At 41.2% G+C, this 248,968-nt stretch overlaps 2 protein-coding genes across 7 annotated transcripts; one reads left to right on the top strand and one right to left on the bottom strand.

The window, feature by feature from the left end:
- Nucleotides 1-25,338: 25,338 nt before the first annotated feature.
- On the bottom strand, nt 25,339-42,823 carry RNFT1 (ring finger protein, transmembrane 1). Its single transcript, XM_072136453.1, has 9 exons — nt 42,686-42,823; nt 41,453-41,892; nt 41,054-41,130; nt 38,595-38,695; nt 37,044-37,197; nt 36,135-36,293; nt 34,671-34,736; nt 28,795-28,896; nt 25,339-27,489 (listed from the first exon to the last, which is right to left on the bottom strand). Exons 1-9 carry the CDS (start codon nt 42,709-42,711, stop codon nt 27,355-27,357), a joined length of 1,260 nt encoding a protein of 419 aa, XP_071992554.1. The 5' UTR covers nt 42,712-42,823; the 3' UTR covers nt 25,339-27,354.
- On the top strand, nt 42,752-240,504 carry LOC140118478 (uncharacterized). 6 transcript variants are annotated; one of them, XM_072136448.1, is made up of 32 exons: nt 42,752-42,970; nt 44,787-44,896; nt 63,104-63,250; nt 68,013-68,121; nt 68,197-68,309; nt 70,160-70,295; nt 96,339-96,555; nt 101,071-101,194; nt 108,064-108,232; nt 108,448-108,626; nt 116,553-116,642; nt 125,791-125,934; nt 126,633-126,794; nt 127,985-128,100; nt 133,822-133,853; nt 135,603-135,785; nt 138,790-138,884; nt 138,987-139,146; nt 150,261-150,368; nt 151,057-151,218; nt 151,789-151,876; nt 152,032-152,176; nt 154,051-154,252; nt 156,714-156,892; nt 161,853-162,018; nt 165,883-166,044; nt 172,525-172,688; nt 174,784-174,959; nt 199,643-199,700; nt 236,314-236,466; nt 237,537-237,737; nt 240,223-240,504. In XM_072136448.1, exons 1-32 carry the CDS (start codon nt 42,844-42,846, stop codon nt 240,259-240,261), a joined length of 4,416 nt encoding a protein of 1,471 aa, XP_071992549.1. In that variant the 5' UTR covers nt 42,752-42,843; the 3' UTR covers nt 240,262-240,504. The 6 variants fall into 6 exon arrangements, 5 of the variants coding, with proteins under 5 accessions (XP_071992549.1, XP_071992552.1, XP_071992550.1 ...); XR_011853202.1 differs by lacking the exons at nt 237,537-237,737; nt 240,223-240,504 and adding an exon at nt 175,993-176,082 and having other exon boundaries at nt 236,314-236,378; XM_072136451.1 differs by lacking the exon at nt 108,448-108,626 and having other exon boundaries at nt 116,539-116,642.
- Nucleotides 240,505-248,968: the final 8,464 nt, after the last annotated feature.

Genomic DNA, 248,968 nt, shown 5'->3' with positions numbered 1-248,968 from the left:
CAGAAACTATACCTCATCAAACCCCAACGCTAATATGAAAAACAAAAATCTCACTAAAGGAGAAACCTTGGCCCTTGAGATTTTTGTTTAAGAGTTAATTTTCTAATGAACATATTTATGTCTAAAAAAAAGTTCAAAGTTATTGGGGGGTTGATTGGGGCAAAAGGACAATCCTTTAGATAACAATGATATCTCATCAGGGGTTAGAGTATAACCAGTTAGATTAAAAATGTTTACCGAACTAGTATGTTCGGATTTTTGTTTCCTTTTTATCTTGTTTCGTCCTCCTCGTGTCCCCCGTTTAGTTTTTTTCTTTTCTTTTGTTGGTGGCTGAATCCCTACTACTAGAGCTCTTATCACTGGTGCTAGAGAACAATTTTTTTTCCTATAATTCCATCCTGTTTCATCAGACCTGTGGAACGGCGATGGGCACGAAACTAGCACCAGCCTATGCAAATTTGTTCATGGGGGTATTCGAGAACAGATATATATTGTGTGATCACCCATACAGACAATATATACATTTTTACCGTCGATATATAGACGACCTCATCCTCATTTGGACTGGGTCCCCTGAAGAAGCCATAGCCTTTTCGGAATATCTCTGTACAAATGACTGGGGGATATCTTTCTCCGCGGAACATCAAAATGATACCATCACATTTTTAGATCTCAATCTCTATATTAAAGATCAATCTATCTATACATCCACTTTTTTTTAAAAAAAAAGTGGATACAAATAGCTATCTTAATTATGATAGTCTACATTTTAGTAAGTGGAAAAAGAATATACCGTTTAGCCAGTACAAGAGAGTTAGAAAAAATTGTACGGACCCACAGGTTTTTAAACAACAGTCTAAAATTTTAAAGGAAAGGTTCCTAGAAAAAGGGTACCCTAAATATATTTTAAATCAAGCGTATAAAAAGACCAGTATTCTAACACAAGAGGACTGTCTCACAAAAAACAGATCAGAATCTGAACAGAAGGTAACACAAATTAACGATCATTCTCTTAATTTTGTGACTCGCTATAATGATAAATCTAGGGAAATCACAGAAATTTTAAATAAGCACTGGCCCATTTTACAAAAAGACAAAATTCTCAAGACTATTCTTCCACCTAGGCCCAAAATTACTTATCGACTGGCCTCGACTCTCAAAAATATTCTGGCTCCCAGCCAAATAAAACAACATACGACATTGGGAAGCATGAATATTAAAGTGTCAGGGAAGGACCTCCCAATGATTAAGAAATGCAACCATAAGCTGTGTCTATGCTGTTCTGTTATAAAGAATGAAGCCATTACCTTTAAATCGAATGTCACACAGCAGTCATACCCGATAAAAACGACTATGACCTGCAAGTCGAGCTATGTGATTTATTTGGCAGAATGCCCATGCGGCCTCCAGTATATAGGGAGGACCACGCAAGAATTACATGATCGGGTCACCGGACTTAGAAATAACATCAAAAAAGGCTTCCTTAAGCATGGTCTTTCTAAACATTTCTTGTTTAAACATCAAAAAAACGAAAATGTACTTAGTATTATGCCTATAGACCATGTTCCAGAAAGTGTTAACAATAGATACCAGACCCTATGTCGTAGGGAGGTATATTGGATTTTCAAGTTGCAGACTCTCAATCCTGACGGCATGAATGAAGTCTCAGAAACCATTATTTAATCCTTTTATCTCAATTCATGTTTAATTTTCATGCTTACCTTTAGTCTGGATTTCCTGCGAGCTTGTTTCTGTGACACTCGGCTCCGTTGTGTGTCAGTTATAGTCACTGATAATATCGCGCATCCAAATATTAGTTAAAGAAAGTAGATGTCGATCATGGGACTAGTCATGTGATCGAGAGACGTCACGTGATGTGATCATGTGATCGAGAGACAACATGTGATCGTGATCACGTGATCGAGATCGCGTCATGTGATCGAGAGATGTCACTCCCACCCAGGTGTATTCCACCAACATTCCAAACACCTCTCTCAGGACTTACGTCCTATGAATTAACTAGTTTTTGGAACAAAGAAATATAGACATGTTCTAGCTTTAGTCTTGCACTACATCAGATAATATAGAACTATTTTGTGATAAAATATTAAATGCAAATTGTTTATATGTGAGATCATTAGTTGACATCACTTCCTGTTGACATCACTTCCTGTAAGTTGGGTATTTATAATGTTGGGCTAACAAGTGTAATTTAGACCTGAGGAAGCGTCCGTGCAATAGGACGCGAAACGCGTTGTCTGATATTTTATTTCTATTTTTAACTTTTGATTTTATATGTTAAAATAAAAACTACCGATAGGCAGGGGGGGGCGGGACCGGAACATGACGTGAGCAGGGGAGGCTCGGCGTCCCACGAGTTCCTCAGCGATACCTCCAGCAGCTGATCGAAGCGGTGCCGGGATTCTAAATGACCGCTTAGTGGCTAACACTGTGGGGGTGCCGTCCATCGAGTGTGCGGACACCGTGAATAGTATCGCAGACTGCAGCGATGCCGAGACTCCAGTGGTGCGAATAGGGGACGATACTGAAGCGCAGTTGCACTCACCTGGGAGCCCCCTGGGAAACCAGCTGAGCTGGCAGGAAACCAAGGGCTTGGATAGTGCCCTCACCAGCAGACTACCTAAGCCAGCTGATTATTAACAAAGGTGCAGAGGCCCGACGAGGGACAAACACCGAGGAGCGACTGCTCGGAAGACAACGCGGCTGAAACTGCGGGACCCAGCGGAGTAAATATAATTCCACGCATCTTGTCTCTAATATGCCCCGTGGAGGCCGTCGACAGGCAGGACCGTTGGCTGGCTCACCTGTGCCTTCGATTGCACGTTTTGCCCGGACTTCAACGGGAGGTATGCAGTCCCCCCCCACGCCGGCTGGCCAGATACGGGCAGGACAGCAGAGGACACCAGGATTGTCAGCGGGGGGCGTCCGGGAGATAACGAGCCCTGAACAGCGACGAGACGCAGAGGCTGCTGCTATGCCGGTGCCGCATGCTGTGGACTTCCAGGAGACACAGGACAGTCTCCCAGCAGATAATATGGGGCAAACAGTATCCCTTGTGGAACTTAAAGAGATGTTGGTGGCCCTCCCGACTAAGAATGACTTAGAACTGCAGATCACTAGGCTGGAGGAAAAATGCTTGCGGGAATTGGAGGAGGTACGAGCCTCCGTGGCTATAAACTCGGAGGCTATCAGTCACCTCCAGCACCAACACATTGAACACGGGAGAGAATGTGCTGAGATACATAATCTGGTGCAAGCACACTCCAATATTGTGAGGGACTTGGCCCTGCAGGTAGATGACCTGGAAAATAGAGGCAGAAGGAGAAATATTAAGATCAGGGGGCTCTCTGAATCAGTAATAGGTGACCGGCTCAGAGAGGCTGCAGTATACATTTTCAATACAATCTTAGGGGAGCCAGAGAGTACACCTATTAAGATCGACAGAATACACCGAGTGACATACAAATCTAACAGAGGCCCCGATAATGTTGTCCGCGACGTATTATGTCGCATTCACTACTTCCAGCAGAAAGAAAATATCATGAGAAAAGCCTGGGAGAGGGGCCATATTATGTTTGAAAACTCTCAAGTATTCCTACTACCCGACATTTCAAAACGCTCTTTAGCAAAGAGAAAATTGCTGGGGCCCCTGCTGCAAAGGGCAAAAGATGTTGGGGCGACATATAAATGGGGATACCCCTTTTTTGTTACCCTACGTAGGGATGGCTTAAATTACTCGGTGTATACGCCATCAGACCTGAACGGAGCCTTCAGATTTTTGGGGATTGAACCTGTGGAAATTTTGGACTGGACCGCTTACCCCTTACCTGGCTATAACATAACAAGAGCTGGGGGCCCAACACAGCGTTCAGAAACCCAGCTACGAATAAGAAGGGACACATCAAGTAACCCACAGTCTGAAATTAATCAGTGGCTAGCACCAGCTCTGCCTAGAACTGCCTAGATTATTGACTTTCAGATGATGGACAAAAGGTGTAACAACGTATCATCCTAGGATCTGAATATGCTGCGGGGTGGGGGGACGAGAGTGTGGGGAGAGATCCTTTTCCTTTTTTTTTTTTTTTTTTTTTTATTATTATTAATTATGATACTCCTTATTACTCGTATGGATTGTAAATTGTAGTGGATTGTTTCTCTCCCTTTCTTTCTCACAGTGGAGGAAATACCTTCGTATGAGGTTGGAATCCCTATCCTCTTCCAGGATACCTACTAGGGTGCCTGAATGTAAGTCCAACTTACATAGATTCCGAGCCACTTGGCCCCAAAATGGGGGGTAAATAGCAGGGCTGGGGAACGTGGGGGCTAAAATAAAATAAAAGAATGAGGATAAAAACTCTATCCATTGATTAACCCGGCAAAGAGTATTAAGGCTGAGGAACAATCCAGATGTATATTAGTAATGAATTACTCACTATAAAAATGGGAAAACTTCTTGGGACATAGGTGGACAATGGGGGCAATGTATGTCTAACAACTGTATGTTTTTTTTTTTTTTTTTCCCCTTTCGCTTTTTCTTGGGAAAAGGGTCCTGAGAATAAGGGTTTAAGCATTAGAAGACTGTACATTTATACCGTAGGATATGTATCCCCTTTATGATATATAAAAGGTGTAATAATGTATGACTTATGTGCTTCGGAATGGGGGGATTTGAAACGCCCTGTCTGGAGGGAGGGAGGGAGGGGGGGAGCAAATGAGATGGTGCAACTTAATATACAGAGATGTTAGAAGTGAACTAAAAGGGTGAAGGGCAAGATTATATTAATTGTTATTATATATCATAAAGAAATATAGAGTTTTTCGTTACTAGTGGGTTAGCGGGATTTGCATTGTCTTATTCGGGGGGGGGATGAGGGGAGGAGTAATTGGGGTATGCAAATATCCTAAGGAGACGTTAGAGTAATATCACAAGAAGTTAAGAGTGTACTAAAAGGGCAAAAGGTGAGACTATATGAATTGTTGTGGTTTATTATATTACAAAGAAATACAATGCACCTATCACCAAATTTTCCTTTTTTTTTTTTTTCTCCTTTCCTTCTCTTTTTTTGGTTTACCGATCTACCTATTTATTTATTATTTTTACAAATCTTAGATGAAACATGCCAATATCCTGGGATTGGTTGGTACACTGAAAGAATTTGGGCACGGAGCTGTTTGTTTAGAGTCTTATGGTTGATTGGCACATAGAGTATAGAAGGGTCACCTCCATCTGCCAACCCGACTAAGAAGGTGGCCCTCCCGACTAAGAATGACTTAGAACTGCAGATCACTAGGTGTGAGGAAAAATGCTTGCGGGAATTGGAGGAGGTACGAGCCTCCGTGGCTATAAACTCGGAGGCTATCAGTCACCTCCAGCACCAACACATTGAACACGGGAGAGAATGTGCTGAGATACATAATCTGGTGCAAGCACACTCCAATATTGTGAGGGACTTGGCCCTGCAGGTAGATGACCTGGAAAATAGAGGCAGAAGGAGAAATATTAAGATCAGGGGGCTCTCTGAATCAGTAATAGGTGACCGGCTCAGAGAGGCTGCAGTATACATTTTCACTACAATCTTAGGGGAGCCAGAGAGTACACCTATTAAGATCGACAGAATACACCGAGTGACATACAAATCTAACAGAGGCCCCGATAATGTTGTCCGCAACGTATTATGTCGCATTCACTACTTCCAGCAGAAAGAAAATATCATGAGAAAAGCCTGGGAGAGGGGCCATATTATGTTTGAAAACTCTCAAGTATTCCTACTACCCGACATTTCAAAACGCTCTTTAGCAAAGAGAAAATTGCTGGGGCCCCTGCTGCAAAGGGCAAAAGATGTTGGGGCGACATATAAATGGGGATACCCCTTTTTTGTTACCCTACGTAGGGATGGCTTAAATTACTCGGTGTATACGCCATCAGACCTGAACGGAGCCTTCAGATTTTTGGGGATTGAACCTGTGGAAATTTTGGACTGGACCGCTTACCCCTTACCTGGCTATAACATAACAAGAGCTGGGGGCCCAACACAGCGTTCAGAAACCCAGCTACGAATAAGAAGGGACACATCAAGTAACCCACAGTCTGAAATTAATCAGTGGCTAGCACCAGCTCTGCCTAGAACTGCCTAGATTATTGACTTTCAGATGATGGACAAAAGGTGTAACAACGTATCATCCTAGGATCTGAATATGCTGCGGGGTGGAGGGACGAGAGTGTGGGGAGAGATCCTTTTTTTTTTTTTTTTTTTTTTTTTTTTATTATTAATTATGATACTCCTTATTACTCGTATGGATTGTAAATTGTAGTGGATTGTTTCTCTCCCTTTCTTTCTCACAGTGGAGGAAATACCTTCGTATGAGGTTGGAATCCCTATCCTCTTCCAGGATACCTACTAGGGTGCCTGAATGTAAGTCCAACTTACATAGATTCCGAGCCACTTGGCCCCAAAATGGGGGGTAAATAGCAGGGCTGGGGAACGTGGGGGCTAAAATAAAATAAAAGAATGAGGATAAAAACTCTATCCATTGATTAACCCGGCAAAGAGTATTAAGGCTGAGGAACAATCCAGATGTATATTAGTAATGAATTACTCACTATAAAAATGGGAAAACTTCTTGGGACATAGGTGGACAATGGGGGCAATGTATGTCTAACAACTGTATGTTTTTTTTTTTTTTTCCCCTTTCGCTTTTTCTTGGGAAAAGGGTCCTGAGAATAAGGGTTTAAGCATTAGAAGACTGTACATTTATACCGTAGGATATGTATCCCCTTTATGATATATAAAAGGTGTAATAATGTATGACTTATGTGCTTCGGAATGGGGGGATTTGAAACGCCCTGTCTGGAGGGAGGGAGGGAGGGAGGGGGGGAGCAAATGAGATGGTGCAACTTAATATACAGAGATGTTAGAAGTGAACTAAAAGGGTGAAGGGCAAGATTATATTAATTGTTATTATATATCATAAAGAAATATAGAGTTTTTCGTTACTAGTGGGTTAGCGGGATTTGCATTGTCTTATTCGGGGGGGGGGGATGAGGGGAGGAGTAATTGGGGGTATGCAAATATCCTAAGGAGACGTTAGAGTAATATCACAAGAAGTTAAGAGTGTACTAAAAGGGCAAAAGGTGAGACTATATGAATTGTTGTGGTTTATTATATTACAAAGAAATACAATGCACCTATCACCAAATTTTCCTTTTTTTTTTTTTCTCCTTTCCTTCTCTTTTTTTGGTTTACCGATCTACCTATTTATTTATTATTTTTACAAATCTTAGATGAAACATGCCAATATCCTGGGATTGGTTGGTACACTGAAAGAATTTGGGCACGGAGCTGTTTGTTTAGAGTCTTATGGTTGATTGGTGTATTGCCTGTCAAAAAATAAGGTGGACCTAGCGTCCTACTTACTGCGCTCACTAATATACTAATTAGGAAGGAACTACGGTCAATACAAATTTAATCTTAAACAGTAATATTTTTATTTGCTGAATAACAGATTAACAATTATTGCTTATATACTGAGTACATATTAATTAGAAAGTAAGCATCAATACATTACCGGATATTGTAGCATCACTTATCCTGACGGGGGACCTCGGCAGGGCAAGGAAAATTCCGGATCAACATCACAGACCGAAGTGCGTCCACTCCAGAGTCTGGAAAAGTCCCTGCCCCCTGTCAGGATCCCCTTGCTTTTATATCATTTCATAAACAAAGGCACTATCTATTTTAGATACTGCCGCATCATCATTTTGTAACATGAAATGAACAAAGGCATTATTCCGTACTAGATACTGTCACATCATCATTTTGTAACATATGTATCAATGATCACGCGCTGGTCCTGTGCAGCGCGTGATTCTCGCTTTTAAAACTGCGTGATCACATCATGGATGAGACAAAGAACAAGGTTTTACTCCATTTTGTAAAGTCCTTATTAGAAACTTAATAGGCCACATTGTCACATTCTAATTGATGTAATTATCATTCACACTCCAAATGTTTCACATTTGTATCACAATCGGTCCTTGACAATGTAGACTATTTGACGTTTCTGTAGTTGACCATGACAACTCGTGGTCTGGTAAACAATTTATAAGCCATATAACAATTCCAGATAGATAATGTAATTACAATAATAGCAATTACAAGCACAGGATGTATCAACCAATTTAACATCCTCTCTGCAGATGGAGAATATCCCATGAAAATGTCCCACCAGTGATGTGATGTAGCTTCTTGGATGGAAGAACCCATCTTAACAATCTTTCCTGCTACAATTGTAGTGCTAATTACATGTTGCTGTATAGTTTTATTCAATGACTTTATCATCTTTTGACCTTCTTCAGAATTTGTAATAATATTCTGTAATCTAGTGAGATTCAGATCCCAGTTATTTGTTGTTAATATATTAGGTTTCCAATAAACCGTCTTTTGTATATCTAAATCATGTGTTAACAGGAATGTTTGGTTTTCCCATTGTAAGGTGGAAACATTTTGTAAACACCCAGCAAAGGGAACCTTCATACCTGCTATAACTGGAGTATCTGTAATCACACAAATCTCTTGGGATCCTATTTCCACTAACATTTTGAAGGTAGTAGGCAAAATAGTAAATTCACATACATTTACTGTACTCTGTAAGAGACATGGTTCATACACTGTTGAGTGTAATCGACATATCTTACCGTCCAGAGTATCATCACACAAACTTAAATCATAAGTCTTATTATTATCATCAAGATATAAACCATTCATCTTAGGCATCCAGAACCATTGATGACCTGGAGCTCCCAATATAAATGGTAACACTACATATCTACACATTATCTGTTGATTGGTTACATTATATATATTGATAATACCTTGGCAAGCTGTGTCATTGCATATCATTTTAGATGTTTCTATTTTTAACCATGAGGTGTTGGGTATAGTGTTATTAACCCCTTCACGCTCCGCGGCGGATATATCCGCCACGGAGCGCAGTGACTTAGCGCTCAGTGGCGGATATATCCGCCACGGCGCTTATGCCGGCTCGGCTCTGGATCAGAGCCGAACCGGCATCGGGAAACACGGGGTGCCGGCTGTAACTAATAGCCGGCACCCCAGTGTAACACCCGCGATCGGAGTTGTCTCCGATCGCGGGTGCTTAACCCTTTAGATGCCGCGGTCAGCGCGACCGCGGCATCTAACAAGTATCTGGGGGGTCTTTCCCCCACGATCGGCCCCCCCGAACCGTTTTCGGGGGGCGCCGATCGTTGCTATAGTAACTCTGGGGTCCGATCTGGACCCCAGAGTTACTAGCAAGAATTGCCAGTAAGATGGCGTCTGTGACGTCATCTTACTGGCAAAGTGCCAGCCTATGCAAGTGCATAGGCTGACACTGATAATACTCTGCAATACATCAGTATTGCAGAATATTATCATGAAGAAGCAATCAGAAGATTGCTTCTTCATGTCCCATGGTATAAAAGTGAAAAAGTAAAAAAAAAAGTTATTCAATAAAAAAATAAAGTCATAAATCACTAAAAATGCCCCAAACCCCCAAAACATATAAAGAGACATATAACTCAAAAAAAAAGTCTAAATCATAACACAAACCCCACATATATAGTATCACCCCGTCCGTAACAACCCGTAGAATAAAAGTAAATCATTATTGAACCCCCACGATAAACGCCGTAAAAAAAAACTGTTATAAACCCTCCAAAAATTATGATTTTTACCTTTTCAATCCCACAAAAAATGCTATAAAATGCGACCAAAAAACCATATGTACTCAGACATGATACTGGTGCAAAGTACAACATGTCCCGCAAAAAACAAGCCATCAACCAGCTCCGTAGCCAAAAACGTAACAAAGTTATGCCACTTGGAAGATGGCAATACAAAAATTATAGATTTTTCCCCACATTAGGGTTTTGTTTGACAAATTTAGTAAAACGTAAGAAAATATATTCATGTCTGGTATCCCCGTAATCGTATCAACCCATAGAATAAAGCTAACAGGATTATTAGGCTATACGGTGAACACCAAAAAAAAAAAAGTCAAAAATCCAGTACAGAATTGATGCTTTTCTACTCCTGCCCTCAAAAAAAGTTCCTAAATTTTCAACAATAGGTGATACCAACCCCAAAATGGTAACAATGGAAAAAGCATCTCATCCCGCAAAAAAAATGCCGTCACATGGCCCCAATAACGAAAAAGCGAAAATTTTATAGCCTTCAAAAGGGGCCAATGAGGAAACTAAAATCCTGGCAGCTGCAGCGCCCTCCTTCCCTTCTGCGCCTTGCTGTGCGCCCATAAAACAAGTCACAGCCACATGTGGGGGGTCTTTGTACTCAGGAGAAATTGCAGAACAAATTGTATGGTGGGTTTTCTCTTTTTATATTTTGGAAATGTGTAAATTTTAGGGCTAAATGAACGTATAAGGGAACAGTATGACCATTCTAAATTTCACCTCCATTTTGATTCAATTACTATGAAGATCTCAAGGGGTTAACAATCTTCGTAAAAGCTGTTTCTGATAGCTTGAGGGGTGCAGATTTGAAAATGGGTAGATTATATAGGGGGTTTTGATGCTAAATATGTAAAATTTCATTCAAAACTGTATTTATCCCCAAAATAGTCAATTCTGAAAATCCGGAAAAGCGATATTCTATTTGTAAGCCGCGTGACCTCAAAATAAATTATCCAGACATTTCAGAAATTATGAAAATGTAAAGTAGACAAATGGGAAATGTTATTCAGCAACTTATTTAGGTGGTAAATCTATCTGCCTGAAAACGCAATGATTTAGAATTTCGAAAATGGCAAATTTTTCAAAAAATTTATCATATTTTCTTTTTTTTGTAAATAAACACAAAACTTATCTGCCAAAATTTACCACTAAAATGAAGTACAACATGTGGGGAAAAAACAATCTCAGAATCGTTTTGATAAGTAACAGTGTTCAAAAGTTATAACCATATAAAGCGAAGCAAGTCAGAATCCAAAAAATCGGGCTGAGCCTTAAGCTGTAAAATGGCTGCGTCCTTAAGGGGTTAAACACGGTCCTCCATACCTGTTCATTCCCAGTCATTAACTGAGTTTGCATTGTCGTCTTTTGTTGCATTTGATACATAGTCTGCAATGTACACACCGTCCAATTAAAAACTTTAGATACATTAGAATCAACTTCAAACATAAAAGAATCAGAAGCAGTTTTCATTTGTAACAAAAATGCATCTATCCCCAAAGCTTGGTTCCATGGACGCCATATTGTAGGCATCCATTGTCCTTGCAAAGTTAAAACATCTTGTATACCTTTTCCCGCATTACTCATTCTATTTGCTAAAGTCTCTATATCAAAAGAGTTCAAAGTTCCAGTGACAGCTCCCACCCCTCCCAATATGGTGTCATACCATGCCCTTCTTCTCCGGACAGGGCAAATAGCATCAGATGGAAATGTCACTATTACTGAAACCACAGTCTTTCGAGATTGAGTTCCAGTTTTCACACATGATGATGGAATCCTTTTCATGTGTCCTGGATCAGTCTTATAGGCCTGATTCAAGTATACCAACATCCAATCCCTCCATCCGGGAATTCCTCCCCATTTTCCGGAACAAGGTCCAGTGCCATTATAAGCTCCTGTTGAATTATCACAGGGTGGATATCTCTGTTTGGGAGGAAAGTTTACTTGTCGGTTGGTAGCATTGGCACAAGCTATTATCATACTTCCCGTCAGATTAAAGGTATGTTCTGTAGTATTATGTGCCTTACTCATGTAATTATTCCATATTGAATTATTTACTCTCCCCAACCCTGTAGCTTTATCAATCCCTTCTGTCCAACAGTATATTGCGTCCTCCGCCTGTATTGTCACAGTTCCAGATCCATTGGTGAACACCATATAAGGCCATTTATATCTTCCCGGATAGTTCCATAAATCTTCATTAGGAGGCCCATAATACCATATTCTTTCATCCGTCAAACTAAGATTAACTGAGAATAGGATCTGGTTCCAACTTGGTCCCTTATCCGTGAGGTTGTATACATTCCAATCTCCTGGACGTCTGTGCGGCCACACCTGTTCCGTAGTGAGATGTCTTCCTGGTGTCCATCCATCGACACCCAAATACCCGCCTCCAAGGATTCCAAATATTAGCACACATAGAACCTGTTAACAAGAGAATAGCATTATTCCCGCAAATAACACTTTTCCTGTGGGATATATTCCCATTTTTCGCTACCAGGTCGCATTATAAGAAGTGTGCGGTCCTTTCCTACAGCTATCACCTCTGCTGGTGATGGTGGTCCTTGATTATTCTGGACCCACACTTTTGCTCCTACATTTGTTATGTTGCTAGAGCCAAAACCTTTGTCTGCCCGTTGTGTGACTTCAGTTGGGGCAGTTCCCTCTTGGGCCAGAGATAGGTTTATGGGAATTAACAACATTTGTGCTATCCTTTCCCCTTTTGTAATAAGTAAGGGCTCCTGACCTTGATTGTTGATCAACACTTTGATTTCTCCCTGATAATCAGCATCAATTACTCCTCCCACCACTATAGCTCCCTTTAGTGCCATACTAGATCGGGTAGCTATCTGGCCATAGTGATCAGGTGGTATGCTACATCCCAAACCAGTGGCCACCATCTGGACTTTTCCCGATGGGATTACCCAGGTCTCAACAGAACAGAGATCTAACCCTGCTGATTGTGGGGTAGCCCTTTCAGGGATCCTTGCTTCCTCATGCACTTTCCACCAGAGTGCGGTGGGAATGACCTGATTAGCATGTACCTGTAAATTGGGAGTGAGCATCCTCATTAAAGGAGTCATGGAATCAGTGATTGGTCTGTTGTTTAACACTTGAAGAGCCTCACTCAAATTATCTCTCCATTGGCCATATGAGGTATCTGATTGATTTAATTTTTTCAAGGCTGCCTTCAACATCCCATTCATGCGTTCTATTAAACCGGCAGCTTGTGGGTAATATGGCATGTGATACACCCACTGGATGTTGTTCTCGTGGGCATAATCTTTCACCTGTTGTCCTGTGAAATGTGACCCATTATCTGACTGTATTTGTAAAGGCACCCCATAGAACTGTGTGATCATTTCCAGGGTGCGCAACGTACTCCATTGAGTTGCGGCCTTGCAGGGAAACCCTACCATCAGTCCTGAATAGGTGTCCACTGCGGTACAAACATATTTGCACCCTCTGCTTTCTGATAAGGGCCCTATGAAATCAATTTGCCATATCTGTGCTGGTAATTGTCCTCTGGCTATGTGCCCCATTACAGTGTGTGGAACCTCCCGTTTCTGTGAGTGTTGACATATGGGGCACTGCAAAATTGTCTCTTTTATAATGTCCATGGTTAGGGGCACTCCTCTCTCTTGTGCCCACCTGTAAGTGGCTTTCTCTCCCAAATGTCCTGATTTGTTGTGTGCCCAAACGGCTGTACCCTGAAGCCATGCCTGAATCTCACCGGTACTTGCGTGGTTTCCACTAGCGGGCTCGGCCGTTCTGATTGCTGCTGCTTTATCTGCTTCAGAGTTAAACAAACGTTCAAGTGAGTCAGTTGGCACATGAGCATCCACATGAAATACAGTAGTTACAGTTTGCTGCACTATCTCTTCGATTTGCTCCCAAACCTCTTTTCCCCATACCTCTTTCCCATGAATAAGCCAGTTGTATTTTTTCCAACCCATCATCCAAGTAGCCAATCCATTTGCTACTGACCATGAGTCAGTATACAGATGACACATTCCACCTTTCTCAAATGCTAGTGCAAGGAAAACAGCATATAACTCTGCATATTGGCTGCTCTTGCCATCTCCTTCCATTGTCAAATGTTTACCTAATTTGGGATTGTAGGCTACACTTTTCCATTTTCTCTTCCCACTCACATACCTGGCTGAGCCATCAGTAAACCAAGTATGTTGTTGTTGTTCTTCAGTGAGATCTTCATAGCTTTTTCCCCATTTCACTGGTGATTCTTCCATCACCTGTGCGGTTATTGGAGGATTGTCTTCTTCTGTGATTTCTGCTATTTTTTCATGCAGAGAGGCGGTCCCGCCTTCTCCTGCTTTGGCTCTCTCAGAAATGTACCATTTCCATTTTATGATACTTTGTTCCTGAGCATGTCCTACCCTATTGGTCTTTGGGTTTGACAGTACCCATTGCATTATGGGTATTGTTGGTCTTATCAATACTTCATGTCCAATTGTCAGTTGTTCGGTTTCAACAAGAGCCCAGTTAACATGCCAGCAACTGTTGTTCAAAGGGCGTGTATTTTTCTCCAGCATCTGGTAATTTCCTGTTCCAAAATCCAAGAGGAACTCTTTTTCCTCCTTGTTTTTGCCAAAGAGACCAGGTGGCATACATATGTCGGACTGTCACATGCAATTCCACCTGTCCAGCTGCCATAGGCCATAGGTCCACTGCCTGCTGTATGGCTTCTTTAGCAGCTTCGAATGCAACTTGTTGTTCTTCTTCCCACTGAAATTCATATTTTTTCCGGGTCACTTTGTACAGGGGAGCCAGCAATTGTCCCAAATGTGGGATATGCTGTCTCCAGAATCCAAATAGTCCTATGTAGGACTGTGTTTCTTGTTTAGACTTTGGGGTTGGGAAATTAATAATTTTTTGTCGGGCTTTGGGAAGGATCTCCCTATGCCCCTTGTTCCATTGAATTCCAAGGAATTTCACTACCTCAGCCGGTCCTTGGACTTTGGCCTCATTGATTTCCCAACCTTTTGCTCGCATATGGGCCAGAAGAATTTTCAATTGTTCCTCCACTTGCTCTTTGCTTTTCCCCTGTATCATTATATCATCGATATAATGAGAAAACTGCATTCCAGCTGGAAGTGTAATTTCATCCAGATGTTCAGCCACAACTCGATGACAGATGGTTGGACTGTGCAACCAACCTTGTGGCAACCTGGTGAAGGTATATTGCCTACCTAACCAGGTGAAAGCAAACTGATCTTGTGCTTTTTGTTCAATGGGAATAGTAAAGAATGCATTAGCCAAATCTATCACAGCATACCAAGTTCCTGAGTGGCTTTGAATGGTCTCCACTATTGTTATGGTGTCTGGTACTGCGGCTGTCAATGGGGGAGTCTGTTTGTTTAACTCCCTGTAGTCCACTGTCATCCGCCATGAGCCGTCACTTTTCTTGACAGGCCATACCGGATTATTCCAAGCAGTGGTGGTGGGCCTCATTACCCCTGCTTCCACCAGGTCTTTTATTGTTTCAGTTATTTCCTTATGTCCTCCGGGTATGCGGTATTGTTTCATCGCTACCATTTTAGCAGCAGGAGGAACATGTACTGGAGGCATTTTTACTTTTCCCACCAGTATTGGTCTCATCTGGATCTGGGATTTATTAACCCCAAATGCATATTTCCCTTCTTGTAGATGAAGGGTCATTCCTTTGAGTACATCTATACCCAAGATGTATTCGGGTACAGGGACTATTAGCACTGAATAATTTCGAATGGGTAGATTGCCAATTTTTAGTGCAACTTTTGTTTGCACTCCCATTATGACTTTTCCTCCTAGTCCCGCAATTGGAACCTTTGGTCCTTTAAATTTATTGGGGTTTCCATGTATTAAGGTAGCCTCCGCCCCTGTGTCAATTAATGCTGGGACATGTTGTACATTGCCCCCTTTCCAATGGATTCCTAATTTGACATATGGACGATCATCTCTTTTTATCCATATGGGGGCTTGGCTGGCTACCTATGCTATTTCTTCCTCACTGTCTTCCGGGACAGGAGCCGATGCATGGATGGCCATTGCCTCCTGCATCTCTTTCCATGGGTAGATATTTTGGAAATCTTCCCATGTTACTTTCTTTGGGGCTTCCAGTTTAGATTTTGTTGCTACTTTGGCGTCACTCCTTTCTTGGGTCTTAGATGCTTTCTTGGCAGACAGCACCTTTTGTTTGTAAAGACGCCAAAGTTCTCCAGTTTCTTTTCCATCTATGGTCTCTTTCTTAATTCCTGCTTTTAGGAGGGATTGGAACATCTCTTTTCGAGATACCCGATCCTCCCCTTCCTTACTTTTGTTTTGGTATCCTGGGTTGTAAGGTTTTTTATTACCTGGATGAGAGGTAGGTGCAGAGGGTTCTTTCCAGTCCCCCATGTCCTGTAGGTCTCTCATCCTGCCTAACACATTCCCCACTGGTTCTCCAGTCATAGCCACAGTCAGTGTTAGGATGACTGCTTTATAGGCTTGTGGGGCAGATTTTACCAATCTATTTCTCATGCTAGCAGTTAAAGGCATATTCAAGAAGTCATCATCAACTCCCAGAACCGGCAATGCGCTGCGCATCGCTTCTTCTTTGAGGCGTTCTATACCATCTTTCAGGGAAAACCAGGGTTTATCTGGCACTGGTATGTCTGCCTCAGTCACATACTTATCCATCATACATCTTGCCATCAGTATCAGTAAGCTTTGGTTATTTTCCTGGGGGTTTGAAGCAAAATATGTTTTCATTGCCCTTTGTATCGTAGGGTCTCTTGGTAAAGTAAGAAACTTCACAATGTCCTGGGGGTCAAAGGTGACTCCCGCTGCCCCCTGCTCATTGATACGCACCATCCATGCTATCTCACTTTCTCCTGTTTTCTGTTTGAATTGGTTGAGTATACTATACACCTCGGACTGAGAGAAATCCTCTACAAACGTCCGAGCTCGGGTCTGCGGTGGGACAGGCACCAAAATAGCGACCCCATTTTCATCAAACATTAAATTTCCTCCGGCATCTCTTGCCTGCTCCATCCCGTGTTCAGTTCTTTCTGAACGTTTTCTTACTGGATTAGCTTTTAATCCAGGGGGATCAATGATGGGATTTGGGGGATCTTCCCACTCCGGGAAATCTTCTCCTGAGGAAGATGAATCCCATATATCACCATCCCATTTATCGGGATCCCAATCTCCTACTGATGCTACTGCAATGCTTTTGTGTACCTTCTGTTTGTTCACCTTCCCTCTTCTTTTCTTATATTTGTTCTGGGCTACTTTAACTGCTGCCTTTTCAGCTATTCCTTGATAGTGTTCCAACTTATCTTTCAGAAGCCTGGTATTACATTCTAACACCACCTTCTGACCTCCCAGCTCGATTATTTTCTGTTCTAGCTGAGAGCACTTCTTTAACAGAAGTTGATTCTTTTGATGCACCGCGCGATATGCACTCACAAGAATCCAGGTGCGTCTTCCCAACGCTACTGCATCACCCACCTTTGCGGGGACCCCTTCTAGCGTTTTCACTAGATCTACGGGTTCACAGGTTTTGAGTTTACTTTCCCAGGGTTCAGCTAACCCTGATGTTCCTAATTCTTGTGCTAAGATAGAATATGGTGCCTCAGACCAGCCGGGCACTTCTATTCCCTCTGGGGTGTGATTTTTTCGCCTCCTGAACATTTTCTGATGTTTTGGCTCGGTGCCAAAAGATCGAAAATTTTGGCAATTTGCCAAGAGGTCAAATTTTGCACAGGGGTTCCCTACCTTCTTTACAACCACCCTATAATCTCAGAATGTTTGCAAAGGCTTTGGTTCTTTTGTTACAGTCTCCCGTATATTGTTGTGTTATCCGTGAGCCCACTCCACTCGCTCCTTCAATCCCACCTATCCTTCAACTCCACCGACCCGTGCAATAGGGCTGCATACGGTAAAGTTTCTGGACAGTTTTGCGGAATATCCAGCCTGGGCCTGTTCTCACAGACCGTTAACACAGCGTTTTTATACGGAATCCTGCCGACTACGCCAATTAATGTATTGCCTGTCAAAAAATAAGGTGGACCTAGCGTCCTACTTACTGCGCTCACTAATATACTAATTAGGAAGGAACTACGGTCAATACAAATTTAATCTTAAACAGTAATATTTTTATTTGCTGAATAACAGATTAACAATTATTGCTTATATACTGAGTACATATTAATTAGAAAGTAAGCATCAATACATTACCGGATATTGTAGCATCACTTATCCTGACGGGGGACCTCGGCAGGGCAAGGAAAATTCCGGATCAACATCACAGACCGAAGTGCGTCCACTCGAGAGTCTGGAAAAGTCCCTGCCCCCTGTCAGGATCCCCTTGCTTTTATATCATTTCATAAACAAAGGCACTATCTATTTTAGATACTGCCGCATCATCATTTTGTAACATGAAATGAACAAAGGCATTATTCCGTACTAGATACTGTCACATCATCATTTTGTAACATATGTATCAATGATCACGCGCTGGTCCTGTGCAGCGCGTGATTCTCGCTTTTAAAACTGCGTGATCACATCATGGATGAGACAAAGAACAAGGTTTTACTCCATTTTGTAAAGTCCTTATTAGAAACTTAATAGGCCACATTGTCACATTCTAATTGATGTAATTATCATTCACACTCCAAATGTTTCACATTTGTATCACAATTGGCACATAGAGTAAAGAAGGGTCACCTCCATCTGCCAACCACAAGTGGCCGAGGATGGGAATCAAATAGTTACACGAATTATTATAAAAAATAGGCACGGACACAATAAACTCTTGAGGCATTAATTATCAATTGGTGGATAAGTTGAATAGAGCTCTCCCCCCCTCAATAGGGCGGACTATGCCCTTCCCCTCCCCAACTCCCTGACCCCTACCCCCCTCCCCTCTCGGGGCTTTTTTTTTTTTTTTTTTTTTTCTCCTTCTCCTTTCCTTTTCTTTCTTTTTTTGCCCCCTCTCTCTCTCCCCCCCCCACCCTTCCCCACAGTGTGTACATAAATACAACAGAGATATATTAGATGTGTCTCTGTTGATATAACTTATGGACCGTAATCCGCTTATTGGACAGAAACTAACAATTAACTTAAGAGAGGTATAAGCTACTGGGGATAGTGGGATCCAGGCCTCGTTATGGCTGCGGCATTTCTAGAAACGCCCAAAAGATTAAATCTCTCCAATAGGTTAGGTGAGATAGTGTCCCTATGTGAGGGGTGCCTACTAGAGCGCTTTTTCGGCGCTACCTACCTATTTAATTAGCTAAAGCTAAGAGAGATAAAAGGGTTGAATTTGTGTTTTTTGTTTTTTGGGTGTGCTGTTGTGTCGTGTGTTTTTTTTTTTTTTTGTTTTGTGTTTTTTTTTTTTTTCCCTTTCTCTTCCTTTCCTTTCTTTTTTTTTTTTTTTTTTTTCCTTTTTTTTTTCCTTCTCCCCCTTCTCCCCCCCTTCTCTTTCTCTCCTCTGCCCCCCTCCCCCCTTCCCTAACTTCTCCCCATTACGTATTGAAACTATTTCTAACTATCTGTTTGCCCGCTGGACTTCTTCCGGTGCTTGACGGGGATTGTGTATAGACATGGATCAGTTGCACTTGGTGTCTCTAAATGCAAAGGGCCTAAATATACCTGAAAAAAGAATTTCATTGCTACGTTTACTTAAAAAACAAAAAGCCTCCATAGCATTTATACAGGAAACACATTTTCGGACCGATAAAATCCCTAGGCTTTTTGACAGGAATTTCCCACTCGTATATCATAGCTCCTCCCCAGACTCCAAGACAAAAGGCTCTTCTATTATCTTTGCTAAAAACACCCCGTGGGAATTGGTGGATAAAAAGATAGATGAAGAAGGGCGATGCATCTTTGTTAAAGGCAAAATTGCCTCTACCTTATATACACTAGGGTCGATATATCTACCAAACATAGGCCAAGCCAGAGCCCTCGAAAGGATCCTCCAAGAGATGGAGGAATTTATTGAGGGAACACTTATTCTGGGGGGCGATATGAACTTGGCCTTAGATCCAAAACTAGACACGTCCAGCGGGAGTTCATCAATTTCCCAGGGAACAATAAAATCAATACAAAAGACGCTGCATACTTTTCAATTGATGGACACGTGGAGATTTTTCCATCCAACTGAAAAAGACTACACCTTTTTCTCGCATGCACATAATGTATATACTAGAATTGACTATATTTTCATGCCCCATAGCGCACTAATGCATCTTAAAGATGCAAAAATTTATCCAATTTCCTTCTCGGACCACGCTTTGATTTCAATTTCTTTGGCCCTTCCCCCTCCCCATGCGAGGACATGGAATTGGAAACTAAATGAAAATCTATTGGAAGATAATACAATAATTCAAGAAATCTCAACAAAAATAAATAACTTTTTCGAACAAAATGACACCCCTGATATTTCTAAACAGTGGCTATGGGAGGCACATAAAAACCACATCAGGGGTATGTTAGTGGAAATGGGAACACGTATTAAGAAAAAACATAATGCTCAGGTTGAAGACCTATTAAAACAAATACAACAGATAGAAAAAGTACACAAGAGGTCAACTCAACAGAACTTGGGAGCCCATTTGTGTCAACTTAGAGAACAATATAAATCACTGATATTCAATAAAGCAAAGGCAATATTGCAGAAGTGTAGGAGACATTTTTATGAGTTTGGAAATAAGCCGGGGAAGACTTTAGCTAGAGCTTTGAGAGAACAGAGAAGCAGGACATATATTTCAAAGATTGTAAATCACCAGAATCAGTTGGTCACTTTACCCTCCAAAATTCTGGAGGTTTTTCATAAATACTACTCCGATCTGTATAATATTGAGGAAAGAGAAAATATCTCGAGGTCTCCAAAACAGCAATACAAAAATATTTAGAAGAGTCGGGGATGCCTAGGATCCCAATAGGGGCAATGGAGGAATTAGATAGACCCATAACAGCACAGGAATTCCGGGATGCTATTTTAACAACAACACCGGGGAAAGCCCCAGGCCCCGACGGGCTCACAATAAAATACTATAAAGTCTTTTCGGCGCAGCTTCAGGCCAGATTTTTGGAGACATTCAATACGATACAGGCAAATGAACCCCTTCCACCTGGGCTTTCGAGAGCTCATATTTCTGTGATTCATAAGGAGGGCAAAGACCCTAATTTTTGTGCGAGCTATAGACCAATCTCGCTCCTGAATTCTGACCTGAAGCTGTTTGCTAAGATTTTGGCATCCCGGCTATTGCCGCATCTGGCGAGGGTGGTGCATCGGGATCAAATAGGATTTATGCCCACTCGAGGGTCAAGGGATGGGACAACCAGGGCAATCAATGTGATCCATGAGATTCGGAGAGTGGGCACCCCTGCTGTACTTCTATCCGCGGATGCAGAGAAAGCATTCGATAGAATACAATGGGATTTCATTAAGAGCTCTTTGAGCTACGTGGGTCTAGGAACAGGTATGCAAACCTGGATCGGAGCACTATATGGTAATCCATCGGCTGCGGTTAAAATTAATGGTGTAACATCTAACTATTTTTCAATCTCAAACGGTACTAGACAGGGGTGCCCCCTCTCCCCTCTCATTTTCGCCTTGGTTATGGAACCTCTCTTGTGTACCATTAGGGCAAACGCGGACGTAAAAGGTATAAAAATCGGTCAGAGGACGCATAAAGTAGCCGCTTATGCGGATGATCTGTTGTTTTTTGTTGCCAGACCAAATATCTCTCTACCCAACCTAATGGTAGAATTGCAAAGGTACTCTAATCTATCTATGTATAAAATCAACTTGAATAAATCGGAGATACTAAATATCTCTATTCCCAGTAGAGAGGCAGCTACCTTGAAGGAGAAATTTCCCTTTAAGTGGACAACGGATGAGATTAGATACTTAGGAATTGCCCTAACGGCTGATTTAAACAGACTATTCAGGAAAAACTTTTTGCCATTATTGGGCCGGGTAGAGAGGGACCTGGAGAAGTGGGGCAAGGGAACCTTTTCCTGGTTGGGTAGGTGCTCTATAATAAAAATGAATCTACTACCAAGGATCCTATATCTTTTTCAGGCAGTCCCAATTACTACTCCAAATTCCTTCTTCTCCAAAATGACCTCCTGCATTTTTGATTCCATTTGGAAAGGGAAAAAGGCTAGAATCTCAAAAGCGACCTTATACCGACCAAAACACAGAGGAGGACTGGGTGTCCCCAACATACTAAGGTACTATATAGCTGCACATCTTTCAAGAGTAGTAGACTGGCATAGACATAGAGAATTAAAATTATGGGTAGAAATGGAAGAGAGTATCTCCCCAATCTCTCTTACATGTGCCCTGTGGATCCCACTTCCCTCTCTACCCGATTTCAAACATCCAACCATATCTCCCACATTAAAGATATGTAATAAATATCTACAGGGTAGCTCCCTATCACCAATGTTTTCCCCACTGTACCCAGTTCTTGGCAATCCGAGTTTTGAACCAGGAAGGGGGGATCCGAAATTTATGGAATGGGCACAGCATGGGAGGAAAAATGCTAAGGACTATATAAAGGAGAATGAATGGTGGTCGTTGGAGGATCTAATCACACAGGAGATCCCCGGGCACTTAGGATATTGGAGGGCAACCCAATTACATCACTTCTTGAAATCTTTACCACCCGCCAGCTCCTTTTGTCGAGAATTAACTTCCTTTGAGGAAAGGTGTATGGGCGTAGGTCATATTGCACACTCGCTCTCAGTAATATACACTCAGCTAAGAGACGAAGAGAGCAGAGGTAGATTAAACTTTACAGAGAAATGGGAAAGGGATCTTGGACTTGAGATAACTGAGCAACAAGAGAATCAGATTTATCGCCTGATACACCGTTCCTCAATTGCCTCGAGTATGCAGGAGTCAGGGTTTAAAATCCTATCAAGGTGGTACAGAGTCCCAGTCATATTAAATAAAATGCATCCATCAATTTCATCAATGTGTTGGAGATGTGAGAGGGAGAGAGGGACTCTTATACACATCTTCTGGGAATGCCCCGGTATTCGCCCTCTCTGGGAACATGTTGGACGGGTAGCCAGACAGTTGGGTGAATATGAAATAGAACTGGACCCATCCCTCTGTTTATTACATCTAGCTAAAATATCACTAGAGAAGTATAGATCCTCAATTGTAATCTCCTTGATTAACGCCGCAAGGGCTTGCAAAACAACAAATTGGAAAAATAAAAATTCGCCAACATGTAAAGAATGGATACAAAGAGTTGAAGAGATTAGGAGGATGGAGGAGCTAACTGCATATACGAGGGGAAAGTCTATGAAACATCTTATAATATGGGGAAAATGGTTAGAGTTTCAGAACACAGCAGACTATGAGCAACTACTTGTAGGACGATGATCTTGAGGAGGTGGAGGGGGCGGGGGGTGGGGGTGGGAGAGGGGGGCCCTTCCTTTTCTCCCCCCTTTCCTCTCCCCTTGTTTCCTTTTTCCCCCCCTCCCTTTTTTTTTTTTTTTCTTTTTGTTTTGTTTTTTTGTTTTTCTTGTTCTGTCCTGTTTTGTATTGATTTGTCTTATTTTGTCTTGTCTAAGTGTTACTATGTATTGTTTGGTATTCAATTGGCCTTGGGTACAGATAAACCCGAGACATCTCGGGAAACTTGGCAAAAGGGAGAACAAAGGTTTTTGTAATTTTTATAGTAAACAATAGTATCACCCACGGGAGGGTGGGGAACGGGTGGGGGGTAGATTAAATATGTATGCATATGGATTGTGTTTGGGATTGTATAGCATATGTGTATATTTTCAAAATGTCTAAATAAAGAATTTGAAAAAAAAGAAAAAATAAAAACTACCATTTTTGGATCAGAGAAGCGCCGGGAGTATAGTCCTTTTTTCCTACTACCGTAAGGACGGAATCCCTTCTACCTTTCGGATCATATATGTTTTCTACCCGGGGTTTCCCAACCGGCAAGGACTAGGCTGCATCCGATGTGCGATTTCCACAGTGTTGTGCCTGATTGCACAACGCGCTAAGGTGAGCGCAATTTAAACACCACTCTTCATATAATTGATTTTTGAATTTATTACACCAGGTAGCGCTTTTGTATCCCTTTTCTCTAGCAATTTCTCTGTAACAAATTTTACCTCTCATTTATTATTACATTCCGTGGACTAGGAAGTTGGAAAAAATTCCAAATGTGGTGAAACACATTTGCATCACTTTGTCGGGTCAGTTTTTTTGACTTTCACTGTGCACTCTAATACTTCTGCTTTATTCTTTGGTACCAAATTTATATAGGTTTTATTGTGTTTTTAATAAAAAATAAAAAAAATCGCTATCTTCTGACGCTAAGAACTTTTTCAGGCGGTGTAAGGAGCTGTGTGAGGTAAGTTTTTGCCTAATGAGAGGACGTTTTCATTGGTACCATTTTGATGACTGTGCAACCTTTTGATCAATTTTTATTATTTTTTTAATGATAGAATTGCTGAAAATCCCTTTTTTGATATGATTTGCAAATGTCAGTTAAGGGGGAAATAGAAGAAGAGAATCATTCTGATGTATAATACTGTAAATAATAATAAAAGGAAAGCCATGCTGGGTTCCAGAAATGAGAATGTATAAAGGGGTAGTTCAGGAATCTGATCCAAAACCCCTTAATGCTATAAATAAATGAATACAACAGAACTCAATGTCATTAATCAGAAAATGGAGCTTAAATAGTTTGATTTTGATTCACAAAAATTCTATGGACTTTCTAAAGTAGGCAGAGATACCGTATATACTCGAGTATAAGCCGAGACCCCCAATTTTACCACCAAAGACTGGGAAAACATATTGACTCGAGTATAAGCCGAGGATGGGAAATCATTGGTCACAGTCTCCCAGTATATATCCAGCCCCCCCCCCCCCATGTAGTGTACAATGAGCCAGCGCGCAGTTTGCCAAGCACATTAAAAAAACAAAAAACACTTACATGCTCCCCAATGCTCGTGGAGGCTCCTCTTCGGTCTACACTCTTCTATATTAGCTGCCAGAGACACGTCTGTGTGATCTGCCGCGCGGCACACACTATGACGTCTAATTACATATTAGCTTATATTTTAATGAACAACTTGAGTATGAATTATACTTATTCCTGGAATACCCCTTTAAGCATTACAGGGAGATCATAAATAAAAGTGTTATGGGGACCAAACATAAGGAGGAACCATGTTAGAGAGGTTAGAGAAGAGCCATGCTGGGGCCAAAGAATAACATGTTCATCCTGAAGTGGCAAATGGATCTCTTCACAAGGGCAAAGAAAAAGAGGTCACCATTGGTTAGTACTGTATCTGATCTGTATGGCAGTTCTTTGTAATACTAAGCATACAGTATAATACATGATTTTGGGATGTTTCATCATTATTTGAGTGTTTCAGGAGCTGTACATTTACAGACACCATTGGACACTTTGTTCTGCATTTTGTATATTTTTCCTTGAGCAGTCCACACCCTTCAAAAGGAGGTCTCACTGTAACTGCAAAAGTGTACATAACACAGTCAAATAGTATTTCACAAAATCAGTCAGACCCAATAGTTAGAGGATAACAAATTTATTAAGCAGTTTCTTATAAATAAGAAAATTTATTCTCTTTACATACATGCACTGAATGAAGAAAAGTTTCAGTATCCATTTTCAGGGTGTCTTATTTCAGAATACCCTCCGTTGCATGATAGGCAACAATTACCAGTACAAAATATGCTTTGAATGCCTTGTATAAATTCCTCTTTTCATATAAAGAAGATAGCAGAAAAGTCATACACTGTTTGGCTGGATGCCAGCTAGTAAAGCAAGGATTTATTGCATCTAATATAAAAATCCTGCAGTTCTGTGTAGAAGCTACTAGTATGCTGGTGCTACTCAGGACACAGTGAAAGGTGTTGAATGTTCAGGTGTAACAAACATGACAATGGCTATACTTTGGTTTTACATAAACACATTTTCGAGTGGTACACATTGAGCTCAAAGTCCTATGTTAATAGTTGATTTATACCAAGTCACTAAAAATAGTGATACATTTATAGCCATATCTTTAGGCAGATTCAAGGTGTGCATAAACGCAGACACCCTCTTTTCCTATACCCTACTAGGGCATATGGGCATTTAGACAAGGTCCCCCTCTACTATCCAAAGTGGAGTGACCTTTAACTCTCACTTTCTTAGACAACCATGTTATACATGGACTAGTCCATCATTTGAATGGCCAGCTTGAAGTATATTTACATTGCATAGGAAACAATGCAAGGCTAGCCAGTGTTGGCATTCATTTAAAGGGAACACATCAGCTCTCTGGACAAATATTAACTAAATATATCCATTGAATGCATACATCTCTTGAGAAAATATGTCCCAAAAATGAAGAAAATTTTCATTTCAGTATTCATTGCAGATTTCACTATGGGCATGGTTGCAAAGCTCCAGAGCACACACTCTTGCAGCTTACACTCCTATTGATAGTACCCTGAGAAACCAAGATCACCTGCACACAAATGTGCTTTGTCCATAGTATCTGACCCCACGGACTGAGCATAGTGAAGTGGATGGGACCTTTGCATTATAGTGACATATAATGGAAGGAGTCGCTGTCTGCTGGATTAACAGCAGTGTAGACACTAACAACTGTGACTAATGCCAGCGCTGCTGCATAATATATCACTATGATGCTAGGATCATGTCCACTGAACTATGGCTGGTCCATAGGATCTGACCAGCACATGGATATGTTTCCACAGAATGAGCAGGATTGTGTGCATCTAGCCTAAAAAGGAGGGGGTTAACAGAAACTTGCACTTAATGGCAAGGTTGTGATGTGGGACACTACACAACCTAAAAAACCTTGGGGCTGACAAGTTCCCTTTAAGGAGTTGTCCAGTTGGGACACTTGTGTTTTCAATTACATCCCAATACGATTTGGTTAATTAAAAGAATAAGATTTTTTTCTGCCTATGTTTCTATTATGCTAATACCAAGGGCCTTTAAAATTGACTCTTAAAATGGAGATATCAAGGATATAACAAGTTGCAAGAATCGCTGCATTCCCCAAAAGTAGAGTCACAATACTGTAAAGGAGTCATGCAATCTGACAAAAAAAAAAAAAACTTTTTCCAAACCTGTACTAGAGCAAATTCAAGAACATTAGACCACCCCAGTAACTATTAGGACACAAGCTGCTAGTGGAGAAGATGGTTGCATTGGAGAAGTTCTTTTTCCTGAAATGCTGCAGAAGAACAATATGCTTTGATGACTGTATACATCACATAAGAAGCTGTGACTTGAGTTCAGAAGCGATGGCAATAAAAGCAGTGTCATAAATACATTAGAAGAGGCAGGAGATTGAAGTATCAGAAAAAGGTGTTTGACTATGAAACAGACACCAAGAGTAAACCAGAACACTCACAAAACATGAAAACCCAAACTTATGAATGTCTAGCCCTTCATTAAAAAAAAAAAGCCACCAACATCTTCTTTTAAGTAAATCAATACACCAAAAGAAAAACAACAGATACCCAAGATAATGATGGAATTTCATTCAGCATTACATAAATGATAAGACTAGAACAGTCGCAGTTGTAGAGAGGTGGCTCCATCTTTATACTTGTGGTTGTGGCTGGAGATCACAGTCCGGCAGAGAGGGCAGGTCTTTTCTCTATTGAACCACAGACAGATACACTCTTCACAGAAAATGTGCTGATGATGGAAGAAACATCATGTTGTTACACCACACAAACAAACAAAAATTTGTTATTATTTCACACCAGAATAGACATTTAAGTGGACATGAATGCAATTGGTTCGATAATATAATTGTTAAGAGCTTCTGAGCAGAACAACAAGAGGTTTTGCTACTGAAACTGGGCATAGTTAATGTGGTTGAAGAGAAAAAAAAAAAAAACCTCCATGAAGTTCAACCAAGGAGGGGAAGGGATTGGATAAGAAAGCGATGTAAGGGAAACAATCAATCATAGTTCGGGCAAAGTAAAGATATTCAGGATTACCATAGCGGCAGTGGTACCATATTACAGTAAAATGAAAACCTGTCAGCTTTCATCAAATAGCTGTTTATCTTAGTGTGTCAAAATTCTTAAAAAATTTGCATAACTTGGGTGGTGTCCCGCTTCTAGAAAAATGTTTAATTTTGTGAGCAGTAACTTTGGTGGAGTACAGCAACTGTGTTGGGATAAAGGGGCAGCATAGTGAGGTCTTAGCAGGGATAACTGTTACGGATGTAGTGTTCTTTTCTCCCAGTATTGCTAGGCAGCAACTTTGGTGGGTACACTGGCAGCAGGGAAGACTGTGGTACACAGTATTTCTGTTCCCAGCTGTCCGAGTGCAAGTCTGCAAATCATTTAGTACAGGGGGAGCTTTGGCTTCACTAAAGGAGGCAAGTAGGCCGCCATTCGCACCACGCCCTCAGCAGGAGTTTTTGTCAGGTAGCGAAACCGGAGCAGCAAGCAGATAGCTTCAGCATCCGGAGTCAGGGCAACTCTTTTGCAGAGGGCGCGGTGCTAAAATAGGCCATCTTACCTCCATTATTGTAGTTCACTTTGCCAGGCTCTCAGCAGGATAGTTGCTCTACCTTCAGATGCCAACAGAAAAAAAAAACGTCTCAGGTTGTCACCTCTGACACGTTTTCATACTTTAGCCATCACCGTCTTAGGGTAATATCTGCATTCCCCATGAAATAACAATTCAGAAACATCATGTGCCATCCTTCTGTTATTCCTACTTGAAATGTATGTATCCATTGACAAAGCAGTATGTTGCTAAACACTTGACACATTCCAATCATAGCTGACAGTTTCAGACTGTTTAGGGATACACTGCTTTGAAAGGCAGAATGACAACACAGGGACGAAAATTAGGAGCTTATTTATTTAACATTCACGTTTGTAACAAAGAGTCTAAGTAGTTTTAGGTTTCTCTGATTTCTCTAGCTTGTTAAATTCAACTCAACCAGTTTCTCTACAGAATATCTTGTGAATGTAACCTTACCTGGCATACAAGAACGATCGGTTTTGTGAATTCAGCTTGACATATTGCACAGATGTCCTCAGCTTCTGAACACTGTCTTTTGGTTGCAGCCATTCCGTAACTCTATAGTAGAAAGTAAAGTCTATGAACTCAATCTAATATTTATATTTATATTACCAGTTTTCAGGAAGGACAGCACTACGCAGACATTTTGGAGATGACCAGTCTACAGAAGTTGCCACTGTATCAATAAGGCAAAAAATTATCTGCTGGATACTTTTTATTTTAATTGTTGAATAAAGTTTACATTATGTAAGAACGCTTCATGATATTTTACTTTTAACTGTTTTATTTTACAAATTTTACTTTCCTTAGAGCGGTACTCATGCTGCACATTCAGTACTAGGTTCTATAAATAGAATAGATGGATTATCAATGTATCATTATGTTACAATGTTTACAGATGCCCTTTAAAACTGCTTTCCCTTTTTGGTAACAGTTATGTCTTCACTAGCACATTCCTTTAGGACATGTAAATGCTTATGAGGAATGCATTAACAGGAGGAAAATGTGTCAAAAGCAATTAGTTCCTGTAAATGGGAACAGAGCCTCCATTCAGACAGCAGTCACATTTCAGACTGAGATTTGCATATGTATAGCAGCAATGGTAGATATCGCACTGAATTAAATAAACCCTTTTATAGCAGTTACAATGCTCACAACAATAACATTATCAGATCCACATGGCTGACCACTAACCCTGGGTGAAGAAAAGACTGGTTTAAAAAACAAAACAAAAAAAAAAACAGCTTTTATCTGTTCCCTCCAACTTAAGATCAATTAGACACAATGTCTGCCTCATCTGGGCATTGGCATTTAATTTATCTGAATTATTTAAAAAACTTCCTGTGTAAAGATAAATTTCCATGCCACATTGTCCCTTAGAAACAAAACAGTCGTCCTTGGATAGAACCACCGCTACTGGAGGGATCACACAAAGAAACAAATAGTTCTTGCATATGAAATGGCCATGAGTTATTGCATGTTCCACAGCCGTTCTGTGGTCATGAATGCTGAATCCAAGTAGCAAGGCAGGGCTCAATGGGGGTCGTTGTATCCAAGGCCAGCTACCATCTAAGCTTTTTTTCTAAGGGACAAAATTATGACCAAGAAAGACATAGAAGATATCTTTATTTTCTATCAAATAATTTTAGAGTTTGCATCCACTGGGATGACAAACACCCCAATGCATGTTCGGGATGTTGACCATGGTCCATTATATGTGGCCCGAGTGCATTGGCCTATAATGTCCGCTCACTCGCTGATGACTGTAAAAAGACTGCCCGAGCAGCAAACAGGAAGAGGACCCGACTTGAGACAATGGTGGAAACCATGGCCGTGTGTGCGCCAATAGAAATAAATTTGTCTGTGTGTTATCAATGGATAGTTTACCATCATTAAAATGTGTCAACACAGAATAAAAGAAAGAAAAATTCCTGCTATTTCATTAGTGACATCTAGTGAAGAGATATGTTTACTAAAGGTATAATATAGTTCAGTATATTTTCTTGCTAAACTCTGTAGACAATATGGAATTGGATTGGTTTTAAAGATATATGTTGCTTTTGTAATTCATTTCATTTTTTAAAATACTCAAAACTTCTACAAAAAAATAAAAAATGCTTTAAATTAACCCCTACGGGACTCAGCCTCTTTTGGCCTTAAGAACGCGGTCCCATTTCTCAAATCTGACCTGTGTCACTATAAGTGGTTATAGCTTTGGAACGCTATAAGATATCCAGGGGATTTTGAGATTGTTTTCTCGTGACACTTTGTACTTCAAATTACTTAAAAAATTTGGATGATATCGTTTGTGTTTAGTTATGAAAAAACCCTAAAATTTGGCAAAAATTTGGAAAAATGTCTTTATTTTCAAAGTTCGAAATTCTCTACTTTTGATCCAGATAGCACCCAAATAAATTCATAACTTACATTTCCCAAATGTCTGCTTTATGTTGGTATATTTTTTTAAGATTCCACATATTCTACTAGAAATGTTATGAGGCTCAGAATTTAGGTATAATTTTTCACATTTTTGTAAAATCACCAAAACCCATATTTAGATGGACCTGCTCAAATTCTAATTGACTGTGAGAGGCCTAAATAATAGCTAGACTCATAAATTACCCCATTGTGGAAACTACACCCCTCAACGTATGAAAAAGCACTTCTAAGAAGTTTGTTAACCCTTTAGGTGTTTTATAGGGGTTAAAACAAAATGGAGGAGTGGTCTACAAATTGTAATATTTTTTGACAATACATTCATTTTGGGTGGAAAATTAAACATTTGTAATGGATTAAATGAAAAAAGGCTCCACAAAGTTTGATACCCAATTTCTCCCGAGTACACTTATACCCCATATGTGGTGGTAACCTACTGTATGGGTGCACGGCCGGGCATAGAAGGGAAGGAGGCGACCTGAGTGAAGTTGGCCCCCCCACCTTGTTCAAATCAAACGTTTGTGCTGGTTTGTGCAGCAGAAATTTTTGTTTGTGCCGTTATTGTTTTTAAGATTTTAATGAAAGTTTCCAGAGGTCATCAGAGGTCAACCAGCCCCCCCACATTGCCCAACTCAAACAAAACTGGTGCCGAACAATTCTGCTACGTTTGTGCTGCGCAAATTTTTGTTTGTGCTGCTTTTGTTTTGAATATATGAACAAAAAATTAAAGTTCAAGCAGCCCCCCCACGTTAACCAAATCAAACAAAACTGGTGTCAAACGTTAGTGCTATGTTTGTGCAGCAAAAATTTTCGTTTGTGCCGCTATCATTTTTAATATATTCATACTTTTTTGCAGAGGTCATCAGAGTTCATTTCTTCCAAAGTACAATGTGTTTGCTAGCTCCCCCTGGTGATCAAACCAGGGAAGTGTCACTAGGTTTGTTTTTTACCAGTTCATCCTAAACACCTCAAACACCTGAACATACCTTAAAAATTATAGCGGCACAAACAAAAATTTTTGCTACACAAACCAGCACAAAGGTAGTACTAACGTTTGACAGCAGTTTTGTTTGATTCGGTTAATGTGGGGGGGCTGCTTGAACTTTTGAACTTTAATTTTTTGTTCATATATTCAAAACAAAAGCAGCACAAACAAAAATTTGCGCAGCACAAACGTAGCAGAACTGTTCGGCATCAGTTTTGTTTGATTTGCGCAATGTGGGGGGGGGGCTGGTTGACCTCTGAAAACTTTAATTAAAATCTCGAAAACGATGGCAGCACAAACAAAAATTTCTGCTGCACAAACCAGCACAAACGTAGCACAAACGTTTGACACCAATTTTGTTTGATTTAAACAAGGTAGGGGGGCCAACTTCACTCAGGTAAGGAGGCGCCATGCAGATCAGATTTGCTAGGTCACATTGTACAGGCTATAATTTTATTTGTCTTTTTATTGTGGACCTATAGGGGCTTATTTTTCTGCCACATGAGATGCACTTTTCTGGTACGTAATTTTGGGGCATCTATAGCTAATTGGTGAGATTTAATTAACTCTGTTGGTGGAGGAAATGAAAATCATCAATTTTTAGGAACTTTTTTTGTGGTTATTTTTTTTTTGGCCGTTTACCATACCGTAAAAATAGTATATTATTTTTATTCTATGGGTCACCACGATTACGAAAATACCTCATTTATATAGTTAAAATTTTTTTTTCCATTTTAACTGAATAGAAAGTAATTTGGCAAAAATGTTAATTTTAGCATCACTGACTTTCATTGCACAACTTTTTTATTTTTCGGCTTACAAATCTGGTTAAGGGCTTATTTTTTGCGAGGAGGATTGTTCTTTTTAGTGGTCTTAAGTGCGTAACTTTTTTAAATCACTTTTTAGAGCATTTTTTAAAGGGTATTAATTAAAAATCATCTGTTTTGTTTTGGAGCATTTTTTGAGGTTGTTTTTTTACGAGGTTCACTTTGCGGGTCCAATAACGATTCTGTTTTATTATGCAGATTGTCACGGACGTAGCGATACCAAATATGTGGGGTTTGTGTATTTTATTAAATTTTACTGAATAAAAACTAATTTGGAGAAAATTTTGTTCATTTTAGCATCACCATCTTTTAATATGCAAATCTGGTTAGGGGCTTATTTTTTGCGAGAAGAGTTGTTCATTTTAGAGTGCGTAACTTTTTAAAATCACTTTTTAGAGCATTTTTTTAAAGGTATTAATTAAAAAAAAAATATTTGGAACGTTTTTTGCGTTTTTTTTCCCCCCTGGCGTTTACCGTGCAGGTCCAGTAATGATTCTATTTTATTATATAGATTGTTATGGACGCGGCAATACCAAATATGTGGCTTTTTTGTGTGTGTGTTTTTTATAGTTTATTAAGTATTTTTTATGGGAAAGTGACATTTTAGGGGCTTAGATTTTAATGTATTTATTTTTTATTTATTATAATGTGTAAACTTTTGTGTTTTTCACTTTTTTTTTTTACTTATACATAGTTGAACTTGAACCAGCGATGCTCTGATCGCTGGTTCAAGTCCAATACACTGCTCTACAATACTTTTTCATTGTAGAGCAGTGTAAACTGTCTGAGCATGCAGGCGCATGCGCAGACAGTTTACAGTCAGACCCGGAAGGGATCTGACTGACTCGGACATCGGACAGCCCAGGAGCATTAGGCATCCTTCGGGGCTGCCCAGAAGAGGATCGGATCCCCCGGTAAGTGGCACGGGGGATCCGATCCATAGCAGAAACACCCTTACACGCCACGGTCATGCATGTCGGCTCCGATCGCGGGTGTTACAGCGTGGTGTCAGCCGGTGCCAGAAGCAGGATAGTGTGTCCTGGTATCTAGCCACCGGGACGTACTATAACGTCCAGGTGCGCCTAGGGGGTTAAAGTCTGCAGTTCTTTGAAAGACTATAGGTCAGGAAATACCTACCGTATATACTCGAGTATAAACCGAGTTTATCAGCACAATTTATGTGCTGAAAAAGCCCTACTCAGCTTACACTTGAGTTAGTATAAACAGCACACCTGATACAGCATGTCAGCTGGGTGTTGGAAGCTAAATCACCCAGGATAGAAATCAGGCTGAGAGGTAGAGCGGGGGAGGAAGGGACGAGCTGCTGACCACAAGAACAGAGCTCAAGCACATGCAAGGGAGCCTGCAAACAGGGGAGATACAGCACCTTTCTGCCAGCCTGAGAAGCAGTGCATACGGAGGATCAACCAGACAGGAAGGTCGGCAGGTCAGGTCAGCAGTGTAAACACAGGAGACTCTGTCTGCAGAGGGGAAGAGCAGTCCCAGCTACAGCAGCTGTGTGTGTGCAGCCAAAAAACAATTACAGCAGAGGGGCTGATTCTGAGGTACCTGAAGTGTGTTTTAGCTGCACTTAATTGTTACATGACTTGTATAAGAGTTAGTACATACACTGCTCCCTGCTGAGCAACTAGCACTGCTCTCTACCTGCAGGACATAATAAACGGACTGTGCTCAAGCAGAGTGTAGTCCTGACACTGTCTTTGTGGGCTCCTAACATGCGTGCATACAAGGACTATTACATCTGCACATTAACATCTAAACAAACTCAAGTGGGTCTAAGTGGTGTAGTAAACCTACATGGAAGGGAATAGAAGCTGTGAATTCGAGTCAATAAGTTTTCCCATTTTTTTGTGGTAATATTCGGGGCCTCTGCTTATATTCGGGTCAGCTTATACTCGAGTATATATGGTAGATCCTTTTTGTCTCCCAGTAGTGACCAGAAAATGGATAATAATTCTGGACTAAAAAACCTTGTGTATTGTTGTGAAGACGTGAGCTTACAATTGTTTCTTGTCTTGCACAGATGATGATTGTTTTGAATGAATGACTAGAAAATAACTTACAGGCTGAGTAAAGAACAGTCGTAATACATCAGCAGATGTTTTCCATTGTCCAAAAACGAAAAACAGCTAAAAAAAAACAAAAGAAGATGTTGAAATATAGTGAGTTTTATAAAACCACTGAAATCGTATTTCTTAAACATTCATTTTAAAGTCATTTTAATACTTCAATATTATCAATATAAGGAAATCTTAGTCAAATTTTATAGGGAAGCCGTTAGGGAGATTTGAGACACTAAACCACACTTATGGACCAGTGGTTTAGTGTCCCAAATCACACCCTACATGGAGACCTACACCTGGAGCTCTAGGCACTGACTTGTTACGACTAGTGAAGCAGACATAGTACACCTCCGGCTTCACTATGCAAACCCTGTATGTACGGTCCAGGCACAGTGAAGCTGGGATATTGTTCCGGCTTTAGGCTTCACTTCCTGCAAAACGAGAGAAGGCGATGGCGCAGGATCTTCTGTTGTGAATTTGATGTGCCTCATTGCATTTACATCCAGGTAAGTGTAAATGTGATTTTTTTTTAAATTTATGAGCTTTGTGTGTCCTCAATAAATAAATATATATACACATGTTGATTTAGGACCATAAACCAACTACAACTCCATATGGACCTGTGGTTTAGGGTCCCAAATCGACTTGACAGGTCCTCTTTAAGTCACAAGTTTAATAGATGAAGCTGATCCAACAGTTATGCAGAGCTGAGTGAACTGTTACAAGAAATTTATTTCTACATTTTACCTCTGCACAAAGGCTAAACTGGTGAAAAGATGGGAGTCATAAGCGGACTGCAAATGAGACAGGTAATCCGACAATACTTTTTCATAAGATTCAGATAGGATTGAACTATTGAGATTCATATTTTAGTTGTGCAGAAGAAAGATTTTAATTTTAGCCTAGATCACAAGCCCCAACTCTCTGGCTAGAAAACACTAGTCTATTGCTGCGCCAGATTTACCAATGTGATGATAATTTCTAGTGCAGTATAAGACTGTCGGTTCCTACTTTAGACCTAGTTTTATTTGGTCTAGACCGCGTACCTGAATTTTTGGTGCACACATTATTTTCTGTTGGCCACGCTTCTTTTTCCCCTGAGACCACAACTATTTTTTTAAAACTCACTCCCCTTAGTCAGAAAAGTGACAAAAAAAGAAGGTCTAAAAGCCTTGATAAATGTGGTGCAAGGCATATTTTAGGCAGTTTTTTGGGGGCAAAAATCCTCAAAAAAAAAACAACACACTTTATCTAAACGAATGGGGTTCTTTTGGTGGGTATCTGCATGTGTAGATGATGGGATAGTTGCAAAAATTAATAAAACAAAATTTAAGGTAACATCTGTTTATGCAAAGACTCTTTAGCTTCATGTAATGTGTAGATTTATCTAGTAACTTTGGAACTTAATAAAATATAGAAAACACAACCCTGACAATAAAATGTAGCAGGAATACTTTTACTTACTTTAATGATGAGGTAGAGCAATGCTAACAGAATACCAAAATGCCATTCAGCTCTACTGGTTTGAGCCCCATAATCAATCAGGTAACGGAACCAGACAGGTGTAGAGACAAGTGTACAATAGTACTGTGAAATCTCTTCCAAACACATGTACCAGAAGCCCTAAAATGCAAAAGTTAGGTATTATTCTAAAGGAAGCTTTAATTTACCTATTCTGTGGTATCCAAAGATCTCCACAGTCCAAAAATGAGTGGCGCCGTTTGGTAAGCGTTTACTATCCTTACGTGGGCAGTTTATTTTTTCTGTTCTCTGAGCAACAATGAGCCACATTGGTTTTTATTGTACATACACACAGGACATGATGACCTGCATACCAAGCAACAAGGCAATACTGGCCCTTATTTAACATCCAACAGATTACAGAAGCTGGCAGCATTGAAGCCCACACCACCATTGCAGAAATCAAAAATCCAATTTTTCTATTCACTGTAGGACTCGTAAGCTTTATTTTCTAAAGGTTCCTCTTTGAGGAGGAAAAACCCCCTTGCTGTAATAACTTACTTCAAAAACAAAGTTTCTCAAAATCACTCATTCAATATTATTGATCTAAGGAACGCTTTTTAAAAAGTTAGTGACCATTTAAGTTACATTATGCAATGTCTACTTTTTACCTGACTCCACTGATATATCTGGCCTTAGTTATAGGCTAATGAACTATACTGCATAATAAACATTCCACCACAATGATACATGTACATAATAAGTAATTGGATGCTAAAAAAGATTAGGTATTCAGACAATATGCCAGTCATGTTACAAGCTCTTCTTAGGAGCTTGGATAACAAACACAACAGATTTCATAGCAACTTATTATGACATCATAGCTTACAGCAGAAAGTATAAAATGTTTACCTTGCATTTATGTGACATCATTACAGAAGGCACCAGGAGTATCAAGCACTTCAGGCCCATGAAGTAAAACTTCACAACAAAGTCCGTTATCCCCACAACCCACAAAGCGTCCCAGAACTGCAAAGGTTCAAGACTTGGATTCATGAAAATCAAGCTACAAGAAAAGAAAAGAAAAGAAAAGAAAAAAAAAAAAAATTAAAAATATAATATTTATATAATTCATAAATTAAATAACCTGGGAAAAGAACAAAACTTCCAAACATATTCTGAGCATGCAAGAATAACTATGGGCAGAGATCAAGCATTAGATTTGGGGAAAATTACTAAGCCCTGCCTCAGAAATTATATATGCCATGCTATTGAAACCAGTTACAAGAAATGAACACCACAGAAAATGTGCAAGGATCTGAGCAACACTGACTAAGACCAGGTGACGGTCAGAAAATTTTCAAAATTACATGTTTAAAGGGGTATTCTGGGAATATGAACTTCTAATACAAAACCCCATAATGCTATAAATAAAACAACTCTCAATAGTTATTCCTGGTGTTTAACCCCATAATGGAAAATAGCGCCCAAAATCGAAAATACCATGCGTTTGCCATTATGAAAATATAAAAAATTAAAAGTGAAAAGCCCAAAATGAAAGCATTGAAAACTTCATCAAAAGTCGTAAATTTACCATGGTAATTACCATGCTTTATTACCATAGTAATGATGTGTGTAACTGCCATCATTGCAGTTGGGTCTCGCCACAATACTGGCCATACTGGATGCATGGCAACCAATTGACTACAGCCAAACAGTGATGATCACATGACCTGCCCAGACCGGTGCAGGAGATGTGATGTGGACATGTAACCATCTTCTGTCCTGCGTTAGGACAAGGACAAGTCACAGGACTTCCTGGAATACCCCTTTAAGGTGGTGGTTCATTGAATGCATTGGTAACACTGAAAAAGTAGTAGTACGAGAAGGACAGCTTATTAAAGGGCATCTACCACCAGGATGAAGGACTGTATGCAAAAGAGCCTGCGGGGCTCAGTTCCATTTGCATACAGTCCTTCATCCTGGTGATAGATGTCCTTTAAAAACAGCAAAAAGACCATGGGCTCCCAATACCCAATTAAGTGAACTGGATGCTTCCAATCTCCAAGTCTATCTAGTCTAAAACCTCAGAACAGTGACTGCAAGTTTCTAATATAAATATAATGCTGCCACCAACTATAGGGCAACTGATACAGTAAATTGCAGCCGACTTCATAGGTGGCTGTGTATCCCATGCCACTGCTTACCATTGGAAGAAGGAAGCCTCTTGTAATGAAACGCTATCATTTACATCATGTAAATGACAAGGTGAGAGAGTGCCACTTCCCTGGGGAAAACATAATGTGGGGAGGGGTCATGCTGAATTCATCGGCACAGTAGTACACAATGTCATATACCATAAACCAACCACTGAACACCTACAGGGGTCTTGTGGAATCCATGTCAGGATAGGTCATAGGTTAGTAGCAAAAAGAGGACTTTTAAAGAAAAAAAAATATATACCTGTAATAAAGTGCCTGAGAAGAAAAGGTGTAATATAAAAGTAACGAGCAGCCAGTCAAAAACACTAGGAGCCAGATGCATTGCAATTTGGAACACTTATCCTGTGAAGTAAACAAAAATGAACATTAGTAAATGTGCACAAATACCATCAGGTGGTAAGATTAAATAATGTGGTTTAAAAGAAGACAAAAACACATCTAAATAAGTCAATACTGTGCATATCAGCTAGACAAAAATTTGAGCATGAACTCATAGATCCAGGCAATGTGACAGAGGAATCTTCTTATATTTGTTATCCATGGCTGGTTTTCTTCTAAAATAAACTGCTAATTAACCCTTAGGGATCTGGGGGTGTTACCAAAACCCCCTTGTGCTGAACCTTCACAGGTGGTTTCAATGTTTCACCCCCTAATCTCACTGTAGCCCAGAAAGTTTCAGGTCACAGTGGGAGAGGCAAGTACTCCCTGCACACCGTGCTACAGATCCACTGGTTGTTACAAAGGGGCTCTGGTAACGACCGCCCAGAACACTGAAGGCTCAATAGCATAATTTTAAAAGCTGAAGGAAGGAGGCTGTGGATAACAAATATAAGATGATTACCACTGTCTCAATGTCTGGTTGTATGAGCAAGTGTCCTTCGTTTATCATTATGGATTTTGAAGGTAGACTTTCAATAAAAGAGTATTTCCATCACTGACTATCTTAATGAAATATCATTAAGGTCTAATAGATGCAGGTCAAATACCTGGACTAACATTTTCTGTAGAATGCAGGCAGCTCTTCATTCAATGTGCAGGGAAGGTCTGCTGCATAAATTCTAGCTAAGAGTGATGTGGTTATTACAATAATTCTATGCAAAAATGAGCCCAGAAGTGCATGGGAGGCAACTGAAAAGCTACAAAATTCCTGATCCACCGCCAGAGTCCTGTGTAGAGCCATTGCCCTCAATGCCAGCTCTGATCCCCTCTTTCTACATAACTCCTGTGGTCAGCGCAATCTCAGTCACATCAGCTCACATCAATGGAGCATCTGCATGTCCTCCTGGTTCTAGACACACCTACAGAGGTGCACGGACAGAAGGAAAAAACGGGTGACTGAAATACACAATATCAGTAGTCGCAGCAAGGGCTCAATTTTCTATTGTGCAAGAGATTGTGGCTTTGGACAGAAGAATGCTGTGGAGCAGGAGCCTTGCACAAGAAATACCCCACATGGTGGTATGGGGAAAAACCCCAAACAAATGTGTAAATCTCCACTTTTTTTGAATTTTCATTACCTATAAAAATTTACACAATAAAACTGTTGAACAAAACAATTATTCACAATAAACAAAAAATGTATAAACTGGAATAAAAAGTTATCAAAAGGTTGTACAGTTCCTAAAATTGCATCAATGAAAACATCAGAATAGGGCAATACTATTTTCACAAAAATGTTTATTTATTTTTTTTTTATTTAAAAAGGGTATTAAAACATAACACAATCAATATTAAAAGACCTATGCGATTCTGCCGAAAGTAATAAAGGGGGGGGGGGGGGGGGATTATCTGGACTACAAAGTGAAATCTGTAAGCCTGGGAGGAAATGGTGCATCTGCTTTTCATTCATCAATGGTGAAACTGGAATTTTCTTTCCAGCTTCCCAGTACACTGCATGGAATATTAAATGGTGTTACTAGTAAGTAAAATTTCCCCCACATAAGCTATAGCTTTAAAGTATAAAATACACTGCAAAAGTGGAGACATTTCCTTGTCCTGATAAAGAGCATGCAGGGAATAATCTGATTAGTGGAGAAAGTGGGATCTGCCTCCAATAAGATGCATCATTCTAACTAGTAACAGGGACTTATGTCAAAGTTTGTTAGTACAATCCTTTAATAGGTTCACCCATACTGTACTTACACTTTGGCCTTCTGCATCATGTCAGGATACCAGACACTGACCTACACTAAATTAAAGTATGCACACCTCCTCTCTGACATTACAGGGTGAGGCTGTGCAGATGTCCTTTGTTTGCCCCTCCCACCATCATAATAGGCGGACACTGGTGATCAGGGAGGAGGCGAGCATACAGTAATGTAGTGTAGGTTAGCACTTGATGCCCTGAAACATAGAACGTTCCGCATAACATTGTTGGAAATCACAAAAGCTGCTGCCAGTGAGTGATGTTACCAGAGGATTGTGCTGAAGACTAAACTAATGAGTGTAAATGCACTAAGTGTGAACCTGTTAACTGGTTGTACTTACATCGATACACAGTGTGATATGTGTGGCCAACCTCTTTAAAGCCCAAGTGAATATTGCAGGATGTAGTACTGTATTTTCCACAAATATAGATATTTTATACAAACTCCAAGTTCATTTTCTGGTGACACCTATAATTTTCTAAGCCACTGAGAAGTATATAATGTTCCTTAAGGATTCTGAACTTTTGCACACCATGTACTTTGGCTTACTTACTCTTAGAAAAACCTGATTTACAATGCTTGTGTTTGCATACAGAAAAGTTGTTAGCAGGCCAATTCCAACAGTAATGCCTATTAGAAAACAAAATAAAAGCAGTTTAAACATAAAAGAATGAAGGGTCTTACAAACTAAAAGGCAAATAAATTCTGAAAGGTTTAAAAGAAAGCAGCAAGACTGAAATAATAAAATGAATAGAAAAATAAGAGCTACAACAATAATTTTGGGTTCATGTGCCGGCCCATATTTTTCTGAAATAAGTGTAACAAAACATTTCCTTATTTGAATGAGAATTATTTATTCTGTAGAATGTTTAGGTTCATCATTAAACTATTTTTATGCAGAATGATAATAGCGTTGTTGTGAATGAAAATGATGAAAGTGAATGAGTTGTACCTGTTAGGTGCTGAACAATGAGTTTGGCACTAAAGATTATAATATATGGAAAACTTTTATCCAACCACTGATAGACATGCAGGACCTCTGAAATACTATTGCCATGTTCTCTTGTATCCGAGCTACTTGAATCATCTTGCCCACCCGCATCATTAGCATGAGAGTGTGTATGGCCAGGCCGATTCGGTAACCGTATAGTTGGTCTGGCATGTCTTTGGCCAGATCTTGTGCTGGATCTTGAGCCATTTTCGGAATTTGGTGAATGTACATTTATTGCTACATCTCCAGAGCTGCTGGAACCGTCGGCAGGAGAGCGGTTACTGGGGAGTGAAAGGCAGGGCAAGCCATCAGCATTTCCTGCCTGATGGCTATGCCCAGAGTTTGCCTGCATGCTGGTCAACCCCTCTAATTCTAGCTGACAAGCTGTGCTGCTACATCTCCTGTAAAGAGAAGAATACATGAATAAGAACATGTTACTCATCCCAGAATACATAAAGAAGAATATAATTATTGAAAAATGCTCGCACATTTCTGAATTCAGCATTATCACTAAGCATGGCTGTTAGAAAAGACTCTATGACAAGGGGCATTTATGAAGTTCCTGCTCCTTTGGATACATCTGGAGTAAAGATGATCAGACTAGATGGTTGGGTATGGACTTCACAGTCTTACTTGGGGGGAGGTCTTTGGAGCTTAACCGTTGCTTTGATCTCTGCACCTGGATCTGCATAAATTAAATGACATGCTGCGGATCATAAGTCCACAACAGAAAGCCATTTCCACTATGGGGGTTTAATACGTCCCATAATAGAGAGACATATCTCAACCATGAAGAATCAATTTTGCAGACCGACAAATTCCAATATGAAAACCTGTTACATGAAACCCCACCTTCACATGTCAAAGTTTCACTTCTCAACACCTGAGAGATTGTGCTCACCAAAGAGGGGGGCTAGGGGCACAGGTATTAGGTGCACTATATTGTGCGCTGGGAAGGATTTAAAGGGACGCAGCAGTGAAAACTTGTATCTTATACCCTCCATTACAGTGGCCTAGTAGCCCTTTAATCCCGGCACTGATCCAAGAAGTATAAGCCTCTCCTCAGAGGGTGGCTGCTAAATCCAACTTCAGGGTCACTGTCCCTACAACACTGACTTCATGTCACCGCGTTAGCGCAATGTCAGCAGTTTCCCCTCAGGTGTCTGCGTTATTTACTACAGTGCGCGTCCTCACCGCTCACAACTTGGCCTTAGCTTCATGCTGGTGCCGACAGCTGAGAATGTCGCTGCCCATCATCTCTATATCCTATATACAGCTGGGCACGGCGGCGGGTCACTGCTCTTTCCGGGACTCGGGTTCCGGGTGCTACCGGTGCTACGGCGAGTGACGTCATGAGGAAGGTGGAGCCCGCCCCTTTCAACGTCATATGGGGGCGGGGTCTGACGCTTACGTCGTTGCCAAGGACTAAGGGGATGGCGTCTATCGGCATTAGCAACGGGGTTCTGGTCTCAGACACAGGTGAATGATGCATGATGATACCGGTATAGTATATGCGTGCACATAGGGATCTGTTATGATTTGGAAATGCTGGCCTAATGTTCAATAACTACGATCATCCAAGTTCTGCCTTATAGGTTTTAACCCCATCCCACCAATCATTGCTACCATTTTGGGGACTGTACAACCTTATCATCACTTTTTATTCAGTTTTTATTAAAACTTTTTATGTGTTGCAAAATGACAAAAAAAGTGGCATTTCAGAAACGTGGGCGCTATTTTCCGTTACAGGGCTGTGACTATTGGGACATTATTGTTTATTTTTATATCAGTTCTGGGGGGGGGGGGACTTTTAGGTTTTGTTTTCTATTTTTTTTACTGTATTTATAGACTCTCTAGGGCAGTGGTGGCAAACCTATGGCACGGGTGCCAGAGGTGGCACTCAGAGCCCTCTATATGGGCACCCTTGCATGACCACACAACAGGGTTCGCCTACAGGACTCAAGGCCTCTTGCAGGCCCAGGACCCTAGAAGGAAGCTACAATGATAATCCAAACTTCTTCTCCTTCTTCCTACTGTATTGGTGTCCTCAGGTGCCTATACAATTTAAACATGTGACAGAGCAGGGAGTAATAAGTTACTGCTTAAATTGTTGCATTGGCACTTTGGGAAAAATACCTGGGTTTTGGTTGTAGTTTGGGCACTCGGTTTCCAAAAGATTTGCCATCACTGCTCTAGGGTATTTTAACCCTAGGGGGTTTGATCACATATACATTATACTGTAACACAACACTACAGTATTGCAGTATATTGTAATATCACTGGAACTGTAAAAGCTTTCAGAACAAAAAATGCCATAACTTTGGAAAGAAAAGGGTGAGCAGCACAAATTAGGCATGGTTCTGTTTGTTTTCAAATGGGGAGCCAAAAGTGTTGAGAATGACACAAATATTATATTTTCACATGATCTTTTGCCCTCTGGTTTTTATGTGTGTTTGTCAGATGTTTTATTACATACAGAAATACAAGTGCAATCATATTATCAGTAACAAAAGCTTTTATTGAAAGAATGAGTTAATGCAGCAAGTCAATATTTGAAGTGTTAACCCTTCTTCTTCAGGACCTCTGCAATTCTCACTTGCATGCTCTCAATCAACTTCTGGACCAAATCCTGACTGATAGCAGTCCATTCTTGTACAATTTATGCATTTTGTCACAATATGTGGTTTTTTGTTTGTCCACCCATCTCTTGACGATTGACCACAAGTTCTCAATGGGATTAAGATCTGGGGAGTTTCCAGGCCTTGGACCCCAAATTTCCACAGTACCACATTTGAGGAATGCCGAAAAGGAGCATCCCTGTTACAGCCTCCAAAGCCTTATCTGAGCATTATTGTTATTGCTACTAATGGGAATACTGTACCCATCCGCGGCTATTGGGAACCCACACTAAACATCAGAGACACAGAGTTAACCAGACAGGGCATAGTGGTGACACAAGTGCCTGAAGGCGGTAACCTCTCCAGATGATATCACTGGCTAAGTGGATGGGTTGGATGATGGAGGAGTTTGGCAGTGTGCCCTGCGAAGGGGTGTAAATAATTAAGAGACGACAGAGCCCAGAGGTGCTCTGGTGATATCCTTAGAGCCCCTCAGGCTCCTTAGCATAATTTTAAAAGAAGATCAGCTGCAGAAAGAGGGGCACACAACAACATGTAAGTGTCTTTGGTTTAGATTACAGGATCCTGTAGGTAGATTTCCTTTAAACATACTTATTATTGTTCAATATGTTTTATTGTCACAATATCACATGTTAATTTTTGTTTTTATTTATTAGGGATGGAAGCAACTCCTGGTCAACGTATTCATTCCGTTGAACGTTTTAATGAGTCATGGCTGAATTTTTGCTTTCACAATACATTGCTACCTGGTAGCCCATGGCATAAGGTATGACACTTGTACCTTCACATTATAATAATACATTATTATAACTTTTTAGTAAAAGTGTGGAAATTGTGTCCTGTTCTTTGTAAAACTCATAAAGAAGAGTGGTAAGAATGTAACAAGGTTGTCTTATAGTCCAGAGAATTCTAACCTCAATATCACAGGGAACGAAGGTCCTTGCAGAATCCGACATTGTTTTCTTCATAGAGGACCCTCATGCACATCTCCCTTCAATAATGCGACTATTTTCGGGAATTCTTGGGATTTCTTATAAACCTGGCTAAATGTAAGCTCTTATATTGAGAAGCCTCAAATCCTGGAGCTTCATCAATTGTTACAATAAACTACAGCCCTATTGCATCCTCCTGTATTAAATATTTTGCTGATTAATATTGGGACAACATCTGACTCACTATATCCTTTAAATTGCGCACCACTTTTTAGTAAAATAACTCAAGAGCTCTGGAAGTGTTGAAACATAAAGATAAGTTGAGTCTTAACAAGGAGATTACCCATTTCTTGTGGTAAAAGACATTAAAAAAACTGAAATGTAGTTATAAAACAAAAAAACTATAATATCATATGGTCATAAATATTCAGACCTCCTGCTGCAACACTCATATTTAAATCACATACTGTCCATTTCCTTCTGATCCTCCTTGAGATGGTTCTTCTCCTTCATTGGAGTCCAGCTGTGTTCAATTAAATTGATTGGACTTTATTAGGAAAGGCACACACCTGTCTATATAAGACCTCGTAGCACACAATGCATGTCAGAGCACATGAGAATAATGTGGTCTAAGGAACTACCCAAGGAGCTCAGAGAAATGTGGCAAGGCACAAAATAGTTTCTGAAGCACTCAAGGTTCCTAAGAGCAAAGTGGCCTCCATAATCCTGAAATGGAAGAAAATTTGGGACAACCACAACTCTTCCTCAACCTGGCCATCCAGTCAAACTAAGCAATCGTGGGAGAAGAGCCTCAGCAAGATAGGTAAAGAAGTACCCCAAGATCAATTTGGCTGAGCTATAGAGATGCAATAGGGAGATGGGAGAAGGTTCCAGAAAGTCAACGGCAGCCCTCCACTAGTCAGAGCTTTGTGGTAGAGTGTGTGGATGGAGGCCTCTCCTCAGTGAAAGACATATGAAAGCCTGTACAGGCAGTCCCCGGGTTACGTACAAGATAGGGTCTGTAGGTTTGTTCTTAAGTTGAATTTGTATGTAAGTCGGAACTGTATACTTTATAATTGTAAACCCAGCCAAAATTTTTTTGGTCTCCGTGACAATTGAATTTTAAAAATGTTGGATTGCCATAAGAATCAGGATTAACAATAAAGCTTCATTGCAGACATCATTTATAACTGTTACAGCTGTTTATTTTATCCTAGGACTAAAGTATAGTAAATTACCAAATTCCAGGGGTCGTCTGTAAGTCGGGTGTTCTTAAGTAGGGGAGCGCCTGTATATAGTTTGCAAAAAAACACATGAAACACTTCCATACTATGAGGAATAAAATTCTCTGGTTTGATGAGACGAAAATTGAACTTTTTGGTGTTAATTGTGAGTGGTATGAGTAAAGAAAACCAGAAAGTGCTCATCACCTGCCAAATACAACCCCAACAATGAAACATGGTGATGACAGCATAGTTTTATGGGGGTGTTTTTCAGCTGCAGGGTAGGAGGACTGGTTGCAATTGAAGGAAAGATAAATGGGGCCAAGTACAGAGATCTCCTGGATGAAAACGTCTTTCAAAGTGCTCTGGGCCGAAGGTTCACTTCCCAACAAGACAATGATCTTAAGCACACAGCTAAAATAACAAAGCATCAGGCTTCTGTGACCATTCTTCACTGGTCCAGCCAGAGCTCAGACCTGAACCCAATTGACCATCTCTGGACAGACTTGAAAATGGCTTCCACCATAGTTCACCATCCAACCTGAGGGGACTGGAGAGGATCTGCAAGGAAGAATGGCAGAGGTTCCCCAAATCCAGGTGTGAAAAACATCATTCCCAAGCAGACTCATGGCTGTGGCCCAAAAGGTGCTTCTACTTAGCACCATGAATACTACTGAATACTTATGACTATGTGATCTTTCAGTTTTTATTGTTTAGCAAGAAGACTAAAAAATAACTTTTTTTGATCTTGGCTTCCATAACCATTGTGCATACTGATGATAGTAAATGACAAGGTGGGCATCAACTCACCTGAAATGTGATGGTATAATCTGGCTTGTCTTTTCAGCTATTACTCTGATACATGGTTAGAGTCTGAATATTGCCTTCCCTGTTACCCTCTGTCCCAATTAGTAAATTACCTTTGCTTGTTAAACATTCAGCAATTATTAGGCACACAATTGCAGCCTGGAAGGCTACATGCAAAGGTTTCAACCTCCTGTGGACTGTATCCAAATATCTCCCACCTTGGGACCACTCCAGATTCCCTCATGGTTGCCAGTGTAGACTCTTTGTGGAATGGAAGAATAAAGGAATACTGGCACTCTGTGACCTATCTCAATTACAAGAGCAAGAACGTTTGAACAGGATGTTCCTAGTAGACACGACAGTGGAAGTGAGGTGCCCGGAACGAAGCCTGAGTTCCCCAGGGCAATTAGCATAGCTTTTATAACTCTGTATTTCGGCACTTGTGGCATATAGAGTTATAATAAAAGAAGTCCTGAGGAACGAAAGTCTTATTAGGATACATTTACCATTAGTAAAGTGATGGTAGATGTCCTTTAATACTTTGGTGTAAGAATCTTTGTAAGGCAGGTGTGGGCAATTAATTTTACAATGGGGCCACATGAGATATTGGAATGGTTTTAGAGGGCCGAAATAATATAGTTAACTATGTTGTACCCAATACCTATTGCCTTCTCTCATTATGCCCCATTCATAATGCCTTCTCTGATTATGCCTAATGTCCCCCTCCATTAGGCCCCCATCTCTAATTATTCCCCCTTTCATAATGTTCCCTCTCCTTACGCCCTGTTTTAGTATGCCCCAAATTTATAGTGCCCCCCTCCTTATGCCCCCTTACGCTCCATATATTATGCCCCCTTTTATTATACTCTCCATATATTATGCCCTTTGTGATGAATCATGGGTTATGATGCAGTTAAATGTTGAAAGGAAATCACCTCTGCCTTATAACATAATTAGCTCCTAGCCACTAAATGCTGACGCTACCCCCCTCTGTGTGTCCTCTGTCCCATGAATAGAAAAGTTTAATTGATGCGACTCCAAGTTCCATGTTGTGTATTCCATGTCTGTAAACTAGTGCCTTAGATCATGCTTCACAGCCAGCCTTTTTATAACTCATATATTTCAATTTCTTGTCAATGAATCTGTGATCAGCATCCTCTGATATTCTTAGGGTGTCAAGCGCCATTGGATTTCAGATTCTTGAAGCCAACAAAATATATATTAGGTAATAGGCTAAATATTTATATAGTGGTGTTTGATTTTGCTAGATTTTGAAAGGTGCTGGGCACACCTTCTTCTCAGGAGACCCCTGGAAGAAAATATGATATAATTAGGAAATATGTCCCAAACATTCCACCTTGATCCATGTGTAGCAACTCCCCTTACACATGACAAAAGGGACAGATTAGGTGGTTTTTCAAAAACAGCATACCAGCATTCACTCAGGATCAGTTTCAAGTTTTGCAGAGCTGTACAGAATTTCAACAGGGATCTCTTTTCCAATCTATTTAGGAAGAGATCTGTTTTTCTTTATTCGATCTATTTTTATTTTACTGTTTTATTTTTATGTATGTATGTCTGTTTAATTCATCATTTTTGTAGCCTATAAGCATTTTTTCTTTTGCATATTAAATTGTCCCTAAATAATTAGGTCCTTGTTGCTATATGTCCCATACCTTTGTGCTAGCGGTTAGCTATAAGCAGTGTGAGTCCAGGTGAAGGTTATGGCACCTAGAAGAGTGTGTATCTGGGTGTATGTGTGCAGTCCTGGTGTAGGCATCTCTTAAGCCATATGGGTGGTGGCAGCTGAGATAAGTGTATGAAATAAGTGTATGACTGCAGAGTGAGTCTGTGCAGTAGCATTCCAAAGACACACAAGGAGTAGGGGGGTACATATTGCAATTGTGTGCCCCCTGACCTGTGCGTGTGTGGTGTGCAGTATCAGGGATCCTGACAGAATTGGGTGCCGGGTGCTAAGGGAGTAGCATGTGGGGCTCTATGTGCTAAATATGAGCACATGTAACTAAAGAATGGGATACTTTCTTTTTTGTTATAGAGCAGTGATGGCTAACCTATGGCACTGGTGCCAGAGGTGGCACTCAGAGCCTTTTCTGTGGGCACTCAGGCCATCACCAGAGATGACTCTAGGTATCTTCCTGCAGTCCCAGGCAGCCCAGGACTTGCTGTGCACAGAGATATTTTAAAGTGACAGCTCTACCTGGGACTATGTTCTGCTTTATTGGTGTCCTCAGGGGCTGGTATCAATGAAAACTGTGACAGAGAAGGGAGTATAAATCACAAATTACATTTCTGTGTGGGCACTTTGTGAGAAATAAGCGGGTCTTTGTTGTAGTTTGGGCACTCGGTCGCTAAAAGGTTCGCCATCACTGTTATAGAGCATTAAGTGCATTTAAGTAATCCACCCAACAATAACTATAAGACAGGCTACCAAAGAAATGTTCCTAGTTATCATGTGACTTATCCACTAGAGGGCACTCTAGTGTTGTAATATACCATTCATAGGCAGAGATTTATATTCTAATCTCGGACAAAAAAAGTCCTAGCTAATGAGGCCCATGTATCATATAGTAATGCCTCCTTTTTTCACTTCAATACAGTTCTAATTGGGTAACACTTTGGATAGGAATATGTAAGGTTGTTATTTGTGGTCCTTATTGTGTTTTTTTATATGATCCATAAGTACACCTTATTTAAAAGACACTTTTGCTTTTTATTATCAATATACACCTTGTTATTATACACCTGCCACATTTCATCCTTGTTTCATGTTAAGACACATCAGAGGTGTGTAAAGCAAGATCTAGTAACCAAAATGTATTGGTTGTAACAACGTAATCCCACTGCATTTTTACTGTGTAGTTTTAAATCATGTCCATAAGTTTCTACTGTTTAAATGATCTGTATGGCAATACTGCCCATTTGTATATATTCCATTTACCATCTGCACAGCATCTCTACAATGACTAGGCTGACTAATTATACATACAGTTGTTACACTGACTAGCCTGGCTGAAGGTGTCTTTATCTCTGCCGACACTGTTATGGCCGTGCACGAGTGCTCCGAATGCCAGATATTTAATTCTTTAGTTCCGTCCACTAGAAGGCATGTCCTGTACTTAGTCCACCAATTACCAGTCGTTTCGGGCAGGAACACATTCCGCCGACAGTGACTAGGTGGATCTAACATTTCGACAAGACCAGAAGAAATTGATAATTCCTTTATTTATATAGCGCACACAGATTGCGCAGCGATACACCGAGCTTGCCAAATGTGTCCCTGTCTCCAATGGGGCTCACAAGTAACAACTTTACATATTTCTGTCCAAAGTGTTACTTAGTTAGAAATGGAATGACCCACTAAGAAGTAAAAAAAGGCCAATGAATGGTATATTACCTTTTAGATACAGAGTACCCAAAATCCACTTCTATGTCACAAATTGGCAACATGATAATTTGAGCAGTAACCTATTGATCTCTGCTGTATCACATGTTTCAATCGTATTGGTGTTCTGAGGACACCAGTACAATAGAAAGCAGGAGACATTTGGATTGTAGCTTCCCTAATGGGTCCCCTGAAGAGGAAGACTCAAAAGACCCAAAGCAGGAGCTCCAACGATAATCCATCTCTGTTCACACCTTCCTGTAGAACTGGCAGGCAAGTAGGTGTCACTTTAAAATAGCACTGAGCGTGGCGCGTCCTGGGATGTCTTGGACTGCAGGAGGAAGGCTTGAGTCCTATCTGATAAATTCTGTGCTAGGTGCCCACAGAAAGAGCTCCCAGTGCCACCTCTGGCACCCGTGCCATAGGTTCGCCACCCCTGGATATTACAATACTAGAGTGCCCTCTAGTGGATAAGTCTTGTAATAACTAGGAACATTTATATGGTAGCCTGTTTTATGGTTAGTCTTGGGAGGATATACCCTTCTCTGCATAGTGGCAGAACAAGTTAATGTATTTGTCAGTACCTGTCCAGCAACCGCACAACCACAACCAGGCTTGGCGCTAGCTGTCAGACTAGGTAAGTGGTGGCAAACTCACCCAGCGACATCCCTGCAGGCTAAGGCCCTTCCTGAACAGATAAAGCGCCCTGATAATGGCGAACCCACTATCAGGAACTTAACTGACGGTCCCTGAGCGACCCTACAAGATGACAGGAAGACTCACTTCGTCTGACAGCTGCTGGATAGTCGAGCGGACAGGTAAAGGGAATACAGGAATAGAGCAGCTTTTACACTGGTAACAGAAACCGACACAAGATAGACAGGAAGGTGGGTCTTACAAGGAGATAAACGATACTGAGGGACAAACAATAGATACAGACAAACAAGCGTTAAACAAACCGGGTCAGAACCAAGATGGCAGCGAAGGTACAGATTTGTATAGCAAATTGAATGGTCAGTAGGCAAAGCAGAAGTCAATGCACAGAATAGCAAGAAACGCAATGGCAAGAGCACTAGATACACAGACTGCAATAACCAGCACCTAATGAAGGGCTGGGCAGAATATAAGGCAGTAATGGACACTATCTCCAGCACTGACTGGCTCAGCTGTCCATCACTCAAACCGCAGCTGCAGACAAAACGATTACAAAGACACACACAGCTTTCCCAGGATCAGAAATGCATCTGTCAATCACAGGCAGCACTGGGTGCGGTTTTCCAGCAAAAAGCCTGAAACCTGATCCCATCAGTACAATTTGCGACTTCTGACAGTATTACTCCCTGCTCTACCAAGGCACAAGCACAATCAGCTGCAGCAGGACATGGGCCAGAAGCAGGACTTCTGCATTTAGCTCATAAGCTGTGTCACTTTGTACTTCATTTTAGTGGTAAATTTTGGCTGATAAGTTTTTCGTTTATTTACAAAAAAAAGAAAAAATTATGAATTTTCTGAAAAATTTGCCATTTTTGAAATTCGAAATCATTGCGTTTTCAGGCAGATAGATTTACCACCTAAATAAATAGCTGAATAACATTTCCCATTTGTCTACTTTACATTTTCATCATTTTTGAAATAATTGATCATTTTTTTTGACGTCACGCGGCTTGCAAATTGAATATCGCTTTTCCGGATTTTTGGGGATAAGTACAGTTTTGAATGAAATTTTACATATTTAGCATCAAACCCTCCTATATAATCAACCCATTTTCAAATCTGCACCCCGCAAACCATCAGAAACAGCTTTTAGGAAGATTGTTTACCCCTTGAATCAAAATGGAGGTGAAATTTAGAATGGTCAAATTTTGGCGGTTATACATTCATTTAGCCCTAAAATTTACACATCCAAAAGATAAAAAGAGAAAACCCACCATACAATTTGTTCTACAATTTCTCCCGAGTACAGAGACCCCCAACATATGGACGTTACTTGTTTTATGGGCACACAGCGAGGCGCAGAAGGGAAGGAGCGCCCTGCAGCTGCCAGGATTTTAGTTTCCTCATTGGCCTATTTTGCAGGCTATAAAATTTTAGCTTTTCTGTTATTGGGGCCATGTGATGGCCTTTTTTTGCGGGATGAGATGCTTTTTCTAGTGTTACCATTTACCAGTGTTACCATCTAGTATCCCCTTTTTTTTTTTGGTGTTTACCGTATAGCCCAATAAATCATGCTATCTTTATTCTATGGGTCAGTACGATTACGGGAATACCATGCATGAATATTTTTTCTTACATTATACTAAATTTGTCAAATAAAACCCTAATATGGGAAAAATCTATCATTTTTGCATAGCCGTCTTCCAAGTGGCATAACATTGTTACTTTTTTGGCTATGGAGCTGGTTGATGGCTTGCTTTTTTGCGGGACATGTTGTACTTTGCACCAGTATCATTCTGGAGTACATATGTTTTTTTGGTCACTTTTTATAGCATTTTTTGTGAGATTGAATAGGTAAAAATCATAATTTTTGGAGGGTTTATAACAGTTTTTTTAACTGCGTTCATCGCTTTCAATAATTATTTACTGTTATTCTACGGGTTGTTGCGAACGCGGTCATACTATATATGTGGGGTTTGTGTTATGATTTAGACTGTTTTTTGCATTATATGTCATGTTATGGGGCTTATGGGCATTTTTATTGATTTCTTACTTTATTTTTATTAAATAACCTTTTTTTAAAAAAACTTTTTACAGTTTCCACCATGGGACATGAACAAGCAATCATCTGATTGCTTGTTCATGATAATACTCTGCAATACTGATGTATCAGCATCAGCAGTGTCAGCCTATGCACATCGGACCCCAGAGGCGCGCGGGGGCGGGGCGGCAGGGGCAGCGATTGTGGGGAACAGACCCCCTTTTTATCGGGTTATTTAACGAATTTAACAAGTTAAACACATGTGATCGGATGCCCACTCCAACCGCTGGTGTTACACTGGGGTGTCGGCTATCAGTCACAGCCGGCACCCCGTGTTTCCCGATGACGGTTCGGCTCAGATCTTAAGCAGGTAATGAGTGCAAAGTAGAAGGAAGTTCTTAAAGGAAAACTAACAGGTCTGCGAGAGGCAGAATTCTTGCAGGTTGGTTGGTGATCAAATACTTATTTTATGTAAAATGTAAATTAATTTTTTATCATATAATGTGATTTTCAGGGTTTTTTTTAAGATTCTGTGTCACAGATGAAGTGTACCTGCAATAATAATTAGAGACCTTTCCATTTGTAGGTGGAAAACTTGCAAAATTGGCCTTTGATCAAATACTCTGTTAACAAATAAATATCACTGAATATGTCCATTATGAAGAACTGACATTTCTACTTATAGTAGCATTGACAGCACAAAATCCAGCAGAAACAGGAAATAAACTTTGCAGGTTAATTTTAATTCCTGATTGAATCTTTGATTCATTTGCAGGCGATGCTGAAGTACATTAGCTAGGTAGTCGATAGCTGATAATAATAAGAACAGTGATGCCAATGATACTTATTGTACTCTTGTTCTTTCCTGCAGATCAACATTAAATATTAATTCAACACATTAGCAGGCAAAGTATACTCTCTTACACTTCTAGCTAGTAGTATTTCCACTGGAGCCACAATTGTTTCCATGTACTGATGCATTTGAGATTAATTATACCATGGAATATAGATAAATCATTATTCTATATTCTGTATTTCTAAGCGTAGAAATTCATTTCACAACCCAGTTCTTTTATTGAACTGGGATTCTCAGATTTGACAATAATAAACCTTTTCCCCTGGTGAATTCACCTTGAGTGACAGAACTCACCTTGAGTGACAGAACACCCTGGCTGCATTGGATGCCTCGCTATTATTGGTATACATGGGCTCTATTCACCACTTACCTTGTCTGGTTAGACCTTAAATGTAGATTTACTTTGGCGTATTAGTTAAAACATATAGAGTGAGCATTATTTCCCATTTGGGCAGCCAGGATGTTAGTTAGGGTGTAAGTACAGTATTCACCCTATTGTGTTTTTGGTACAATTTAGACATGTACACTTTTTAAGTGTTTTTCATTGTTTTTTTTCGGTTCATGTCTGTGTTATTTTTGTGTACTTAATTATTAATAAAATATTGTATAGTGGCTTATTGCAATGTGGCACATTGGGGCACATTTACTTACCCAGTCCGGAGAAGATCCCGAAAGTGCATTGTCTGACGACAATGCACTGTGTCGCGATTCAAGAAGATCGTGCACCCAATATCCTGCATGTGTCAGGTCCACCGGAGTTCACCATCTTCCTCCCGGTGCATGTAAGTGCATGGCTTGCGACACAATTTTTAAGTTAAATCCCGCGGTTTGTCCGAATCCTACGATCGTCCGACGGTCCGCCCCCCTATAGCCTGCTAAATAACTTTCCCGGGAGCCTTAGTAAATAAGCCCCATAGTCTTTTCCTTGTAGTTTATAAAGTGCCCTTTATATGTGTCCGGTTCATATACTCTGCTGTGCAGGACCCACAATTGTGTTTGTACGTGCTCTATCAGAATGTCACAGCCTGTGAATCTTCAGCATAGAGAGGCTCTGATAAGAAGCACATAGCCTTTCAGGCTCCACAGCATACGTTTTAAAGTTGATTTTCCAGGGAAGGAGGCCATGTATTAAAAATATTAGCAGATTACCACAATCTTTGTGGTAAGTGCCCCTGGTTTACTATGCTTGATTTTGATGTAAAATTTTCTGTAATCTCCTAAATGCTATCCCTCACACCCACATGGTACATCTTCTCTTCTCTTTCCAAAGGTCTCCGTCCGTGAGCCCTCTCCATACACTCGAAGACGGGCCATGATGCTGGGGAATGTCATAGTACGCCAAAGGGTTAAACTTGATTAATAAAATTCAAAATGTAATGTTCTCACAAATGCTTATTTTAATTTATCATACCCATACCCATACCTTCTACAACCCCCCACCCAATGTTTTTGTCCACCCCAACCAAACACGTACAAAGAGAAATTAGTGTTGAAATGAATTTTTTTTTTTCACATCAGTGTTCTGCAACCGTGGGGCCGCGGCCAAAAAACTTAAACTAGAAAAAAAAATAGGGTACTTGCCTCCAGTGCTCCTCTTCACCCTGCAGCCCTGACTTCTTCTCTTCTAACTTCCCAGCAGTGCGGGCAGAGGCTTGTCAATGCGCTCTGCCCGATCGCATCCGCTATGATGCAGCTGTGTCGCTGACTGACTACATCATAGTGAGTGTGCGGTGGCAGAGGGCATAGACGAGAGGGAAAAACTGCTGGGTGCATTTCATGGAGGGGAGCACTGCTGGGGATATTGCAGTAGGAGAAGCAATGCTGGGGACATTGCAGTGGGGGGGGGGGGGGCACTGCTGGAGACATTGCACTGGGGAGAACACTGCTGGGAACGTTTAATTGGGAGAGCTCTACTAGGGACATTGTATTGGGGGAGCTCTACCAGCTCTGCTGAGGACATTGTATTGGGGGAGCTCTCCAGGGGACATTGCATTGGGGGCTCTGCGGTTCATTTAATTAATTAATTAATCATTAATTAATTTTCTTAACACAAATCCAGTACAAATCCTGTACAAACATTACATTGTACAGACATAAAGGAAAATATAAAAAGACACCCCCCCACCCCCACCCCTTACCCACCTCTGCCCAGGCCAAGAATGACAGTGTGTATTATCTCCTATCTGACTAGGTGGGGGCTGAAATACACGTGATGTAGGAAGTTACCTACAACCCTTGGCTGCACATCCATATCTCAGGTCATCATGCAGGGTCTCTTATCTATAAATACGCCTCCTGCTGGAACAAGACTTATATATACCTTTAACCCCTTCCAGACACGTGCCTTAATAGTACAGCGCACGTCGGGTGCGGGTGCATGGAGAGGGCTCACGGGCTGAGCCCTCTCCATAGCCGGTAAGCCATGCTGCATATTGCAGCAAAGACTTTCTGGTAACACCCGCAATTGGTGCTAGCGCATGGGTGCCGCCAACTTTCCGAAGATCATCACTCCCCGAGGGGTTTTTAACCCATTCATTACAATGTTCTAATTGCACATTGTAATGAATGAGGATGAAAATCCCCATACTGTAGTATGGCAATACTGGAGTCTGAAAAATAATAAAAATCAAGATAAAAAAAGTTATTAAAAAAATTATAATAAAAAAACAAAAATTCAAATCACCCCCCTTTCCCTAGAAGTCATATATATATATATATATATATATATATATATATATATATACCGTATATTCCGGCGTATAAGACGACCTGGTGCATAAGACGACCCCCCTACTTTCCTGTTAAAATATAGAGTTTAAGATATATTCGCCTTATAAGACTACCCCTTTTCCAACGCATACAAAACACCGGTAAAAATTTAAAAAAAAAACAGATTTGAATTTAACATGGTCCTTTTTAAATTTAAATTCTTATGACATGCAGGTATATAGCAGGAAAACTGTCGCTCATAAACATAAGGCATACAACAACAACATTACCATCGTCCATTTTACTGTAAATGTTACCATACTGTACCTTAAATTTTTATTTTTTTTAAATAATTTTTTTTTTAAATATTCCATGCCATGTACTCAGAAGCGGGAAAAAAATTCCAAATGCAATGAAAATGGCATTTGCGTCATTTTCTTGTGGGCTTGGATATTACGTCTTTCACTGAGCGCCCCAAATGACATGTCTACTTTATTCTTTGGGTCGGTACGATTAAGGGGATACCAAATTAGTATAGGTTTTATAATGTTTTCATACATTTACAAAAATGAAAACCTCCTGTACAAAAATTATTTTTTTGATTTTGCCAACTTCTGGCGCTAATAACTTTTTTATACTTTGGTGTACGGAGCTGTGGGTGGTGTAATTTTTTGCAAAATTTGATAATATTTTCAATTATATCATTTTTAGGACTGTACGACCTTTTGATCACTTTTTATAGATTTTTTTATATTTTTCAAAATGGCAAAAAAGTGTCATTTTCGACTTTGGGCGCTATTTTCCGTTACAGGGTTAAACGCATTGAAAAACCGTTATCATATTTTGATAGATCGGGCATTTTCGGACGCATCGATACCTGATGTGTTTATGATTTTTACTGTTTATTTATATTTATGTCAGTTCTAGGGAAAGGGGGGTGATTTGAAATTTTAGGTTTTTTTTATTATAATTTTTTTTTAAACTTTTTTTTATTTTTACTATTTTTCAGACTCCCTAAGGTACTTTAACCCTAGGTTGTCTGTATCATATACTGCCATACTACAGACCAGAGGCGACCATGGAGACGGATCGCCCATGCCGCAGCTTTGCCAGCAGCCATTGCTGTGAAAACACCCGCGATCGGTGCTAGCACCGATCACGGGTGTTACCGGTAAGCCTTTGCTGCAATATGCAGCAAAGACTTACTGGCTATGGAGAGGGCTCAGCCCGTGATTACCGGCGTATAAGACGACCCCAGACTAGACAGAAGATTTTTCTGTCTTCAAAAGTCGTCTTATACGCCGGAATATACGGTATATATATATATATATATATATATATATATATATATATATACAGTAAAAATCATAAACACATTAGGTATCGCCGTGTCTAAAAATGCCCGATCTATCAAAATATAATAAGGTTTTTTCACTGCATTTAACCCCATAACGGAAAATAGCGCCTGAAAGTGCACTTTTTTGCCATTTTGAAAAATAGCTCCGTACAACAAAGTATGAAAAAGTTATTTGCGCCAGAAGACGGAAGAATCAAAAAAAAAATTTGTACAGGAGGTTTTAATTTTTGTAAATTTATGAAAACATTATAAAACCTCTACAAATTTGGTATCCCCATGATTGCACCGACTCAAACAATAAAGTAGACATGTCCACAATCCCACAAGAAAACGTCGCAAATGCGTGTTTTCACCATTTTCACTGCGTTTGGAATTTTTTTTCCCGCTTCCCAGTACATGGCATGGAATATTAAATAACATCAAAATGAAGTGCAATTTGTTACACAAAAAAATTAGCCATCACAGAGCTCTTTATGTGGAAAAATAAAAAAGTTATAGATTTTTGTGAAAAATGGAAGTTAAAAAACTGAAAAGGACCAGGTCCTTAAGGGGTTAATATGATTCAATTGGGAGGCTCAATAGTATACCCAAGGTCTTCCCAAGTGCCAGCCCAAGGTCTTCCTTTCCTCTATGTAATGTTTTGAGTCTAATTCTTGAGTGTTTCCCTTTCCATATCAAGGAGCGAAATGCCCTATCCTATCCAATTTATGGAAATATGAAAGAGGTATCCATATTGCAGCATTGTGTACAAAGTATAACCATTGGGCCATTAAGATCATTTTGATCAGGTTACAGTGGCCTAGAAGAGACACGGGAGCTTATTCCATGCAGTAAACTTGGTCCATATTCTCTCTAATAGCAGCACAATATTTAGGGATGAATACTCCTTAGCGTTTGGAAAGTACCACCCCTAAATACTTAAAAGACTGTACCAACTTTACCAACATTATTTAATTAATGATTGCAGGCTGTTGTGGAAATTTGATTAATGAGGGGAAGCTGCTGCAGATATTTCATTAATGAGGGGAGGCTGCTGCGGACATTTCATTGATGAGCAGAGACTGCAGTACATTTTATTGAAGAGTAGTAGGTGCATTTCCCACCCTTGGCTTATACTTGAGAATAAGTTTTTCCAGTTTTTTTGTGATAAAATTAGGTACCTTGGTTTACACACAGGTCGGCCTATACTTGCATTTATGTGGTATATATATTTTTTCCTCACAGTGAAAAGGCCAAAGACAAGGGGACATTATACATGTGTGTGGGGCTATAGAAAAGGGATTATTAAGTATTATGTCTCCTTTTCTGTAGCCCCCTTCTCATGAAGACATTGACAGGGGGCTACAGGAAAGGGGGCAGCTGCAGCTAAGGGGGCATTTTAGACCAGGGCCTGCAGGAAATGGGACATTATATGGGTTGTAGTTAGACGTGAAGTATTTGCTGGGCACACAATATTTTTTACAGGGACTATGGTAAGAGGGTTACCAGTTCTGGGGCTTTTCCGCCCCACATGTCACATTTACTATAGTCTCTGCTGTAAAACTGGTGTACACTATGGCTGAAATCTTCTTCTGGTCAGAGCTGGTCTAAACAGGCCGACCTGGCCCCTATTGCACCCAGATCTACTTTTAGTCGAACTGGGAAATTGGGGGGATATTTTAAGACTGCCGTTTAGAATTTCATTCTTAATAAATTCCCCCATTATGTTAACAATCAGTACATATTTCCCAAACCTTTCAGTACATGAAGCATTTAGCTTAACACATACAAAGCAGAACAAACACAATGGGACGCATTTTCGTCGGGTTTCCCGACTTTTAGGGGATTGTGCCGGGGATTGTGTCGCATGCAATAGGATTTTGTCGCAATCGCACCGGCATTCATGTGACACAAATCAGGGGGCGGCCCGTTGGACGATCTGACAGATTCGGACTAAGTGTGGGATTTAACATTCAAATTTGTGTCGCAAACCAAGCACTTACATGCATCGGGAAGAAGAAAGTAAACTCTGGCGGACCTGAGCGGGGAGCGACACATGCAGGATATCGGGCGCAGGATCTACGTGGATTGTGGCAGATGTGCATTCTGGCAGAGAATCCAGTTTGGGGATCGCGGCTCAGACGGGTAGGTAAATGTTCCCCAATATGTTAGGCCCAATTACAGGATGGCAAAAATACCACCAACATTGAAGATATCCCTAAAAGTATTTGGTTATTATATACACTATTCATGGCCATGGAGCAAAATGCCAAAATAATTTCAGCATTATCTATTAATTTAATTATTAAACCCAGTAGATTCCTGCCAGTTATTAATACTTTTAAAAGAAATGACCACAAGGGGACATTTAGGATGCAAAGTTACCAGACAAATGTGGTTGTGTGTGTGTGATGAAGGAACAAAGGGTATGGGGTAAGATGAGCTGTATAGAGGTAAACAAGGGGTGTACACACAAGGGATTTGAGGGGGTAGAAAAGATACATGAAAGGTGGGCAACTGATTAGGCATTAGGAGAGTTTTGTCACCAGTAGGCAGACAAAATATAATGTATGGATGGCATAGAAATGTAAAACAGCAGCTTAACACAAACACAGCTCAGTCTGTAAGACAGAATAGCAAAGGGTTAACTGTTGCAGGACACTGGGTTAAGGCCACACAGCTGAATACACATTCCATACCCAGCATTTCTAACCCCTAAGTCCTAAAAGACATATGCTTATTTATTACCTGCACAGCATCATGATAAGAGAGGGTCTGAAGATGCAACTCTACAACGCACTATCTTCCTGAGCCTCTGTACATAGGGCCTGCATACATTTAATACTGCTGTGGAGGAGATTGAGTTGTGGCTGACAGGTGCAGTATGGAGAGCTGTTCCCAAACTTTGCAATCACTCGCTGCTAACACTGCAGCCAAACCCTGCACATTAGTTGTGGCTTAAATGGGGTATTCCAGGAATAAGCATAATTCATATATAAATGGGTCATTAAAATATAAGCTTATATGTAATTAGTTGTTATTTAAAATTTTGTTCCCCTTAGCAGAAAAATGCTTTGAACATACAATGTAATGAAGAATTAAAATGTTACTGGTCCTTTAATTAGTCCTTTGATTTTCTCTGCACAGAGCAGACACAGGACAGAAGATGGTCGCTGGTCACATGTCCTGGACAGGTCATGTGATCATCACTATGTTTGGCTGTAGTTGGTTGGTTGCAGTGCATTTAGTATGGTCGGTGTTGTGATGAGATGTCATCTCAGTGAGGTAATGTGCAGTGATGGCAGTTACACATCATTACTATGGTAACACAGCAAGACAGCCTGTTACATCATTGATGGGAGTAAAGCATAAGAGGGAGGAGGGTTTACTGAGAATTAAAGGATTATGGGACTTGTAGTTTCCAGTGGTAGCCATCTTGGTGATAACTCCACATACTTTAGAGAGGCCATAACATTTTGTGAATCATAAAATCAAACTATTTAAGCTCCATTTTGTGACTATTGACATTGAGTTTTGTTACATTCATTTATTTATAGCATCATAGGTTTTTGTATCAGACGTTCATATACCCGAAATACCCCTTTAAACACTGGATTTAGCCTTGCTGGCTGTTTGGATTGATTTGCACACGCATTATTCTCCTGCAGCTCATATCTGGTTCATTTATAGTTAAAACAAGATCTTTGGCAGGCTCTCCCTCTACTCTCTCTTTTCTGGATCTCAGAGTTCTGACCCAATCACTGTTTGGGGCCAGGACTATTACATAACAGTTATATCCTCCCTGGTAAGTATGTCTGCTAAAGTATTTTGTACTTTGGAACAGTAGGAAACATCTCATAATTGTCTTTTACTATTGAGGGTATGTGAGGCAATCAAGCAGGGACAGATAGGCTTGGCTTAGATATAGGTTTAGCGTCAGGGCCCACTGTCTCTGTCTATTGTTCTGGTCTGTTCCCAGAGTGTGCTTTACATGTATCAACTGATTTTACAGTGGTATGTCTTTAACTACATGCTAGACTTGTACTTCCATATAAGATCTGTTAGCAAAAAATAGAGAGCAGATTAAATTCCACTAACGTTCTGGGCTGCTTTTACAGTTCCCTTACTTTTAACATTTATTGTATTTTTACTGAATATATTGAGATATTGATATCTACTGCAGTCCTAATACAGTCTACATCTGGCAGAGTATTATAGGTCATATACAATGACAGCCTTGGTTGGCTCCAATTTGCATAGACTCTTTTGCATGCACTGCTTATTTGAAATTTCATATCAGCTTCCCTTTTATAAGCAAATTTTGCATCCTATGATAGTTAAAGGGAACCTGCCACCAGGAGACCAATTTTTAGCACTCCCCCAATCCCCACAGAGCATAGTACATACACTGCCAAAAGTGTTTTTGTATAAGAAAAAAATAGGTTTTACAGAAAAAAAGATATGTTATATGGTGCCTTTAATTAGCATCTGCTATGTAACTAGGCACTTGTCCCCTGGGAGTGGCTGGAAAGGAGCAGCCCCCTCTTTGGGAAACAGCTCCTCCATGTGTCCTTTTCAAATATATGAAAATGCCCATCACTTGGCCCAAGCCCCCTGCTCCTCTACAGCCAATTCTGAGTGAGGGGAGTTATTCATATATTTGAAAAGGAGGACACATGGAGGAGCTGTTTCCCAAGGGTGGGGGGGAAACTGCTCCTTTTCAGCCACTCCCAGTGGACGAGTGCCTAGTCAAACAGCAGATGTTAAGGAAAGGCACCATATAACATATATTTTTTTCTGTAAAACCTATTTTTTATACAAAAACACTTTGGCAGTGTATGTACTATGCTTTGTGGGGACTGGGGGAGTGCTAAAAATGGGTCTCCTGGTGACAAGTTCCCTTTAAATGTCTAAGCACATTTCTGGACACTGGTCTTAGTTTGGTAAAACTAAAATTCAGCCTAGCTTGTTTTATACAAGTTGTGAAATATTTCAATAATTTTTTCTTTCAGGTGTTGATCAGAGTTACCACTGCGTTTACTGAAAATATTAAGGAGTCACTCAATAATTCCAAAGAAAGGCAAATGATTTTCAAACTTCTGGGAAATAACTTTGTAAAAAAACATTTTAGTGAATACCCAAATGATCCTAGTTTGCTGGTAAGTAATAACTTATCAAAACATTTATGAACAATTACTAGATTGTAGATAATATTACATACAGTCCAGTTTAACCCTTTTCCTGTCAGGCATTTCTTGAAATTGTGTTACCTTATTGGCCAGAGCAATTTTTACAATTTTGACAAATAAAACTGATATCACACCTTAACCCCCTGATGCTCACTCTACCTTAACTAACGTTCCTCAGAGCTGATCCTTGTGCCTGCAGCCCATTTATTAACGTGGAGCTCTTTCTGCAGGGACAGCACTTCCCTGCCCTGATTTATCTTTGCAGCAGAAGTACTGAAAGAAGTCATCAGTGGCATTCCCAAAGATGTGAACACCATCATTAACAAATCATGGTGTTCACATGAAAGTTTGTTGTAAAAACAAACTTTCCTGCTGCCTTTAAGCTTGTTTATTCTTACTTCCTGTCAGATCATTATTTGTCAGGAAGGGAGAATCATCAAAGCTTACCCATACCCGTTCAGTGGGTATGGAAGGTAATCAGGCTCCTTTAAAAAACACAAATACAGATATTTTTGCTAATTTATTAAGGGAGAAAAACTAAATTATCACCTGATCATAAGTATTCAGACCCTTTGCTCAGTATTGTGTTTAAGATCTTTATCTAGGGCTCAAACAGCCATTATCAAATGTAAGGTGACTTTTGAATGAACTGTTAAAATAAAAAAAAATGGCTACCGGTTCCCGGGATGAGAGCACACACTAAGACACACCAGTCTCTTAGAAAATGCAGAATCACAATCTTTATCAGCGCGCAGCTGCATGTATAAAACACAGAAAATCATCTGCATAGGGGTGTGAAAAGATGATAAAATACTGCAATGCTATAGGTCAGCTGAATATACTAAAACCTCCCCTTTAAGACATTCTTCCAAAATGTTGATGAACTATGCACCGTTTCTTCCAGAGGCCTTGGTCTCATATAAACAAAATGTTTATAATAATTGTCCTTGTGTTAGCTTTGTATAAGTCACAACATGGCCTTCAAACAGAGAAGCTTCAGAGAGACAAGGTAATTTCTAAATAGTTCACACAAAATGATGTTTGAATCATGACATGGCTGGACAGTGGTCAGCATGACCCCCGTCTAAGAGAAGATGGCGCCTGCTTGGACCAAAATGGCGTCTGTAGAGAAATATATCTCTCACAATTAAGTAGAAGCACCTTTTGAACTAGTACAGTCATGAGTCATCTTGGGAATGATGCAACAAGTTTTTCACACCTGGTTTGGGGATCCTCTGCCATTCTTCCTTGCAGATCCTCTCCAATTCCTTCAAGTAGGATGGTGAAAGTTGGTGAAAGCCATTTTCAAGTCTCTTCAGAGATGCTCAATTGGGTTTAGGTAAGGGCTCTGGCTGGGCCAGTCAAGGATGGTCACAGAGTTGTTCTGAAGACAGTGCTTTGTTATTTTAGCTGTGTCATTGTCTTGTTGGAAGATGAAGCTTCGGCCCAGTCTGGGGTCCAAAACATCTGTAAGAGGTTTTCATCCAGTAAATCTCTATACTTGACCGCATTCATCTTTCCTTCAATTGCAACCAGTCGTCCAGTCCCTGCTACTGAACAACACCCCCATGTTTCACTGTTGGGGTTGTATTTGACAGGTGATCAACAGTGTCTAGTTTTCTCCACAAATACTGCTTAAAATTAACACCAAAAATACAAGGGCTTAACTACACTAGTAGCAACCATAGCAGCTGCCATGGGGCCCACAGTGTCAGGGTACCCAGTGCTTAACTTGCCACATAAAAGAATGGAAGATCTGCTCCATTGTATACATGTTATATTCCACGCCTTCCACAGTACACAGGTAAACCAACTGCTCAGATAAGGAATGTTGGGGAGGGGACAGCAGAACAACAGGACTAGGGATCTAGCAGCTTTACTTGCTACCCTTTTCTTTCCCCATGTTGTCTGCAGCTACTGATCTGCATGAAGTTAGATTGTATATGTTATATGTGTGTATCTGTTATGTATATACTGTATGTGTGTATATGATGTGTATATACTATGTGTAAGAGAGTATATATTTGTATATAAGTACATAAATGTGTAGGTATGACTGTATACATGTATAAAAAAATGTTTTTTCTTATGGTATCGTTAACATACAAAAAAAATTAAAGTGAAATATCCTAACCAAGAATTGATGATTTTCTTTTTCTTCACCAAGAAAGAGTTAAAAAAATCTCATCAATGCTGTGTGCCACCGCGATCCATATCACGGATTGCGGGCACTACCGTTCTCCTCTCCATGGCGGCATTGCTACCGCGGACTCACCTGTCCACAAGCCTGCTTCCCGATCTGCCAGGCTGCGCACGTCCCCGGTCTCTAGGGCGCGCGTGCCAGCTCTTTGGGGTTTAAAGGACCAGCATCCTCCTGGTTGGCGCTGGCATTTCCAGATCTGCTATATAATATATAGTAATTAATTCAAAATGGAGGATAAATGTAGAAATTTTGTCAGTTATAAAATTTACACATTTCCAAAAGCTAAAAAGATAAATCCCACCTTAAAATTTGTTATGCAATCTCTCCAGAGTACAAAGACCCCCCACATGTGGCCGTGCAGCTGCCAGGTTCTTAGTTTCCTCATTGTCCCTTTTGTACGCTATTGAAAAGCATCAATTCTGTACTGGATTTTTTTTTGGGGTGTTCACCGTATAGCCTGATAATCATGTTATCTTTTTTCTATGGGTTAATATTCCGATCCGGGCTATTCACGCATCCGTAACCACTGGAATCCAAACCAGAATAATCTGTGTGGCAGCTTGTGGGGATTTTGGAGGCCACAGGCGCGCAAATTACCCTAATCAGAAGACAACATTTTGTGCCCCCCCCCCTCCACAGAGCTCTGCCATTTGCCACCCAAGGCATGATTTTCATCATAATTTCATGGTGTCCCTTTCTAAAATGTAGCTAAAGGTAAGACATACCCCAGAATTCATACAGAACCCAGACCACACCTCAGACCTCCACTGTGCTGCTTTGATGTTATTCTTCAGGAGATATAGTCATGTTATCTTATCTGTGCAGCTCCTGCATACAAGCCCAGGATCTTTACTCATTGATGAAATTATTGCTGCTATTGGGGGTAAAAAAAAACACCAAAAATTTATGACTTAAGAAAAGTATCATAGTTACTCCAGTCCCATGCTGGTGTACTTGCTGGGGCTTTTTATGTATTTTGAGACGTTTTGGGAATTTTTTCCTATGAAATTGACAGAGTTAAATTGGATGAAACTATTTCATAAGAAGGAAACACATGGGATCCTAGAATTAAACACTTGTTATCCATGGGGGTTAAATCATAGAGTAGATGACAGATGTGCAACACCCCTGCCAATGTATAGGCAAGGGGGTAGTTGCGAATAAGGCCCTATACCTGTCAGGATCAATCTGGTGAGCCTGATCAACTCACCCAAGGGATAATACAGGGAGATCTCAGGTAATCTGCAGCTGTAGCCTCTGCCTGGACAGGCAATAGTTAAATGGGTGTAATATGTTATGCAATTATGTGGCTGCATTGTAAACTTGACTGTAAACTGGAGAGGGGCTACCACCTGACCTGGAGGAGTATAAAACCCCTGTGCAGCAGGACCACATGGTCCAGACCTCATGTTCTTAATCCAGTATTAGCTGGTCTGTCCAGACCTCATGGTCTTTCAACAGAGCAGAGAACGTTGTGAACAGTACCTCACTGCACAGTACACCTTTAGTGCTGTCACAGAAACCAATCCCAGGAATTGAGTCAGGAGACTCTAATCTAGAGCTGCCACTTCCACAGTTTGGACACAGCTCCATCTCAACTATCCCAGCCTGCATCTACTACAAGGCTAGTGCACTATTCCTGAGGACCACTCTTCATGACCACTCCAGTACCAGAATCTGCTGTTGACTGTTTAGGCCCGTTGCCTGTGACCTGTTGCTCAATAAAGAACCGTCTTCATCTGATCCCTGGATATGGCTGTCTACCATCACGGGCTTCCCCATCCATTTACCCGTTGCCCCAGGGAGAACCAGTACATCAGCCTCTCCCTCCATATTTCTTGCACACACTACCTGCTGGACACCTGCCAGGCTGCAGGACGGCCCTCAGGTCCCCATACCAAGCAATGCAACATCAGCACGCTCTAGGCCGCAATCGCCAGACACTCCGGTATACTGGGCCCCAGCTGCCTCCAGGCCCCAAAAAAGGCTAGGCCCCGGTGGGGGATGATGCAGATGTTTATCATACATCACCAGATTATGCAGTCCACATCCCTCTGGCACCACCAGATACATCATGAGGCTTTGGCAGTGCACAGGTCCTGACGTATGATGCCACCAAAGCCCGTGATCTGTCAGCCATAGTTCCATAGAAACAAAGACATACATCAATTCTAGTATTAACTGTTGCCACATAGGACGTGCTAGTACAATCAGACATTTGTATATAATGACATATGCACATATTCCCAATATGGGTATATACACCAGCCTCTCAAACAGTAAATATTCTATTTCTTAAAAGAACATCAGATACCAATCCTGGTGTGTCTAGCCACGGGGCCCATAGTTTTACAAACTAAGAAATTACATTTCTTTTTGTATATACCACCTTCTCATTCAGCAACATCACTTCAACTTTGCTCAGAAATTGCTGATCTACTGTAGTTTCTAGTTGTAATTCACTTGAGTTTAAGAATTTAAATAGGCTTCTCTTCAACTTTACTTCCTTTGTGTTTGTTTTATGATCAGCATCCTCAAAACATAAGTATGGTAGAACAGGAGAGACTGGAAAAGAAATTAAAACTGTGGCTATGGGATCAGTGGAATAAAACATCAGAGCAATTAGGATGCACCACAGGTTTGTAAAATAACTTTATTATACATCTACATTATGTGATATTGGCTTATTTGCACCATTTGTGTTATTATATAGATGATGGCACAGCAGAGGTCTCACCAGATATGACAAGTTTTGTAAATCACACTCTTGAGCTGGCTGAGAATGCAATGGATTTGTGTTTAGCCGAACAAGAAGCCAAAGACAAGGTAAAAAAAATAATTGTATTTTTAAAGGTTGTGTAAAGCTTTGCAAATATTTCTTTTTTCACTAATCCATCTTAAATAAAACTTACCTTTTACTGTCAGAATTGTTTTTATTAAAACTATCTTACCATTTTAAAGCATAACTGTAAAGTTACTTGACAAAAATTAGTTTAAGAACAGCTAGAGAGAGTTTTTGACAAGAATTCCAATGATGCCTATATCATGCTTCTGGCTTCTTCCTATTCTGAGATAAGGCCTAATAGATATATGTGGCTATCTGTAAAATCCTCTCAGCTTTTCCTGAAGGGGACGGGACTTCCTGGTTATGACATCAGGTAAGGGCAGTGACGCCAGAGCACTGAGAGCATTCACATGAATGTGCACAAACAGAGTTTTTCACATGCTGCCCCAAACACTCGGAATCAGAAAAGCTCTGTTACTGGGCGTTTAAGCCCTTTAAAACTGTAGTCTAACATAAGCAAGTACAGAGGGAGTGATCTTTGTTTGCCACCCATTGGCTCAACACAACTGCAATCGCGGGGTGCCAGTGGTGTCACACGACAGCAGCCTGGGTTCCTCTGGCCTGGCCTAATAGGTGCCTGCCAAGGCCGCAATAAAGCACTGCTCTATATAATTAGACTTTCATGTTAGTGTTCCCTTGATGAATGATTTAAAAGAAATTTAAAATTTTATTAATTTATTTCTAAAAAATTTAATTAAAATCACACACATTTTGCACATACCTGCACCAACCTAGGTTATAAAATTTTAATAGAATTTGTCATGTATGACAAAAAAACAAAAAAAAAATTTCAATCATCCATCACACACAAAATTATATTCATCACTGTCAAAACATCTTATGAACCCCTAATGTGTACAAATAAAATCTACAGGTGTTTTTCCAAAAATAAGTCCAAGGTAGCATCTAAAAAATTTTTTTTCCTCAAAAGTATTTTATAATCCAAAGGAAGGTTTTTTTTTTTTTTTTTGCGTTTTCACCTTCTAAAATCCATAACCTTTTTCCATGTAAAGATCTATGTAAGGCCCTTATTTCTGCGTAACAATCTGCACTTCATAGTGACGGCATTTAATATTCCATGCCGTGTACTGGGAAGCGGTAAAAAAATTCTGATTGCAGTGAAATTGGTGAAAAAATGCATTTGCTCCATTTTCTTCTTGGCTTGGATTTTACTATGTGTCCCAAATGACTTGTTTCTTTTATTCTTTGGGTTGGTACTATCATAGGGATACTACATTTATATAGGTTTTATAATGTTTTCATACATTTAAAAAAATTAAAACCACCTGTACAAAAATTATTCATTTTGCCATCTTCTGGCGCTAATAAAATTATCATACTTCAGTTTATGGAGCTGTGTGCTGTGTGGTTTTGATCACTTTTTGTAAATTTTTTTCTATTTTGTAAAATGGTGGGAAAGTGGCATTTTCGACTTTAGGTTCTATTTTCCATCTCGGGGTTCAATGCCGGGAATAATCTCAATTATATTTTGATAGATCTGACATTTTGGGATGCGGCAATATGTAACATGTTAATGATATTTACAGTTTATTTATATTTACGTGTGATGTGCTACTACGCTATGTCATGCGTCGGCAAGGGGTTAACTATACTACATATAAAGGATTAATAAAAGTTCACCAGTAGGATATATGAAACCCATGTTGGTCATGAACATGGAAAACAGGTGCAGAGATAAGGGGTTAACCACACTAAACTATGTACACAAAAAAATTTGAAAATGTTTTGGCTTATAGAGAGGAAAATGAAAATGGTTGGGTCCTTTGTGGTTAAATCAAGATGAGTTGCTTAAATACTTATTTTTTTACAGAGCCTTTTTTCAGAAATGAATGAAGAATTTGTATCTAGGAGATCATTCCTAAGGAAACGGACAAAATCAGTTGAAAGTAAGGACCTACATTTCGCCATAGGTAGAACAGAAACATTTCCATTAAACAGTAATGATGGTAAGTAGAATTTACTATAATGGGATTATTGAAAGAGGTGTAATCATAGATTATTGACAGGCAAATCTTTGATGAGTTAATTATTACAACCATACAAATTATGAAAGCAATACTACAAGGTTAACGACCTGGCCCTTTTTAGTTTTTTCAATTCCATTTTTCACTCCCCAGCTTCAAAAATCTATAACTTTTTTTGTTTTTCCACGTAAAGAGCTGTGTGAAGACTTGTTTTCTTGACCAGGGACAGGAAACCACTGAGGCGGATAAGGAGGAGCTTATTTTTATGCTCAGGTTTCCTGTCACGGTGAGATGGAAATTAACCTTTTTAAAATTCAATGTTTTTTATTTTCTCACATGTTTTTGCTTTTTATAGCTTAAGAGGAAAATAATTATGCTATGATCTCTGTTGCAAAGGGTGGCATTTTGGACAATTTCCGCAAGGTCCAACAAAACATCAAAAGGTCCAACAAAGCATCACCTCTTGTGGGATCTTCTACAAGCTGTACCATAAAATGATCCTTCAGAAAGTCGAGGAAATGTCTCCCCTTCACAGATGAAGCAAGAGCCCTGACCTCAATATATATTTATATTGGGGTAAAGTCTGCCATGATAACTACTTTCCTCTCTTGTGCCTGCTCCATCTGTTTATATAGGTGACCCTCTATTTCCTCAGAGATGGTAGGGGTCTATATATTACATCAAAAATAATTTTCTCAAAGCTCTCTTGGCTTTGAATTTCAACCCACAAAGGTTCAGCCTCCTCACACTCTTCTGAGACCACCATCTCATTCACAAGAGATAGTTTTCAAGTTTCTTCTGCCACACAGACATAATCCACCTCCTCTCCTATTTGCCCTGTCTTTCTGAAAGAGTGTAAAACCTCTTGAGTAAAACCTTGAATATTAACACCCCAATCTTGTGATGCATCTAGCCACGTCTCTGCTACACCAACTACATATAACTGTTCCTCTATTACGAGGGCCTCAAGCTCACCCATTTTACTTGTAATACGTCTGGCATTTGTGACCATACTGTCACGTCCGCGCCAAAACGCTGCACTATCCGTAGGTGGCGTTAATGTGTGTGAACTGTGCCTTAATGTTTGTGTTTATGTCTGCCACACCCCTCAGATTCTGTCTTGCAAGAGTTAATATTCTGGACCTGTAATTGCTTGCTCCTTCCACCAGATTCAGAGCCTAGTTCCTATAAGTGCCCAGTTTAGCCTGGACTCCTGGCTGGTTAATGTTTTCTGTCTCCTGTGATCTCTAGTTTCAGTCCCCTGTGATATCTAGTTCAGTCTTAACCGTTTATCTAGTGGTGGTGGTTGCGCAGTTGCTGGGCAGGTGCTGACATATTAATCAGCCAGCACTTACCATTGGACCATTGTGTATCCTGCCAAGCCTTTCATGCCTGCTTTGTACTTATATGTGTTTCCTTAGTATACTTTGGATTGTGTTAAAGTTCTGGACAAAGAGTCTGCAGTGTCATTAACCCTGCACAAGCCTCTCAACTGTGAGACTGATATTTCCCCAGAGACTAAGTGCCCCAAGAAAGGGGATTTCAGCGTATCTCATCCAGTGCATGAGGCCATGCCAGATGTCTACCCCATTAGCTTCTTCCTTTACCTCCTCCCCCAATCCTGGTTTAAATACTCTGTCATCCCTGCTAAGATCTTCTCCTCCAGCACAGCAGCCCCCCTTCCATTTAGGTACAAGTGGAAAGCAGTTTGTACCCAGGGGCGGACTGGCCGGTCGGTCCTGGGCCGGTCTGGGGCCGGTCCGGCGCTGGTGCAGGGCCGGTCCGCACTCCCTAAAACTTTTCGCATAATCTATAGTACCTGCATCGTACGATGCAGGTACTATTGATTAGTACACAGACGCAGCGCAGCACTGCTGCTTCTGCGTCTGTGTATACACCCAGCTACACAGGTCGTGCAATTGACGTAATTGCGCGACCTGTGTAGCGTGGAGGAGGCTGACACTCACCAGACGTCAGCTGTCGCCTGCCTCCGTGTAGCTCCGCGGCTTGGTGTTAGAGGCGCGGAGCAGTGACGTCACTATCCCGCGCCTCTACACCAAGCCACCGAAGACCGAGGAAGACTGGAACAAACTGCACCAAAGGGGTGAGTATGATGTTTTTTTTTTAAATTACAGAACGGGGGGCATTAATTATATGTCTGGGAGGGGGGGCTGCATTATTCTATATTTGGGAATAGCAGTGGGCATAAATTATATGTCGGGGGGGAGATTATTGTATATATGGGGCTGGCAGGGGGCATAAATTATATGTCTGGGGTGGGGATTATTGTATATATGGGGCTGGCAGTGGGCACAAATTATATGTCTGGGGAGGTATTATTTTATATATGGGGCTGGCAGTGGGCATAAATTATATGTCTGGGGTGGGGGGGGATTATTGTATATATGGGGCTGGCAGGGGGCATAAATTATATGTCTGGGGTGGGGGGGATTATTGTATATATGGGGCGGGCTGTGGGCATAAATTATATGTCTGGGGTGGGGGGGGGTTATTGTATATATGGGGCTGGCAGGGGGCATAAATTATATGTCTGGGGTGGGGGGGATTATTGTATATATGGGGCTGGCAGTGGGCATAAATTATATATCTGGGAATGGCAGGGAGCATAAATTATATATCTGGGGCGGGGGAGGCATTATTGTTTATCTGGGGCAGGCAGGGGGCATTAATTATATGTCTGGGGGCGGGGGGGATTATTCTATATCTAGGGCTGGCAGTGGGCATTAATTATATGTCTGGGGCGGGGGGCATTATTCTATATCTAGGGCTGGCAGGGGGCATTAATTATATGTCTGGGGCGGGAGGGGGAATTAATTATATATCTGGGGCTGGCAGGGGGCATTAATTATATGTCTGGGGCAGGCTGGGGCCATTATTTTTATGCCTGGGTCATAGTAGGAGCTCTATCAATACTGGGGGGGGGGGTTAAAGGAGAGAAAGAAGAAATAAATTATCCTTACCATTACAGTTACATTATGGGGCACTATTTGTGTGGTATTAATATTGTAGGGGGCTCTATTACAGTATTTGGGGCACAATATTGGTGGTAGCAAAGGAAGGGACAATGGGAAAGTGCAGAACACTCTGCAGGAAAGCTGTGTACCTGGAGGTAGAGACAAGGTGATGGTGGAACTAATGGAGAAGATGAGGAACAAATACAATCCGAGGAGACGTCACCTGATGTCACTGGATGCAATAGGTGAGGATCTCATGTGTTTTCTGTAGCTGTATATGGTAAATACTGATTTTTTTCATGTTCGCTTCTGTGTATATATGTAGTATTATAGTAGTTATATTCCTGTACATAAGTGGTAGTATTATAGTAGTTATATTCTTGTACATAGGGGCAGTATTATAGTAGTTATATTTTTGTACATAGGGGGCAGTATTATAGTAGTTATATTCCTGTACATAGGGGGCAGTATTATAGTAGTTATATTCTTGTACATAGGGGGCAGTATTATAGTAGTTATATTCCTGTACATAGGGGGCAGTATTATAGTAGTTATATTCTTGTACATAGGGGGCAGTATTATAGTAGTTATATTCTGGTACATAGGGGGGCAGTATTATAGTAGTTATATTCTTGTACATAGGGGGCAGTATTATAGTAGTTATATTCTTGTACATAGGGGGCAGTATTATAGTAGTTATATTCTTATACATAGGGGCAGTATTATATTAGTTATATTCCTGTACATAGGGGCAGTATTATAGTAGTTATATTCTTGTACATAGGGGGCAGTATTATAGTAGTTATATTCCTGTACATAGGGGCAGTATTATAGTAGTTATATTCTTGTACATAGGGGGCAGTATTATAGTAGTTATATTCTTGTACATAGGGGGCAGTATTATAGTAGTTATATTCCTGTACATAGGGGGCAGTATTATAGTAGTTATATTCTTGTACATAGGTGGTAGTATTATAGTAGTTATATTCTTGTACATAGGTGGTAGTATTATAGTAGTTATATTCTTGTACATAGGTGGTAGTATTATAGTAGTTCTATTCTTGTACATAGGGGCAGTATTATAGTATTTATATCCTTGTACATAGGGGCTATTTTTATTAGTAAAAACAAACAAAATACATTATACATTCTTATCAGAATTTACAAGAAATCATATATCAAAATTACATTTGTAATAACTTAAATGTCCATCACTGGTTTAAGGGAAAAAAATCAGAAATAAACAGAATTACACGATGCATCAGTATAGACTTATGTTCCTCCATAACTTTCTATTCCCATCTCCTTTCCCTATCTCTATGGATCGGATCCACCTGAGTTCAGACATGATCAGTGTGACTGCGGTCATGTGGTGGAAGGTCTCGCTGTGGATGGAGACTCGGGTCCTGTTGTGCCAGTGGTAATACTTAATGATGGTGATAATGAGGTACATGGTCCCCCGGTCAATGTCCGTTATGTCTGATGTTACCCCATAGATGATCTCTGGGTATCTGAGAGACTGTAGACGTGGTATTTTCAGTCTGCGGGACACCTCCTGCCATATCTGCCTCCCTCCCTGGCACTCGGTAGTAAAGTGCTCCATGGTCTCCTCTTGTTGACATCCTAAGGGGCACAAACGGTCAGAGAGACTCAGGAATTTTAAATTTCCTTTGACGAAAAGCCTCCCATGCAGAGATAACCAGGCGATGTCAAAGAATTTGGCGGGAAGCCTCGGTCCATTAAGGAACCTCAGACTCTCCTGCAGAGTGGCCGTTGTGCAGTCCCTCAGAGCTGGCTGTAATGTATAGAATGATCTACAGACACTCATATAAAGGTCCTTCCTGGTCTTATTCTCCAGATATGTCTTATCTATTCTCCACTTTTTCATGCACCTGAGACCATACTCCAGATACTGGGGGAGGAAGCCAGGAGTCCATCGGCCCCTCTTGAGACTGCCGCCTCGCACCCAAGACTCTGCAAATGGCAATATCCAGTCCCTGACACTACTTACCCACAGGAGACCATTGTTTGAGTCCAGGCAACCAAAATTAACTTTCAGAAACATGGAGTCAAAAAAGACCCTTGGATTTAACATATCCAGCCCACCCTCTCTCCTCTGCAGGTAGGTGATCCCTCTTTTTACTGGGTTCAACCTGTTCCCCCATAAAAGCTGGAAGAACAGGCTAAAGAGCCTAGCGGAGAAAGATTCTGGCAAAGGAAAGACGACAGAGACGTAGAGGAAGACAGGGGCCAGGTAAGTCTTCATCAGAGTAACCCTTTCTCTATAGGTCAGCCTCCAGTTCTTCCATCGCTGAACCTTTGCATTTCCGGTTTCCAACTTCTCTTCCCAATTTAGTTTGGCATTGTCTTCCCTCCCAAATTTAACCCCAAGGATCTTAATATGGGTGGAGGCCTTGGCGAATTGTGGCAGATCAAAGCCAGGAGCATCATCCAATGTCCAGAAAGCTTGACTCTTCTCAAGGTTGACCAGAGACCCGGAGGCCTCTGAGTAGCTTCTGATGGCTGCAGACAACATCTCCACCTCACGAGGTTCAGATATCACCACAGTCACATCATCCGCGTAGGCAACTACCTTCAAAGGCAAGCAATGGGGGACAGGCACCCCCTGAAAATCACACTGCTGCAGTGATCGCAGAAACAAGTCTATGGCAAACACATACAGCAGTGGACTCAGGGGGCAGCCCTGTCGCACCCCCGCCTCTACTTCAAAAGTGTCACCTTGCCAACCATTAATCAGAGGAAAGCTCTTCGCCTCTCTGTACAAAGTTCTCAGCCAATCTATAAATTGTCCCGGAATACCGTACTTTGACAAAGTGGCCCATAGATAATCATGATCAACCCTGTCAAAGGCCTTAGCCTGGTCCAGACCTACAACATATCTCCCACACCTCAGAGCTTTACATCTCTCAAACATCTCTCTTATCGAGATGACTGCTCCAGAGATGTTCCGCCCTTTTACTGTGCCGTACTGAGAGCCTGCCAACAGTGCCGGGGACAAACAGACTAATCTAGAAAAGAGGATTTTTGCCAGAATCTTCCTGTCGACATTCAAGAGGGCGATTGGCCTCCAGTTCTTGATGTCACTAGGCTCCTTACCTTTGGACAGCAGAATAAGGGAGGACACTCTCATGGATGGAGGCATCAGGTGATTCTCTAGACAATTAGTAAACACATCCACAAGGATCGGGGCTAAGAGGTCTCTGAACTTCTTATAGAATTCACATGTTATACCATCAGGACCTGGTGCCTTCTTCAGATGTAATTTATTGATGGCCTCTTTAACCTCCTCCTCTGTTATTCCTGCTGTCAAAGGAGAAAAATCCAAATCTCTAGTGTCAGGACCTGGAGTTGCCTCCAAGAATTGAGCCATTTTCTCTTTATCCAAAACCTTTTTCTGAAATAACTCAGCATAGTAGGATCTCACCACCCCCAGGATACCCTCCCGAGATTCCTGCAAAACTCCCTGGGAGTCAGTGAGACCTGTGATCGATTTCTTGGCCACACGTTCCCGGCAATTTTCATAGGGATCGGGAACTCCCAGTTTTCCGTAATCTCTTTCTATTACCAGGGACGTGTAGCGGCTGTACTGATACTGCTTTATCTCAGATTTCAGTCGGTCAATCTTTTGTTTGTCCCCCCCTCCCGCCGAATACAGTGACTCCAATTCTTTCCGCAGCCTGAGATACTGACTGTACTTGCTCTTACCCTTCTTCACTGACAGTCTCTTTAAGAGGGACCTGATCTCCTCCTTGACGTTCTCCCACCAGTCAGATATGTTGTCATAAAAGTCCTGTCTCTGGAGCTGGTCCTGAAAAAGGGAGTGGATACAATTCTGGACACAGACATCATCCAGGATGCTAGAATTGAGCCTCCATAACCCCCGACCAATATCCGAGCGGTTAGTGGCTCCCATGGAAAACAATAAGGCCAGATGGTCAGAATATGGGACAACTCTCTCGCTCATCCCACTTAGATTCTCTGAGGGACTGACAAAAGCCATATCAATCCTGCTATGTCTGTCAGCACAGGAGTACGTGTACTTAGGTGTCCTACCATCCAGGGTGAACACATCACATAGATTGGCCTGTGATATAATGCTCTTTAGGACTTTGGAGTCTCTGACCACTGCTCTGCCCGAGGACCTGTCACCTGATGTCATGGTAACATTAAAGTCGCCCACCATTACTACAGGGATCGAGGTAAAAAGATACTGCCGTACCTCATTGAACAGCTGAATTCTCTCTGTCACTGTCTGTGGGCCATAGATGTTAATCAGCCGGAGCCGCCTACCATGGATGGTCACCTCTAGCACCAGGCACCTCCCCATAGCGACCTCCGTCAGCCTGTGCACCGTCACGTCTGTGGTGTTAAATAGTATGGCGACCCCGGCGTACGGCTCCACAGCCAGTGACCAGTAAGAAGGACCAGACCGCCACTCACGCTCAGCCTCACGGAGATGCCCCAAGGTGGTCAGACGGGTCTCCTGCAGGAAGATGACATCAGCGTCCAGATATCTCAGGTGGTCATATACTGCGTGTCTGGTCCTTCTTACTTTAATGCTGTTGACGTTGCTAGAAGCAACTTTTAGAGAGAACCCAGCCATCACAATGAGAAAAAGCAGAGCAGTGACCCCCATCATCATGAGTCAGAGTCAGTGTCCCCCTGTCTTCCACCTATCTCCATGTCTGACTCTACAGCGGTATCTTCAGGAGGGGGCTTCTTTTTAGTTGGGGGGTCCCCTATGTCTACCTCACACTCATTATCAATACGTTCCAGCTCTCGTTCATAATCCCCATCTGACTCTGACAGAGCATCAAACCGGTTGGAAAGGACCATGACCCCGTTATCACCAATGGACTTTCTCCTGGTCTTAGGCTCCGCACTGTACTCCTCAGGCTTTCAGGAGGATTTGTCTTTTTTCTTCCTTTTATTCTTTTTCACCTCCTCATATTCAGTAGATGTTACAGAGGTGGCTGCCTGAGGCTTCTCCTGGGTTACAACCTCCACACTCCCCTGAGCGCTGTCTGACTGCTGCGGTGCCGGTACTGTCTCACCTGAGCCCTGTTGTACCTCCCGCCTAGTCAGAATTTGCCCCGACACCAGGGCCTCCTCCTCTAAGGCGTCTGCCTCCTGCACCATCTCATCATCTGAGAAGTCCCTGGTGATGTTGTGCCAGGCTTCTGGGCAATCCTTGTGTGGGTGGCCCATCTCACCGCATAGATTACACTTGACCTTCTCACAGGTGGCACTGAGATGGCCGACCTCCCCACACAGGTTACATTTTACCACAGTACATATTTTGGCCACGTGACCAATCCTACCGCACCTAAAGCACTTCCGTGGCTGCCCTGGGTAGAAACAGACACCTTTCTCTCTCCCTATAAAGAAGGAGTTGGGGAGGTGCAGGGTGATATTGTTATATTGGCGCAGTTTTACCAGCACCTTCCACCCTCCAGTCCAGATACCGTCAGTGTCCCTGTTCTTAGTGAGGTCAGACAGCAGATCACAATGGCGCCTGAGCCACACTATAATATCCTGAGGGGGAACAGACTCATTCCAGAATATTATATTAACTACCACAGTACCTGGTCTGGATATGGGGACAAATGTAAACTTATTCCAGCCGTCCTTGTCCCCAAGCCGGGGTAATTTATCCGAAAACCTATCCAGACTGGACATAAGCTTAAAGCTGACATCATAGCCCTGTCTGTCTGGCAGGTTGATGACCGCCAGGATATCATCAGGCGTGAACCCTATCTGGCGGCACAGGAGATCCCGCACCACAAACCTCCTATCCGGGAGATCTTCCTTTGCACCTCTGTTCTTAAAGCGCACCACGTTCCTCCTCTTAAACGCCTGCCCTGTGTAGTGTGCGCCGGAGGTGAAGGAGGGAGCGCCGCGGCTCCAGGCGTTTTTGGGAGGTTCCTGACGGGTCTCACTCTGGGTATTGGGGGGAGGGTCAGCTCTAGAGGGACCTGACTCTTCTGGGGGGCTCGATGTTAGTGGGGGAAAATCACACACATTATCCTGTACCCCCTGCCCCCCATCCACCTGTACATTATCCTCCGGTGGCTGCACCTCCCAGATAGACTCTGAGTCCCCTCCATCCCCCGACCCCTCAGACACATCAAGATGTCCACCAGTGTCCCCAGTCTCTGCCACAACAGTAAAGTTCTCCTGGGTCACCGCATCACCATGATGCATGGATGGAAGTCCGCTCTCCTGCTGCTGCATAGTCTCTGCTGGGACCTGTGGTACTACAGCATTTTTATCTACTGCGGGGATCTGCAGCTGCTCTTGTGTTTGTCCCTTCTGGAAAGAGAAGCTTGCAGGTTTCAGTACTTGCACTGACATTTTTTGGGGTGCATCTGGGGGGACGGGTTCTGCTTGTGCTGCAGGGGCCCGGGGTCCAGGGTTATAGCTCTGCTTCTGCTGGGCAAAGCGCTCCCTGTTCTTATAGGACTCGGCCAGGGGTCCCATCCTCTCCAGAACACAGTCCATGTCCCTCACCACCACCGCCAGCTCCTTACTTAGTGCCTGCAGCTTACTGTTGTACAGTGCGCTGCTCTCAGGGTGCGCGGTCCTCAGGCTGTACATACAGTCTATCTGCATCTGCAGCAACTGCTTGTGGTGACTAAGCTCCCCCATCCTCCGCCATCTGCAGCTCAGGCGCTCGGGTGGTCTCCTTCACCTGCCGTGCTGGTCTCTGTAGTCCTCCTCCTGTCTCTGGCCTTGGCTCCCCAGGCTTGCTGCTTGTACTGGCAGTGGCTGTGGCTGGTGCACACTGTGCAGGCCTGGTCTGTGGCTTTACAGCAGATCTGGTGCGGCCCGGACAGGACATGCTGGACACAACATCCATCTGCTGCAGATTTTCTTGCAGGGTTTGTCTTTCCAATGATGTTCTCCTCTGCCTGGGTGCAGGAGTGGGGGGCTGTGCACCTGCTGCTGATCTCACACTCTGCATCACCTGTGCTCCTCCATGCTGGATGGACATGGGACTCACTGCTTTCACTGTTGTACTCACTTCCTTGTCTTGTTTCTTCTTTAATAAATCAACATTCTGTCCACAAACTTCTCTGTTAGTAACATTGGGATTTGCATCCCTAGTAGAAAGCTTTTGGGAGTTCTCTCCCGGTGTAGGCCTGGAAGCCTGGGCCTTGCTTGGGGAATCTCCCCACCCAGGGTGGCCCCGCCCTGGGCTGTCTCCAGGCATCAGGAGACTTCAGGAGCTCTGCTCTCACACAACCTCCCAGCAAGGGGGCAGTATTATAGTAGTTATATTCTTGTACATAGGGGGCAGTATTATAGTAGTTATATTCTTGTACATAGGGGGCAGTATTATAGTAGTTATATTCCTGTACATAGGGGGCAGTATTATAGTAGTTATATTCTTGTACATAGGGGGCAGTATTATAGTAGTTATATTCTGGTACATAGGGGGGCAGTATTATAGTAGTTATATTCTTGTACATAGGGGGCAGTATTATAGTAGTTATATTCTTGTACATAGGGGGCAGTATTATAGTAGTTATATTCTTATACATAGGGGCAGTATTATATTAGTTATATTCCTGTACATAGGGGCAGTATTATAGTAGTTATATTCTTGTACATAGGAGGCAGTATTATAGTAGTTATATTCCTGTACATAGGGGCAGTATTATAGTAGTTATATTCTTGTACATAGGGGGCAGTATTATAGTAGTTATATTCTTGTACATAGGGGGCAGTATTATAGTAGTTATATTCCTGTACATAGGGGGCAGTATTATAGTAGTTATATTCTTGTACATAGGTGGTAGTATTATAGTAGTTATATTCTTGTACATAGGTGGTAGTATTATAGTAGTTATATTCTTGTACATAGGTGGTAGTATTATTGTAGTTATATTCTTGTACATAGGGGCAGTATTATAGTATTTATATCCTTGTACATAGGGGCAGTATTATAGTAGTTATATTCCTGTACATAGGGGGCAGTATTATAGTAGTTATATTCTTGTACATAGGGGCAGTATTATAGTAGTTATATTCCTGTACATAGGGGCAGTATTATAGTAGTTATATCCTGTACATAGGGGGCAGTATTATAGTAGTTATATTCTTGTACATAGGGGGCAGTATTATAGTAGTTATAGTCCTGTACATAGGGGGCAGTATTATAGGAGTTGTATTCCTGTACATAGGGGGCAGTATTATAGGAGTTATATTCCTGTACATAGGAGGCAGTATTATAGTAGTTGGCTTGTATATGGGAGAAAGTATTGTAGTAGTTTTATTTTGTATATAGAAGGCAGGATTGAATGTGTTATTCTAAATGTGTTATTGTAGCATTATTCCTGTACATAGGAGGCAGTATCAATATATTCTTTCTATGAATTCTACATGTATGGCACAGGGGAAAGGTAATTAAGGCATAATTTACTGATCGACAGGTCACATTCCTTGCACATTAGATTCACTTACTAGCAAAAGATGTTCTTGTTTTGCATTAAGGCCATCTACCAACAATTTGTCTGTTATAACTCCACCCACATTATCTGACCACACCCACTTGTTTTGACTCCGCCCATAAGATGGGGCCACTTTTATAATTTTTTCCAGGGCCATTTTAAATTCCCAGTCCGCCCCTGTTTGTACCCCAATGACAAGTCAGCCCAGTGCTCTAGGAACCCAAATCCCTTTGATCTACACCAAGATTTGAGCCATGCATTTAACTCCCTGAGCTTCCAATGTCTTTTCTATGTAGCACATGGCACTGGTAGAATTCCAGAGAATACTACCTCTGATGTCCTTCCCTCAACCATTGAAACTAATTCTTTAAAATTATTCTACAGGCTTCACCTACCATCTATTCTGTCATTGGTTTTCTTCTCCACTTCTTATCCCAGTTATTGCTTGCTCAATGAGCAGCATACTCCTCTCAAGATTGTGGACTGCTCATAGGCGTGCAATATCTTCCTCCAGATCTCTAACACGAGCTTCCAGATGAAAAATACAGGTATCAGTCGCAGCGGTATTCACCCTGGAACTCCTGCTCCAGCAATGTATACATATGGCAGAGGAGCATACCACCAATGCACTGGAACATACCATCAATCTTGCTAGCCATATCCTAGTTACAAAACTGTGGAGAGTATTTAACCGGTTCGCAACCGCCCGCCGTGTATTCACGGCGGCGGTAGCGTTCCGATGCATGGAGAGGGCTCGCGGGCCGAGCCCTCTCCATAGCCGGTAAGTCTCTGCTGCATATTGCAGCAAAGGCTTACCGGTAACACCCGCGATCGGTGCCGGTGTTTTCTTGCTGATCGCCGCCGGCAAAGCTGGGCGCCGCCATCTTTACGAGGATCGCCGCTCCCCGTGACGTCATCGGGGAGCGGCGATCCGTCGCCATGGTAGCTTCGGGTCTCATGAAGACCCGAAGCTACTTCGGGTTAACCCATGCATTACAATGTTCTATCAGGACATTGTAATGTATGAGGAGTAAAATCCCCATATACTGCCATACTGTAGTATGGCAGTATATGGTAGGATCGATCAGACAACCTAGGGAGTCTGAAAAACAGTAAAAATAAAAATAAAAAAAAAGTTAAAAAAAAAAATTATAATAAAAAAACCTAAAAATTCAAATCACCCCCCTTTCCCTAGAACTGATATAAATATAAATAAACAGTAAAAATCCTAAACACATTAGGTATGCCCGATCTATGAAAATATAATAACGTTTTTTCACTGTGTTTAACCCCGTAACGGAAAATCGCGTCCAAAGTCAAAACTGGCACTTTTTTGCCATTTAAAAAAAAATAAAAAATTCTATAAAAAGTGATCAAAAGGTCATACAGTCCTAAAAATAATATCATTGAAAACATCATCAAAAGTCGCAAAAGATGACACCACCCTCAACTCCGTACAACAAAGTATGGAAAAGTTATAAGCACAAGAAGACGGCAAAATTAAAAAAAAATTTTTGTTCGAGGTTTTAATTTTTGTAAATGTATGAAAACATTATAAAACCTATACAAATTTGGTATCCCTGTAATCGTACTGACCCAAAGAATAAATTAGATACGTCATTTGTGGCGTGAAGTGAAAGCCGTAATATCCAAGCTCACAAGAATACGACACAAATGCGTTTTTCACCATTTTCACTGCATTTGGAATTTTTTTCCCACTTCCCAGTACATGGCATGGAATATTCAATGTGATCACTATGAAGTGCAATTTGTTACGCAAAAAACGAGCCATCACATAGCTTTTTACGTGTAAAAATAAAAAAGTTATAGATTTTTGAAGGTGGGGAGTGAAAAATGGAAATGAAAAAACGGGAAAGGGCCCAGTCCTTAACCGGTTAAATCAAGAGATATAAAATGTAGATTACTTATCACCTGTGCAAACTAATTCCTCCTCCTAATTAGCAGACCAGTGCTAATTAGTGTCAATGTGACACTGGGAAAAGTTCCTTGCTAGAATTTATCTACACAATTCATAATGACCCAAACCACAAATTCACTCTTACCACACACAAAATCTGCTTATTTAAACTCCACTTATTTCCACGAGCCACTTAGAAGCACAAGCCAAATTGACGATAAATCTTAGATTTAATTGTTTTATACATTTAGTTTGGTTTTGGCAATCAGGTGCATTCCTCCGGACCAAGACATATTTCCAGAGTGGCTGGCAAGCAACCAATCTGGCAAATTAACAATCCTAACAACTAGCCATGATTATGATTGCCACTGTTCCTCCTCTCGCCTTGTCTATGTCAGTGAGACGGACCGAGAGAAAAAAAAGACACACTGAAGGAATGCCCAGTATACATTCACTACATAATAAACTCTATAACTGCTTCACAGTTCCATTTCCTTCCAACCATGCCAGAGCCCTCAGATTCAGAGAAACTCTGATACTGGGCATTTATTATTCTTACTATCGCATCTAAGGGGTCATGGAGGGAATGCTCCTTCTGGGCATAGCTGAAACACAGTAGTACTACCGGTGTTGTCATATGGCAACCAAAGGGCCTATTTATGGCCTGAAGGTCTGCTTTCACAATACTGTAAAAATAAGTAGTTACATACCGTAATTGCTTGCAATTAGAAATTCTGTTTTATAGTTATGAACAACATTCATAATTTCATGAATGGATGGTAGGGAAGATGATGAGTTAAATAGTTAAAGAGAACCTTTTTAGCAGAAATTGACCTAATAAACCACTACCAGTATGTTGTCAAGCAGCCAAACACCTTTCAGATCATGTTTCCTTCGTGACCCAGTATGGTGGAATCTACTTTAAAAGTAAAATGTAAATTGGTTGTTTAAAGTCAGAGAAACTTTAACACTGAAGTGAAGCTCTCTCTTTCTCAGAAAACCCTAATTTCTGTAATCGATGCTCCTGCATCAAGAAACATCCCTATGCTGATCTTCTGAAGTCCAATGCACAATGTAAATCGCAGAGGAGAAGACTTTCAGACGCAACTAATTTACATCTCACTTCAAAGTTGATTTTCTGGATGATGCCACTAAACTGGGCTATGAAAGAGACAATAACTAGAAGGTGTGACGCTGCTTGACAATATTCTGGTAGTGGTATAGTAAGTCAATTGCTGATGACAGGTTCCCTTTAAGATATAATCTTAGAACTAGTGATAAATGTATGACATAAATAGGGAAACAATAAAAATGTCAGTCTGTTTATTAGAACCTAAGATATACTATTCTTACTGTTACTCCTCTATGGCAATTGCCATAAAAAAGAGACCAGAAATTTTGAAAAAAATGCAGATCCATCAAGTCTATAAGTCATGCGGTGCAGTGATCCAGAGCAATTTGTTTTTTTTTTTTAAATTTTACAGTTTTATTGCTGTTTTAGCTTATATCACTCCCTAGGCTGGTCGGTGCAAAATCCCAGAGTGTGGACAGGGACTCTCTAAGCAGACACTTCATTATCCATCTAGTTCTATGAGCTGACAGTGGTTACATTATCAGGGTACATGAGTATATACACTTTCATCTGGCTTCTGACATTGTACTAACACATTGACACATAGAAAGAGAGAAAGATAGATGAGACAGATTAGAGATGAGATGCATTAGATGCTTATTACATAGAGGCTTGACAGACAAAGGCTGACAGACTTTTACACTGTCAGCCCTGCTAGCTCTCTGTTCTCCCCCTTACCCCTTATCACTTATCCGCCTGGAGTTTGTAGTTTGCAGCTTCTCTTTCCTCTCGATGTGGTGCTGGCAGGAAGTGAATCAGGGAGTGTCTGTGAACTCCGTGCTGTACTGCAGGGGGCGTGGCTTCCGACACAGAGCAGAGAGACAGAAACTCAGCAGCACAGAATCACACAGGAATTCAAGATACCAGCCATCCAACCCTAAGTCAGAAGTTACAGGGTCGTGTCAAGGGGCAACTAAAATTGTGTACACCAGGACTGATAGAGACAGGTTGAACTTATATCTGTGAAATGCTGTATTTTTGTTAATAACAGTGAATTTGAAAATGTGTTATTTTGCTATCCTGAGTATATATATATATATATATATATATATATATATATAGCCCAAATTAGGAAAAATTTCTAGTTTATTAATCAGTTTTTGTATTGTAGTCCACTCATTCCTAAAATAAGCTTCGTTGCTCTCCTCTGCACACATTTTAATCATTTGTAGAAGGGATTGAAACATATAGTCTAAGCATTAACTTGCAAAACAGATGCAGTGATAAGTGGTTAAAATTGTCAGGCATCAGAGGTAGTGGACCCATTGGACCACCACGGACGATGACATAAGCCAACACCTGGGAGCAGAGCCCAACGCAAAGCGGTTTGGACTTGCTGCGGCGTGGTACCACCAGGTCGCTCCACAGGCACAAAGTCATATAGCAGAATCATAGTCGGGGACAGGCAGGAGGTTAGGACAGGCAGCATGGGATCAGAGTCGGGGACGTAGCATAAGGTCAGGACGGGCAGCACGGGATCAAAGTCAATAATGGAACTGGGATTACAACAGGAAGTCATAGTGCAAGCACAGGGTATCAGACAAAGCTTTCTCTAAGGCTATAAGGCACAAAGATTTGGAAGGGGACTCAGTAAGGGGATGGATAAGTAACAGAATTGGCAGCCGGCCAGCGCCAATTATCAGCGCGCTGGCCCTTTAAATGCTGGCGCGCGTGCCCTAGGATGGGGTAACACGCGCACTGGACCGCCAGAGCCAGCGCTGGATCGAGGGAAGTTGAGACCAGCAGCAGGGGTCCAGGGGAGCTGAGAGGGGCACAGGTGCGCCGGCGACCCAGGACGTGGGTCACAGGAGGGGCAAAACATAAGTTTACATTGCTATTTACTTCACACAAGTACACCGTTCAGATTACTCTCTGTGAAAAGTTCACAGACAACTATATTATCTGTATTAGAACACTAGAAGGGCAAGGATTTCATCATACACCATCTCCATCTTTGTGCCTAGCAGACTCACCAGACTCACTGGGCTTTGATAGACAAGAGATTTGTTAAGAAGCTAACCTAGTGACAGGTTCCAATACCCTATCCTATGCTGATTTTATAAATGCCTTTATTGGCATTTTGCATTATTCTAAAGCATTTCAATAGTTTAAATAAAAGTTTATTTCAAATTACCTGGCTCCCTGTGAGCAGCATCTGAGGGAAGGGGGGTGTGGGTATCTGCAGCAGCCTGTGTGCCTGTGTCTTAGTCTTCTCTTCCACTCTCAACCAGCTTCCTCCTAAATCCATGTGCATTGAGCAGACAGGGGAGATTTCCAACCCCCTACCAACATCACCTTACTCCAGGACTCACCACTTGCTGCTGGCAGTGAGCCAGGTAATATGAAAGAAAGTTTTAAAGTAATAAAGTACTGACATGATTCAGAATGATGAATATATATTATGACTGTGTCTCACCCGGGTGTAGCAAACTCGTGTGAAAGCAGCCTCATTGGAGGACAAAACCCATTATTTATCCACCTTGGCAACCTTGCAAATGTTTCAATGCTCCCCATTACACCATAAGGTACAGCTCCCTGCAATAACCAGACTCCATCCGAACATAAGGCAGTGGTCTTCTCTCTCGGGGGCCTGTCCTACCTCATCTCTCTCCCTCTCCTCTACCCCTGTTCCCCCTAGCCTCTTCTTTCCTCTCTTCTTTTTCCTTTCCCCTCTTCAATTCTCCATCGAATATTTGGGCCCTTTATGGTTGATTGATTTCAGGTGAAATCTTGAATTTCTTATGATTGACAGCTTCACGGATTTTTTGATAGCACCTACATATTTACTTACATCATTCTCTGTATCTGTCTGTGGTCTTTGTCGTAGTCTGCTGTGACTCATTTGAATTTCTTGTATATTAAATACATGAAACTTGTATTCTTCACTGTTCACTCATATAATAATAAAAGACATTGGAAGGTATTTATCATTGATTTTTCTGGGCTTTCTTGGGGTCTCAAAAAAGTCAGACCTTTTGTGTCAGTTTTCACTACTAAAATTTCCCGTGAAGTATATCGCCGTGGCAAGCCAGATTCATGACTTGTGACTTTTAAAAAACTTGCATAGTTACTCCATTCCCCTGCTGGCATATTTGCTGCAACTTCTTATACATTTAGCGATTTTTTTCTTTTTTTTTTTAAACCTGCTAGACTGCAAGTAGAGCATATGAACATTTATTAAAGGGCCAAAGCCACTTTAATGAATCTGACGGGTAGCGGAAATCCAAAGTCAGACATAGAACTGTACCAAGGTGCCAGACTAAGGATAAATAACCCCCATTGACTGAACTTTTGTTAATTCTATAAACTTTATACGATTATAAATTAATCTATAGTCTTTCATGAAATTATCATATTATCTAAATATCATACCTTCTAGTTGTAAATCACATGGGTTACACTGATGGGTGTGAAGTTTAGTGTAAATGAGATTATGAATGGGAAAGGCAAGAGCGATCACAGACTAGGCACTCAGCAAGAGTGAGTCAGGGAAGAATTAATTGCCAGCTGAGCAACTGTTCTCCCCTCCTACTCCTTATGTGTCATGAGAAGCAGTCTGCCTTTGATGTGTCTGCTGTTCTCTTATGTAGGCCCATAAACATCAAGTGCTCTTCTTTAGACTGATTGCTGTTTCCTACAGAGCCAAGTCATTGTCAGCCTATTTCAACAGATGCTCTTGCTCTTTGTATTACTGTAATTTTGTCTACTTGGATATGAAACATAGCACACTACATGCCATTTATATTACTCATGTACATCTACATAGAAATTGTCATTTGTTTCTTTATGCTGAATTTCAAATAATACAACATACATTGGTGATGGATTATATTGCTATAAATGAAAAAAGATAACAATTTTTTTTATAACAGTGGTCAGTGAGACAGGCTCAGTCAGCTGTATAAAAATAAGAGGTCCCTGGCTTCACTTTTCATGACTATACCAGTTCCCTAACTATTTTGCACTTCCTGGTCCAGCATGACATTTATGCAACCAATCACTGTAGCCCAATTCTTTTTTTAATTAACGGTATATAGCGCCATCAAATTACAGATTCTAGGGAACATTAACAAGTAAAATAAGACACTACATAATAATAATCATAATCTTTATTTATATAGCGCCATCAAATTCCGTAGTGCTTTACAGAATAATAGTAGTCCTATGAAACAAATAGGCTATCTATCCATTGCCGCATTTGTTATTCAGCAATATTTCCCTAAATTTAGACAAGACACATTTACATCCAATGATATTTTCCCTATTAATTTGGAGTGCATTGTCTGACATCAATGCACTGTGCCACGAAGATGGTGCGCCTGATTTCCTGCATGTGTCGCTTCCCCGCTCAGGTCCAAGAGAGTTCACCTTCTTCTTCCTGGTGTACATAACTGCATTGGTTGCGAAACAATTTGAAAATTAAATCCTGCGCTCAGTCCGAATCAGTCGGATCGGCCGACGGTCTGTCCCCCCCCATTTCTGTTGCATAAAAGCCGGCGCCGCTGAGCCAAAATCCGATAACGTGCGACACAATTCCCTTCTAAATAGCTGTCACAGCAACGCAAATCCCGAAATTTTCTAAAATCCAATGAAAGTGCAATCCACGGGACCCTTACTAAATAAGCCCCTATATGTGTGACTGTTTAAAGGAAACTTACCACCACAGATCTACCTTTTAAGGGCTAATCCTCACGTCCCCACAATCTTTTAATAACTTTCAATTCCCTAATATGTAAATCTTCTACAGAGGCTACTGGGGCGTGGAGTAGCCGGAGCTCGAGACACATGTTACACTGTGTTTTTAATACACACCCCCTTGAGCATTAAGTCATATATATAATTTTTACTTGAATAAATATAAGTTACATTTTATAATTCCTTTCTTTTCCACTATGGGTGGTCTAATCTGCCAATGGCAGTTTTGTAAAAATTTGTGAAAAAAACCCTGCCGGGACATTGGGTCCATCTTTGTAAAAATTGCAGAAAATAATCCCACACACAGCTCTGTACACAGAAAAATGAAAAACTTAAAGGATTTTTGAAGTTGGGAGCAAAAAATGAACTAAAAAAGGCTGCAACGCGAAGGGGTCCCACATAATTTCATAAGGCTTCTTGAAATTCATACTTGATGTTAAGGGGGTCGCCTTTCAAGATAGCAAAAGAGGCATTGTTTTCTTTGGCCCATATTGGAAAACATATTTGCATATTTACCAGTGTTGAATTTAGTAATGGCATAACTGCAGGAAATTACAACTTCTGTTCTCAAGAATCAAGAAAGCATGTGAACTTTCTAGTTTCTAGCATCATGCAATGTGTAACAATTGGTATACGATTGGCAGTGCCAAGCCAATGCTAAAATCAGCATAAAATTGTAGTCTGTATACTGCTGAAAATTATCCTATTCCTCAGGGGTCTATTGGTACAGCATTAACATCTGCCTAAACAAATTTGTAAATGGGGCGGAAATGATAGTAATTGCTTTTTAGATAAGTTAAGTACAATTGTAGCTTACATACACTTGTAAAAATGAAAAAATAGATATGCATTTTTTCTCACTGTCTGACATGAAATCAGAATAAACTTTTCCTTCTTTAGGTCAATTAGGATAAGCAACATTTATATTTTCAAGGCATTTTTATTACTTTCAAAAGTTTGACTTGGGTCAAACATTTTCCACAAGCCTCTTACAATAGTTGGCAGGAATTTGGGCCCTTTGCTCATGACAGAACTGTTGTAACTGAGCCATGTTTGTGGGGTGCCTTGCTCAAAAATGGCTTTCTACTTGTGCCTATAAATTTTCAATTGGATTGAGAACAGAGCTTAACAGAGCAGAATTTTTTTTGTTATCCTTAAACCACTTTGTAACCAGTATGGCACTATGCTTCTGGCCATTGTCAATTTGGAAGACCACTTTGTACCCAAGCTTTAACTTCCCGGGTGATGTCTTGAGATGTTGCTTCAGCCACTTAATGTTCTTTCTTAATTTTGTGATCTATTTTGTGAAATGAACCAGTCCATCCTGCAGCAGAACAACCCCACAACATGATGCTGCCACATATGTCTCGTCTTTTACAGTTGGGACGGTGTTCTCCGACTTTTCCCTTATTCCTCCAAGTGTAACGATGATCATTATGGCCAAACAATAGAAGTTTAGCAACGTTAGACCACAGGACATGTCACCAAAAATTAACCACTTTTAGAGGCGTGGCGTGCTATAACAGCACAGCGTTGGGAAACGGGTGCTGTGAGCCCGATCCACACAAGGTGAGTGTTTGCTAAATAAGCCGTGCAAATGGAGCTTAGAGATCAATAGCAAAACTGCAATATACTGCAATACTGCCGTATTGCAGAATGTGGTACAAGCTATCAGATCCTCAAGGGGTGGGGGTGCCTAAAAAATAGCTTAAAAAAGTTCAAAAACTAAATAAACCAAAAATACTATAAACAACATCTTAGATATCCCCATAGCCAAATGTCACAATCCATCAAAATTAAATAAAAATAGTTATTTCTGGCTGTGAGCTCCGCAACAGAAAATAGAGCTCAAATCATTTTTCAATGGTCAATGGTAATTTTAATGATCAAAGGTTCTACAGTACAAAAAATGGCAGCAACAAAAACGTCATCTTGTCCCGCAAGAAATGAGACCCCCCCACCCTATGAAAAAGTTATTGGCATCAGAACATGGTGAACATGGTGAAATTAAGTAATTTTTTTCGTACAAAAGGTTTTAATTTTTTAAATCTATTAAAACATATTAACACCTATATAAATTTGGTATCCCCTTGATCATAGCAACCAAAAAATGAAATTTTAAATGAAAAAGCGTTAAATCGTTAAGAGGTTAAGGTCTGTGTTCCTCTGTGCTTTTGCAAACATTAGTTTGGATCTTTTGTGTTTCTTTTCCTGCTATATTGGCTAATTTCTTTAGACTTTCACCATGATGTTACTTACACAAAGAAGCAGTGCGTTTCAGGTGTGCCTTAAAATAAATCCATGGGTATGTCTAATTAATTCAGATGTTGCTAATAATCAAAAGCTTCCAAAGACATGACATCGTCATAAGAGCTGACCCAAATTGTTTAAAAGGCATAGTAATCCTAGTGTATTACTATGCGTAAAACTTTTGCCTTTGCAAAAAGTAATGAAAATGTCTTAAACATTCTCTTTCTCTCATTATTCTGGCATTTGGCAAATATAAATAATTTGGGTAATCCTAATTGAGTTACACAGGAAAGACTTATTCTGATTTTATGTCTGCCAAAAAAATAACACACCAATACGCTAAGATGAAAACACTTCCATTATTGTTTTGATCCTCCCAGACAGATTTTGTTTACTGGACTGCAGCAATGATGTTCCTAGTACCCCATGTCGCTGTTGAAGCCAGTCCCTGGCCTTACCCTTGTTTGAGTGGTTTGATATCACAGTAACATTACTAAGTAATTTTTGACTGACAAAATTAAAGGAGAGATACCACAATGGTCTTCTAATGTCAAGGAAGTCCAAGTAAGATGTTTTAATTGAAATGTGTAAGCTATAGCTTGTCTGCAAGCACGTTATGTCCCTGACTTTGGTGTATGCCACCGTTCATACAATACTAATGTGAAGAAATAAAGTTGATGATTATCTTTTTATATACAACCGATCTGAAGCTGGAATCTGTTATTGTCTTGGAGTACTTAGTTGTTGCCTGAAGCCCAGGTTTTCCTTCACAGATACGAAGACTTGAAACTATGGTTTGCTCAGGTGAGCTGATATCTTGACATTTAGAGATCAAGATAACTAATGATAATTTGAAATGCAATACTTTTCATAAACCAACAGCGAAAAATAGCTTTATACTTAGTACAAGTTGTCATTTAGCCAGTGGGGCTCTTAAACACACTGTCACGGGTGCTCCTACGACCTAGCATGAGTATGCTAGATGTGTATCATGTATGTATGTATCGTTTATGTGTTGTAAGGTGAGACAAATTGTAGCCACACAGAACTGCGATCTGGTGTGGATGTTGACACTCTTTGAAAATTTTGGCTCACAAATTTAATTCATCATTCTTGGTGACTTTACAGCATTAAAGTGGTGCAGAACTATATGTTAATCTCTCCCAATTTGTACGTGAATGGAAGGATAGAAAAGAAAACATAACATTAATAGGTCAGAATCAGAAGTTGTGTATTTGGACGAGTTATTTTAGCTATAAATATGTTAGATAAAGTTATGTTTATTAATGATGTAATGATAAAATTTTACAGGGAAGTGAAAAAACTATTACGTAAATAAATTGTATAACTGTCCTCTCAGAAAGGCAGCACACAGTAGCTTGGCTTGTACTGGAAAGTGATAAGTATGAAGATGTTTAAAATTAGCAACTCCTGGTGATGAATCTGACCCAGTTTAGTATATATCCTTTCAAATCTAATCTGTAAATCCTTACTCTCTGCAGGCAAGCTCTAGCATGTCACACAGTTCATTTAGCAGTTCTAAAAATGGCTTTGGCTGAGACTGAAGTTACATAGGTCATTGGTTGTTATTGTGGACATGGTTTACGTAAGAAGATAGTGGGCATTGACATAAATTATGTGATTCTTTTAGGTGTAAGATCATCTAAAAGGGCATCATAAAGTATTTTGAATACATGTAAAGAACATAATTGATATTTACAATGTATACCAATTAAAAGGTGCTGTGTAAATCATTACTTTTTGTATTGTTTATGTTTTGTTGCTAGATAGATTTAGTAGTATTTTCCTTCCTACTAGGGCTAGAGTAATTATACCGTATCTTGTATACATCTATTACCTCATCAGCGCTAGCATTTCATTTTAAAGGGGTTGTCCATTTTTTTACATAAATTGCCCATGTGCCTTTACCGCCTTAATAATATTCTATGAAAGTTCACCAATTTATTCATCATCTCTGATACTTCCTTTAGTGTTGTGTGCCAACTCTCTGTGCACTCTGTAGGATCTTTGTTTACATGTATCTTCACTGATTAATAGGAGCGACCTGTAGCAGGTGAGTTATGACTCATTCTGCACATTAGGGCTCATCTACTTACCCCATCCACGGAGTTCACCGAAAGTGCATTGTCCGACGATGATGCACTGTGCCGCGATTCACAAAGATCATGTGCCCAATATCCTGCATGTATCGCTTCCCTGTTCAGGTCCGACAGAGTTCACCTTCTTCTTCATGGTGTATCTAAGTACATTGTCTTGCGACAAAATTTGAAAGTTAAATCTCGCGTTCAGTCCGAATCAGTCCGACAGCGTGGCCCCAATTTGTGTCGTATGGAAACCAGCAAAGCTGTGACAAAAAAATTGTGCGCGACACAAGTCCAACGAAAGTGAGCAGCGCGACCTTTAGTAAATGAGCCCCACTGTCATTAGGACGGACTGAAGGAGTGAGAAACAGGAAGTTGTGTATATGTGCATAGAGCAGGGAAAGGCTGAAGCTCTCACAGGAGGCAAAGACACAGGTACATTTACATGCATAGACATGAGATTTATTGAAAAGTGACCAACCCCTTTATCTTTTCCCAACTTGAATTAACCTACCAAACACTTCTCTGGCATTCTTTTGTTCATGTGTACTATCTTGGAAGCTATGAACTCTTGATTGTGAACTACACTAGGGAATGCAATGGAATAGACACTTATTGATCTCTGTTATTTATGTATGCAGGTATATGCAGTCAATTAACCACTTAATGTCTCCCACCTAGATGTTTACATAAAGTAAGCACTTTATATATTAAACGGAGCACTGATCAGTGAGCTCCTCATTTTTTTTACCTTTTTTTGTTTTTACAATATAATTACTAGTGATGGGATGTTCGCTAATGAGTTGGCACAGAGAGCCAGCTCTTTTAGGTGAATGAGAGGTGTTGGCTCTGCCCTTAGAGCCTATGGCTTACTTAACCCAGTCCATATTCCATGACCACGTCCCTTTTAACACTGAAATTTTGTGTTAAGAGTGGAGTGTGGATGAGTGGCTGGCTGCCTGAAAACATTTCCCTATTTAATTACATAGGAATCTGTTTAGGAGCCAGAAGAGCTGGTTCCTTATAATGAACGGAGCCTAGGGGCTCACTATAAGGAGCCTGACTTCCCATCACTAATAATTACAAATTTTTTTTCAACAGATTGAAATGTCATAACCAGTACATTTGCTAAGATGTTGTTGATGTCATCAAACTGTGATTATAGTACCCACATGGGCATTCTGTTGTCCCCAGAAGGTTTTACATCAATAAGGGCTCCTAGGTGCTTTATTTTAGACCTAAGGAGTTGTCTAAACCAAAATATACCGTATATACTCGTGTATAAGCAGTTTTTCAGCACAAAAAAATGTGCTGAAAAACCTCACCTCCGCTTATACACGAGTCAATTAAAAAAATTACCTTATATACTCACCCTCCAGCGGCCCCGATGCTCAGCGCAGCTACCCGATGTCGGCGCGGCACCTCTTCTGTCTTCCCCGCGGCTCCTCTTCTGTCTTCAGTCTTCTGTAACAGCTGACGCGGCCATGTTATCTGCTGGCCAGCGCATACTATGATGTCAGCAGCGGCCGTTACAGAAGACCGAAGAGGAGCTGCGGGGAAGACTTAAGAGGAGCCATGCCGACATCGGGGAGCCGCACTAACATTGGGGAGCAAGCGGAAGGGTGAGTATTTAAGGTTTTTTTTAAGTGCTTGCTCGCTGTATACTTCTGGGGGCTGCGTGGGCTGGCTGTATATTACAGGGGGCTGGCTGGTCTGACTGCATACTACAGGGGGCTGGCTATATACTACAGGGGTCTGGCTGTATACTACAGGGGGCAGGCTGGCTGTATATTACAGGGGAAGGCTGGCTGTATACTACATGGGGCTGGCTGTGTACCACAGGGGGAAGGCTGGCTGTGTACTACAGGAGGCAGGCTTGCTGTATACTACTGGGAGCTGGCTGGCTATATACTACTGGGGGCTTGCTGGCTATATACTGGAAGGCTATGACCAATGCATTTCCCACCCTCGGCTTATACTCAAGTCAATAGGTTTTCCCAGTTTTTGGTGGTAAAATTAAAGGTCTGGGCTTATATTCTGGTCGGCTTATTCTTGAGTATATACGGTACCTGATTTATGTGCTTGCTCTATATTACTATATAGAATGTCATATCTTAAATAACTTTTTATACTACCCAATCTATTTCATTATATGTGACATTATAATGAATATGGGAGAACATTGTTTAATTTTGCATGGAGATTGCACACTGAAGGGGGGCAAAGGGTGTAAAAAAGTTAAAATTCAGGTATTTATAAATTTTTTGATGTATCTCTTGTCACACATCAAGTTAAACTGCTATTGATGGGAATTGATGTTTTATTAGGATTAAACATTATAAATCTGCCATATTTATTGAATAACTTTACATTTTACATGTGGAGACATTGATTTATTGGAAAACCATAACTAGCCTGTATTGCAATGCTAGTTAATGTCAAATTATCTGATGTATTTGATCTGATTTTTCTCCCATAGGAGTTTCTGGCAATCAGATTAAACCCCCTACATTAAGCAGTGCTGGGGCTGAAGTGCTGGGTAATTCAATCTGTGCAATCATTTCATTAGACGCAAGTACCATGACTTCAGTATGCAATAGGCTTAATGGACACCTTCTTCCAAGAACTCTCAGACGATTTATATGGATGGATAAACTTCTCAGGTCTGAAAAGAATCTCAAAGGAGAAAATATAACGTAAGCTTCATATAATCAGATTGCAAAATATTTATTCCATTATATGCTAATATAGTCATTTCTGTTTTATTAATATTGATACTGTACACTGGTTTGAATTTTTGTTTGCATAAACATGATCTGAAGACATGGTTATGATAATATAATTCTAGTTAAAAAAGGTCCAGACTTTTAGGCGGGGAACGTTTCTTAAAAATAGCTTGATGGGATAGACCAAGATCGGGGGCTTCATTTTTGAAACAAGCTTGGCTGTGATGATAAACTACAAAAACTGTTATGTGTTGATGCCATGATATTTCTGCTAACCCTCTGAGGTTCAATTCCAGTGGAATCCCTGGGAATTGACTCCATTATGAAAACTACATCTCTCATTGTGTGAAGGGAGCATTGTAACCTACAGAATTAAGGAAAGGATGTCTGTTTAACAGTACCTTTGCCTTACATGTATGGTGCCGATCAAAAAGGAATTCATGAAAGAAATAATAGTAAATGGAAAATGTATTCCCTCTTCCAAAAGTTCTGAAAATATTATTAATATATTAATGATGTTAGATATTTCCAACATGGGGAAGTCTGTAAATATAATTCTAAATATTCTGTAAAAATATCAAAGTGAGTTGTTTTCCCAATATTGCCACTAATAATAATGCCAAGTCTTTCTGAGAAAAATAAGATCCCTTAAAAAACTTAGATGATACAAAACTGAAGAAGCTAAAGTGGTATCCACAAAGACCTTAAGATTAAATATACTCAGGATAACAAAATAACACATTATCTAATTCACTGTTATTAACAAGAATACAGCATTTCACAGATATAATTCCAACCTGTCTCTCTTGATTTCCCCAGGACCTGACCCTGAATCTTCTGAGTTTAGGGTCAGGAGGATATATTGCCTTCCTGTCTGATGCTACACTGAGCTGCTCTCTGCCTCTAGCCTCCACCCTTGCATTCCAGGACGAGCTCACACAGAGTCCTCCTACTGGGAAACAACACATTGTGAGGAGAGTAAAGCTACAAGCTACAGAAAGATAAGGTCTTTATCCAGGGGAGGGGGAGGGAGGCTTATAGCAAAGCTCTGTATGTTATGGCCGTGGTAGTAGAGCTTAAAATGTAATGTGTAATATGCATCTCATGGATCTCATCATCTCTGATCTCTGATCTCTCATTTCTCTTTCTATGTGTCAGATACTAGTAGAATGTCCAGAAGCTAAATGAAAGTGTATATAAATCTGAACCTTGATAATCTAACCACATTGTCAGCACACAGAATCACACAGCACAGAGGAATTATGAAGTGTCTGATTAGAGAGTCCTTGTCCACACTCTGGAATTTTACACTAAATATCATTGAGTGATAGGAGCTAAAACAGTGATAAAACTAAGTAAAAATGTAAAATGAGTCGGTTAAAATGATCTTTTTTTGTGTAAATGTCACTAATTTTATATAATAGGCAAACCCTCTTAAAGGTTCATTTCTATTGAGAAAAATTGGAAAACTAGATGGCTACAGATCTGTGATCCCGTTGACCCAACTTACTGTAACAGGACCCTATGGGCAACATTTATTAAAGAGTTTGCGCCAGTTTTCTGTGTGACTTTGCACTGAATAGAATGTGCACACTGCTTGCACATGTATTTATAAAGTGTCTGCACCAGTTTTGTGTCACGGCTGCAATGTGTTTGACAAGACGGAAAAAATGTGCATCTAAAAGGGCGCCACATTTATTACTGATGTGCGCTAAAATTCTGTCTGTGCCACAATTCGGCAGCATGAACACAGTGCACCGAAAAAAAATGGCACACACTTCCAGAGCAGTGCAGGATGCACCAGATTAATGAAGACCTGCGCCAATTTTGATGAATCTGGCGCACTCTGCACACTCCACAGGAATACTGCACATACTGCAATTTGCACTAGTTTTGATAAATGTGGGCCTTTGAATTTTAGTTGTGGTGACATTTTACTGGATGAAATTAACATTGCCTTATATTGCAATTCAGCTATTTGTAAATAATTGTTTCTAATATTTGTCATGTGTCAATCTGGGTAAGCAGTTGATAATCTAGAAACAAAATTAGATAAATGGTTTGTAAATCAAGTACATGCTATTTAATCTACGGTATGTAAAAAATATCCAATGACGGTAATCTCAGTGTCAGTTCGCTAGGTCAGCTGGATAGGCAATATAAAACATGTAAAACAGACATTTATATTCACAAATTACTGACAGGACGACAAGAAAGATTCTGACCTTTGTGATGAAAGAAACTGCAGCATTCGGGAGTATATACTGATACTTGTACAAATTGCTGTAGATCTCACTACTTTTTCAGCAGTGCAGAAATGCTGCCAGAGTCTTTTGTCATTCCCTAAGGAACCTTATTTCCAGGAATACAATTTCAACATCTGCTGAATATGATTAGCTGCTTCCAAAGAACCTCCTTCAATCTATAGATAGGTTTTCCAAGAATGACTGCATTTTCAGGCTACAGTGATTGGCTAAATTACAACAGTAACAAACACCCTGTTTCAAGGTTCATTCCATATTATAAAACAGTGATAACATCTGAAAGGCAGAGCTGGTTAACACTATCAATTTTCATTGTGCTGCAGCAGATTCCAGTGTCAGCACTTTCTGCTTGTTACACAAGGTACTCAAGAATAGAACCTTTTGTTTCAGAAAGGAGAAAATACATAGGGGTAACTGGTTTTGCATTCAGAGAAAACATGCTTTTTTAATTTTAGACCAAACTTAGATATCAAATCTAAGAAAACACTAGTTTTGCACAAAAAAGAAATGGAAATTCCCATGTACACTGTTTAAATATGTCTATTACGTCTACCACAGCCATAAATATTCTCTAGATAGATAAAGTAATGTCACAGGCAGATATCAATACAGGTGTATCGCTGTTTTAGCTCCTACAACTGGTCAGTGATGGTCAGAGTGGATGGGGGCTCTCTAAGCAGACACTTCATGATCCCTCTAATGCTGTAAGAAGCTGTGTGCTAACAATGTGCTTAGATTATGAGGGTACAGGTTTATCTACATTTTTATTTAGCTTCTGAACATTCACTAGTATCTGACACATAGAAAGAGAGATGAGACAAATCAGAGTTGAGAGATGATGAGACCCATGAGATGCATATAACACATAACATTCTCAGCTATGCTATCACAGCCATAACATACTCTGTCAGCTCTGCTGTGCCTCCCAACCCCTCCCTTGGATAAAACTTTATCTGTCTGTGGCTTGTAGCTTTACTCACCCTGCTTGTCGGGAGGAAGTTTGTGTGTATGTGAGCTTGTCTTGGAATGTGAGGGTGGGGGCCGCTGCAGAGAGGAGCTCAGTTCTGCCCAACCCTAGACTTCTGATTTAGGGTCAGATACAACAGCAACCACAATTGTGTAAAAGAGGACTGATAGAGACAGGTTGGAATTATATCTGTGAAAAGTAGTATTTTTGTTAATAATAGTGAATTAGAGAATGTGTTATTTTGTTATCTTTAGTATATTTAAGATTCTTGTCTTCGTAGGAATACTTTTTAAGGTCTTGCCACAAAAATTGGTGCATTTAAATCTTAGAGTGACGGCGCGCACGCGCCCTAGGAGACGGGGACAAGCGCGTTGAGCTGGGTCCGATTCGTGTTTTCCCAACGTGTTACCCGAATATTTCCGATTTGCGGCGATTTCCCCTGAATTGCCCCGGGATTTTGCCGCACGCGATCGGATTGTGGCACATCGGCGCTGGCATGCACGCGACGGAAATCGGGGGGCGTGGCCGAACGAAAACCCGACGGATTCGGAAAAAACGCCGCATTTAAAAAAAAATGTGTCGCGAAAAATGCACTTACCTTCACTCAGCCCGGCTCGGTGTACTCCAGTGCGTTCCGATGCTCTTCAGCGCAGCAGCGCCACCTGGTGGATGGCGGAGGAACTGCCTTAATAAATCCCAGCCAGACCCGTATCCAGCTCAGAGAACGCGCCGCTGGATCGCGAATGGACCAGGTAAGTAAATCTGCCCCAATTTGTCCTTTACATGCGTGGAACTTCTATGGGGCTCATTTACTAAGGGTCGCTCGTGCACTTTAGTCGGATTGTGCACTTTTGTTGGACTGTGCACCTTTTTCGGGTTTAATAAGTGTGTGCACTGGGATTGCGGAGCAGAAGACCCTTTTTGTGGCGCAGCTGCCCTGGCTTCCATGCGACACAAATTAGGGGGCATGCCGCCAGACAGTCCAACTGATTTGGACTGGGCGCGGTATTTAACTTTTAAATCATCTTGTTTTTTTATTAATGGTGGTCTGTGGAAAAGTTTTATTATGTAGGTGTACGGTTGAGTTGCCTATGCAAATTTGCTTGGCTGGAATATTTGAAATGATCCCACCAGTTGTGTGAACTGTGAATTTAGACTTGGTTTGCAAAAAAAAAAAAAAAATGTGATCTATAAGCTTTTAAAATATAGTTTTCAAATAATGGAAATAACTTTACAATTGTATAACTTTTACAGCATAATAGAAAAAGAAGCAAGGAGATTTTTTGGTAGAAAACTGGAACACAGATGTGCTGAATTAAAGCTTAGAAGTGCAACACGCTGTCCAATTTCAGGTCTAATTGAGAATGCTGTTGTGGAGGTAGGTAGTGATACAGTGAACAATGTTGTAAGCCTATATTTACACTATATCTAACATAGACTTCTGAATGCCATTACTTATACAGGTATCAGAGATTTTGACTTTATATATGCCTGATGGATCCAAATATATACTGTACAAATTAATTCATGTGTGTACTCATACAAAAGACTTGGTAATAATAAAGTTTGACTGGTACAGCATCACCTATCAATAAGTACAATAATTACATTGGAAACAATCAATGTGAAGTACCTTAGAATGATTAACATTGATTTTTGTAATAGGTTTTACAGTTGAAGCAGCCAACTACCCTATTTGAGTAGCTGTAGGTAACATTTTTTCATCTGAATGAATACATAAAAAATTGTTGTGTTTTTTTGTATTGCAAGTTCTCAAAGATATGTGAAAACAACAACCAGGCAGTAAAATGTGGTTCCAATAACAAAGATAAAGAAGACGAAACTGAAAAAAGAGAGCTGGATCAGTAACAAGCAGGGGAGGGGGGAACTAAAGAAAAAGGAGGTGTATAAGGTTGGTGTGTGCAGCTTGTGCAGCTGCTATCCACACCGGGACCACCACAGGAGGTAGTGACCTTGACATCTCTCTGTAGCAATGGCCAAATCCCTGTTAAGGGGTAAAAGGGGAAAATGTGAGAGCTTCAGGGATAGGGCTTCAGGCTTAGTAGTGTCCCAGAACAATAGGCCACAACCTGCTTTTTGCTATACCCACCAAAGTAAGGTTGACTGGTGTCCCATGAAACAAAGTCCTTGTTGCTCAGGGTGCAGTTTATATCATTCCATGTTGAGAATATTTTTCTGAAAAAATGCAGGACATCCAGCACACTGCTATTTATTTTATCAGTGCTTTATTGTGATCACATCTACCTGAAACATTAAAGGGTTATAGTTAATTAAAATATAAACTAATACGTAATTAGTTGTTGTTTTAAATTTTGCTCCCCTTAGCAGAAAAATGTTTTGGACATACACTATAATGAAGAATTAAAATGCTACTGACATTTTAATCTGTCCATTGATTTTCTCCCAGTGGACCAGACACAGAATGGAAGATGGCGGCTGGTCACGTATCCACATCGCATGTCCTGCACCTACCTGGGCAGGTCATGTTATCATCACTATGTAATGGCCTGGTGGTTAGCCATTACTAAAAAGTTACCTTCAGTGATCCATCTGGTTGTTTGAAGGGAGTGCGGCCAGCTTCCCAATTCTAGCGTTTAGGAATCTGCCGCTAACACCATGGGCCTCCCCTTCACCATCTGTCTGGGGATCTATTACTACACACAGCGGGAATTCCCAGAGAGATCCCTTCACTATACTCCTCTCCTTACTGCCTCTGGCGTGCTTGACCCCTGGGAATCCAGCTTCCCCCATTAAATGGGTTAATGCTGCACACATGCTGGGCCTGAGCAGCAGATTTATCAAGTTGTCTGAAAGTCAGAATATTATCACCAACCAATCACACCTCTTTAAAATATTTATGAGCACTGGTAAAATGAAAGCTGAGCTATAATTGGTTGCCATGGCAACTAAAAATATTCTGACTTTCAGACAGCTTGATAAATCTTTCCCCATGTCTCAAATACTCCAGATTTGGATGCATGGCCAAACAGCATGCTGAACTTGATGGAGCTGGAGCTGAGTCCTACAGCCTCCTTTGATCCCAGATCTGGCTGCCTTACTACTAGCTGGTGTGCAGATGATGAGGACCAAATTTATCTGGGAGGACATTGCTTCAGGTCAGCCAAACCAGGTCTGCCTCCAGCCAGAGGTACCCTCAATATCTGTCTTATCTGCAGAGACTGACTCCAGTGCTACAATATCCCTGAAGAAGCCCCTGATTCTTAATACCCTCAATCTGCCTCGCTTCGTCAACGGATGAGGGAGATGGAGCTAGCCCAACCACGGTTCAGCCTGTGAAATTGTCTACCTTAGTTCTGGTACTAACGGCGTCTGAAGCTCCTGCATCACCAGTGTGGATGTCTACTGAGGTCTCTCATGTGGCTGCATCAGGACTCCCATCAGCCTCCTTCTGGCTGCCCCCACGAAGAGGAGGCTCTTCTCTCAAAGAATTTCTTTACGATTAAGCCCTGACAGAGTTGAAATGGAGGCAGTGCAAGGCCAGTTCATTCCTGGTAGGCAAATCTCCGGCGGCTGGGTGATGTAAAATTAATCCTTCCAAGTGGTTACATATTTTAACAAGCTCTGCGGCTATGGCTTCATCTGTGAGGATGACACAGACAGGGAGGTATTTGTGTCCTGTCGAGCTGTGGAGCAAACAAAATGCTGCATAATCTGCATCCTGGTGAGAAAGTACTCTTCTCCTTGCAGGAAGTGCAACATCCTCCCACCGGCCTCCCTCTCTTTGAGTATCTTCTTGCTGGCCCTGACGGCATGGATGAGGCTTGTTTTCATGGGTCCAAGCCACCATGACATATTTCTGGAGATGGGCCACAACTGCAAGCCAGTCACTACGGTGCCGCCTGGGAATCCAGCTGCCCCCACACTGTCGTCAGGTGCTGGTGGGTGGATATTGTAACTATGTTTGTCTATAGTCAGTTGCTTGCATTGTGTGTGATGTCACTGGGAGGGCATAGCCTATCACAATTATCTGGCGGATACATTATAAAGTAGCAGAGAAGCCTCAGATATCTGTGCTGAGGGGTCAGTTTATGGAGAAGAAAAGTGAAGGTGTGTGAGGCAGGACTGGATTGAATATGCAAGGGGAATGTACAATAGAGATGATTTTTACATGGAGGCGACTGGATGATAATGTACATGGAGGCAATCAGCACATGGCAGGTCATACTGATATAGGGGGGATGGATCACACTCTGGTACACCAGTAAAGTATGTAACACATCCAGTATGGCCAGTGTTGTGATGAGACCCATCTCTCCGGGGCAATGAGCTGTGATTGGTTGCCATGGGCAACTTGAAAAAGACAGCTTAATAAATCTGCCCCAATGTGTTGGATAGTCTCTGAGAGCAGAGCGGTAGACAGCAGCTTAAAGACAGCCGCTTAACCACAACAATATACCACAAACCAACCAACAGCCTACCTGAGGAATGATAGCTTCCACCCCAAACACCCAAGACAATCCATTATGTTCAGTCAGGCTATACATTACAACCGTATCTGCTCAGACAAGAGAGACCTGGAAAAGCACCTCCTGGAGCTCAGGTCTGAATATCTTCAGTTGGGCCAGCAGCCAGCAGCAGAAACAGCTTACTCGCATATAAAGAGCCCCAACCGGAGTACCCCTAGTAGTCACCCGCAGGCCAAAACTAGAGATCCTATGTTGTATTGCCAGGAAACTCCTGCCTGTTCTCCATAAAGATATGATTGTAAAAGAAACATTCCCAGTCCCTTCTTTCCTTTCCTTCCGGGAACCACCAAACCCAAAACAACTTGTTGTCCAGAGTTTCCTGAGGCCCCCATCAGAAAATAGAACCTCATCCTGTCTGCAAAACTTGTTGGCACATTCACACGGGTGACCGTGTACCTGTACAACAATCACAGCAGTTACATAAGATCAAGGGGGCATTCTCCTGCAGGTCTTCCAATGTGGTGTATCTGATAATGTGTGAACAGTGTCCAACCACAGACCAGAGACTTAATCAGCTCTTCAACTCGCACTAATCCGACATTTTAAAAAAGGAAAGATCTCGCAGTGGCCACACATTTCTCCAGAGAGGACGACACTATGGAAGATTGCGGATTACTGTTTTAATGGGACACTTCAAGAAACAGCTCAAAAGGAAAGAATAGGAATATAAATATAAATAATGCAGAGATTCAACACCTTACAAAGTAGTCTAATATCCATACCAGCTTCATGACCTCCTATCTCTGACCTGGAGGCCACAAACAGATAAGAAACAGAGCTCTCTTGTCACACCTCACAAGTTTTTATTTTGTTTATTACCTGACTTTGTAAATGTGTATATATCATTCAGTTTTTTTTAAAGTTTGTTTAACCCCTTAGTGACCAAGCTCATTTGCGCCTTGATGACTAAGGCCTATTTTTCAAAACCAGCATGTGTTACTTTATCCGGTTATAACCTAAGAAGGCTTTAACCCCTTAACGCTCTGCACATGTACGGCTCACAGGATGAGCCCTCTTCATACAGAGATGGGGGTTGCTGCAGCAAACCATGTAGGGGGGGCGGCGGCAAAAGGATGCTGTAACAGCCTCGGGTCTTTGTCACACCTGAGGCTGCATGGTTTCTGCAGATTCATTGCAATGAGCCAGTGGCTCATTGTAATGAATACTGTGCAAAAATGCCATTCACTTACAGTAGTATTGCAGTGCATGGTAGAAACCATCAGAACATCTAGGATTAAAATACCCTAGAGGGTCTAAAAAATAGTAAAAAAAAAATTTTTTTAAATAATAAAAAAAAAAGTTAAAAACCAAAAAGTTCAAATCACCCACCTTTCCCTAGAACTGACATGAAATGTAATAAACAGTAAACATCACAGACACAATAGGTATCGCTGCGTCTCAAAATGCCTGATCTATCAAAATATAAAAATGGTTATTGCCGGCGTGACCCCCATAACGGAAAATAGCAACGAAATGTCCGAAATGCGACTTTTACGCCATTTTTTGCCATCATAAGAAATGGAATAAAAAGTGATCAAAATGTTGCACAGTCCTCAAAATGGTATCAATGAAAACGTTGTCTCATTTCTCAAAAAATATCACCTCACACAGCTCCCTGCACCGAAGTATGAAAAAGTTATTAGCATCAGAAGATGGCAAAAAAATGTTTCTTTTTCATACAGATTAATTTAACTTTTGAAAATGTATTAAAATACAATAAAACCTGTATAAATTTGGTATCACTGTGATCGTTCCAAACCAAAGAATAAAGTAGAGGTGTTATTTGGAGCACACAGTGAGAGTCGTAAAAACTAAGCCCACAAGAACGGAAGCAAACACGTTTTTTTTTCCAGTTTTTCCACATTTGGAATTTTTTTCCTTCTTCCCAGTACTCGCCATGGAATAATAAATAATGCCACAGAGAAGTAAAATTTGTTACACACAAAATAAGCCCTCACACAGATCTGTACGCAGAAAAATTAAAAAGTCATATTGTGCATTTTTTCTGGTTAAGAGGATACCCCATATGTGGATATAACCCACTGTCAGGACACATGCCAAAGCACAGAAGGGAAGGAGCCATTGGATGTTTGTAGGGCAGAATAGTTTTGAGGTGCCATGACGTGTTTGTAGAGCCCCTAGGGACACATTTACACACGGAATTCTGGTTGCATTTTGAAACACAATCCAAAGGCTCCACCTGCGATCACATGTTGAGGTAAGATTGCATTTACTTTACATTTAGTTAATGTGTTTAAAACACAATTTTACTAAAATATGTTATCACAAGTGGAGCCTCTGCATTGCATTTTCAAACGTAACCAAAATGGGACATGTGAATGTGGCTTAAGGTACCACAAACCTTTATTTCAAAGAATTTGTCAACTTTTTATCATGTGATTTAGGGGCATTTTAAATCCTTGTCCCTTGTGGCTTTTTCCATTTTGTTCTGTTTATCTCTCCCTACTTTCAAAAATCAATAACTTTTTTATTTTTCCATGTACAGAGCTGTATTTTGGCTCATTTTCTGCGTAACAAATTGTACTTCCTAGTGACAGTATTTTATATTTCATCTCTTGTAATGGGAAATACAATTCAACAAGCGGTAAAATTGACAAGAAACCGCATTTGTGCCATTTTCTTGTGGGCTGTGTTTTTACGTCTTTCACTGTACATTCCAAATGGCATCTCTAATATATTCTTTGGTTTCGTATGATCACAGGGATATCAATTTTTTATAGCTTTTATTAGGTGTTAATAGATTTTACCAAAAATTTAAAACTTATGTACCAAAAAATTATTACCTTTACCATATTCTGACTCCAATAACTTTTTCATACTTAGCAGTATGGAGATGGCTAAGGTGTTATTTTTTCCAGGACGATCTGACGTTTTCATTGCTACCATTTTAGGGACTATGCAACCTTTTAGATCACTTTTTATTATGTTTTTTATGTGTTGCGAAACAGCAAAAAAGTGTCAACATTTGAGCACATTTTTCTGTTATGGGGTAACTTCCGGGAATAACCATTTTTATATCATTATAGGTTGGACCTATTTAGATGCGGTGATACCTAACATGTGTTTTTTTTAAACTTCTTTCCACTTTTTTTGTTATTTATTGTTTTATATGTGTTAGGAGCTTTGGGGACATTTTTATAAATTGTATTTATCATTTTTATTAATTTGTTATTTTTTGTGGCTTTTTTAACTTTTTTATTTTTAAAATACTACTATATGAACTAGTGATCATGTGATCACTAGTTCATACTAATGCACTACAATAACCATGTATCTATCCAGTGGCATTGACCACAGAATCTAATGGGTTAACAGCCGTATCGGACTGTTAGAGCAGGGTCGGCCTAGCCTGAGGCCCCATAGTGACCAACGGAGAAATCAGTATGGGTGGTCACTAAGGGGTTAATATACTTTGATGATTACTGCATAGTTTCATGCATAGCATCATGTCTGACAAAGAGAACCGGTATTCTCGATAGCTCAGCATCAGTTATACTCTTTTAGTCTAAAAAAGGTTTTGCCATATTTTGTCACTCTTTTACTGCTTTCTCTGACTAACATGATACAAATCTACATTACATTTTCCAAAACAACCCAGGAAACTCTGCCTTCAAAATGTGTGTATATTTGCATTTATATTAAAGATTATTTTTGGTATTTTTGAAAGTGCTGAATGTACAGAGTATAGTCATAATTAGTTATTTTTTCTTTATAACAGAAATTTGACAATACTCCATCTATGTGTCCATTTGCAACAGATGAAGACATGATTCAGGAATCCAGCAAATCATTAAATATTCTTTACGTTTATAATGGTTTATATGAGCCATATCTAATCCACTGGCTGTTTCCTTTTCAAATCGCATTCAGGAAAACACCAACTACAGGTACATCATAATGAATGTGAAATCCAGTTAACATGCTTTATTTCATTTTTATTTTTTGTTGCATTAAGTTACTTAGATGACCTGACTGTCAAACAAAGCAGTTTTTTAGGGGATCATTCACAAATATGCATGCACAAAACTAAAAAAAATGTCTAATTTTGTGGCTGTAACAATGTCCTTTGGCTTTAAAGGGGAAAATATTTTTCTTATTTCAGATGAACACCCATATGAATTATTCATGTATCTACATCTTCTGATTAAAAATATATTCCCTTCATGGTTGGAAATTTTTGCAATGGCTGAACGAGTTATGGCTACCCTGCAAACAGAGGATATGGAACTGTTTAATCATCTTCAACATAGTTTTCAGAGGAATGTGACTTTCAACCCAAAAGTATGAACTTTTTATCTTATCAAAGATTCAGTTATCTTTTATTATACAGTAGCTCTCTAAATTAAAGCAAAGGAGACATGAACACTAGAGATGAGCGAACATACTCGTCCGAGCTTGATGCTCGTTCGAGCATTAGCGTACTCGAAACTGCTCGTTGCTCGGACGAATACTTCGCCCGCTCGAGAAAATGGCAGCTCCCGCCGTTTTGCTTTTTGGCGGCCAGAAACAGAGCCAATCACAAGCCAGGAGACTCTGCACTCCACCCAGCATGACGTGGTACCCTTACACGTCGATAGCAGTGGTTGGCTGGCCAGATCAGGTGACCCTGGGATAGACTAGCCGCTGCCCGCGCTGCTCGGATCATTCTGTGTCTGGATGCCGCTAGGGAGAGAGCTGCTGCTGGTCAGGGAAAGCGTTAGGGTGTTCTATTAGCTTACTGTTAGGCAGGAGTGATTCTACAAGAACCCAACAGCCCTTCTTAGGGCTACAATAATGTTATACTTTTTTTTTTTTTTTATTTGCAGCTAGTACCATATTGTGAGGAATTTGCAGGGGGACTTGCTACCGTTGTGTTTAGCTCTTAGTGACACACATATCCACCTCAAACACCAAAGTGGGAAAATTTATTAGGGGTTTGATTTCAATTAGGCACAGTCTGCCATTTACTTTTTATTTTACGTTTATTTTTTCATAACTCAGCGTCATCTCATCAGTGTGCTTTCATACTTGGCTAGAAAATAGCCAAAGGAGAATCCAAACGGCTTACTTACGCCTACAATAGCGTTATATATATTTTATTTCTGGTTGATCTGCTGGTGGCTGTCCTTGCTGCAGTGCATCTACTACCAAATTGTGAGGAATTTGTAGTGAGACTTGCGACCGCTGTGTTTAGCGCTTAGTGACGCACATATCCATCACAAAGACCGAAGTGGGAAAATTTATTAGGGGTTGGATTTCAATTAGGCACAGTCTGCCAGTTTCTTTTTATTTTACGTTTATTTTTTCATAACTCAGCGTCATCTCATCAGTGTGCTTTCATACTTGGCTAGAAAATAGCCAAAGGAGAATCCAAACGGCTTACTTACGCCTACAATAGCGTTATATATATTTTATTTCTGGTTGATCTGCTGGTGGCTGTCCTTGCTGCAGTGCATCTACTAGCAAATTGTGAGGAATTTGTAGTGAGACTTGCGACCGTTGTGTTTAGCGCTTAGTGACGCACATATCCATCGCAAAGACCGAAGTGGGAAAATTTATTAGGGGTTGGATTTCAATCAGGCACAGTCTGCCATTTCCTTTTTATTTTACGTTTATTTTTTCATAACTCAGCGTCATCTCATCTGGCATAGCTGTGTGCTTTCATACTTGGCTAGAAAATAGCCATAGCAATAGGATAGCATCGTTTGGTTTTAAAAACTAAAAAACACAAAAAAAAAAAAAAAACACAAAACAACAAAAAAAAGTTAAAAAAAAATTAAAGTTATAACTTTCATTTTCAAAATGTTTAACCCGAGGGCTAGGGGTAGAGGACGAGGGCGGGGACATGGGCGTCCAACTACTGCAGGGGTCAGAGGCCGTGGTCCTGGGCGGGGTGAGACACCACCTGCTGATGAGGGAGCAGGGGAACGCTGCAGAGCTACACTCCCTAGGTTCATGTCTGAAGTTACTGGGACTCGTGGTAGAGCACTGTTGAGGCCAAAACAGTGCGAACAGGTGATGTCGTGGATTGCCGACAATGCTTCGAGCAATTTGTCCACCAGTCAGTCTTCCACGCAGTCCACCCATGTCACCGAAATCGGCACTCCTCCAGCTCCTGCACCTCAGCCTCCTCCCCCCCCAGTCTGCCCCCTCCCATGAAAATTTGGCATTTGAACCGGCATACTCTGAGGAACTGTTTTCTGGACCCTTCCCACAGTCACAAACCACTTGTCCGGTTGCTGCTGAGCAATTTTCCGATGCCCAGGTTTTCCACCAGTCGCAGTCTGTGGGTGATGATGACCTTCTTGACGTAGTGGAAGAAGTGTGTAAAGAGGTGTCCGACGATGAGGAGACACGGTTGACAGACAGTGGTGAAGTTGTTGTCAGGGCAGGAAGTCCGAGGGGGGAGCAGACTGAGGGATCGGAGGATGATGAGGTGACAGACCCAAGCTGGGTTGAGAGGCCGGGTGAACACAGTGCTTCTGAGACGGAGGAGAGTCCTCGACCAGAACAGGTTGGAAGAGGCAGTGGTGGGGCCAGACGGAGAGGCAGGGCCAGAGCAGGTGCATCAGCGCCAAATGTGTCACGTAGTGAAGCTCCCGTGGCGAGGGCTCCCGCGGCGAGGGCTAGATTTTCAGAAGTCTGGAGGTTCTTTAAGGAAACACCGGATGACCGACGGACTGTGGTGTGCAACCTTTGCCAAACCAGGATCAGCAGGGGTTCTACCACTACTAGCTTAACTACCACCAGTATGCGCAGGCATATGAATGCTAAACACCCCACTCAGTGGCACCAAGCCCGTTCACCTCCGGCCGTGCACACCACTGCTCCTTCCCCTGTGTCAGCTGATAGTCAGCCCCCTGCCCAGGACCCTGGCACAAAAACCCCATCATCGCCTCCACGATCCTCCACAGCATCCACCAGCGTTCAGCTCTCCATACCCCAGACGCTGGAGCGGAAACGGAAATATAGTGCAACCCACCCGCATGCCCAAGCCCTTAATGTCCACATCTCCAGATTGCTTAGGCTGGAGATGCTGCCCTATAGGCTAGTAGAGACCGAGGCCTTTCGCAACCTCATGGCGGCGGCTGCCCCTCGGTATTCGGTCCCCAGCCGCCACTACTTTTCCCGATGTGCCGTCCCAGCCCTGCACCAGCACGTGTCAGACAACATCATCCGTGCCCTGACCAACGCCGTTTCTGACAAGGTCCACCTGACCACGGACACGTGGACGAGTGCTGCCGGGCAGGGCCACTATATATCGCTGACGGCACATTGGGTTAACTTGGTGGAGGCTGAGACCGAGTCTGACCCTGCGGCTGGTCATATACTGCCGACGCCGAGGATTGCGGGGCCTACCTCGATCCAGGTCTTTCAGGCCTACTATGCCTCCTCCTCCTCCCACCCCTCCTCCACCTCCTCCTCCAAACTACCATCCGTGGGCATGGCGCCATCAGTCGCTAGCTCTAGGCACAGCAGCAGTGCCGTCGCTAAGCGACAGCAGGCGGTGCTCAAACTGCTGAGCCTAGGCGATAAAAGGCACACCGCCCAAGAACTATTATAGGGCATCATGGCACAGACTGATCTGTGGCTTGCACCGCTGAACCTGAAGCCAGGCATGGTTGTGTGTGACAACGGCCGTAACCTGGTGGCGGCTCTGCAACTCGGCAGACTGACACATGTGCCATGCCTGGCCCATGTGTTAAATCTGATAGTTCAGCGTTTCCTCAAGACATACCCCAATCTGTCTGATTTGCTCACGAAGGTGCGCCGCATCTGTGCGCATTTCAGGAAGTCCAGCACAGATGCTGCCACTCTCAGGGCAGCGCATCGCCGCCTCCAACTGCCCGCTCACCGACTGTTGTGCGACGTGCCTACGAGGTGGAATTCAACATTAACCATGTTATCCAGAGTTTACCAGCAGCGCAGAGCGATTGTAGACTGCCAGATGTCAACTTCCACCAGAACTGGTAGTCAGGTCAGTCAGCTTCCTCAAGTCTACAATGAGGAGTGGACGTGGATGTCTGATATCTGTCAGGTGCTGAGTAACTTTGAGGAGTCAACACAGATGGTCAGTGGCGATGCCGCCATCATCAGCCTCACCATCCCGCTGCTTGGCCTGTTGAAAAACTCTCTGATCAGCATGAAGTCGGAAGCTTTGCGCTCGTCACAAGAGATGGGGGAAGAAGATTCCCTTGTTGATAGCCAAAGCACCCTTAGGTCTGTTTCTCAGCGCATATTGGAGGAGGTGGAGGTGGAGGAGGATGAGGAGGAAGAGGAGGAGAATGTTGGCGAGACACAAGAGGGGAGCATTGCTCAGACCTTCACTGTTCAGCGTGTATGGGCAGAAGAAGAGGAGTTGGAGGAGTTGGAGGAGGAGGAGATGGACAGTCAGGCCAGTGAGGGGAGTGAATTCTTGAGAGTTGGGACTCTCAAGGCGCATATGGCAGATTTCATGCTAGGCTGCCTATCCCGTGACCCTCGCGTTCAAAGAATTTATTCCAGCACCGATTACTGGGTATTCACTCTCCTGGACCCACGGTACAAGCAAAATCTTTCCACTCTCATCCCTGGAGAGGAAAGGAGTGTGAGAATGCATGAATACCAGCAGGCCCTGGTGCACAAGCTGAAACACTATTTCCCTTCTGACAGCGCTAGCGGCAGAGTGCGTAGTTCTGCGGGACAAGTAGCGAGGGAGAGTAGGCGAGCTGGCAGCTTGTCCAGCACTGGGAAGGGTACGCTTTACAAGGCTTTTGCCAGCTTTATGTCACCCCAGCAAGACACTGTCACCTGTCCCCAGTCTCGGCAGAGTAGGGCTGATCTTTACAGAAAGATGGTGAGGGAGTACGTAGCTGACCATACCATCGTCCTAAATGATCACACAGCTCCCTACAACTACTGGGTTTCAAAGCTGGACATGTGGCACGAACTGGCGCTGTACGCCTTGGAGGTTCTTGCCTGCCCTGCCGCTAGCGTCTTGTCCGAGCGGGTTTTCAGTGCAGCTGGTGGCATCATCACCGATAAGCGTACACGCCTGTCGACTGACAGCGCTGACAGGCTGATGCTTATTAAGATGAATAAAGCCTGGATTTCTCATAATTTCCAATCTCCACCAGGTGAAGGAAGCTCAACCTGAATAATTTATGCACTCCTCCTCCTCCTCCTCATTTTCCTCCTTCTCCTCCTCTTTGTACACTAAAGCAGAGGAAACTGGCTATTTTTTGACAGGGCCCACTGGCTCTAGCTATAGTACTTTATGCATTTAATTTTTCTGGAGGGCCACCTACCCGGTCCTCTGTTTTAAACAATTTTTGGGAGTGCCACATACAGGCACTCAATCTATTCCATTTTTCTGGAGGGCCACCTACCTGCTCCTCTGGTTTGAAAACTTTTTTGGACTGCCACATACAGGCACTCAATCTATTCCATTTTTCTGGAGGGCCACCTACCTGCTCCTCTGGTTTGAAAACTTTTTTGGACTGCCACATACAGGCACTCAATCTATTTCATTTTTCTGGAGGGCCACCTACCTGCTCCTCTGGTTTGAAAACTTTTTTGGACTGCCACATACAGGCACTCAATCTATTCCATTTTTCTGGAGGGCCACCTACCTGCTCCTCTGGTTTGAAAACTTTTTTGGACTGCCACATACAGGCACTCAATCTATTTCATTTTTCTGGAGGGCCACCTACCTGCTCCTCTGGTTTGAAAACTTTTTTGGACTGCCACATACAGGCACTCAATCTATTCCATTTTTCTGGAGGGCCACCTACCTGCTCCTCTGGTTTGAAAACTTTTTTGGACTGCCACATACAGGCACTCAATCTATTTCATTTTTCTGGAGGGCCACCTACCTGCTCCTCTGGTTTGAAAACTTTTTTGGACTGCCACATACAGGCACTATCCAAATTAAATTGTCTCCATAGCAGCCTCCACACGTTGTCTCCATTGCTACCTCCAAAAGTCGTCCATATAGCTGCCTCCATACATCGTCCCCTTATCAAACGAGGTGTGTCAGGCAGAAATTTGTGTTGTTTTCATGGATTCCACATCAAAGTTGTTAACTTTGTCGCCACCCTGCTGTGTTATCCACAAAATATACTGGCAAACTTTTACCATTTAGGGATATTATTTCAGCGCTTCTTGCGCATCTGTTTACATTCCCCTCACCCGCCATATCCCAAACTTATAAGAACGCTACTACACTTAACTTGGTGCAGGCTGGGACCGAGTCTGACCCTGGGGCTGGTCATATACTGCCGACGCAGACGATTGCGGGGCCTACCTCGGTCCAGGTCTCAAAGGCCTACTATACCTCCTCCTCCTCCCACCCCTCCTCCTCCTCCTCCTCCTCCGAATTACCATCCGTGGGCATGGCGCCATCAGTCGGTAGCTCTAGGCACAGCAGCAGTGCCGTCGCTAAGCGACAGCAGGCGGTTCTCAAACTGCTGAGCCTAGGCGATAGAAGGCACACCGCCCAAGAGCTATTACAGGGCATTCCACATCAAACTTGTTAACTTTGTCGCCACCCTGCTGTGTAATCCACAAAATATACTGGCAAACTTTTATCATTTACCAATATTATTTCAGCGCTTTTTGTGCATCTGTTTACATTCCCCTCACCCGCCATATCCTAAACTTATAAGAACGCTACTACACTTGATCTTATACAAAAGGTTCTTAGAAGTGCTGTTTGGGGAGTAGCCTAGAGACAGGGGCTTGGATTGGCGAAAGCTCGCCTGGCAGCGGAGCGCCAGCTCCATGCCAAGATCCAACTAACATAGTTTTAACTGCAGCACCTTTAATCTACTACTAGTTCACTGCCTCCATACATGGTCCCCTTATCAAACGAGCTGTGTCAGGCAGAATTTTGGGTTGTTTTCATGGCTTCCATGTTAACTTTGTCGCCACCCTGCTGTGTAATCCACAAAATATACTGGCAAACTTTTATCATGTACCGATATTATTTGAGCGCTTCTTGCTCACCTCCTTTGGTTCCTCTCTGCCACCCATTGGTTTGAAGCCTGAGTCCATTTAGGGTATGTCACCATGCCACTCTCTAGCCTGCCGCTGCCTCTGCATGCCGTCCCCTATAGTGTCAGGGTCAATTATTGGATGTTTTAGATGCTATCTAGCTTCATTCTGTCACTCTGTCATGGCCATGCTGTTGCCCATAATTTTGGCATAATGGTGCGATTAAGCAGCCTCAGAGGCATCCATGCATGCTGCCCCTGCTGTTTCCTGTCCATTTCCGTGGTGTTTCCATCCTTTTCTGAGGTTCCCAGGTGTTTGGCCAAGCTTCCCTGTGCAGAGCCTTGGTCCCCTTGAAAAATGCTCGAGTCTCCCATTGACTTCAATGGGGCTCGTTATTCGAGACGAGCACTCGAGCATCGGGAAAAGTTCGTCTCGAATAACGAGTACCCGAGCATTTTAGTGCTCGCTCATCTCTAATGAACACCCTAGAAAATTACCAATTTTTAGTTTTTCATCTGAGTGTTCGCATGTCTGTTAATATTTGTATCTGTTACCCAATCTTATAGTAAATCATAGACTGAAAATAACAGTAGAATCTAGTCATTTAAAAGTTTTCCCTCCTGTAAATAATATTTGTTTTCAAGTGAATTGGTTGTAAATGTGATGCAATTCCCCCAATATTCAAACTATTTTCTTTAAAGATTTTGAACTAAAGTGACCTAGATGTTGTCTATTATAAAAAAAAGTTCAAAGGTTACAGCTACTGTTCTGGCATGGGGCACCCCATGTTCGCCTGTAGATGCAGTGATAAATCCCCTCAAGTTGTTAGCAGACATCCTGAGACAATAAGGCACCAACTTCCGGTTGCCATCTCCATTCCTTTGTTCACTTTTAGATCCCCGTCCAACAAGTTCAACCTAAAACTCAAACAGTGTTGTTTTTGTAATATATATGTATTTGTCCATTCCCTCTACACAGGGTCTTCAGAGAAAACTCTACTTCTCTGAAGATTTCAACCCTTCTAGACCAGGCCATTTTTCATATTTGCATTTTGGTTTTTCACTTCTCGCATTCCAAAAGCCATAACTTCATTTAACAGAGCCATGTGAGGGCTTGGTTTCTGCTAGACAAATTGTATTTCCTCCCGGTAACATTTAATATCCAGTACTGTGTTCTGAAAGCTGGAAAAAAAAATTCAAATGTGGTGGCATTGACAGTTGCAGTTGTAAAACTCTAGCAGGCTTTTTTTTACAGCCACATATTTTGTCTGAACGGAGTCTGTTCCATACAGATTTAGAGATGTGGGAGTGGATACGTTTGAATGTTTTCACAGGGACAGGAATGGTAAGTGACCGAAAAATGTCTAGAAACCTTGGTAAAGTTACCATTTTTATTGTGTGGAAATGGCCCAGCCAGGAAAGGGATGGTTTAGACCAGTTGTTTGAATCTGTTTGGAATTGCTTTTTATAAGGGCTAAAGTTTCAGCGAAATATGGTTGATTAATGGATCATTAGTCATACTCCAAAGTATGTGATGTAGTTAGATTATATTTTAAAGCCAAAGGTCATCTGCAAAAAAACTAACTTTGTAGTTATGGCGCATTGTCTTTTAACTCTGAATATCAGGTGTTCCGTGGCCAGAGCAAAAAGTTCTGGTGATAAGGGGCAGCACTGTCATGTACCCCTGGCAATCGGGATGGGAGTGGGGTGAAGTGTAGGGAGCTTGAGGTACGCTAAAGGCTGCTCATAGAGAAGTTTAAGGGCAGCTACAAAATCTGGTCCGAATCCATAGCACTCCAAGACTTTGAATAGATGGCCATAAGACTGTGTCAAAAGCCTTTTCTAAGGACAGCATAAGCAAGAGTGCAAGAATAATTTGCTGAGGCAGAAGTGTCGGAAGGTACTGTAGATGGACTTAGGATGAGAAGTGACATTTCCATTCTGTGTTTTAATCGAGAAGACCATGTTAATGTGTTGCAACTTTTTTTAAAGGTCTTGATTTTAAAGATAAATGTGGTGAAACACTGGAAAACTGATGAACCTTGATGGGTGGGTGAAAAAGTTGAAAAAATGCAACAAATCCACCAGTGGCCTAAAAAGTTGCAAATTAAGTGCCCCTGGTTTATTATTGTCAGGCTTCAAAGGGAGTGGACCCCTGGACCACCGCGGGCGATTACACAAGCCGACACCTGGGACCGGAATCTTAGTGGCTCCCGGTATTCACCAGAGCCTGCTGCAAAGCGGGTTGGACTTGCTGCGGCATGGTACCACCAGGTCGTTCCACAGGTGCGACTTTGTCCGCAGTGGAAGCCAAGGCGAGTCAGAAGTTTGTTTGTTGTTGGGGACAGGCAGGAGGTGGAGACAGGCGGCAAAGGGTCAGAGGCAGAAGAGCAGAAGATCAGGGCTGGCGGAGGAGTCTAAACGTGAACTGGTCTGGGGTCACAACGGGAGGTAAATACACAGGAATATTGCAAGCATATTATCATGAAGATCCGGTGGGGAATGCTGGGAGAAGCCGGCTTTTATGTTAGGTATCACACTCTCTATCAAATTAGAAGTGGTTATTTCTGGCAGCGAACCCCATGATTAAAAAACGCACCCAAATGTGTCACGGCCGTATCCGTGATACATGGAACGGATGGCGGGTATACCCATGCCCTTCCCTATGGCGCTGTTACCCCCTGGCCTGGACTTACCTCTCCTGGCTCTGCTCTGGTCCTGTCTAGGCGATCCTGCTGCAAGAATAGGCCGCACGCGTCCCCGCTCACTAGGGCGCGTGTGCTCCGGCTCTTTAAGATTTAAAGGGCCAGCGTCCTCCTGATTGGCGCTGGCTAATCCGACTCCACCTTATAATCCGGCAGTTCCCAGCATTCCTCCCCGGATCTTCAAACCATTTCCCCTGAAGTGAAAGCCTCATGTTGTCTCCAGCGTTCCCATACGCTCCTGGTGTCTCCAATGCTTCCTGTGTTCCTACGAGTTCCTGGTTTACCAAGGTCCTGCCATCCTGAGGTCCTGCCATCCTGGGGTCCAGCTCCAGTGGTCCGTTCCTGTGTCTAGCTCCTGTGGTCCGTTCCTGTGTCCTGCTCTTTTGGTCCGTTCCTGCGTTCCTGTCTTTGTTGTGGGTCATCGTGCCTATACTCCAGCCCATGCCTGCATTCCTGTTCCATATCCCAGCTACGAATACAAGTCAAAATAGTTAAAGGCGTACGAATGTGGTGAAACTAAGAATTTTTTTTTATTCTACAAAAGATTTTTTTGAATCGGCAATGAAAATTATTGAAGGGATCAGCGGTAGACAAGTGTGCCACAAAAGAGGCACAGACGGGTTAGTCATGCAGTACCAGTCATATTAGAAGGTGATTATAAAGAGAAAAAAGGGACATATGATCACTCAGACTGGGGACACTAGTTTAGGTGAAGAGAGGGCAATGTTCCACTCCTCATTCGGTAACGGACCTACCTCACCCTCCCAAAGAGCCCTTCCAGTGACCAGTCTCTGCTTAAAGGCAGCTGGCAGTAATGGCAGTAATTCCTTAAATAGATGATAGAGGATCCTCCTGGAGCTAGCATGCCTAAGTTGGAGGTATGGCAAGTGAAAGGAGTTTGACAGTGCAAAAGGATCTTTCAGCTGTTGGAAATACCGAAGTACACCTCTCAAACAAATATCTCCCATGAATAGAACACCATGGGCTCTCCAGCTAGCCCCATTGGGAAAAGACAAGAGTTCAGGGAGAGCAGGGTTGTGCCATTAGGGAGTAAAATTATCAAAACCAGCAGTGTAGTAGTGGAAGCGGACCCTATTCCAAAACAGGAGACGTTGGCACAGCAATGGAGGAGTCCCCCTCGTCATCCCCAAACAGAAGCAGCTCAGGAGAAGTAAACAGATTTGAGTATGGCCTACAAAAAAGTGACATGGTATGTAAACCGTGGCCTGCAGCAGGCTGTAAAGAATTTTAGGTAACCAAATCATTTTAACATTTAACTTTAAGTTCACCCGTAGTGAGAACAGTGAGAGCAGTGAGACTGTGGAACTCTCTGCTGCAGGAGGTTGTTATGGCGGACTTATGTACAAGTTCAATAGGGGCCTGGATGCCTTTCTGGAGAGCAAAAATATCACGGGTTATGGGGAAAAAATATTAGTGTAATTCTTAAAGGTTGGACTTGCGTCTTTTTTCCAGCCATATATTTTGTTGAATGAAAGTCAATAGGGGAAAACATTTATCAGGTAACTGTCAGCAATGTTGCAGGTAATATGCACCCTATGATATGTAATTTCCAAGGTTACGTGAAGGGGTTTCCTCCGATCGTGAATGTTAACCCCTTGCACAAAGTGGTCAACCGTGGCGTGTAAGGGGCTTCTGAAGTGGATCAGACCCCAGTTCTGCCCAGTGCCCCAGGGCTGTGCAATCTTCTCTGAGAGGTGGCCCTGAGTATATGGTATATAACTTGTTATTCTCCTTTATAATTTCGAGATCCAAAAATTTAATATTTTGTTTACTACTATTAAAGGTTAAGTTCAGGTTACAATCATAATTATTCATATAGACCTTAAATTCCTCCCATCATTTCACAGTACCTTGCCATAAAATAACTATATCATCCATATAGCATTAATATAATTTCAGATCATCACTAAAAGGGTTAATATTGAAGATACAGAAGTTACACAAGGTCAGAAATGATTAAAAAAGCACAGAGGGAAATAATGGAAGTGAAATTAGTAAGTAATGAGAGAATGGAAGAACAAAAGAACAATACAGTTGAAATACCATTTAATAGAGACTTCACTAAGGAATCCCATTTAGTGTAGTATTGTTTTACTATACATTCCCGTGTTGTGTGTTCCAAGCCAGAATATTTTACTGTGGGGGCCGGGTACTTCCAATGAGAAGAATCATCACAATAATAGATACTGTCTACTGGGAAAAACTATTACATTGGAATTATCTCTACTCTTAAACCTGAACTGAGATTACTAAGGTATTGTGCTTGCCTTATTTTCTTTTAATACTTATGAGCATGTTGAGGCAGGGGAATCATTTGGAATTATGTTGAACACTTCAGCTATAACTTTGAATCCCTGGCACCTAACATATTTTAGTTTTTCTGAAACAGGTAAATCTTCTCTTTTACGTTAATCTAGGATGGTCTTTCTAAGTGTGAGGGAACCGGAGATATTGGGGCAGTTCTATCAAGCTGTCTGAAAGTCAGAATATTCTTAGTTGCCCATGGCAACCAATTACAGCTCAGCTTCCATTTTACCGGTGCTCATGAATATTTTAATGGAGAGCTGTGATTGGTTGCCCTGGGCAACTAGGAATATTCTGACTTTCAGACTGCTTGATAAATCTGCCACATTAACTATTAAAATGACAACTGTGAGTGATTTATATACTTAAAATGTAAATATCTCAGGATCCATGGCACCTAGAAACACAATTTTAGATTCATATCTAAAGTTTTCTGCTGCATAGATCCATTCACACACAGCTCTGCTCTTACCATCCATTCATACAACTGAGATTCTTGGTGCCAGGGATCCAAAGTTATGGCTCCTAGAATCCAGGACTTTTTTCATACATCCTTGGCCATAGAGTTGCCAATTTTCGTACATCCTTGGCAGGGAAAGCGTAAGGACACATAGCTCTGCTACATCCATCTATTAACTCACAAGTGCTCTGCTACATACATGCATTCAAACACAGCTTTGCCATATATATTCATTCACTCACAGTTCTGCTACATACATCCATTTACACATACAGCCCTGCTACATACATCCATTTACACATGCAGCTCTGCTACATTAATCCAGTCACAGACACAGCTTTGCTACATTAATCCATTCACAGCTCCGCTACATTTATCCATTCACACTCAACTCTACTACATTTATCCATTCACACACAGAGCTCTACTACATTTAATTTATTCACACACACAGCTCTGTAACATTAATCCATTCACACACACAGCTCTTCTACATTAATCCATTCAACACTTCCATTCAACTCTGCTACATTAATCCATTCACAGACACAGCTTTGCTACATTAATCCATTCACACACACACAGCTCTACTACATTTATATATCCACACACACATCCCTACTACATTAATTCATTCACACACACAGCTCTGCCCCATTAATCCATTCCATTAATCCAATTACCATTAATCCATTCAACACACACAGCTCTATGGAAAACATCCATTGACATACAGCTATGCTACATACATCCATTTATTCCAACATAGTTTTTGTTATTTTGTTGTTATGACTTGTTATGAATTTTGAAAATCAAGAATTTTTCCATTTTTTTTCATAAATAAATCTAAAGCATACAAGTCAAATTTTCCTACTTACATGAAGTGCAATGTGTCACAAGAAAATAGTCTCAAAATCCCATGAATATGTTAAAGCGTTCCAAAGTTATAACCACTTATAGAGACTGTGGGCAATAGCTCTGGCAGACGCTTGGTGCAGGAAGCAGGACCACACACAGGTTATGGTCCAAATCAAGTGGTTTATTAACACTTTGCGGTCAACAACTTAAATTCAGCCTTAGCATAGGCATAAACAAACCCTACTCATCTAAGTACTGTCTAATCCAATAGCATGTCCCTCTCTATACGTGCACCTGGCTGCCAGGCACATGCTGTTGGGCAGCAGTATATCAGGAGGCGCTCAGTCAACTTTCCTGTATGAACACGGCCCTTCCTTCAGCTCTCTGGGTAGTGCATTACCCACTAATTCTGGCCTGCAGTCTAAATAAGGAACTAACGAGCCCCGTGACCTGCACCTGTGGATTATACAAAAACCAGGACTGGAGCCCAGATGAAGTAGACATCCTACTAGCAGCCTACCCCTACACCATAATAAGCAGGCCCAGTAAAGACTGTACTAATGTGTCCTTGCTAGCTAGGCCAACATTGACTAACAGACTACTCCTGCTTACCACATGTCTGGGGTCAGACAGTAGGTGCTCTCCTTACGGAGAGATTGCAAATTATGGCCATCTTAAAGGCATGTGGAGACTTAAAGCCAGAGACGCTTCACTAGGGAATTCTGGGAAGTATGCATATACGTTTTCCAAAGTGTTTAATGGAAAACAATGCCTCTTTTTGCTACCTTGAAAGGCAGCCCCCTTAACACCAAGTATGACCTACAAGAAGTCTAAAAACATGATGTGGGATTAAGCCAAACCAGTATATCTCTTCCAGATGGAACCGACTCCCATCTGTAGACAGTTTCGACCTGGTTGGGTCTCCTCAACAGAGCTGTCTACAGTTGGGAGTCTGTTCCTTCTGGAATAGATATACTGGTTTGGCTTAATCCCACATGATGTTTTTAGACTTCTTGTAGGTCATACTTGATGTTAAGGGGGCTGCCTTTCAAGGTAGCAAAAGGTGGAATTGTTTTCCATTAAACACCTTGGAAAACGTATTTGCATACTTACCAAATGTCTGCTTATGTTAATGCAGTCAAATCCAGGGCTGTTATCATAAACCTTCATCTGTTCATCTGCCAATATGACAGATAACAGTTCTCCCAAACAACACCTCTCACTTTCTCACAAGACACATGTCAGATTTAAAAAAATGGGCGATTTCTGGAAGGTTAAGGGTTTAATACTATCACATGTACTATTCAGTTCTGAAATGAAAACAAGGTATTTTAGAGTGTACATTTTTTTTATTAGTATCAAGAGGATTTTTGTCCTAATGAAACATTAGTTTTTTTTATGCTGGGAGAAATGTGATGCTCTGTTAAGCAAACCATCTCATTGTGACATTTGGAAAGTGGCTGATTTTACTGTTAGACAAAATTCTCACAAATCGCGTTCCTAGTATTTTCTGGGTAATTAATTGTGAACAGTTTCCCCTCTACTGAAAATTGACATATGTTGTCAGTACAGTAATTACAACAGCTGATTCAGGATCATTTCAATGAGATAAAACTGCACGAGTGGTTAAAAAGCAGATGGTAAGACTCCAACATTGGAGGGTTTTTGATGTAAAGCATCATTTGGTCCTAACCCTCGCTTCGGTAGTCACCCCATTAATGGAGACCTGCCAGTTTTTGTATTTATTTAGAAGCAAGGTTGTGGGAACCAACTGAAGACTATGCATTTGTGAATAGCAAATATATTTATTATATTGGTTTTATGATGCATCTGTGCCTGCAGCGTTTAAGGTAATTTGTATTTACAGCAACCATCACATGGGCAAATGGATCACATGTATTATGCTAGTACAAGAGTTCCAAAGCTGTAGAAATGATTCTACACTGGAGCTTGCTGACACATTAAATGTTACAATGCTATCAATGCATTTAGAACATCAGAGATGTACACAGATTTTCTGCAATTTTACCGCATTTAAAGCTGTCATAGTTGACAACTTTTAAAACTATTAAAAATAATATAAAAATTACCCTTTTGTTTTAAGATTCAAATTGTTAAACTATCAAGTTAACGTAGGAAAGGATATAAAAATTGGTTTTAGATGTACAAAGAAGAAATGTACCACTAGCATTACCATTTGCAAGGTGGTTAATTATTTGCAATAATTGTTAATACCGGATTTTTATTCTTGCTATTAGCCAAGCCATTAAATCTCTTCCAGAAAGAAAAGACCGGATGCGTCAGTGGTTTGCCCTTTGTTAGCACAGGAAATCGGTTTGGCAACATCTATGGATTCCTATACAGCAAAACTAGTTCCCTGCTCTGCATAGACAAGGCATCAAACTCCAAAATGGCTGTCTGTAAATTGGAGCTTTTTCTGTCTGATAGAGATTTACTGCATTTAAAACTCCGCACACCAGCAAAGAAATAAATGAATGAAAATGAATTCCGATTCTTATCAGCCCGTGCTATGTTATCACACATGACACTTGCGTAGCATTTACAAAATCAAGACATGGGGTGTTGTTACCAATCAGATGTACATATGCGTTTGGGCCGAGTTCCCCTGCCTGTTGCATTGTGTTTGCAAGCGCCAAGTGTGACAGTGTGACCCCACCCTTATAATGCCCCTGTCCTGCAGTAGTCCCCCTTATAATCCCCACTCTCCTACAGCAGCCAAACTATAGTGTTGCCATTCCTGCAACAGCCAGGAAAAATGTTTGCTTTCATTAAGCAGCACCTCCTATAATGTCCCCTTTGCTGCAATGGCTTATCCTTATGATGGCTAAAGGCAAAGAATTTGGAGCTTTTTTATTATGTAAACACTTATAAAGAAATTAATGAGCACCAAACTTTGGACTTTAATAACTATTTATAACCTTTAGGTGACAAGCCAATATAATTATTTGGCCATACATGTTGGAATGCATTTTCTTGTTCTTTCAATCAAATCCACTTAAACACCAATGTGTATCATGATTGTCGGCAATGCTAGTGAGAACACCTAGATTTCTTAGACCTTCTACACACGATGATAGTACAGACTTATCTTAGTTGCTATTCTTTCAGCGCAATGAGAAACCCCCTTTCTTCAAGGTTTTCAATCTTCTTGGAAAACCTCTTTAAGATATACCGTATATACTTGACTATAAGCCGACCCGAGTATAAGCCGAGACCCTAATTTTGACACAAAAAACTGGAAAAACCTATTGACTTGAGTATAAGCCGAGGGTGGGAAATGCATTGGTCACAGCCCCTCCCCAGTATATAGCCTGCCAGTCCCTGGAGTATGTAGCCTGCCTGTCCCCTATAGTATATAGCCAGCCAGCCACTTTAGTATATAGCCTGCCAGCCCCCTGGAGTATATAGCCGGTCTGCCTGCCACCTCAAGTATATAGCCTGCCTGCCTGCCCCCTTTGAGTATATAGCCTGCCTGCCCCCTCGAGTATATAGCCTGCCAGCCCCTCCCGGACCGTCGCAGGCACCATGATGTCAGCCGCAAGAGCGTCAGAAGGTGAGTTAACTTTTTTTTTTTCTTGACTCGAGTATAAGCCGAGTTAGGGTTTTTCAGCACATTTTTTTGTGCTGAAAAACTAGGCTTATACTCAAGTATATATGGTGCAATTTTTCCTGTGAAATATAGTATATACAACAATGGATTTGAACTGTCAAGGACTTTGCTCACATCTATGTCATAGGCTCACTATGAACCATTCACAGCAGATTCTGAAAGACAATTCAATGCTTCTCATTGAGCTACATCTGCTAAAGCTCATGCACAGAAGTAATTTCAATATAAAATCAGACCCTTCTTTGTAGTTCCATGCAACCCCTACAACACAGCCTTGAATTGGAGTAGTAACAATTTAGTATGAAATATAAACTCTCTAATTATTATGTAGAAGGATATTGAGCATCGACACTGCACGGAATGAATTATGCTCGACTGTAATGAAATAAATTGCAATCTCAACATAAATAATTTTTGACCATAATATATTTTGATGATAACAGCAGTGAACATTGGCAGTTACTAATGTTCAACAAAAGTAATTTACTGGTGGCAATGTTTTCTGTGTTTGCAGGATTTCTTAGTAGAATTGATAGCTAGAGAGAGAGAAGAAGCTCTGAAACTTTATTCAGGTAACCACAAGCCACAAGGCCTGCATAACTTCTACAAGGAACAGTTGGCAAGCCCAGTCATCTTCCTTAGAAAATGGATGGGTGAGGTAAGAAAAACTGGGTAATCATAAACATAAGTGCTTAACCTGTAACACATGGTCATTCTTTAAACATTTGTACTGGTATTACAATTACATGGTGCCCATCTAAGGCTACATGCACAGGAATGTTGTTTTCCTTTGTTCGCTATTTTTTGCAGGCAGTTCATTGACTTATTAACTCCTTAATGCTCCATAACATATGTGTACATCATGGGGCTATTAAGAATATATGAAGAGGGCTCACAAGCTGACTGTACAGAACTACTAATGCAATGCAATACTTTATATTACACAGATAAATAAATTATTACAATAAATGTTTAATACAGATAGGTTGCACCTTTTTAAAATTGCACATTTTGTTTGCACACAAAAGCCCTTCATTCCCATTCAGAAGTCAAAAGCCAACAAAAATGTGTAAAATGTGCCATGGTGCCATTTAATTTGCACAAAAGTCACTAGCCCGGTGCCTTTTTGAGAAATAATAATAATTATTTATTATTAAAATCATCACTAGCCCGGTGCCTTTTTGAGAAATAATAATAATTATTTATTATTAAAAACATCACTAGCCCTGTGCCTTTTTGAAAAATAACTGCATCCAACTGCCAGAGCACAGGGATCAGCCATACAAGAAAAGCAGTGGAATAAAACATCAGTAATGATAAATGCCCCCTAAGGTATTTTACTTTTATTTCCAACAGGGATTTGTAAATTCACTGGATCTACCTGCAGTTTTACTAATATGGGATCAGCTGTTCATGCAAAGCTGGAATCGCAACGTAATAGAAAGTTTCTGCCTTATATTGCTTATGTTACTAAAAGAATCTATCATGGCTGCTGAAAATTTTTCTGCAATCAGACAGGTAATGCCCTTTTATTACATTTATACCTATACATACCAGTTCTGCAGGTATTCTGTGTGTTTATATTCTTTGCTTTTCGAATGCTTAAATGAAAAAATCATTGGACTTATAGATGACCCCTAGTTACAAACAGTCCTCGCTGCCCAATGTGATGTCTGGTGATGATCTCTGGATGCTGGTAATTTACTGTACTTTGGTCCCAGACTGCAGTGATCAATTGTAATGTGTCTGCAATGAAGATTGTTTGTTAATCCTTACCTCACCAACATTTTTAAAATCCAATGCACAGTTTTTTTTTTCTCGGGACAAAGTGTAGCCATGACACAGAAGTGGTATACAAACATATGTGCAAGCTCCAAAAATGTTCTTTTAAGTGCACAATTAGACATAAAACTAGCACATCAATATATCTGGGCCCAAGTATGCATGTATATATACTATATATAAAACTGGATAAAAACAAAGTAGCCACTGGTCACTAGTAACCAGTAGTCACAGTGCTGCCCCCCTAACTGCTGGGTCAGTTATAGATCATAGGCAGCAGTTTTTAAAATTGTGCAGGTGGACGCATCATCATTCATTGCCTGCACTGCATCCAGTATTGGGATCCTGTTAGTAGTCATTAGAATTGCTATGGACACATTATAAATTCTTCAGAAGATCTTGATCATCTGCATCTTTTAAAGTGATGTATGGAAGTTTGAAATCCAGCTCACCATAAACCACTCTTATGTCCAGAAAAGCAAGGACCTCTCTTCTGCAAGGGTAAAACAATCTTCAAGAACATTTTCCAATGGCCCAGCTGAACCGTAGACAAGTATTTTTTTATTGGTGTATATTGCAAATTCCATAGTGACAGTAAAAATTGCCAACAAATTTCAAGCAACGAACTTGCTCTTAATCATTATCCATGAAAGAAATACTTGTCTACAGTTCAGCTGGATCATTAGAAAATTTTCTTTGGAGATATTTTAAAGTGACCCTTTTACTGCAAAATAAATGTGTAAATGTAAAAATCTTCAAATGGGTAATAAATTATTATACAAATAGGCAATGCAAAAAGTAGACAACATTTACACATTTAGCCTGCAAAAAATATAAAAGAAACAATTTAAACAATTGTGCAAAACAAATGTAAAACATATTGTAATGTAAGTTTAACATTTTCTTTCTACAATTCCTTCGTGCAGGTATTTTTAAAAAGCGGATATCACTTGCTTACAGCTGATATACAGAAAGCTTGGATCCACCTACAACAAGGAGGATTGTTGACTGATATTCCAAGCATGAATCGAGTAAGACAGAGGTAACAAAGAAATACGTCCAAATTAGTAGTGCCCTCTTTCTTTCTTTCTTTCTTTCTTTCTCTCTCTCTCTCTCTCTCTCACTCTATATATATATATATATATATATATATATATATATATATATATATATATATTTATATTCAGGCAAGCAAAAATGCATCTAGCAACTTTGTGTAGACTTATTCTGACCATCACTGCAGAATGTGGCTCGTTGCAACACCTCTCCACACTGCGCTCCTAAAAATGCTGCTGTCACTTATACTATACTGTCCCATGGACAACAACTACCACTTGACTATTCTGTGCCCTGGGGTATGTTAAATAAACCACCTCTCAACACAAGATACCCACTAAATACATTTAAATCTAAATAAATAATTAAGATAAAAAGTATTCTATACTGTATATATCTCACTAAATTATTTATGTATACAGATACACTGCCTAATTCATTATAATATATTTACAGTTGCCATTACTTAATTATAATTTATGTATAGAAGTCTATGTAGCATCCTCCTATGAATTATTCATATTATACACAGTGCCAAGAAAAAATTGTATACAGTGTGTGCCCCGCTAACTAATAAAGTGAGTTACCTTGTGTAAGTGTACTTTTAACTACACTTTTCAATTAATAGTTCAGATGATAATAATGAACATTGTAATTTACTTTATTAAAGAGGTCTGTTCCCATGTACATTTTATCCCCTCCCTTTCTTCTCATACACCACTGAAAGCTGATTGGATTAGAACCTGATAATGTTTCTAATGACTTGACTCTTTACAGTCATTCTCTGGATAATCTTCATAGAATTGAGAAGAAAATATGCATATACATTTTCTGTGATAAGATAAAGAAAACTTTGCAACTTATCAACCTTGTAAGGTAGCCCCCTTTAATGGCATATTATCCTTAAGGAGTTTTCTTACTTCCCTGATTCCGACAACTAAATCATCAAGGTAGATATGCTCTAAGTTGGGAAAAACTTAATCATATTATGCAGGTACTACAGTGATGTGCTTCTGTGTTTCTGCACAATTGCAGGAGCGGAACAGATTTCTGTATATCAGAGGCGTCCTGAGACCCTGAAGAGAAGACATAATAAATGTATTACCATTTCTGTCTTTTCCGTTGTCCACAACATATTGCCAAATTTCCCAGTTTGTCGACAAACATAATGGGGCACATTTACTTACCTGGTCCGCAGGAGAACACGAAAAGCGCGTTGTCCGACAACAATGCACTGTGCAGCGATTCAAGAAGATTGTGCGCCCGATATCCTACATGTGTTGCTTCCCCGCTTACGTCTGCCGCAGTTCACCATCTTCCTCACAGTGCATGTAAGTGCATGGCTTGCAACACAATTTTAAAGTTAAATCCTGCGCTCTGTCCGAATCCAACGGTCCGCCCCCCCCCCCAATTTCTGTTGCATGAAAGCCAGTGCCGATGCGCCAAAATCCAATCACATGCGACACAATCCCCTTCTAAATTCCTGTCCCAGTGGCACCACCCCTGAAAACTAAGGAAACCCCAACAGAAATGCGGCCACGGGACCCTTAGTAAATAAGCACCAACGTTTTTTTTATCAGATCCAAATAAATTAAACTTGCTTTCATCACTAAAATGACCTGTGGACTACTTCTCCTGTGTCCACACAACACGCTCCTCAGCAAAAGTGAGTCTAGCCTTTCTGCTAATAAAAGGTTTCGTCTCTGCAGAGTAGGAATACTCTTAAAGGGAACCTGTCGCCACATTTTCAGATATACAGCCAGTGACAGGTTCCTATAGAGCTCTATTAACTAACTTTTAGTTAACACTTGTTTAGCTTACATCAACATAAATCACCTTTTATCTTATATTACCTGGCATTAGAGGAGGTGTGTCCTGCTCAGCCGGCCCCTCCCATCTACTCCTCCTCCTTAGCAAACATTCCCTAAGTACAAGGGGGCAGAGCAGTAATTTACAGAGACACAGATCTGTCAGTCAAAATAATGGGGTGTGGTTCACTGGAAGCCTGGGAGAGAGAAGAGACAAAGCCAGCTAATTTGCATATCAGAAAATGTCTGTAATTAAGGTACAGTGCCTCACTGGCAGCTAATTTTAGGTGATGAACTTGTAACCCTTTAGCAGCAGGCATTGTTAGTCAATTTTGGCGACAGGTCTTCTTTAAACTTTGAGACACTGTATGACAAGACTGATACTTAACCTGTTCACTCCTAAACTGGCGAGCAATTCCAGCTGCAGTGTAGAAACAATTACCCTTGGAGATTCACCGCATTACCCTATCTTGCATTTGTCTTTTGAGGATTACCATCCTTCTTGGGGTATTAGTTTTTGATGTTGTAAAGATGCAGCATTCTAGAAATCACAAACTTCTCTTTTCATGGCTGATAGGGTCACCCCTTTGGCCTTCATCTGTGCAACCTGCCGCCGGAGGGTTTCAGTCACTTTTGAATGGCACACCATTTTTGCAAAGTCAGTGAAATCCTGAAAGTTAGGCCACTTACACACTAGCAAGTGTGATACTTCCATTTTGCATAACACTTGCAGCGTGTGCTGGCTGGAATGTCCTTAAATCTGACAACCAGAACTGAACTGACATGATGAGCATTCGGGACCAACGTTCCAGCCAGCACACACAGCGTGATGCGAGTTGGAGGCATCACACTAGCTAGTGTGTAGAGGGCCTTCGGCTGCCAGTTTAATAGGGTTTGTTAGATAATTAAGGACCTTCGGCTGCCAGTTTAATAGGGTTTGTTAGATAATTAAGGACATTAACAGCAGATGCCTGGTACCAATAACTTGAATATATGTTGGGGTTTGGGGTCACTGGACCCCCTGGATCACCACAGGAGATGGTACTAGCCAACACCTTTGACCAGAATTTAAGTGGCACCTGGTCTTTATGAGAGCCTGCCGCAAAGCGGTATGGTCTTGCTGCGGCAGGGTGCCAAAAGGTTGTTCCACTGGTGAGATTAGCCCGCGGTGGCAGCCCAGGTCGAGGTACAGAATCAGTGTTCAGGCTTGAGGTCAGGTACAGGCACGTAGTCAGGGCTGGCGGCAGAGATGCAAGGTCACAGGTCAGGTCCAAGGTCAACTACAGCAATACTAGCAGGGCAGCAATGGGAAAAACAGCTAGGAAAGTAGGAAGCTTTCTCTAAGGCTAGTGAGCGCAAAGATCCGTCGGGGAATAATGGGAAATACCGGCCTTTAAGGAAAAAGTAGTGGCCAGCGCCAATCAGGGGTTCGCTGGCCCTTTACATCTCCGGTCCCGGCACGCGCACCCTAGGGAGGACGGGAGCAGGATCGTGGAGAAATAGGTGAGGGCCGAGGGGGAGCCGCCCCACGGAGAGGGGTACAAGTCAAGGATCACGGGGGCACCCGTGACAATGTATCTGAAAGTGTTCCTTTACAATTATCTAATTTACAATTTTTTTTACTGTCCTTTAGAATATATACAAGAAGTAAACTTCTGAAGTAATACTGCCATTTTATGCTAAATTATGCCCTTCCTTTATTTTAAATAAAAATAGAAATTCTTCCATTATTTAGAGCAGAAATCTATTTTCTGCTATAAATAATGGTAGAATGAAATAAGTAAGATTGCAACATGCAACACCCATCAGCCAATACCGCCCATCAGGTCCTTCAGCTTCACTCCATTACTATATCTTCTTACAACCGCATCCATGACTTCTCCCATGCATGTCCCATGCAATGGAACTCTCTACCAAAATGTGGCAAACTGTCCAACCACTTTCCATACCTTCAAATTAAACCTGAAAACCCACATGTTCACAATAACTCCACTACTCTGCTCCCACACCTCATGTTTCCATCTTCCCTCCCATATAGATTGTGAGCCATCACAGGCAGGGTCCTCCTTCCACTTGTTTCCTGATCACTGTAGTTTTGTATTTTGTACTTGCATTTTTTTTTGTCATAATATAATCTATGTGAACCCCTTACTGATTGGAATTACCATGGAATTAATGGTGCTTTATAAATAAATAATAATAGTAAATAATAATAATGGGTAAATGGAGACCTTCTTTATTGTACATGTAACTCTATGGGAATGGAGGATGAATGGAGACATTCCATACCTGTACATTATTCCTGTACCTAGGGGGTAGTATTATAGACGTAAAATATTCTTGTACACAGGGGCAGTATTATAGTTATATTCTTCTACACAGGAGTTACATTTTTGTACATAGGACTAGCATTTTAGTAGTTATATTCTTGTACTTGGGAGCAATTATATCCGTGTAAATAGGAAAGAATTATAGTAGGTATATCCTTGTATATAGGGGGTAGTGTTAAAGTTGTTAGTGTTATATAATGTTACCATCTTGATTGCACTTACCAAAGCAGCTCCAGCGGTAGATTCCTAAGGCCCCATCATGCTGGATCTCTCCATAAAATTATCTCTCGTTTTTGTAAAAATAACTTTTACAAATATGCAGATGAGCCACAAGTTCCCCTCGGGACTCAGTTTGCAGTGGCAATTACACATCCCCTGGAGCACTGAATACACCCACCCCCTCTGCACTTGCAGTTCATTTGCATATTTTAAAAGTCTTGTTTTTATAAAAATTAGAGTGTATGAGACCATTTCAAGGACAGATTATGCATGATGGGGGTCTTAGGAATTTACTGCTGGCAGGGACGGATTGAGACTGTCATGGCCCCTTGGCTGTATGAATATTATAGGCCTTACAAGTCTGGAATCACCCTTTAAATATGGTACTAGAATCAAGCTTCTTGGGAAATGGAGGATGTGTCCCTTCTATCTGCTTCCAATCTGCAGTTTAAGGGCCTTTGGAGGACCTTCACAGGTCCTTAAATGGCTCTTGTGTACATGTGTCTTGAAAGCAGGATCAGATGTACAAGGATTTCTCAGTAAAAAATTTGGTGTGTGGTTTCGCTGGACATGGACCCCCTAGAAAGCCTTGGCCCTGTGCTACCGCCCAAACTTCCTATGTTACAATCCACTACTGACTGCTGGAGCTGCTTTGGTAAATGCAATCCAGGCAGTATTTTTCCTTTAATGGACCTACAGCTTGGGGCCACTTCCCAGTAAATTCCCAGTCGACAAACTCAATTTGTGAAGATGAGTTTTCACTTTGTAGCTGATCTGTAAAAGGCAAAAAACAACAACAGTAAAAAGATTGAATCCATTGCAATTGTGTCTTACTACATGATGAAACAAATAATCCAAGGGAAAGGGATTTTTTTTCTGTGGAATACATTGTTTAAGTTATTTATGGTTTGACTAATTTGGCTTCCACCTTTTTACTGATTCACTTTTATTGTTAGCACAAAAACACAGTTGTTCGTGGTGCACAGTTTGCCCCTTAAGGAGCTACTCACGGTATAAGACCGGTCCACACAGTCTTTGAAAAAGTCCACAAAATAGAGAAAAATATTTTCACTATGACCGGAGCTCCAAGGATTCTTCTTCTCCCTCTTATTTTATCTTAAAACTTCGATGAGTTTTAAGATAAAATAAGAGGGAGAAGAAGAATCCTTGGAGCTCCGGTCATAGTGAAAATATTTTTCTCTATTTTGTGCACTTTTATTGTTGTCTGAAAATTAATTTTAATACTGTTTACTTGTAAATCCACTAGGAATACAGCTTATTGAACTGTGCCTTGTAACAGCAAAAAAAAATAAATAATTAAATAAACTAATTAGTACTTTTTATGTGCAGGCAAGTCCATGATGCGTTTCCAAGACTCCAAGGTATGTAATGTCTTTTAGAATAAGGAAGAATAATGCCCTACTGTTTTCTGTATCATAAACTATGAACAGACGCCTTAATTTGTAATATTTTTATGAATACTAAGATGAACAGATTTAGTTTATCATGTTATTTGTTGTTGGAAATTACTACAGGCGGTCCCCTACTTAAGACCACCCTACTTACAGATGACCCCTAGTTACAGACGGACCCCTCTGCCCACTGTGACCTCTGGTGAAGCTCTTTGAATGCTTTAGTATACTCCCAGATTGCAATGATCAGCTGTAAGGTATTTGTAATGAATCTCTACTGATAATCCCTGGCACAATACAGCAAAAAATTTTGAAACTCTAGTTGTCACTGGGGCAAAAAATTTTTTTGTCTGGAACTACAATAAAATATACAGTTTCAACTTACATACAAATTCAACTTAAGTACAAATCTGTGGAACCTATCTTGTATGTAACCCCAGGACTGCCTGTATTAAATTGAAAAAAAAATTGTAGCAGTGTTTGGACAAAAGACCCCAAAAAACAGTAAAAGACAAACTTATTTTAAAGTGAAAGGAAGAATTACTTAAAGCAATGGTTTGTTTCTTATTGGACAAATATGAGGTTGCCAGTGAACCCCAACTTCTTATTTTGACTGACAGATCTGTGTCTTTTCAAGCTGCCACTCTCAATGCATTGAGCAATGTGTGGAAAATTGCATATCTTGTCACCGTTTCACACACCCTGTGATGGGCAGAGCCATGCCATGGTGGGCAGAGTCACATGGCAGTGGCTGGGACCAACATAGACAAAGGGAGAAAAAGTTTGGGATAGGATTTTACTCGGGGGAGGAGATAGATTTAAGCTGGGATGCTGGGCAATTTTCAACAAAGGCACAGTGGGGGTAAGGATTATTGTGCCTGTTCCAGTCAGGATTTGAACTGGGGTCCTGTGGCCTTTTTAGTCGGTCCTCTACCACTTTGCTATGTAGCCTGATTGTTTTTATCTGTCTTTTTGTTTCTGGTGTTTCTGCAGTACCTGATGGTGTTTTTAAGTCTCAGCTGTGTTAATTTGTATTATCTTATCAGGAGTAGTCGGGCTCAATTTAATGCTGGTTTTGTAATGCTGGTATTAATCAATATATTTGCTCCTGGTATTGTGATATTATTGGTAATATTGACATTGTACAGTAGTTTTATTATGAGTACAATGTTATTTATGCTGTAATGGTGGTGGTTATCATGTAGTAGTATTATTTGGCTCTTGTTTGGTGGTCTTAATGGGCTAAATTACCGTCTTGGCACTTCACAATAGATCAGTGAGTTTTTGTGTTGCAGTTTGGGCACTTGGTCTCTAAAAAGTTTGCCATCACTGCCCTAGAGGAATATGGGCAGATGTGTGTCTACATGTTATATCATGATTACCAAAATTCTTAAAGAAAACCTACCATCAGAATCAAGCATGGATAAAGCAGGGGCACTTACTCATAGATCCAGGCACCGTGACCGTGATAATTGTATATATTTGTTATCCATGGCCTCCTTCCTGCTGAATAAAACTATTGTGTAAACAAGGGTAAAAGCAAGAAACAGAAGAAAGGGACAGACGAAAACATACTAGGAAATACAATATACCCCAAGACATCAAAAACAATAAATTGTCTAGTAATAAATCTTTCCACATCTGAACAAGAGTCTATTTTGTCAAATGGACTAGGTTTTACTCCATCAAATAATTTTACTATTTTTCAAACTGTATTAGATTTGAACAAACTGGCAAGAAATATTACAATTCATAAGCATTTGGATTGGGATACTGATGAAGAAACAAAAAGCTTTAACTCAATTATACCAAGATATCAGCCAATACCCTTATATTGTCTGAACAGAGACATGAATTCATTTAATGATCAATTCCAATTAGTTATGCGGAGACAGCTAACAGGTGAATCTATATCTCATTTCGATGTTTCAGATGCACCATGTTTTAGAACTCAAAATCAGTTTTTTTTTTTTATCCTGTTCAATCTCGGCCTCAAGTTCTGGAAGTGTTTAAGGATAAAATAGAAAAAGACCTTGTTGCATTGTATCACCAAATAAGACAAGAAGGTTATAAATCTAATAATGTAAAAAAAGGAAAAAAACAAAGGACAGTTATTATTGGTATTCAAGACAATAAGGACTTGCTTGTACGCCAAGCAGATAAAGCCGGTGCCATTGTCCTTTTGAATGCAACATTGTATAGCCAGTTGAACGTGGAGATTCTTACAGATAGCAATATCGATTAGCATCTGATATCGGATCTGACCTTCATACTTCAGAAAAAGTTGAAAAAACTAATCGATAAGTGGGTGACTACGGGTGCCTTAACAGACAAGGAGGCGGAGCATTTGTTTGTGGAACTTCCAATTGTTTCTATTTTTCATTCATTTCCTAAAATCCACAAACAAATGTTTCCTCTGCCTTTGAGACCTTTAGTAGCAGAATAGGTTCTCTAAACGAAAAACTTGGAGATTGGGTTGATCATCACCTACAATCTCTTCTAATCACATTGCCCAGTTATCTTAAGGACACCAATCATGTTATATCATAGCTTGATAGTTATGTGTGGAACTCTAGCTACTGCTTGCTAACTTGTGATGTAGTAGCGTTTTAACAATCTCTGCATCATGATGTTGTACTGCACTTCCTTAAATATCATCTGTACATGTACAATTCACACAGTAATTAGACGAAACAATTTTTGATAATGTCTGTAAAATTTAATGTCAGTAAGAGCACAATTATTTTAATTCTACTTACAAAAGTGTGGAGTGGAAATTTGGGGGGAAATGTTCCCCATTTGTATATGGCTAGTTGTGTGGAAGAATTAATCTTCACCTCGGACAATCCATTTATCTCCCACATCAGGTGCTATGGTCGCTTCATTGATGGCCTACCTCTGGTTTGGGAGGGATATCCTGTCCAAGCATTGGCATTTGTGGACTATTGTGGACTATTTGAACTCCACTTTATTTCAGTGTAAAGCATAAGTGAACTTTAGATTCATATAACTGAAGTCCTTGGATATAACATTAGTAGGTGCCAAACTCCACATTAAATGCTACATCTTGTCATCCAAACCACGTAGTTAAGACCATACCAGTGGGAGAGCTCATACGCACACAGATGATTGTTTCTAATCCAAATGTCTTGACGCTTGAAAGAAAAAAAAATTGTAAAAAATTAAGAAGTAGGTAATACCCAAATTGGATACTGGATAGGGTGGAGAAAATAGTACAATAAATCCCTAGGGAACAACTGATATCAGAGAAAAACATAAAAATACACCACTGGGACCTAGCCTTTCTTTTGACCTGGATGAAGCCGGGGCCCAGAATACAAGAGTGGCTGTCTGTGACAGCCTTGGGCATGCTATGGTCACGGTGCTTGGTAAATGAGGGAAAAGGTCTTGTCCAGAGCCTGGCGGGTTCTAGCAGCTGGTGTGTGCAAGAAAATGGAGGAAGAGGCTGATGGAATAGGTTTTTCCCTGGATCAACCACAGTGTGTAGGTCGGGATCCCTCAGGATGGAGGATGGGGAGCCTGTGATGGTGAACAGCCTAATCCAGGGATCACCTGGAGGTACGTTGGTGGAAAATTCTTTATTGGAACTTCAAACAGCAGGCAACAGATTTAAACATCAGCAGATCTTCAGCTGGTAAGAGTGCAGGTCCGCAGGTCCTGGTTGCTCACAGCCTGGATAATGGCTTCAGACAGGACAGAGTCCTCATGGTGGATCTCTGTCTTTAGGCCTAGTTTGCCTGTAATACCTCTGCTTCCTGGTCTGGAACACTGACTCAGTGTGAGAATCTGGACCTCCTGGCAAAGACTGGACCATGTTCTCCCACTCACAAGGGTTTTTATAAACTTCCCCTCATGAGGTAGCAAGCACTTGTCCAACCAGGACACTCCTTCATTACAATAATAATTTATTTTTCTTATAATATTGTAACCTCCCCTAAATTATATACGTTTTCCCCAATATTTATTTGTTGGTCTCACCCATCTAATTTATATAAGGCATCCACTAAATTAGTCTAGCACCCCTTAATAACTTCATCACATACCAAGTCCGTATCCCCCTCCAACCCGCCCCCACAACCAGCAACCCCCCATTAATTTATAGTTACCATGGCACCCCTCATTAACCAATATGTAGCACAGCACCCCATTCTTAATACAAGCTATAGGGCAGTGGTGGCGAACCTATGGCACGGGTGCCAGAGGTGGCACTCAGAGCCCTTTCTGTGGGCACTCAGGCCATTGACCCCAAGACAGAACTCACCAAACAGGACCAAATTCACCAAATCTGCAGACCCAATTTAAGAAATGCTGCAATCAGCGCTATTTTAAAACAACACTTCATTGGCTGTTTGGAACTGCGGTAAAAGTGATAAAGTGTTGACAGAACTCTAGGATCTTTGTAGGTCATCCTACTGGACCCTACATTCCTACTGTAAACAGAGACCCTGGTGAGAAGCTACAATGATAGTCTGAATGTGCCCTCCTTCTTTCAACTGAATTGGTGGCCTCAAGGGGCTCATACAATTGATAGATGTTGAAGAGCAGGTAGCAATAAGTTATTGCTTAAGATGCAATGTTGGCACTTTGCAGTAAATAAGTGGATTTTGGTTATTGTTTGGGCACTCGGTCTGTTAAAGGATCGCCATCACTGCTATAGGGGATAGTCAGCTCATCTGTATATGACTTTGGGGGTAAATGTATAAGAACTCTCTCAAACAAAAACTGTATTTATTTTTCCAGAGCTGTAAAAGAAATGGAAGCTTTGTTCTGATTTTATTGCAATGGACAACATAAAAATGTTTCTTTTAGAAGGTCTTAATAAATGAGGCTCAATGAATTCTGAACTGAGGTGGATTTGTGTAATGTATGTACATTCTATTAACAGGCACTGTGAGTAATGAAAATTTCAGAAGAATCTTGCATTTTGGTGTCAAAGAAATTTTGCTGAAGATCCTACCAAGGGACCATTTTTCTTCAAATGTAAGTACTTAGAGCTAGTTGGAGAATATCCCCATATTTCTTTATTTTAAATAATGTGTTTCCTTGTTGATGTGTTTTATTTAATCAAAAAATATTTTTTAGATCTTTCTTGAAGAATATAATGATGTAAAATTGACAGTGTCTGTGCACTCTGGCAGCATGAAGTTATTTTTCAAAACAAGTTCATTGAAACCAATTCTACTGGAAGAAATCAATAAAAATGAAGCCTTGAACAGAGATTTGTTTCTGCTGAAGTTTAATGGTAAGATGTTTGGATTACATTGTCTGCTGCCACGATAGTACCAAAAAATCAGCTTCCAACTTCACCAGTTGTTTTCATTCTGCTTTGCTTGTAGACTGTAAATCCTTAAGGGCATATTTCTCACACTGTGCCAATTTGTCATTCATCCACTAATCCACTAAGTCTTGGCATCCGTAGGATATTTCTGGTGTGCACAAGCCCAGACACACGTCATGAGTGTGTCCTTAAAACCTGCACCCTGTACTTCAGTTTGGGGTGGTTATTATCATATGTGCATCATGATAGCCCGCACACCACCCAGCACAGCCAGATACATCAAGAGGCTCCGGCCTTGATGTATCCGGCGTGCCATTGCACAGCGTTTGTTTCTATGCCAGGTGAAGAGCTCAGCAGTGGCGTAACTATAAATGAGAGGGCCCCATAGCAAACTTTTGGCTGTGCCCCACTCCCGATCACAGCACCTCCTCCCATCCCCTGCTCATTTTGAACATATACAATATTTTTTTAATTGTTTAAATTGTAATTATACAGCTTTAAAAGTAATTACAATACGGGGTTAGGAATGATGACCAAACACATAAAATGCCCAGCAGCGTCCTCAGGCAGTGGCCTTCACTCACTAATAACATGTCCAGCAGCTACCTCCCCTCGCTAATAACATGTCCAGCAGCAACCTCTCCTCACTAATAACATGTCCAGACACGACCAAAATGGTGGCTGAGCTCCTCCAGGTTACACCATGCACCTCTGGTCATGTGACTGACACGAACTGAGGTCAGGTCGCTTCACTCATGTGACAAGGGGAGCGCATTGCAGCTAGGAGGAGCTGGAGGAGTTACAGACGGTGGGCCGACAGGATCACTGACACGGCGCCAGATGGGTAAGCAGGGGGCAGAAACACAGGGGCAGGATGTTGCAGGAACACGGGGGTGGCAGGAACAGAGGGGGGGGCGGGACACGGGATGATTGTTTATACTGTGTTTCATGGTATAGCAGGGCCCTGGTGGCGGTCAGACCGGGTCTAGAAATGCAGCGCAGGCTGCCGCCACCTAGGCCCCTGAAGCTCACAGACCTTGTAGCAACTGCTACGGCTGCTACAGTGGTAGTTACGCCACTGGAGCTCAGCTTTAATTTTATAAACAGCTGTGGGAAAATAATAGCTGAGGTCTCATTGGTTGTCATGGACAACTAGAACAGTTCTGCTCTCAGACATTTCCGATAAGTCTCCCCCGTAATGTGTGCGAATAAAGAAATTCACTCTAACCATTTAAGCTTTATTTAGAATATAAAGCTTTTTTCCTATTGGGCTTAAAAACTCTCAGTCTTGGCAATGTATAGGTTATCATATTTTTGCCTGCAATGTACTGTGTATATTGAAGAAGGGATATTTGCGCACAGCTTGAACAGTTCTCTATGCGAAACAGCATGCCAAACTGTGTTACATCATGTGTAAAATACATAGTGACACCTCACCTGACCTGTAAGCTACCAGATGATGATATGAAGCTCCTCTGACATTAAAATGAAATGGTTTTTAAGCTTTCAGCTGTACTGCAATCAAAATCAGCATGAACAATCAGTAGTAAGTGTGAATCTATTAGATTACATTTGCATACATAAGTGGTGATTTACTTTGCATCCTTAAGGAAACTAATTTTAATATTTATATTGTTTGAGATTAAAGGGAATCTGTCACCACAATGTACCCACCCAAATTAACTGCTATGTTATGTAGGTCTATGCCCACACATGCCACCCATATTTTTGTTTTTATTTTCCCTGCTTTTTCCCATGCTAAAACTTTACTTAAGAAATATACAGAAGTGCTTCCTAGTGCGTTAGCAGAGTGCCTCAGCAATAACAACGCCCTCTGCTACACTTCCATTGCTCAATGCCTTCTCGCATCCCTCCACCTTCAGCTACATCATTCCTTGGTCATACAATATTAGCCAAAGCTCTGTGGCACTTTGCTAAGCGCTTTCCAAAGCTCTTGAGCCTTATTTGCTAATTTTTAAAGTGAGGTTTTGGCATGGAAGGGATAGCCGGAACAAAAAAAAAAGTATGGGTGGCACATGTGGGCATAGCCACACATAAAATAACAGGTAATTTTGGCAGGTACACTTGTGATTTAAAGGATTTTACTATATTTTACATATCAACCTTTACCTCAAGGAAAATGTACTAAGCCATGCACACTTTTAGCAATTTGCCGTGAAAGTGCTTTCAAAGAATGTGAAAGAATTGAGCATTACAGTCTAGTTTTATGGAGCAGGATAATGTTTGTACAGTCAGACTTTATTATCACATTCACAAAATATAGCTCAAAATCATTAAAGTAAGTAATAATTTAATTTGAATAAATACTGTATATACTCGAGTTTTTCAGCACAAAAAAATTTACTGAAAAACCCTAACTTGGCTTATACTCGAATGAAAAAAGAAAGAAAGTCAATACTCCGACACCTCTTCTTATGTCCGGCATTGGCAGGTCTGTGTGACATTGTGGTTCACAGGCTATGATGTCAGACACACAATATGATGGCAGTGGCGGCTGACATTAGAGCCTGTGCTTCACAACATCACACGGACCTGCCAGTGGTAAGAAGAGGAGGGGTGACGACGGAAATATGAGTATTGACTTTCTTTTTTATGTGCTGGGCAAACTGGGGCTGGCTATATCCGGGGAGCAGGGTGGCTGGCTATATATTAGGAGGATGGCTGGATAAATACTGGGGGCAGGCTGACTGGCTATATACTGGAGGCAGGCTGGCTGGCTATATACTGGGGCTGGCTATATAATGGGGGCTGGCTATATACTAGGGAGCTATCTGGCTATATACTGGGGTTGGCTGGCTATATACTGGGTGCAGGCTGGCTGGCTTTATACTGGGGGCTGGCTATATACTGGAGCTGGCTATACACTGGGGGCTGGCTGACTATATACTGATGGCTTGCTATATACTTGGATGTGGCTGACTATATTCTGGTGCTAGCTGGCTATATATGGGTGGCAGGGAGCTGGCTAGCTATATATACAGGAAAGCAGGGGACTAGGGGCTGTCTAGCTATTAAATGGGGGGCAGGGGGCTGGCTATATACTGGGGGTAGGGGGCTGGCTGTATACTATATACTGGAGGCAAGGGGCTGTATGTCTATATACTGGGGTCATGGGGCTGAATAGCTATATACTGAGGAGAAGCTGTGACCAATGTGCTTCGCACCCTAGGCTTATACTTGAGTCAATAGGTGTTCCCATTTTTTATGGTAAAATTTGGAGCCACGGCTTATATTTGGGTCAACTTGCACTCCAGTATATACAGTAGCTAATTTTTCTTATAATAATTATAATAATTTTACAGACCATGAAGCAATAGGAATACCAAAATAAGATAAAGAGAGAATCAATATATAAGACAGAGAAGGAGCAACAGGGTAGACCTATGAAAACATGCAATGATGAATAAAGGGGTCACAATGTTTTGAACTTAAGTGTCAGGCTCTATGTTTCACCATCCAATACTGTTTTAAACGTGACACTACCTTCATGTTATAGAAAATCATCTTTGTTATTTCATACATAAATTTGACTTGCTCCTAAAAATCTAAATTTAAATTTGTATAACTTTTGTAAATTCACCTTTGGCTTGCAACACTTCCTGAATCATTCTGGGCATGCTCTTGATCAGATTTAAGCATGCCTCAACCAAATTCTGATCCCAAGTTCTTTTCTACATGTTCCCACTTAGGTACGACAACAGTTTTTTTCTTCAGCTTAACCCACAAGGGTTTAATTGGATTGAGATCTGGGATTGTGGGGACCATTATAGTAATTCTAGTTGTCAGTGATTTTCTTGACCAATTTTAATGCATGATTCCAGTCATTATCCTGCTGGATCACTATTTCTTGATTCATTAGCCCCCATTTCCCTTTTATTCTTCCACTTTCCATACTTTTTTGCAAGCTTGAGCCAATGCTTCATATGGCAATATTGAAGTCAATTTCTCTTCACCTTTTTTCTTTACACCACTCCAGACTTGTGTTATGCTGACATCTGTGTTCTTAATAGTATGAAGCATACAAGTTGCCTACACTGCTACGTTTGTCGTGCCAAAACAGATAGACCTTGGGATGAGCCGACTCCTATATTTTTAATGGAGGGCCACCTCTTGGCTTTGGAATAAAGGGATGGAGATCATTTCAAATTCTTCTAATTGTCATGGTACACACTTGATGCAGTTTGCCAATTTGTTTGGCCAAGAGACTGCTATCAGTGAGGTGGATTCAAACCAAACCAATTCAATTCAAACCAGTGACTTTTCACTTGGGAGTCAACATGATAACACACTGAACTATATTAGATTAAATGTAAGAACAGGTTATGATTCGTAGTATACAAGAAGAAAAAGAATGTTCTTCTACCAAGAGCAAAACAGTAACAATACAGTTACATGATAACAATCTGCATAACTATATAATTTTATAATATTGCAATTAAGATTTATGTATGAGACACAAAAGACGATTGTCTAGAAAAGTATAGGGTGAAAGTGGAATGTCATATCTATTAAAGTCCTGTAATCCTCTCATTGATAACCTGTAAAATTACAATATAATAAGTAAGTGTTGCATTATATTCTATAAACATTTAATAATGACTCACTCAAATATAAGTAGAATGTAAAAAGAAAATCACGCTCTGGTGGCTCACTAGCCTCACCCATTGTTCTAATTTTAATAAAATACTATTTCTGTTGTAAAAATAAAAGCTTGAAGGAAATTTGTGTGGTGTTCAAGGGGGTAAATGGGGATGGAGTATAAGGATTCAAAGACAACGGCATTTGTAACAGGTGAGATATTGGATTCTGGATAAAATCGGCACCAATCTTTTTAATGTGACCATTGTAGCAAACAGACTATGACCCTACTAGGCAGAGATCATCTTGCAATTAGGAATAGTCCTCTGAGATGTTAAGAGGCATAGTTTATTAAACTATAAAGACATTGATAGCAAGCAACACAGATGTCTCAATTTAGATTTCACAGCAGACCAATGTAATTATTGCTGTCAGTATAGTTCCAGTCAGGGCCGCATCTGCCATGAGGCGAGATGAAAATCTCGCCTCAGGCGGCAGAATGCGGGTCCCTGTAAAGGGCGGCGAAATTTGCCGCTCTAAAGTGGGCGATTCGGGCGTCCATTAACGCCCGAATCGCCCACCAGCTAAATAAATCGCGCCTGTCTCTTTAAGACACAGGCGCGATTTATATGCGTAGCGACGCAGCGCCTTTCCGGCAGCTGCGTCGCTCCGTCCTAAGCAGTGACACAGGCGCCATGACGTCATGCGCCTGTGTCACTGTGCGGAGCCGCGGCACGCAGGAAGACCGGAGTGAAGGCCGCGTGAAGACGGGACCAGGCGCCGAGGAAGCAGCTGCCTGCAGGTGAGTATTAGTTTTATTATTTTTCATATACTTTAATTAAATGTGGGGAGGTTTTATGTTATACTGGGAGGGGGGGGGGTATTATATAGGGCTAGAAAACGTTTACTACTGGGGGAGGGGGGGGGACGCTATAGATATCATATGGGGCAATAATTATTTTATACTAGGGGGGGGGGTGCTATATATTATTTGGGGCCATAATTATTTTATACTAGGGGGAGGGGATGCTATATTTTATTTGGGGCTGTAATTATTTTATACTAGGGGGGGGGATGCTATATATATTATTTGGGGCCATAATTATTTTATACTAGGGGGGGTGCTATATGTATTATTTGGGGCCATAATTATTTTATACTAGGGGGGGGTGCTATATGTATTATTTGGGGCCATAATTATTTTATACTAGGGGGGGGGGTGCTATATGTATTATTTGGGGCCATAATTATTTTATACTAGGGGGAGGGGATGCTATATTTTATTTGGGGATTTGGGGCTATAATTATTTTATACTAGGGGGGGGGGGGTGCTATATATATTATTTGGGGCCATAATTATTTTATACTAGGGGGGGATGCTATATATATTATATAGGGCCATAATTATTTTATACTAGGGGGGGGGAGCTATATATATTATTTGGGGTCATAATTATTTTATACTAGGGGGGAGCTATATATATTATTTGGGGCCATAATTATTTTATACTAGGGGGGGGATGCTATATATATTATTTGGGGTCATAATTATTTTATACTAGGGGGGGGGATACTATATGTATTATTTGGGGCCATAATTATTTTATACTAGGGGGGGGGGTGCTATATGTATTATTTGGGGCCATAATTATTTTATACTGGGGGGGGTGCTATATGTATTATTTGGGGCCATAATTATTTTATACTAGGGGGGGGGATGCTATATATATTATTTGGGGCCATAATTATTTTATACTAGGGGGAGGGGATGCTATATATATTATTTGGGGCCATAATTATTTTATACTAGGGGGAGGGGATGCTATATTTTATTTGGGGATTTGGGGGTATAATTATTTTATACTGGGGGGATGCTATATATATTATATGGGGCCATAATTATTTTATACTGGGGGGATGCTATATATTATATATCACTAAGCTGGGGGCTGTATATGGGATATATGGGTATATGGGATACAGTATATTACTAAGCTGGGGGGCTGTATATGGGGTACAGTATATTACTAAGCTGGGGGGATGTATATGGGATACAGTATATTACTAAACTGGGGGGATGTATATGGGATACAGTATATTACTAAGCTGGGGGGCTGTATATGGGATACAGTATATTACTAAGCTGGGGGGCTGTATATGGGATACAGTATATTACTAAGCTGGGGGGCTGTATATGGGATACAGTATATTACTAAGCTGGGGGGCAGTATATGGGATATAGTATATTACTAAGCTGGGGGGATGTATATGGGATACAGTATATTACTAAGCTGGGGGGCAGTATATGGGATACAGTATATTACTAAGCTGGGGGGCAGTATATGGGATACAGTATATTACTAAGCTGGGGGATGTATATGGGATACAGTATATTACTAAGCTGGGGGGCTGTATATGGGATACAGTATATTACTAAGCTGGGGGGCTGTATATGGGATACAGTATATTACTAAGCTGGGGGGCTGTATATGGGATACAGTATATTACTAAGCTGGGGGGCTGTATATGGGATACAGTATATTACTAAGCTGGGGGGCAGTATATGGGATATAGTATATTACTAAGCTGGGGGGATGTATATGGGATACAGTATATTACTAAGCTGGGGGGCAGTATATGGGATACAGTATATTACTAAGCTGGGGGGCAGTATATGGGATACAGTATATTACTAAGCTGGGGGATGTATATGGGATACAGTATATTACTAAGCTGGGGGGCTGTATATGGGATACAGTATATTAGTATATTACTAAGCTGGGGGATGTATATGGGATACAGTATATTACTAAGCTGGGGGATGTATATGGGATACAGTATATTACAGCTGGGGGGCTGTATATGGGATACAGTATATTACTAAGCTGGGGGGCTGTATACGGGGTACAGTATATTACTAAGCTGGGGGGATGTATATGGGATACAGTATATTACTAAGCTGGGGGGCTGTATATGGGATACAGTATATTACTAAGCTGGGGGGCTGTATATGGGATACAGTATATTACTAAGCTGGGGGGCAGTATATGGGATACAGTATATTACTAAGCTGGGGGGCAGTATATGGGATACAGTATATTACTAAGCTGGGGGATGTATATGGGATACAGTATATTACTAAGCTGGGGGGGCTGTATATGGGGTACAGTATATTACTAAGCTGGGGATCTGTATATGGGGTACAGTATATTACTAAGCTGGGGGGCTGTATATGGGATACAGTATATTACTAAGCTGGGGGGCAGTATATGGGATACAGTATATTACTAAGCTGGGGGGCAGTATATGGGATACAGTATATTACTAAGCTGGGAGGATGTATATGGGGTACAGTATATTACTAAGCTGGGGGGCTGTATATGGGGTACAGTATATTACTAAGCTGGGGGGGGCTGTATATGGGATATGGTATATTACTAAGCTGGGGGATGTATATGGGGTACAGTATATTACTAAGCTGGGGGATGTATATGGGATACAGTATATTACAGCTGGGGGGCTGTATATGGGATACAGTATATTACTAAGCTGGGGGGCTGTATATGGGATACAGTATATTACTAAGCTGGGGGGCTGTATACGGGGTACAGTATATTACTAAGCTGGGGGGATGTATATGGGATACAGTATATTACTAAGCTGGGGGGCTGTATATGGGATACAGTATATTACTAAGCTGGGGGGCTGTATATGGGATACAGTATATTACTAAGCTGGGGGGCTGTATATGGGATACAGTATATTACTAAGCTGGGGGGCTGTATATGGGATACAGTATATTACTAAGCTGGGGGGCTGTATATGGGATACAGTATATTACTAAGCTGGGAGGATGTATATGGGGTACAGTATATTACTAAGCTGGGGGGCTGTATATGGGGTACAGTATATTACTAAGCTGGGGGGGGCTGTATATGGGATATGGTATATTACTAAGCTGGGGGATGTATATGGGGTACAGTATATTACTAAGCTGGGGGGCTGTATATGGGATACAGTATATTACTAAGCTGGGGGATGTATATGGGATACAGTATATTACAGCTGGGGGGCTGTATATGGGATACAGTATATTACTAAGCTGGGGGGCTGTATATGGGATACAGTATATTACTAAGCTGGGGGGCTGTATACGGGGTACAGTATATTACTAAGCTGGGGGGATGTATATGGGATACAGTATATTACTAAGCTGGGGGGCTGTATATGGGATACAGTATATTACTAAGCTGGGGGATGTATATGGGATACAGTATATTACAGCTGGGGGGCTGTATATGGGATACAGTATATTACTAAGCTGGGGGGCTGTATATGGGATACAGTATATTACTAAGCTGGGGGGCTGTATACGGGGTACAGTATATTACTAAGCTGGGGGGATGTATATGGGATACAGTATATTACTAAGCTGGGGGGCTGTATATGGGATACAGTATATTACTAAGCTGGGGAGGCTGTATATGGGGTACAGTATATTACTAAGCTGGGGGCTCTATATGGGATACAGTATATTACTAAGCTGGGGGGCTGTATACGGGGTACAGTATATTACTAAGCTGGGGGGATGTATATGGGATACAGTATATTACTAAGCTGGGGGGCTGTATATGGGATACAGTATATTACTAAGCTGGGGGATGTATATGGGATACAGTATATTACTAAGCTGGGGAGGCTGTATATGGGGTACAGTATATTACTAAGCTGGGAGGCTGTATATGGGATACAGTATATTACTAAGCTGGAGGGATGTATATGGGATACAGTATATTACTAAGCTGGGGGGCTGTATATGTGGGGCAAGATTTTATTTAAGCTGTAGGGGATCTGTATATGGGAGCTGTATATAATTTAATTGGGTGGTGAATAACGAGGCCTTTAAATATATGAGAGCAGGGATATTGAAGGGATGTGTTATATGTGTGGAGAGTGCGGTCAGTTGTGTTGTGAGGGGTATATATTATTTAGGAGCACAATGTTGTTATCCAGAAGACTTTATACTGTAAGTGACTGTGGTATTTTTAGGGACGCCGGGTGGAGATGCTGCACGGAGCTGAAGATATCTGCCTGTGAATTCAGCCGTGATACGTCATGGATTGGAGAACCCGGAATAAAGTCGTCCTGATGGAAGAGATTGTCATCTATAAGGTACTAGATGCCACTAATGCCTCTCAGATCCTGTAGTCAGTCACACAGTGTCAGGGAGCTGTCTGTAGGGTTGTTACTTGTTAGTAAAGTTTAAGGATTTACTTAACAGGGAGCGGGGGGGGGGGCAGCATTTTAATATTCGCCTCAGGCAGCAAATATGCTAGAATCGGCCCTGGTTCCAGTTCTTACATTGCCTCCCTAAAGCATACTTGGTGACACCAGGTCTACTGTATTAGCTTGGGATCTTTGCTATCTGACAGCAGACTAGACATTTCTGGCACCACTCTCCTCTTACTCTTGCTTCCAACTGCTACAATACAAATTACATATTATCATTTTCACCAATCATATTTTCCAACACTATACAGACAGTACGTAGGTTATTTAGGTTTGCTCTTAATTTGAATTTATATGTTTGTCAGAAATGGAATGTTTTATAACTGTGACTCCAGGCAAAAAAAATTGCTGTCATGGGAACAAGGATTACCAATAAAACTTCATTACAGAAACTTTACAGCTAGTGATTGCAACCTGGGACTAAAGAAAAGCATCCTGAGAGCTTCACCAGAGGTCACAGTGGGTAGAGAGGTCCGACTGTAACCGAGGGTCGTCTGTAAGGCAGGTGTCTCTAAGTTCGGAAATTATACCAGGCTCTGTACAAAAAAATAAACATAGTAAACACATTGGGGGACATTTACTTACCCTTCCGGAGGAGTTCACAGAGTTCACAGTACATTGTCTGATGATAAGGTACTCTACCGCGATCCACTAAGATCGTGTGTCCGATATCCTGCATGTGTCGCTTCCCCGCTCAGGTCTGCTGGAGTTCACCTTGTTCTTCCTGGTGCATGTAAGTGCTTGATCTTGCAACACAATTTTAAAGTTAAATCTCACACTCAGTCCATCGGATCGTCCAACGACATGCCCCCCACTTTCTGTCACATGAAAGCCAGCGACGCTGCACTACACTCCGATCGTGTGCGACACAATCCCCTGTTAAATACCTGTCACAGACGTGCAAAACCAGAAAACGTAGAAAAGTGTGACAAAAGTGCGTCCGTGGACCCTTAGTAATAATCATTATCCTCAAAACCTTACATGTTTATAAAGACAGAGAAAACAATGAAGACAAAAAGCTAAACATTTTTGGGTGTGTAACATCTCATAACCATCTCCAGTAAAATTGTTGCAATAGTCTAAAGTTGTCAATAGAGTAAACATTCTGTGGTCTGTATGTAATATTAATGTCAAAAGATTGATATTGTAGCTGAAATTGTCATTTGACGAATGCTCCCTTTGTCTTCCAGAACTCTTTGAATTTGAATCTATTGATTTGTCGGATTATACATTGTATACAGAATCTGCAAGAAAGCCTTTTGTTTTAATAAAGGCATTTTACAGTGATGGAGAGCAAGGTGTGACCCATTATTCTAACTAAGCATGTACGCTTAAACAAAGGTTGATAGTTCTAGATGCTTCTGGCCTTAATTTCAGGACAAGTCGTCTCCTGTTATTGACGTGCAGAAGCGCACAAAGAAAGTATGAACAGTGATGGGATTAAATAATCTAATTAATTCTATTTAGACCCAAGCTATTTTGTGTGAATGGTTGGCTTCATTAAAAGAAATTGTTGGCATAAAGGAAATGGTTTGATTATATTTATTGCACATATATTTGAAAGAATCAATATATTAAATTTACACTGCTAACCAAAAATTTACAACAATAATTACAATACGATGTAAGAATTCTTTTAAATTGTAGGTTTGTCAAGATACCATCTCTTCAAGATAGCTGTTACTCTGCTTTTATTTACTGTGGTAAATTATCTGTTATTGGCATTTTAATGACCACCACATGTCTTTTAGATGTAGCTGCATGATGATGGCTGCATCTATTTTGACGTCTTATAATGTTTTGTGATTTAAATGGTGCTCTTTGAAGTATAGTATTACCTATAGACTAAATCCTTTGCATACTATTTTTAGGTATTAAAGGAATTTATATATTAGGTGGTGTAATATAGAGACATCTGACAGATATTCTATAAAGAAACAAAATAAGAAATGTTTTGTTATTAATACATAAGCATAATTTTTTAAGGTATGCGTACACTTGGATGGGCCAAAATCGATGCTTTTGAACAGGACTTAAGAAGCAGTCAATTTGTATGGAAACCCAGGGAGTTCTCATCACAGCTAATATTTCATCTTGGGAAGGAGCCAGATAATATTAATGAGTGCAGCTCAAGTATCAGCGGATTAGGTAATTAAAAAAACAAGCTATACTGATTACCAGCCACATGACAGAGCATGGAAGACATCACTTACAATAAAACCTGTAATTAAAGCATCTTAATTCTGTAATGTCGATATCCGACACAGAAATGTCTATTTTTATTCCATTGATATGGCTTTATTTGAGTAGAAAATTAGCTTAATTTGAAAGTATTTGTCACTTTACAAAATGCCTGTTGAATACCTTTTCAATGTCTTCTACATTAAAGGAGAAGCTTTAGTTATACAACAGTGTAATATAAGCGGAATACTAAGGGCATTAAGTCATTAGAAAAATTACACAAGAGCATTAGGTCATTAAAAAGTTTTTCCAAACCATGAAACTATAGGTGTAATGTATTTTCTCTGTGGCAAGTATCTGTTACCAACAGCTATAGGGCATCCAGCAAGGAGGGACTCTGCATAGTTCTTATTTTATGTTTGTCCACTTAATGATAACTGTCGATAGTTTATGGTTAGTCTGAGCATTGTGACGGTCTTCATGCAGAAGATGATCTCCTAAAATATTTGGTTAATAATTATGTGCTATTTATTCCAGATTCTAATGATTCAAGCATTGAGTTTACATTGTATGATCCAACAAAGGAGATTAAAAGTACCATGAATCATCATATGCAAGAAAGCAGGTAAGAAACTGGAATAGGCTGCCAGCAAATGTTTAGAAGAGAAGTAATTATTACTAATCTAAGATATTCAAATTGTAGAAAGGCCAAAGCTGTACCCAAGCTGTACCATTTGGAAACAAATGTTATAAAATGACCTTTGTTGCCTATTTCTGTAGAAAAGAAGAAGAGCTATTGTTTATGCCCGCTTGGGTGAAGCATGATGAATCAAATAAGTTGCCAACTCCTACAACAGTTCAGGAACCCTTTATCTTATGCATTGATGCTTTGCACTATATGCCTGACTGTGCCACTATAGTAAAGGTAATATTCTTATGTACTATGCTGAAGAAAAAGTTTATATTGCCTGCCAGTTCTTGAAATACATTTTTATATAATACATTGTCACCTATGTTGATGTATCTGGTCATTTATTAAATCTAAAAAGTAAAGTATTAAATAAGTGTGGACAGTAAAACCATGGGTAACTTTGCGTATAAGAGTCTAAAAGTAAGGCAGATAGCATTAAAATGTAAGTAGGACTGTCTAGTTCAACTTTGCACTTTCTATTAATGAGCTTAGTGATTTACAGCAGAAAAATAGCCCCGATTTTGCCAGAACTTAATTTTAGTTAATTTTGTCCTTTTGTCTATAGCAGGGTTGCCCCTGACGCTTGCCGGGCCCCCACGGCCTTCGACGGCCGGGCAGGCGCCTCCGTCCGTCCGGACAGGAAGCTCCTGCCCGTCACTGTATAGTGCTCGATGCGGCCGCAAACGGCCGCTCGAGCACTATTACTGGAGCGATGTGGCCGGAACACAAACCCGGCGCACATCGCTCCATGAACATCATCACGCGTCCGGTCATCACGCGTCCGCGCACCATTTCCTGCCCGGACGCGGCAAGAAGAAGGAAGATTTAGGTGAGTACAGGGTTTTTATTTTTTATTAAAAAAAGGGCAGTAAAAACATTGTGGTGGCCGGGGGCCAATAATTAAGGCAGTATAGGGGCAGCTTAGGAAATAATTAATTATGAGGGGCAGCATAGGAAATAATTAATTATTAGGGGCAGCATAGGAAATAATTAATTATGAGGGGCAGCATAGGAAATAATTAATTATGAGGGGCAGCATAGGAAATAATTAATTATGAGGGGCAGCATAGGAAATAATTAATGGTGGGGGCAGCATAGGAAATAATTAATGGTGGCGGTATAGGAAATAATTAAATATGAGGGGCACTCTAGTAATTAATGGGGGAAGGCATATTCAATAATTAATGGAGAGGGGTCCCAGTATATTTAATAATTAATTGGCCCAATTAATTTGGCCAATATATAAAATAGTTCACAAGGGGGTGCAGTTTATTAAATAATTAATTGAGGGGGGTGCCAGTGTATTATGGATGCGGTCACATGTACCGCTATTTATTTTTAAACTTTAGTCCGGCCCTCCAACGGTCTGAGGGGGACAGTGAACGGCCCCCTATGGAAAAAGTTTGGGGACCCCTGGTCTATAGAGTGTATCTGTTGATGCTTGCTTTCCAGTTACAATTTCAACCACATTTCATTATAAGAAAAACTCTTAGCTTTTAGTTTCATTCTTCTCTTCCAGATATGGCTGCAGCAAAAACCTTATGCCACAGGATAATGTGCTGGCGTTGTGGCATCGGATTTATTGCTGTAATTGGGAGGGGGAAACAGGATGTGACATTGTTCTGTAGTTCTAGTCTGTTAGAGCATCCTGAAAAGTAGATATTTTACTTAATGCAATCACATCATGTAGCACATACAAAGAAGGGGGAGATGTGACTGAGGAAATACATAAAATAAAAGTTGTGGCAATTTTAACGTAAGGGCTATTCCTAATGAATAAATGAGAAAAATAAATTTAGAGAGATTTTCTTAACGAAGTGTCAAAGTCTGAACACCTTGCCAGTTGCACTGTAATGGAAGCCTCTTTTGCATAGGGTTTTTGCCAATAGGGGATTCTAAAGCCATCATGTCGGTAGTGATTGTGTATTATATCCAGTTTCAAGTTTCATTTACAAACATAATTCTTCTAACAAATAGATAAACAATGAAAGCCTTAATAAACTATTTCTATTGCTATTATCCATATTATTGCATACAGTTCTATAAGCAAAAATAGTATGTCTTCTTTCAAATCTATAAATACATTAAGTATTCTAATTTACTTTTAGGTTTCAGCAAAAATTCTAAATTCTGGAACACAATCTGTATCTGAAATAATAACTTTTCCAGATGTCTACAGTTCAGCAAGAAATCCTGTGTTTAATGTCTGCAAAACGATCAGCCCTGGGGATGGAAAACAAAATGTTAATACCTATGTTCTCTTTCAAGTAACTACGGTAGACAATCAATATGGAAAAGTGGCTGTAATTGGTAATTATATCCCTATGCTACTATTGTATATCTTTCTATACATTGTAATGTTTGGCTCTTCAATTTCATACTTTTTATACCTCCGACAATAAAAGGGAGTAAAAATGGACAGATTGTTTTCAATTTGTCTATATTTTGTCTGGCTACCATTATTTCCCAGCACTGCCATTGCCCTTTTGGGCATTGGGTTCACTAGAGCTTCAAAGGTTGCCACTGGAATTCTCTTCCACTCCTCCATGAATACAATACAGAGCTGGTGGATTTTAGAGACCTTTCAAGGTATGGGTTGTCTTGGAGGTGTGTTTGGGGTCATTATTACGTTGGAATAAAGCTCCAAGATACTGTTGGTGTCATTTATGAAGCTATGATAGCTATGGAGGATAACCGTTTACATGATTACACCTTGATCTGTTGGTGGCAGTGTATTTTATGGCAAGAGCATAAAGTGAGCCTACAAACTGCCATTAAAAATGTGGAAGAGGGATAAAAAATGTTGCGCTGCTCTGGTTTATTATCGCGCTGCTCTACGATTTATTTATTCAAATAGCGTAAAATTATGGACAACGCGTTTCAGGGCGTACCACTCCCTTCATCAGATCCAAGTAAGAGAATGTCTATGATTTTATACAAAACATAAAAAGTGTATAAGAGAATGCATAAAAGTTTATCGACATATAGAAGATGCATGGATAAATATGTACTAGGCAAATAATTCATAATATATATATATATATATATATATATATATATATATATATATATATATGTGTGTATCTATCTTTAAAAAGTCCATTTAAACACAGAACATTAGTATGGGTATTTCATTAAAAATTTGTATAAAGGTTTCAGAGACCTAATACATAAATACTACATACAGAGTTAAAAACCAGTACAAATAGATGTATGAACATATAGAGGGAAAGTAAAAACTTGTGAGGCCATATACACATCTACACAGTATTTAGGTCCAGGAAAGTAAAAATGGTATTGAACCTGTTGCCGATCGTCACAATCTCTCACGTATGCTAAGATATAATTCAGCATAAAAAATGTGTGGGAGACCACCTAAAATCAAGTTCATATGGGGCATGTGTGGGTTACACTGGGAAACGTATGTGATATGGTGAGAAACTAATGTTTCTTTTTACCCTAGTCGGGCTTATGGTTAGTCTCAGGGTAGAATTCTATTAGTAGAGGTAAAGATGGGAATAAGTTCAGTATAACAGTCTTTCTAATGATAAGCCTCATTATTTGGGGTGGATCTTGTAATTGGAGTTATACTTACTGATAATCAGATGGCGAGCTGGTAGGAGCGCTGTGTATGGCGTCCCTGTCGGCTTCGAGGGTTTAAGTGCCCGAGGATCGGGAGCCCCGCATGCGCCAGAATTGTAACCGATTGTTACTTGTAATGATTGTTAATTGTAATAACAGGCAGTCTGCTGTAGCTCACCGTGATTCCAGGTGAATAGTTGGACCATTCAAAAGGTGGATACTGTTCTGTGTGAGTACGCCCACTCACGACCAGAGCCATATTGCCTGCTCTGTGTCACGCATACGTGTTATACACATATTTTTTCTTGACTTGATCATTAAAAATACCAGGAAGGCAGATGGAAACCCAAATATGAAGACAGCCTTAAACCCTGCAATAGGGATAACAAAAATAAATATTTTTCATGTTGCATTTCATGTGGATATATTAAATACTTTTTTGCAATATAATTATTAGTATGTCCTTGGATTATGATTGCCATTATACCAGCTATTGGGGGGATTTATTGTTTAATTCCTGGTCTTCTTTTGGTGTTGTTTTGGTGCATCCACCTTTTGAGCCTGACTGTATTTCAGATTGACATAGACAAAGTCACTTACACATTTCACCAAAATCACTTACACATAAACCTATGCTACAACAAATTCACCATTACCTTTCTATTAGATCTTTTTTTTGTGCCTGATTTATTATTTCATGCTTTCTGTTAAGGGGCACAATTTTCTCAAAACTACTCTAGTGCTCTGCTGGTGTAGAGGCAGCAGGACGAACCATTCCAACTTCAAGACAGCAAACAGACTAACATGTTGCATGCAAGATGGGATAACATAATGTATCCAGCACATTCAAAACTGGCACACAACCAACACTGAATTTTAAACTGCTATAAACATCTGCAAAAAACACTTGTAATGTCAGTTATATTAAGTTAGTGGCCTGAATGTTTTTTGCCAACAGCTGAAAGTTTGCACATTTTGCTAATAAACATGGGTGAAGAAAGATACTTTTGATTGTGTATCTGTATAATTTTGTCATGTGTTCTGTGTTCCCTTTAGAAACTGTATTACACATGGAATTATTTTTCAGGATATTACTGCAATTTCTATAGACACCACAATATTAGTGTTAAAAATGTAATTTAGTCTATGTGTGTATAACTGCTATATTTTACTTCCATTTGTTATCTAGGAAACTGCATTCTTTGTGTCTTTAATAAAGATGGAAAACTTAATGTTGGAGGATTTCAACTAAAGCTCAGAACAGGTGTCCCATATAAAAAACTGCAATCTCTTAACCCTCCTGATTTATCCACCTACCCTGCTTTCCCATGTTGTACACTCTTGGTTCGACTCCTGCCAAATACTGAGGCAAGTTTATTTTTCTCCATTATATCTGTAAAACGTGTCATTTAGGCTAATACACATGAATATGCTCATTCCCAGAATAGATACAATTATACTGTATGTGATGCAAGGAGGCACCACAACAGCACCAAGCTAGCACCTGGCATTTTGCATTGTTTACATGTACATTGTAACATGTGCTGCTTGTCCCCAATTGCATGAGTTCCAGTGAAAATGCATATTCGATTTGGCCAGGCCACTCACCGTAGGATTTTCATTATGTTTCTAATTTATTCCCATGGTTTTCCTATACTACTGAGAAACTGGAATGGACTGGAATTTTGGACTTATTTTGTAGACATACGCATCATAACATGAATTATTTTGGGGGGTAATTTAAGAAGACATTGATTTAATAAGGAGTTCCGCCCTGCTTCCTGCCCTTCTTGGGCTACTTTTTAGTAAAGTGGTGTGAGAGGTAGAAAACCCTCCAAAAGTTTCTGTGTGTCAGAAATTCCTACTTTTTTGATGCCTTGTACACCAGAAAACTGCTGTACAAGCAGGGGTGAACCTAGCCTCGAACTATAAAAAAATGCCCCCTCCCGCGGCCAGCCAAACAGCTATATGTTAGTTACTATGATTAGTGCAAACAATCGATTGGAACCCCCACAAGAAGGAGGGTCCTTGTATTGCAAATTGAAAGAGCAGCTGTTCGCGCATGCTCCCTGTGGGGGTTTTAGTGCTGAGACCCCCACAGATCACTAAAACGAGGGGTCCAACGGGGTCCCACAGACCTCCGTCGGACCCCTTGTTGCTCCGTCAGATTAATGGAGCAGCCGAATGGGCATGACGATTCTGCTCCATTAATCTCTATGGAGCTGACAGATATCGCCGAGCGCTCACCGATCTCAGTCAGCTCCTTAGAGATTAATGGAGCAGAACGGTCATGCGCAGCCGTCTGCTGCATTAGTCTGAATGAGCCATGAAGGATCCGGCGGAGGTACGTGGGACCCCATTGGACCCCTAGTTTTCGTGGGTCTCCGCACTGATCAGCAAGTTAGGCCATATCCTGTGGATAGGGACAAACTTTTCTTTGTGGGAAAAACCCCTTTAAGACTGGACTTTTAAATGCCAGTCTTAAAATTATTCCCTCCAGCACCCATATCAACTAAAAGACTCCGGTCTCTTTGTAGATTTGGGTGCAAACTCCACCATTTCGGACGTGATACAAGGTCTGTTCCGCACTTATGCAGACACATGTTCTACACACACATTCCAGACACATTCTCTATAGATACATTGCAGACACAAACACTACATACATGTTACTGACACGAGCTCTATGTATACATTACAGACACAAGCTATACTTATTACAGACACAAGCTCTACATACAAGTTACTGACACAAGCTCTATGTATACATTACAGACACATGCCCTACATACAAACAGTAGTTTACACTTACCTCTCCTGCAGATAGTTAGAGGTGGTCAGGCAGCCAGTAAGGGACATTGGGGCAGATTTACTTACCCGGTCCATTCGCGATCCAGTGGCGCGTTCTCTGCACAGGATTCGGGTCCGGCCTGGATTCCTTAAAGTAGTTCCTCCGCCGTCCACCAGGTGGTGCTGCGCTGAAAAGCATCGGAACGCGCTGGAGTTAACCAGGCCGGGCTGAGTGAAGGTAAGTGCAAGCTCCGCAACAGATTTTTTGTTTTAAATGCAGCGGTTTTTCCGAATCCCTCTGGTTTTCATTCGGCCACGCCCCCCGATTTTCGTCGCGTGCATGCCAGCCCCAATGTGCCACAATCCGATCGCGTGCGCCAAAATCCCGGGGCAATTCAGGGGAAATCGGCTCAAATCGGAAATATTCGGGTAACACGTCGGGAAAACGCGAATTGGGCCCTTAGTAAATGACCCCCATTGTCTCTCCCACCCCAGGATAACAGTGTAGGCTGCAGCAGTAGAGGGGAGCACAGGACAGTGCAGACACTCAGAGCACTTCCTGCTCTTCTCGCTTTTCTGTCCCCTGGCTCCCTCCTCCCCTCACCTCTGTTCCGTCTCCTCCAGTTGATAGTGTCATGCAGCAAAAGCTTCCTCTGTGAGAGGGGCTGCTTCCTCTGCACATGAGATGGTAGGGGACCCCTAGGAGCCACTGACAGCACTTCCCTGGTACACAGAGGCACGGGGATTGTGGGTGGGGCCTCATTAATGAGCGAAGGAAGCGGAGGACCCTGACTGTACTGAGCTGTGCAGCAGCTTTTACTCCAACTGCAGCACTGTACAGCACAGCACAGTTGAGTCATTCTGTGGCTCCACACTAATGTTGCTCTCTATTGCCTGCTACCTCCTACTGACTGATGCCTAGCCAGGACATGCCATGGTCATTATTATTTTATCATGACATGTCCTGGCTTAGACTGGCTGCTCAGTGCATGATGCCGCCCTCATAGACCACCAGAGGGCGCCGCCTGAGACGAAAGTCTCAACTCGCCTCATGGTTGGTGCGCCCCTGTGTACAAGGTATAATAAATACACTATCATATCCATTCAGAAAATGCATTTGCTTCACTTGTAATCAGATATGATTACTTCCAGATCATGTTCATACAATGCAGGTAAAATTGCAGCACAAAAAAGCAAATCCCCCCATTTTCTTACGAGATGTCACTGTGTGGTCTGAATAAGCCAACCCATATTTCTTTGCCTCAATACAATAACAAAGATATCTAATTTATATAGCTTTTTAATTGTGTTATATAGTTTTTTAATGTAAGTGTCTGTATAATGCAGCAGACACCCGCCATGAATGGAGAAGGCTCAGGCCCTCTACATACAACAGTACCAGAACTTCACTGTTATTTTACCTGTGCTTCTTCAAGCACTCAGTTAACAGAGTGCTCCTCCATCTCACATGTAATTATATACCAAGGACATTTAAACTATAGAGCTCTTAAGCAACATTGCAGATAAGCTCTATAAAGATCTTTACCACAAGTGCCAATATTAAGGCCTCTGAGAAATCTTCCAACCTTCTTTTCAGGTTACCATTTATAACAATGAAACTTTTTTTCCCAATTTTTTTTTCATTATCATTTTCTTTGTGTTAGGCTCCCTATACTTTAGTTAGACCACAGCTATACCGTCTACCTTATCCCCTCCCTAGTACATAACCCATGCTCAATAAGGCCAATGCCGCATGTATATTCAATATCAAGAAGGGAGAAAGTCACTGCCAGAAGCCTTTGTATGTATGTTTAAATCGAATGCCCTATCCCTTCCTTAAAATCTGCCATCTGGGGAGCATCAGGGTACCTATACAAACATATCATATGACTTGCTGGCACTCATGCGTTTCTCATGTGTTTGGCCAAGATGCCATTGTATAACTATCGAGCTGCATCCAGTATGCTAAATAAATGTATAAATATGTAAAAATATTTTCCCAGCATCTTCTGAGGTTTGTCATGTGTCATCTCTAAAATTTGGTTCAGAAAGAATGGGAAAATGAAAAGCTTAAATGGAAGTCAGGTGTACATCATTATGATATAATGTATATTATTAATACATTACAGAAAAATCTGCATATCTAGTTACTAGATAATCTAACCATATATTCTAACATATCTTCTTCATAGAGAAGCTGCTCTGATCTGAAATACAGTACATGTGGATTCTGAAGTGTCTTCATTTTGCAAATGATAGTCATTGGCATATTTAGGTCAGAGCACTGGAGCAAATCTCTATATTCATCTGAAAAGTGCTCATGCATGTTGTATTGTGTCACAAAAGCAAACTGTAACTAGGAAGCAAATGTGCGTACTCTATCTCAGAACAGAATCTGCTCCAGGCCATCAGTGTTATCAGTAAGATCTAAACAAAGGATGGATTGCAATAAAAAAAGAAAATGCGTCGGAGAGAATACCAAAAATAATATATTAAAATTCCAATTTCCCTGGAAAGACTTAATTCTCAGCAGAGATAGGAATTTGGTAGTTACCTGAATAAATCATTTACCAGGAGCAGAAGTTCTCCTCTTTGGTTGTCTTTTTAACAATTTTTTTGTCATTGTAGTGCACGGTTGTTTTCCTATTTTTAAAATTTTTAATTTAAGTTTTATTATGCATTCAAAGTGCATACGTTGGGCATTAATTGGTTGTAATAAATACTGGATCACCAGATATTTGCATCTAATGGACAGTCATAGAAAAAAAATAAAAATGTGAGGACTTTAGCATGGGGATCTTCAACAACTATAAAGGTGATATCATTACATCTTGGATCATGGATCCCGCTCTTCCCTTAAGCGCCCAGCCTGCATAGCAGCTTCTGAACTCTTACTAAACTTGCATACTGTGTCTGAAGAAGGTCAGTGATTGACCGAAACGTCACTTGAATTTAACTGTGTGCAAAATAAAAAAATTCAAATTCATAATCAGTGTGACTGGATTCCGTACTATACTGTTTATGACATAGACTTGGCATTGCATGCATGGTCAGTCATTATAGTGTATGAGATACATATGGAAACTCACAAATGTCCAAAATTGTGGTAACTAATAACACTGTTATTTCAGGATTGTTAGAATCCGACCCCATCAGTCACATAACTGTAAATTATGATTACTTTAGTTGTTGGTTTAAGACATTTACTTGCAAATTTAAATCAGTAGCAACATTGTATATACCTATCAGTACTGACAAAATGAAGACGCTTCTGATATATTTGGAGGAGCAAATGCTTAAGACGAAGCAGCAGCATACAGTCAGTTCCGATCTAATGCTGTTTTTGCTGTTCTTTTATATTGCTCCCATAGCAATATCTAAAAATTATTTCAATAACAGTGTACATAGTCCAAGCATGAATGCAAACCATTGCAGACATCATTATGTTGATTTAGTGTTGCTGAACCAGCATAGCATATGTCAGTGTGAACAGTGCCAAATACTTCTCATGCTCACTATATGCTCTATCTTCCTGCAGCACTTGGAGCCCATGGCTAACTATATATCGGGCTACTACTTTACTGATGATGCCAAACCTACAAGGTCAGAGCTCCGGATTATATCCACATTTCAGAAGGATGTCTTGTTTCCTAAAAGTGTAAAAGATATGGCAGAACATTTAATGAAGAAAGAGCAAAGCCAAGGTATTATGGTGTTGTTACAAGATACATTGGTACTGGTTATTTCTTCTTGGCTTTGTGCAGCTATTTAATCTTTTTTTTACATTTAAACAACATAATTTGGCCCACTGAAAGAAATCTTTGAACAGCAATCAAGTACTGTATTTCTGCCAACCATCAGCAACAGTCTTCCTAGAAACTAATCAGTCCTACTTTAATTTGTGCATGTCCTACACTGTGTATTGTAATATTTATTCTTTTTGATTCAATTTTCTTTGTTTTATAAGTTGAAATAGAGGGAGCACTGTTTTAAACTATCATTGTAGCTTGTTTAAAAGCATTCATTTAGGCTAGATTCAGACTTTCTGTTGGCAACTTCAGTCATTATTTATGGTGAAAAAAATAATGATGCAGCCCATGTAATTTTTTCCTCTATAAATAAAGGAAGCCATCCTTGTTTACCAGGAAACCTATTAGAACAGAAGACTTTTGGTTCACTATTGAGTCAGTGATTGCCCCAGCCCTGGCCAGATAACTGTTTCTCTTGGTCTGCTCTGATTTCAGATCTTAAAGGGGTTGGCTACTTTTCAATAAATGTGTTCCATTAGAACACTGCATGTTTCTCTGCATCTCTGCATATATATGTACCTGTGTCTTTGCATTCTTTGAAAGCTTCACCCTTTTCCTGTTATTACCATGGGGCCCACTGCATATGTACACAACTTCCTGTTTCTCACTCCGACAGCCTGCCCTCATGGCATTTCCCACTCTGTGTGTCTCGCTCTCACAGTCTGTCTCACTGACAGACACAGGAAGAGGGGAAGGGGGAGCAGGATGAATCATAGCTACTGCAGCTATGATTCATCCGTGCTCACACATGTAAACAAAAAATCACGGAAAGTCTACTTACAGTACAAATGTAAGTATCAGGAATGCTGAATCAATTGATGAACTTTCAAGGAACTTTATTGAGGCAGTGAAGTCACATGGGCAATTTATGTGAAAGTATGCCCAACCCCTTTAATGGATGCAGTACAAAAGTTAACAGAAGTAAATCTTGCACATGTTTGTCTCACACTACTGTAACTTGTACATGTTTGTCTCACACTATTGCATCTTGCACATGTTTGTCTCAAGCTATTGCTTTTTCTACATATTCCTAAAATAGTTGATAGAAATCAGGTATGAATGTTTTCCATATTATTTTGGGGTGTCTTAGCCTAATATAAGTGGTGTTCTGCTATTAGCTGACTTCCCCTTGAGCTAACATTCTGATTTTCGCTCCAGGTTTGTGTCTAGACCCCATAACTGTCTTGTGTAACTGGGGAACCAGAATTATGAATTGTGCCCCAGATATGGACAGCTATGATATTCTACGTTTTGGAGGAAAACCCAAAATCTGCTGGTTCTTTCACCCCACCCCCCTTACTGAACCACTCTGGCCTAAAGTGTTAATTTCCACACTTAGGGAAGAACACTGATCTAACAGAGAATCCCTGGGGTGTTAGAGACACACTGCCAGGCTCCTCTTCCTGGCTAGTTGTAAAAAGCAAATGGAGCCTCAGGACATGATTGAAACAACACAAAAGAAAGAAAAATAAAATAAAAATAAAGCAAACAAACTGTAGAGTGGTAATATTACCACACACAGTATCCCAAATGATTTTACATATGTACAGAACCCTCTATTTTACATATACCAGTACCCACATAATGAATTAATACATGCAGCTCCCACTTTTAATTCATACTTTGCACTCTGTAATATCTAACCAGCACACTGCCCTCCAGTATATATGTTTTAATCACACTGTATATATGTGCAACACCCCTGCCAATGTATAGGCAAGGGGGTAGTCGCGAATAGGGACCTCTATCTGTCTCTCCCCAGAAGGTGAGCCTGGGCAACTCACCTAAGGGATAGTTCAGTAAGTCTGAGGTAATTAGCAGCTGTAGATTCTTCCTGAACAGGCAAGGGTAAAAGTGGATGTATCAGCCAATTGTATTTCAACATGTACACTGGAGTGTGATTGGAGAGGTAGCCACCACCTGACCAGGATAATAAAACCCCTGGACAGGGAGGGGCTAAAGGTCTTTCCAGTAAGCCTCTTTACCACCAGCTCCCCTGAGAGCACACCCTGTCACAAAGAGAGTGAAGAGAGAGACAGCGTCAGTCCACCATAAGGGCTGACACTCAGCTAAACCCAGGACAAGAGCTGCAGCTTCCACAACTGGACAAAGCTCCATCCCAGCCTGCATCTACTACCAGGCTGCTGAACCAATTCCTGAGGACACCTTTCCATGATCACTCCAGAACATTTAGGTCTGTTTGCCTGCTGTTGTTCACTAAAGAACCATGAGCTATTTAGCACAACGTTGCTTCCGTCTGATCCCTGGATATGGCTGTCACCACCACATGCTCCCCATCCATCACCCAGGGACATACATTACAGACATCAAGGGGTTGCCCCAGGAAGATACAGTACATCAGTCTCTCCCTCCATATTTCTTGCACACACCACCTACTGAAGACCTGCCAGCCACTCTGGTATTCTTGGCCCCGGCTGCCTCCAGGCCACAAGAAAAGGCTAGGCCCCGGTTGGGGATGTTGCATATTTATCTAGCACACTGCCCCCACAGTACATATCTATCCAGCACACTGACCCAGTATATATGTATCCAGAACACTGCCACCAGTATATAGATATCCAGCAAACTGTACTTCCACCCCAGTATATTGTTATCCAACACACTGCACTGCCTCCCCAGTATATAGGTAGTCGGCACACTGCACCCCCCAGTATATAGATAGTAAGCACACCATACCCCCAGTATATAGCTAGCCAGCACACTGCACCCCCAAGTATATAACTAGCTGACACACTGCACCTCCTCATGATATAGGTAGCCATCACTCTGTACTCTCCAGTATATAGGTAGCCAACACACACACCCGCAGTATATAGGTAGTGCGCACATTGCACCCCTCTTCGTCCCAGTTTATAGTAACCAGCACATGGCAGCTCCCTTCAGTATATAGGTAGCCAGCACACTGCAACCCCTCCATGACAGTTTATAGGTAGCCAGTACACAGCAGCCCCCAGCATATAGGTAGCCACACACTGCAGCCCCCAGTAAATAGGTAGCCAGTATACTGCACCCCCTCTACCCAATATAAAGGTAGCCAGCACAGTGCCCCCAGCACATAAAAAAATATATACAAAGTACTCCATTTCCAGCGCTTCCCGTGGCTCCTCTCCTCCCCTCTGATATCTTCTGCATTAGCACAGACAGAGCCCATTCTCTGCGCTCTGCACACTATGACGCAAAGCCTCATTATGTTGCTGGCCCTGCCTGCTCTACCACTGAAGATAGAAGAGAGAAGAAGAGGAGCCGTAGGGTGAATACTTCGTTTTTTGTTTTTTTACTGGGGCAGTGGGCATGTGCTGGCGCTCAACCACCCCCTCCCCTCCTGCTCAGTCCACCCGGTGGACTCCCGCCCCACTCAGTGGAGGAAATGGGCCTGATTCATTCATTTATAAAAGCATAATTAAACACTGAAAAAAAGGTACACGGAGCTAATTGTCCCTGTTTCTACATATATGTAGATTGGTATAAAATTAGGCTATATGCATTCCAGCCATTGCAGGGATATTCTTTCAGGAAATAATTGTTTTACAGAAAATATCAATTCACAGAATTTATTTATAAATCTTAATCTGTTGGCTAACAATAAAATTCATTGTTAAACGTCAGGTCCTATTACTTTGTAAGTGTCAGTAACTTATAAAGCTTATAAAGCTTATAATTACTACTATTATTATGTATATATTTCATTATGTAACAATGCAGTATATATGAATATTTACATACTTCTTATATTTTTAGCAATGCCTGAAAATCAGTTAAAGGATTGGTATGAAGCCAGGTTAGGTGATAAATCATCCCTGGAAGAGCCATCTTTAGTAGATTGCAACACGCACAATGTAGTACGATATCATCAGCAGTCTGGTCTGTGTGTCCGAATTAAACAAGCTTTTGGATTGGAAGGTATTACAACTTTATTACCCATTATTATAAAATTTTACCTTAATTTAAAGAGGACCTGTCACCCGAATATTGGCTCTAGGAGCTGCTTACTAAAGTAAGTAACTCCCTAGCCCTACTCCAGTAATAGCAGTGTTAAACTGAACACTACACTATGTAGCCATCATGAGGGGGGCGGTCCCCTCCCACACCAGGCTTCACCTCCCACACCAGTCACCACCTCCTCAGACCGCACCTTCATGAAAACGCCAGACCTCTGTTAGCTTCGCCCTGTATTCGAGCGGCTATGTAATGCAGTATTCCCTAGCCTTATCAGTATGTTCCTGCTATTAATGGATTAGCGCTAGGGAGCTGCTTACTTTAGTAAGTATCTCATAGAGCCAATATTTGGGTCTCAGGTCCTCTTTAAGATGCAGTGTTCTCATTATAGGGTTTGTCCAAAATTGATGCCACCAATAATTCTTTTGTCTTTTCTAGAAATTGTAGTAAATGAGCATTCCATTCCAAAATTTCAAGTATACCTAAAATTTTTAACTTTTCATATATCTAAAGTAGTACACATAATAAGAAACAGAATTTTTAGCCTTTATATGATTTTTTAAGCATGTTTTCCCCTCATCTCTAATTTTAGTGGTAAGTAAAGAATAGTTTCTAGCATAACTCTCTCATTCAAATTGAGAGAGATCGCTCAGTAGTAGTAACATGTCTCGTTGCAGATGGTAGAGAGATACAAGACTTACTGATTTCTACAGCTAAAACTGTCTCTCTTACCTTTTCCCCTTTTCAAAGATTGCTATTATAATCTGTTATATATAACTACAACTTTCTGTCTATCTTGCTCGTTTGGGAGCTTTACAGTTGGCATGAGACAAGACTGGTGGTATCGCTCACCTTGCCTTCTCCAAACAAGCTGTTTTCCAGATGTTCCAAACAATCAGAAAGGGGATTTATCAGAGAAAATGACTTTACCCCAGTCCTCAGCAGTCCACTCCCTGTACCTTTTGCAGAATATCAGTCTGTCCCTGATGTTTTTTCTGCAGAAAAGTGGCTTCTTTGCTGCCCTCCTTGACACCAGGCCTTGCTCCAAGAGTCTCCGCCTCACAGTGCGTGCAAATGCACTCACACCTGCCTGCTACCAATCCTTAGCAAGCTCTGCACTGCTGGTTGCCCCATTCCCAAGCTGAAACACTTTTAAGAGACAGTCCTGGCGCTTTCTGGTCCTTCTTTGGCCCCCTGGAGCCTTTTTGGCAACAATGGAACCTCTCTCCTTGAATTCCTTGATGATGCGATATATTGTTGACTGAGGTGCAATCTTTCTATCTTTAGAGATAACCATGGTTAACAAAAGAGAAACAATGATGCCAAGCACCATCCTCCTTTTAAAGTGTCCAGTGGTGTGATTTTTACTTAATCATGACAGATTGATCTCCAGCCCTGTCCTCATCAACACCCACACCTGTGTTAATGGAGCAATCACTGAAACGATGTTAGCTGCTCATTTTAAGGCAGGCCTGCAATGAAGTTGAAATGTGTTTTGGGGGAAAAAGGTCATTTTCTAGGCAAATATTGACGTTGCAATTAATTGCTGTTTTGCTGATCACTCTTTATAACATTCTGGAATATATTAAAATTGCCATTATAAAACCTGATGCAGTAGACTTTGTAAAAATTAACATTTTTGTATTATTCTCAAAACTTTTGGCCATGACTGTATATGTGTGTATATGTGATGTGCATTTGCTGTATGTGTATGTTTATATACTGTATGTCTGTATAGGGTACTGCATGTGCAACGCCCCTGCTGTTGTATAGGCAAGGGGGCAGTTGCGAATAAGGCCCTCAACCTGTTTGAACCTATCTAGTGAGTCTGATCACCTCCTTGATGGGGAATGCAGTAAGTCTGAGGTAATTAGCAGCTGTAGATTCTGCCTGAACAGGCTAGGGTGAAGTGGATGTGAGTTATCAACCAATTGTATTGCACCATGTACACTGGAGTGTGATTGGAGAGTTAGCCACCACCTGACCAGGATAATAAAAAAACCCTGGACAGGGAGGGGCTAGGTCAGTCAGTTCCAGAAATGTCAAATCTTGGAGCACATGCTGTGACCACAGGCCTCTTAGGCCCTAGCTCTGACTAGAGAGCACATCCCATCACACAGACAGAGTGAAGAGAGAGACAGTGTCAGTCCAACATCAGGGCTGATGCTCAGCTAAACCCAGGACAAAAGCTGCATCATCCACAACTGGACATAGCTCCATCCCAGCCTGCATTTACTACCAGGCTGGTGAACCAATTCCCGAGGATACCTCTCCTTGACCACTCCAGTACCATTTCTACTGTGAATTGTTTAGGCCCGTTGTTTGCTGTTGTTCAATAAAGAACCTGAGTTTTTTTGCACAACGTTGCCTCTGTCTGATCCCCGGTTAAGGCTGTACCATCACAGGCTCCCCAGCCATCACCCAGGGACATATATTACAGAAAACTAAGGGGTTGCCCCAGGGAGACCCAGTACATCAACCTCTCCCTCCATATTATTTGCACACACCACCTACTGTAGACCTGCCAGGCTGTAGGACAGCCCTCCAGTCCCCATACCAAGCAACGGGACAGCAGCATGCCTAGGTCACTAGCCACTCCAGTATTCTTGGCCGCGGCTGCCTCCAGGCCTCAGGGAAAGGCTAGGCCCCAGTGGGGGATATTGCACATGTATGTGTGTATATGTTGTGTTAAAACTGAATACATGTCTATATATGGTGTATATATAGTGTATGTGTAATCATATGATTATATATACTATATTTGCAAATATTTGATATGTATATACTGTATGTGTGTATAAGATTTTTATTTACTCTATTTATAATTTTATAAATGTTTGTGTGTATACATAAGTATTTTAATGTGTATATGAGTATATAAATGTGTTTAATTGTATAAACATGTGTGAGTGTAAAGATATTTATGATTTTTCAAGGGGAAGAGGGGACCACATTCAGAAGTCTGCTAAGGGGCCCAGTCTCTACTAGTTAGGCTCCTGTCAGTGCTGCAGTGTTATGTATGGCAATACCTGCCATAGTACCAACATCTACAGCATAGTTACATACAGTTTATTTTGTTACTATACAGTGGCGGTCATTTATCTTTATTCTATAGATTTTGTTTTGCCTAGGCGGACTTTGCTAGGAGAGTGGAAAAGTTGTGAATTTTTGCACAAATATGCAAATACACCAAAATAATATAAGAGGAAAAATAATAATATAAAAGCCCATCAATAAGTAAATAACATTGTGTATCTGGTAATTTCAGAGAACAGATATTGCCATTATCTGTATTATATAGAAAAGCAGTTTTAAAACGTATTTAACTCAGTTTATGCGAGCTGTAACAGAGGAGGAGCTGTGCTGCATATAAATAAATGTTATGGCAGGCAGAGCAGATGGCATAGGCAGAAGGGGAGAATTGAAAGTCAAATGACTTGGATGACCTTCATGATTGGCTAGTAGTGTTTTAATGTTTAACCCGTTGCTGCAAACCGACATAGTATTGTGTTGGCTTGCAGCAAGGGGTGGATGGAGAGGGCTCATGACTGTTCCCTCTTCATACAGTACAGACAAGGTGTTTGCTGGTCTTAATGCTTTACATGCATGTAATGAAACGCATGGGTGCCGCCATCTTGGCGAAGAGTGACGATCGTCAAGTGGCGAAGAGTGACGATCCATTGCCATGACAGCCCAGATCACCCCCCTTTTCCTAGAACTGATATAAAAATAAGCAATAAAAATCATGACAGCCTGGATACTGTATAAGACTTCTTAATGTCTGTTACAATGTGCCAATGGCACATTGTATCAGATCATGTGCAAAAACGCCATAAACTCCTATACTGTAGTATGGCAGTATATGGTAGGATCGATCAGTCCACCTAGGGTTAAAGTATCCCTGGTGGTGTAGAAAATAGCATTAAAAAAAAACATTAAAAAAACTGATATAAAAACATAAACATGTTAGGTATTGCCACATCCCAAAAGTCCCACTCTATCAATATAAAATGGTGAATGTCCGATACGCCAGTTCTTTTGTCATAAAAAGTGAACTAAAAAGTGATGCAAAAGGAAGTACAGTCCCAAAAATGGAATCAATGTAAACATCATCACATCCTGCAAAAAACTTATACCTTACACAGCTCCATACACCAGAGTATGAGAAAGTTATTAGTGGCATAATATGGCAAAATTAAGAAATTTTTTGATAGGTTTTAATTTTTCAAAATCTATTCAAACCTAGTAAAACATTTATAAGTTTGGTATCCCGCTTATCACACCAACCCAAAAAATAAAGGGGAGCGGTCATTTGGAGTGCACAGTGAAAGCCATAAAAATAGAACCCACAAGGAAATATGCAGCCAATATGAAGTACAGTGTGTTACATGGAAAAAAGTCCCTATAAAGCTCTGTACACTGAGAAATAAAAATCTATGGATATTTAAAGATGGGGAGCAAAAAATGGAAATGCTGAAATGATGAAGGGCACTGGAAAAAGAAATAATGACTAGATCAGTTTGCTACACATTATGAATGGAGAAGTTAGCTGTACATGTACACTGCTATTTCAGTACTGTTCAGGCAGGGGAATGCCAGAGGTTGGTACAGTTAGTAATCAGATACTCTTTGTCTGGCCAATGCCCGGGTTATTCAATTATCAATTTTTAATAGACATTTCCTAATAAGAAGGAACTCTGCTCATCAGGACTCTATATGTCATGGTTGCGTCAATATAGAGTTACTACCTTAATTTATTTACTCCCCCGAATGATACAAGTCCTGCCTATATCTGATGCATTTAAACTATTAAATTTATGCCAGAAGTAACAAAGTAAAGATGAGCATGAGGATGAAAAATGTGTGCTAATGATAGTCTAAAGGTCCCATAAAATTAAGTTGTTCCATGGATGACTCTGTCTATCTGCTGATCTATTTTACATAAAAATAAAATGATAAAAATGATAAAGAAAAGAAAACTTCAAAATCTACAAACTATAAAAAACATTTAAAAACTATAAAACATACTTTAAGCAGTAATTAAACCAACAGTAAAATGTGCAAAATATTGAATTGCGAATCAAACTGCCAATCAAACTTTAAATAAAATGAGCCATGCATGTGCATGGCCTCTTGCCTGCACATTTGTCCGGACCACAGGCCATCATGGCACCGCCATTACAGCACTCCATTCTCAGTTGCCATCAATCGGCACTGTCATAATGGCAGTCCCTTCTCAGGTAACACTACATTCTCAGGTAAATACCTTTCGAGTCCACCACTTTTTCAATTTGAAACAGTGCACGGTATTAGCCTATTTATCCCTGAGGTAGTCACAATAAGTGCCAATACATGTGGGATTGCAGTCTCTCCCTCTCTCTTTATGTGTGCCCTACTGAATGCTCTGTGGATTAGGCATTAGGCCTCCACATATTGTTCACACTAGAGCTGTATATTAGTCGTATCTTGTTTGTTTAAAGGCGTATTCCGGGAATATGAACATCTGATACAAAAACTCATGATTCTATAAATACATAAATGTAACAAAACTCATTGTCATTAGTCACAAAATGGAGCTTAAATAGTTTGATTTTATGATTCACAAAATTTTATGGCCTCTCTAAAGTACGCAGATGAAAACTGGAAAGTCCCAAGATCCTTTAATTCTCAGTAACTCCTCCTACTTCTTGTGCTCTTCTCCCAGTGATGATCTAACAGGTTTTCTTGCTCTGTTGCCATAGTAACGATATGTAACTGCCTTCCCCATAACACCGGTCATACTGGGTGCACTGCAACCAACCGACTACTGCCAAATGTAGTGGTGATCACATGACCTGCCCAGGCAGGTGCAGCACATGTGATGTGGACATGTGACCAGCAGCCATCTTCTGTCCTGTGTCTTCTCCGCGAGGAGGAAATTAACGGACTGATTAAAGGGCCAGTAGCATTTTTATTCTTCATTACAGTCTATGTCAACAGCATTTTTCTGCAAAGAGGAGCAGAACGATTAATTAAATAAAAACTAATTACACATTAGCTTATATTTCAATTACCCATTTGTATATGAATTATGCTGATTCCAGGAATACCCTTTAAGGGTTACAGTGTAAGCAGTTTTTATCTATCATTGCATTACTCATAATTCATTGTTCCGAAGCCTTATGTGTCCTACATGACACCTTGTGTAGATTTGTGGCTTATATATATCAGACCCCCGTGGTCAAACACATTTTCATGTGCTTTTCTATTAGTTGAATGTTTTTCTAACAAAGATATAGGGGGAGATTTATCATATGCCGGCACTTGTGCACCAACATATGATAGTGGCCAGAAAACTGGCGTATTGTGGAAGCAGTCATAAATCTCCCCCTCAATTTATGTTATTAAAAGTCTATGTAATGCATTAGATGCAACTGTTATCATTTTTCAACCTTGTTTCAATAGCGAATGGTGTATACGTCAATGCATTTGCTAGGATTTTAAAGGGAACACAAAGCAAAGAACTTCCAGAATTACCACAACACTGGGGAGGAGAAGAGAAGCTGTTGACCCAGCAGCATGATTTCACAAGTCTACAGAGGTCACCCAGGTGGATAGATTCCTCAGTGGTATGTGATGTATATATTACTAGTGCCATAAACTTTTTTAAAAACCCTGTGTAAAAGTATATTTTTACCATAGATTAAAATATAGTTGTATTTCATTCTATGTTCCAGTATTATAAAAAAACAAATGTTAAATTAAATCATTTATGAAAATAATAATATATAATCAAACATTTTTTGGATTTTTTTAGCATGTCCTCTTTTATGTCAAATCTCTCTTGTTTACCTATATAAAAATCATGTGCAAATGACGAGTGAAGAGGCAATTTTTGTCTGAGCCCTTTTAAAGGTTTGAAGGGTTACTTCACTTCCAAAGTCCCAATATCGAGCTCTATAAAGACCTAGAACCTTTTTCTTTGAAGGGAATCTGTCAACTATTTTTACCACACTAAACAGCATCGCACGTAGGAAGGGTATAAAACATCCTTTCTAGCATTGCCTCTTTTCTGTGAAATATAGCCTGTTTACCTATAAAAAAAATTCCTTCAAAGTCATGCGAAAATGAGTGGAAAAGAGGAGTTAGGCTCAGGGTCTGAAGAGGGAGCATCAATGTTGAAAACGGTAACTATATTTTGGGTTCTATAACAGTTAGAACAATGATCCTATCACATTCTGTGACCTACAAAGCCAAAGATATAGGCAGGAAAAATCTTCAGATAAAAATCATATTGCCCCCCCCCCTTTTTTTCTTTAACTGCTTGTATCACTGGTTCTTTAGCTGAAGGAACCATAAATCTGGTTCTTTAAGCCTATTGCCCATGAGCGAGTTGGATGCTTCCAACTTACATCAGGCTCGCATCATGTGCTTGCTGGAATATCCGGTCCGAACGCTCAGCATCTGGAACTGAACTGACATGCTAAATGGAAGTTCTATCACACACTACGAGTTTGATGCAAGTTCAAAAGTTCTAAAGTGACACTCCCCCTTGATCCACTGAGCCTGACTCTTACCAGTTTCTGCTAATTTTTTATTGGTAAATGGGCAAGTTTTCATGAAAAGAAGCAAAACTAGAAATGAATGCCACAACAATAACTTCTAAAATGCTGTCTTTTCCCCCTTAAAATTGTAATTTAAACTATTTAAACACAAAAACACATCTTACACAACTATAACCACACTTTAATATCTGACATAACTATGCTTTGTACATTCTATGTAAGTTTGTCTTGTGTTGTTTTTTACTGTTGCAATCGCTCCTTGACATGTAGCACTTTGATTATTGCAAAGTGTGTTTTTTTGCCCATTCTCACTGTGCACATGTTGATTCATCCTTCAATAAACCACTTAGTTTAGTTTTAGATATTAGTTTTTTCCCATTATGTGAGTCTTTTCTAGCACAAAATACTTCCATATCTTTTTTACAAGGAATTCCAAATTTTAAAGCAAAATAATTAATTGTTTTCATCATTCATTCTACACTGTGTAAAATTCATGTTATGTTTGATGCTTGAAGCATAGCTCCTGCTCTGAAATGAATACAAATGAATTACCTTATATACTCGAGTATAAGCCTAGTTTTTCAGCACAAAAAATGTGCTGAAAACCCCAAACTCGGCTTATAATCGAGTCAAAAAATAAATACCCCTGCATATCTTCTGTGCGATCTGTCCGCCAGCTGCAGCAGGCTATATACACTGGGGCAGGGTCTGGCAGGCTATATACACTGGGGCAGGGTCTGGCAGGCTATATACACTGGGGCAGGGTCTGGCAGGCTATATACACTGGGGCAGGGTCTGGCAGGCTATATACACTGGGGAAGGGTCTGGCAGGCTATATACACTGGGGTAGGGTCTGGCAGGCTATATACACTGGGGCAGGGGCTGGCTGGCTATATACTGGGGAGGCTGTGACCCATGCATTTCCCACCCTCGGCTTATACTCGAGTCAATAGGCTTTCCCAGTATTTTGTGTTAAAATTAGGGGGGTCGGCTTATACTCGAGTATATACGGTATATTGTAAATTTTCCTAAGTAAATTCCATAGAAAAGTTTTTATTCAATTATAATGTAAAATAAGGATTTTCCTATGTCTAAATATTACTTTTTACAAAATGTAATTAATGTATATAATTCTACCTTACCAATTATGCTCTGATAGGTGCTTCATCCATATTTGGATGTTAACAGTGTGCTTCTAGTCCAAATATTTGGAATGGCTGCTACTTACATTCCTCATCCCAGCAATGATCAGTGCGGTCAAGTGATATCCAATAATGGACAAGAGATTAACCTTCAGGCTCCATTAGGATGGACTATTTTCCCACTATTTGACAGGTACTGTATTCACTAAGTATAATGAACAACAAAGAATTTCAGTCAAAAGCATGGATGTATGGAAAAAAGACTAAAAATAGACCACAGTCTAGTATTATTAATTGACTTAAACAGACAAATGTTTCTGTTCAGGCTTTGGGTGCAGCCTGCATGACCCTCACATATTGGTTGCCAAACAACCAATCTGATAAGTTGACACCCCAATTTACTAGCCATGGTTATTATTGGCCAGTGGACACCCATAGCTACTAGTCATGGCTATGATTGGCCAAGTAGACACCCGTATCTTCTAGCCATGGCTATGATTGGTCAGGGGAACAACCCCTGGCAAATCATAGCCATGGCCAGTTGCTTGGGGTATATGTCCGGCAATATTTCCGGGTCACGCAGACTCGACCCCATCCCCAAATGCAAACATTGGTGTTGCTCCTTGCTTGATCCTCAGTTATGTCACATGCATCATTCAAGTGTCCATTGCAGCAAATGACTGGTCCCATCTTTTATTTACCGTAAATTCAGGTGTCACCATCGGGGCCAGTGATTGCCTACAGCGGATATTGCAGAAATTAGTTATTAGTTTGGTAGACCACAAGGTGAAAAACTGGCATTTGCTTAAGGCCTCCATTAGATGTGTAGCATAGATCGATTTTATTAAATGAGATCTTGTTTGATACTTGTCATAACACAATTTGATAGTATTTGATTGTTAAGCTTCTACTACTTACCGATAATTGACACTAAGCTTTTATGTTGTGGTGCTGAAACTGCAAGATAGGGCAAGACGGTGAAAAAGGGTCTGTTGCTGACTTCCATTTTCCATGAAGAAATCAACATTAAAATACTATAAAAACTGTACACTATTAAAAAAGCCTAGTTAATGTTGACATTTTTTCTCACTTGTTATAAGAATATGTTTTTATATTTTTCAAATATCTAACTACAATATTGTTTTTATTTGGAGTAGGTACGGTATTTTATTTTATACCATCTCAAATTATTTGTACAATTTAAATTTTATTTCTCTTTTCTAAAGACCATCTGTGAAATTGTGTTTTCATCACTGGTCAAAACCAGTCTTACTTATAGTAATACACTTTCAGGAAATCCAAAACATCAAGTAAATGTAAGTCTTTATTACCATTAAAGGTCTCCGACTGTTAAAAATCATTAGTAACATAAAGTGACACAGACAATTCAGCTCCAAGGTTTATTTTACTCATTAAAGTTTTGCTCACCCATTAACATTGCAGCTATTTAGGTCATCTTCTTTGAAACTTCACTGCACAACTACAGTTTGATGCTGAGTTCATGAATGTTTCTTTTTGTTTGTTCTTAGTTATGTATTTTGTGCTAATTTTTGCTAATTCTACTATATTAAGTGGCTTTAATTATACAATATAATCCACAATCCAGATACAGTTGCTTGCTATGCACATTTAAGTAAGACTCTTGAAGCCTTAAAGATTATTAATCCCTAGGGCTCATTTACAGAAGATACACAAATGCATACCAGCGGCATGGATCTCCATCACTAGAAATGTTACACAGTTTCTATTCTGTGCAACAATAGTTTTTTTGTGCAGTAGTGGAGTCATTTGCTACAGAACTGTCTGCAAAGAGCAATTAGATCTTCATTAATATGCAAATGCAGTCCACTGCAAATTCATCTATGTATGAGGTTTAAATATGCTAACAGTGCTGAGCGGCAGACCCAGATGCCTTTATTTACTTTGAAATTGAGGGGCTTAGTTAATGATGTTGTTGACAGAAACATACAGTATCTGCTGCAATGTTATCATGTAGTCAAGATCATAAGCAGGGCTGCCATCTTTTTTATTTGTCTTCTTCAAAACCAAAAGAACAGAATTCAGCACAGCAATATATATATATATATATATATATATATATATATATATATATATATTACGATCCTTTCATACTAGTTCCTATTACGATCCTTTCATACTAGTTCCTTGTTCTATTCATCTTAGCTACATATTATGAATAAGCATTTATATTGATCTCAAAAGATGCAAATGCATACATAACCTTGGCACTGTCACCATCTCAGTCATTATAGGTATTTGTAAACCAATTTTCTATTTGGGAATTCAACATATTCTTCATAATGTATAAATGTAGTATTTTCATAAAGCAATACTAGTAATAGTATTAGTATGTAGCAGGAATTGTGTAGAACATAGAACGTTTAACTTTAATTGTAAATTTAATATTCAACATAGAAATCTACATAAAATTCTATGTTGCTCTATATTTATTTTGTTTTACATTGAATCCATATTTATCAATCTGTTATTGTCCATCCAGTTTATAATACTGCTTGAGTTTCAATGGAGCTCACTGATTGCCTAGCAAAGCTGTTAAGTTATGTGTCTCAGTGGGGTACAAATAAAATATTCAAAGGAAACAGGAATTAGACAACTTTATTTAGATGTAAAATGTGAAATATTGTTAAAGCTAATTTCTTAATGTGCAGGGAAAGTGATTTTTAAAAATTCTTTATTCAAGCATTATATGTATCACGGGTGTCTCTGCGATCCATGTCTCGGATCACAGGCACACCTGTGCCCTCTCTGTGGTGCTGCCTGTCCTGGCCCTCACTTACCTCTCCACGCTCCCGTCCCGGCTAGGACGTGTGGGTGTCCCCGCTCCCTAGGGTGCGTGCGTGCCGGCTCTAGAAAATTGAAAGGGCCAGCGCATTGCTGATTGTCGCTGGCACTTCCACGTTTTCCATAAAGGCCAGCTGTTCCCATCAACCCCCGCCGCATCTTTGTGCTACCAGCCTTAGAGAAAGCTTCCTATGCATGTTGCTTGTGTTCCCTTTTCTCCTGCGTTGATCTCCTGTTGTGACCCTGATCTGACCCTGACGTTGCTCCTGTCCTGCCAGCCTTGACCTTCTGCTCCATTCCTGACTCTGCACCTCTGCTGCCTGCCCTGAACTTCTGCCTGCTCCTGACCACAAGATTACCCGCTGAATTAGTACTTTGACCTTGGCTGCCACCATGGTCTAGTCGCACCTATGGAACAACTTGGTGGCACTACACTAGAGATGAGCGAGCACTAAAATGCTCGGGTACTCGTTATTCAAGACAAACTTTTCCCGATGCTCGAGTGCTCGTCTCGAATAACGAGCCCCATTGAAGTCAATGGGAGACTCGAGCATTTTTCAAGGGGACCAAGGCTGTGCACAGGGAAGCTTGGCCAAACACCTGGGAACCTCAGGAAAGGATGGAAACACCACGGAAATGGATAGGAAACAGCAGGGGCAGCATGCATGGATGCCTCTGAGGCTGCTTAATCGTACCATTATGCCAAAATTATGGGCAACAGCATGGCCATGACAGAGTGACCGAATGAGGCTAGATAGCATCTAAAACATGCAATAATTGACCCTGACACTATAGGGGACGGCATGCAGAGGCAGCGGCAGCAGCGGCAGGCTAGAGAGTGTCATGGCGACATACCCTAAATGGACTCAGGCTTCAAACCAATGGGTGACAGAGAGGAACCAAAGGAGGTGAGCAAGAAGCGCTGAAATGATTTCCTATGTGAACAAAAGGTTGATGGTATATTTAGTCGATAACACAGCATGGTGGCGACATAGTGACCAAGTTCCATAACGTATCTGGTGAAACACCCAAAAAATGAGCCTGACACAGCTCTTTTGATAAGGGGACGACATGTGGAGGCAGCCATGGAGACGACTTCCATGATTAAGAGCGACAGTATGGGGCATTCATATTGCGCTGCTATGATTGCAACTTCAGGTCTCCAGCATGGCGGCGACAGATGGGCCGAGTTCCACTATGTATCTGGTGAAACACCTGAAAATTCTGTCTGACACAGCTCGTTTGATAAGGGGATGATGTGCTGCATATCCTCTCGTGCTCCAGCGTCTGGGGTATAGAGAGTTGAAATGAAACATTGGTGGACGCTGTGGAGGATCGTGGAGGCAAAATGGACAGGAAACAGCAGGGGCAGCATGCATGGATGCCTCTGAGGCTGCCTAATCTTGGGATGGAGCTGGCGGTCCACTGCCAGGCGAGATTTCGCCTGTCCAAGCCCCTGTCTCTCGGCTCCTCCCCACCCAAAATGGGCCTGGGGGCCAGAAGCGTTTACTTTGAAAAAATTATAATTTTCAAAGCAGGCCAGGTCGTTTGAATATTTCACCTAGGAATAATGGAATAGCATAGTGGTTCTATTTTTAATTGTTTTTACGGAAATGGTTCCATGATTAAGAGCGACAGTATGGGGCATCCATATTGCGCTGCTATGATTGCAACTTCAGGTCTCCAGCATGGCGGCGACAGATGGGCCGAGTTCCACTATGTATCTGGTGAAACACCTGAAAATTCTGCCTGACACAGCTCGTTTGATAAGGGGACGATGTATGGAGGCAGTGAACTAGTAGTAGATTAAAGGTGCTGCAGTTAAAACTATGTTAGTTGGATCTTGAGATGGAGCTGGCGCTCCGCTGCCAGACGAGCGTTCGCCAATCCAAGCCCCTGTCTCTAGGCTACTCCCCAAACAGCACTTCTAAGAACCTTTTGTATAAGATCAAGTGTAGTAGCGTTCTTATAAGTTTGGGTTATGGCGGGTGAGGGGAATGTAAACAGATGCGCAAGAAGCGCTGAAATAATATCGGTAAATGATAAAAGTTTGCCAGTATATTTTGTGGATTACACAGCAGGGTGGTGACAAAGTTAACAAGTTTGATGTGGAATCCATGAAAACAACCCAAAATTCTGCCTGACACAGTTCGTTTGATAAGGAGACCATGTATGGAGGCAGCTATATGGACGACTTTTGGAGGCAGCTATGGCGATAACGTGTGGAGCCAGCTAAAAAGACACGTGGAGGCTGCTATGGAGACAATTTAATTTGGATAGTGCCTGTATGTGGCAGTCCAAAAAAGTTTTCAAACCAGAGGAGCAGGTAGGTGGTCCTCCAGAAAAATTAAATAAATTGAGTGCCTGTATGTGGCAGTCCAAAAAAGTTTTCAAACCAAAGGAGCAGGTAGGTGGTCCTCCAGAAAAATTAAATAGATTGAATGCCTGTATGTGGCACTCCCAAAAATTGCTTAAAACAGAGGACCGGGTAGGTCGCCCTCCACAAAAATTAAATACATAGAGTACTATAGCTAGAGCCAGTTGGCCCTGGCAAAAATAGACAGTTTCCTCTGCTTTAGTGTACAAAGAGGAGGAGAAGGAGGACAATGAGGAGGAGGAGTGCATACATTATTCAGGTTGAGCTTCTTTCACCTGGTGGAGAATGAAAATCCGGAGAAATCCAGGCTTTATTCATCTTGATAAGCGTCAGCCTGTCAGCGCTGTCAGTCGGCAGGCGTATACGCTTATCATTGATGATGCCACCAGCTGCACTGAAAACCCGCTCGGACAACACGCTAGCGGCAGGGCAGGCAACAAGCTCCAAGGCGTACAGCGCCAGTTCGTGCCACATGTCCAGCTTTGAAACCCAGTAGTTGTAGGGAGATGGCAAACTGGCAAAGGCCTTGTAAAGCATACCCCTGCCAGTGCTGGACAAGCTGCCTGGTCGCCTACTCTCCCTCGCTACTTGTCCCGCAGAAGTACGCCCTCTGCCGCTAGCGCTGTCAGAAGGGAAATACTGTTTCAGCTTGTGCACCAGGGCCTGCTGGTATTCATGCATTCTCACACTCCTTTCCTCTCCAGGGATGAGAGTGGAAAGATTTTGCTTGTACCGTGGGTCCAGGAGAGTGAATACCCAGTAATCGGTGCTGGAATAAATTCTTTGAACGCGAGGGTCACGGGATAGGCAGCCTAGCATGAAATCTGCCATATGCGCCAAAGTCCCAACGCGCAAGAATTCACTCCCCTCACTGGCCTGACTGCCCATTTCCTCCTCCTCCAACTCCTCCAACTCCTCTTCTTCTGCCCATACATGCTGAATAGTGAAGGACTGAACAATGGTCCCCTCTTCTGTCTCGCCAACATTCTCCTCCTCTTCCTCCTCATCCTCCTCCACCTTCTCCGATATGCGCTGAGAAACAGACCTAAAGGTGCTTTGGCTATCAACAAGGGAATCTTCTTCCCCCGTCTCTTGTGACGAGCGTAAAGCTTCCGACTTCATGCTGACCAGAGAGTTTTTCAACAGGCCAAGCAGCGGGATGGTGGGGCTGATGATGGCGGCATCGCCACTGACCATCTGTGTTGACTCCTCAAAGTTACTCAGCACCTGACAGATATCAGACATCCACGTCCACTCCTCATTGTAAACTTGAGGAAGCTGACTGACCTGACTACCAGTTCTGGTGGAAGTTGACATCTGGCAGTCTACAATCGCTCTGCGCTGCTGGTAAACTCTGGATAACATGGTTAATGTCTAATTCCACCTCGTGGGCACGTCGCACAATAGTCGGTGAGCAGGCAGTTGGAGGCGGCGCTGCGCTGCCCTGAGAGTGGCAGCATCTGTGCTGGACTTCCTGAAATGCGCACAGATGCGGCGCACCTTCGTGAGCAAATCAGACAGACTGGGGTATGTCTTGAGGAAACGCTGAACTATGAGATTTAACACATAGCCCAGGCATGGCACATGTGTCAGTCTGCCGAGTTGCAGAGCCGCCACCAGGTTACGGCCGTTGTCACACATAACCATGCCTGGCTTCAGGTTCAGCGGTGCCAGCCACAGATCGGTCTGCGCCGTGATGCCCTGTAATAGCTCTTGGGCAGTGTGCCTTTTATCGCCTAGGCTCAGCAGTTTGAGCACCGCCTGCTGTCGCTTAGCGACGGCACTGCTGCTGTGCCTAGAGCTACCGACTGATGGCGCCATGCCCACGGATGGTAATTCGGAGGAGGACGAGGGGTGGGAGGAGGAGGAGGCATAGTAGGCCTTTGAGACCTGGACCGAGGTAGGCCCCGCAATCCTCGGCGTCGGCAGTATATGACCAGCCCCAGGGTCAGACTCGGTCCCAGCCTCCACCAAGTTAACCCAATGTGCCGTCAGCGATATATAGTGGCCCTGCCCGGCAGCACTTGTCCACGTGTCCATGGTCAGGTGGACCTTGTCAGAAACGACATTGGTCAGGGCACGGATGATGTTCTCTGACATGTGCTTGTGCAGGGCTGGGACGGCACATCGGGAAAAGTAGTGGCGGCTGGGTACCGAATACCGAGGGGCGGCCGCCGCCATGAGGTTTCGAAAGACCTTGGTCTCTACCAGCCTATAAGGCAGCATCTCCAGGCTAAGCAACTTGGAGATGTGGACGTTGAGGGCTTGGGCGTGTGGGTGGGTTGCGCTATACTTCCTTTTGCGCTCCAGCGTCTGGGGTATGGAGAGCTGAACGCCGGTGGATGCTGTGGAGGATCGTGGAGGCGAAGATAGGGTTTTCGCACAGGAGGTGTTTGGGCCAGGGTCATGGGAAGGGGGCTGACTAGCAGATGACACAGGGGAAGGAGCAGTGGTGTGCCCGGCCGGATGAACGGGCTTGGTGCCATTGAGTGGGGTGTTTAGCATTCATATGCCTGCGCATACTGGTGGTAGTTAAGCTAGTAGTTGTGGAACCCCTGCTGATCCTGGTTTGGCACAGGTTGCACACCACAGTCCGTCGGTCATCCGGTGTTTCTTTAAAGAACCTCCAGACTTCTGAAAATCTAGCCCTCGCCATGGGAGCTTGACTACGGGAAACATTTGGCGCTGATGCACCAGCTCTGGCCCTGCCTCTCCGTCTGGCCCCACCACTGCCTCTTCCAACCTGTTCTGCTATGGGACTCGCCTCCGTCTCAGAAGCACTGTGTTCACCCGGCCTATCAACCCAGCTTGGGTCTGTCACCTCATCATCCTCCGTTCCCTCAGTCTGCTCCCCCCCGGACTTCCTGCCCTGACAACAACTTCGCCACTGTCTGACAACCATGTCTCCTCATCGTCCGACACCTCTTTACACACTTCTTCCACTACGTCAATAATGTCATCATCACCCACAGACTGCGACCGGTGGAAAACCTCGGCATCGGAAAATAGCTCAGCAGCAACCGGACAAGTGGTTTTTGACTGTGGGAAGGGTCCAGAAAACAGTTCCTCAGAGTATGCCGGTTCAAATGCCAAATTTTGCTGGGAGGGGGCAGACTGGGGGGAAGGAGGCTGAGGTGGAGGAGCTGGAGGAGTGCTGATTTCGGTGACATGGGTGGACTGCGTGGAAGACTGACTGGTGGACAAATGGCTAGAAGCATTGTCCGCAATCCACGACATCACCTCTTCGCACTGTTTTGGCCTCAACAGTGCTCTACCACGAGTCCCAGTAACTTGAGACATGATGAACCTAGGGAGTGTAGCTCTGCGGCGTTCCCCTGCTCCCTCATCAGCAGGTGGTGTCTCACCCCGCCCAGGACCACGGCCTCTGACCCCTGCAGTAGTTGGACGCCCAAGTCCACGCCCTCGTCCTCTACCCCTAGCCCTCGGGTTAAACATTTTCCAAATTAAAGTGTAAACTTTACATTTTTTGTGTGTTTATTTTTTTTTATTTGTTTATTTTTTTTAAACAAAACAATGCTATCCTATTGCTATGGCTAGTTTCTAACCTACACCGACAGCACACAACTGGATTTTGCGCTGTGCCTGATGACTTTGAGCTAAAAAAAGAAATAAAGGTAAAAAAAAATAAATCAGCAGACTCTGCCTAATTCTAATCAAACCCCTAATAAATTGTCCCACTTCGGCGTTTGAGGTGGATATGCGTGTCACTAAGAGCTAAACTCAACGGTAGCAAGTCTCCCAGCAAATTCCTCACAATATGGTACTAGCTGCACTACTAATGCCAGCAAGCCCAGCCATAAGCAAACAAAAAAAAGGAAAAAATAACGCTATTGTAGGCCTAAGTAAGCCGTTGGGGTTCTCCTATGGCTTTTTTCTAGCCTACACTGAAAGCACACTGCTTTGCAAGATGACTTTGAGCTATAAAAAGAAATAAAGGTAAAAAAAAATAAATCAGCAGACTCTGCCTAATTCTAATCAAACCCCTAATAAATTGTCCCACTTCAGTGTTTAAGGTGGATATGCGTGTGACTAAGAGCTAAACACAACGGTCGCAAGTCTCCCTGCAAATTACTCACAATATGGTACTAGCTGCACTACTAATGCCAGCAAGCCCAGCCACAGGCAAACCAAAAATAAGTAAAATAAAACGTTATTGTAGCCCTAAGAAGGGCTGTTGGGTTCTTGTAGAATCACTCCTGCCTAACACTATTCTAATAGAACACCCTAACGCTTTCCCTGACCAGCAGCAGCTCTCTCCCTAGCGGCATCCAGCCGATACGAGCAGCGCGGGCAGGGACTAGTCTATTCCAGGGTCACCTGATCAGGCCAGCCAACCACTGCTATCGACGTGTAAGGGTACCACGTCATGCTGGGTGGAGTGCAGAGTCTCCTGGCTTGTGATTGGCTCTGTTTCTGGCCGCCAAAAATCACAACGGCAGGAGATGCCATTTTCTCGAGCGGGCGAAGTATTCGTCCGAGCAACGAGCAGTTTCGCTAACGAGAGTACGCTAATGCTCGAACGAGCATCAAGCTCGGACGAGTATGTTCGCTCATCTCTAAACATTACATCCACAGGGGACACCAAACTATTTTTGCAGAAAATTACACAGATCTATCATTGTATGCTACCTTACACAATGGTAACCCAAATAAATAACTATATATCCAAAACCCAAGCTAATGAAATAGCAAAAGTCACGTTTATATGTGCGCCAATGTATTAGCCGCACAATAACAGAACCGTTTAAGCTTCATAAGAATTTGAGTGAGAACATAATAACATAGATGTAAACGATGGAGGATGGTGTGAAATAAAAACTTTACTCCAGAACATGTGGGTGTTTTTGGTGTTACATATAACTTTATGGACATGTTCTGGTCGCAGTGTTAATATGTAGTCACATTAGGCAAAGAGGATCGAATGTTCATCGTTGTGTTCGTAAAAGGAGCTATAGGATGGTGTTGTATTCACTCCCAAGTATCTAATTCCTTTTGTTTTCCAGTGAAAATTGGCTTTTAAAAGGTTTACTATAGGTGTAGGCATGTTAATAGGTAAAGCTACAGTTTTCGAGGCATTATACTTGTAGCCTGACAAGAGGCCAAATTGTTTTAAACCTTCTTAGAGGTTTGGAAGGGATTTAAGTGTTTGGGTCAGGGTGAGAAGGACCTCGTCTGCAAATAGTGACAATTTGAAACAAACAGAAAGCGGGAAAGTGGGCATCCCTGACGGGTACAAAACCTACTCAAAGAAAACCAAATTTGCACAGAAACTTATTGCTGTTAAGCATGAGAAAAACTTTATTGAGTGTATAAAAAATTCACGCGGGATAAAATACACAGAACAGACATTTGCACATTAGGAGGAAACTAGTTAGTGCTGGAAAGGAGGTCTAAAAACAACAAGGAGGCATAGACAATAACGAGGTATTTCATCGGTAGATAAGGTCAGTCTAAAGTGCCAGTAAAAACAGTAGTAAGGTAAAAGTAATAGTGGATGGTAGAATCCTGTATATTAATTACCTAGGCACCAGAGGTATGTGGCCTCCAAGGTAGATGAACACATTTCTACAAAAATATTTGTGAGAACTATTGACTACTAGTTTCTATCTAGAAGCACTTGATATGGGCTGAATGCCTATGCTCATTTATCGATGCACTCTTTGATTTTTACTATTTTAATATGTACCCATTGTCTGTTTAATGCCTGATGATCAGTAGCATTCTCCTACTTTCTGAATGCTAGTTCTGGCTAGATCACATGACCGCTTACATCTCGGAACCCGGAAATCAGACCGGTATTCAATATTGTACATCCAATACCAACCCACGATCCACAGGTGTGTTTCTCAGACCCCTATTGGCTATTACGTGTTTAAATACTGCCCAGCGTTTGTGTTGCTTTACCCCTTGACGAAGGCAGGGTGCCGAATCGCGCGTCGAGGGGTGTTCATCTACCTTGGAGGCCACATACCTCTGGTGCCTAGGTAATTAATATACAGGATTCTACCATCCACTATTACTTTTACCTTACTACTGTTTTTACTGGCACTTTAGACTGACCTTATCTACCTATGAAATACCTCGTTATTGTCTATGCCTCCTTGTTGTTTTTAGACCTCCTTTCCAGCACTAACTAGTTTCCTCCTAATGTGCAAATGTCTGTTCTGTGTATTTTATCCCGTGCATGAATTTTTTATACACTCAATAAAGTTTTTCTCATGCTTAACAGCAATAAGTTTCTGTGCAAATCTGGTTTTCTTTGAGTAGGTTTTGTATATTTCAGTACCAGTAACAGGTTTTCTTGTAAATTTTCACCCAGAGGATTTTGGAATACCATTTTACCTCTGCTTCAATTGTTTTTGGAAATTGTTATTGATCCCTGACTGGTACCATTTCTACCACATATGGAGCTGGAAGAGGTGTGTGGGAGTTTTATTGCCGCTGTGGGCCCAGAGAAGAGACCCTTTATTGCATCCATCACATCCTCCTCTGGTTGTCACTCCCTTGACGCCATGGAATGAATACCCACTTGGTCTTTGTGTATTATACGGGGGAGCAGCCGGAGCAACTGATTAGCCAAGATCTTACTGTAGGTTTTAAGGTCCGTGTTGAGGAGTGTGAGTGACATGTAGTTGGCGCATCCTCACCCTTTCTAGGTATAACCACCACATGTGCCTGGAGAAAGGATGGGGGAAACTGAGTTGTGAGGAATATAGTGTTGAAGGCGTCCAACAGTGGAGGTGCAAATACCTTACAGAGGGTTTTTATAAAAGCATGTGGTATAGCCATCTGAGCTTTTTCCATTTGGAAGGGACTTAATAGCAGCCTCTATCTCCCCAATGAAAAAAGAGGCCTCTATGGTCTGAACGGCCTCTGGGCTTAAGCGTGGGAGATTAGACTCACTCCGTTGTGGAGTTGTGGAGGGAGGGAACATTATTGGACCTGATCCTTGAACCAACGTGGGGGTATACAAAGACTCATAGTACGATCGAAAAGTCTTGCTGATGTCCTCGTTCTTATAGATGATGTCTCTAGACAACCCCCTGATGGCAGGAACATACAATGCCACATGCTGATCCCTAAGCATTCTCACTAACTGCCTACCTGTAATATTATTCAATTAATACTGGGATCTATGACAGATGGTTTAAAATGTTTGTATTTAGCGTCCAGACATTTCTTAAAGGGAACCTGTTTTTGCACATATACAGCCAGTAACAGGTTCCTATAGAGCAGTGATGGCGAACCTTTTAGAGACCGAGTGCCCTTAACTACAACCAAAACCCACTTAATTATCGCAAAGTGCCACCACAGAAATTTATACTCCCTGCTCTGTCACAATTTTCATTCATCTCAGCACCTGAGGACATCAATAAAGCAGAAAATAGTCCCAGGTACAGCTGTCACTTTAAAATAGCTCTGTGCACAGCAAGTCCTGGGCTTTCTGGGACTTCAGGAAGATACCTGGAGTCATCTCTGGTGATGGCCTGGGTGCCCACAGAGAGGGCTCCGAGTGCCACCTCTGGCACCCGTGCCATAGGTTCGCCACCACTGCTATAGAGCATCAAAGAGGATGTGTCTTGCCCATACAGTCCCTCCCATCTAAAACACCCCATGGCAGGCTATACAGAGGCTGGCAGGCTATATACTGGGGGAACAGGGGCTGGCAAGCTATACACTGGGGGGGGGGACAGGGGCTGGCAAGCTATATATTGGGGGCAGGGGTTGGCAGGCTATATATTGGAGAATATGGCCGGGTCAGCTTTATACTGGCTGGAGGCTGTGACCAATGCATTTCCCTACCTAGGCTTAAACTCGAGTGAATAGGTTTTCCTAGTTTTTTGTGTTAAAATTAGGTACCTCGCATATACTTCGGTTGGCTTATACTCAAATATATATGGTATGTTATAGTTTCCATAGAATAGAATCACAGTCTTCATTATTCTATTTATAAAATAAACATTTTAAGAATTATGCAATATAAAACCTATTGGTATATCAAAGTATTTGTCATTTTGATAAATATAGATGGCGTGTGTATTTAGTGCACCCATTCTTTTTCCCTATATGTGTGTTTGCCAGTAAGCCAGGGTAACAGTCATAGAAGGAAATTTCTCACATGTCATATATTTAAAGGGGTTTTCCCACGAACGCAAGTTAGGCCCTATCTACAGAATAGGGCCTAACTTGATGATCAGTGGGGGTCTCAGTGCTGATCACGAAAACGAAGGGTCTGATGGGGTCCTATGTACCTCCGTCAGACCGCTCGTCACACTAATGGAGCAGACGGATGTGCATGACCGTGCTGCTCCATTAATCGCTATGGAGATTACACTTGGCGATCTCCATCTGCTCCATAGAGATTAATGGAGCAGAACAGTCATGTGCGGCCGTCTGCTCCATTAGTCTGATGGACCCCTCGTTTTAGTGATCTGTTGGGGTCTCATCACTGAGACCCCCACTGAACAGCAAGTTAGGCCCTATTCTGTGGATAGGGCCTAACTTGCCTTCGTGGGAAAACCCCTTTAAAGTCAATTTTGCTAGAAGAAATGTTATTCAAATGCCACACAATGTTACTTCTTTTGTTGTATTTTTACACATATCCAACAATGCTACTGCAATGTTTATGCTCCCCACAGACAAAAGTAAGATTGCAAAGTTTTCAAAAGTCACAATCCATAAATGTTTTGGAATTCTAATGAAGCAGCAAGCCATATGTGCTTTTCAGTTGACTCTTATAATCTTAGACAGGAGTGCTGGGGAGTGATCTAAGAGTGTACTTACAGGTTATCTTCTGAATGCTTCATCAATTCATGACCAATTTTGGCTAGTAGGTGATAACTAGAAGCTGCAGATTGCTTTTAGAGGTATGCATAAGCAAATCATCCTCCTGCCATGTAATAAGCAAGAAATATAACATTTCACATATATAAGGTAGTCTTTATTTAGTATGGAGAGCAGCGTGTCTCCTAACATTACTATAAAGCAGACTACCGTGACTGGTTCAGGAGTAACTGAAGGGAGTTCCCTTTACACAAATGCATATTGTCAATACAATGTCAGATATATCCTTCTTTTAAATGAAAGGCATAACAACAGGGAAAAATGGTGAGCACTGGGAGAAGCTTAGAGGCCAGTGACATAGTGGTGCCCACCAAGAAGACCATACTGGTATACTTTGTTCATGTGGTAGACTTGAGAACCGAGCATGATCTTGGGTCAGATAAGGTTAATAGTCCATTTGGAAGCTCCGGCTCTGCTTGTGATGACTGAATAATGCATTTATTAAAAAAAAAAAAATCTTGCACCCTAAAATATATTACTTCAAGCAATTTGCTGGAAGACAATGTTGTGATATTTAATGTGTTCTAAATCAGTTTCACAGGAGTTTGCATAGATTACCGTTACATTTGCTCACTTTTCCTTGGCATATTCTGTATTTCTCTCTACTGATTTTAAACAATTTTTCTAATGTAGACTGTAGTTATTTCACAGAAGCTGTTAAAATTGATGCTGTACATCAGCAAAGCTAGTAAATATTCATAGATAAAAACTGTTCCAGATTGTTCTCAGAAAAATAGGACCTAAAAACACCCAATGATTTATGACAGATCTGTTTTTCTTTCTATGTGTGACTCTCTCTGTCACAAGAAAAGATAAGAAAATAGTGATAAAATTTGTGATGGCTATTAAATCGAACATTGTTGCGGGAATTCATTAAGACTGGCGTTCCCCCCCAAGGAGTTTCAGCGCCCATATCTACTAAGCGGATCCAGTGTCTTAGTAGATACGATTGCAAATTCCGCCAGTTTGGACCTTCAAACCGGCCATTCATACACTCCTGTACATTGAGCAATCATTTTTTTCTTACGTAAAGGAGAGAAAAGATGAACATTTGATCATCTTCGCCAAATGTGGCAACATATTACCACCCAAACCATGAAGTTGCAAGTAAAAAAGTTTTGTACCGTGTTAGCCAGTTAAAGAAATTCCTGTTTCTTTTGATAGGTCAAATAGAGTCACCTTCTTGAGATTGTGATACCTTTTAATGGCTAACTGAAATATAAGATGTTACAAGAAAGCTTTCGGGACGTCTATGGTCCCTTCATCAGGCATGGTATAACAGTCTTTCTAAAGTTACACAGATCTTATAAACCATGAACAGAGAAGTAATGTAAACAAAAGGTTTAATTTGATGACTTGGGCAATGTGATGGTTTATTGCCTCCAAGTTAAAGACTCTGGAGTCTCTGATGACCAATTATCTCAGGATCACATTTGTTAGAAGTTGTACTGGGTCATGAATCCCTTTGATAGATTGAGTCCTGTGTGGTGTCAAAGAGGGTAATAAACTTGTATTCCCAAATTTGTCTCTCATTGTCTGGCCAGGACTTCAAAACTGTTTTGTTACAGGTAGATTTTTTTGCTCCTCTTTTATAGTGTGGCGATGAGACCTTATCCGGGCTTTAAATTTTTGTGCTGTCTCTCCAACATAAAGGTAGGCCACATTAGAAGTGGAACATGAAAATGTCCCCGGGATTTTATATTCCTGCTGTATGTTGGGGATCTGTATCTTGCCTGTGATCAAAATCAGAGAGCAAGTTTTGCATCTACTGCCATTACGGGGGAAAGTTCCTTTTTGTATGTAAGGTGATAGTGAGCTCCTGATTACAATATTCCTCAGGTTTGGGGGTTGCCTGTAGCACAGCAATGGAGGGCCTGGGAACATTGTCTTTATGCAATCATCTATGAGGAGTACGTGGTGGAGTTTTCTTGAGGTTGTTCTTAGTATTTTTAAACGTGGATTGTAAATCACAACCAGTGGTACAAGATTATTGTTCACCTTTTATTTGTATTGGAGACGATGGGTCTTGGGTATAATGGTGGCTCCAATGATTTGATTGTCAATCAGCATAGGATGGCATCCCTGATTTAGAAATGTCTTCCTAAGATTCTTTCGATGAGTATTTCTGTCCATCTGACTAGAGCAGATCTAATAATATTGGATGGCCTGGCTGTAGATGAGGGATTTTTTATATGGGTAGGGTGAAAGCTGTTCCATCTCAGGTATGAATGCCATTCAATTGGTTTCTGAAATATGAAGGGACCTAAGCTGTTCTGAAAGCTTGCTTGTAACATCTTATATTTCAGATAGCCATTGAAAGGTATCACAATCTCAAGAAGGTTACTTTATTTGACCTATCAAAAGCAACAGAATTAAAGTTGCAGGTAACACATAAAACACACACATTACTGAATAAAATTTTTAATTCAGACCATTATTTATACCTATGTTATGGAGTTCTTACTTAAATTCTTATGAACAACTGAAGGTATTATGCTGCTAACACAATGGCGCACATATTACACCCATCTAAAAGTGACTTTTGTTATCTCATTAGCTTGGTTTATGGATATATAGTCTTTTTATTTTATAAATACAGTATATATATATATATATATATATATATATACACAGTCTTTTATTTTAATTGTCTTTTAACGTTCCCTTTAATGCATATTTGGGGTATGTATTAACTTTAGTTTACTGCAGATTTACTGCAAATTTGCATGAAGATGGCAAAAAAACCCGCTTTTTAGCTAAAAATTTTAAGACACACAACATTTAAGTTATAACCTGCAAACATAGTGATTACACAGATTAAAAAGTGTGGCACCCCTAAAACCTATATCTTTTCTAAAAGTAGGTAAACAGTCATGCAACTTTGTGACAAAAAGAAATAATTAAAGAAAATGCAGAAAGGTTTTAGGAGTGCCTGCACTTTTTAATCGGTTATATTCACATGTTTTGAAGGTTATCACTTAAATGTTGTGTGTAGAGATGGGCGAATCGATTCTAACAAAGTGGAATTTGATACAAATTTGTGTGCGTTTAGGGGGATCTATATACCCCAAATAGCAGTTCTTTTTTGTTACTGAAGCAGCTAGGAAGAAATCTGTGTCCGCACAGCTGCTGTAGTGATTTCTTCTCCTCTCCCAGGGTGTGCGTTTTAGGGCATAAAACGCAAATTCCCATACTTTTGTGTTGCTAAAGTTGAGAGCAAGAAATATGTGTCAAATCCATGTAGTTTATAGAGTGATTTTCGCTCCAATTACAGGGTGTCTGTTGTGGGTTATCTGTATAAAGCAAATTATCATACTTTTTGTGTTGCTAAAGTTGAGAGCAAGAAATATGTGTCAAATCCACGTAGTTGATTAACCACTATGTCAGACAGAAAGGTGGCAGGTGGAGCAGACAGAGGTCGCAGCACAGTAAGGGGGCATCGCAGCAGGGGTGACCCTGTGAGGCCAGAACTGCCATTGTCATCTCCCGGCAGTGTGTTGATCAACAACCCAAAGGTTGTTAATTGGTTGACTTGGTCACCCAATTTCTGAAATATAACATCTGACAACCCCAGCCAAGAGTCCGTGGGTTAGTCAGATACAACAATTATTTGGCATGGCCCAGGAGCCAGAGAGCTTCTAGGTGGTCTGGGATCAGTGCCACTATACAGTGAGGACAAAGTGTTTGAGGACAGTCAGCAGCTGCTTGGCAGTGAAGAGGTGGGGCAGGCATCCGCTGCTTTGTGCAGTAGGCAGGCTGTGCATACTGACACCGTGAGGGGAACAGCAGTGACAGGGAAACGCAAATTGACAATGATGTAGCCGATCGCACTTGGGAGCCGGGTGTAGCAAGGTATTCATCATCGTTGGGTGAAGGGAGTGTCAGCTTGCGTGTCAGGCAGTGGAGCAGGCAGCAAGTCGCTACTGTGGCCGTGAGTCAGCAGGGTGGCAGCAGTGCGGGGAGGGGAGCCAAATGACCGCAAGATACAAACCCCGCAGTTTTTTTTTAAGATACCAGAGGATCTGAGGCACCAGCACCTCTGCCGAAGGGAGCTGTTCGTCTTTGACATCATCTCCCGGGCCAGATGCTCCTGCTCGTCGCTACACATGGCACCAGCAGTTGTTGAAAGAGGCGACTGTATGCATCCAGCCATCCTAAGGTGCAGAAGCTGACCATGCCCTTGTCCAAGTTGTTGGTACTGCAGTCCCTCACTTTTCAAGTCGTGGACCCTGCACCCTTCAGAGAACTAATGGCTTGTTCCGAACCGAGGTGGAGATTTCCAAGCCGCATTTTTTTTTCCAAAAAGGCAGTGCCAGCCCTTCATAAATATGTAGTACAGAAGGTGGATCAGTCCTTGAGCTTATCGGTTTCTTCCAAGGTGCATGGAAACACGGATGTGTGGAGCTGTAACAACGGTCAGGGCCAGGACATGTTCTTTACGGCCCATTGGTTGAATGTGCTTCCCATCCAGCCACACCAACAACTTGAACAAGAGACGCCGCTTTCTCCTCCACGTTGTCAAACTGCTGCTCTTGCGCCAGTGTCCACCTCATCCTTCACCACCTCAGCCTCCACAAGTCTAAGTGCTGCTCCATCATAACACATGCAGTGTCAGGCAGTTCTCCAGCCTGGGCAAACGAAGTCACACAGAGGAGGAACTGCTCCGCGTCATGCAACAAGAAATCAATCTGTGGCTTTCTCCGTGACAACTGAAAATCGGAACCATGGTGGCAATGGGAGGAAAATGGTGTCCGTGTTGCACCAAGGAGGGATGGCCCATGCGCCCTGCATGGCGCACGTGTTCAATCTGGTAGTTAACAGGTTCCTCAAGTGTTCCACCTATCTGCAATACATTCTAAAAATGGCTAGGAAACTGTGTAGGCACTTCAGCCATTCTTACAAAGCCAAGCACACCCTCCTCGAGTTGTAGCATCAGAACGGCCTCCCCCAACATAGTCTGATATGCAGTGTTTCCACCCGTTGGAATTCCAGCCTCCATATGTTAGACCACCTGTATGATCAGAGAAAAGCCATTAATGATTTTTTGATGATGCAAGCCGGAGACCGGAGTACTCCCCTGTAATTTTGATGTCAGCCACTGGCAGTTCATGTGTGACACTTGCTGTTTGCTCAGGCCCTTTGAAGAGGCCATGTTATTTGTCAGTCGCCAGGACTGCAGGATGAATAACATCATTCCACTGCTTCATGTCCTGGAACTCATGCTGCAAAATCTGTCTGGTCAGGGCACTGGACTAGTGGAGACTACATCTCAAGGGCATATGAATCCGGTGGGGGCTGAACTTGAGCAGGAGAACATTGGAGCACAAGCATAATCTGGTGAAATCAGTGGTTTTTCCACGCAGGTGACAAGAGAGGAGGAGCAGGAGCATCGGGGAAGAGGTAGAAGATGAGGCAGATGACCCAGCAGCACTGTGGCAGTATACAGTGGAGATGGAGGCCGGGAGTCCCTCAAAGTCACTTGCCGAATAGAGTGACAGCTGAATAGTCATTATCCGGCATAGGGATGACTTTTGGCTCTCCACCCTCTGGGACCCTCACTACCGGTCCAAAATGGGTGACTTTTTTCCAGTTGCCGAGAGGGAGGAGCAACTGCCATAATATAGAGAAATACTGAAAACACAGTTGGCCACTGCCTTTGTGCGCCATTGTCCATCCTCTGTCAGGTCTGACCAGGGGATTCCTGGCAGTGATCGCTCCCGTATTACTGCCACGGCTGCTGTGGGGAGATAGGGGGGGTAGGAGCAGTAGCAGCTCCATCAGCAGCAGCTTAAAGGAAACCTACCACTGCTAATGGTAGGTATTAGCTGTAAACACCGGGCACCAGCTCAGGGTGAGCTGGTGCCGGAGCTTACCTTTGCTAGTGTTTTAAACCGATATATCGCGGTTTAAACACATTTTGATGAACAGACCCGAAGCAGCTTTGGCGCTGCGCGCGGCCGTGCGCGCGCCTCCATAGGAAGTGCCGGAGGCGTCACACATGGCCGCGTGCAGCGCCAAAGCTACCTCGGTTCCGTTCATCAAAATGTGTTTAAACCGCGAAATAGCGGTTTAAAACACTAGCAAAGGTAAGCTCCGGCACCAGCTCACCCTGAGCTGGTGCCCGGTGTTTACAGCTAATACCTACCATTAGCAGTGGTAGGTTTCCTTTAAGTCTGGAGTCCTTAATAAGCAACTTCCTTCACCCGCCTAGTGTGGAGGGTAGCTGCCACCAGCAGCAGCAGGACATGGAGAAATCGAACAAATGAAAGTGTTTTATGGGGGGACAAGCTCTTGATGTTGGCTGCTGATCTTTAAGGCCATTGGAACTTTGCCAACAGAGGGCATACAAAGTATTAAAATCCACCTGCATCAAATGGTAGAAAATGCATTATTGTTGAGCAAATACTGGTGCACATTTATCAAAACTAGTGTCAACTGCTCTATGTGCAGTTTGCCTCACTGTGCCTTGCAGTGCTTGGCAAGTGTGCACCAACTTTTCATTGGTGCAACTTTAACTGCAATTCGTAGCAATAAATGTGGTGCACAGTCTGACTCTGCACAGGAACCCCCCTTTAGGTGCAGAATTTTGTGGCACGGCGGACACAGTGCCGTCGAGGCATAATACTGGCGCAAACACTTTGAAAAATACCACTTTATTCTTCTTTCCGGCCTAGCACACTTTTGTTATGGTGGTAAATGTTTAATCCTTTCACTCTGATTTAGTTTCTACTTACTGTCCAACTTACATATATTCTTCATTTGTTATAGCAGCAGATAAAATGGTGTACTGCCTTGGTGTATGGCAGCAACTTCATTCCTAAATTATAGGATTGCTGGTCAAAATAGGATGAAAAAAGATGAAAAAATCTTGTCCGTTGGAAGCAAAATCGGGTTTTAAAGGATCTCCCGACAGGAATGAATGAAAGACTTGAAAGAACATCTGTAAAATCCTTCCTTTCACTGTTTAAAACAAATCAACAAAGTAGTGGGGGAAGGTATAAGGTAGTGATGGCATAAAGGTCATGCTGCAAATGATCTGCTCCCTTCATGGGCTTGAAAGCATTGTGTTCTCAATCTCCCATGTCTGGCAGGTCATGCTGGGACAATGGAGAAACCAGTGGACAGTGCAATGAGGCAAATAGTATAAGTGGATATTGTAATTCACAATGATTCAACTCCAACCTACATTAGCAACTTTATAGTGCTTTAACTAATGTTATACTTAATACTTATACTTAATGTTATAATTTGAAATTCATAGAACTCTTCATTAAAATTGACCTTGCCTTAAAAGACAAATGACCTAGTATACAAGAATATTGTTTGAAGTACAAAATTAAAGGCCAGAAGGACCCTCTAAATTTTTGTAGCATTCCAACTAAAAATGTTAGTGAATTGCAAGAGATATTTATTAACACAGCATAACACTCTTTGAGAAAAATAGCAAAGATGCAGACAAATGGATTAGATAGGAAAAAGTGGAATATTTATTGCCAATAAGTTGCACAATGGTCAACTTCATGGGCTTTTCACTTATTTTTTCCTTACTTTAGGGCTCCCAAATTGTCTTCTTACATACATCTCCCAACCTTGCTAACTAAACTAATCCTAGAATTCAGTAGGGTAATCAGCAAAGGCTGGGCTCCATAGCAGACCTTTGAATGGGGCCCCCTTCCCCTTAGAAAATATAAACATATTTGTACACACACATTTACACAATCACAATCACTTTTAAACTCATACACGTGTCTACACATAACTATATACACACATACAGTATATTTACACCATCATTCAGTATATACAGCATGCACACACATACAGCATATATACACATGCATCCAGGAGTGGAGTCACAAAGAGATGTAAAAGCTTCTCTCAATGATATGTTCTCAACTATTATGATCCACACCTGCTTTTGGTTTCTGCATTTGAAAAAAATTGAATGCACCATAAATTAGCCTTATAAAATAAAGTCATGTCAGAAAACTGTGGCTTCTAACATGCCAATTAATTCAACAATATTGCATTGGCCAAGTATTAAGTATTGCATAAAGATTGCACAAGATTTACAATGCACCACAGTACAAAGTGGTTGTTATGTGTATTTACATGATGTTACTTAAACCCTTACTTAAAGGGAACCTGTTACCACATTTTCACAAATATATCTAGTAACATGTTCCCATAGAGCCCTATTAACTAAATGACAACATTCTTTTAGCTAAAATTGTTTCCCTTACATCCCCAAAATTAAACTATGTTATATTACCTGACATCAGTGGGGGCGTATCCTGCTCGGCTGCCTGCTCCCGTCTACTCCTCCCCATGTCCCATGTCTCTTCTCAGCTTTCAGCCCTTAATGCCATGTGACCAGGGTGATATCATCTAAAGTCCCAGTTATATTTGCAAAGTCCACACCATATATATCTGATCACATGAAATCACAGCATTTCTCCATGGACTTCATGGAAGGCATGCTGTGATTTCATATGATCTATGTACCGTGATAGACAGACCGTTATTTTTAATATTTGGTTATGTTCCACAGGACTGGCGCATAGCAAATGTGGTACCAATATACAAAAAAGGATCAAAAAGCGATCCTGGAAACTACAGACCTGTGAGTCTAACTTCTGTGGTGGGGAAAATATTTTAGGGGTTTGTTAGAGATGCTATCCTGGAGTATCTCACTGTGCATAACCTTATAACCCAGCGTCAGCATGGGTTTATGTGAGATCGGTCCTGTCAGACTAATCTGATTGGTTTCTACGAGGAGGTAAGTTCAAGAATGGACCTGGGGGATGCTGTGGATGTTGTATATCTGGACTTTTCTAAGGCATTTGACACTGTGCCGCATAAAAGGTTGGTATATAAAATGAGACTGCTGGGAATAGGGGAAAATCTGTGTATTTGGGTAAGTAATTGGCTTAGTGATAGAAAACAGAGGGTCGTCATTAATGGCACATTCTCAGATTGGGTTGACGTTACCAGTGGAGTGCCACAGGGGTCAGTATTGGGACCATTTCTTTTTAATATTTTTATTAATGACCTTGTAGTGGGTTTACACAGGCAAGCTTCAATATTTGCAGATGATACTAAGCTGTGTAAAGTAATAAATACTGAGGTCGATAGTTTAGCATTACAGAGGGATTTGTGGAAGCTTGAGGAGTGGGCAGAGAAATGGTTGATTTGGTTTAATGTAGATAAATGTAAAGTTATGCACTTGGGCCATGGAAACAAAACGTATAATTATGTTCTAAACGGTCAATTACTTAGTAAAACTGGAGCTGAAAAGGACTTTGGGGTATTGGTAGATGGTAAACTTAATTTTAGCGACCAGAGCCAGACGGCTGCTGCTAAAGCAAATACAATTATGGGATGTATCAAGAGAGGAATAGATTCTCATGATAAAGACATAGTTTTGCCCTTACACAAATCTCTGGTCAGACCACACATGGAATATTGTGTACAGTTTTGGGCACCAGTGTATAAAAAGGATATAGTAGAGCTGGAACGGGTGCAGAGGAGAGCAACCAAGATTATTAGGGGAATACAGGGACTAGAATACAATGACAGATTACAAAACGTGGGATTATTCAGTTTAGAAAATACCTGAACGGACAGTACAAGGATCTCACCAAAGATCTTTTTATACCTAGGCCTGTGACCAGGACAAGGGGGCATCCTATACGCCTAGAAGAGAGGCGATTTTAACATCAACATAGACAAAGGTTCTTTACTGTAAGAGAAGTGAGACTATGGAACTCTCTGCCGCAGGAGGTTGTTATGGCGGACTCTATGTAGATCTTCAAGAGAGGCCTGGATGCCTTTCTGGAGAGAAAAAATATCACGGGTTATGGACTAAAACAGCTCTGTTAGTTAAAAAATAAAAATGTTACGCCTCTTAGAATATTGAATTTTAATTCTGCATAAACATAAAAAAAGCTATGTAAATGAGATATTTCCTTAATCATCCTGACTCACAGAATGAAAATAACATGTTATCTATGCTAAATGGTGTAAAAAACAAATACTAAATGTTAAAAAAATTACAGAATTAATTATTTGCACCCCCCCCCCATTTTCATCAATGCTGTATTACCACACCAAAATTGTACCAATGTAAAGTTCATGTCATCTCACAGAAAATAAGCCATTTTATGATAATATTTACAAAAACTAAGAAACATGTTATATACAGTTTTGCCCTAAAGGATGTTATGAATTTTGTGGGTTTTGATAGGTACACTTAACAAGCTATAACATGTTTCTTAGTTTTTGTAAATATTATCATAAAATGGCTTATTTTCTGTGAGATGACATGAACTTTACATTGGTACAATTTTGGTGTGGTAATACGGCATTGATGAAAATGGGGTGCAAATAATTAATTCTGTAATTTTTTTAACATTTAGTATTTGTTTTTTTACACCATTTAGCATAGATAACATGTTATTTTCATTCTGTGAGTCAGGATGATTAAGGAAATATCTCATTTACATAGCTTTTTTTATGTTTATGCAGAATTAAAATTCAATATTCTAAGAGGCGTAACATTTTTATTTTTTAACTAACAGAGCTGTTTTAAGTCCATTCATTTTTTACGTGATGAGTTGTACTTTTTATTAGTATTATTTTTAGGTAAATGTGACTTTTTGATCTCCTTTAATCCTGTTTTTTAGGCAAAACATTTTAATTTTTGCTGATTTTATTTTATGCGTTTGTTTTTTACTATGATCGCTTGTTCAGAATAATACACTGCCTATGTGTTTGTAATGTAATTTACTGATTAAATCACTCTCTTTCAGGCAATATGTGAACAGCGGCATCCACAGTGCTCCTCTTTTTCAAGGTCTTCCCAATGCTGTAAGTTTTTGATGTTCTTGGTTAAATATTTAAAGGTGTTTTGATTGTTAGTTACAATCTTTGTGTACACTAGCATCCTACATCATCCTAATATCATGGAATCAAAAAGTTACAATTTAAATATGAGTCTCAAAACGGAATGAAGAGGTTACAATGATAATTGCGTAGTTAATAAATATGACCAGCTGGAAAGATGGGATAGAAAATCTTTACCACTCTCATATTGAAAGTTAATGGTGTTTGGATGATCATAATTTATGAAATTAGATGTTTTTCTTTTGGCAAGATCAGGTATCTCTTGCATCTTTAAACCTATGCACTGCACATTTTAAAGCTGCTGGCAAAACAATTGTGAATGTGTTGTTTTGTTTGTCACCCAGTGTTGCCTCGGTTTTAAGCTGCATTCATACTACTGTTATGTTGTTTCATCGAAGATTCAGTAATTATTTTTACAGAGAATATATTTACCTTTGCAGTATTATCCTTGCTGACAGAAACCTGGTGAAATCTGAACTAAGTATACCATCTATCCATAAATCCAGGAAATCTGTAAAAACGGGATATTTTCCAATGTCTGTTATGATTTTCTTGATTGCAATTCTTTTTATTTTACAAGTTACCTTATATAACTGTGTATTCTAGGCAGTAGACAAATATTTCACATGAACTTTTCCATTTGATGGGGTTTTACATTTTATATCTAATAAAAAATTATTAGTTGTCCAAGATTTTCTAACATGTTTTGAGAAATAATCAATCAAGTTCTTGGTCCAGGATGCAAAGATGCCTGTTTGTTATGCTTTTATTTTATAATGCTGTGTTTTCAAGAACTAGTAAAAGCATACCTAATTATACCAATTTAAAGGTAGATTTTTTTATTTTAGACATTAGCAATTTGCATGGGTGCCACTGTAAAAATATTACATCTCTCCACCTACTTTCCCAAAATGCACATTTTTATGCATTTTTAGAGCATCAGTTCCATTAGTAGTATCACACAGTAACCCCTACAGGGGTGAGGAGAAACGTAATGGCAGACTGGTAAAGTTAGGGAGGGTGGAGGGGAGGGGAGCAAGAGGCAGAGGGAAGAAAAAAATAATTAAATAGAGGGGAGAGGAAACATAGACCATTCCCCACCTCAAGCAGAGAGAATGTTCTTGTAGGCAGCAGAGTTCTGGAATACTATCCAGGGGGTCCACATTGTCACAATGTGTATCCTGTAGAGAGGCGGTGAGATCCTCCATTCGGAATATCTCTTCCAGCTTTCTGATCCAATGGATCAGGGTCGGTGGATTCAAGGCTTTCCAGAGAGCTGGCATACAGGAGTGTGCAGCATTTACCAGGTGTCGCAGAATACCCTTGCAGTAGGCTGCCATAGTGAACTAAGAGTAATGGAGAAGAAGGCCGGGGTGTAAGGTACTTGAACCCCCATTATCAACATTATGGTGTTGTGCACTTACAAATTCCCTCAATCCCAGAGGAGGAGTGTAGAGGGGAACATTTTGTGGGAACTAAGTAACATAGTGTTAGGTTTTATTCCTACATTTGACTATATCTTTCTTCTTCCCTTAAAGCATTAAACATTAGGTTGAACAGTTTTTTAAACACATACAAATAAATTACTAAACATTTTCTTTAGAAATAATGTTATTGATGTAACTTGACAATGCGTCAAAAACAAAAGGGCTATTGACTGCTCAACCCTGATTATTTAAGATTTTTAAATAACCAAAGGAGTTAAAGGTTTTCTGTATATAGCAATATTATTTCTACACTATTCACATATATTGTGTGTATTGTTTCTAGTGTTTTCGTACTTATTGGAAATCATGAGGTTTTTTTGGAAGTCTTGTTACTTCATTGGTACCAGGAAGATATCCTAATAAACAAAGCAAACTGGGGCTATTAGGGTGGTATTATAACAAATTCTAGAATAATAACTTTGATTGACAAGTGTATACAGTATTTGCAATGACAAAACTAAATAACCTAAACAGTTCAACAGTTTAAATAATATAAAGTACCATATATACTCAAGTATAAGCCTAGTTTTTCAGCACAAAAAATGTGCTGAAAACCCAAACTCGGTTTATACTCGAGTAAAAAAAATAGGTTTTACCAGGTTTTTGTGGTAAAATTAGGGGCCTCGGCTTATACTTGGGTCGGCTTATACTCGAGTATACACGGTAATCCTGTAATCTTATTACCTTTTTATATCTTGCAGTTTGTATTTAGATGTGATAAGATTACTGTGTCAAGTAAGATAGATATAATTCTTTATGAAGCAACATGTTTTTTTGCTGTTACCCTCATGATTACCCAGTATACTCGAGTATAAGCCAAGATTTTCAGCCCAATTTTTGTGCTGAAAATTCCCCACTTGGCTTATACTTGGGTATACAAAAAAACTGACTACTCGCCATTCCGATGGCCCCGGCACCTCCTCTTCATCTTCATGCCGCATGTCCGCTACAGTTCCCTGGGCAGCACCTCTTCTGTCTTCATGCTGGCTGCAGGTCCACGACAGCTTCGTGCACAGAGCCCGGCCGGGGCACTTGAAGACAGAAGAAGTGCTGCCCACAGAGCTGTCGCGGACCTGTGGCATGAAGTTGAAGAGGAGCTGCCCGGGCCGTCGGAATGGTGAGTAGTCAGTTTATTTTTTTTAACAGCAAGTTATACCTTACACGGGGCTGGCAGGCAATATATACTAAAGGGTGGGCTGGCTATATACTTTAATGGGCTGTCATGCTATATACTACAGGGGATGGCAGGCTATACACTGCTGGGGGCTGGCAGGCTTTACACTACTGGGGGCTGGCAGGCTATATACTACAGGGGCTGGTAGACTATACACTATAGGGGCTGGCAGGCTATATACTACTGTGGGCAAACTATATACTACTGGGGGCTGGCAGGCTATATACTGGGGAGGCTGTGACCAATTCTATATAATGGGGGAGCATGCAAGCTATATACCGCAGGGGCTGGCAGGCTATATACCACAGGGGCGAACAGGCTATATACTACTGGGGGCAGGCTATACACTACAGGGGCTGGCTGGCTATATACTGGTAGGCTGAGACCAATGCATTTCCCACCCTCGGCTTGTACTCGAGTCAATAGGTTTCCCCAGTTTTTGGTGGTAAAACTATGTACCTTGGCTTATAATTGGGTTGGCTTATACTTGAGTATATACGGTAGTTCTTACACTACAAGGCTGTAAGACTGGCATAGAGTGAAATATATATACATTACAACAGGCTGTTTTACAGATTGTGTTTTAGTATAATTTGCAATGAAACTGTTGAAGAAATTAACTATCTTGTGTATTACTCATCAATATGTGCTCAGAATGCAACATAAGCATTGAAAATAAGATTTATATTGGTAATTACAACTTGGAAGTAATACTGATATATTTATTTTAAATAATTTCATTATAACACAGAAGTAAATATTTTTTATTATACAACTATGTTAATGCTGTTATTAACTGTATTTTACAATTTTCACATAGGCACCGCTTGCCTTTATTATTGCACTCTAGGTTGGAAAATATACATATAATTTTGTAGGCTGAAATAGGATGCATAGTCAGCAATAAAAAACCCACTTTTAAGTCGCCTGTCTCGGTGTAATGTTAATACAAGTGTCCTACTTTATCACATAATTTATAGATTTAATTATTTGCATTTATTGTCACTTTCTTATTGCACAATGAAAATAGTGTCTTTAAAAATGGTGCACAAAAATTCCAGTTAAAGAGTAAATTTCAAATTTTCATTTTCAGATTTTTGTAATTTACATTTTCTGTACATGATTGTACAGTATGTGCAGCCATTGTGCATTAGCTACCACATTGATGATAGGTATCTCTAATTTAGAGAACACTTATTGACTTAAATGGGCAAAAGTTCTAGGTTAGCTATGTGGCCTGTTTAGGTTTTATTGTGCATGAATAAGGAAGAGCTATACGGCACAGTCCTTAGGTAGATTCAGACAGCATTCCAGTAGAAATCATGATGGGCAAACCTGCAGTATAAATTGACATCCTGTGCCATTGTAGTACACTATTTATAAACATATATTTTTTTTATCAAATAAAACCCTATATATTGACCCATTGGGGCACATTTACTTACCGTTGATGCCGCCGATCCGGAATGTCCGACGAGGATTCGGAGCTGCCGCGATTCACGAAGATCGTACATCCAATTTCCTGCATGTGGCGCTTCCCCGCTCAGGTCCGCCGTAGTTCACCATCTTCTTCCCGGTGCATGTGAGTGCTGATCTTGCAACACAATTTTGAAAGTCAAATTCCGCGGTTTGTCTGAATCAGTCGGATTGTCCAATGGCCACACGGCCCGGTGTGTCACATGAAAGCCGTTGGCGATGCGCCAGAAATAGTCGGGAAACCCGACGGAAATGCGTCCAACGTACCGTTAGTAAATGGAGGAGATATTTCATACTTACAAATCATTCCCATTGAAAAAGTATCCCGCCCCAAAAGGGGAGGAGATTGGACTAAGGCATTGAGATCACAGGAAGCTTACTGGATTTTAGCTTTAAAAACACGATTCCCCATAGGTCTTAATTATAGAAATGATCTATTAAACATGTATTAGATTTATAGCTTACCTTGAAATATTTTCCTTTTTCTGTGTATGTGCCCGATTATCACGTGACCTTGTATGAACTTGTTTCCGGTTTGCCGGCAATGCTTAAATACTCTGTGTTAAAAGCATATCAAAAGGCTACGACTAAGGACTGCATATAGTCCGAAACGTGTCAGATTTCTTTTTGTTATGAGACGTCTTCATTGTTTTAAAGAAAAAAGTTTTGAATAAAGTGGAATTTTAACATTTAAAACCGAAAATCCTCTTTTGACTGGACGCCGGATAATCCTCGTTCTAGCACAGCACGTCCGTGCATCGGCAAAAATCAACAAGACGACAACGAAAAGTGGTGAGCTGAACTCCTTTTTCTGTTTATGCATATATTAAGCTGGGCTTTCTTTGTTCTGTGCTCCGACTAATCCAAACAAGATAACAAACTTTATACACAAATATATCGTTCTTGTTTCATGATTTATATCACAAATGAATTTTCCACTACGTAAAGAAATTTTTATATAAATACGTCTAACTGCAAGCAACTGCACTCGTACATACATGAGTTATCTCTCTCAAGTGAACAAAAATGGATGCTCCTGTTGTTCACATGTCTCTGTGCCCTCGGATGAGCGAAAACCGACTGCAAAGAGCCAAAGAAATCTTCACTATATCTGACACAATTCCAGAAAATCAAGCTCCAACAAAAAAACGCTGATTGCGTATTTGGAGAAACTACTGCTTAATCAAGTAAGGGTGTGGTGGGATTACACCACACTAACCCAATACCTGGAACATGAAATGATTCCTCGTGGTTTAAGGCTATACAAACTGCCTACAACAATCTACACAGACGATATTCTTAAAAAATGTCAGCAAATATTATCGGACTGCTCCATGAAACTAATACAATTAATAGTACAACACAAGGAACAAAAACTAAAGGAATTGAATGAAAAAACTCAAATACTAGAGTCAGAACTATTGAAAGATTACAATCAAGAGGAATATCACAACATCATCAATTGATATTAATATAAAAAAACTGGGAGACAGTATCACAAAAACCAAAAAAAGCTAATTTGAGAGGGATGTACAAGACTACAAGTCAGACAAAGTCTACACATGGAAGCAAAAACGCAATTACAAACCCAAGTCCATCCTAAAAAACGGGATCAAAATAACTTCCAGCCCAAAGTTACATTCAGTTCATCGGAGTATGAAACATCGGACATAAACATGGACATATCGGACACCGAGGAAAATAGAAACAAATATCAATATGATAATAAGACACAACAAGGAAGCTCACGACAACAGACAACAGAAAAAACGCACACGCCGGGGAGGAAGAAAACACAAATCCTGTAAAACACCCTATGATCAGACGCAAACAACAATAGATGAGAAAAAGCCCAACAAGGATTCAACAGTAATAAATTTATCTGCATGCATTCTAACATCATCTCAAATTTCAGTACTAACGAAAGGTTTGAATTTTGTGCCGTCTAGGAATTTTGATTTATATGAAACCATCAAAGATATAAATAAATTCATACGTCTCTTAACATTAAAAAGACATTTCTTTGATCAAAATTATAATACTCAAACTAAAACAGCCATTGAAGACGTGTTCAATGTGCGGGGCCAATCGAACTTAACCATTGATAATATGTTTCAAGAACATTTCACAATGATGCAATTGACAGAACTTCAGGATAACACAATAGAAGAGTCTTTTCCAATACAACAAGCTGCTAATTTCGTTGTTACATCTAATTCTTCATTTTATCTGGTGAACTCCAGAGTAGATGTAATGGACCAGTTCCAGTATGGAGTAGAAAAAGATCTAGCTACATTATATGAAAAACAATATGACCTAAATACGAACAATCTCACAACAGGAGAAAAACGTGCAATAAAAGAACTCCAAGCCAACCCCTACATTATAATTCGATCATCAGATAAGGGAGAAACAATCACAGTCATGGACAAAGAACTGTATAAACAAGAAGTTCTTAAAATGCTACAAGAACCTGAAACATAGACCATGGTACACAAAGACACTACCAATCAAGTCAAATCTCAATTAGAAAAAATGTTACAAGAAGGTGCATCTTTGAATATTTTTTCTCAACAAACAGTGGATAATATGATACCAGAATATCCCAATACACCGATCCTCTATGCATTACCGAAAACACAGAAAAATATCTTTCCTCCACCATTAGGACCGATCATATCAGGAGTAGGGTCCACAACAGAAAAAATAGCAGCTTGGTTAGACAATGGGGCAGATTTACTTACCTGGTCCATTCGTGATTCAGCGGCGCGTTCTTTGCGCTGGATTCGGGTCCGGCCGGGATTTATTAAGGTAGTTCCTCCGCCGTCCACCAGGTGGTGCTGCTGCGCTGAAAAACATTGGAACGCACTGGAGTTCAACGAGCCGGGCTGAGTGAAGGTAAGTGCAAGCTCCACGACAGATTTTTTTTTAAAAATGCGGCGGTTTTTCAGAATCTCTCAGGTTTTCGTTCGGCCACGCCCCCGATTTCCGTCGCGTGCATGCCAGCGCCGATACGCCACAATCCGATCGCGTGCGACAAAATCCCGGGGCAATTCAGGGGAAATCGGCGCAAATCGGAAATATTCGGGTAACACGTCGGGAAAACTCAAATCGGCCCCTTAGTAAATGACCCCCAATATCTTACAACCTTTCGTGACGAGAACACCTGGATACATAAAAGATACATTTGAAGTACTGAAAGCAATGGACACTATGAAGTGGCAACACAATTATGCATGGGTTACATGTGATGTGGTGGGTTTGTACACCTGTATACCACATACGTTAGCTGTTCAAGCAATTCTACACCGTTTAACTCAATACAGTAAATTTTCTAGGGAGCTTATCAATTACATTTTAGAGGTATTAATTTTTTTTACTGAAGAACAACTTTTTCAATTTTGAAGGTTCGTTTTATTTTCAGCAACAAGGCTGCCCGATGGGCGCAAAATTTTCCCCTACGCTGGCAAATTTATATATGTCCTGGTTTGAGGAAAGAAACATCTATCATACAGATAATATGTTTGCATCACAGATAATCTGGTACGGTCGCTATATAGACGACTGTCTATGCATATGGAAAGGTCCCGAAGATAATATACCCAAATTCATACTAACCTCAAGTACCTCAATACTAACTCCCTTAACTTAAAATTTACATTTTCTTATTCATATAGTTCAATTTCATTTTTGGACATAACTTTAACTGGGAATAATTCAAAAGAATGTGTACACACTAATTTATAAAGAAAACCAATATCAGGCAATACATTATTGCACGCAACTAGCTGCCATCCTCCACACGTAATACGCAATCTCCCTAGAGGGGAATATATACGAGCTAAACGCATATGTTCTGATAATGATACATACAGAGAGGCTGCCACACAAATTTCACAACGACTAATGAAAAGAGGATACAACAGTAGTCATGTACACAGAATAGAAGAAGACGTTAACACCAAATCGAGAACTCAATATTTCACAAAGAAAAAGTTAAAGAAGAATATCAATGACAATCAGGCTATTACATTCAGTACAACATACAGTAAACAATACAATCAAATTTCACGAGTTGTAAAAAAACATCTGGCTATATTATGTCAAGATGACAAGCTGTCCCAAATATTGAATAAAGGAGTAAGATTTGATATGCTTTGTGCAGCGCTGCGTAATCTGTGTGCGCTATATAAATAAAGAGTTATTATTATTATTATTTGTAGCCAAGAATGCACCCAATTTAGGGAACTTATTGTCTCCTAATATGTTCATGACACAAAAAGATACACAACAAACTTGGCTAAAATATAAAGGCAGCTACAAATGTGGAGGCACACGATGTAATTTGTGTCATATACTACATAAAACTACTGTTTTCTCGTCTACTAACACATCTAAGCAATATTACATTAGTCCTACATGAACTGCAACAGTGATTATGTGGTATATTTAGCCACATGCACATTATGCGACAAACAATACATCGGCTGCACGGCTAGAAAACTAAAAACAAGAATCTCAGAACATATTGCAGCAGCAAAGAAACAAAGCAGTCAATTCCACACAAAAATGTCAGGACTATCCAAACACCTACATCAGTGGTCCCCAAACTAGAGCCCGCGGGCCACATGCGGCCCGCGGACCGTGTTTATCCGGCCCCCGTCGCATCCAGCGCTTGGAGCGCCAGCGGCTCCTGCTGAGGCCCCCGGCAGTTGGGCAGGACCCTCCGTCCGTCTGGACAGGAAGCTCCTGGCCGTCACTGAATAGTGCTCGACACGGCCGATGCAGCCGCCCGAGCACTATTATTACATGTGGAGCGATGTGGCCGGAAGACAACCCCGGCGCACATCGCTCCTTGAACCTGGATGCGCAGCCGCGTAATGACGTCATCACGCGGCCGCGCACCCCTTCCCGGCCGACAGCAGCCCGAAGAAAGAAGACACGGGAGCCGCTGCCAGAGTGAGTACAGGATTTTTTTTTTAACCAGCAGCAAATATATTTTGCCGGTCGGGGGGCCCTGATATAAAAAAATAATTAATTATGGGGGCATTAAGTAAAATGATTAATGGTGGAAGAGCAGTATAGGGAATAATTAATGATGGAGGAGCAGTATAGGGAATAATTAATGATGGAGGGGCAGTATAGGGAATAATTAATGATGGAGGGGGCAGTATAGGGAACAATTAATGATGGAGGGGCAGTATAGGGAATAATTAATGATGGAGGGGCAGTATAGGGAATAATTAATGATGGAGGAGCAGTATAGGGAATAATTAATGATGAAGGGGCAGTATGGGAAATAATTAATGACGGAAGAGCAGTATAGGGAATAATTAATGATGGAGGGGCAGTATAGGGAATAATTAATGGTGGAGGGGGCAGTATAGGGAACAATTAATGATGGAGGGGCAGTATAGGGAATAATTAATGATGGAGGAGCAGTATAGGGAATAATTAATGATGAAGGGGCAGTATGGGAAATAATTAATGACGGAAGAGTAGTATAGGGAATAATTAATGATGGAGGGGCAGTAAAGGGAATAATTAATCATGGAGGGGCAGTATGGGAAATAATGATGGAGGAGCAGTGTAGGAAATAATTAATGATGGGGGTGCAGTATAGGAAATAATCAATGATGGAGGAGCAGTATAGGATATGTGCAGTGTACAGAGGAATTTCTTATTTTTTTTTTTTAACTTTAGTCCAGCCCTTCAACGGTCTGAGAGGGACCGTGAACGGCCCCCTATGTAAAAAGTTTGGGGACCCCTGACCTACATGAACAACACGGGGGAGATATTTCATACTTACAAATCATTCCCATTGAAAAAGTATCCCGCCCCAAAAGGGGAGGAGATTGGACTAAGGCATTGAGATCACGGGAAGCTTACTGGATTTTAGCTTTAAAAACACGATTCTCCATAGGTTTTAATTATAGAAATGATCTATTATACATATATTAGAATTATAGCTTACCTTGAAATATTTTCCTTTTTCTGTGTATGTGCCTGATTATCACGTGACCTTGTATAAACTTGTTTCTGGTTTGCCAGCAATGCTTAAATACTCTGTGTTAAAAGCATATCAAAAGGCTACGACTAAGGACTGCATATAGTCCGAAACGCGTCAGATTTCTTTTTGTTATGAGACGTCTTCATTGTTTTTAAGAAAAAAGTTTTGAATAAAGTGGAATTTTAACATTTAAAACCGAAAATCCTCTTTTGCCTGGACACCGGATAATCCTCGTTCTAGTACCTTAGTAAATGTGCCCCGTTGAGTCTCACAATCTAGAACGTTAGGAAGAAAGTACTGATTAGACGTGACAACTACAGTAGTATAGTACAATAGAAAAAAGAAGCACCTTGACAACTAGTAACTTACCAGTCACACGTATACTTATTCGGTCCCAAAATTTATGTTGATTTCTCTGAGCATGACTTATTTTATTTCAGAATTTGCCAGATGTTTTAAGGTCCACACTGTGCCCTAAAAAATACAACAGTCACTTCTTTTATATACAACACCATTATCTCCTTAGCGCTCAGCGCAGTACAGCTACGGCGCAGAGACGATGCCGGTCCAGCGCTGCACAGCAGCCGAACCTGCATCGTTAGCCGCGGGATTTCAGCGGTAATTTACCGCTGACATCCCCGGCTAACACCCGTGGTCTAGTTGGCCCCGATCGCGGGTGTTTAACCCGTTAAATGCCGCGGTCAACGCGACCATGGCATTTAACATGCCTTCTGGGGGTCTTTACCCCACGATCGCCCCCCTCGCACCGTTTTCGGGGGGGGGCGATCGCTGTTTTGGCACCTCTGGGGTCCGATTGGGACCCCAGAGAAACCTGGAGGGTTTATCTTTAAGATGGCGTCTGTGACGTCATCTTAAAGGCAAAGTGTCAGCCTATGCATCTGCATAGGCTGGCACTGATAATACCCTGCAATACATTAGTATTGCAGAGTATTATCAAGAACAAGCAATCAGATGATTGCTTGTTCATATCCCATGGTGGATCATGTAAAAAAATGTAAAAAAAAATGTTTTTCAATAAAAAATTACTTTATAAATCACTAAAAATGCCCATAAGCCCCAAAACATATAAAGAGACATATAACGCTCAAAAAAGTCTAAATCATAACACAAACCCCACATATATAGTATCACCGCATCCGTAACAATCCATAGAATAAAACTAAATAACTATTGAACCCATATGATGAACGCCGTAAAAAAAACGTTAAAAACCCGCCAAAAATTATGATTTTTACCTATTATATCCTACTAAAAATGCTCAACAAAACATATGTACTCCAAAATGATACTGTTGCAAAGAACAACATGTCCCGCAAAAAACAAGCCAACATCCAGCTCTGTAGCCAAAAACGTAACAATGTTATGCCACTTGGAAGACAGCGATGCAAAAATGATAGATTTTTCCCCACATTAGGGTTTTATTTGGCAAATTTGGTAAGAAAAAATATTCATGTCTGGTATCCCCATAATCGTATCGACCCATAGAATAAAGATAACATGATTATTAGGCTATATGGTGAACACGAAAAAAAAAAAAGTAAAAAATCCAGTACAGAATTGATGCTTTTCTACTCATGACCTCAAAAAAAGTTCCTAAATTTTCAACAATAGGTGATACCAACCCCAAAATGGTAACACTGGAAAAAGCATCTCGTCCCGCAAAAAAAGTGCCGTCACATGGCCCAAATAACGGAAAAGCGAAAATTTTATAGCCTTCAAAAGGGGGCAACGAGAAAACTAAAATCCTGGCAGCTGCAGGGTGCTCCTTCCCTTCTGCGCCTCGCTGTGCCCCCATAACACAAGTAACGGCCACGTGGGGGGGGGTCGCTGCACTCAGGAGAAATTGTAGAACAAATTTTATGGTGAGTTTTCTCTTTTTATCTTTTGAAAATGTGTAAATTTTAGGGCTAAATGAACGTATAACCGACAAAATTTGACCATTCTAAATTTCACCGCCATTTTGATTCAATTACTATGAACATCTCAAGGGGTTAACAATCTTTGTAAATGCTGTTTCTGATAGTTTGAGGGGTGCAGATTTGAAAATGGGTTGGTTATATAGGGGGTTTTTGTTGCTAAATATGTAAAATTTGATTTCAAACAGTATTTATCCCCAAAATAGTCAATTCTGAAAATACGGAAAATCGCTATTCGATTTGTAGGCCGCGTGACGTCAAAATAAATTATCCAAACATTTCAAAAATTATGAAAATGTAAAGTAGACAAATGGGAAATGTTATTCTGCAAGTTATTTAGGTGGTAAATAGATCTGCCTGAAAACGCGGTGATTTTGAATTTCGAAAATGGCAAATTTTTCTAACAATTCATCATTTTTTTTCTTTTTTTTGTAAATAAACGCAAATCTTATCAGCCAAAATTTACCACTAAAATGAAGTACAACATGTGGGGGAAAATGATCTCAGAATCGCTTTGATAAGTAACAGTGTTCAAAAGTTATAACCATATAAAGAGACGCAGGTCAGAATCTAAAAAATGGGACTGAGCCTTAAGCTGTAAAATGGTTGCGTCCTTAAGGGGTTAATAAACAAATAGGCCCTCCTAATAAATGTTGTGTAGGCATCTTCTTTGTAAAAGATATACTGTGCCCTACTCCCCCCCCCCCAGTAAAAAGTATACAAGCCCCCTCAATAATGCATAAAAATAGTACAAAGAGGGCCTCTTCCCCAGAATAAATAAAATAAAGTGCCCTCTAATTATAATAAATAATAAATAGACTTACCTGCCAGTCATAAAGGCACAGATACATTTAATTTTTTTTTCATCTTTACATAAGTCTTCCCAAGGCTCCACACATATTTTCCTCTGGTCTCCAGCTCTTTATAGGGTGAGGTAGTTGTTGACCAGATGAGGTTCTAGGTTATTCACAGGAAGATTCAGTTAAACACCATACACTAGCCTCGTCACTGACTATAGAATCCTTTAACTCTAAGGGTCTTAATTCTCCAACAGGTATTATCCTACTAACTATCATAGTGAAAACCCTGATGGTAATTCGAAATATGCATCTATATTTATACATAAATCGGTCCACCTGAAACTGTTAGATATCTAAATTGTGAGATTGGTGGAACTACCACCTATATCCCCAATGGTAACCAAGTCCAATTTATACTCAAAGCCCTAGATGAACTATGTGTGTTTGCTGGGGGTCCTATTGACCTTTGTGGTGATATTAACCCTCCTCTCAATCTTCTTTTGGATACCTATGCAGGCAAATCCAAATACAGCAAGATCAATAGATTTTGTTATTCGCTACACGGCATGCAACTCTATGATGCCTGGTGTACAGATCAACCCGACACTACACCTTCTACTCCCAAATTCACCATAATTTTTTTTTATTATTATAAATCTTTATTTTCTTACAATTCCAAAAAAGAGGTATATACATACAATACATCAAAAAGACAACATCTACAGTTGCACATTAAAATTTAACATCTTTTACTTTATCTAGCTATACCATTTGTCGTTGTACTATTGTATTATATATAATAGTCTATCCCCTTCTACCCACCCTCCCCACCCAACCCAAGCCGGAAGCAGGAAAAAAATAAATAAATAAATAAAAATGGGGGGGATGATGACACGTCTTAGTATCTAATTCTTTTCTAACTATTAGACTGTTGTACCCTGATCTTTTCCCAGTCTTTAATCTTCTTGGGACGCGTGTAATATATTTGTTCATATTTTTCTACTTTTTTGCATATTACTTCTTGCAATTAACACCTTTGCAAGCAGTGAGAGTCTACAAATTGCTGCTATGTGGTGCTTCCCCAGACCTGGACAAAGATCACAACTAATCATATTAAGAATCAATACCCTGGCCGATTCCTCAATTGTAATGCCTATTCACTGTTCCATCCTCTGGTGTACCCCTTCCCAGAAGGGGGTAATTTTTGGGCAGCTCCAGACCATGTGAAAAAACCCTGCCTTAACTGACCCACAGCGCCAACACTCTGTTTGTGAGCCCTTACCCATTCTCGATATTTTCCGAGGGGAGTAATATGTTCTGTGAAGAAAATTAAAATACACCATCCTGTGGTTCATATTCAATGAGGAGTGAATCGTGTTGTAAAACGCCTTATTCCAGTGATCAGTACTAGTTTCTCCAATTTCTGATTCCCAGTGACCCTGGGCCTTAAACCTAATGTGCTGTGTGTTTTCTATGTGTAGCATATTGTAAATCTTTGATATAGTGTATTTAACCCTTTCATCTGCCCACAATCTATCAAAGTGTCTCTTTCTATCGAAAAAAATTTTTCTCTAAGGATCCTCTATATGCATCCGTGATCTGAGTGTAGTAAAAATAAAATTTGTTCCCCACTCCATACTCCTTTTGTAGCTCTGTGAAAGGTATAGGTTGGTTATATTTCATAGTTTCATAGTTTATACGGTTGAAAAAAGACACTTGTCCATCAAGTTCAACCAAGGAAGGGTAGGGATTGGATGAGGAAGGGATTTAGGGGAAACAATCCTATATAGCATAACAATCAATGTTATTTAGGTGTAAAAAGGCATCTAGACCCTTCTTGAAGCTCTCCGCTGTCCCTGCTGTGACCAGCGCCTGAGGCAGGCTATTCCACAGATTGACAGTTCTCATAGTAAAAAAGCCCTGTCGCCTCAGGTGATTAAACCTTGGTTTCTCCAAACGGAGACAGTGCCCCCTCGTCTTTTGATTTGATTTCATCTGGAACAACTTACCACCATATTTTTTGTATGGACCATTCATATATTTATATAAATTAATCATGTCCCCTCGTAGTCGTCTCTTTTCCAGACTAAATAAATCTAGTTGTTTTAATCTTTCCTCATAACTAAGACCCTCCATACCCCTTATCAGTTTTGTGGCTCTACGTTGAACCCTCTCCAGCTCCAGGGCATCCTTTTTATGGACCGGTGCCCAGAACTGGACAGCATATTCCAGGTGTGGCCGAACCAGTGCCTTGTATAGTGGTAATATTACATCACGAGAGTCCATACCACTTTTGATACATGACAAGATCCTACTAGCTTTACAGGCAGCTGATTGACATTGCATGCTGTTATTCAATTTATGATGTACTAGTACCCCCAGGTCCTTCTCAACAAGGGACTCTCCCAGATTTACTCCCCCAAGGACATATTTTGCCTTTGGATTATTGGCCCCCAGGTGCATAACATTACATTTATCCACATTAAACCTCATTTGCCAAGTGGATGACCAAACATTCAGTTTGTCCAAGTCACCCTGTAGCCTATGAACATCCTCCATAGACTGTATTACACTACACAGTTTGGTGTCATCTGCAAAAATAGACACAGTGCTATTGATTCCTACCTCTATATCATTAATAAATATATTAAAGTATATATTAGTAGTGGGCCAAGCACAGAACCCTGAGGTACACCACTCATAACTGGTGACCATTCCGAGTAGGAATCATTGACCACAACTCTCTGGATACGATCCTTCAGCCAGTTTTCAATCCAATTGCAAATGATTTCTGCCAAACCAATAGCCCTAATTTTACCCATCAGGCGTCTATGAGGGACAGTGTCAAATGCCTTTGCAAAGTCCAAGAACACAATATCCACAGCTGCTCCTCCATCCAGGCACCTGCTCACCTCTTCATAGAAGCAGATAAGGTTAGTTTGACAGCTTCTATTCTTAGTAAACCCATGCTGGTTATCACTTAGTTAAACAATTGTGATACCCTATTAATCCCTCGGGATTTCCTACAAATCCCACCTTCTCCCATTTTCCAAAATTCCCTAATGTGAGTATTATGCCACAGTGGAGTGCTTTCAATTGAACCTTCTATCCTCCCTATTTTCCTTAGTGTTTTCCATACCTCATTTAACATATTACAAATTGGGATCTTTTTCAATGGTCCTCTACCAAGTTGTCCGGACTCTAGCGCTTCCATCCAGTAATTACAACCCTTAACCTGCCTCAGAATATTATCCCTCACTGCCGATTCTTTCCATCTATTCATATAGCATATCTTTGCCGCTAAAAAATACAGTTTAAAATTGGGGATTGACAAACACCCTTCCCTGTATTTCTTATATAAAGAATTGAGCTTAATCCTAACATGTTTCCGTCCCCAGATTAACTCGTTAATCAGTCTCTCTATAACTCGAAAGAATTTGTCGTGGATCCACACGGGGGAGGCCGACAGTACATATAACAGCTGTGGAAGAATCACCATCTTTAATAATCCCACCCTGTCTGCTCTGGATAGGGGCATTTTAGTCCATACTGAGACTTTCTATCTAAGTTTGTTAATGACGGGGAGGACGTAAAGTTTGGCAAAATCCTCTATATTTGCGGTGATCTTAAGCCCGAGATATTCGAGCTCTTGCTGGGGTGCTAGAACGGTGACTCTCCCACAGCTTCCGGGTGAGATGTCTCCTAGGGGCAGAAGCAAGGTCTTGTCCCAGTTGATCTCCAGACCTGATCTTTTTCCAAATTCCTGGACTACCCGCATTACGTTCGGTAATGAGCTGTCTAGTTCTTTCAGGCAAAGTAGAATGTCGTCTGCGTATAGAATAATTTCATCGGCTGGGCCACCACAGCCGAACCCGGTGATACCGCAGTCCTCTCTAATAATCGTTGCCAAAGGTTCAAGGAACAAGTCAAAAAGCATTGGAGAGAGGGGACACCCTTGTCTGGTGCCCCTCTCCAACCTTATCTAATTCGTCCACTTCCCATTTACATCGATCCTTGCCATGGGTTCATTATACAATAATTTCACCCAGGACAAGAAATCCTGCCCAAAACCAAACCGGTCCAGTACAGCCCACAAGAATGACCACTCCACCCTGTCAAATGCCTTTGATGCGTCCAGAGACAGGATGGAGTGATCTGCCCTCGGTCCACTCAACTGAATATTTGCAAATAATCTGTCAAAATTATTAACCGTCGACCTCCCTGGTATGAACCCACTCTTAGATAAGCCGATATCTTTAGAGGAGGTAGAGCAAGCGGTGGAACAGCTAAATAGTATCAAATCGCCAGGTCCGAACTGCCTACCTAGGGAAATTGATGCCAGGCACAAAGATTTAATCCTTCCCATTTGCTTGCGATGTATAATGCATTCTTCAGGGAAAAGCAGTTGCCCTGTCCCTGATTGAGGCTACAGTGGTATTGATTTTAAAACCCAGCAAGGATCCTCCGGATTTCAGTTCATATTGTCTAATAGTGTTATTGAGCGCTGATTACAAAACCAGAATCCTGGCCAGCAGTTGGAGTTGATGGACTTGTGTCTTTTTCCAGCCTTATGTACTATGATTGATTAAATGAAGTAATCCTTTCACCGATTCACCTCGACCAGTGCGGCTTTATGCTTGGATAAATCAACTTCCGACCAGATTAGGAGAGTACAGGTATTAGGTAGTACAGGTAATAGCACAAGTAGACAAGGTGACAAGGAATGATTGGGTTTTGGCTACCTTTGACACCTAAAGCCTTCTATTCAATTGAATAGTCATTCTTGCGACATTGTCTACAGAAATTTTGCTGTGGTCCTCAATTGTGTATATAGATTGAAATTCTATATCATAACCACAATAGCAGACTTTTGAGGCCCCCACCAAGGCTATCTCCTTTCTTGTTCACCCTTGCGATAGAAGTTCCGTCAAAACCCGCACTATCAGGGTATCATTGTAGGCCCGAGAGAGGACTGAGTAGTCTGTACGCAGACAATATGGTCCTATTTTTATCCAATGCAACCAACTCACTATCTCTTGCTATCTCCCTTTTTAACAAGTTTAAACAAGTCCAAGTCAGTTTTTATGCCAATAGGTCCCACCTCGTGGACTAGACTGGACCAAATAGAAGAACTTAAGGTGGTTTCAGAATTTAAATACCTAGGTCATCACCAAGTTACATCAGAACTCTCAGACACACATTACTGGTCCATTGCTTACATATGTAAAGGCAAAGTGTAAGTCATGCAAAACTTTATCTTTACCAGTAGCAGGGTGCATCAAACTAATTAAGCTTAAGGTATAGGCTGGAATATATAGGTGGACAACTTTGATAAATCCGCTACTGGCTATCGGACCAAAGTCTACCAAAGGCAGAACATGACTACTCTCTTTCGTGGCTCTTCTCCTTCTCCCAGCACTACTTTGCAACCTTTTTTCTCCTCCATGTGTCGCTCTGCTCTGAGTTTGTGCTGGTTAAATGCTGCGGCATCAGGACCCTGAGCACAACTGCGCCAGGAGCAGGAGAGGACCCGGGAGCAGTACAGTACAGCTGACAAGTACTTACCACTCCTGGGTCCTTTCCTGCTGCTCTGCTCTGTGTCCTGACCAGGGCCGTATTTAGTGTTGAATGCTATCCCTGGCACTCTTAGTGATTATGTCCCCTATTGGAGCATTTTGGAGATTCAAAACCTGCTTCAGGCAGTGTTCAAATGATGCATTTGAATTGTGTTTTTAAATGCATTGGGCAAAATACACATGTAAATACATTTTCTTAGTAGCAGCGTGTGTGTGACATTGTTAGTCATCACTATTAAAGGGGTTGTTCCATCTAGCAGCTCATCTCCATCAGTTCCATAGAGATGAACGGGGGAAGCCCCGCATGCTCCGGTCATCTCGGGGTGTGACAGGGGTACAGTCGATCAGCAAGTTAGGCCCTATCCAACAACCCCTTTATTGTTAAAAAACAAAACACATGTTGCTACTTACATAACATGTTTGATGTATTTTGCCCAACTCATTTGAATTGCAAAAGTGTCCTCAGAATGACATTTACAAAGACAATTCTAGCACAGTACGTGGGAGTTTCTCCAGATTGCATCTGCATTTACAGTGAAACGGTTGCGATAAGGAATGTGCATTGTGTACATGTGATCAGGAGACTCCTCCCACAGCGAATGAATTGTGTTCCTAAATGTAATTCAAGCTCGGCGCATGAATGTAATCACCAGGAACCTAGGTGTACCCTAACCCTAAGGCAACTAAACCTAGTCCTACTAAACCCTAAGTTACTGACCCACTAACTTATACAGTGCCCTCCATAATTAAAGGGTTAGCCGCGCTAAGGGAGTGGGGGGCATCAAAACAAGAAAGCAGTTCTACTTACCCCATCTGGTGCTCAGGTCTGTGCCGCTCACACTCCTAATCATCCACGTACAAAAGGTAACTTAGACCACCGTAAGAATCAATATACTTTTGTTTATAGTTATGCAATACAAAAGACACACATTTGGCATGAGTACTTCACCCCTCTTCGGTTATGACATGCCGTAGTCCGTATTGAAAGTCCACCCTTAGGCTTCCATGGCTTCCACTGAGACGCCGAATACCTGGTAAGTCCTGTGACGTTTTGGAGGGAGTCACAGCGCTGTGCCCCCATCACCTGTGGTCTGTATGTATACATAGACGCAGCAGTGACTTCACAACCAGAGCAGCAGCCACTGCAGGTCCTGGCAGAGGTCGCACAGGGAGCGTGCATCTATGTACATACAGACCTGGGGTGATGGGGGGGCAGAGCGCTGGACCACAGCACCAGAGGATGGTAAGTACAACTGCTTTCTTGTTTTTACAGCTTCCTCACTCCACTAGTAAAAAAAATAATACAAGCTTGGGCAAACCCTTTTAATCATAAAGGCCATGTATGTATATACACTCACCGGCCACTTTATTAGGTACACCATGCTAGTAACGGGTTGGACCCCCTTTTGCCTTCAGAACTGCCTCAATTCTTCGTGGCATAGATTCAACAAGGTGCTGGAAGCATTCCTCAGAGATTTTGGTCCATATTGACATGATGGCATCACACAGTTGCCGCAGATTTGTCAGCTGCACATCCATGATGCGAATCTCCCGTTCCACCACATCCCAAAGATGCTCTATTGCAGTGGTGGCGAACCTATGGCACGGGTGCCAGAGGTGGCACTCAGAGCCTTTTCTGTGGGCACTCAGGCCATTATCCCAGGACAGAGTTCATGGAACAGACTAAATCCACTGAATCTTCCTGCAGTCCCAGGAAACTTAAGAGATACTGCTCTCAGCGTTATTTTAAAGCGACACATTGACTGTTTGAAACTGAGGGAAAAGTGAGAAGAGATTAACAGAACTGCATTGTCTTTGGAGGTCCTCCTGCTGGACCCACCATTCTTCCTCTAAAGGGAAACCCTGGAGAGAAGCTACATTGATAATCTGAATTTGCTCCCCTTCTATCAACTATATTGGTGGACTCAGGTGGCCGATACAATTGAAAAATGTGGAAGACCAGATAGCAATATGTTACTTCTTAAAATTCCATGTTGGCGCTTCACGATGAATAAGTGGATATAGGTTGAAGTTTGGGCACTCTGTCTCTAAAAGGTTCGCCATCACTGCTCTATTGGATTGAGATCTGGTGACTGTGGAGGCCATTTGAGTACAGTGAACTCATTGGGGGTCATTTACTAAGGGCCCGATTCGCGTTTTCCCGACGTGTTACCCGAATATTTCCGATTTGCGCCGATTGTACCTGAATTGCCAAACGAAAACCCGACATATTCGGAAAAAACGCCGCATTTAAAAACCGAAAATGTGTCGCTTGGGAAGCGCTTACCTTCACCTAGTCCAGCTCGGTGTATTCCGGTGCGTTCAGATGATTTTCAGCGCAGCAGCGCCACCTGGTGGACGGCGGAGGAACTACCTTTATAAATCCCGTCCGGACCCGAATCCTGTTCAGAGAACGCGCCGCTGGATCGCAAATGGGCCGGGTAAGTAAACCTGCCCCATTGTCATGTTCAAGAAACCAGTCTGAGATGATTCCAGCTTTATGACATGGCGCATTATCCTGCTGAAATAGCCATCAGATGTTGGGTACATTGTGGTCATAAAGGGATGGACATGGTCAGCAACAATACTCAGGTAGGCCGTGGTGTGCAACGATGCTCAATTGGTACCAAGGGGCCCAAAGAGTGCCAAAAAAATATTCCCCACACCATGACACCACCACCACCAGCTTGAACCGCTGATACAAGGCAGGATGGATCCATGCTTTCATGTTGTTGACGCCAAATTCTGACCCTACCATCCGAATGTTGCAGCAGAAATCGAGACTCATCAGACCAGGCAACGTTTTTCCAATCTTCTACTGTCCAATTTCGATGAGCTTGTGCAAATTGTAGCCTCAGTTTCCTGTTCTTAGCTGAAAGGAGTGGCACCCGGTGTGGTCTTCTGCTGCTGTAGCCCATCTGCCTCAAAGTTCGACGTACTGTGCGTTCAGAGATGCTCTTCTGCCTACCTTGGTTGTAACGGGTGGTGATTTGAGTCACTGTTGCCTTTCTATCAGCTCGAACCAGTCTGCCTATTCTCCTCTGACCTCTGGCATCAACAAGGCATTTCCACCCACAGAACTGCCGCTCACTGGATGTTTTTTCTTTTTCGGACCATTCTCTGTAAACCCTAGAGATGGTTGTGCGTGAAAATCCCAGTAGATCAGCAGTTTCTGAAATACTCAGACCAGCCCTTCTGGCACCCACAACCAAGCCACGTTCAAAGGCACTCAAATCACCTTTCTTCCCCATACTGATGCTCGGTTTGAACTGCAGGAGATTGTCTTGACCATGTCTACATGCCTAAATGCACTGAGTTGCCGCCATGTGATTGGCTGATTAGAAATTAAGTGTTAACGAGCAGTTGGACAGGTGTACCTAATAAAGTGGCCGGTGAGTGTATATATTATATAAAGGGGGACATGTATCTTTATTTTTAACTGTTTGTTTTATTTTTTGGTTTTAAGAAGTTAGTGAGTGAGTGTGTCTGTTGCAGTGTTCCTAAATGTATCTTTCCAAGACAGATGTTTTTAGGTGCAAATTAGAGATTTTTTATGTGCAAAACGAAGTAAAACTGACACCATGCTTAGTTCCATAAATGCACCTAAAAATCTGCAAAAAACCTTGCAAATCAGAGACAAAGAAAAAAACAGACATGTATTACAACTGCAAATTTAGAAAGATACATAGCACTGCTAAACTATGTCGACTTCAACCAACTTTAAAAAATCACAAAGGGAAACAAATGATACATGTGCCCCATAGATAACACAGACTTGTATAATACATGAAAACAGAACCAAAATCAAGCTCAGTGTTGTGTAATGAGGGGATAATTGTGAGATAATGTGCAATAGCAGCACTTACTGTAACTCCAGCAGTTCACACATGATGTCTGTGGTTGGAGTATTTCTCTTTCTTCTTCTATCTGGAGGATGTTTCAGCTTCTACCAGATGATAACTCGGCTCTGAAGATTTAGAAAAATTAAATGTTATGCCTGCACCACATGTTTCCTCAATGTCAGACACACCCATGTCACGTTGCTCACCCCGTAAGATACATGTCACAGTGCACCCCCATATCACATATCACACTGCACATCCACATAATATCCATGTCACGTTGCTCACCCCGTAACATCCATGTCACACTGCACCCCCATATAACATCCATGTCACCCTGCAGCCCACATAAAATCCATGTCATACTGAACCCCCTCATTACATCCATGTCACACTGCACCCACATTACATCCATGTCACCCTGCACCCCACATTACATCCATGTCACACTGCACCCCCACATTACATCCATGTCACCCTGTACCCCCTTATTGCACCATGTCATGCTGTACCCCGCAATACATCCATATCACACTGCACCATTGCACCCTGCACCCCCACATTACATCCATGTCACCCTGCACCCCACATTAGATCCATGTCACTTTGCACCCTACATTACATACATGTCACCCTTCACAACCCGTACTATCCATGTCAAACTGCATCCCACATTACATGTCACACTGCACATCCACATTACATCCATGTCATGCTGCACCTCACATTACATCCACGTCACACTGCATCCCACATTACATCCATGTTACACTGCACCCCACATAACATCCATGTCACGCTGCACCCTAAATTCTCCCCCCCTGCATGCCCACCTCATATCTGTGTCACACTGCACCCCATATTCTCTCCCCCTGCACCCCACATTCTCCCCCATGCAACCACACATTACATCCATGTCACACTGCACCCTATATTCTCCCGCCTGCATCCACACACTAAATCTATGTCACACTGCACCCGACTCCCCCCCCTCCTTGCTCAGGCTGCTTTTGCATCACTTTCCATACCTTGTCCCATGATTCAGACTGTACCCGGGAAACTTCCTGTGCTGCTTCTCCCACATAAAAGTCACATGGTCATGGTCCCGGACTCACATTACTGGTCCATTGCTTACGTATGTAAAGAAGAAGTATAAGTTATGGAAAACATTTTCTTTATTGGCAAAGGGACACATCGAACTAATTACAGGCGGTCCCCTACTTAAGAACACTCGACTTACATATGACCCCTAGTTACAAACGGACCTCTGGATATTGGTAATTTATTGTACTTTAGTCCCAGGCTACAATAAACAGCTATAACAGTTATTACGGGTGTCTGTAATGAAGCTTTAGTGTTAATATTGATTCTTATGACAACCCAACATTTTTAAAATCCAATTGTCACAATTGAGACCAAAAAAGTTCTGGTTGGGGTTACAATGATAAAATATACAGTTCAGACCCTATCTTGTATGTAACCCGGGGACTGCCTGTACGCTTAATATCCTCTCAAAATGCTTTAACATTTCTTTAAAGAGGTTCTTTAAAGAACTAAAAATAAAAATTATTCAACGCTTCAACGTCTCTGTCATCTCCACAATGTGTGTGAGGCAGGCACACTTTAAAAGGGTTAAAGTAATTTACGCAGTACCTCTAGTAATCTGTCTCCAGAAATGGGGTTAAATGGGCATTCTCCCGTCACTTCTTCCCCTCGCGTTGGCGTTTCCTCACCGGTAGTTGGACTGCTTGAGAAGCGGTCGCCTCCGGGGGTGCGTTCTCAGTCTTCCGTCTCCAAACCCGCACCTCCTGGCTATTAGTTCCGCCAAGCTCCGAATAATTCTGGTCCGTTCCCATAGGGGAATAAGAAACGCAATAGTGTGGCAAGTTTTTTGTAACTAAATAAAAACTATTTAATCAATATACTCACAAACATATGTATAAAAAAGGCCTTCAAAATATGAATATAAAATCGCACGTTCGGTCCTCCTTCTAGTGGGTAAACTCTTAGTAATTGCATTCTTCTTTAAAGAACTACACTGGCTGATGGGTATGGGAAACATCACAATCCAAATTAAGCTTAGCCACATTATAGAGACCCAAGGTGTAGGATGGTATGGTTAAACTATATAGGTGGACAACTTCGATACATTCGCCACTGGCTATCTCAAAAAAGTCTACCAAATGCAGAACATGATTTATAGCACCATGTAAAAAATATTCCAGAAAAAAATGGACCTGCACAACAGCTGAAGTCCAATAATGATCTACTAATGCCCAAGGATCGATGCTGCCTGGACTGCAACCACAGAAACTCATGTAGAACTTGAAACTAGATCCCAGCATTGTAGATAAAACTTTTCTGCACTTACCACCCACCCAGCCTCCTGCACCAATTAAAGCTTCTATCAGTTATGTTACATCAGTTATTGAAGTGCTATTTGGAATCTGTGGGGACTGTGGGGTTGGAGGAGGAGTTGGTGACCATTTTGGTGTAACTGGAGTTGGATTCAGAGTCAAAGTTCGGGACATTGAAGATTCGGAGTTGGAGGTTTGGCTTACCAACTTCACAGCTCTGGTTATGTAGTAGAAAAGTAGAAATTTGCAGTCCATCAGTTAGTTCACTGCATGGATAAAAGAAAGTGGAAGGCCTGGTTTTCTGGTTGAGAGAAACAAGAGTGGATTCTCCACTCAACTACTCCATTAAAAAGTACTACAACACCAAGCACTGTATTATCCCTAGTACACGGTCTAATGGGTTAGATCATAACTGTTCTCTGAATCTTTGAGACATTCCCATATAAGGTCAACTTTAGAGATGAGCGAGCACTAAAATGCTTGGGTACTCGTTATTCGAGACGAACTTTTCCCGATGCTCGAGTGCTTGTCTCGAATAACGAACCCCATTGAAGTCAATGGGAGACTCGGGCATTTTTCAAGGGGACCAAGGCTCTGCACAGGGAAGCTTGGCCAAACACCTGGAAACCTCAGAAAAGGATGGAAACACCACGGAAATGGACAGGAAACAGCAGGGGCAGCATGCATGGATGCCTCTGAGGCTGCTTAATCGCACCATTATGACAAAATTATGGGCAACAGCATGGCCATGACAGAGTGACCGAATGAGGCTAGATAGCATCTAAAACATGCAATAATTGACCCTGACACTATAGGGGACGGCATGGAGAGGCAGCGGCAGCAGTGGCAGGCTAGAGAGTGTCATGGCGACATACCCTAAATGGACTCAGGCTTCACCAAAGGAGGTGAGCAAGAAGCGCTGAAATGATTTCCTATGTGAACAAAAGGTTGACGGTATATTTAGTCGATAACACAGCATGGTGGCGACATAGTGACCAAGTTCCATAACGTATCTGGTGAAACACCCGAAAAATGAGCCTGACACAGCTCTTTTGATAAGGGGACGACATGTGGAGGCAGCCATGGAGACGACTTCCATGATTAAGAGCGACAGTATGGGGCATCCATATTGCGCTGCTATGATTGCAACTTCAGGTCTCCAGCATGGCGGCGACAGATGGGCCGAGTTCCACTATGTATCTGGTGAAACACCTGAAAATTCTGCCTGACACAGCTCGTTTGATAAGGGGATGATGTGCTGCATATCCTCTTGTGCTCCAGCGTCTGGGGTATAGAGAGTTGATATGAGACATTGGTGGACGCTGTGGAGGATCGTGGAGGCAAAATGGACAGGAAACAGCAGGGGCAGCATGCATGGATGCCTCTGAGGCTGCCTAATCTTGGGATGGAGCTGGCGGTCCACTGCCAGGCGAGATTTCGCCTGTCCAAGCCCCTGTCTCTCGGCTCCTCCCCACCCAAAATGGGCCTGGGGGCCAGAAGCGTTTACTTTGAAAAAATTATAATTTTCAAAGCAGGCCGGGTCGTTTGAATATTTCACCTAGGAATAATGGAATAGCATAGTGGTTCTATTTTTAATTGTTTTAACGGAAATGGTTCCATGATTAAGAGCGACAGTATGGGGCATCCATATTGTGCTGCTATGATTGCAACTTCAGGTCTCCAGCATGGCGGCGACAGATGGGCCGAGTTCCACTATGTATCTGGTGCAAGACCTGAAAATTCTGCCTGACACAGCTCGTTTGATAAGGGGATGATGTGCTGCATATCCTCTCGTGCTCCAGCATCTGGGGTATAGAGAGTTGAAAGTTGCGCATGGAGACATTGGTGGACGCTGTAGAGGATTGTGGAGGAAAAATGGACAGGAAACAGCAGGGGCAGCATGCATGGATGCCTCTGAGGCTGCCTAATCTTGGGATGGAGCTGGTGGTCCGCTGCCAGACGAGCTTTCGCCTGTCCAAGCCCCTGTCTCTCGGCTCCTCCCCACCCAAAATGGGCCTGGGGGCCAGAAGCGTTTACTTTGAGAAAATTATAATTTTCAAAGCAGGCCGGGTCATTTGAATATTTCACCTAGAAATAATGGAATAGCATAGTGGTTCTATTTTTAATAGTTTTTTCGGACATGGTTCCATGATTAAGAGCGACAGTATGGGGCATCAATATTGCGCTGCTATGATTGCAACTTCAGGTCTCCAGCATGGCGACGACAGATGGGCCGAGTTCCACTAAAAAAAAATTCTGCCTGACAGAGCTCGTTTGATAAGGGGACAATGTATGGAGGCAGTGAAGTAGTAGTAGATTAAAGGAGCTGCAGTTAAAACTATGTTAGTTGGATCTTGGGATGGAGCTGGCGCTCCGCTGCCAGGCGAGCTTTCGCCAATCCAAGCCCCTGTCTCTCGGCTACTCCCCAAACAGCACTTCTAAGAACCTTTTGTATAAGATCAAGTGTAGTAGTGTTCTTATAAGTTTGGGTTATGGCGGGTGAGGGGAATGTAAACAGATGAGCAAGAAGCGCTGAAATAATATCAGTAAATGATAAAAGTTTGCCAGTATATTTTGTGGATTACACAGCAGGGTGGCGACAAAGTTAACAAGTTTGATGTGGAAGCCATAAAAACAACCCAAAATTCTGCCTGACACAGCTCGTTTGATAAGGGGACCATGTATGGAGGCAGCTATATGGACGACTTCTGGAGGCAGCTATAACGATGACGTGTGAAGGTTGCAATGGAGACAACATGTGGAGGCAGCTAAAAAGACGATGTTTGGAGGCTGCTATGGAGACAATTAAATTTGGATAGTGCCTGTATGTGGCAGTCCAAAAAAGTTTTCAAACCAGAGGAACAGGTAGGTGGTCCTCCAGAAAAATTAAATAGATTGAGTGCCTGTATGTGGCAGTCCAAAAAAGTTTTCAAACCAGAGGAGCAGGTAGGTGGTCCTCCAGAAAAATTAAATAGATTGAGTGCCTGTATGTGGCACTCCCAAAAATTGTTTAAAACAGAGGACCGGGTAGGTGGCCCTCCAGAAAAATTACTATTACTATAAAAGTACTATAGCTAGAGCCAGTTGGCCCTGGCAAAAATAGCTAGTTTCCTCTGCTTTAGTGTACAAAGAGGAGGAGAAGGAGGACAATGAGGAGGAGGAGTGCATACATTATTCAGGTTGAACTTCTTTCACCTGGTGGAGAATGGAAATCCTGAGAAATCCAGGCTTTATTCATCTTGATAAGCGTCAGCCTGTCAGCGCTGTCAGTCGACAGGCGTGTACACTTATCGGTGATGATGCCACCAGCTGTACTGAAAACCCGCTCGGACAACACGCTAGCGGCAGGGCAGGCAAGAACCTCCAAGGCGTACAGCGCCAGTTCGTGGCACATGTCCAGCTTTGAAACCCAGTAGTTGTAGTAGTTGTAGGGAGCTGTGTGATCATTTAGGACGATGGTATGGTCAGCTACGTACTCCCTCACCATCTTTCTGTAAAGATCAGCGCTACTCTGCCGAGACTGGGGACTGGTGACAGTGTCTTGCTGGGGTGACATAAAACTGGCAAAGGCCTTGTAAAGCGTACCCCTGCCAGTGCTGGACAAGCTGCCTGCTCGCCTACTCTCCCTCGCTACTTGTCCCGCAGAAGTACGCCCTCTGCCGCTAGCGCTGTCAGAAGAGAAATACTGTTTCGGCTTGTGCACCAGGGCCTGCTGGTATTCATGCATTCTCACACTCCTTTCCTCTCCAGGGATGAAAGTGGAAAGATTTTGCTTGTACCGTGGGTCCAGGAGATTGAATACCCAGTAATCGGTGCCGGAATAAATTCTTTGAACGCGAGAGTCACGGGATAGGCAGCCTAGCATGAAATCTGCCATATGCGCCAGAGTCCCAACGCGCAAGAATTCACTCCCCTTACTGGCCTGACTGTCCATTTCCTCCTCCTCCAACTCCTCTTCTTCTGCCCATACACGCTGAACAGTGAAGGACTGAACAATGGTCCCCTCTTCTGTCTCGCCAACATTCTCCTCCTCTTCCTCCTCATCCTCCTCTACCTCCTCCGATATGCGCTGAGAAACAGACCTAAGGGTGCTTTGGCTATCAACAAGGGAATCTTCTTCCCCCTTCTCTTGTGACGAGCGCAAAGCTTCCGACTTCATGCTGACCAGAGAGTTTTTCAACAGGCCAAGCAGCGGGATGGTGAGGCTGATGATGGCGGCATCGCTACTGACCATTTGTGTTGACTCCTCAAAGTTACGCACCTGACAGATATCAGACATCCACGTCCACTCCTCATTGTAGACTTGAGGAAGCTGACTGACCTGACTACCAGCTCTGGTGGAAGTTGACATCTGGCAGTCTACAATCGCTCTGCGCTGCTGGTAAACTCTGGATAACATGGTTAATGTTGAATTCCACCTCGTGGGCACGTCGCACAACAGTCGGTGAGCGGGCAGTTGGAGGCGGCGCTGCGCTGCCCTGAGAGTGGCAGCATTTGTGCTGGACTTCCTGAAATGCGCACAGATGCGGCGCTCCTTCGTGAGCAAATCAGACAGATTGGGGTATGTCTTGAGGAAACGCTGAACTATGAGATTTAACGCATGGGCCAGGCATGGCACATGTGTCGGACTGCCGAGTTGCAGAGCCGCCACCAGGTTACGGCCGTTGTCACACACAACCATGCCTGGCTTCAGGTTCAGCGGTGCCAGCCACAGATCAATCTGCGCTGTGATGCCCTGTAATAGCTCTTGGGCGGTGTGCCTTTTAACGCCTAGGCTCAGCAGTTTGAGCACCGCCTGCTGTCGCTTAGCGATGACACTGCTGCTGTGCCTAGAGCTACCAACTGATGGCACCATGCCCACGGATGGTAATTCGGAGGAGAAGGTGGAGGAGGGGTGGGAGGAGGAGGCATAGTAGGCCTTTGAGACCTGGACCGAGGTAGGCCCCGCAATCCTCAGCGTCGTCAGTATATGACCAGCCCCAGGGTCAGACTCGGTCCCAGTCTCCACCAAGTTAACCCAATGTGCCGTCAGCGATATATAGTGGCCCTGCCCGGCAGCACTCGTCCACGTGTCCGTGGTCATGTGGACCTTGTCAGAAACGGCGTTGGTCAGGGCACGGATGATGTGGTCTGACACGTGCTTGTGCAGGGCTGGCACGGCACATCGGGAAAAGTAGTGGTGGCTGGGGACCGAATACCGAGGGGCGGCCGCCGCCATGAGGTTTCGAAAGGCCTCGGTCTCTACCAGCCTATAGGGCAGCATCTCCAGGCTAAGCAGCTTGGAGATGTGGACATTGAGGGCTTGGGCGTGTGGGTTGCACTATACTTCCTTTTGCTCTCCAGCGTCTGGGGTATGGAGAGCTGAACGCTGGTGGGTGCTGTGGAGGATCGTGGAGGCGAAGATGGGGTTTTCGCACGGGAGGTGTTTGGGCCGGGGTCCTGGGCAGGGGGCTGACTAGCAGATGACACAGGGGAAGGAGCAGTGGTGTGCCCGGCCGGAGGTGAACGGGCTTGTGCCATTGAGTGGGGTGTTTAGCATTTATATGCCTGCTCATACTGGTGGTAGTTAAGCTAGTAGTGGTGGAACCCCTGCTGATCCTGGTTTGGCACAGGTTGCACACCACAGTTCGTCGGTCATCCGGTGTTTCTTTAAAGAACCTCCAGACTTCTGAAAATCTAGCCTTTGCCACGGGAGCTTGACTACGTGAAACATTTGGCACTGATGCACCAGCTCTGGCCCTGCCTCTCCGTCTGGCCCCACCACTGCCTCTTCCAACCTGTTCTGCTATACGACTCGCCTCCGTCTCAGAAGCACTGTGTTCACCCGGCCTATCAACCCAGCTTGGGTCTGTCACCTCATCATCCTCCGATCCCTCAGTCTGCTCCCCCCTCGGACTTCCTGCCCTGACAACAACTTCACCACTGTCTGACAACCGAGTCTCCTCATCGTCCGACACCTCTTTACACACTTCTTCCACTACGTCAATAATGTCATCATCACCCACAGACTGCGACCGGTGGAAAACCTGGGCATCCGAAAATAGCTCAGCAGCAACCGGACAAGTGGTTTGTGACTGTGGGAAGGGTCCAGAAAACAGTTCCTCAGAGTATGCCGGTTCAAATGCAAAATTTTGCTGGGAGGGGGCAGACTGGGGGGAAGGAGGCTGAGGTGGAGGAGCGCTGATTTCGGTGACATGGGTGGACTGCGTGGAAGACTGACTGGTGGACAAATGGCTAGAAGCATTGTCCGCAATCCACGACATCACCTCTTCGCACTGTTCTGGCCTCAACAGTGCTCTACCACGAGTCCCAGTAACTTGAGACATGATGAACCTAGGGAGTGTAGCTCTGCGGCGTTCCCCTGCTCCCTCAGTTGGTGGTGTCTCACCCCGCCCAGGACCACGGCCTCTGACCCCGCAGTAGTTGGACACCCACATCCACGCCCTCGTCCTCTACCCCTAGCGTGTTTTTTGTTTTTTAAACAAAACGGTGCTATCCTATTGCTATGGCTAGTTTCTAACCTACACTGATAGCACACAACTGGATTTTGTGCTGTGCCTGATGACTTCGAGATATAAAAAGAAATAAACGAAAAAAAAAATAAATCAGAAGACTGTGCCTAATTCAAATCAAACCCCTAATAAATTGTCCCACTTCGGTGTTTGAGGTGGATATGTGTGTCACTAAGAGCTAAACACAACGGTCGCAAGTCTCCCAGCAAATTCCTCACAATATGGTACTAACTGCACTACTAGTGGCAGCAAGCCCAGCCACAAGCAAACCAAAAAAAAGTAAAATATAACGCTATTGTAGACCTAAGTAAGCCGTTGGGGTTCTCCTATGGCTATTTTCTAGCCTACACTGAAAGCACACTGCTTTGCCAGATTACTTTGAGTTATAAAAAGAAATAAACGTAAAAAAAAATAAATCCGCAGACTGTGCCTAATTCAAATCAAACCCCTAATAAATTGTCCCACTTCGGTGTTTGAGGTGGATATGTGTGTCACTAAGAGCTAAACACAACGGTCGCAAGTCTCCCTGCAAATTCCTCACAATATGGTACTAGCTTCACTACTAGTGGGAGCAAGCCCAGCCACAAGCAAACCAAAAAAAGTAAATATATAACGTTATTGTAGCCCTAAGAAGGGCTGTTGGGCTCTTGTAGAATCACTCCTGCCTAACACTATTCTAATAGAACACCCTAACGCTTTCCCTCCCTAGCGGCATCCAGACAAAGAATGATCCGAGCAGCGCGGGCAGGGGCTAGTCTATTCCAGGGTCACCTGATCAGGCCAGCCAACCACTGCTATCGACGTGTAAGGGTACCACGTCATGCTGCGGGAGATGCCATTTTCTCGAGCTGGCGAAATACTCGTCCGAGCAACGAGCAGTTTCGAGTACACTAATGTTCGAACGAGCATCAAGCTCGGACGAGTATGTTTGCTCATCTCTACTCAACTTACAACCACACAGTCAATAGGGCAGCATGGAGGCTTAGTGGTTAGCATTACAGCCTTGCAGTGCTGGGGACCTGGGTTCAAGTCCCAGGGTCAACATATGCAAAGAGTTTGTATGTTCTCTCTGTGCTTGTGTGGGTTTCCTCCGGTTTCCACCCACACTCCAAAACATACTGGTAGTTTGATTAGATTGTGAACCCCCATTGGGGACAGGGTCCAATTTGGCAAGCTCTGTGCAGCAGTGTGTAATCTGTGTGCGCTATATAAGTAAAGTAAATTATTATTTATTATTATTATGCCCATTAGGTGGCCTAACTATGTACAGTATCTGGACAGAAATAATTTGTATGGCAACTTTGTTCTGTATTATCTTTTGTTGGTGATATATTCCTCTACGGCGGCCATCTTGAGCAAGAGAACTAAACAGACGCCATTACAGGTCTGACCTGTGGGGGGGGGGGGGTATGTTGCCCACATAGAAGCTATAGAGTTAAATGTTTTAATTCAGCTATTTTTCTTCCTTAAACTGTTGTTTTCCTTTTACATTATCCTTGGCATTTTGCTGTCCTTCAACCTCTATGTTGTTTTTTTATTTTGTTTTGGTTATCAAGAAGCTCCTGGAGACATTTTCTGTGCATTCTGTAGATAAGCATGTTTGTGAACAAGGCCTGTTAATTTTTTCACAGAATGTATTCATTATGGCCAATAGCATTGCAGTATTATATTCACGCCTCTTTGATGACTCTTCTGTCCTTTTTTTATATATGACTGTGGTTGTGAAATAAACGAGAGAGAAGATCTTTAGATACACTAAGAGACTGATGTGTGTCTTGGGTTTGTTCTCTCCTCCTGGTACCGGGAGCCATGAAATATTTAATTTGAAAGTCACCTGTACAACATGAAGTAATGACTGTTTTGAGTCCTAGATAAAAATCTCTAGCACTTTGTAGAGGCCATGTTTTGTTCTCTGTCTATACCTTTCCCCTCCCCCTGCAGGATTAACTGAGTTATCCCTAAGGTTATTCCCTAAGTGTATTTTGTTGAGTTTCTAATCACTGCCCTCTCCCTCCCCACCCCACACACCAAATACAGGGGTGTTGTGCCAGAGCTCCGTTACACTGCCAGAGCTAGCAGAGCAATGTTCTTGGCTAAATACAGTAGTCCTGTGGGAAGTTAATTTTGCAGCAGTCTCCATTTTTCGTATGGGTAGAATATAATGATACACTATTTAACAGAAACTGTATATCATTTTACCCTGGGTTTATCTATATTATGCCACTATTTGACATAGATGGTCTTGAGGACAAGATGAAACTCCCTGTATTTAAAATAGATTTCCCAGTCTTTATAGCATAAGGACATGCAGTCAAAACAACATTTACACACAAACACCAACCACAGACATGAAACACTAGACAGTCTGGTGCTGAGCGAGTAGGCGGCAACAACTGAAGAGTGTGGCTTCCTTAATGATTAATTGTTATCCACATCATAATTATAATTTTTCTTTTACTCATTACATCGGAGAGAGATATTGTAAAGAATACCTCAGCTATGACAGTGTCTGTCTTGCTGACCTCCCCTCTCTCTTTCACAAATCTGTCTCATTAACAAACACAAAGGAAAATAATTTGCCTTATTTTCATGATTTAGTGTAGAGGCTTAATGAGTAATTATACATTATTATGTAAAATAAAAAAAAAAATTCTCTTTGCCGTTGCCTTTTTTCGGCCTCCTTTAGTGAGTAGTGTATCTGTTGTGCAAATCAACTTATAGTTCTTTATTCAACAGCAGACAGCAGGCAATGGGCCAAAACTATCAAACAGCAAACTCAGGTTACTGGAGTGGTCATGGAGAGGGGTCCGCAGGAATGGTGCACCAGCAGGATAGTAGATGCAGGCTGGGATAGTTGAGGTGGAGCTGTTTCCAAATTGTGGAAGCTGCAGCTCCAGGCTAGAGTCTCCTGACTCGCCCTGTACACTATCAGTTCCTGGGATTAGAATCTGTGGCAGCACTGAAGGTGTGCTGCACACACTGGCTCCTCACTGAGACTGCAATCTGACTCTCTGCCCATGTGCTCTCACACAGCGGGAGTTTTTATACCCCTCCCCCCCAGTCCAATCAGACTCCAGCTTTCATAGCAGACAGATCAACGGCTAATTACTTACACATAGTTAATTGTTGCCTTTTCCAGGCAGTATCTTCAAGCTGCTATTACTAAGTTTCTCATGTTACAGCTTCTGACACTTTGCATCTGTCTGAAGTGGCGTGACCTTGCAACACCCCGTTGCAAGGTCACGCCACTTCAGACAGATTAATAATAATTAATAATTCTTTTATTTTTATAGCGCCAACAGATTCCACAGTGCTGCAAAGAGCTTGCCAATCAGTCAGATTGATCTCTCTAAGAGACTGTATGTAGAGAGTTAAGTCATTAGAGACATAGGGGCACATTTACTAAAATCAGTGCAGTCTGTACTATGCGCTGTTGCACGGTCCGATTGAGCACCGACTGGGCTTTTAAACTAAGAACAGGACAACTTAGCTTTGTTCCTTTATTGTGAATTCTGGGCAAACAATAAATAATTTACAAGCCACATATATCAATATTAGGTGAATGACATCTGAAAATGAATGATATCTTCTCTGGTTTATGTTCCCTGTTGCAACCTACTTAAGATTTTCCCTTATGTAAAAGACAATTATATAGCGATACACTTAACATATTTGTATGATTTGGGCTTGGCAGTGAGCACCACTATTCCTGGCAGGATGGACCATGTTCTTTAATATTATTCAGTTTGATACTCATCCAGCCACTGGCATCAGCAGGGTCCATATGCCATTAGATGGAATCTAGCCGACTTCTCTTGGTGTCTTTCCATATTCTTTAACAATTCTTAGCTGCTTTGTTGGTTAAGGAGTCATTCAAAGCTTGTTTCACTTGTCCATGGATTTTACATTTCTTATCATAATTTTTAATTCTATGCAATTTATATTCAATTTCATAAATGCATTTGATTGCCAAAGTAGATATCTGGGATTCCCGCCTTACACTGCTTTTAATTTAAGCTCCTGGCATATATATTAAGGGGACTCTTATTCAACCAGCAAATAAACTACATTTCAGTGATATTGATCAATGCTTTTCTGCACAATTTTTTGTTGCAAAGTCCAGTCTATTTGCCTGACACCTAAGTTAAACAGTTGCCTGTACCAGTACCACCATCACAGTAGGTACATGTGATCAAGGGAACATTTTCTCACAGTTATTCCAGTGTGGTTAACGCAGGTGTTAACCTTTTGATCGCCACCGGCAAAGCTGCCAATGGCGCGTGGGCACCACCATTTTGGCTGAGATTGTTGCTCATCAGTGAGCAACAATCTGTTGCCAAGACACCCTTGGCACATTGTAAAAGATGATGTTTATAATCTTCATTTACTGCCATACTGTAGTTTGGCAGTATATGGTAAGAGCAATGAGACAATTTGGAAAGAAATAAACAAATAAAAAATAACTTTATCCCCCTTTCCCAAGAACTGATATAAAAATAAACAGTAAATGAGAAAAATAATTGTGGTATGTGGCACTAGTTCATACATAGGGGCAATTATGTGCAGTGTGTGGTGGTATCTTGTTGGTGGGGTTACATTGGTGGTATTTGTTCGAATCATTCAACTTAAAGGTTAAATTAAAAGTTATGCAACCTAGAATTTGGAACACAGCAATTTACAAATGATTATTTTCCATAAAACATGGTTTTATTGCACAAGTACTAATTTGTTAAAGAATGTAAAATAATGGTGGTTTTACACTTACAATGCATTTTTGAGATCACTGGTGTTTTTATTAGTTGCCGAATGATCTGTGTCTATGTTTATTGGGCAATATCCAGTGAACTCTATAGCAAAAACAATGCCACCAAAATGCTTAAAAAATATACTATGTATGATAGAGGTCAAAAGACATTGGGGCACATTCACTTAAAACAGTACCATGTGCAGTTTGCCTGTGTAGTGTGCAGAAGGCGCCAGATTCATGAATTATGACGCCTGTTCTTCATGAATCTGATGCCCAACTTTTTTTTGGTGCACCTTTAACATGGGGCGTGCAACACACTTCTGTCAGACTTTGCATGTAAAATGTGGCACACGGTCCAAGAGTGCACCGGAACTCCCATTTCAATGACGAAATTTGTGTCCATTGAAGAATAGTGCAGTCGGACACTTCTTTAATACAAGTGCAATCAGTTTGCACAAAAAAGAATGTGCAAAGTCTGGGAGAAAACTTTACATACCTGAAAATCCTACTTTTAAATGTTCAACAAAAACCTTATTACTGTACCACATTACTGTACCATCAACTAAGAATTATCTTCCGTATGACAGATTCCCTTTAAGTGCAATTTGTTGCAATTTGATTTTATTCCCCGCAAATAATCTTCCATTTTCCTACCAAAGGCATTTCTACAATCTGTATCTGTGATGTCTGTAAAAGAAGCAATTAAAGAGGGCTTGAAGAAAAAGACTATATCAATCGCTAAAGGTTATGGGAGTGCAACAGTTGAACTCTGGGATGGCCATTATTTTGAGGAGGAACATCCTGCATTACCAGTAAGAATCCATTCTAATCAGTTATATAATTTTGCATTGACATGTCTGTAAATAATTTCTGCATTTAACACCACATTCTCTTGTGATCAGTTGCACTATGTATTTTATATGATGGCTGCTACATATTGCATTTATAAAAATTCCTTTCAAACACTGACTGATATATAGACCTCACTAAATAAAAAGAACAAGAGAAGACGAAAGATTATATAGTACCGTGCCCCCGATCCATAGCAGTTCTTTACTTGGTGAGGGTGGCTTGTATACTAAGAAATAGTGAAACTTTTTTTTTTCAGACTAGGCATGTATGTAACCTGTGTGTGCTATATAAATAAATAATTATTATTATTACACAAAATAAAGTGCTTGTTAGTCACCAAAACATGTACTGTATGTCCCCCTTTAAGAATTTAAGGCCTGACCCATATAAAAGGACTTAGCCTGCAGTCTTTTAGTTTATAGATACAATCCCATGTATAATATACACTATAGCAGTAATGGCAAACCTTTTAGAGGCCGAGTGCCCAAACTACAACAAAGACCCGCTTATTTATCACATAGTGCCAACACAGAAATTTAATTTGTGATTTATACTCCCTTCTCTGTCACAGTTTTCATTGATACCAGTGCTCTGGGGACACCAATAAAGCAGGAAATAGTCCCAGGGACAGCTGTCACTTTAAAATACCTCTGTGCACAGCAAGTCCTGGGCTGTCTGGGACTGCAGGAAGATACCCGAGTCATCTCTGGTGATGGCCTGAGTGCCCACAGAAAGGGCTCTGAGTGCCACCTCTGGCACCAGTGCCATAGGTTAGCCATCACTGCACTATAGGATATGGCCATTAATTCATAGGAAAGTACTTTCTGTTAGATCATTTTGAGAAAATTCTCAAGCAATATGCTTTTTGCTAAAGACCATTTTGTTTGTAAAATACAGTAAGTAGATAAGTAAGTATTGGTGTACATAGAGGAATTCCATGATTGAAAACACTCTTGAAGGAATTTCATTGGAGAGTGAAATCTCAACAATTTGACAATATTATTTCTTTTTGGTTTCTCTTTTTTTATAGGTTATTAATGATTTGCTTGCAGTAATCAATATCAAGAAATTCTTGGCCACTCAGATGAGTAAAAAAGGCAAAGAAATGTCAATGCTTATCATAGAAAGCCTGGATAAAAAGCAGAGAAAACTGACTAGAAACAGTCCTGAATATCAGCAGCACCAACGTTTTTATGAAGAGGCAATGGGAGAGAAATTTTATGACCTTATTGTAAGTATGGAAATTCTAGGTACAGAGTATTGATAGCTTGCTTTCATTATATTATTAGAGATTATATTGTTAGAGAACGCTGATAAAACTAATTTACAAGTTTTCTGTACAAATAAACAAACTAATACAAATTGGTGGCAAATATACTTTATTGTTCAATACGGGGTTTACATACATTAATATGAGGACAATCACAAATACAAAAGACCTAAAACTATAGTAATCTGGATCAAGTGGAAGGAGGATCATGGCCGAAAGGCTTACATTCAGTATGGGAGGGTAGATGGGAACACAAGGTTAGGGAGCAGATCAGTGCAGTTATTGTGCACTCTAGCAATCCGAAAGAGATGGGTTACATTTCAAGGTTTGTAAAGTTGGGAACAGTCTGACACATTTTGGTAGAAAATTTGGTGGATACACAGTAGAAGTCCTAGAGAGAAATGATAAAAGTGTAGATGGTAAGAGAGTGAAGCAGAAGGTCAGAAAATTTTTATATTACCATACTAGTGAGACAGTATTAGCTGATTCATGTTGAGATTAATGAAGGGGATGTCATGGTTAATATTTTAAACCAAATTTGCTGTACAATGGGTACCCAGTGGAGATACGAGAGCCACAGGAGAAGCAAGAAAAGAGATGAGTTAGACAAGCAGCAGAGTAAGATAGATTGGAGGGGCATTAAAGAGTTAGCTGGAACACCGCAGTGAAGAATATTGCAGCAGAATATTGTCCAAGCAGAAGATGAGGGCATGGAATAATAATTTTGTTGACTCCAGGTTGAGGAAGGATCAGATGCAAGAGATGTTCTTGAAGTGAAGGTGGCAGGTTGTAGTGAGTGCTTGAATGTTAGGTTTAAAGGGTGGTAGAGTGAAAGATAACTCCACGACAGCAAACTTTTAGGACCAGGAAGAGGGTTGTCCATTAATTATTATGGCTAGATTTAGTGGGAACTATGCATTTATTGGGGTGTTTTGTCCATGTTAACATTTAGAAAACGGGAAGAGAAGGAGGATATAGCTGATAGACACTCTGGAATGGACACTCCGGAGAAGTGATGGCTGTGCCAGTATTGGTATTGAAAGCCTTATAATAAACTTAATAAACTGTTTTAAGCCAGGGGTGTGGATGGAGAAATTTAGGGATCCTTGGTCAGAGACTTGTGGGATGCCAACAGAGAGGGGGTGAGGTAAAGAGCTGGTGTGTGAGATAAACACTGAAAGTACATTTGGAGAGGTATGAGGAGATCTAGGAAAGGTCCAGATCAGTGATGCCAAGGGAGCGTTTGTAGAAGGAGATAATGGTTAACAATGCCAAAAGTAGAAGACAGATCAAAAAGGAGGAGAGCAGATCAGTGGTGGTTTCCATTAGCAAACAGTAAGCCATTGTATATTCAGTAAGGGGTTCACTTTCATTAAGACAAAATAAAAGAATGGATCGTTTCACTGAGATGTCCACCCATGTTTCATCTTCATCATTCTGGTAGATGGCAAAATATTTGTATCAAGAATGTCTCGGTACATTTGTGCATTTATCCTTCCTTCAATTATATGAAGTTTAAGGTGTTCTTTTCACTCCCAGGTTGTGAGCCCCATTGGGGACAGGGGCCAATTTGGCAAGCTCTGTGCAGCGCTGCATAATCTGTGTGCACTATATAAATGAAGGAATTATTATTACTGTATTATTACCTGTATGTTTCACACAAATAAGGTTGTAATTGTCTTAAGACAGATCACTTGTTTCATTATGAGTAGAGATCAGCGGACCTGAACTCCCAGGTCAGATTTGGGGTTCGGGTGTGCTAGTGACTAGGGGGGTTAATTTGTTGTATTGGCTGTTTGGCAGCCAATCTGGCAATATGTATGGGTTGTGCAGGGTCCGCTCATGAGATGTTTCTTGTGTGGCAATGAGACACCTTTTTATAGACCATCAGCTGAACCAGCTGATATTGTTAATTACTATTAGGGAAGGATTGCTTTGTCATTACTGATAGATTTCAGCTAGTGTTATGACTTTCCATTGACTTTTGTAATTCTATTTCTTCATACCTTTACCCAGTGTCATTATTTTTACACATAACTTTATTAGTGGACACCTATGGCTTAATTTATTTGCTAGTGTAGATTGGATGGGTTATTCGGTACATCTAAGGAAATGTCAATATAACCTTTAAAAAAATATTGACTTAGTAACTTGGTGAAGTGTTCAATATTTTTATTCTACCTGCTGCATGTGTTCATGTGCAATACATGAATAACGATTTGGCTATTTATGACATGGTTATTTGGGTCACCATGGTAACAACCAATGCCTCGGGTCCTGGGTTGCTGCCCAAAATTGACATATTATGACAAGCCACTGATTTGGTACATTGCATTTTTGTGTACTTGGATAATGTTTATATACTTTTATTTGAAAATAGAGGTTGCCTCTCTTTTTTTTGCATTTATTTGCATTTTATTTATTATCTTCCTCTTATTCATTGCAGGAGATGGCCCTGCTGAATGCTGGATATGGTCCTTTATAAAACCATCTGTTCTACAATAGTACCTGGAAAAGAATATGAAATACTGTACATTGCATTAAATAATAAATGAAAACAATTCAGAATTATATCAGAGTATATTGTTCAGCCGTACACATACAGAATTAACCTACAAGTAAAAAACTCATTATTTACCCAAAGCCAGGAATGGCAACACTAGCTTTGAAGATAACCATGATGTCTTTGCTGGAAATAAAGTTCACTGTGATGGTGATGTCTTGTTCATGAGTGAAATTGTAGTAATCATCATTTCTGAATGAAAATAAATATTAACCAAATTTTGTGTTCCATAATGGCAGGAGTTCAGTTAAAGCTTGGTAATATCTATTGGAGTAGCCCTACTACTGTTTCTTGATTTTGACCCACATTTATCAAAACTAGTGCAGTCTGTACTGTGTGCAGAGTGTGCCTGATTAGTCAAAACTTCTTTATGAATCTGGCGCCTCCTGCACTGCTCCAGATGTGTGCACTTTTTATTGTTTTAGGCGAACTTTATTTATGCTGCAGAATTGTGGTGCATTTCTTTAATAAATGTGGTGCAAACTCTGACTAAGCACTAATACGTTGGACACAGTGCAGCCGCTACGCAAAACTGGCACAGACACAAAACATGTGCAAGCAATTTGCACGCTCTTTTCAGTTCAAAGTCTGACAGAAAACTGGTGCACATGTTTTAATAAATGTTAAGTATGTAAACTACCACAGTACACTCAATTTTTATAGGACAAGGTCAAAACAAAGGTTTAGGCTAGAAGAAACTAGACATAAAGTTCACAGCTGAAGAGGGAGGATATTGAATCCACCCTGGACATCCAAGTTGCTTAAATTGGCCATACATATGAGAAGTGGGTGAATGCTCATTCAGCAGACACATATCTTTCCCAACAGCTGTTATATGACAGGCATGCATGGTCAGCACAACTAAGCACTGCATGTGTGCAGGAATGAACTGCCCAATCCTTATCTACCTCAAAAATTTCGAAAGACTCCATACTTATCAGATAGTTGAGTGGTCAACCAATCCCATCAAAATCATCACATCTGATCTGCATGTATTTGCGTATATATCTGCAATTTTTTGACACTTCACATGCTGAGAGTTGTTTTACAGACTTGGTCAGTCAATAACTACAGCACTGATTAGACACCTCCAGAAGTGTTATTTAGGAACTGCCATGTGCTGTCGGTGTTGCGTCACAACCAGAACCTGATGGTGACCCCTCTGGACATAATTTATTGCTGTATAATTTTGGATACAGTGAACTGCAACTCCTAGCAGCACATCTTCACACACCACTATATATATCACACACACCTCCCAACACAGGACTGACAACATTGTGCGTTCCACATACATCAAAAATACTCATAACAACCCCTTAATAAATTTTAGAGCACTCTCTCTTTCTCTCTCTCTCTATATATATATTTCATATATATAGAACCCCACACTTGCTGGAATTCGTCCAGGCAGCTGGGGTGTTTGTAAACTATATTCTCATATGGCTAGGTCAGATTAATTAGCTTTTTTCCGCTAAGAATAACAGATAGACAGAGAAATTGCTCCCCTCCAGAATGCAGCTACTTAGTGGCAGGTCCATAAGAGATGGATGAAATCTGCATGGTCATCCTGACACCAGTGACACCTAGAGTCAGCCAATTTATGCATATGGAATAACCTAACAGGTGTTATATGGCATTGATGAATTATGAATATCTGAATTGACTTGTTATTGGCCGCCATGGATCCCAACTTGTGATACTCCTGGGCCACCCCCCAGTCCTCATCAGACAATGAGGGTATGAGCGAATCCCAGTGAGAGGGGTGCCCCTAACAGCTCTGAAAAGAGGTGAGTATATATAACGGACACCTGACCTCTTGGTCCCTGAGATCACCGGACCTCAATAACGGGGAAAGAGGAGAAGGACGTCTCTACTAGAAGAAAATGAGCCAAGGCATGGCGTTAGTTGCAAACAATGATAAATTTCCCTATTGAGTACATCAAGTGAGGATTCAATTTCCTCCACAAAAAGAGCCCCTTCATCCTCCTTAAAGAGTTGAGAAACATTCATGAGTCCCTTGGCACTCCAGTAAGTCCCATCATGCAAGTCAGTCAGGTGAGTTAACCCTGGGTGGGATATGAGTGAGGGTCCCCAATGGAGCTGATAATTTCTTAGGTTTATAATCAAAAGGTTCCAATATAGGCCACAAGGAGTGCAGGTTAAGGAAGTTAGAGAGGTAAAGCAGCCCTGGGCTGTGCCTTAGGGTGAAGCAAAGTGGACAGACGTAGTTTTGCCCTCCCGCTACTCCAAATAAAAGAGGTGAACAAAAAGTCCATCTGAGAGAAAAACCATCTGAGCACAGCTGCTTACCACCACAGGCTTCCCCACTCATTAACCAGGGACTCATCCTACAGACACTCAGGGGTTGCCCCACGGAGAAACTGGTACATCAGCCTCTCCCTCCATATTTCTTGCACACACCACCTGTCGGAGACCTGCCAGGCTGTAGGACAGCCCTCCGGTCCCCATACTAAGCACCATGACAACAGCGTGCCCAAGGCTGCAATAGCCAGCCACTCCGGTACTCTGGCTGCCAGCAGGCCCACAAGAAAAGGCTAGACCCTGAAGGGGGATGTTGCACTAGCTTATTTCTAGTACTTGCGATTGTTTAGCCCACTCTGCGACCTACACGCTAGTGGTGCGTGAAAGGGGGAGGCAGCATCATGAAGTATCCAAATGGTCAGGGGCTTTATTGCAATTGAGTGTCAAAAGGGGGCACCCCTGCCTGGTGCCTCTATGGAAGCAAAAGGAAGGGGATAGAGGGGATAGCAGTCCATTCACCAACACATTGGCATTAGGGGAGCTATACAATATGGAAACCCACTTAATGAACGTAGGCTCAAACCTGTCTAGTACTGCCAGCAGATAGGGCCATTCTACCGAATCAAAGGCCTTGGCCCCAACCATTATTAAGGAGCAAGTTAGGTCTATATGATTCACATTCTTAGTGGTATCATGCAGTGAGGCTGGATGACAGCCCCTTTCAAATGCCCTTGAAGAAGAGGCGAAACGCGCGTCGGGGTTTTGGTGGCCATGTGGACCGGGATATACTAATTAACATCCTTATCTGGAGGCTGCCGTTGACGTGGTTCCATGATGCAGCCGGGTGTGTATGCCTATATAGCTTTGTTTACTCTTTGATAATACTAAGTTGTAATATATGCTTTGCTAGCTGGTATCCTGTGTAGATGTTTACAAATGATGTTTACAAGTGATGTTTACAAGTGATGTTTACAAGTGATGTTTACAAATGATGTTTACAAATGATGTTTACACATTTGTACTATTAAGTTACAATACGTTGTTTTGCTAGCTGTGATTATACAATATTAGGCTTTTCACACTTCACACACAGATTGACCATTTGTGTGCTATACTTATTTGGATTCCCTCGGCCACATGTCCACCTGTTTAAGATTTTGTGTATGTATGTTTTTTAAATGATTTTAAACTGTCCCTGTGTAGTCCGTGATTTTCTAGTTTAAGAATTGAATAAAAAATATTGTTGTTTTTGTACCCTCAAAGATTGTTTTGAGTGTTTGGTTTACAAGTGCATTTTCCTACATATAGGTAGTACCCTTTCAAATGCCGTTTGGTACATGGTCAAAAGGTGAGGAGTGAGAGTTTCTGCATATTGTAGATAAACCTCCAAGAGAAGCCTGTCAAGGCCAGAGGCCTTGCCCTTTGAAATAGACTGTAGAGTCTCAATAATCTCATCTTTAGTTATAAGGGCCTCCAGCAATTGGTCACTCTCAGGAACGTCAACTCAACTAGGATACAACTGATGAAGGATCCGTTCCGGATCCGAAGCGCGTCTTGTTTTTTATAATCAATTTTATTTTAAAAAACTTTTATGGAACCATTTTATTAATAAACCACTTTTGGAACATATTGCGTCGGGTCTTTCGTAAGATCAGATGGGTCATCCATCGGGTCTCCAGGAATAGAGACCTTCCACTGCATATAACTCAACTAGATAGAGAGTTAAGTGGGCATCCGGAAGAATCTAGACATGTAAAGTTCCCTGTAGAAATCAATGAATTCCAAAAAAATACCTTCAGAGGACGATATCCCTAAACACAAGGGTGATATAATACACAAAAACTAAGCCAGCAATTTACCAGATTTACCGTAATTGCCTATTTCAAAATATGAATAAAATATCCTGCCTTTTTGTGCCCCATTGTGTTGTTTCCAGGGGAATATGGATCTCCTGAAGACAAAGTATATGGGCTGGTAGCCCCTAACACAAGAGAAAACTGCACTTCTCTTTCCTTTGCAATTGAGATGGTCGCTCCTCATGACGTCATCGGGGAGCGGCGATTGGTTGGCAGCCTCAGGTCTTTGTAAGTTTCATGGCAATGGTTTCTGCCATTGTAATGAATCCTGTAAAGACGCCACATACTGCAATAAAGTAGTATTGCAGTATATGGTAGGAACGATCAGACTGTCACAAACAGTTAGATATCACCATGTCCCAAAACACCATTTTTATGCCATTTTACATCACATAAAAAATGTAATAAAAGTGATCAAAACATGGCACAGTCGTCAAAATGGTTGCAATGAAAACATCAGCTCATCTTGCAAAAAATGATATTCTACACAGCTCCGTACACTGAAGTATGAAAATGTTATTAGCATCAGAAAAAGGTGAAACAAAATTTTTTCCATACACATTGGCCCAGATTCAGAAAAGCCCTCACCAGTTTTCTGTTTGACTTTGCACATTCTTTTTAGTGCACATATATTTATAAAGTGTTCAAGACACATGTGTTGCACGGGAAAAATTTGTGACGCAGCGTCACTATACTGCACTGAAATGGGCATTCCTGTGCTCAGTTAGATCGTGCTCCACATTTATCATGCAAAGTACAACAGAAGTGTGTTACACGCCCCAGGTGCCCTCTGTCGGAGCAGTGCCCAAGAGATTCATGAATAAATTCTGATTCTGGCGCCCACTGCACACTACACTGTTTTTAGTTTATGTGGGCTATTGAAATTATTGAAATGTATTAAAACACAAGAAAACTTACGGTATATAAATTTGGTATCACCATGATCGTACCAAAGAACAAAGAAGACCTATCATTTGGAGCACATAGTGAAAGTCATAAAAACTGACCCCACAAGAAAGTGACACAAATGCGTTTTTTTCCAATTTACTTCATTTTGAAGTTTTATCCAGCTTTCCAGTAAACCGCATGGAATAATAGTTAACATCACTGACAAGTGCACAGAAAATAAGATTTCACACAGCTCTGTACACGGAAAAATGAAAAAGTTGAGCAAAAAAATTGACAAAAAAAAAGAAACTCGTAGGAGTTAAAGGCAAAAGACATATAAACAGAGCAATAATATCAGAGTACAGCATTAATAACTCCATAACCTATCCCTTTCCCAATGGCAATACTCTTTTATATTTGGCCTGCTCACTGTTGAGATTAGATACACTTCTATTCGGTTTTGTAACCTGTATGTATAAATGTTGTCTACACTGTAAACGTGATTGTTGGTTAGTTACAGTTTGTATTTAAAAAATGACTTTAATAAAATGATTGAACATAAATAACATAATAATGGGGAAAGACCCATAAAACTGATTACACTAGTTGTTAGTCAATACATACATACATGCCGACATACCAGCTACTCGCTCAATTGAAGGAGAATCTGTCTGCTTGGAAAAACACAGGATAACACACTAAGGATAAAATATCCTACCCTGTTTCCCTGAAAATAAGACAACCCCCAAAAATAAGACCTGGTGCAATTTTTTTCCCACTTAGAAATATAAGGCCTCCCCTGAAAATAAGATCTAGCAGCAGTCACCATACAGCGGTATTGGTAGATTGTTTACATACTGAAAGAGGTTGTTACATGGGTGATGAATTCATAGGATAAAACCACTGACTGTTGCATTGAAAATGCAGGCTTCCTGGAAAAGAAGGGCTCTTAGGAAAGTTCTATTGCTAAACGTGAGATATTGGGGCCAATCATTCTATTAAAAAAAATTGAGTCACAAGAAAGTCAGCATGAAAGTCAGGGTTTGGGGAGTTATAAGGAGGTTCCAGAAGATGATGATACAACTGTCTTAAAATACTGGTAGTCTCATACGAGCCACCCGCTGCTGCTGATAGTGGTGCAATAGTTGTGGAATGCACTTCAGGGGCAGGATGACTATGGATAGCGCTGGCAGTAGCAGAGCTCCTCAAGAAAATGTCCTGCTAAGTCAGCATGCAGCCACGTCCCCCTGCAGCCCCCTTTTTAATGTAATGTCCAGCTGGGTCCCCCTATTATTGAAATGTCCAGTAGCCCCCCGCATTAATAAAATATCCACAGCAGCAGCAGAAGGGCCCCTTGTGATATTAAAAAAAATAACTTCAGTCATTACCTCCCACATCCTGACGATCCCTCGGGTTCCTCTTCTGCCTCAACTTTCTGCAACCCACGGAGACAGGCACAAGTTCATGCATTCTGCCCATGCACACAGTATGATGCGGTGGTGTTGCAACATGAAAGCATCATATAGTGTGTGTAGGCAGCCGAACACACAGGGTAGGAGGAGTAACGTGGCTACTGGGACGTGGAGTAGCCGCGCTGTGTAGTCCCGTGCCCGGCTACTCCACGCCCCAGTAGCCGCATAAGTAAATTTACATATTAGGGGAATAAAGTTTATTAAAAGTTAGTGGGGACGTGAGGATTAGCTCTAAAAAGAACTCTCCTCACGTCCCTTACCTTTATAGGTAGAATCGTGGTGGTAGGTGCCCTTTAAATACTGTTCTGCTGACGAAAAAAAAGGAATAAGGTAGATGCCTTTAGTATATGGTGTTTTCCCCATCAGCACTAGCATTTAAAAAAGACTAACGCTCAAAACAGCCAGAATACAAAGTTTGGTCTATTTTTGTATTTTAAAAAATTAGGTCTTAGGTGATTATTTTTGGGGTAGAAACTCTAGCTGAAATATGCATTTTGTCTTCAGGATTTATAACCACAACAGTCATGAACAAAGGGTAATGACATGTAAAAAACGTCCATGGTAAATTGATAGAGTACATCCAAATTATATGGCTCTGCCACTGACATTCTGTGACACTTCTGACTACCACACACCCACCCCATTGCTGTAACTCCTGCGTTGATGCTCCCTTACAGAATAAGCAGAGCTAATTCTGTCCAGACGAAAAGTTGGTATGGCTCATTAGATCTGTAGGATGGAAATTGTGGTCATTGTCTGTCGTGGTACAGTCTTAATCCCATAGATCCAATTCTTAAAACATAAAAAATATCTACAGGAATTCCCTAATATATTTTTTAAAGTATTCATACATTTGTGTAATTCTCTTTCCTGATGGAATAATTCTGCAGTTAAAGCCCATTGATGTTGACCTTTGATTTAATTTTGTGTCATTTATTAGTAGTCTAGCACTATATATGTATATATATTTATATTATACTTTAACAAATTTTGGTTACCCTAAAAAAAACTAAAAAGTGGTAGATTTATTCTGATTTATTTCTCATGTGAGAAAAACATGTAAATGTGTCTTTTTGTATAGTGTATGCAGATTTCTGGTTAGAACTCTCTATCTTTATATATGTGTTTATATATGTGTATATACACACACATTTACACTGAACCAGAAGTTTCTGGTCACCACACTTTACATGTAAAGAGATGTAAATGTAAATCAATGCATATGCAAAGGCCTGGCAGGTCTCCAGGTGCTGTGTGCAAGAAAAGTGGAAGGAGAGGCTGATATAATGAGTTTCTCCCTGGGGCAACCCTTGAGGTGTATATAGAGATCCCTGAGTAATGTAAGTTGGGGAGCCCTTGATGGTGATGGTGATCCAGGGATCACACGGAGGCACGTTGTGCAAATCAACTCACAGAACTTCAACAGCAGGCAAAGGCCTAACATCAGCAGTAGGTTCAACAGGCAAAAAGCTGGTAGGAGATAGCTGGTCCACAGGAAGGTATGCTCACAGCCTTGTAGTAACTTCAGGCTGGGCTGGTAAAGATGGAGCCACGGCCAGATAGTGGACCTCTGCTCTAACCTAGTCTCCTGACTGGCTACAGGTGTCAGACAGCAGGCCTGAGACACCTCTGTTTCCTGGTAGTGTGTCTGAATAGCAGTTCTGCAATGCCAGCTGCAATTACAAAGTTCCCCACTTTTGGAGACCTTCTAGCGAAGTGATCAGTCTCCCTGGGCAGCTCCTAACATGGAGACGGGGCTATTTGCAACAACTACCTACCATATGCATCGGCAGGGTTGTTGCACATATAATATATCTGTTCACACATAATCACATACCATTGTCGCACTTTCCATCCCCCACCTTAAAGAGAAGCTACACTAAGGCCCCTTACCCCTTTACACACTATAGAGTATGATGCGTCCAACTAGCATCACACTCCAACTGTGCTGGCTGGAACATCCAACAAAAACTAAAAAAACAAAAGAGCTAGTGAATATAAAAATGTTTTTACTTTATTCAAAATAATTGATACAATGTATAAACAACACTTTCAAAGGGATTCTTGGAAGTCGGAAATAAGGGGAACAGGCAATGTCCCAGATGGATGTGGGACAGACACAAAGAACCTATGGCCCCCCTATCCTGA

This window comes from Engystomops pustulosus, chromosome 2 (genome assembly GCF_040894005.1).
Source record: "Engystomops pustulosus chromosome 2, aEngPut4.maternal, whole genome shotgun sequence".
NCBI lineage: Eukaryota > Metazoa > Chordata > Amphibia > Anura > Leptodactylidae > Engystomops > Engystomops pustulosus.
Note: the sequence above shows the minus strand (reverse complement) of the source record. Positions and strands in the feature narration are given on the sequence as shown.

Coding starts and splice junctions, on each gene's coding strand:
- RNFT1 (XM_072136453.1), bottom strand. CDS start 42,711: ATGAAGCTAAGGCCAAGTTGTGAGCG. Junction 38,696..41,053: donor TAAATCAGGTTTTTCTAAGA/GTAAGTAAGCCA, acceptor TTTACTTCACAG/GATAAGTGTTCCAAATTGCA. Junction 27,490..28,794: donor CGATCGTTCTTGTATGCCAG/GTAAGGTTACAT, acceptor TTCCATCATCAG/CACATTTTCTGTGAAGAGTG.
- LOC140118478 (XM_072136448.1), top strand. CDS start 42,844: ATGAGGAAGGTGGAGCCCGCCCCTTTCAACGTCATATGGGGGCGGGGT. Junction 126,795..127,984: donor ATTTTTCTGCAATCAGACAG/GTAATGCCCTTT, acceptor TCCTTCGTGCAG/GTATTTTTAAAAAGCGGATA. Junction 139,147..150,260: donor GTTTCTGCTGAAGTTTAATG/GTAAGATGTTTG, acceptor TTTGTCTTCCAG/AACTCTTTGAATTTGAATCT.